This window comes from Oxyura jamaicensis, chromosome 1, assembly GCF_011077185.1.
Source record: "Oxyura jamaicensis isolate SHBP4307 breed ruddy duck chromosome 1, BPBGC_Ojam_1.0, whole genome shotgun sequence".
NCBI classification, from domain to species: Eukaryota; Metazoa; Chordata; class Aves; order Anseriformes; family Anatidae; genus Oxyura; species Oxyura jamaicensis.
In genome coordinates this window covers 128,319,160-128,524,883 of record NC_048893.1, presented here as the reverse complement: position 1 = coordinate 128,524,883, position 205,724 = coordinate 128,319,160, and the positions used below count along the sequence as shown (strand labels likewise).

Here is a 205,724-nt window from a genome sequence, read left to right as displayed (position 1 = left end):
CGCCGGCCCCCGCGGCTTGGAGCCGCCTCGGCCCCGGCGTGGCCGCGAGGGGCGCGGGGGCACCGCTCCGGCCTGGCCCGGCTCGGCTCGGCTCGGCCTGGGGAGCGGGGTCCGGGCCCCCCGGTTCGGTTTTTCACGGTCCGGGATGGCCCCGCCGTGCCTTAACCGGGCGGCTTTGGCCGCGTTGGTTTATTATCCGGCCCCGGCTAATGGGCAGCGGCTCGGGGCACGCCGGAGCGATTTGGTGGCTTGCCTCCTCGTACGGATAACGCGGTGCGAGCCGGTGCGTTCCTGCAGGCGCTCTGACAAACGCAGGCTCTGCTGCAAACCCTGCCTTGTCTCGGGACAGCCCGTCCTCCGCGCTCGGAGCCGGCCGTGCCGGTGCGGCTGGGCTGGACGCAGGTCTCGGTGGCCCTGGATGAATCCCGACGGGTTTTACACCCTTTTGTAGGGCTGCCTTCGGCCCATAAAAGAGCGTGTTAGAGCTTAAAACTTCTGGAAGTGGGGAAATATCTGCAGCGGGTGCCGCCTGGTGAATACACCCTCGCTTTAAAAGCGCTCGCCTAAAAATTTCCACACGGAGCTGCCGAACACAAGTGTCAGTATTCGAGGTGTCTGCAAAATAAGAAACATATGTCTCTGTGTATGCTTTTCTATATTAAACAATGTTTTTATAGTAAGTGAAAGTTGGACAAGGACAGTTTGAACCTCGGCCAGAACTACCTTGCCAGAGCTATGCCTGGAATGTTAAGCAGGCCACAGAAACATTTAAGCGCAGTCTGGGTTAAAGACTGGAGTAATTTGAGCAATTCCTGCCGCCTTGCACAATGATGCATAACTGTTTAAATAGCCTAAATATTTACCTACGAGATCAAGATCTTTTGTCTCGTTGTTTGGACATACTTACGCATGCACATATTTTTTGCTGATGTATGAAATACTTGTTATTATGCTTTAGCGCATTTTTTCTGCAGCAGTCTATGCGTTTTTTAACGTTCACTTACTTGTAATACTCTGTTTTAAAGGTAACCGATGACATAATAATGTGTCTGTGGCTTCTCTGCATGCCGTCCTTTCCATTCAATTTCAAGGGGTATGCAGTCTCCTAGAGTACTTTATGTAGAGACAGCAAAGAAAAAGACTTAGCAATTCACTGCAGTGTTTAAGCTCAGTGGCGATGTAGCGCCATTCAGTCCGAATAGCACTGCTCAAACTAGGACCTCATGTTTTGAAGAAATAATTGAAATGCCACACGGTGTTTGAAAATTTCTTTAAATACCTCACACCAATGTTTAAACTGAGATTTATTTTTCAGGTGAGGAGAACAGGCTGTAGAGCAGAGATTGAAACAGTTCTAGTGGGGCAGGTAGAAAAGACACGTTTTCACGAGTGAATGTCAACAGTTACTACAGAATTCAAGTAGCAGAAGCTAGTTTTATGATTGCAGAGTTAATCTCTGGCTGAGAACAGGCTGCCGTTGTTAATGCAGGGAGATGGCTGCGTTTTGCACAGCGGAAGGTGGCCAGCCTTTTTAGTTTTCATTGCAGCTATTCAGATTCCTGGGGGCAGCAGCAAAGTAGGAAGGGATCAGGTTAGTTGTGTTCTGCCAAAGTGTGGAAAGGAAAGGTCAGAGCAGCAGGGAGATGGTACTGAAGCTGTTTTTTTTATGCAAAAAGAACTTAAAAAAGTAAGGTAGAATAATGTGTTTGTTATCACATTTGCTGTCTGAGTGACAGATCAGCCCCGTTTCCATGCGTGTGCATTGGTTTCATTTCTATCCAGGAGGAATTGGACGAAATGACAGGTCCTCAGGCCATGTTGCACATGATCAGGACTCAGAATCAGCACCTCCAAGCTTTCCTACGGGCAGTAATCCTATAAGCATCCCCACGGGCTCCTCTTTCTCTGTAGCTGGGACTTGACTTAATAGTTTGTTTTTCTTTTCAGCGTTCCTTTTGAGATTTCTCAGCCTTCTGTAGTTAGGTTAGTGAATTTAATATGAAGCGGTTACTTGATTTAAGAAAAAAAAATCCTGTTGAAGCCAAGAAGAGAAGGAAATACTATTTTGAGAAGTTAAGGAAGGAGAAATGTGCTGTATGAAGGATTTGGGGGTTTGGGAAAGAAGGTGACAGGAGCAAGAGGTAAGTCAAGGTAACAGTGAAAGGGGATAAAGGACTTGGAAGTGGATGCCGTACGGTTATTTTTTTAGGGTAGGAAAATTTGAATAAAGAAAAAGGAGAACAGTAGGAGAGTGATAAAATGAGCAGATTTGAGAAGCTTCTTTGGTATTAAATCAGTGGTTAGGTTGACGGAGATTACTGTGTTGACCTGTGTAGATGCTAGACAGTTGTCTAGCAGATCCTGTGGATCTTAAGGTGGAACCATTCAGTGCATGTTTTCTTCTTGCTGTAGTAGTAATCTTTAATCTTAATAGATTAAGGCAGCAAATGGCCTTTTTATCTTGTGTTTGCACAGTACTTAGTATATGGAGATGCTGGTCAATACCTGGGGATTGTAAATGTTCTTATAAAAGACTGACTGTGCTTGTGGTTGATATTGATGATCTTTGTGGCACCAAGTCCTGTTACGGTTGCTGTTTGTTACAAGGCTGTGTTTTCAAGTGATTAGAGTTTAGCCAAAACTGTTGGCAAAAGCTTTCCAAGCTGGTGAGTTTCATCAGATTTTTTGCTTGTGGAAACTTCAGCTAAGATACAGTGCTGTTTTTGCAGAACCTCACCAGGGGACATGATTTGATTTGTTTCCTTCAGCTTCTTAATGTGACTTGTCATGTTTGTTTGTTTGAAGATTTAAATTCTCTTGGTTTGGAATGAGGATTTTAAACTTGCAAGGTGTAGCAGTGTTTTTGCATGGAGAAGTAATCCATCTTGGCCAGTTTGGGAGGCTTTGAAAAAATCATATGGGTTGGGTAAGGACTTGTATTTCTAGCAGCTGTGTTTGCAGAAGCTTCCTGCAAGCTGGAGTGCTGGCATCTTTATTGAAATCAGGTAGCTCTTCTGTCCTGTGTCCTCAGCAGCATCTTAATTGTTGAAGCTGCTGAACTTGAACCCAGGGAGAAAGAACCCTGGCCTTGTAGAGGAGGTGGGCTGGAACAAGAGGGGTTGGCCTTGGGATTTGACAGGAGGGGGGATGTTTTGGAGAGCTGTGAAGAGCAAAGCAAATCAGGAGCTGGGGGTAGGGAGAAGGCACCTGAAGCCTGGGAAGCAAAAAGTAGGGGAACTGGACTGAAAACCTGTAGGACAGGGAAAAACAGGTGAGAAGAAACCGGTCCGGTGAGGGTTCAGGGTGTGAGGGTGTCAGCTCTCTTCTGGCTGTGCAGGGAACCCCGAGGGAAAAGAAGGAGCACCGGCATGGGATGAGGAGTCTTCAGAGGCAGAAAATGTGCGTGCTGGGAAGCCTGCGGAGTCTAGGTGGAGAGGGAGAAATTTGGAAGGTGAAGGATAAGAATGAGGTGTGACACATCAGGCAGCATAAGATGTGCTGGACGAGGAGACTGATGAAAAACCTGAATTATGGAAGGTCGAAGTAAGCAGGAAAGGGTAGTGTGCTTGAAAGGAGTATGCTTGAGGAAGTCACTAGGCAGGTACGCAATACTAGGAATGCATTGCAGAAGAGCTTGAAGAAGTGGGTAATGGGCAGAAAAGTCCAGAAGTGCTGGCTGTTTCACCCAAGCTATTTCAGGGTTCCTCATTCTCATAATTTATTTGCTTTTTAGCAAGTGTCTTTATTACCCATCTTGTCTCTTCTTCCTGTGAAGCAGGACAAAGGAGGCTGTTACTGCTAACTGCTCTAATGATGTGGTCTGTTAACCGCCGTTCACAGCAAAGCAAAGTGTGATGCTGCGTCATGCGATTTCTCTTTCCCCAGTTCGGTTTTTGTAAAGGAATAGGAGATCATGAATGGGAAACTTAAACCATATTCATGTCAAATATTCAAAGCTAGAAAACTCCAGGTTTAAGTTGCTTAGCTATTGCTACTTTTGTATCGATAGCATTTTTAGTGACAAACATTTTCATATCTTGCCTCCATTGATACATGGAGAGGAGCAGCTCTGAGGACCGAGCCTGGGAAGTGAAGTAGATTAGAAGGGCTGCTCAAACCTTTGCTGAAATTGGAAGACGTGCCTCTAGTGAGGCAAAGGATCTTCTGGAGCACCCATGTCTGATACTTGGAAAGGCAGTGGCCTCTTTGTCAAAATCAGAGAGTATCTGCCAGCATAGTGCATTGTATCTGTCCAGCTGACAGTATTCAGCAGCCCATTAACAATCAGGAGAATCGTGTAAATCACAAATAGCATTTTTCTAGGCTGGGCTTAAACCCCTGCACTGAGCGTTACAGTTCGTGTCATTCAGCATTACAATTCAAATACTTCTCTTGCCGAGCATGGGAAAGATGAAGGCAACAACACAGTTAGTACCATGACGGTTTTTGAAAGTTTGCACTAAGTTCTTCTGTGTTCTCAGGCTTTTTTTGTCCGCTTCATTTTTGTTGTATTTTGTCACCAGAGTTAGCTCACATTTTTGTTTTGAACTAATGCTATTTGTGGAATGGGAAGAAAACAAACTAATTGTTGATCATTTTAATATTCACTCTGAAAACACGTTGATGACAGGACAGAGTTAAATCACGTGTTTTATTTGACTGTGCAGTGCAGACTGCTAATGTCAAAAAAAAAAATTAACCTGTAGGGTGCAAAAAAAAGTATTGTTGGAAGTGATGCTTTGAAAATCATTCAAGGGGAGCAGAAATACCAAAATGCTAATTTGGTTGTGATTTTTATAAATTGGCTCCTTAGGCTGTCAGAGCTAAGAGATGAAGATGGCTGTCCAAAAACAAACAAACAAAAAAGAACGAGTAAATGAGTATGGATCTGGAAAACATGCCCTCCCTTGAGAGCAAAGGAGCTGAACTTACTTGGTTGAAGAGGTATTTAAGAAGTGGTTTGAGTGCTGATTGTAAAAAGAGATTATGGGACCTGAGACTTCAGGTCTCTTTTGTTTAATAGATTTATAATGGTGTCTGATAGTCAGAAGATGAAACCAGAAATAGGATATATATATATTTTAATAATAAGAGATATTAAATGCTGGAATAGTTTTCCTACTCCTTTAGCTCTCTAGATGAAATTATCCAATTCATTTTTTTTTTTTTTTTTTTTGCCTAAGTCAGCTATCAGTTGAAGCCCCATTGTCTGTGAGCATCTATTTTTGCTGCCTCCATTGCATGATACTTCACTTGACCTATATATAATATATCTAGCTAAATATATCTCATATGGATTGGCAGAGCAGCCATGCTTTCATTAGAAAGTGGAGAGCTTTTCCGGGTTGTTTCTCTGAACACGGCAAGGAAGAAATCCAGTTTACCCCTGTCACTTGAGACATCTGGGTCACTGCAGTTGCATCATATGGTTACCTCAAGTTAGCAGTAAATACAGTGGACTTGATAGAATTTACATGAAAAACAATGCATATAAAGTACTACTCGAGATCCAGATGTTTTGAATTTTCTGTGCAAATGTCAAGCCTGGATGCAGTCACAGCGTGGATGGCAAAGCCGTGCAGCTGTGTGACTGCTCTCCCGGCATGTGGCTGGGAGTACAGGCTGCAGCATGTGCGGGAAGAGAGGGCTGCAGTGCCCTAAGCCCCTGACCCGTTGGGACATACTTGTGCTCCAATTCTTGTTCAAAATAGTCCAGTAATATTTTTAAAGGTACGCTGTAGCTGACATTTGTTTTGAAAGTGTCACGTATATATGTCATGATACATTTATTTATTTGCCATTCAGAAGAGAGATACATTCTATTCTATTCATATGTCTATTTTTTTCATTCTGTCTGGTAGGTCTTCAAACAGGCAGAAGTTTAACTTTTATATTGGCACTTGTATGAAGTTGTTTATGATTCAAAATAAGCATAGATGCGAGTGTCTCAGGATTAATGTTTGTGCATTTTCAAAGTGTGTTTTCAAACTTAAGTCCTTGCTTTCAATTGTTAGATTCTGATAACAAGTAAATGTTAATGAGCTGGTTCATGGTAAATTAATTTTAAATTATTATGTTTTTTTTTCTTGATCTCAGCTCTCTGAATTAGGATCTCAGCTCTCTGAATTAGAATCTGTATGAAGTAAGCAATACCTGTATGAAGTAAGTGTTCGCATTTTCTGATAAACTGCTCTTGTAATATGACATAGTCAAAACTGAGTGCTGTACCTCCAGTAGTTGAGGATAAACATTTTTGAATGTTTTTAGTAATGTTTCAGCCTCTCAGAAAGAAGAGGTGGGAGACATCCACTCTTTCTTCCTGAAAATGAAAGGTTGTCCTTTTAGTACAGTAGTAGTGAATTATGATTTATTTGATTGTTTTTTGCAGGTTAACATATATATACTTTGAAAACCTGGCTTATGTAGCATAAAACTGCAAGACCTAACTCACATTTCGTAAGGCATCCAAACAGCTACTGAGCCAAGTTTACCTCATTAACAAAGAGCATTGTTAAGCTTCTTAGTGCTTTGTTAAAGTTTTTTCCTGTGCATGTGTAGTTTTTAGTGAATTCTAAATGGAGGAGGTATTTAAGTATTTTCAGCAGTCAGGGAATGCAGACACCTGCCCTGCTGTATTTGTGTGCTTGCTAGAAAGAACTAAATTAGGGCTTGTGACTTCAGTGAGCTACAGCAATACAATGGCACGTGTTACAAGGGCTAATTCTTGGAGGGTTCTGCGCAGAGGTATTGGCTACATTGCCTGTAAGTTGTATCTGATCCTCTGAGAAACCTTGGCTTGTCAGATGTTGTTAATGCTCAAAACTATCTGAAAAGGTACTTTGCTGTTTTTCTGTGTGTAAACCAACGCATATGTGAGTCACTGTAGACATAGTGGTTGTATTTATTGTAGTTAAACAGCACCAAGCATCGTTAGAAGAAAATTAAGTATTTGCATGAATGTCTTTGAAAGGGTTGGAGGGGGGAGTGTCTGCTTTCCAAAATCTATAAACCACATGTGTGAGAATACAAGATTTGAAATGTCATGAGGCTAGGGTCTGAAGTTCTGTTATCTCAAGAAAAAAAAATCCTATTTAGACTTGGATTCTAGTGATAAGTTTAGCTTGAGAGATAACAACTTCGTGTTTTCAGTGAATGTAAATATAGTGACAGCAGTAGGCAAACATAAGAACAAATGAGTTGTAGGCAATAAAAAAATTAAGAACTTATCTATAGCAGACAAAGTCTGTTAACAAGCACCATAGAGGTGTCTGTTCAATGTAATGTTGGTTTATAATTTCACGTTGATTACTGGAAGGTAGAGCTTTGTAAAGTTGCACATGAGTTCGAACAGAAGTATTCAGGTGGTATTTTGGCAAAACAGTAAAACTAATACTTTTTCTGCCTAGAGTTAAAAATAGAACTTCCTGAATGTCTTATCTGCTACAGATGTGACCGCTCACGTTCACCAGCAAAGCCAGGGAGTATCACAGCTTTTCTGTAATCTTCAACTTGTTTCTGGCTGCAAGAAGCTAGCCAAAGAGGAGAACATCCCCGAGGGACTTGCCCTACCTCTCCGTGGCAGCCCAGGGTACACGCTCCGCAAGGTTTCACAATACAGCACCACTGAGCAAGTGGTTCCCTGCTGCCAGAAGCAGCAGTGTCCCCCCCTCCAGCCACATGGTCTCGTACCTCTCGCACTGGTACTGGTGGTTATCCAACCTCACTCAAAGTCCAGCTGGCAAAAATTAGCTGTTCAGCGTTTCATTTTTCTCTTTTGGGAAGGGTGGGTTTTGGCCCGTTCATCTCCCTCAGCTGACTTACCCTCAAGGCAGATGGATATTTAAATGCCTTATGGCAATTATGTTTAATTCAATAAGGAACTGGCTTAGGCAAAAGTGTTGAGTCAGTTTAACACCCTCTTGGTGAATCTTCTTCATGAACGAGAGTCCTGACTACTGACTTTTAAAATACCCCCATGGTAAAACACCACATCTCAAGTTACCTTTTTAAAAGTGAGGATTCACCCTTCAAATGTAAGACAGATGTATAACACCCAACAAAAGTGTCTTAAACTGGTTTCACAGTAACTTTTTCCATTGGGCAGTGGTGTGGAAGTGGCTGTTGACTCGTGAGGGGCAGGTATGACCTGCAGAACCGATCTGGGGAGGGAATCTGGGTTTTCAGCAACAGCTTGGGAGTGCTCAGGAAGGGTTGGTGGAGTTGATGGCAAGTGTTGCCATCACTGGCAGAGAGTGAAGGAGGTGCCTGAGAGAACTGGTTGTATGATCAGATGGGGAGCTGGGGAAGATGCTGGCAGCGCAGTGCCTCAGAGGAGTGTGAGGGAGTTGGGTATGAGATCGGGTCGATACCGGAGGATGTTGACAGTGGAGTACCTCCAGGGAGGATCTCAGCTCTGTGGGGAGGCACAGGGTGTACCTGAGGAAGGGTGGAGTGAGAAGAGGCACGTCGAGGAGATAGCAAAACCAATGAAGCAGCTGTCAGGGGCCTTGCAAGGTGGCTTTATCACCAGTATTTTGGGCTACAACTGATCAAAAGACTGTTCAACTGGGGTGTTACTAAGGAATTGGAAGGAATAAAGGTTGAAATTTCCAGCTTGAAGAGGAGGAGGTGGCTGTAATGCTGGAATTACGTGATATGCAAGGCTTTTGGCTTTCTTCTTGTAGAGAAGAGCAGAAACTCTGATGTCATGTTTTTGCCTTGCCTGTTTCATGGCCCAGTCCTGGGCCTGTTTCATGGAGATAAACCCCTTGGTTCTTAATTGTTCAGCGGCAAGGGAATGGGGATCTAGGTTTTGTTCTGCCATGCTACAAGGACCTTACTTGTTTCTTGATTCTGTTCCAAATAGGAAAATTAATTTGGACTTGGCACATTCAGAGTGTACTAAAAACATGAAGTCTCTGCTAAAAGTTGACGGCTCTGTCAGTTCTCCTGGCATGTTGAATCGTTTGAGTCAGCTCCTACCTAGTGAGACTAGTTCGAGATGTGTGTTGTATTTTTCAGATAAGGTGGAGTGTTTCTCAGTTCCTGTTTCTTGGCCTGTTTTTTCCTGTTCTGTGGTGCTTTGCTAGAGTAAGAAGATCTCTTGCATCCAGTGATGAGTCTGGTCTGTCCCCTACTAGTGTGTGGGATTGAGGGGAGATTCTGTGCTGGCTAACAGAGCTGATTGCCATCAGGGACTGAATTAGTGACTCTCAAAAACTGATGTTACTCTATTTTTTGTTGGTGGTGGTTTTGAAGACTTTTCTATTTCAGTGTATTTAATTGGCAATGGGACAAAAATAAAGTATAGTGATATCAACACCCTTGAACTGGCAGCAGAGGATCAAAAGCTATCTTTCGTAGCTTTCTGAAAGCATTATTTTCAAGATGAAATATGTATAGAAAATGTCGTTGAAACTATTTTGATTTATATTGTACTTAGGCTGAAGCTTTTTCACACATACAGTGATCAGTGTTCTTTATGGCAAAATGCAAAGTTTGGTATCAAAGCTGTGAACATGCAATATTTCAAAATTGATTTATTTAATATTGGATTGCCATTTAGACAGCTAAAACGAAGACTTTTCAACCTTAATACACAATGCATTCTTAGAAAGAGTGACATATCTGTGTTTGGGAAGATGGCTGAAATACTGCATAATTATCCAATTCTGTAGCATAAACAAATTGTGACACGCTTCTTACAGTCCAAAGTTACTTGACTGGAACAACCACCCTATGCATACTTAAAAGGGGAACTTTCAGAATAAAAACTAAACTGACATTTTTATTTTCTTTTTGGCAATGTAGGGATGATTTGTGGATGGAGAAAGTATTACATATATTTGGAAATGACTGTTTAAACATTTGTATCTTCTGTTTCCCTCAGATTTCATCTTCTGGATAAAACCAAGACTGGCAGTATTAAAGATCTGATATGGTACATAGGTCTCTGTAATCCAAACTTCAAAATAAGTTAACCCAAGAAAAAATTATCAAAGGAGTATCACAGCTGTTGGTTCATACATAGATCAGTTGTCGGAGAATCTAAATGGTCTCTAACAGTGACTGATGAGAAATACATATTAGGCCTGTTCATTATCTATTATGAGATAGAGAAAGCTATACCTTCTCTATCTTCTTTATAATAACATTGAAAATGCATTTAAAGTCTTTACCTGTAGGTAACCTATCAGATTTCAGTTTAAGAACCTGTATATTTGTACTGTATATTCAGATGCATATTTCCAACTGTATGCAATGTATTGAGTTATGACATTAAAAAAATGCTACTTTGCATTGTTTTGAGTTGTATTACCTTTGCTTTTCTGCCAGCTCATAGTTTATTCAAGGGAAAATCTAGTCCTGCTCTTGCGGTTGTGGGTGTACTGAGATCTGTGATAAATAGGCACCATGTACTCAAGACTCTGCATGGACATTTGAATTTCACTTCTGTGTTTAATGTAGCTGCTTAGTTGGGCCAATTCAATTACAGAATTATTTGTTTAGAAAAGTGTTTACTAGCACCAGCTTGCAGAACAGATGGTTAAAAATGCTCTCCTTTGAAACGATGGTCTAATTTCTCACGTGTCTCAAGATTCCTCTGAGTATTGAACACAGTCCTTCCCCAAATACACCGATGTCTGAGCTTCCAGTTTCTTCATTTAATAAGAATTTACCATCTGAAACATTATTTTAGAAGTTCTTTGATATTTCACCGCAGCCTACTTTTTCACTGCAGTTTTGTTGTAATGTTTCTATATTTTCTGTGTGGCAAAAATGTCATTGGAAGCCTCTGTGTTTCACAGCAGTTTTCAAAAATACCTTTACCCAAATGAAAGCAAAAAATGTTTTCATTTAAAAAATAATAACATTTCGACTGGTTAGCTAGATGCAAAATTTATGTTGCTTCTAGGGGAACTTGGGGAGTACATCTCAAGTCACCAAGAGGAAAATTTGATGTGAAAACTTCATTTAGTTCTGAGCCCTTGGAATTGCAGTTTAATGCACGAATGGGCTAGTATTTTAATGTACTTAGTTACAGCAAGGACTTTGGAAAGAAGTGATACTTCATTTATATTAATCAAAATTAGCTACAACATAGGAGTCTAAAAATACTGGATTTCCTAAGCTTTTTGCCTTAGTCAAGGGGAGTGTGCTCAGAGACGGGGCACAAGAGGTCCTAGCGCTTGTCCTGATGCTGCCTGTCTCATTGTTTGCATTTAATAGTTCTCCGTGCTTTGGCAGTCTTGCGTACTGATTCAGCTGAACTTTTCCTTGATTTCCCATAACGCCACGTAATGCACTGAGTTTAAGAAGCATTTTTTTTTTAATCATAATGACCGGCTAGTTTCAGTCAAGTCACTTTGAATTGATTTGCAGTGTGGAGTATGATCGCTGTTCTTGAAGCGTGCTGGTTAAGTGCCTTCTGTTCAGGAAGGTGGTGTGTGTGTGTAGGGGGGGAATTAGCTGCTGGATTATGAAATAAACCCTTACATTTTTGCTTTAAGCAAGTCCTTCCCTTTAGCCTGTTTCTGGTGTAAAATGTTGAGATATCTATGATCACTCTAACTCTTAGATTCTGATTGATTGATGGTCCTATAAAGATATTGTATTTCCAGTTCCAGGAATTATTTTCCTATTGTAAAGTAAGCTGCTTTGCCAATTCCTCCTTGACTTTTTTACAGGTTTTCTGGATGTGTTTATATGAAGCTTTGGAGAAGTCTTTAAATTGCTTGATTTAAATAGAATAGAAGGCTTTCACAGCAAAAAGTCTTCTAATACATGAGCATGTATCCAAACACAAAGATGTAGGAGTATGTGAATGTTTTGTGCACTGCTATTTAATCATCTGAAAAATTGATCACCTCCAGGATTTACTATCTGTTAATATCCATTATTCTCATTTTACAATTCTGAAAGTTGGAGCTGAGAAATGTTTGTGGGGAGCAATCTGTGGAAGGTTTGCTAAGCCATGATCGTTTGTTTTGTTTTGTTTTGTTTTTTAAAAAAAGGGGGTGGAGGGGACAGTAGCTGGCAGTGAATGGCCCTTAAGGATCCCCCAGTTAGTTGTACTGAATCTTTTCTTACAGATTCAAGGGCATCTTAGGGAATGATCCATCATCTTCATTTTTAATGCATTTTCACAAGTAGCTTGTGGAGATTTTGGCACAAATTTTGATGTCCCAAGTTTTTGTCTCCTAGGCATGTCATGTGCTTTAAAAAAAAAAAAAAGTTAAGATTTTCTTAACTTTTCCCAGAAGTGCATTTAAAAAAAAAAAGTGAACTTTTCATTGGGCCCTACATGTAAACCTGTTTTCATGCTAAGCCAAGTTATAGGATGTCTTTCTATGGCTTAATAAAAGACAAAACACCAGATGGTACATATGGGTGAGCTATTTATTTATTTATTTTAACAAACATTTGTAAAATTTGTGACAGTGTTCTAGAAACCTGACAGATTAAATAAAACTCCAGCAATTATGGAAAACAGTCTGTTTTTGTAAACCTTGTGCTGCAATGTGAAGTGCCTCCTTTGTAGGGCTCGGGATGGGTGCAGGTGAACTTTCTGGTACCACGGGAGGCTGTAGTAGCGTGTTGGGTAAGTTACTTCTGGGAGTGATCTCGCAGATCTGTCCGTGCCTGTTCGTGGCTTCTGTTTGGTAACAGTGATGATAGAGCGGGTTGTGTGCTCTGGACATCTGCCTGCTAGGAGCGAGCCGAGGCCTCCAGCCTGTTGCACAAGATCTGCCAAACAGCTTTAAGCTGATAATACATTTTCCTTGCTATCGTTACTATTGACCAGGTCTCAGTTCAGATCCTTGGCTTAAAGACTATTTCTTTCACCCTTTCCGACTTGTACGAAGCCTTTTGGCCATTATCTGATTATTTCAGAAGTAGCACCTGAATGACAGTGCTGATTATATATTTTTTCTACCCTTAACAGCTTACATTTAAGGGGCTTTGAATTTTCAGAAAGTTGGCTTGTTGCTTTGAAATACTATTCCATCATTCTGCCATTAAAAGTTACTTTAATAAATTTTTGGAATCCGCTTTCTGTAATTATGTACAGTATATGAGCATCTGTTTTTTTTGAAATTTTGCACGTATGACTGTTTGCCCACATTGTTCTTCAGATATTTGGCCTGTTCGTTCCGAAGTCAGTTGATAAAGAAAATCATGTTTATGCTTGACCTTAATCACAACCATAAGTTTCCTTTTCTTTACATTTAGAAGCCATGGAGCAGTTATAAAAGGCTTTTCTGTCCACTTTAAAAATAAATTACCCTGTGTCCAGAACTCTGATTCCATTAGAAATACCCCAAAACTGTGGATAGCGTCCTGGCTGTGGAAACATTTTCCCCACCCTCCAGCCCATGAATGGTGTTCTTTAGAATGCAACTCTGTAGGGATCATATGTTCGTTTTTCTGTCTCTGACCTTTTACATATGTACTGAGACTTGTTTTTCAAAGTGGTTGAAGATTTTGATACTAGTAGCCATATCCAGATATTTTTAGGGTATGTCTACTGTGAAGTTTGCCTGTGGCTCTTTGCATGTTCTTGTTTTGTTGTTGTCGTTAGCACTTCATGTTAAAAGTGAAATTGTTCCCTTTAACTGTGATTTCTGTCTCAAATTAGGAATGTATCCTTTTCTTCCGTTGGTCGGTGAAGTCAGATATCCAGATTTCTGAGAATAAAACCCAAATAGTTGTCAGAGTGCTTTGATTACAGAATTTCCAAACATTTTAACTCATTACCCTTGGTATAAATTAAAAAAGAGAAGAGTCATTTTTGTAAAGAGAGGGAAGTCTGTGCTATGAATAGAATGCTAATGCAGGAGATTTTCCTTGAACCCGCATTTTATCCATTTTATATACTGTCTGTATGCTAGTAGGCATGCCTTTAATTTTTTTTTTTTTCCACAGTAAAAATAGCTTGCTGCTTATTGAAAAACAAGGCAGACCTGTGCCTCAAAATCCAAATGAAACTGCTGCTTAGCTGAGGCTCTAAAGAGGGCATTTATATGTTGTGGAATGAATGGCATGCCTGCACTAACTCCCGCGGGCCGGATATTTCCAAGGTATCAGACAGAGCTGTATATACTGCGGTCTTCCCCCTTCAGTTACCAATGTTCCTCCCTCGGCAGAGGCTGAAGGACCCCTTGCCCCTGTGGAGGCAATGGGGTGGGCAAGGGGGGGGCGGAGGAGGAAGGGAAAATACTGAGCAAGGTAATTATAGGCCTTTTTCATTTTTTATTTTATTTTATTTTTTTTTTCCACCCAAACTGTCCTGTGATAGTCTGTAGGCTCCTTGTACTTTGTAAGTTTGTGTTGTTTTTTTAATCATTGTTCTTTGAACAGCGTAGTTAGGAATTTCCTGTTCACGTTTTACTACAATGGTTTGTTTAAAATGACAGACCGCAGTCTTTTTCCTGACCTAAAACCAGATTAGCCTTGAATGTTGGAGAAGTCGGACAAATAAAGAGGGTAGACGGTATTTGCTTATGTCATGGAGAGAGGCCTTTTAACCGGGCTCAGTTGTATCAAATACCACAAGTCATGTTTCTTAAATATTTATTAAGACAAATAAACATAGTTATTGTATGAACTGGCATGCCTCCAAATTCCTATCTCTTTGATTCTCATGGGTGGGTCACTTTTAATCAGGAGAAATATTTTTAATCAAGACTTAGATGCCTGCTGGATTGCTGAATCCAGGGTTTACTCAGTTCTCAGCTTTTGCCCTGTCGTATTTATAAAATGCAACAAAACAAACATCAGCAGAGTCCAAGTTACAAAATGTGGCAACAAAACACAGGAAATACTGAAACTGGGAATGAACCTGTCTTTTCTTAATACCTCTGGTGCCTGTCTTAAAGAAAGAGTAGCACAATCTTCCTATGCATCGCCATGTGTTTTCTTTCAACTTTGGGGGAAAAATACAGCTCCCAAACCCAGCACTGTTAGGTTCACCAGCAATTGCAACATCCTTATACGATTTATGTTTATATAGGACAAGTTCCTTGTATAACAGTGCTAATGTATGTAAATAGTGCATACCTGTATCGATGGTCCCGTACAGGCAATAAGGCTACTGACTTTTATCTGTAAACAGAGCAAATTTTGGCATTTAAAAACAATGCATGACCAACAATTCGTGTTTTTATTTTATAGAAAAAATACTGTAACAGGAATTGTGTTGTGGCACGGTAGAGAAGTTTTAAGCAGTTTTGGAGGGGTGGTGTATTGACCTGCCTAACTTAGCTACCGGGATGCTTACTGATGAGTGTTAAACTCCTGAACGTACACTTGATAGTATGATACACTTGCTAGCTCTTAGGTATTTCTAATGCAAGAATATCTGTGCAAATGTGCATGTAAAATTCTGATAAACATGCTAAATTAATTTTCAAGCTGGGAGATGTCAGATTTGTGACGATGTGGTGTCTATAGCTGATATGACACACACGGGCATGTCATTACAAGGGTGTTGCCAGTTAAAATACTCAGCTGTTACGGTATTTCCAGCTTAGCATCTAACTTTGTTCCACCCAGCAAACAGTCACATAAATAGGACTAGCTGTGGATTTTAAAGGAAATATTTAATGTATTTTTAAAGAAAATAACTTCTGGAAGGCAAAATATTTGGGTAGCTTGCACGTGAATGTCTAGGGCAGGGCAGGGAGATGCCTTGCAGGATACTGAACTTGATGTGCTGAAGAAGCTCGCGGCAGATGTGGAAAATGTCACTGTTTATATAAATCAGGTATTTCTACGAGTCCCGGAACTAAACAAGCCTGGTTTCCTGTGGGTTTGTATCTTACAGCTGATCAACTTCAGTGTCTGGGAAGGTGAAGGCTCTGCTGGATGCTTTTTGCCTTGGACTTTGGGGTATTTTTATCCACTTGCTCCTGAGTGGATTTTCTGATACCTGATGCAGTGTGAGCATGGGAATCTCACTTTCTGCTGGGTTCCCTGCTTGCTCTGAACTCTATGGAGTATTGGAGTATTTGAATTACCTTTCAGAAAAGTTAGAAACTGATCAATGGAATAAAAGCCAAATAGACACTAAACTAAGAGTGTTATTAATGAAAATTGCATATCAGTAGTCCTTGATTATTTTTTTTTTACATCTCTGCCTGCTAGCTTTATTAGCCACTTGACTGAAACAGAAGCCAACACCTAAAACCAAATGATGTTTTTACCATTTGATTGATAAGAACAGTTACAATCAATTTTGTGTTTTTAAACACATTTTGAGGTGATGATCTTATGGTACATTCTTGGCTTATAACCATACTGTGGGACGCGTGTATGTTCACGTGACTGCATTATTACAAAAAAATGGACCAAAGCATTGGACAAATGTGAGCTTCCTGTGTAACTGTTAGATTACGTGACCTGCAGTATGCTGCCTGGCTTTTAGCTTTGGTTTCCCTTATGTGTGAACAAGCAGTGTGATCTTAAGAAGAGATACAGAGTCTTGCAGAAGGTTTGTTGGTGAGACACCTGCTCTTAGTGAACCTCCTGGAGCTGCCAGCAGCCAGTTTTTGTCCCTAAGGGTCAAAGATGTATTATTGTCTGAAATGCCCTCAAGTGTAGAAGGTGCCAGTGGTTTTGCTGTCAGCAAAGATTGTTCATATCGTTTTTGACCTTCATTAGGCATGTATTTTTCTACCTAGAAAAGCTGGAGTTCAGAAAGCTTGGGTGTGAATAAACAGTGCCCTAGATCTTCCATGTAAATGCTCTTTGTGTAGCAATATGGGTGAGTAGTTTATTCCACTAGATGAAGTAAGTGAGGTGAATAAGGTGAGTAAGCAATTTCATTATGAGACGTTCTCAGTTGTGTCTAAATGCTATGTTGCAAATCCGGCTCATGCTTTGAGCTGGTCAGGAGCCAGGTAGCTGTGGTTAATTCATCACTGAACCTGAGCTAACAAGCCCTGCGTAGGGAGGTTGTGTTAGACGAAGCTCTGTGCCACTCTGAAGTAGCTGGCAGCTCGTACGTATCTGCGCAAGGGCTGAGCTGCTTTGGGTCTGCCCAAAACATCCTGTTTGGACAAACTCTAGAAATGTCTGCATGTAGCGGAGTAATTAATTTAGTGTGCGAATTTACAGTACCTCTACTTAATGTTAGTCTTACTAGAGATCAGTTACTTTAACCTTCTTTTGTGTGAGTTGGACACACTAGTCATGCCTTGTAGGGTTGTATTTATGAAGTACATGTTAAATGCAGGTTATCAGAGTGTATATCACCATGGATTCATAACTTTAACTCTTGATTGGCAGCAGTACAATATTTTGTATATAATAAACTGCTATTAAGGGAAGATCTTGGAAATAAAGCAATGTTTTCAGGAAAATTTCTAATATTGAGTCACAATAGCTACTTGGAAGGATAAGTTCAGTCTTTGAAGTGGACAGTTAAATTATTCTTTTCAGATACTTCACAGAAGCACAGAAAAGTGTGCTTCAGGTTTTCTTCCCAGTCTTCCAAAATGCTGTTTTAGACTTACTGCCCGATCCCCCAGCTCTCTTAGCACAGTGCCTTTTCTGACCTCCTCTTGTAGCTGCTGTGAAATACCAGTCCTGAAATGTTTGTCTCTTTCAATCACGCCTCTCCAGAGCCAGAGAGACTTTGGTTCAGTGGTACTGGTTTGGGATGTGGGAGATCAGTTCTCCAGACTTCTTGTGTAATGTTACTTTTAAACTCCCCAAGGAGTTTTCAGCATGGGTACTAATTATGGTGTTTCTTACCTCATGGTAGTGTTCTGCTTATAAATGAATAATGTCATTGTATGAATACAAAGAGGAATGTAAAGGTTCATCTCTTCTGTTTGGCTTTGTTTTCAAACCCTTGCGCTTTTCCCTTGTAAAGCACTCTCTAAAATCAGTGATACTTGGACACCCTCAGTTACAGCCTTGCAAAGGCCGAAGACCAGCTCCTGAATCTTTTATCACTTCACATAATTATTTGCAATAAAGCTTTGCTGATTATACCAGGAAGAAAGTTAGCAACGAGCAAGCTTGGTTTGAGGATAGAATTGTGTGTTCTTCTTTCTCCCTCCCTCCTTTCTAACTTGTTACCAACAGCAGTTGGCATAATATTTTTAAAGGGGCATTAGAAATTGACGGGGTTTATTGATCTTCCAAAATCCATGTTACAGTTGCCAAACATGATATGATAGATGTAGGTGCCTTACATTTTCTGGAGATGTACTTTCTCTCACGTATAAGCTGTATCTTTTAGTTGTGTAGCTTGAGCTGAAGTTTTCTTTTTGTTAGGCTGATACGGGTGAACATTAGCCATTCATCGCAGTGCAGAATAGATGGCAGTTCAGCAGCTTTGCCAGTAGGAATTTTGTTTGCGGAAAGCAGTAGCCGAAAGGGCATCAGACAACGTCTGGAGATGGGTAAGATGCGTGTGGCTATTGACAGTGCGCAATAGGAAAAGCTGTGTTTATAAATGATTAAGTACCGCTCCGGCGTCTCCTGTGAGATGCTCCATCGAGAAGCACGATCAGCATGTGCTGCTCCCGTGCCAGCTCCTCGGGTGGGAGCAAGCCAGAGGAACGCGTGGCGTGGGGTTGGCGTGGTGCTGGTGGAGGAGCTGCAGGGACTGGCTGTCCCCCAGTGGGACCGGCTGCTGCCAGCTCTGCCCGGCCGCAGTGGCTGCAGCTTCATGGCTGAGGGAAAGAGAGGAGGAGGTGGTGCTAATAACGAGTATTTTTTGTTGTTCACGTAGCTTTATGCTTTGTACCATCAAAATCGACACGTATAAAATGACACGAATGACAGCAGTGTGAAAGGAACACAGTAATTTTTGCCGCTAATGTGTGTGCGTGGGGGAAGCACATGTCTGATCTGGATCGTATGTTTGAGAGTATGTTTGTAGTTTTCTTGTTTTGGAAATCAGACATCAAAGCAGTGTACGTTAAAAACAATGGAAGAATGTGCTGGGCTTAATTGCCCAAAATATGTGAGGATGAACAGTTTACTGAGGACAAGATGAATGCATTTTCATGGCTACTTATAAAGAAGGAATAAAAGGAGAATTAATGTTGCAGCTCTGAAGACAACTATTTTTTTCTCTTCTCAGCATTAAAATTCTGATGGATGTTAGAAGTTGCCAGAAGAACTTGTCCATGCTTACTGTCATTACTATCTTAGGACCTGTTAAATTAAATCATATGTTAGACAAGCTGCTATTGAAAACAACATTTGTGTAATTTGTTTTCATTTTAAAAGCAATTAGTCTATATGCAAAAGCTCTTTAAATATTTTTATTTACTTTTGTACTGTTCTTGGATCATGTAAAATGTTACATTGTGAAATAATTTTGGCTGTGTTGTCAACAGATGGCATCTTATCCTTTTAAGAATTCTGGATTTATATTATGGCAACAACGATTCCATCCTGTCCTTTGCTTCTGTCAGCACTCATTTTCTAGGAAGAGGTAAATGTTGAATAGTGCCCTTTTGTGTGTTTTCTGGAATTTTGAGAAGTACAGATTATTCAATCAGTAGAAATGTGCTTGCATCCATGGATGTCTGCCCTTAGCGTCAGTTCAGTGCCACCTCGGAAAGCAGCGAGTTCTACAGATGGCTTTGGTAGCTGGTATGCTGCCTTGCATTTTGCTCTCTAGGTTGTATATATAGTCTTTGTTAGTCTCTTCCAGGGAGTTTGAGTTTTGGCTCTGGTGTTTTTTTTCCCCCAACAGGATGAGAATCAGTGTTCCAGTTCAGTCTTGACTATTTGTTTAAATGTAGTGTATTTATGACTGCTGCATTGTTGAAGGGAGTTAGTTTTATGCAGACAGTTATTTTCCCCTAACTTTTGCAGGAATTGGGAAGACTAATGCAGTGCATTAGTAACAAGATGCATTGCTCAATATATCGCCAGAGGGAAGGAGGGGGTCTAGACCAGTCATACCTATAAAACTTAAGCTTCCATTAAAATGCAGCAGAGCAACAAGGTTTAACTGGGTGTGAAGTGAGTATCCTTGCCTCGGAAAGCTGTTGTGAAAAGACAGAAAATGATAAGGTAGGCTGAAAAGCAGCACTGCTGAAAGGTGATTAAAATTCCTTGTTATTTTTTTACTTGTTGTCCTTTTGATAATGATGGCAGGAAGAAAAATCTAGATGGAACTAGTGATGGTAATTCCTCAAGGGGAAAGGGCCTGGAATATATTTAATTCAATATGAACCAATTTATGTAATTAATTGTATCTTCATTGTACTCTGGCCAACATGGTAATTTTGCCCTCAAATTCTAACTTATCTAGGATGTTAAAAAGACTTAAAAATAAGGCTTTCGACTGTGACTATGAGGAGGGAAGGGGTGGACTAAAGGAGTACCTTCACTCTTCTGACAGCTTCCATCTTTGGTAATTCCTTTTTGTCATGCTTGAGCAGAATGGAATTAGAAAATCTAAATTGTATGAATAAGAGTCATGTGGATTTAACTCTGGGAAGAGCTGAGAGTGGCAATGCATGTAAACATATGAGTTCACTTATGAGGGGGAGGTAACACCTGCAAAACGAAGCTAGACAAGGGTCATAGCAGAGAAGATAGGTTTTCCTGGCAGCAGTGGCAGACTAGGAAGTCGTTTCTCCAAATTAGTTGTTTGGCTGTAGTATAAGTACAAGGTGAGGGAGGGATTACTCCCTTATTTTTTATTTTATTTTTTTCCTCAGCTGCCTTCTTGCTTAATGGGTAGTAGTAAAAGATTTTTAGAAAATGATACAGCACAAGAATGTGTGGAGCAGAGTAAGTACATAAGAGTCATTACCACATTTTTCTTGGAATTTCCTGTCATGCTTGTATGCTCCCCTGCCTTCCCTGTGCTCTGCTGTTTCCCTTTCACTTCACTCAGGTTTCTTAATAGCCTTTGAGTGGTAAATTTTTGAAGTCATGGTCTCTGAAACAGACTTTAGTCACAAAATTTTCAGCACACATTAGGCATCTGCTGTCTGGAATAGCAATCGTGGTTTAGTCTGCTTCATGGCCTTCCTTTTACTGGATCTCCTGAAGTGTTGCTCAACTCAACTAAGCAAGCAGGCTTCGAGTGCCTCTGAAATCTGTGAATTTTCTCTTTCATACTACTTGGAGATTGAATCATTAGATCTTTGAGTAATGAGAAATAGCTGAAATTGTTGAGAAGAGTGTGCCACCTGCCTCAAATTTTGCTGATCAGTTCTGAAATTCAGAGGACAGTGCTATCTACCATCCTCACTTCAAAGACTTGGGGTCTCACTGCTGGTTAGATTTCTCCCAAAAGTAATTTTGAAGAAAGTAAGTAAATTGGACTTAAAGTTCAGATGCTTCCTCTGCTAGTAACCACAAAGAGCTGTGAAACACGGAATTCTTTCTGTAACAAAGCTTCTTATCAACTCTGCGAGGCAGGCAATTTTCTGTATGGCAGGTAATTTTCTGTATGAAACAAAGCATCGTGTCCCTTCTGGTAGCACTAGGTAGAGCTTAACTTAAGCAGTCCAAACTGCTTTATGCTCTGTACCAGAAAGGCTTTTTGGAAATGTTAATGCTTTTGTCCTCCTTCCTCTGCTTTTCCTGCAGTTCATTTAATCTGTATCTCTGATACTTCTGAGGCTTTTCTGGTGTTTCATGTGGAACATTAAAATCTACATTAGAGTTAGACTTGTCCTGATTTGAAAAGAGAGAAACCGGGTGGAGATTTTCATTGTAGTTACTATGAAAAAATAGTTTTTGTGAGCATATTATATATGATACATTTTAAAATCCAGTAGCTATCTCCTGTTGCATAGCTTTTGTTTAAAGGTTGTTTGGTCAATCAGTCATTACACATTTTAGTAGTTCATTTCCTTCATGAATTATTCTCTTAAGTAGCTCCCAGGGTATTGTTGCTTTTTAACCAGTCTTAACAAATAAATGGATTAATTTGGTGTTTCTGAAAGGTATTATCCATATCAAGTTCCCATGTTGTGTCTTAATGTTTCATGAGCAATGAAGGAAGTGCTCATATTGCAGATTACTGTTACTGGGAATTACAATACCATTGTTTGGCAATGGATATTTAGAAGTGCTTTTGAGGTCTTGGTTTTTCACTTGTTGTATGCTTGACTTTCTTAGAAAAGAACAAAATTTTTTCAATACGCTTTGTCCTTCCCCCAGATGTTAAATGGTTCTTTATGATATGGACCCCGGCACCTAAATGAACTCTTCCTCATTGAGATGCTTTTATGAGATGTGTATGTAAGTTCTTTTCATGTTTATTACAGTTGTATAGTTGCACACAGACACCTTGTAAAATGCCAGAATTAAGGTTTGCTATTAAATTGTTGTAAGACAGTCTTAATTTATGTGATTGCATTCTGTTGTGTTGGCTTTTTTTCCCCTAAAGAGCCTTGCCACAGTACATTAAAAAACTTGATTAATGGTTTGTTACCAATAGTAGGAGGTCTTGCTTGCCTCCCTTCTCCTCTGCATTGTCTTAAGCTAGTAGTGAATCATAGAATCACAAAATACCCTGAGTTGGAAGGGACCCACAAAGATCATCAAGTCCAACTCTTGGCTTCAGACGGGACCACCCAAAAATCAGACCATGTGTCTGTCAGCGTTGTCCAAATGCTTCTTGGACTCTGGCAGCCTCGGTTCTGTGACCGCTTCCCTGAGGAGCCTGTCCCAGTGCCCGACCACCCTCTGGGTGCAGACCCTTTCCCTAACCCCCAGCCTGACCCTCCCCTGTCCCAGCTCCATGCTGTTCCCTCGGGTCCTGTCGCTGTCCCCAGAGAGCAGAATTCAGCGCCTGCCCCTCCGCTCCCCTCGTGAGCGCCTGCTCTGCTCTGGGCTGAACAAACCAAGGGGCCTCAGCTGCTCCTCATGTGTCTTCTCCTCCAGACCTTCACCATCATAGTGCTGTGAAGTGATGGCATTGTGCAGAGGTGGTGGAAGTCTGTGAAGAGGGCAGGGATCTCTCCAGTGGTACCAAGCTTTTGTGCAAACTGCAGTTGGAGTTTACAGAGTAATTGGAAGTGGGTGACCAGAGTGGAGTGGACAGGGGAGAGAATCAAGCTGTGATCTGCCCTGGGTTTTCAGAGCAGAGGGCTGAGCCTGTCCTTCCCTGTCCTGTTGGTGAGGCCGTGCTTTCTTTTCCCCTGTGACGTTCAGGTCCAAAAGGGAGTGGAGGAAGAAACTGTCTTCCTAGTCTGCTCCTGGGCACAGAGTGAGGAGCAAGGGTGTGCTGGAAATGTTCTTTCTGTAGCATCTCTGTGCAGCTGGAGTAAGCTCAGTGATGTCCCAGCACATGGGGGCTGGGTGGGTTTGTAGCCAGCAGAGGTCTGAAGATGCCAGTGCATGTTCTGTGGAGTTTAAATGCTGTGGAGTTTAAACAGGGCTTTTGCATTTCACAAAGTTACACTGAGCATATGCAAGAATACATTCCCACCCTTCCACTCCTTTGTGCCTTGGCCAAACTTGAACATTTTTCCACAGGGATAGCAGGAGACCTGAAAAATGCAGATCCCAGTATTAGTAGTGGAGAGATTTTCTGTGAAGCTGCTGTGGGAATGCTAGCATGGGGGTGGGGAGGGACAGCATTTTTTCCTCTGTTTTATTCTTTCCAATGGCTAAGCTGCTTTAATTGAAACTTCTCACAAGAGATGAGAATGAGAGACACCCCCAGGAGAGAGAACTTCAGCCAGAACAATGTCACTCTAGCAAAATTAGAAGCAATCAAAAAATTTCCTAACCAGGCGATGTCTTACGAAGCATACCAGGCTTCCTAGTGAATGGATGGCACTGCTGTAAGGTAATGTGTAGATGATACAATTTTATATCAGACTGGTATCAGGATTCCTCCTATTTTTTTGTTGTTGGACTTCAATACTTTGAGATAAACTGTTCAGATACATTACTCTGCAATGTGCATCTTTTTTGATATAAACAAACAGTTCCCTTACCAATATGGAAAATATGCTGTAGGTCAACCACGAGATGTCGGGCTAGATGCATTACCAGCTGAAGTTTTGTGGCGAGTATTATGCAGAAGGTCAATTAGTTGATGACAGTGGTTCTTTTTGAGCTTAAAATATGGACCTGGTCAGCTGGGATCGTGCTGTGCTGTGACAGCAGAAGTCAGAGGCTTCCCGTGGCTTCTGACTTCCTTGAAGGCTAAGGGCCATGAAGGAAGGGACCTGAAGCTGGCTTTCTTTGGCTCTTACTCTCTCCTTTATAATTATGGAACTCTTCTTGAATGGGGAATTGGAAGCTTTGTCCTGAAAATGTCTGTGTTGTCTAACTGCAAACTAATGCTTAAATACAGAAGTATAAGCAAGTACAGAAGATTACCCGCAAAATATATGTAGCCCTGTCTGCAGTGCAAGGGGCCTCTGAGTGAGCAGTATCCAAAGGTATACATACTGTCTAACACCTACACCTTCTAGAGGGACTTGTCATTTACAAACAGTAACAATAATACAAACCACACAAGTCAGTTTCCTGAGTTGCTGTAAATGGAAGCATGTTTTTAACACTCCTTCTTTTCCAACACAAATGTAGGAAGCTGGCAAAGTAGCTAATTTCAGTGCTCTAGAAAAGTTTAAAGGGAAATAATTTACGGAAACGGAAGCCTCTATTTTTAACTTTCTCAGTCATGGGAGATGGGGAGGAAGAAGAGGAGGCCATCTACTGTTGAAGTCTCATTAGTATGTTATCATATAAGTTTAATCAAAATTTCCACCACTTTTTAAGAGAGGAGCTACTTGTTAAGAGTGTATAATCAGTTACGTGCAAATTTAGGATCAGTGTAGATCTGAGACCATGTGCTGTCTGCTATAATTGTGCTTTATCTCTTGTGGATTTTTTTATTTTCCCGCTTTTCATTGAGCTGAAAGTTTATATTCTAAAAGTACATGCTGTTTTTTTATTTGGTTTAGTTTATTGTACTGAAAAATATATTTTTTCTAGTAAGTTAAATAAAGGAAAAAAAAAATATTACCTTACTATTCTTCATAAACACTGCATTATTTGTCCGGAATTCTCTATTTTCACAAAATATTTTTATTCCTGTATTTTAGCAAACATGCAACAGTGAAGTTATGAGTAATTCCTCATATTACTTGGAAGTACTTTATTGGTCTAGCTTGCAACTTAAATACAATACATTGCATAACTGCTCGCAACCATAGAAGTAATAACATCAAACTTCATAACTTCAACCTCTTGAAAAGTTTCATATGAACTTAAATCTGTATAATTGTCTTTTTCGTGAGTATATATTACTAAGTCACTGAATTGACTGCGGAATATATTACATTAGTTTGCATAGCCAGCATTAAGGAACACTGTAGAGGCAAGTATATATGGGGAATCGTAATATGACTGGGATAACTAAATTCTGGGAAAACATGGGCTAAGTTTTCCTAAAAGCATGTAAAATGCTGGTTGCCAGGGTGGCCAGCCTGGAGTGTGGTAGCAGTTGTAAACAGGTCTTAAAGTGTTAAGAATTTAAGCGTGTAGAGATACTCCCTCAGCCCACTGTCTGTATGAATGTTATGTGTTTGTAGCTTATGCATTTGCATTTGTGACTGCAAGTTGAAAATGTTGAGAATAAAAAGCTTAGAAAGTATATAAACTGACATGCCGTAAAGTACAAATAATTTGACAGCTACATATATAATTTTAAAGTAAAGGCAAATAGTGAGCTGTGAGAAGAAAACGTAGCAAGGCTGCAAATCACTGCAGATCCATTGCTCTTTTCTAGGCTGTTACTGGGCTTTAAAGAAGTAGCTTTTTAATTCTTTTTAGCAAGGGTGTTACTGCTCCAATGGTATAAAAGAGCAAAGATGTTAGGGAGATGTAATCTTTTGTTGGATCTCCTGATACGTTTGGAAAATAGAAAAACCTGGTAAGTGCTTAAAATGTGGACTAATTTCTGACCACCTTCAGTGCCTTAAAGGTAACTACTATTTTTTTTTTTTTTAATAAAGGTTAAGATATGGTTTGCTGGATCTTTTAAGTAAGTAGGTGAATTGAGAATTGAGAATTCCTGTATCTGTGCTAACATACAGAGTATTCTCTAATGACTTATCCATAGCCACCTCTAGGCAGCTGAAGCACACACCCATATCTGCTTGACTAAGGGTCTCTAACTTCTGGAGGAGTGAAGAAACCTTCAATAATGAGGTGACTGCTGTAGATCACTGCTTACAAGAAATGGAGTCTGAAACCAAAGGCGTCAAAGATCCTGACAACGTATTTCCACTCCAGTTGCTTAGAGCTAAACTGAACTTGGTAACTGTTCAGAAAAGTTACTGAAATGGTGCGCTTGGATTGTCCCTGTGTCATGTTGGTTGCACTCGCTCCCACTTGCTTTATTAATGGAGTTGAGGCTGAAGAAACAGCCTGAAAAGCCTGCCTTGTGGATCTGCAGCATAATTTGGGCAGAATCTGCTGGAGTGCCGTGTGATGTCTTTGATGGCCCCTGGCCGCCCACCAAGGGGGGCATGGGCAGAGGGTGTCTGCCCTGGGGACCCTTCTACAGGCAGAGGTGGTGCATAACAGTGCAGTACCATGTTAGAAGACATTGTGCAGAAATGGTGTGAGAGTCTGTAAAACTTGAAGGAATGTGGTAATCAAACGAGTTTGAGAAATGCCATACATGGTACTTTTAGAAAATATATGACTGTCTTTTGTGAGCAGACTGGAGGAGGAGTAGAGGTATTCTCAAAGTTCAAATGAGAAACTCATGTCTTGAATTTCTAATATTAGCTGGCAGTGTAGAGTTTTCAGGGTGTGAGGCATTTGTTTACTGTCTTACCTCACAATTTGTTTTTAATAGGATGTATGTGAAGTCATGGTGTGCATAGCCTCTTGGCACTTATCTACACATCACTTTGTTCAGAGACTTGAAAAGAATGGTCTCTTGAATATATATTTTTCCAACCATTGTTTTATACTCAGCCAGTTGCATTTACTTTTTCCTCCCATTGTTAGTCGCTTTCTGCTTTATTCTCTAGAAACTGGTAACTTTAAAAATGTTTATTGTCTTTTATAAGTATCATTAAGTGATACTTATTGGTGGAAGTGGTTTTATGAAATTAATTTCAATACAATTTAATTGAATGTACTCAAAGTATAGTAAGTTTTAGCAAGATTGGGGCTTAAAACATTTTAAAAACATCAAATTACTTTTTTTTTTTTTTTTTCATAGGAGTGCTGAGCTTCTTTGTGCACATAGACATGACAGATGTCTGGTTTTAATACCATTAAACTTAAATTTACTGCTAGGGGAACACTAGTAGTTAAGCATAGTTTGGCTGCAGTATGTTCTTCTCTCAGACTACAGAAGTATAAAATGTCTTTAGCATCATGTTTGTTGGCCTGTTTTCTAGCATGATGGCCTTTCTCAGTGTATAAGAAAGGGTTTTCATTGGTTAATAAGTAGTTGTAGACCACATCAGGATATAATTGTACTTATACCTCAAGATTCTGCTGCTGACCACTGTGCATCTGCAAATATACGCGCCTGCTAGTCAGACCAAAGATTGCTGTTTAACCTAAGATACTCAGTTTTGCTGACTACGACTCGTCTAAAGTGATTGTAAGCAATAATCAATTCACAAAAGCATTTTATAGCACTGTCTGTCTTTATTGAAGAATGTTAAAGTTAAGCCTTGCCTCTGTCACTTGACACCTTAATGGTATGTGGACAAATCGGTAAATATGTATTGCATCTTGTATGTTTATTTTCAGTCTAGCTAGTTGCTAAACTTTTAACATTGAACTCCATGGGCTTGAATGTGGAGTTTTATCCCCCATTTTTGTTTCTCTTTGCCTGCTGGGGAACTTCCTTTTCCTGCCCTTTTCATTATCTTCCTCATTTGAATTCCTCCTATTATTCTTGTTCAAGTGCAAAGGGCTTGTTACTGAGAGCTTGCTGGTAACATCTGGCAGATGCACCTTTTCATCTTTGCTCAGGTGCCTTTCATTAGGAAGGTACAGGTGTTCCCTCTTCATCTGGTATTTGCACACACAAGTTGTGACCAACAGGCAGAAAGAAGGCAACAATTTTGTGAGTGCATGCATATGCTTTCACGCAAACACATACGGTCCTCTGTATGAGGGTGTAGCAATTCATCACCTCTTCCCGTGGTTCTTCGAGGATGATTCACTTAACCTGTGGACAGGATTGTGCCCAAGTAAGCTTGTCAGAAATTGGAGTTCTCAAACTGGAAGAGTCATGGCAAAGCTAAGCACACAACTACCAAGCGGTAAGCTAGACTGAACTGAAGCTGGGAGTAGGCTTTGATGTGTACTGAGGATGTAAAAATTCAGACAGCTGCATGACTTGCTCTTCTCCAACAGAAGGTTGCAGAATTGTGGCTGGCAGGATGGAAGAAAAAGAGAGATCTGCAGGGCTGGCCTATACTAATTAGGACCTGAATTACCATTAGCATGTAGTTGGAAAATACTGTTATTCACAGAAATTGGAGAAAAAGGAAAAACGTTTATGCAGTATCATTAAAACTAGAACATGGCTTTACCTGCCTGCTCAGAAACTGTGATGTGTCAAGTCAGCAGTGTTACGTTAGGCTTTCAAATTGGATACAAATGAAAAATTAGATATATACCATTTCAGAAGCTAATTGTGAAGAAGCTAAACTCGTATCACTGTTGGAACACTTTTACAAGAACCAGTTTCTGAAGAGCCACTAACAGAGCCATGACTACTGCTCTGCTGTATTTTTTTGCTTTTATCTACTTGCATATCTGAGTATAGCCTGGAGTTTAACCTATTGTGTGGATGAAGTTTTACTAATTTTATACAGGAATAATATTTATTAATTAATACTTTAACACTTTGTGTAAATGAGTCTTACATAAATACAACTCAAACACATTTTCATACAAGCACATCTCAAGATCCCCAGTGTCCTGGTTATTCTTACACAGCTGTAAGAATTCAGCTTTGTTCTCAGATTCCAAAGTTCCTGATTAAATTTCCCAATTTCCCTTATCTTTCAATCCTGACTTTTGATTTTTTTCTTTTTTAAAGGCTTCTCCCAACATATGTCCTTGAGAAGATCTTATAAATATTTAGAGATTTGGAGTAACCCAGGCAGCTTTATTAGGATTGGCAAAGGAAAAGCTGTAAATATCTTGCATGCAATTGTTTCTGGCTAAGAACATACTGAATGCAAAGGTCCATTTTGACATCAGTTGGTAGAACTATAGTCTCCTAATTTTCTCCCATAACTGTCTCAACTGCTGCATACTGTCTGGTGGTCTCTTACAGTGTATTATCAGGTTCTGTATGTGCTTCTGTTTTCTGGTCTGAGATGTCAAGACACCTGCTGCTAATCTTAGGTTCTGGCTGGCTGCTTTGTACAGTTGCCCATAACTTCAGGCTCTGTGCATACACAAACAAAATATGTTTTAAAGTGCTCGTGGACGGTCTTACTTAACCCACCTGTCCCTATTTTTTTACTGTTTACCCTCTGTGAAGACAGCAAATACTAGAAACAAAAGAAGTTTTCTTAAGAGCACTGACTTTTAACCCAGCTCTGAATTTAGGAGGAGGAATTTAACTTGTCTTGATGAAATGCTGGCGTATTTTCAGCAAGAATTTACGATAATATTTGTGTCCTGAATTTGGATGTGGATCATTGCTGCTGCTGCTAAGATATGGATAGCTGCTTGGAGAACTTGGCTGTGTGGCATATTTCAGTAGTTCCTGAACAGACAGATAAATTATACTGCAATTTCTGTATAGATGCAACTGGAGCTCACATACTCTATTACGTTTCAACATACTAACCCAGTATTTCTTTGTAGCTTTGTTTTTTGTAAGTATAATAAAGGTTTAAAATAAAAGTATATTATTTCTCTGTTGCTTGTTAGTAAATGTTTATTGTTTCTGTAAGAGTGAACAGAAAATAGAGTAGGAGTCCTGAGGTACACTTCTTGTAAATGTCTGAAGTAGGCAATGTAAGCTTCTATTATTTTTTGAAGCTAACAAATTGTATAGCATACCTCCTATTCATACAGGTAACTGCATTTACATCACAAAGTCTGCCTATTCAGGGTTTTTATGGCTACCTACTGTATTTTGAATTTTATGTAGCATAGAACATGTTACGTGTGATGGACAGTTTTCATCTAAAATTTGTATAATATCTTGCTTGACAGAAAAGTGTTAATGGGATTAAAAAAAATAAAGTTGGGGAGGTGCCTACCATGAAAAAAGTGAATTCTTTTTGGTTTTGAGTCAATTGGTTCAATGTAGTGCATAACACAGGACACAGTGATACGAATAAATGCTTTCAGAAACGAAGTATTCCTTTCAGGTTTAAGGCGCCAAAATAGAGTATGAGGGCAGTCTGGTCATTGCATTGCACTTTTATAGCATTATTTCATTTTCTTTTCCTCCTTTCCTTATTTTTTCTTCAGTGCAAGGTCAGAAAAGAGGTAGAAAGCTGGCTATCACTTTTTCTTCCTGTACTTTTAAAATATGTGATATGAAATCAACCAGTGATGATAAGAGTGTGAGGTCCTGGTCACAAAACCTGATCTTTGCAGCGAAACCTCTTGCTTTGTACTTAATTTCATTTGTGAGATCTGTGGCAGTAAAAGCCTTTTCCTGTAGATCTCCCTTGAGAGGTGCCTGGGCATGGTTGTGTGCCACTTCTTGATCCTGTGGTGCTGTTCCATATAAGCTCAGGTGGTTATAAAATGAGGGCATGGATAGAATGGGGAATAGGGTGGCCAGTGAAGTTACCGTCCATGCTGCCCTGCTTTAGACATGAGAGCTGCTTTATGACCAGCTTCTGCAGCGCTGTACCTTATAGGCTGGGATTAGAAGAACTTGCTGCCATTTTGTTTGCCATTGCTTGTAAGTGGTGGCAAACCATGGCTTGGGCTTGGGAGGCAATTGACAAGTAGCTCAAATGTTTGCAGGAGTGAAGTACTTTTCAGCAGTCTCAGCATAGGTCATCCAGGTTTGAAATAAAGTGAGTTAAGGGCAGTTAACTTTTTGTATGGAACAAGTGTTATCTAATAATAGAAACACATTTTTCTCCATGCATAAAGATGTTGATTCATTACTGTAGATGATTAATGCTATCCTGTGCCTTGTTTTGTATCTTGGTGTATACTTTTCTGGCTTATGTTACTGTAAAAATCATTGAATCGTGTACACTGACTTGACACTATTATCAGTCTTCATGTCCTTATTGTTTTTAAAAAGAACGTAAATTACTGCAAAATGCAGTGTGGTCCTCAGAGGAATAAATTTCAAGTGTCCTTTAGAAGAATTGGAGCTGCTATTTCCTTGCTCTAGGGTGTTTTATTTTGAGGGGAAGTACGTCCCAGCGATGACTTCGAATACAAGTTACTTTCTTCAGGTCTTTGTCCTGAGCACAGAATTGCATTTGTGCAAGTTTCCATTTGGCTCTCTGTACTCTGGATTTATCTTCATGGTGGGCCATGTAGATGTTCATAAAGCTACTTTATTCAGAACGTGAGATTGAATTAAGTGGTAAAATTAAGATACGGCATTTGTATTATGAAAAAAGTTGCAAGGGATTTTTATCTTGAAAATACGCATAACATATGTAACATATGTACAATGTAACGCTTGGTGAACTTCACTGTGCTTTTGACTAAGCAGTCAGTATGTACTTTGCTCAACCTTGTTTAGAAATCCAGCTTATTTTAAAGATTTGCAGAGGTCGCTTGAACTAAAATACTTCAGGAGAGCTGAGGCCATTAGGCAGGACGGGCAACGAGGAGAACATGGTGTCTTCTGGAGTGCCATAGGATGGGTCCCAGGGTTCACGATGGCACCTGCTACTGTGACTTGATAAATGGCTCTGGTTTCGAGGTGCTGAGAGCACCCCTTGCCTCGTCACCAGTGGGACATGCATGTTAGAGGTACATGCCCCTAACACTTGGGGGGCCTCTGCAGAGGGCCCTGTGGGCTGGGGCTGCAGGTGGCTGTGGGTGGCCTCAGGGCTTCCTTCTCCAGAGAAGTCCTCAGGCCTGGGGTGCCCCGCAGGCTGGGCTGGAGCTGCCAGGGCGAGGTGCCTTCAGGACTGGAATGTAATTGCTAAAACCTAAACAGCAGCCACCACCCCTGCCCTCCTTCCCATCAGCTGGTAACAGCTTTTCTTGTGAACGTCTGTGGAAAACCAACAACATAAACATCTTCTGTTCCTTTTCAGCTTCTTGCCTTTTTTTTTTTTTTTTTTTTTTTTTTTTTTTTTTTTTTTTCCTGTGGGACTGGGGGAGTTACAAGCTACAGTACAAGGCAAGAGGATTAGTAGAAATTTATAGCAAGGGCTGTAATTTAAATGACTATTTGAAAGGAGGTAAGAAAAAAATGTCTGGCAGAAAGCCCTTAAGCATGTGCATGTTTTCTCATTTTGCCTTCTCTCTTTCTTGTCTTGTTACTCTTCAGTAATATACTTAATGTAATACTTCATTATGGATAAAGTATCATTAGGTGTGTCAGAATGGTTAATTCTTTTCTAGTTATACTGTCATTTTAAAATTTCATGTCATTTATCAGATAAGTCATATGAATTAATAAAGTTTTCTAGCCTGTAATATGGGTTTGTCAGGCAAGAACACTTATCCCATCAGGCTGTTATTCAAACTGAGATTGGCCTTAAGAGACTGTTCCTCTTAGTTGTTTGTTGAGGAGTATCAAATTGTGTATTACAAATTTTATTTATTTATTTATTTTGATTTCCTGGTCAAGATTTTGCAAAAACAGGCTGTTTGTCTTACTTTGGTGTCTCCCAGGGGAATTTTTGCTCAATTAGACCTAGCGATTTCAACCAGCCAGGGCCTTCTGATGTGGCATAAGGGACATGGGCGGCCTGAGAATCTTGTCGAGTATGTTCTGAGGCTTTGTGTTTATAGAGATCTAGTTCCATTTTTGGAATCGCCATCAACAAAATTGCTGCCCCATGCTAGCAGTCAAACTGCCTTGTGGAGGGTATGCCTTTTCTTTGAGCCCAGGAGTGTGCTGTTATTATTTAAAGGTTGACTTTTTCTGTGGTTTTGGGGAGCTGAAATTAGATTCTGTTAATAAAGTATATTAAAGCTAAGAACAGTTTTGCAGTAATTTATCTAAAATTGTATTTAGTCATTGCCTACTGCCTTCCTTCCCACCTACCTCCCTGCCATGGACTGGGGTATTTCTCTAGCTGTTTTATATTCGGAAAATTGTAGTATTGCATTATGGAAGCTGCCTGGACATGTTTAATGGTTAAAGGTATGGGATAAATTGTCAAGGAATAGGAAAAATGCCTCTTAATCAGAAACTGTTTTACTCAACTGATCGGTTTTATTTTATAGTTTGATTTCTGAATTCTGCTTAGCTTGAAAATTGGTACAGAAAATTTTAATGTAAAATTTGGGTTTTCAGAAATGTCTTTTACTGCATTCAAGTTCCAGACTTCCACTACTTTTTAACGAAAGCATTTAATTTGGGTCGAGTTAGAGGTGACAGATCCACAGAGCAAGACAATACTCAAAGATTGTTCTGTCAGCTCAGTATATGGGATTTTGGTGATAGGAGCTTTCTTCTGTGCTTTAGTATCTGCTTTTGAAGGGTTTCTGAGATGCAAAATAATGGGTGCCTGATGACCGAATCTCCATTATTTTTGGAAAGGAGAAACATTTAAAGATAATGAAGAATTAACTAAACAATTTATCTGAATTTATGACTGGCTCTTTGACGTATGCAAAGTTGGACCCCATGGACCCCATGTAAAAAGATGGCTTTTACATGGACCCCATGTAAAAAGATGGCTTTTAGATGGTCACCTGGGCTGTACGTTCAGTGTCCACACCCAGTTAATGTGGAAAGCGGTGCCAGAGGAACTCTCTTTTGGTTGGAATTTCAGGACCAACTTATTCATGTCAACCAGACATCCTGTGGGACAGGAGATGATCACTTGTGACAGAAGAAATGCCTTATTTTATCTGCTACTGTGAGTGGGTGGCAGAATAGTTCAGGGCAGCCCTGCTCAGTTTCTTCTTTAATTTCTTTTCTGTTGTTGTCTGTCTTTATAGTACTTGTACCTTGTGCAGAAGCTGAGAAGATGACTTGTCCTATTTAAGCTAATTGACAAAGAGAAAAAAAGAGGGGAAAGCAGTATTTCCAAAGATACAAAGTTTCAGTAGTCTGCTGCTGCATTTTGTGGCTGGTCTCCTATACCCATATCTGCATCTATTACATTTTTTTTCTTTGCTATTTTGGAACCCCCTGATTTCTTTAGCTATAAAAAAATAACAATCTTGTCCTCAGAGTTGCGCTGGTCAAACAAGATAGGCGTTTTTTTTCAGCTGACTTAGTTAAACCAATGCAAAACACAGAGACAACCTTTCAATTCTTATTTTAAACTTTGCATGATTTAACTGATTGATTCACAATTTAGTCACATTCAGACATACGTAGCTTGAATATTCTTCAATCAATGTTACGTTACACTCTGTCTGAAGGAAATTCCAACTGGAACAGCTTTGACTATAGTTCAAAATAAGCAACATCAAGTTAATAGCATTTGTGTCTGAAAGATGGCTTTTTACATGTCCTCTTTCTTACGAGGTTTCCTTCAAAAGCATTAATTAAACTATTCACACAGGCTTTATAACGTTGGAATGAAAACTGGTTAGACCAGGTGGATTGACGTTCTTTGGTCGCTCTTCTCCAGCAAGCAAGCATCGTACTTTTCCTGGAAGTTGGGGCAGTGGTGGGACCATGGAGAGTAATGAATTAAACTTCTTGTAGTGTGAAGGGTTGGAGTATCCCATGCAGGTTTTATTTAGGAATAAAGGGTGAGGGTGCGTTCGTATAATAGGCAAGCGTGTCTCATAACTTGTTCCAAAGAAAATCTTGTCTATAGTGTGATAATTGAGGAACCGGTGTCTGGACTGCTTTGATAAATTGTAAACATGATGTCTTCTGAACAAAAGCATGAGAGTTTATGAAAAAATGCTGCACGTTTTATCTTTAATATTAGACTGAACTTCAGGGAGATCAGAAGTATTTTGACAACATTTGTCCTGCCTGCTAGATCAAATACCGAAAGAATGCATATGGCAACTCACAGTATTATCTTCTTTCTCGAATGCTTTGGATTTACATGATTGCATGATGTAAACTATGTATTTGTCAGGAATAGAAAGTCTTAAATAGTGGGTTTATGTGCATCTTCATTTTCTTCAGCTGTTTATACATGTTTGAGAATCTTTGTACGGAGCTGATCAAAACTTTACAGTTACAAGCTGATGAGGTTATATATACATATACACACACTTTTATCCTACTACCATTAGTTTTGAACACTTTAATCTGAAGAATACTAAAACAGTTTTAGGAGACAGGAAAGATAAACGTAGCTTTTGTTTGCGGTGTGATGTTCTATGTATTTTGTTAGTGACTGAGTGGTGCGCTTACAGGACCATTGGAACAGCTCAAATATAGCCATGGTATTATTTCCATCGTTTGAAGTCTTTACAACTGAATTAGGTTGGTTTTATTTCAGTGTGGGGAAGTGGAGTAGGACTTTTGCTTCAAAGAAGGACATGTTTGAGTTCAGACAAAGCTATTGTTTTATTCAGGCTTCATCAAATGAAGTGAAAATACCAATCCCAATGATCCAATGTATTTATAAATACAGTCCAAATTCTGGTGTCAGGAAACTTTAATTGGATATAATATATGAACAAAATTTCCATTTTACACCGAATACTATTATGGGCTACTCATGTTATGCTGAACTTAAGTAAATCCCTAAAAGAATGCATGTATTGAATCTCTGCAAAGCTGTCGCCATTCTAGGTATTAAAAATGCCTCAACAAACAAATATTGAAGTTGTTGGAACCATATCCCATATGTAATGGAAATTATTATATTAATAGCTTTTCTTTAAAGGAATTTTATTGTAGCTTTTAGAGGGAAACACTATATTTGCGTTTAAGTGATGATTAAAATGTTTCCCAAAGTATGCTTTGGGAAGTAGACATGATTCAACTGAATGTTGGGGATTTTTATTTGCATGACTTGTTTTTCCTATTTTAATTTTCCTTGATGTTCTAGAACAGCATTGCGAAATATTATTATCTTTAGAATTAATAACCATGTGTTTTCAGTATTCCTGTAAATACTAAAATTATTGTGGTTTTCAATTACCCACAGGTCTGTCAGGAGTTAGCTCAGGAAGGGGTGTGTATGACATTTTAAGCTTTTAGATAGTAGGTGCCATTACCTGTTAGTTACTGTTTCTGCTCTGGTGCAGTTCAGAACTGTTTTTAGAAATTTGTTTATATCCCCTTCTTTATGTTTTGGGGGAGAGGAAGGAATTTGGATGGGTCAGGACCAAAGGAATATCATTAAGAGCTGGGAACATATAATTGAAAATAAATCAATAGCACTATATAACATTTATTTTTTAAGGACAAACGATTGTACTGCTTTGACACCTTAAAGGGTTTAAAGCCTATAAAGCCTCTAATATGTTTTTAGTAGTGATGAACTCCAGCTTTCACATTTGTGTTCTTTGCAATATGGGAGAAAAACTGGCAGGACTGCATGCCATCATAATTAAATTGTTAAACATAGAAACTTGGAGGTAGAAGCTTGTCTTTCCTGTTTGGGGAGTATCTGTCAGCATATTTAAAAACTGTATGTTTGTAATTATTAGCCCATTCCTAAGCAGTATAACTATTTTGTGATCAGATCATGGTGGTATCTTCAAATCATATAATAACTGCACCTTTTGTATTTACATGTGTTTATTTTTGTTTTTACAGGATTACAAAGCCATTGACATTTGCTGACTGTGTTGGTGATGAGCTTCCTTTAGGATGGGAAACTGTTTACGATCAACAGATTGGAGTTTATTATATGGACCACATAAATCGTGAGTAGATGTGTGGTTATTTTTAGGAGCACTAGCAAGCTGATGTTAACTGATGGCACTAACTCTGTTTCCGATACCATTTATGCAACTCATGTTACAGTGAGGGAATGCATGCAAGTAATTTCTTGTACTATCTCTTTCGTCATCTTTCAAATGGGGAACAACCCTTCATCCCTTTTTAAAGAATTTTATAATCGATGACTGAGATATAGTGTATAAAGTTACTTTGTTTTGCTTTGTCAAACTGTGGACTGTTGGTAATTTTGTTGCTTTCTATATTTATCAAGATTTTCATGTTATACTCTTGCATTTCCTAGCTTTCCAGTGATACATAGTTTACTCTTTTGTCTTAAAAAAACAAACAACAAAATATGTTCAGAGAGACAAGTGCTGATTTTTTAATTAGAAGCACTATGAAATACAGTAATTTCATTTGCTCTTAAGCAGTGTAAATTTTATGCTTTAAAGTACTGTCAAGAAGGACAACAGATGACCCTTTGAGAAACTAAGGGAATTATTTCCATAATTTTCTCTTCTGGACTGCTGCTGAGCTTTGTATCACCACTGAACTGGCACATCTGCCAGTTCTACTTTTAAAGTAGTATGTCTTAACTTTACAGCTTTGTACTGCTGCTGCAGTTACTACTCTACTCTGTTGCTATCATTGAGCATCTTATCACCAATGAGCGAACGCTTTCAGTATCGTGGGAATTGATAGTTGATGAGGAGTGAAAAAGAAGAAAGTAGCTATATGAGCTATCACAGTAATGGTAAATAGTATAGTCTGCAAAAACAACCTCAATACTAGCTACTTGAAATCTAGTCTATTAAAAGTAGAAATGTAGAAGTAGATTTTGGCTTCCTGCCATCACTGGAATTTCTTGTGTATTGTGGTTTAACAGTTATTTAAAAAACAACAACAAAAAACAACACAACGCAAAAACACAAGAATAACAAATGTTCCCATTATACTGCTTGACCCTCATATGCACTTATTTGTTGGAAGTTAACAGCTATCACAAATTAAATAACACACTTCGAAGAGCTGTTAGTGCACTGATCATAAGGATAGATAACCTAGGCAATTGAAAGGCAACAAATACAAGTAGCTAGGTAATTCTTAAAGAAAGTTCAATTTAAAAGAAATAGTAGCTTAATAGTTGCTATTTAAATTGTCACGGTAACTTTAGTTAATGCTGAAGTTAAATTAAAAAATGAAGTTTATGTTGGCGCAAATGGACTCCAATGTAATGTGTGCATCAAGGCACATACTTAAAACCAAACAACAACAGTGAAAAACATAAGGATATTGGCAACTGCTTTTTTTTTTTTCATAATCTTTGTAAAAGGCATTAGAAGCCACTGTGAATAATGAGTATAACATGAACTCCTGTTGCAATGCTGTGACTAAAAGAGCTAATAAAGCATCCTACCAATGGCCACCTTTGATAGGAATAACAATCGCCATTGCATGCAAAGGAAATCACTCCCTTTTGTTTTTCAGACTTCGTTATTAGCTGTTTTACCACAGACATCAAGTTTGAACTTAGAGTAAGGATATTAATCATTGTAGGCATGTCAGATCTGGCTTGCATTTTTTTCTATTCAATTCAGAGCAAAAACTGTCGAAGAGAGTCTTTGCAGAGAGAAATTAAATTCCCAAATGATCAATGGGAAGGCACAGAAAAAGAAAATTAATATAAATGGGTCTGGGAACATAAAGCTAAGCATATTAGGAATTAAAATAAAAGTAGATTATGAACAGAGAGATAGAGACTTCACAGGGCCAGCGCTGAGCTGAGTGAAAGGAATCATTCTGCAATTAACAAGGTTGCAAAATTTGTCTCTTTCATGATAACTAATTACTTGCAGCCCACAGATATTATCCTAAGTGGTAATTCAGCCGTCACAGCAAAATGGGTTTGTCACCCTTAGGCTAATACAGTGCTTGCATATACAAGCAAGATTTATATTTGGAGGGAAGACAGAGTTGATATTCTAGCTGGATAATTATTATTCAAAAATTACTGGGATATTCGGTCCAATTTTGAACTGTGGGTACCAATCAGGATGGCATTAACTTCCTTTGTAGGAGTGAGAACTAATGACTGGACCATCACGTGTATCACGGGACAGCGTCAGGCAAGTGGCAGAGGTGGTAGAGGAATGGAAGAAATGTCTTTTCTGAAATGAGGCCCTTGCATTGTGTTCTGAATTATGTCTAAAATACTTGAAATAGCAACTTCCAAGTGAAAGCAAAGTTGATTCTTCAGACCTTCTCAGGCTGCCTTTAGTGACTGATCAGGTTTAAACGCTTTATACAGCACTGGAGCTGTGTTAATTGACAAAACAGTTACCGGTGCTTCGGTTTCAAGAAATCCCGTGAGAAAGTACAAGGAATGATTCAAAGAGAATCTTTTTAAAGTTATAATTATCAGGGAACTGTCATGCTTTGTGCATCCTCTCAGCTTTTTGCCCTTGCCCCTTTTAAAGAAAAACAGCGTCTAATTTTTCCAAGCCTCTTGCTGTATTTGTTTACCCAGAAAGTAATAAAAAGACTTCCAGGCAATAACTTTCCATTTATATTGAAAAACCCCAGGAACAGAGGAATCTTCTGTAAATCTCAATGGTACTTCCAATCGTGATCTCCATCTTGTTCTGTAAATTCAGTACTTTGTTGACACCCTTACTAAGCTACTCTTGGCTCTTGCCCAACCATTGCTTAAAAAACTGTGGCGGCTGCCAGCCGCAGAATTCCTTTCCCTCCTCCTCAGAGTCTTGGGAGCCTTTGAAGTCTCCTTTAACCAGTTGGGCATTCCCCAGTGGGGGAATAATATATTCTTTGCGTTTGTCTGGGGCTGTTCTTGAATTACTATGGTTGTTGATTGTTTTTTATTTTTAATTGTGTACAAAGAAACAAAGGAAGTGAATTTTATCATCCAACTTAGCTTTAGTTTCAGTTGTTACATGGCAAACTTATGTAGAAATCCAGGGCAAAGTGAAGCCTCTGTGCACATAAAACAGAAGAGAACGTCACTTCTGTACCAGAGAAGTTTTCTGTCCCAGAAGAACGCTGCTAGCTTTTGAGAAGGCTTCTGAAATAATTTGAAAAGTGATGCAGCATCCTGTAGTACAGAATCTCAGAAACATAGTGTTTCAGCCTTGGCTGTTTGTTGAAATTAGAACTATTAATTTTCTATTCCAAAAGAGCTGCTTACTATGATACAGCTTTTCTGTGTCACAAATGTTTATTAACTTCTGCATAGTTTCCATAGAGGTTTAGCAGTTTTAGGAGTATTACATTTGCACAAACTTGAGAAACAGTGGTGGATGCGATTGTGTTGCCAATTCTCGTGCCCTCTCTAAAGGATGGGCTGCAATGTGAACTCAGCAGTTTTCTTCTGCTTGCCCTGCATGCAGAGACTGGGCACGTAAACATTTATGGGGACTGTAACAAGTCACGGCACATCCTGCGCTGGGCTGCAGAGGTAGTTTAGGGACATCGGAGCTGAGATGCTTTGGAGACTGGAGGTGCTGCTGGGAACAGAGGGTCACTGGGATGTGGGGAATACATTGGAGAAATCACACAGCTGTAGGCATGATCTTCATACTGTTGCAATGTGAGGAGTTGTGGGGAGAAAAAAGTGACAGCTGTTGAGAGAAAAGGTTATTGGGAACATAATACAGAAATTTGTTGGAAGTACTCTTCATAAACTAGCTTCGTGTTTTTTTTTTTTTTTTTTTTTTTTTTTTTTTAATCTACTTTTCAAATAGCTCTCAAATGGTAGAGCTGGTAGCATGACCATGACACCATTAGAGATCTTAATTTGTTGAGGTCAGTCTTTTATAATTTCTTATTTCATCACAAACACCAACATTCTGAATTATGTATGCAAGATTAATATTAAACATAACTGGCTTTCATCTCTCATGAGAAACAAAGTTTGGAAAAAATGACTAGGTGCTTGTCTCCCGATTGTGCTGCATGTTCTGCCACTGCTTTGAATAGTGACAGTGCATCTGCAGCAACTTCTTGCCAGTAGAGCTTCAATCACTGGGAATTAACACTTAAACATGAGTCTTTACATGGACATCCTCACGTAAAACATGTATGCTAGCGTGAACATGCACCACAAAGACAAAAGCAAGAGAACTAATAACATTTTTAGAATTTTATCATATGTGTATTACAGATGTTTCTGGAAATCTGAACAGATTGCTGTCTGGTAGTAGCTTTGAGAATACACATATATGGGGACAAATTTTGTACTGGAATCCTATTTTTAATTTGTGTCTAAATACAAAGCGTTCTAAACTCTGGAAAGGGAAAGCGTGGAAGTGCTGTTTCTTAAGAGAGTAAAAATAATAAATAAATAAATAAAAAAACAAACCACCAATTGAAATGTTTCTCTGGATTTGGGATTAAAATACAAACTTTTCTGTTGAATAGCTTTGCTCTTGACTAGGCAGGTGTTGTCACTAACTTTTCAGGCTGTTGAACCCGTGAAGTTATTTGTAATAAAATAAAGTTGTCCCAACTGTCTTTAGAGTTACAGGTTAAGCACTGAGATAACTTCTGCTTCCAAATGTGGTTCTGAGTTTTGAGGTAGTCCTCAGAAGTTCAAGTTGGCTACAAGGGAAGGTTAGAGTAAAAATACTGTTTTCTTTGGGTATGCTCTCTCTTGTAAATAAAAGAATCAAATTTAAATGCCTTTTACATTTCAAGGGGTTTTCTTATTCTTCCACTCTGCATCCTTCCTTCCTCTTGTCCAGGCTGGAGTGATTTTGAGCTCTGTAGTGTTAGGCACATTGATTGTTTAGCAACACTAGGTCCAGATTTTTGGGCATGTCATTCATAAGCTGTGATGTAGATTTGTAGAACAGACCTTAACAAAGTAATTTGTACTTTGTGGGATAGTGTCTTGAAAGTTTTCTTTTTTTTTTTCTTTTCTCTTTAGAGCTCACTCAAATTGAGGACCCAAGGGAGCAATGGAGAAGGGAGCAAGAACGCATGCTAAAGGAATATTTAATAGTTGCCCAGGAGGCACTTAACGCCAAGAAAGAGATTTACCAAATAAAGCAGCAGCGTTTTGAACTAGCCCAAGAAGAATATCAACAATTGCACAAAATGTGTGAGGACGACAACCGTTCTTATGCTAGCTGTGAGTTTACTAGCCTTTTCTTGATTTATTTTGAATATGTAACGTGACATGCGGGGTAAGAAAGTGTGCAAAGTGTTTTCACCACCATGTTCTGTTCTGAATGAAAATCCTGAAAGCAGAAACGAGGCACAGTCCTTTGACTCTGCTATTCAGGGACTTTGGTTTCCTGTTAGGCCTGTTGGAATATGCCTTTTTAACGTCAAGCAGGGACATACCCCAGCCAGCATCTCTAGCCATCTTGGAGCCAGCCATACTGGAAGCTTCATGAAAGGCAAAAAAAGAATGAATGCCAGCCACCTACTGGCACTCCCAAATTCATAGTTATTCTTCTCTGGAGACTGGGGAGACAGTCACCTTCGGGGAAGTCTTCTGCAGATCTGCGGTCAGTTTATCAACTTTCTTATAAAGAATTAGGAACAAAGCTTTGTGGTCAAGAGTACCTCTGATGTGACAAGTTAGAACTGCTTGGTGCACTAGGAGAGTTGTCTGATACAAGTAGGCAATGGCATTTCTTTAGTGCACCCGGGTCTTGGATGCCAGGCTCTGACCCTAATGCTGGCAGTAGGTAGCAGAACCTTGATGTCTTGCTCTTCTTGTTCTTCAGATGTCTGAGGCAGGTTGTAGTAATACATGGAGCACTTTTTCTAAAATCTGAAGTTGCACTGCTGTCATTGCTGATGGCTAGTGCAACAGAAAAGGCATCTCAGAGTAGTCAAAACACTCTAGTTCAAAGGAGAAGTGTATCAGATAAATACACCCACCAGCCATGTGGAAGCCTATTGGAATTTCCCTGCATGGGTGGCTTTTCAGTGACTGTAGGTACAACCATTTTTCAACTGCAGCATTTGCTGGTAAATGCCAAATCCTTGATAAACGTGGGAACCTTCACTTACCCTTTCTGAAAAAGTTCAAGAAATCTGACCATGAGGGTTTAAAGCAGGCATCTGGATACAAGTGTTTAGATTCTGTTGCAGTGATATGTATTAATCCAAGGTAATTCATTTGTACACAGAAAAACTAAATAAAAGATGTTTTTTAGGCCTGAGGTGTCCCAGATGGTCTTGACCAGTCTTTACCAGGAGTTCTTTTACTGTTGAACTGAATTATCACATCAGTTTATTTAAATACACTTATTTCTATGATTTAGTTTCTGACATGACAGGTATGACTGGTTGTATTTCTCCCTTTTATATGGAAGTTTCTTAAGAATTATTAAGAAAATATTTTTTCGTTTTAAGACATTTTTTCATTAAAAAAGAAAATATTCAAATAACTTATTATTAAAAGACTTGGAGTGGGATAAAAAGATTGTGATATCAGTATTTCAGATTATTAAATGTAAATTTATTGCAATACTGTTCTAGAAGCTTGGTTTTTTGTTTTTTAAAATTTCACAGTAGTTCAGTGGGATCTTTAAATTGAATTATTTTGGGTGCGTATAGAGGAAGAAAATGCTGTTGAAGAAGGTAATATACTAGAAAAAAATGAACATTTTTTCATATTTTTATAGCTCTTAAGGGAAAACAATTTGAAAGATCAACAAGATTGTCTGAAAATAACTAAACTGGAATTTATCTGTAGCATGGGTGCAAATGTTGTGTTAATTGACTTTTACGCTTCTCAGTCTTCTGGTAGTTTTTTTATGTATATCTGTGGAATCAATAACAAGATACTGTAAGAACCATTTAAATAACACCTTTCACTTTTTTAAAGTGAAAAGATATTTTAACCTTCTACAGTTGCATTAATTTATTTTACATTGCTTTGAGGTCATACGCATCTGTTTGGGGAAAATGGGTGGACTGATGATTCAGCGCATCATGATTTTTTTTTTTTTTTGACCGCAGTCTTTTATTTATTTATTTTAATCCCTTTGGGGATTATTCATGCTGTCTACTTGAGATTCCCCAAGGCTTCTACATTTGTTTTTCTTAATTCAGCCACTCCCCTGCACTCTGGGATGCTTGCTTCTCCATTTATTGTGCAGAAATCTTTGACTCCTAATGAGATAGCCAAAAGGTGGGCACTCATATTGTGAACGTTCCTGCCTTCACCATCACTTGTTTCAGTCTGTTGCATTAAAAAAGTAAAAGTATACAAATTGTTTTCCTTCTCTTTGCTTGTGGATGCTGCTGTTGCCTCAATACAGTGTGCTCATGAGTGGGAGGCAGTGTGAGCTCAGCGGTTGTGGGTTGGCAGGGAGGTGCCCATGCAGCAGTTTTGTGACTCAGTTGCGATCAGCACTGTTAAAAATTTTTTAAAATAATCCATAGAAAATCCTGGATTTAAAGAATTAGTCCAGGCATGACTACTCATTTTGGCAAGTTTCTGCATGCTTGACATGACCTTGGCATTGCAGTATTCTTTTGAGAGTGGAAGGGCTCAGTGAAACGCAGACATGGATATGGGTTTCAAAGCAGCAGCCTTCAGCTCTACAAAAGGATGGTAGGTCTAACAGCACAACCCGATCCACTCGCATACCAGGCATTTTTCAGTGGGCCAGTGCAGCTATGAATGGCTCACTCAGTAAATCACGGTTAGTCTTGCCCAGCCTGTTCTCTAGGACTTTTACTTCATCTGTCTAAGGTTTAGCTGGTAATGTCATGGCTTGAAATGGTTGCCTGGCTCTATAGATATGTTGCTGTATGAAGAGCTCACCTGCCAGAGGTGGAGCTGCATGTCTGTTCCCCACACCATTGCTTTAGGAGGCAATGTCTCGCTGATGGCATTTTGTTCTGACAGTAATTTTGTGACTTTAGTCCCTATCGTAATGGTGTGACGATGTACCAGGAAAACAATTAACAATTGTTAATGTTACACAAATCATTTGCATCGGTAAATGCTACCATCTTTTAGTGGAAGTTACTGGCTTTTATGCAACATACAATGCTGCTATAAACTATTTATTTATTTTCTGTTCAGGACAAAAAAATCAGGCAGGCTAAAGATAATTCTTCTGTTGCACTTTAACAGAGAATTATTCTAAAAAGTCAGTCACTAGGACTTGCAACACAAGGAATTAATGCAGTGGTCTAGTAAACACTGCTACATCTTAACAAGTATGTTAAGAAAAAATATATAAAATGTTGTTTTCCATCTGTTTAGCATTCTCTGGATTTTCAACTAATACCAAGTATGACCCATATCAGATTAAAGCAGAAATAGCCAGCCGTCGTGACAGAGTGAGTAGCCTTTTTTAATTTCGTAAAAATATGAATTAGGCATGGGGAAGGGAGGGGGGGACTACCTGCTTTTGCTTTTGCTTAACATTTACATTGAGTGTTGCATGTGTTTTTGGAAAAAAAGTTTTAAAAAATGCTTTTCTACTCTGCCTTATTGTTCCATTAAAATGAGTCTGTATTTATTGCATTTTAGTGACTTGTAAAGTAATGCTTTTTCCATGTTACAAGCGTCAAGATTTTGTCATGGATGTCAGAGACAAACTCAGCCAGGCTTTCAGAAATTACTTTCTCTGTGCAATCCGCTGCAAGTAGTAAATGCTCTGCAGCCAAATTCTTCCTTGATTGAGTGCAGTTCAAACCCACTGTCTTCATATTTTCCCATTTACCCATTTGCCGTGGGGTTCCATGGATGTCATTGAAGATGATTTAGCTATTTGTTTGGAAGTCTGTTAACAATTCAGTAGACATGCTGGCCAAATAGAAATGTTTTAGCTAATTTTTGTCCAGAGCTCTTTGGGGATGGGGTGGGGAAGAAGTGCAAACCTTTTTGTAGTGATAGGTGGTTCTGTGATTAAAATGTTTTATTTTAAATTACAATAAATAAAAATGACTAGAACCATACTTTTGGTATTGTGTTGTCTGAAGAAAGAATAGTTGACTTCTCAAATTTCTCCCATGCTGCAAACAGTTGAACTCTGAGTGTCTGTTTAAAGCAAATTGATACAGTAGTCAACTGTTTTAAAATAAATAAATAAATAAAAAAAATAAGGCAGTTATAACATTAAGCTTTAGAACATGTTTTCAGAATTGCACATTTCTCTTTATTAATCAGTAAAATGGAATTTAGTGTGCCAGGCACGTGGCTTAAAAAAAATCAATTAAAAAAACCCAACAACTTATCTTTGCAGGATAGTGTTCCATTTTTGTTGTAGTGACTACTTTCCACATGAGCGCCTCTGAAAATAAATCCCGTTCACCACCCTTCAAAGGCATTTATTCTATCTGTATATGTTTACTACATGCTGACTAGTGTTTGCTTGTTTTACATAGTCTACATGTCAGCATATTCTAAACAAGAAAATAAGCCTTATTTGTTTAAATAATGTTTAAAGAAAACAAACAAGGTCTTCATTTACGACTGCTTCTCCCTGTTTCTGCATCTTAAAATAAAATGATATCCCAAGTGCGTAGGACAATCTGTTGCACTGAATGTATGCGTTTGTTTTCATGATTGCTTCAGGAAATAGAATAAGTAGAATAAAACGTGCAGTGTAAAGGGTTTGTGGATAGTTCTTGAGACAGTGCTTCTCTTTTACTTTTCATTTATGCATACTAGTTGGAGGGGGCAGAAGGCAGGACAATATGAAAATAACCATAGGAAATCAGGCTGCCATTTCTGGAAGAGAGACCAATTCTGCTGCCCGTGATTTTTTTCAAAAAAACACATTGAATGTGTTTTTTGTTTGTTTGTTTGTTTTTGACTAAAGAGCTAAGAGGTATTTGTTTGCTGCAAGGGAAGAAGAAAAATTGGGACTGGAACTTGTTAGCTGTCAGCATAATCTATTGGAGGTAGAAGATCAGAACAGATGAGGAAATTGATACTCTGAATGTTGTGACCACAGTTTGATGGGGTTGTATTATATTTCAGAAGGTCTGTTACTTTTGTGCAAATTTTAAAGAAAACAGCAATAACCCTTAGATTATCACTTCCATAAAAAAAAAAAAAAAAAAAAAAAAAAACACTTAAAATTTAAAATTTTTCATTGGATGCAGTTCCTTTTATAATGTAAGTTTCTGTTACATACTGTTACTTTAAATTATTTTGATATATTCAGCTTTCTAGGCTAAAACGAGAATTGGCACAGATGAAGCAGGAGCTGCAATATAAGGAAAAAGGAGTGGAAACTCTGCAAGAGTAAGTTAAGGGTTTGTGGGAGGATGGTATTTTTTCCTTTCCTTTATTCATCTTGGAATGACTTGCTTAGAAAACTATTGCCAAAAAAAAAATTTGAAACCTTCTAATTGCTGTGCTTCAGAGTTTCTGCTATGATAGTGTTGCAGGTTGAGAACAGTGTGAAATGATGGAAGAAGGATTGGACAAAACTAGTTCGAAAGCGGATTTCATAGATCCACATGCAAAACAATTTTGTAGGCACTGTCTTACAATTTTGCTGGAAAATTTTGTTCAGGTGAAATCAGATTTATAAAATGTTCTCTGGGTGTATCCAAAGATACCTCTGTCCAGAGCACAGTGAGAAACACCGTGCAGAGGAGTAGTCTTTCTGTGAGCAGTACCTAGGCTTTCTGGCTGGGCAGAGTATTTCTCCTGGGGGGAAAACTGAACACCTCTTCTTCCTTTTACCTTGATGGTCAGACCTTCCAGTTCTGCATGCTCGTATGTGCATATGCAGTAGATCTGATGCTCCCTGAGACCTGGGGTTTTGTTGCATGTGTGCAGAATGATGGCATCTAGATGTGACCCCTTTTCTCCTCCCTGGTGGGAGAGGTAGCTAAGGGCAATTTGCCACTGCTTGCGGGACCATTAGACAGCCTGCACTCCGTTTCCCTCACACTTACTGGTGGCAAAGGTTGAGAACTGTTGTGGTAACCCTCTCCCTGCCACTCTTCCTGCAGGCCATCAGATGGGAACCAAGTGACTTCCATCTGTGCGCTGCTTAGTCACCTGCACACGTAGCACATACATGGGAAGCCCAGTGTGATAGGGAGAGAGGTTTCCAGGCCATGGAAAAGATGGCAGGTAAACACACGTTGTTGTGACTTCCAGATCTGTTCAACAAGCTCAGAGTCTAGGCTGTATGTTGAACAACTCTTGGATTTGCTTTGGACGTGTATATTTAGAAATCTTGGCCATTTCTGCCATTTCAGCATGCATGTGAACGAACTGCCTAATGCAGGCGCTTCTTGGAAATGTTGGACCCGCTGCATGTCTAATGCATTTTGCAGCAGAAGTACACTATCTGTGAAATAGTTTGAAGCTGTGGATTTATCGTGTTGGTGCTACAAAGCATGGGCACACACTTTTGCTTCAGGAATCCTGGCAAAGCTCTGGAGATCCCGGAGCAATTAGGTTCCTGATTTTCCAGCTTAGACTGAATTAACCAAACATGGGATTTTGTTAATAAAACTATGTAAAGGGAGGTACTTAGATTTTAAATTTAAAGGAGAGGGAATAGCATATGCACTTCATGTTTTCTAATCTTACAAGGTTCTTTTGTTCTATAATGCAGTTTAAAAGCTTCAGAGAAAAAAACATTTGACCAAAATCTTTCATTGGCAGATATAAAATTATCATTCTCTGGCATAAATATAGTTTATTGACTACAGAAAGCATTTACACTTAGTTGGAGGGAAGTTGCTAGTATGTGATATTAATTGCAAATATGTAAAGCAAAGCCTTCCATATATCAAAACAGCAAATATTCTAAGTATGGTCAATGTTTCAGGTTAGTAGCATAATTAAGCAGTAACAGAACAAAAAAAAATTATCTTATGATTCTTAATCATATTTTCTGTATTTCAGTAAGAATTGGCTTGCCTGTTCTACTTTATTTTCCTCCACGTGGTTACTGGTTTTTTTTTAAGGGCGTAGGTTCAGTTTTTTATAAAAGGACAAACCACTTGATGAGGGAGATGGAAGTATTTGAAGGCCGATTGAAATTGAAGATTGTTTTAATTAATATAATTAATTTAAGATTGTCCAGCAAAGTAGTGCAACCTTTTGAAAAGTACAGTCTGCAAATTATTATGAATGCTAATGTTCCTTATATTTTAGCCCAAGCTAAGTTGCCTGTATTCCAGGACGGGGGTACAGGAGAGACTCTCCAGAGAGGAATTGTTTTAAAGCAAGCTCTGTGCATCTGATCGGTCAGTGGTAAATCTAATCAGCTGGTTTAAATGTTCAGGCATGACAACTCAGTGCTTCAGCGCTGCTTATTGCTGCAGTCACTCTGTGGGTGTACAGGGTGGCAATCATTGTTTGCTGCAGCAGGTGATAGCATTTGGCCAGATGTTAACCCGTATTGCAGTGAATTTCTCTTGGTGTTTGTGCCCTGCTGAATTCTGCTCTCTGCAGTGATTTCTGGACCTTTTTTTTTTTTAAAGTGATTTATCAGTTGCCTTTCTGGTAAGGTACGTGCTTTCTCTTGAATATTTTGCTTCTACTAGGAAGTGAGCCAATTCGGAGAGTACTCATGCTGTCTAACAACTGAAGAGAGAAGTTCTTCTGGCCTCATTGTGTAGGCAGCGGAGAGGCAGACTGTGTCGGTGGTCGGTCCATGCCAAAAATCTGACTGTGCTCTGGGTTGTCCCTGGGGCTTCACTCCCCCAGCTCTCTTACTTGTCTGGGGAAAAGAGTCATTCCAGTCAAGTACTGAATCTGAAGTATTTTGCTGCTTGCATATCCACAAAACAAGTGCATTGCCTGAAAAGAAAACTCGCTGTTCCTTCTCTAAATTAAAAGATTTATTATGATTTTTTTTTAAGATTCTTGCATTTCAGGCATTTCCCTCTTTTGTTACCTTTTCTAAATTTTTGGTCTGCCTAATTTTTGTTCCTTCTTGTGCTAGGTCAAATCTTCAAGTAACTGCCAAACTGAGACTGGCATGCATCCTGTTCAGCTGTTTTAAAAGCCGTGTTCTTTGTTTTATTTTAAGTACATGCCAAGAACAATATTGGGAGTTGTCACACTTCAGGCTTTACATCTGGCCGAACGCTTGCTTTGAACCTCTGGACAGAATAGAATGGGAGCAGGTACCAGAACCTGCACGGCCCTGTGTTCGGCCACTGCTGGGCCCAGCCCTTGGAGAAGAGACCTATTTTTCGGTGGGGGTGGTTAGGGTGCTCAGTGTTTCCACTGCTTTGCGGTGCTCTCAGATTCTGATGCCTTTGGTTAAATGCAAATCTTTTGCATTGAAATTTTCCATGTACATTATCTGCCCTGGACTAGGTTGTCATCTTTTCTTTTTAATTTTAGTAAAATGGCCTAGCCATCTCAGAGAAGTTTAAAAAACATAGTAGAGAAAAAAAGGAATTTCAAATTCTGTAGTGTGCAGCGTTTTGATAGGTCTGTTTTCATCAGTTTCATCCAAATTTGGCAGTGTTGTCATAAGCCTTTGAACGTTATGGTCTGCCTTTGCCCACTGCTTCTGGAGTTCTGCATTTCAAGCCTGATGAGATCCCACGCTGCATGACAGCCTTCCCTGCTCCTCGGTCCCCAGGGCTGTCTTTGCCCTGAGGCACAGCCAGTTCTGTCGAAGCCCAGGGTTAGGGGGTTAAAAATGAGCCTTACCTGGAACAAATCCCTTCACCTGACCTGGCGGGGACTGGGAATGAGGAACAGCTCCTTCTCTCCAGTGTTTTCAGTGATCCTGTTGCGTGTCGGTAGGAATTTTGGAGGAAGAAGGCGTTTAGCAGGAAAGGAAATGAAAACCTGGCCAGTTGGCCGTGAGAGCAGAGCGAATGCTGAGAGAAGTTTGGAGAGTTGGGGAATTAGGGCTGACTAAACGGTTTATAGCTGCAGACTAGTTTAGAGGATATGAGACCTGACAAAAGCTTTAAAATTAGGTTTTAACTCAACTACAGACCTATGCTTTGGGGGGGAGTCTTAAGTATTTGAAAGATGTGGTGGAAAATAGAGGAATGCAGAGACTGCCATGTAGGACCAAAGCTATTGCGAGTGTGTTAATAGCCTACATATCCTGGAAACATCTTCCTCAGAAAACGTGTATTCATGGGTTGAGTATTACTTGAATGTTCTTCCTGTTCGTATAAAGGGCTAATCTGTTTTTGCATCATGCTGTTTTCCATTAATAAATGGAAGATTCCTGTCAACTTGGTGGCTTTCAAAACTAGAGATTTATGAAAGGAATTAAAAACTAACAGACAATGAATAAGCAGTAGTTTTGTAAGATACTTAAGCCAGTTTGGATTGACAGCGATACTGATTTAAGCTCAGATATTTCTGGCAGTAGAATATTTTCTGATTCTTTACTTAAACAAATACCAGTTCATAACCTGGGCTCCAAAGTGACGTCCAGGAGCATGAATTTGTGGCTAACTGGACAAAAATCTGGCTGAAATTAAATAATTTCCTTTTCCTGTAATACCACCTTGTACCTGGCAAACAGTATAATGAACGGTTGTGTAGGAGGCATTTTCTGGTCTAATATTTGGGTGGAATCTATGTTCTTAAAATTAATCTAACCTTCAGATAAAGCCACGTTATCATTTTCATTACACTTTTAGTGAATTGGATTAGTTGTTTTATCTAATCTTTTTAGGATTTTAGCTGGAAATGAGTGAAGAGTCAAGTAACCATCTAAAACACAAAACTTTAATCCAAACTTTAAGTTCTTTCTGGTTTTTGAAATAAATCATAAAGGCTTACAGATTTTTGTACGCAACATGAGGAGAATTGTACTTAAGTGGAAAGCTGAGGTTCAGACTTAGTTTGCATCTTGACAAAGTCAGGAGTTGTCAGAAGAAAACAAACAAACCCAGACTGTAGAAACCCAATCTGTACTTCCTCCTGAAAGTTGTGAGCTGCACAATAAAACCACAGGAGTTTAATTCAAGCCTTTTGTTTTTTCTTATTACAACGTTAATATTTTAATTTTAACACAAGTAGCTGTGAGTAGAGTTTTAGTGATTTTTGTTTCCCTGACAGAAAATACTGAGCGAGGAGGGTAACAAAATTTTTGTATAGGTTAAGCTATGAATGCACTTGCACTCATGGTATCATTTTGGTGTTCTATGGAATCTGGAGGAAAAACTATGGGGAGTTCACATTGCATTTCATAGAATCATAGAATACCAAGTCCAACTCCTGGCACCGCACAGGTCTATGCAAAAGTTTAGACCATGTGACTAAGTGCACAGTCGAAATGCTTCTTAAATTCAGACAGACTTGGTGCAGTGACTACTTCTCTGGGGAGCCTGTTCCACTGTGCGACCACCCTCTTGGTTTGAAATCTTCTGGGATGGTCCCTGTGTACCCCAGTGCAGGAAGATGATGTCTAGGAAAGATACTCAAAGATGAAAGTGATGGCAGGAAAGTATTTACAACACAGTTTTCAGAATTTAAAATTTCTTTCAAAACCCACCAAAATACAGTAGCCAACAAACAGGATGTCTTCATTAGAAACTTCTAAAACAAGATCAGACAATGTCCTGGAAGAGATGTTGCAATGTGTAGTGATGCATCAGAAATGTGATGTCTAGGCTGCTAATACCGTATTACTTTACAGGTTAGTTTTAGGTTGATTTTACTTTTGTTACATAAAGTAACTCACAGACGTTGCTTTGTGAGTAAAGTCTGTAGTAGGGGACATTAAAGACGGGGAATTTGTTGGTCCAGCAGAACAGGGGTTCTGCATCGTTTTACCTTTTGAATGTACTGGATGCTGAATGGTGTTCTGATTCCCTGTAGAGTGTCATTTTATTCCTGGAAATAAAGTGGTACATGAATAAACAAGAAGTCTTAGAACGTTTATGGTCTTTCTTATTATGTGAAAATTCTTGAACCTGTCTTCATCTTTTCAACAGGATCGATCGTAAGATGTCAAGTGCTCATACAAATTATAGACTGGATGAAGCACAGGCTATAATGAGTGAGCTTCGAACCATAAAGAAAGCTATATGCACAGGTGAAAAAGAGAGGCAGGACCTTATGCAGGTAAAAAATATATATATATTCTACTGAACAAATAACTGCTAAAATGTACAACCTATCTTCATTTTCTTGTTTGTGATTGCATTGGGGTTACCAGGTTTAAATAAGCAAGGGGGGATAATCCAATTTTTCTGTTTGATAATTGCCTATAGCAGACATTTCATAAGAAGTAGTCGTCATCTATACTGCGAACATGAGACTTCGCGTGTCAATTTCATATTTTTGTCTTAGATAAACTACTATCCTTACATTTGGATCAATGTTTTTATTTAATACAGCTTCCCATTGCTGCTAACTATATCAAACGCCCATGAAATAGTTATCCTGTATTAAACAAAAACAAACACAACCAAACAAAATGTTTTTTTGTTTTGTTTAATGTCCCCTTGTGTTCTGCATAATGAATGAAGACTGAGAATTCATGTGATAAAAAGTTTATCAGCTCTTTTATCATCTTTTTCCTTTTATAAGCATCTTACAAAATTGGATCTGTGTTACTACTATACTACAGTTTTGGCAGTTCTCCCTTTTTTGCCCCAATCGCTCCTCCTATACAAGTAGAACATCAAGACGCAGATTAATTTCAAGTGTCCTCACAAAGTCCTCAAAGCATGCAATCAAATATAATGTATATATACACCATCCTGCAAGCTTTAACTAATTTTTTAAAATCCAAGCATAAGGATTAAGGGGAGATGCATGCCCAGGTAGTGATACAGCTTTTGAATGGATTCTGCATCCTGCTCTGAAATGTCACCTGCTGTATCTGCATTATCAATGTGACAGGAGCTTGACTTAAGAGCCATGATCCTTTGCTACTGCAGGAACTTCGGTGTATACTTGTTGAAACATGCTCTGGATACAGAAGGATAGCAAGAGCCATTCTCTTCACCTAGTCTTGAAACTGCTTTATGGAAAAAATACAACATTATCATTACCTAAGTCTTTGGGACTGCACTAAATAATTATTGCCATTCAAGTTTTCTTTTTTTTTTTTAATATTTCCCTGCAGTAGTGTTTTGCTGGTAATTTTTTGTTGTTAAGTTCTGTGGGTAGCTTGTAATCTGCATATAATGAATTTCCATAGTTATACAATTATTCAGTCTCCAAAGCATTACCCAAAGGTCAGCTGATGGACCACAAATCCTTGTTCAAGTAGACAGAATGCTTAAATCACTATTAAAAGTTTCTGCCTTGGCAGCTTTTAACATATTCGATATTTTGTGCTGGCCAGGTTTTAAAGTGATTCTCAAGTCTTCCACAAGCCTAGCTAGCAAGAAATGATTAGAAAGGCAGTTCTTCATGGATGCCCTGACACACATTTTAGGAAATTAACTGGTAATTTAAAGACTTCTGAGTGAGATCCTGGAGCAACTTCACTACTGGCCTTGTTTTGGGTCTCCCAATAGTGTTTTTTTTTTTTTTTTCTTTTTTGTTCCCCCACCCCCCACCCCCCCCATAGATTTTCAGTCCTCAGTGGCACTATATCCAGCAGTAAACATTGAGATGTCTTGAAAATCATAGCTTTTAGACAAACTCTTAAGTGCCGTCGCAGTGTCTTTAAATATAGTATTGAAAGATGTGGAGGTCCTAGGATCAAGCTTAGCATCATAGACTGGGCAATGCTGGCAATAACAAAATACAGAGGTCACACAAGACATAACCAAAAATGAAGAGTGTTGTGATCTTTCTTCGTGAGCCTACATGACATATAGGAACTAGTAGTGTAAGAAATACTGTTTTTTTTACCTCAGCAAATGCCAGTCTGTTGTGATTGCAGACCGTAATAGGCAAGTAGTCCAGGAGAGTCTATAAGATAATTTTTGCACACACCTAATAGTTCTGCATGTTCTATTGCAATTGTAACAAGACATCAAATGTCAGTCTACAAGATCAACAGTTGTCAAAGTTGTCTATGTCTACCAACTTATTGTACTCTGCCTAAAATCCCCAGCTTTCTACCTGATATTTTTTCTTAGTCTCGACAAAAGAAAAAAATGTTATTTCATTGACATTTTGTTGTTACCAAATTATTGCATGGTGCTTTGCCTTTTTATTTATTATTATTTGAAGATAATTGTTATGGATTTATTTAGCTTAGTTAAACAAGTGAAAGTCTATTTTAAATATCTTTGTAATGAGTTGAGAATTTGTTCTGTTCTTTGCCCTATAGTATTTAAATTGGTCTGTCCTTAAAAGTGGTAGCTTTAAAAGCTATTGTTGGTTAAGACAAGCTTTCTTACGGAAAACTTTCTGTTTTGAAAGCTGTTTATAGAGGATTTGGAAGTATTGTGTAAACAGATGGGAATTTATTTCAGAGAAAGGAAATAGAAAATTTCATACTACTTCTTAATTTAAATCTGGCCAGTGTAAGCAACAGAACTAAACATAGCAGAAGTGACTCAGTCTTGTGTAGGTGCTTGGAAAATTGTAGCTGTCGTAGAAATATGATAATTGGATTGAGTTGTGTGGGAGAGAAGGCTGACGGGAAGGAGAAGGTGGTCAGATTTAAACTGGGTGCTGTGGTTACAAATAACATTAAATACGCAGTCTCACAGCTCCAAAAAAGTGGAATTTTTATGTAAGATTGAGTAAGCAAGGTATGTGCTTAAGTTCCCAAATATGTCTGTAGGTATCTTGTCCCTCTCCCCAATCCCTTTTGTGCTTTAGTTTCTGTTCCAGTATGTGCATATCCTTTAAAAATATTCTCTCCTTGGAAACATTGGAGTTTGCTTTTTTTTTTTTTTTTTTTTTTTTTTTTTTTTCCCCTCTCCTTCTTTACCATTTAAATAGGCTAAACAATTTAGATAGGAAGTGCACTGAACTTTTGTGGCAGAGAGCTCCCAAATTAGGTAGCAACAGATCAGTGATGAAATGACAGTGCCCATTTCTCTCTTTTTGGATAGACTTTGGTGTGCCTGCAACTTCACATCCATACGCTAGGCTGGTCTGGCAGTTTCTCCAGGATTGTCATAAATAATGCATAAACCCTGGATGAAAGAGACATTCTCCCATATAGCTGGGGATGATCTAGCAGTTGATGTAAATTGTTTCTATCCTAAAAGACTGCTAATTCAGGTTGTCATTTTCTGTCATGATTGCTGGAGGGTGTGCTTTCACTCATCCAACTAAAAGGCTCAAAGGACTTCTATGCTTACCCTAAAGCACAGTCACCTATGCGTGTCGGTTAGAAGTAAGTTAGGGTGATTGCCACCCACCTCATTTTTAAGTAGTATCCGGCATTCAGCAACTGCCCAGATAGGAAATCTGGCCAGCATCCAGGCAGTCCTTTACTACCTGCCAGGGAGAGGCTGGCGAGGATCGGAGCACAGCAGTAGTGCATGAAGTAGCTGAAATGTGGGCAAAAATTTAGATGTAAGTTCTGGAATCAGGACCTTTGGTGCTGGTAACATGATAAATATGTCTGTAACAATGCAAGTTAACCAAAGGTGCCAGGGGGGGCACCTTTGGGAGAAATGGTTTGTTTGGGAGAAACTTCAGGCTTTCTGAATCCCCAGTGTTCATGAGGATGGCTTTGCTTTGCTGGGAAAAGGATATCTTAGACGTTTGATTTTTGTGTAGCTACAATTTATAGTGATGATTTCCATCTTCAGAATCCTTTAGGGATCCATCTTGATCCTGTTATACAGCAGGAGGTTGCCAGGAAAGGGTCATTGCCAGTGAGTTTTAAAGAGGAACATTGGATGGGACACCAATTTTCAGTTGTCTTAAAACGGCAGACACTGATTTTCTTCCTTCTGCATTGTAGAGCAGTTCATCTCCCAGCAAGTCTTCCGAGATAAAGGGACAGTGGCTAGGGATTTCTCAGCAGCAGAGCTCAAAACTGAATTTTGGTTTCTCGGGATGGAGAACAAACTGTTTTATTATGCTTCCTGGGCTCTGAAATCAGATGCCTTTGTCTTCAAGGTGGTCTTACAGCTCCTGTGAGCAGCAGCCAGTTGCTGTTACACAAGCTAATCTTCCTGACTCTGTCAGTTGAATTTTCTGTAGGAAAAGGAAGTGTTGCTGTGTTATCCAGGGTATCCTTTTTAAACTGCTCTTTGAAGACTGAGACCCATCCTGGTAATTGGATATGCACCATAACTGGGGCTTGTTGCAAATCATCAGTTGTCAGAGACACCAAGATTTCAGAGGGCCAGCGTGTTACATTGCAATGCTTCTGCTTAGTCTCTGATTCTGTAGTTTGGACAATAGAGTAAGCAATTTTGATTTTTTTTTTTCCTGGGTATTTTTACAATCAGGCAGCTTTATCATCTATGAACAGGTACAGTTTTTCAAAATTTTGAGGATTTTTTATATAATTTGTTTGTTTCCTTCCCCTATGGTGGGGGGAGGGGCAGAATAGATTTATTTTTATGTGTTTTTTATTGTTCTTTCAATGCAAAATGCATAGGTTCTTAGTCATAAATGACAGCCTGAGTAGTGATTTGAATTAACACAATTAACAAAAGTACATTATCGGTAACTTTTGAAAAATAGAGAATGCACAATCAGAAAATAAGTGGCATTAACAAGCTTATCCTTTTATTAAAGGAATTTTAAGAGCCTGTCAACAAAGCTCTGACAGCCAAACAAGCTCTTGTTATTAGTGTGATTGTCTTATTCCCCGTTTGCCTTAAAGACTGTTTGAGATCTCTGCTTTACCCTCATAGTTTGTGTCATTGTCTAGACATTTCAGAGACGTTGCTTGCTTAACCCAAAGTGTAAAATATCTCTAACTATGTGAACCTTGAGTAAGGGAGCACCGGGGTGAAATCAGCTGTCGTAAAAACACAATCAATACAAGGTATTCATCAAGTTGGATGTGATGGCAGTAGTGGCTAAGGAATGTAACCTGGGCAGAAGATGGCAAAAGGGCAGGTGAATCCCATTTGTTTTTCCTATCAACAAACCTGGAAGCTGACAGTTGTTAGATTCAAAGAACTGTAAGCCATGCAAAAGTTAAAACCTTCATGGACCTAAAATAAATTGTTAAAATCAGATTTTAAAAATTATCTCTGTGTATCTTTTAGAAGGAGGTATTTATTTCAAACCAAAGGTGCTTCAGATTAGCTGACAGTATGATAAATTTTGGTTCCTATAAATGGCTCTTTCTAGGCAATCTACCTATTTTTATTTTTTAATCAATAAAATAATTATCAAAATCAGTTACTTTTGTTTGTTTATTTGTTTCATCTCCTCTCTTGTAGAGCCTGGCCAAGCTAACTGATGGATTCAGGAATAGCTGTTGTATTACAGACTCCCTGCAGGATCTCCAGCACAATTCGAGCTCACTCAGTGATTCCTGTTTACCTCAACAGCACTGCGATGCTTGTTCTCAGACTGACATCACTGGAGAGGTATGTATTCCTACGTGAGACATTTGCTTTAGAAAATAAGCTGCTTTTGTACTGTAGTGATACTTTGTTACTTCATGCTTTAATCCAAGACCTGCTAGCCCTGGCTGAACAAAAAATCCAAGGAAATACTGGTGGCGAAGGATTTGCATTTGCTCATTGTTTTCAGAGCAGGTGAATGGTGGGCTGTGTCATTCTGCTGATTGAGCTTTGGGACAGGGCGTAGGCTGGCGACAGGTACAGTCAGGTCCTGGACACAGCTAGCCTGGCAAAGCTCTTTGGTGATTGCAGGCTCATCTCTCAGTAACAGCTCTTGCAGAAGCAACCACAGACCTCTTCTGACCATGTCACTAGCTCTTGGCCTTACCAACATTTGTAATGACACAGCAAGGAAGAAAATGCTTTAGCCAGCTTGAAGTTGCAGTAGAGACCTGATTGCACAATAGAGTGAGGTATTAGTTTTCTGGTAGTAGAGATGAAAGTATCTTCTTTTTTTAATCTTGCTTTTATTACGATTGTCATTGTTCATAGGTATCAAAGACGTAGGGTAGGCGTCCGTTTCTTTTGTTTTTCCGAGACAAGGGAAGAATTTCTTTGAGCCCCAAAGTATTTTTCTTAAACTAAAAAAATCTTATCTACTTCATCATACTTAGTATTCTTTTATATATAATATATATATTTGTATAATCTCTATGTTATATATACGTACTCATGAATTATGTGAGGCTATATATTGCCTTTATATAGGATATTTGAGAGAATCTTATTAGCAGTCTTCAGAAATAGTTCTGTGTGAATGAAAAAGTATATTCCAAATAGTAAAATTTTGGCCTGCCCGATCACCATGGCATCCTAGCTGTTCTCAAGCAATAAAACGTTTGCTTCTGTGGATGAGATTGACAACAGAGCAAGGAGACAACCTGTTTGTAGTTTAGTAGTACCATTGTTTGGATGTTACTACACATTCAGTTAGAATTTTTTATTCAACTCTGTAACTTTTAATTACAGGCTTTTATCACCCTGTTTTTGTTTTATTATGTTCTTTTACTGATGACTTGTTGCCAAATTGGATGTCTCTAGAGAACCTCTACACAAGAGGAAATCTGTGTTTTTAAGAAATTACTTAAAACATCTAAAAACGTATTTAATACTAGGCTTGCTTTAAGTGTGCTAGGTAGATGATGCCTTTGGCATGTCATTTTTCAGATGTGGTGGATGTGATTAATTCCAAAATCAATTACCTAAAGGAAAATAGCAGTATTTTCCCATTCACAATACACATAGAGTGTCATCAAAGATGAGCCAAGTGTAGTCTGAATATTGTGTTTGTCAGGTATGGTGTTTTTTTGTAAGGCAAATAAAATTACATAATGATGTTAATTATTTTCCTGAATTATTAGTAGTGGAATGTGAGTAAAGACGAGCTGGATTTTTACATGTATGATGATAAGAAGAGCAAAAGCAGTGGATATCTAGCACGAAATCTAGATGTGCAGCAAAGCACTTCAGTAGGGACTCAGGTTTTAACTATTAGACTGTGCACAGACTTCTGGAGAGGGCAGCTACTGATGCCCAGAGATGAAGAGAAGTTGCTGTAGAAACTAGACTGTACACAGTAGGAGTTGTAATGTAAACATGTTTTCTACGACTGACTGATTCAAGGATCAGGTAATGTTTTTGTAATAGTGTTTATATCCCACTAATGATCTAAGTGCTGGGTAACACGTCGCAGTACAGGGAATGTAGTCTGATTTATTATTAAACTATCCATAAAGTAGCTACGTTAAGAAATAAAATATTTCACTTAATACATACTCTTTATAAAATTTTAGGATTGAAAAGTTGAAAAGCTTAGTGATACTGTTTGCTAACCTTTCATTTCCTGTATCATAATCTATTAAAAGGGCTCATTTATCTTTAATGTTTTTAGCAGTAAACCAGTTTTATATTAAAAAGCATAAAATTGACAAAAAATTGTCAATTTTTAGTTGCCAATAGGACAGTAATTTATCCCTTTATTTTGAGAGTGTTTTAAAAATCTCATGTCTCTTTCTCTTTCCTCCCCAATCCTTCCTCTTCAACTCTGCAACAGTTTGGGTTTGATGATAAAACAAGACTTGTAGACAAAGTAAGACTGAACTGGCAATATGAAGAGGCCAAGAAAAGGTAATTAAAGACAAATTTTAATGTTTTTACTCGTCAGAGTTTTCAAAATAGAACTGGAACCAGCCTCCTAGCTGAAATGTCTTTAGGAGGATTAATATGCTTACTGTTGAGTAGTTCAGAGATAATAAAAGTTTAGGTAAATATGAGACTTTGTCATAAGTTTATTATATTTGTTTGCACAGATAAAAACTAAACGTCAGCCCTATACTACACTTGTATAAACAGAAAATTGCCGTAGTTTAATTGAGCTGTTTTACTTCCTTTTTTTCCCCCTTCTTCTCAAACCTCAATATAAACAGTCTTTGAATTTACACTGGGTTTTTATTTGCCAGGCTCTGTCAATATGTTCAGAGCTTTGCATACCTGTGTTCCAAGTTCAATATGCTGAAGTGTAAAGAAAAAATGACAAAATTCCTGTGAGATAAAGATGAACAAAAGAGCACATAAAAATAAATTTGGAGATTGAAAAGTATCTATGACAAAAATGTTTTAAAATTAACTTGAAGTTGATTAATTCTTCATTAAGTTCTTCAGTCTAGTTGCTTATTGTAATTATTTAGTTCTTTTGTAAAGTTAGTCTTGCAGTTTTTTTTTCATGTCTTTGTGAAAATAATCTGCTCTGATTGAGCATTATTTTAAAATCATTACCTACCAGTGTAGTTTAGTGCGCCCTCCTTCAATCTCACTGCTTTCAAATTATTTTCCACATATTCAGGACAGTAGTTTAGGTATAGCTGACAGCTTGAATGTGGTAATTTTGTAATTACCATTTATAACTATTTTAATTTGTGTTGGTAGAACTTCATTTGCTTAAAATTGTTTGGCATGTAGAGGATCCTGTTACAGTTGACTTTGAAAACCTTGGTTTTTTATTTATTATTTTTTTCAAGTTAGTTTTTTTTTTTCTTTTCAATTTAATCTGCTTTTCCCAGCTTTCAGCATCTTTGTGAACAAGGGTTAAAAATAAAATCCAGTGCTCTTGCCTGTTTTTTCATACGATGATGACTTTTTCTTTGAGGGAAACCGTAATGCTGTCATATGTCTTGGCACGGATTGGAAGCTTTATAGGCAACTCGCCATTTTGTATTTCTTGGAAAGTTTGCCCACATTTGGACACAATACAGGCTTAGAAAAAAAATTGGTGCAAGCACGTTAGAAATACACAGCTAAATTTCTTCAGCATTTGTAACTGGAATGGAAGTCTGTATTGTAAAATGCTGCCTGTGGATAATACTAGTGACTATTACCTAATAAAATTTAAATAACCGGGGGCAAAAAAAAAGGCAAAACAAAAAGGCATCAGCGTACTGTTTGGTCACAGGTTAACTCTTAGTACTTCATATTTGAGTGGTAATTTAGGGTACATGACAGTTGATGAAGGAAAAAGGATAGGATTTAATTTTACAGTGTTCAGTTTAGCAGAGCTATCGGTGCTGTTAAGATTATATGAAATGCTTATAATTAGATTTTCTGACATACATTTTCGGTGTCTTTTTCAAAACTATTGTGTGTTGGTGCAGGGAAGAGATAAAGTGGAGGGGTTTTTGCGTGTGTTCTGTTATTTTTGGTTTGGTTTTGATTTTGTGTCTGTTTTTAGTAGCAGAAACACTTCTCAGCTGGAAATGCTGAATATTTGTTTACGCATGGAATGCGGTATTTCTGAACATCAGAAGTGATCTGGGTTTTGATGTTAATTAAGTGTAGAAAATCTGGGTAACTAACCTTCCAAATAGAGAATAGTAATTGCTGTAAGGGTAGTTTTGCTGTCCTGGGATAGCAGCTCCAACAATGGTCTGTTATTTAGCAAAAGCATGTTAGTTCCTTTAAAATAGTAGCCTTATTTTGCCCAGTATGTTGTACGGAAGTAATCAGCTTTTGAGTGGAACTGCACAAAGCTCATTGCCCCTACCAGTTATCTCTGTGGTTGCATTCTTCATTTATCATGCATTCCTTCCCCTTAGCTTGCTGGCATTTCTGTAGGGCTTTTGTCTCTACTAAATATCTTTGTGCTCGTTCTGCCTTGGCTGGTGAAATATCTACTGTTACTGCACAGTGTGGGTGACGGAATGTGCTGCCACGGATTAAAATCTACGAAGTAGAAAATTAAAATGCTACAGTATATCACAACTGTAAAGCACTATATTATGACTATTTGCTTGTCAAACAGAGTGGAAACATATAGCAAATAAATACAACAAGCAAATTGCCTTATTCCAACGCTTTAAGGGAAGACTTGTAAAGGACTCTAAAGGAAATAAATATCTCTCTTCCCTTAAAGGAAATCAGGGGGAGAAAAAAACCCACCAACTCAAGGGTGGTGGGTTGTATTTTTGTCATAAAAGATAATACAGCTTTAGATACCAGCAGAATAGTTGCCATAAAGGGACAAGAAAACATTTTTTAAATAAAAGTACATTGTATGGTATTGTAGCGAGAAAGTACAGTGTTGGGACTTCTGAATTGACCCATCTTGAGGAATCTGGGAGATGAGCCCAGTGATAGTGGAAAAGTTGGCTTATACTCCCCAAATATCTTTCATCCCTTGTGAAAGATAATCTGATTTTTTTTTTTTTTATTCCTTCTTCAAAAATCTCTCTAACAGTACTGAGTGGTTTGGTCTTTGCATAAATTAAGACATTCACAGAGGTTTTTTTTTTCCTTCAGTTTCCCACTGGAAGGAAGTCGGATAATTTGCAATTTAATTTGTCCCATGAGTATCTTCAGATGTTGTGAGCTGTGGGTTCCGACATCTTCAAAACACTGGGGAAGTCGTCCTTTATCCTGGGTCTGATCCAGTCTCTGGGAAGAGGCATGTAAACTCTACTTTTTAACTCACCAGTCATGCTGAACAGAGAAGCTCTTGCTCTTTACTATTCTCTTCCCCCCCTGTTATTTTTAAATAAACTTTACCTTATTTCCGTGAAATTTTTTCTCTCAGATCTGTCAGTGTGGCCCTCCAGAGAAGCAGGCGGGAGGGAGGATGGTCTTTTTGAACAGACAGCCCCGAGCTGCCTGGATAAATACCGTTTTTAGTTTCAGTTGCTATTTCAGTGAGACTACCTTTCATGAAAAGCATTTGCACACTGGAAAGTGTCCCCCTCGAGCACTTTTCTGAATAGACCGTTTCATAGAAAAAGAAATCAAAAGAAAATTGTTTTTCTTTGATAACTCAAAGTTGTACAGTTCAGTGTAATGACTGCGTAAAGTATATTGGCAAATGATTGTGAGCTGTCGCTGCAGTGCCTCATGCCTTGGAAAGTGAATTAATCAATAGATGAAGAATGATCCCTCCAATAACAAGCGCCAGCATTTACTGTGATTTTTTTTTTTTTTTAATCCAGTCTGATGGCAACTGACTTCAGTGAACTAAAACATCCAAGCATCTTCTGTCATTTTATCTAATTTGGGTGCAAAAGAATAAATTTCTATACACCTACCGTAATTTTGAATTTAAGCATACTATTTTCCAATTCAGTCATTTAAGACATACGGAGACTTGAAAAAGCGTCCTGTTCAGCCATGCTTTGTATTTCCATATTACCTTTCAGAATGTTGCTTCTTTCTTTCAGTATAGTTACTGAATAGGTGTTTTGGTGCAAACCTGCTAATTACCAAAATTAGTTTTCAGTTGTGCCTTTAAAAACACTACTAGCACATGAAATGTGGAAATGCAGTTTGTGCTTGTTTTGATAAAACACATAGTGGTTGGATTTTGATAGCAACATTCCAGTTTGGATACAACAAAAGAGTCAAGTATTTTCCTGTTATAATTCATCTTGTGAAGGCAAGTTTCAAAATCTAATTGCCTAATTTCTGGTGAAATTCAGTGGACTTGTGTGCTTTATTCTGCTACACTAATCTGAAAATCGGATTTAGGGATGAAGTAATTTCTTAGATATCCCATAAATATCTGGCTCAGGCACGTCAGCTAATCCCAAATCTCCCATTGTCAATTTTTAAACAGAAAGCTGTCTTTCTCTTTGGGTTAGTTCAGGAGCTTGGCTCTGCTCCCTTTATATCTTTAAAGTTTTCATTATACCAATTGACTGGCGAATTGAGGAAATTCTAATTCCTCTCCTCCATTGGTTTTAACAGGCTTTGCATGAAATGTGAATACCTAATTTTATCTGCAAAATGCCGGTGGACTCCAAAAGGTTTCATGAGTGTCTTAAGCCAATTTAAGACCTCCTTGTTACTGAAGCGGGCTGCCAGAAAGACTGGATATTCTACAGAGTGTACTCGTGTTGTCCGCCAAAGCCACAGTGGCACATACTTGCAGGAACAGCCAAAGTAGACACAGTGGAGAAATTTTGTGAGCTTTTGGCTGAGTTCCCTAGCTTCTTGTTCTTTCCATTTCTTTCTTCCTCTTTCGCTAGCCTTCCCCTCTTTGAGTACAAGTTATAATCCACTCTCTTGAGGGCCTGTAAATACCAGAAATTACCCAGTTCTTACACCCTTTGTGTGTCTTCAGTCCTGTAACCACCTTCTCTTGGTGTTGCATGTGGTAGAAATTGCCTGTTAGCTGAAGTGGCAGAGAACTGGGTTAGGATCCCCGACTTTAAGTCTTCTGGTGTTCCAGGACCTAGTTCTGTGTAAGCGAAAGGGTAAGCTGGGCTGATTTACGGTTGCGTATTTGTGCAATCTTAGCCACCGTTTTCCTCCAAACCATAACTGTGGGTTTTGTTTTTGTTTATTTTCAATGTTCCTATTCCACAGGTAACAAAGGCTTCAACTGTAGAGGTGTCTGATACGTCACCCAGAATTCTAGGCAACTAATATAGAGTAGTGTTGTTTTTTTTTGTTGTTCTTGTTTTTTTTTTTTTTTCAGCTTGGAAAATTCAAGCAAAGTTCAGAGAACTTGTTTACGCTAGGAAGACCGACACTTATAGGTTACGAAATATCAGGTGGTAGGGTACCCTTAGTTCGTCCCTTTTATGGGTATGACTTAGGACTCTGATATTTTGGAGTGTTTCTCTCCCCAGATCACCTGCCTTGCTCATAATCTGAATAATAGTCTAAGCATCGTCTTAAATGTAATGCCTACAGCTGAGGTGGTTTCATCTCGCAAAAAGTGATTTTTACTTGAAGCTCGCTTCTCATGTTATATTTTAATAAATAAAATCTTCTAAAATGAAATGTTCTTGAGCTCAGCAGTATAGTTTCATTTGTGCAGGGTTCAACTAGTCTGGAAAAAGAGGTTCGAGATGCTAACAAAATCATTTAGTTTTTCTCAGTTATTTCCAATGACAAAAGTGTTGACAAAAAAGTTTTGTAGTAGACAAAGTTTTTTCTAGAGTAGTCTTTGTAGAAGTACAATGACTCAGATACGCTCAAAGTTCTGAAAATGTGTGCTTCTCCCACCCCATGAAGCAGTTAGGATGTTGTGTGGTAAATTATTGGTTGTCCTGTTTTCCAGCCTCATGCTATGTTTGCGTTATCACAGACTATGCATCGTTGTAGCTATTTCAGTATGCCCATTTCAGGGCAAGTTGGCCATTTCACATCAATGTTTACTTAAGATCACCAGGTTAAACCTTTGTCATCTCATCTGTGCCCTCCTGCTTCTCTGCTTAACAGGAGCTGTTATATTAATTTCCATCAGAAATGTATAAATCCTGAAATAAGCAGCAACTCAGGCTGCCTACCTAGGAAACCAGTCATTTGATACCACCTACTCGAGTGTGGAATGCAAGCTCCTCAGTGCTTGTTATGCAAGGATGGGAATGGGCAAAATGCCTGGAATGTTGATGGTTCAAAATTAACTGTTTTTTTCCAGGAATACGCTACATTGGTACATCGGTAGGGACCTTGGTATATCTGGCATTAAGCCAAGATAAAAGGACTCTTCTACAGTGACTTGACTTAAGAGGTAGTATCTTAAAAATATACAGTAGGAAGGAAAATTTTTTTTGAAAAACAGGCTTTGAACAGGACCCTCTTTTTTTTCTTTTTTTTTTTTCCCCTTACCCTGTCAATTAATTGATTTGTTTAAGTGGGTGTTTAAAGTAGATGAATGTATGCACTGAGTCTAAAACAAGGCAAAAGAGCCACTTTTTATAAAAGACGAGCAGTGAGAATGGCTGGTGTGGGATAGGCATTAAATCTGTCATGGACAAGCACAGTGAAAGTGCTTATTGTTTTTATGCTTATGTGCATTTGGGAAGAAAAGCTTGTGTTGCAAGAAGCATATTGCAATTACGAACATGCTTGGAAGGATTTTTCTTATTAAGCTTTTAGCAGAATTCAACAAGCCTCCTCTCCTCAGATATTTTTCTAAGGTTTAGGTGAGGGAGACTGTAAAAGCTTTGGTGATGATTTCTAGCCACAGAGACAAATTTTTAAAAAGTTTTTCACTGGTGGTTCCGAGAACTTCAGTTTGCTTGCAGGAAATACAGGTTGCAGAAAACTGGCTTACTGGTGCAGAAGTTCCCCTCCCAGCAGATTCCCGCATTCTGTAGTGTTATTCAAGTGCATTCTCTTTATTTAAAGGGGAAAAATAGAGACAAGAGGAGCTAGCAGAAATGCTGAGAGCGTCAAAGGAACCAAAGCAAATACCTAACCAGATTTTGGAACTCTTCATTGACACAAGCTTAGTCCACAGCAGTACTTTTTCCTTTAATAACAGTATAATTAAGTTACTGAACCACGACTTTCTACTTGCAAGACGTCATCATAACAGAAATCGGGGGGGAAAAAAGGCCAACTTTGAACTGGAATGTCATGCACAAGGGGAGTAATACACTCTTAGAAAGCACAAGAGCCTAAATTAAAACGTCCTGTACTGAGGATGGTGCTCTGCTCAGCCAGGCTTATTCAGTGGTTAAATGGCACTGCAAGGGCAGGTCACCTCCTTCCTTTTGCTACCTTGCAATCTTCCCTGATGGTGTTTCTGTTTTTCCTCGATGCCTGCATTAGCATTTATTTGCTTCACTGGCTAGTGCCTTATCTAGCTCAGACTGCATTAGGAAAATAAATGCCTAGCGAGACAACGGGGGGAGGGTCATTCCTTCAGCTCTCTCACCAAACTGAACCCAGAGACTTCACCAGACACATCTGATCTTCTTCCATCCATGAGCCGTGTAAGAGCTTGTGAACACAGTCACTAAATTACATTGCCAAGGTTCAGCCGATTCACGCTAACTAAGCTATGATAACCCAAACGTGCCTGAATTTTATAATTCTGTTGAACAGACCTTGGGTTTCTGTTTGTTTTGTTTGGCACCAAACACTTTAAAATTAAGCTGTATACACGTTCAGAAGTGTTTACTGAATCTTTTGCAGCCTGGGTGGAGGAGAAGAGGGAGGGAGGATAGCCCTGACGTCCCATGGAGGGGATGAGGTGTTCTTCAGGAAACTGCATCTGGAATTCATGCACAATAGCTGAGGCATGAAATATGTAAACTATACGTATTGATTCACAATGCTGCTTTCACTAGCTATTCGCAGGAAGTTGGTTATTAATGCAAGGAGGAGGAAATGGTATTGAAGGGCTTGATAAAGTATTACACTTTAGACTATAACGTAACACAATACCCAAATTCAATACCCAAATTCTTTACTTGCTGTAAATGAAAACTAAAGGGAAAGAAAGCTATTTGACAAAATGCACAGTAAAATCCCTGTTTGTATATGAACATGAAAACTGTAATTAATGCAGTCATTGCAAAATGAATTATATTGATACTTTATTTCACTTCCTGCGATAATAAGATGACCAAATATTTTCCAGATGTCAGTACGAAAACATTGCTGGAGGTTTGGAGTTTAGATGGGAAAAACCTACCTTTGTCATGTCCGTTCCTTTTCTTTTACTCTTGGGAAGATGTTACCATACTGTGGATCTTCTGTTTGTTTGTTACGTGCTTTTCACCTTGCTTTATTATTATTATTATTTTTTATCAGATATTTTGAAAAAAAACTTTTAAAGAACGGGAGCATATCCTACTTGTATGGTTGGTTTTAAACACTTATTTTTTTTAAGGGCAGTAATCTTTTATTGTGCACTGAACTTTGAACACTGCCATTGCAAAGTGAAGATTTAACTAAGGTGTACAGTTGCATAACTTTGGTACAGTTTAGTTTCTTACAAATGTTCAGAAATCAGAAAGCTAGATTTTCTGTTATTTACTTTTCATTTTAACTGTAAGCTTCTAAAGTGCCTAAATTGATCATTGTAAGACAAGCATAAAAACCAAACAGTAACAGAGTGTTCTCCCTGTTATGCTAATGCAACTTTTGATTTTGCCAAAAGAAACATTTGTGAAATTTCTAGCTTTAGGGGTTTGTGCAGTGTTTATTTAAAGGTCAGAATTTCTTTTTAGCAGAACAGTTTCTCACAATGTCAACTGTGGAATCACGAAACACCAATAGCTGTAAGAATGTAATGGTTCAGTATATTGAGATATAGAAGCTCCTTTTGGCTATATATCCTATTACTACTACTACAAAAGAAATGAAGTTAGCATATTTAACTACTTGATTTGATGATGGATTCATATGCAGCCATATGTATTTTGCAACCAGTAGATCTTTTTTTTCCAGACCTGTTTTTGTTTTACTTGCCAGCTTATATATTCTTAAACCTTTGTTGTCAGCTGGGACATGCTCCTCTGTTGCGGTGAGACACAATAATACAGAATTTTTCAAAGACAAATAGTTCCCCTTCATTTTCTTCAACCTCTCACTGCATTTCTCAAATCCCTGATTAAGATCTGATAGTGGAAGAATGAGGAATGAAAGAATGTTCAGCTTCATCATCTTGTCCAGGCAGCAAACTCAGGAGCTCTAAAATATCAATTGTTTTTCTATAAAATGAGCAAGCTGTGAAGATAAATACTGTCCACGTGATAAATGTAGTGTAATTCTCACACAGCTACACATTTATGAATATTTGCCATTCTTTGTGTTTAAAATAAACCAAAAAACACATCAAACCCAGAGACAAATAAAGCCTCCCAAAGACCTCTATTTTTTTTGTTTCAAAGTTTAAATGAAAGTCACTGATGTTCACTGATGGTACCTTATGATGTTTTTCCTCTTACTTGTATTCACCTTTGTCTCTTCTGCATTTTGAAATATATTTATTCTCTTTGAAAGAGTTTCAAATATCCAGCAGCAACTGGCCTTGCTAGATAATGAATCATGGCCAGGGATGGCTGAGGCGGACAGGGACCGGCTTCAGCTCATCAAAGAGAAGGAGGCTCTTCTTCAGGAGCTGCAGCTCATCAGTCAGCAGAGACGATCCCCAGAAGACATAGCACGTTTGGAGGAAGAAAAAAGACGTTTGGAGGATGAAATTCAACGGGCTCGAGCAACCTCTGCTCATGGAGCCACTGAAAGGTTTGGGAACTTAAATCATTTTCTTAGCTTCTATACTGTACTGCTATAGGTGTAGCTTCAAAAGGAAGAGCAGGTAGTTTCACTGTGTTTCATAAACAAAGTTACTAATTGGCTTTCAATAAAGGAGTTGTTTTCTCCTGGCATCTCTTTCATTCATCTAAAATGTTTGAAAGAAAAGAGATCGGAATAGTCACCTCAGATACGTGATGTGTCTGAGTGAAGTTGTCTGATAAGAGTTGAATAACGTCACCTGGGTAGTAAAGGATTTTTCTGTTGTTTTGCAGTGGAGGGATAGTCATTTCCAAAAGCAGCAGAACAAAGATACTTCCCTAAACTTGCTTTCTGCCTTAGAACAGGAAAGTTAAAGGATTAACTTTTACACCACCTTTTGCATTTAATTTTTCCTTTTACTTTACAGGCTCTGCAGTGTGAGCACACCCCAATTCTGGCAATCCAGTAAACTAAGTCATTCTTGAAAATATATTCAAATGTCAAATTATGTGTAAGAACAAACAAATGAATAGAAACACTGTAGCAGAAACAGTGTTTATTTCAAAATTAGATTTTCTTCTAGACAGGGAAATGGACAAAAACTCTTAATATGGTCTTTTTACAGTAGACTCCTAGTGAAAACATGAAAATTCTAGGTCTTTTTTCCCAAACTTCTCTTACATAAGTGATACAAAGATGATAATCTAGAAATGTCAGCTTTAAAATTCAGAGAAAAGTGATTTATGACCTCTTAATCTTTTATTTATTTATTTTAAGGCAGGACAGTGCTTTTGTCCACTGAACTACTTGATGCATGAAAAAATATCTTTTTTTTTCTTGCTATTCTTTGTCATACTGAAACAGACTAAGGCATGAATTAATGGTAAAAAGACAGGTTTGACACATGAGAGAAAACTACGTGAACCAGCATTAATGTGATCCATATAAAGGTTAATATTTACACAATTAAGAAACTTTTTAAAAGATTTGGAAGTGCCTTCCATGTACAAACTTTGGGAACTTTGGTTCCTTTGAAAGGGCTTACTTTAGATGGTAAATTCAGGTAATAAAAACAGAGAATTCACAGCCAACGTACAGTTCAATGTTGTGTATTTTGCAATTTTTGCAATATTGTTACATGGGCTTTCCAGCTTAAACTGACAGAGAAGGGAGTTCACTTTACACTGCAGTGTAGTAAGTTTTATTTGTTGTTTTTGGGCTCTCATGTTAGGTAGTGCATACTATGTTGGCAAGGAGGCCAAGCTATTTTTCCATGTAGTTCATGCTGTGGAAACCAGCATTCCAGTGTGATACTTGATATTTAAATGCTAGCAAAAAGTGGAGTAGAAGTTAGAATAATGTTTAAGGGCACTCTATTTTTGTATAACAAATTGGAGAAAAGCTTAACTATTAGTAAACCTAATTTATTTGTTTAGTTTAGGCTGAGGCATAACCCAAACCATTTCCAGATCCGTTTTTCTATTTCTGCTTTCTCCTATTCACAAAATACAAAGAGGTTTCCTGTTTAAACGATGACCAGTTTTGTTCTGTTACTGAGTTTTAAATGCACTGTGTTACAGGGGCTGATAAAAAATAACTCAAAACCTGAATGACAAAGGTCTTTGTTGGTTTGCTTTAAGGCAGCCTTAGCTCCCTCACCTTCAGCACAGGTGCTCACCTCACAGCATTGCTGCCTGTGGAGAGAGAGGTTCCTGCATTTGTTTTTTGAAGTAGATGGTGTGAGTACCCCATCTTTCCCCTGCAAGCATTTGAATCAGTGGAGTTACTTGCATCCCTTTGTCTTTTTCTGTTAGTTCCTGCTTCAAAGGTCCCTGCATGCAGTGCCTTTATCACTCGAGTTTACAAAGCTGCAGTTTTCATTGCACCACTCTGTTAACCCGGGCTATGCACGAAAAAAGGAGAAAATATTTGATGTCATGCACACTTCGGTGTGCAGCTTCTGCTGTGTGGTTGCAATGAGGGGAACCTCCCCAGAGGGCAGTGGGGGTTGCTGGAACACAGCGCTGCAGTCCTTTGCCAACATCTGAATTAATGGAGTTGGAGGCCAAGGAAATTGAGAGATTTATGTTTTCACTTTTAACAAAGATGTATTTTTTCATATCTTAACCATCCACAGTTTATTGAAACTAATGTTGCCAGTTTGTTTTATCTGAAAGGGCTCCTTTTTTATTTATATTTTTCTATCCTGACCATTAACATGTTGAATTCTAGCAGCTGCCTGCAGTAGGGGAAGGTCTGATGCACAGATCTTAAATTTTGACCTGCTTTCTCCAGACTGTCTTTCAGAATCCCTATTTCTAACCATCTTGTGAACACAGAGCTAGAGAAATAACTTCCCTGCTCCAAATGTTCAAATATATAACACGAAACAGATTACTACCCTGATTTTATGTTGAAATTTAGTGATTGGGCTTGGAAGAAAAAAGCACCAGGAATGCCTGTAATTCTAGATTCAGGAAAAGCGTGTTATCAGAAGAATGTATTCTTCAAAGTTTTAATAATCTTAAAGTAGAGCATTTAAGATATCTTACAGGCATTTGAGACTGACAGCATTATATGTTCCCTTTTGTGTTGGGGCGGTGGTGCTGAGTAATTCAGCTGCTTGTTATTAGAATGTGCAAAAAGTAAGTCTCAGTGAGAGATTTCTGCCATAGCTTAGTATTCAAAATGCTATATTGTCTCCTAAATATAATGATATATAAACATATGCGAATCAAATAGAATTAGACCTTAAAGCTTACTTTTATGGTAACTGCTTAACAAATATTCTCCAATTTTTTTCTTTTTATCTTTGAAATTTGACATTAGTTTGGATAATAGGGCTATTCGGATTTTTTTTCCTCCCAAGGCAACTAGTCATAGTAGCTTTCTGTATTTCAATGGCACAATCACATTGGTGCAAGGAAAGAAAAATCTTGTCAAGTTTAATGCTTATACCTAGGACTTTTTATGATTTTGACAATAGCTGTTGTGTGTTTTCGACATCGTGACTCTTACACTGTGCCTCAATTACTTTTCTTGTCTGGGAATTCTGCTAGTCTCAGTTCCTGTGTTCTTGCTGGAATTTCCATTGCTGTATCTGAGCTGTGTAAATTAAAACTTTTCATTAAACAGTGAAACTTCTTTTTGTGTTCTAAACTGCAATGCAATGGCATTTTTCTGTACTTGGAAAGCTCCTAGCACTTCTTGAGTACTGCTGTAATGAAGAAAAATACTAACATGTATCTGTTTAATTATAGGATACTGTTACAGGAAAAGAGAAATTGTTTGCTTATGCAACTAGAAGAAGCTACACGTTTAACCTCATATTTACACTCCCAGTTAAAAAGGTAAGTTGTATAAAAGGAACAGGTTTTGAAGTTCTAACTGCAGCAGAGAAGAATATTAGTACTATAAATTTCCCTTTTAATACTTCTTGTGTATGTGTGCCAAGTAAATTGAATTTTACTAAGTATATTTTTTGATCTGTGGAATATGATGATTAAGATGGAATTTTGTAAATAGTACTAGTAATGGCTATTTGGGCTAGATTATTCCATATATTTGGGTATTTTATTTTATACGTTCACTTATTTTACAAAAAGGAGATACCTAGTTGAAGAACATTGTAAAATTGTTATAGTGTTACTTTATATGTAGATAACATTCTTTAAGTTCTGTGAGGTTTAGTATTCTGATACCTTTTCTAAAGGAAGCGTTTTTGATCCCTGGTGAGATGACAGAATTTTGCCATTTAAATATGAGAACATGCTAAGACCCACATAGAAGCCCAGAATGTTTTGCATATTCACACTCGCAGCTGCCTTTTTTGGTGCAGCTCGCAGGGATTCCTCAGCTCAACACCATGCCGACATCAAAAGCTCAGTTCCTGCTGTGCCTCGATTCATCTCTGGCCATCACTTATGCTGTCTTCTCCCTAGCCACCTGAGAATGGTAGAAGGAACTGAAATGGGGTTCATACTAAAGTTGCTTTTATTTTGTGCTCGAAAAAACTGTAAGGATGAGACTTGTACAGCACTTTTTTTTTTTTTTTTTTGTTAGTGCTGTTTTTCCAAATCCCTTCTTGCTGCTTCTCCCTGATACCTCTATGATCCATCATTACCACCAATTCAGGCTGGATCATGGTAATCTACTATTCCTGGCTTTATATTGGGTCCACTGATCCAAACCCTCCTCTGTCCTCTTTTCTGCCAAATTATGGCTGGTTGCAAGTCGGAGGAAGGTAGTAGACCTGTCCTGGTGCTCTCTTTGTCTTCAGGCACGTGGCCCTGATTTGGTTGTCACTTGTACCGTTCCAGTCATGTCTGTGCTTGAGGCTAGGGCAAAAAACATGAGTTAGACCCTAAACTGCCAAATCATTTTCCAGTGTCATGTGCTGAGTACATGTAAAACTGCTTATGTTAACTGGGTTGATGTTTTATGTCCACACTTGTGTTTCTGACTGTATTTGAAATGACATTTTTTTGCTTCCTTTTCCTTTTGCCTGCCATAGTCTGTCAGCCAGCACCCTCACAATGTCCTCGGGCAGTAGCAGGGGTTCCCTGGCCTCCAGCCGAGGTTCCCTGGCCTCCAGCAGAGGCTCCCTCAGCTCAGTCAGCTTCACGGACATCTACGGCCTCCCGCAGTATGACAAGTCAGACAGCGTTACAGACTACGGGCAGCATTTGCGCTTTGACATCATTCCCTTTGAGTCTCTGACGAAGGACGTGCCGTACGCTGATCCCATTGGACATTCGAATTTCAATAAGCAGCGGAGGTCTCTGGATACCCCACAGTCCCTGGCATCCCTGTCCTCACGGTCCTCCTTGTCATCGTTGTCCCCTCCAAGCTCGCCTCTGGACACCCCATTTCTCTCCGCTTCTCGAGATTCTCCACTGGCTCAGATGTCAGAAGGCTTTGAGGAGATGGCAGGTATAGGAGCCCTAGAAATGCTCAGGGCTCAGTCCACAGCACTGGGTGACGACGATACGCAAGGAACAAGTTCATCTCAGATGTCCGCGTACGCTGTGGACAGTGAAGGGGTGCGAGAAATAGGCCCACAGCTGACCGCTGTGCAGCCTAGCGGAGGTGAGTTTCTGGACATGATTCTTTTGTCACGTTGTCATAGAAAATAGCACACAAATCTAATAGTACTGGCCCAGCAGAGATTGTTTCTCAGTTTGGTTTTACTTCCATCCGTTAAAAATTGCATGGTGGATGTTAGATGTTTAAAAAGAAAAAGTGAACCTCCTTCCTTGCCCCCTCAAATGAAACAAAAACAACAACAACAAAGTTTTGATTTAGGGCAGAGGTGAAAGAGTAGAGAAATCTTTGCAAATAGATTTTAAAACAGTGGTGAATTGGGCAGAAGAAAGGGAACGAAAAATGGACTTCCTTTTGGTCTTGGTCAGGAATTAGTAAAACCACACATGGTTTAATCACTTGTGAGACCCTATTTCTGCTCATGTTGCCATTATTCTGTTAATTTCAAGCAACACAAAACCAGTTGATTGGTTTTATTAAAAAAATAAATAAAAATGTGGTGGAGTGGGCAGAAGGTGATGCAGCTGTGATAGTGCTTGAAGGCTGGTTGTCTCTGTGCGGAATTCGCACCCACCCCGATACCAGGTTTCCATGTCAGTGAGCTGTGCGATGGAGCAGAAACCACAGTGGCACGGCAGTGTTGAGTTCATGATGGGCTTCACTCATGAGCTTGGTGCTTCAGTAAATGGAAACCATTTTTTGCTGGGGGTGTGTGAGGAGCTGAGCATCCACTTAAGTGATTTTTTGGTGGTTATCATCTCTGAACGTGTGCTCAGTGATCACAGAGGAGCTGCCTCAGTTAACCACAGCACATACTGTTAGGTTTCTTTTTGTGATTCAGTGTGGAGTTGATGGACTTGCTTCATCTTGCAGTGGCAGAAGCTTCTGAGACTCTGTAGATGAGTATGTTAGACTCTTGAATACGAGAGATCAAAAGATGAAACAGAATCCTTAAAAAAAAAAAAAGAATAAATTTGTTTTCCTATTTTAATCAATCAGCTGAAGAACTGATGTAAAATGAAAAGGAATATGCTTTCCTTATATTTTTTTTTATGTTGGCATACTTGCATTTCCAATAAAACCATTACAGTAGAGAAGGGCTTTTATAGAGTATTTTAATATTGAAGATTATAATTCACATCCTATGTCTGTATCCATAATTTTGTGTTAGCAAATGCACATAATACTGCAATCAGGGCTTGGAGCATCAGGGTTAATATGAAATATAAGCAGAGAATATATTGTCCTACTACATCTTGTTTGTCAAGAGATAATGAAAAGGAACATTGACAGTACATAAGGAAAAAGTTTCAGCTATTTTTAAAAAGAAAAATGTCCCTGCTGTGCTAACAGGCTTGTATTGTTCAAGCAGCATTTGAGCGTAGACTTACCTATTTTCCTTAACGCAACTAACACTGCCAGAAGATACTGCTGCAGAACTCACATTTACTAGACATAAACACGTCTCGGTCCCATATTGCAGTATTCTGACCAAAATAAACAGAATTCCAGAGACCAGCATGTAAGTTTGTGCTTAAATTAGTGCCATGGAGAGGCTTCCTGAGGCTTTCTTTAAACCTCAGATCAGACCACAGCATGTCTTCACCCATTGTGGTAAGTGAAAACTATGCTAGTAGTTCATTTATAGCTCATATGTGTTTCCTAGAAGTGAAGGCCTGGTCTGTGGGCCTTGGGAGCAATAGGATAAGGGTCAAGGTCCTCTTACTGTTTTCCTTTTCTCTTTGTAATGTTTCTATGGTTTTTCTGAACATGCATGTGATACCTCTTGTCTCTACTGTGGTGTCCAGGTTCAGCTCCTAGTTCAGGGTTTACAGCTTTTCTCTGTGTACGACATAGAGTGCTTTCTGTTGCTTTTTGAGTGTGTGATTAAAACGTAGCCAGTCTGTCTTTTTGGAGGTATTCTTTTTAAAATATTTGTTTGTTAAAACAATTGCTTAGGAAAAATCCATTCAACCATTCTGGGTTTTGGCAGGAATTATGACTTCTTTGAGCTTGGCATCCCCTAGTTGGTGGGCTTGCAGTTATAATTGTTTACAAGTAACTTTGAAAGTTTCAAAGTTACTTTGGTTTTCTACTGTTGAAAAATTTGATGAAGCATCAAACTCATACGACACTTTGGGAACCCCCAGGTATTTTGGGGGGTTTTGATTTTCATTAAATTACTATGCTGTATGCTTTGTTGCTGCCACCCTATGGTCTGGTAGCATAATGCAACACTGGAAAACCAGTGAGTGTCGTCAGCTCAGACAAATTTTTCAGCAGTTCCCCTATCAAATAAAATATAAGGGAATTTTGCAGTTTCTGAGGGTCCTGAGGGCTAACACTCAGTACGTTGCATATACCCTGCACTGAAGTAGTACTCGAGTATGTTCAAGAGTTCTCCAGGAACTGTATTTTTGATGTTCACTTGCTGATCTGATGTTTTCGTGTTTTGCATTTCTTTTGGGGACATGTTATAAATTATCTTAGGATGTGTGAATGGAGGGAAGATGCCTGGGATGTTACATCCATTGTATTTGTAAAGCTGGAAGTGGGAGGAAACATGTTAATATAACATTGGACTCTACGATCTCTGTGTATCTTCTTCTCTGTGCTAAAATAATCTTTCAAATGCTAAGTTTCCTTTAATGCCTAAATAATCTCGTTTGCAAAATATCGTCATAGATCTAAAAGATGATTTATCACTGTGTGCTTTTCATTTTGTCTTGTTTCTCATGCGGCACAACAGAAAAATGCACTGTAAGTGAACCTGAAATTACTTATTGTGCTGGTTTTGCTTGTAATTCCCAGTGTGTTTTTGTGTGTGAAGTGTTTTTCTCTGAGTTGCATGTGAAGGAAAAAGGAGAAGTTGCTACATTTGGTTTTGTTTGATACAATGCTGTATCTGTTTAATCATTATGGCATAATCAATTTTTTGCTATGTTAACTAAACAATATATTCATGGCTGCAGTTAAATATGTGGAAAAAGTTTTCTGCAAGCTTCAGCTTTATTACATCATTGTAATGCCTGACCGCATCATGGTAGGTAAGGTCTGTTTGTGTCTCTGATTTAGTTTTTATAAGAGTGTTTGACTCTTGTATTAGTGCATTTTGAGCTGACATGCAGTATTTGTAGTCTCCTACGCCTGTGAAACATGCTTGAGATTTATTCATGTGTTTTTTAGCTAATGAAATACTGGACACCAAAATTTACTTTGAAGTTCACTTTTTGAACTCACGACAGCTGAGAAAATTCTTTTTATCAGGCCTGTTTTATGTTTGTCAAGCTTTGGCACCCAGTAGTTCTGGAAATTCAAATCCATATGTTTTGTTCACTGATTTGAAAGGTAGTTGTCTATTTTAAAAACCTTATTTTTAAGCAATTATTCAGCTTCCTGCATTAGAAGGTCCCTAATTGTGGTAAACCTTGTTCTGTTTAAACTAAAGTCTGATGCTGGTTCTCCTTCTTGACAAATTCTTCTTGCTGATTTCCCTTTTCCTAGTGAAGTACATGTTCTGACATTTGCATCTCTCCTGAGCTCTGTGGGATTGTCCAGATGTTATCAGATGCTTCCCTGGCCTGCAGGCAGTGGGCAAGCCACTGTCATGTTCCAACGGTGTTGTAACATGTCAGTTTTTCATGACATTGTGTTGGTGCCTCAGAACAGTTTTTCCTTCCAGACAAATTGGGAACATCAGCCTCCAAAGCAGAGAGCCCGTGAGGTCCACTCATTACAACCTACTCTTTCATCTCTTACATCTGTGCAAAGTGTTCATATAGCAGGGTGAGCCAAAGGCTTATTTATGAACAGAAGTCATCCTAGTGTAATTTGGTGCAATTAGGACAAAAAATGCAGATGGACTTGCGTATAAAAATTACACATTTTTGTCAGCCTTTCTCAGTGTTGCAAAGCAATTGGGGAAACTCTTCCATACTCATAACTGTCCTTACAGAGCACTAGTTTTCATTCTGCTTAACTGTCAGTAACAGCAGTCATGGAGGTTGGCTCACCAAATGAAAAGTTTTTTCAAAAAAAAATGAAACCCACCACTTCGCACAAATGATGTGGAGGAGAGTATGGTTCAAATGCAGTCTTCTGGTTTGCTGTGAATTAATTGCTACTTGGCTCTCGTTTGTGGGGAGGATGACATTAATTATATGGCACCGTGGCACATGCTAGACGATAAAGATGGGATTATGGGAGGGAGGGGGGAAGGATAGCTCTTTCTCCAGATACAGAAACAAATGCAGGTTGGGATGTTCTAGTCAGCAGATAGCTGTCCTGCATAGCTGAAGATGGCTGAATCCATTGCTGAATTTGGAGGGGAGGGCCAGAGGGCTGCATATTGATCCAAAAGCACAGAGAATGGCCCTGCAGACATGCAGGAGTCTCAGCTGTGAACAGGGCCCTGTGATTGTGTAGAACATCTTCTGGGGCTTTGTGCTGCTGGTGGCCCGTTAAAAGGATCCTATCTCAGGCTGGTGCAGGACTGCCGGACTCAGAGCATCCTGCCTGGCAGTCCCTCTGTAGGTTACAGCCAGACACTTCTATTGACGGCAGCAGCACAGATGTGTTGATGCGAGGGATTTTTATCAAGCTTCAAGGCCTGACATGCTGTCTGTGTGGGGGTTATCTGGGAGGTGAAGCACATCCCATGCGGAGCGAGGGCTCGCTGTCCATCCCTCAGCTGGGCTCTGCAGGTGGGGCTCAGGCTGCTTCCTGGCACTGTGCTGAAGGAAACTTGCTGGTCAGGTCACAGAGTTTTGATGCTTAAAATGCCTTAAGATAATATGTAACAGAGGTACTTAAATTGTTACTGAGAGCAAGACACATTTTGTCCCTAGCGGTGGTAAGCTGGAAACATCCGCGTATGCTTCTAGTGAGATGTACGCTGCGCTGCTGTCACTCCAAGTTCAGTCTGCTAAAACTTCAAGTGCTTCCAGGTTGTCTGTTTGAGATCATGAGCATGGGTAGAAGTAAATATGATGCTTTCCCCACTTCTGAAGTGTCCCCTCTTTGTCTTTTCTGCTTGGAGGACAAACATTAAGCCTAAGCAAAAGGTGGTGAAAAGGTGGTAAAAGACACTGCACTTCCCTGAGTCCATTTTATGTTTCCCTCTAGGATGTGAAAGAATTAAACTCAGCCTTTCATCAAGGTGTTGAAATCTTACCTGTGCAGTTCTTGAACGTTATCACTTGTGCACATACCTTGAAGGATTTGTACCTTCTATACCTACTCGCATTTGTAAAACCTGATGTGTAATGCCACTTAGCACATGGATGTGATTGAAGCCCTGTTAATGGTGTTGCTGGTGATTCAGGGAAAAGGTGTAAAAGGGGGTTGACTATTCCTTCCTCCTGCCCCCTGCCAAAGTTATTCAAAGATACTAAAGAATTTGAAAAAACAGTGGTCAGTGAGATGGAAAGTGCTGGTTCTTTCTGAAAGTGCTTCTCAGGCTGTAAATAAAAGCTGCCATTATGAGATGGTATAAACAGTATGCTTTGAAACTTCATATTAGGAAACAAATGACAACAAAACCTCACTTTGTTATCTGATAACTTCTTAAAAGAATTAATCTCTGTTTATTTTCAAACTATCGTATGTTCAGTAGGTAAATCTTAGAAGTTTAGGATGCCATGTGTACATATGTTGAATTAACATAAATGTTCTTCCCGGGAGTGATTATTCCACTAGAAGAGCACTTTAATAAGATTGGCTTACGTTATAGAGAAATTAGCCACAAACTTCTTTAATTCTTCCACAGAAAATCTCTGGTCCATTGTATTTGTTTTTTTTTTAATTTAAAGTCAGATGACAAAGCAACACATTTGTGCCAACTGTTTTGGCACTTGTTTTGATATGATAAATGTTTCTTATTTAATTGTTAAGAGATTACTTTGAGCTGATATTGTCTCTTCTTTTTTTCCATGATAGCTGTAACTCTGCGAGGAGACAGTGGTCGAAGATCGGAGAGGAGAGCCAGGCGAGTTTCAGCATGTCTCTCAGATCATTCACTGGCTAGTGACAGTGGCGTGTTTGAAGCTTTAAGCAAAAGGTCAGGTGTATAAATGCTTAGTAAGCTGGAAATATTCCTGTTCTGCCACACGGTCTGAAAGAATTGATTGTAGATTTCTGAATATGCTTTCAAAATAGATGATTCTAAGTATCATAAGAATATTAGATTGCACGTATTACACAAAAGAAGCTTTTTACATGCAGTTCCACTGTCATCCTCACAGTTGCTAAGTTCCTTTCACTTCGTTTTCTCTAACATTTTAGCACCCAATACTTCTCCCTTGAAAGAGAGTTTTCTCATTTGTTAGCTGTAAATCAGTATTTTTATTTCAACCATCTGTAACAAAATAAAAATATACTGAGGAGGACATAGAGTTCTGGGAAGCATATGATTAAAAGTATAAGTCTTCCTATGATGAAAGGAAAAAATACATGAATTGCTGAAAATTTAAACGTGTAAGTTGGACAAGTGATTGAAGGAGGGTAAAGAGATTATTTTATACAATCGTTCTAACACATTAAGCAGTAACCGGGAAGAAGATAAGGTGTTGATGATTCTAAAGAGAAACTAACCTATGCATTTTGAAATAGTTACTCTAAAAGCTTAATTTTTTTAATTAGGAATTGCTGTTTCTGTTCCGTGTGTTTTTAAATAGGTATCTCAATCCCTCCTGTACCAAACAGTTGCTTATATCCACTGATCACAAAATAAACATTGAATTAATTATGTTCTAACAGCATAGGTCATCATGTAGTTTACAGTACTTTCTGTTTGTGCAGGAATGAAGATGTGGAAGAGCCTGTTTATGGTGATATTGCCAGTAATGAAGAACCACAAATACATGTTGGATTTCTGTAAGTAGTGCTACTCTACTTTATCCATGTCAATTCAACAGACATTGCTCACTAGTTTTATTCGTTCTGCTTTTAAACTTCTTAATAAACTGGACCACTGTGAATAGCTTTAAAAAGCTTTTGAACTGAAAGCCAAAGTTTAGTGGATGTACAGGATAGTCAAAATGCCAGTTCCTGCTGGTGATGTGTCTCAGCCACTGTTCATTTGGTGTCCTTTCAATGCTGGCTGGTGAAAGGACTTCTGTTACTTCTTCCACTAGCATTTCCATTGTGCGTATGGATGTAGGGATATGTCTCAGTGTGTGAGATCTGACATTTTATGCCAGATAAGGGAGGATCAGAAAGAAGACAAGGTGAAGAGAGAAAAAAATAAAGCTCCCAAATACAGCTTTGAAATCCTGTGCTTAGGACAAGCTATTGTTAGTAGTGGGAGTACTGCATGGAAGAGCAGATTATAGCAGTGCAAGACAGGTTTTCCTGTCTTAGACAGCCCTCCAGAATCCTCTCTGCTCCTGGGAAAAAATAATTCCCAAGGCTGCTGGCAGTTTTCAAATTTCAACCAGGTGTGATAGTTCTATTTCAAAATCCATACCGGTATGAAAGATAAGAATTTTTATTATTATTATTATTTTCATTAATCCATGAAAGTAATGCAGACTGACTGGCTTAGTGTAACTGATATGTCACTCTCACATGTATGGTTCTGGTATAAGCATTTAAAACATGGAATCCATTTTATAAAACTTCACTATGAAGAGTCACAGTAGGGAATTTTTGAATTGAATAATGTTTAATTCCTGTAGTTCTGATAAATTTGTTACTGTAGCTAATCTTTTGTGGTTCTGAGTGTGGTATCTTTAAATGCTTTTGATTCAAATTGATTTCTGTTAGAGCTTCATTAACTGAAAAAGGTGATTTTGCTTTCTTAAAATCTTTCAAATCTTTTACCTGTATTTCTTGGGGAAAGTATTGATGCTTGGTGACTAACACCAGAAATTTATTTTCCAGGCATGACAGTGGAAGCGAATGTCTCTTAGTCCATGTATTACAGCTGAAGAACTTCACTAGCCTAGTTGTTAAAGAAAACTGCAAAATGTAAGCATACTTTACACCAAAGGTCGATCTTTGCTTATCTTGTGCAGTAATCTTAAGTGTTATAAATTTATTTAATTCATGCAAAATTAAGCCATTACTCAGATGTAAGATAGCATGTTCTAGTTTACGTGGGGAAAGGGTTCATTTTGTGGACAGAAAGTGTCCTTTCTATGGAACCTCTGTCCGAGTTAGTGGTCAGGTAGCAAATGTAGTCTCTAATGACGCATTTTCTTGTGTTGATTATGTACAGGAAAGATTGTTCAAAAACATAAAAATCATTCTTCTGTCACTGCATGCCTTCTAGCCAAAGCAAATAAACAATGTTTTGCTTTATTCCAGGAATATTATTTCCTGTAAAACTTCTCTACAGGTTATCTCAGAAGTATCCCAGAATAAGCTTAGTGTAACTTTCTTAAATAGCTAACGTAACATATATAGTAATCAGTAAGAAAAAAAAAAAAAGGTTTTTGACAAAAAAAAAAAAACACTTGTTTTTATCTTCTTTTTATACTTATTTATAATAATAAATATCAAAATAGGACATCTGCAAGTTCTTGTGGCTGTGCCAGTTCTCCTTGAATATCTATGAAACACCTTCCAAAATAATTTTAACATAACAATTAGCTGAGAATCATTACAAATAACTGTATTTTTATTTTATTTATTTTTTTAACTTGTGGCTGCCTGTGGTAATGCTTCAAATTCCATATCACATTATGTAGAATATTGTTTTGTTTGTTTAGTGTTTCTTAAACAGTGGCAATGTTGCCATAAAACACAGTCCTATCTAGCGATGTGTGTCTTAATAGATTTTAAAGAAATATGAAAATTGCTGATCTTTATCTCTAAGAGAAGTTGTTTGAAAACTGGAAAATGGGTTTGTGGCAATATTGTTGTGTTGTAAAATAGCCCACTAAGTGGAGCTGTTAAATTGACATGTATTTTGCTGCATAAGTTGATCTTTGTTCAGAAAATTGACCTTGCAAACCCTGCAAATCTCTAGTGGAAGCTCTTCATGTAGGTCAGTGCATTAGTGGCAGTCTTTTGCTTTGTTTTCAATATTGGTACAGGGGCATGTTAGGAAAAATGAGAGTAGTACTCAACCATGTTTCCTTGTGATTAGAAAAAAAAAAAGTCATCTAAAGAAAAGCAAATGCAGTCACCAAGGAAAAGAATGACTTCAGAGGGTTCTTTGGATATTTGTCATCAAGGCAAACAGGCCTCTAAGTGACACTAAAAAAAGTCACTTCTGTTCCTCACCCTTCTCAGTTAGCTGCTTAGGCTGGAATCTAGAAATTGTGTAGCTGCAGGGTAAATCAATAGTTTTGACTGAAAAAACAACAACAACAACAACAAATTAATCTTGGCAAGACCAGAAGAAGATCTTAGCTAGTTCAATGAGTTCCTTCATGCTTCTGTATGTTCACTGAATCTGAATTACCGGGGGGCAGCACTGGGGAGGCTACCTGCAGCAGGTGGTGAGCAGAGCAGCTGGATCACTCCCTTTTTACAGCATGGGCCAGTTTAGCTAACTGGTGCTCCACGCTCCAGTGCTGTGGTTCCATCATTCCGTGAGCTCTTCCAATTGTCCTCTAACCATGTACTCGTCTGCCACTATCATCTCCTCTGTTGTGGTGGCATAGGAGTTCATGCAGCGATGTAGTCAATTAGAGTGAGCTTCTGAGCTGGATTTTTTTTTTTTTTTGGTAAACCATGAGCTGTTCTTTTCTAGATAAGCTTTTTAACCCAGGTAAGTTTTCTAACGTGGTTCACAACGCAGTTGTGTGAACCGTTTTACTGGTACAAGGGAAGGTATAGCAAGAGATGTGGTATTGCAGGGGCTGGACAGACAGTCAAAACAGGCAGAACGTAGAAACACTTCTTCAAGTAGGTACGTTCCCTTCTGTCAGGTTACAATGGTTGTGGATTTTGATTTTGGCTTGGAGTCTAAAATGAGATGGTATCAGATGTATTTTTTTTTAAGATGGCAAATGGATGCAATGTAGGTTTTCTTTGCTGTTCTTCTGTGTTGAATTTCTCAAGGGAGGGGGCAAGGAGGTTAAAGGTATGCTTAGTGGATGGAGGGAAGAAATGGAAGGGCAATTCGGTTGCTTAAACATAGGCATATGTTTCCACTTGAAATGTCATAGCATAGCACCTGGCCTCCAGCTGCTGCTGCTCAAGAAGGCTGTAGTTCTCCTGTAGATCCTATGTCATATTTGCTAGCCCCATGTAGATGCCTTAGATACCTCAGGGCATCTCAAGTGGCACTTGGTGCCTGTGCTTAAGCACCAACACAGAAAAAAGATGGTTTTAGTTAAACAAAGATGGGGTTTCCAAATCAGTTTTGCTCTTCTGTGTTAAGAATACAAAGCAAATTCAAAGAGATCCCAAAGTAGATTCTTAATACAGAAGTTACACTGATGTTTTTGCTTAGCTTCATTTTCAGAAGTGAGAAATACCTGAATATAGCTTTCTTTGTCTGAACTGTGCTGTTTGTCTATTTTGCTGTTCCAGTCACGTGAGAGTTTATTTGCCACCGCTTGAGTCAGGCACACCGACCACTTACTGCTCTAGAGCTTTGGAATTCCAAACACCGTTAATATTTAATGAAGTTTTCAGAATCCCTGTGCATTCAAGTGTTTTGAAGTTAAAATCACTGCAGCTGTATATCTGCTCAGTTGACCATCAGCAACAAGAAGAACTATTGGTAAGTGGTCCTTTGGTCCTTTATTTTTTATTTTTTTTAAAAAAAAAGAAGCCTTGCAATGTGGGAAACAAAGATTTGGAAGTAATTAGCAAAATTACCAGAGGTTGATAATTGGAGCATTTTAAAAGCAGCATTGGAAGTACTGTTATCTGTGTTATTAATATACCTGTTACATTGCAGAGCCATATTTAAAATTGATACAATATATTAATTGCTGTGGGATTTAGCAGATAAGGATTTTTTTAATGCAATTTTTTAAAAAACATTTTTAATGCATTTTTGTTTTAAATCTTAGTTTTGTTGCAGGGTAATAATGATCCAGGTGAACTTCTGTAATTTTACTTTAAACTGTTTGAGGCATCTAATGTAGATGCATTCGAATAGGTATAACATTTAAATAGGTTACACATTAACTATGTTAACTTCAGATGTGTTAAATGTCAACTTGAATTATTTTCAAATGTAAATATGCTTAAATTAATCTGCATTGGGTCTGATACATTGAAGTCATTGGGCTGGAGTCATTTAGAGGGGGGTTTGAATGAGCTAGTTAATTTTTTTTAAAGCCTATAGACATAGTTAAGAGGTACAGGCAGTTCAGTGACATCCTAGACAATGGATAAGAGGTGTTTATTTGAACAAAACTGGTCAAGAATGTATGTTTGTTAGTCTACCTTTCAACCTAGATAGTATGTTAGAGAAACAGTGGCCTTAATGTTGACAGAAGTAGACCCAAGGGCTTGTCTGCAGCTGGATGTTTGGTCACTTTTACTGCTGCAACCTAATTAAGGAGAAAGCATCTCAAGAATAGGCTGGATATATTGGTATAAAATGCTTTATATTGGTATAGCCTGTTCCTCTGAGAGGCTAAATAGTCATTTCAGTGTAAAGCATCTTTATATTGACACAAGTGCATCTAAGTTTAGGATGATTTTATTTTAATTGCTATTACTGGATTAGTAAAAAAAATGATAGGCTTTCAGATTGTTTGTAGGATTTTTTTAATCCTTTATAATCTGAGTGTACTTTTGTCGGAAATATCTGTCAACCGTAGAAGGTACAATATACTTAAGGAAAAAGTAACAGTACCACTCAAAAAGAGAGAAACAGTGCCATGCACCTTCAGGTATGTGCATTGAAGTCTATATTTAAATATGCTGATTGTTGCCCTCTTGCTGTAAATTGAAAAATAAACATATTCTTCAATTAAGAAATGATTTCGGAACTGCTGTGAGGCCTCTGTAATTGTCTTTCAAAATCTCTTTCCACATTTTTTTCCTGTCTGTTTGATTGAATATTTTTGAAGTTCTTGATGACCAATTTCTTTTAATTAGATTATGTCAATATATGGCTATATTGATACGTCAATATCAATATGTCAATATCAGTTATGTCAATATATGGCTATATATTTCCTTCACATAATGAAGGAAAGGTAATTCTGTTTAGAGCAACCAGTATGCTGACATATAATGACATTCTTAATAATACGCTGTTCCCCAATATAGCATTCTGTCATCAGTCTCAAAAACTCCGTTCCACCGTTGTTCTTTACACACCTGTTTAAACAGAGCCACAGGGAACATTCATTTAGGTCAACATGGCTCAGAAATGTCTTACGTGAACACCGCTTGATATAGTATGCTTACTTTAAAGTTGGGAATTCTTTTTAGTGGGAAGCCTCAGTTAATTGTAAGGATAGCTTGGAAAGTGGAAAAAGGAGATTATGGTCTGCTTGGTAACTTACCATATAAACAGGGAAAAAAATTGTTTAATATGACATGTTTTCCCCCTTTGGAGGATTCCTTTGTCTAGGGATCTGAAAGATAAGGAAAATAGATTAACTAAAGTAATACTGTTTTAATAATACTAATTTAAGCAACTGTAGAAATCAGATCGGTAATTGAGAGTTTTTAAAATAAAATATTAAGAAATGATGGTGTTAGCAGTCATACCTACATCAGTCATAGTAATTTTGCTTTTCAGTTTCAAGAAATGTAAAATCCACTCTGATCATTTCAGGCAGTAAGCAAGAGACAAGAAATTCAGTATCTTAGACAACATATATATTTTTTTCACATAAATGCATTTATACAAGCCTCTTTCTCCCATTATAAATGAGATACTCCTTAAATGACAAGATGTCTATCCTGCTGTGTGTGTTTATCTTACCGTGATGAATGCGTTTTGTTGTTTACAGGGTATTGCTCAGATAAACCTGAGTGATTTGGAGAGTTCTGGTGAGATGCAGCTTCACTGGTATTCTGTTCAGATCTTCACTGGTTCAGACCCCCAGAGAGCAAAGAACAAACACCAGTGTGAAGAAAATACTCCCCGGTCTTCTGGAAATGTAACTACAGTTAAAACGGTATGGATCTGGAAAAGTGATATGTTTACTTCATTTGACCTCTTGGGTGGTTGCTTTTGATTTTATTTTGGATACGGTTTGTTTGTGAGGTGCAGAGAAGGTGATACCTTAATTGAACTCTTGTAGCAAGAACTGGATTTTAAAAGAATAAATAAAAAACATGTCTGGACAGGTGCGTGAAATACTACTCTGTTTGTATGCCCACCTCCAGTTCAACTTACTAAAACTCATCTAAAAAAACCACCACTACATTGGAGGAGATTGCCAAGAAAGGTTGTGAAGTTTCCATCCTTGGAGGTTTTTCAGCATGCCTCTGAGCCCTGGGCAACCTGGTATGACTCTGAAGCTGTCCCCATTTTGAGCAGGATGGCTCACCACTAGGTGGCTTTCAGAGGTCTCTTCTCACCTAATTGACTGGATGATGCTCCACCTCGAGTTAAAGTCACCCAATCCACAAATGGCTTTGACTCAACTTTTTGGATTCTGAACTGCTGTGTGATGTAGCTGTAAAGTGTTCACTTTCTGTTTCTGTGTTCACTTTCTAACATTTTCTTTTAGAAGTTGCATTCATGGGATACCAAGTACTTCTTGATTACTGAGATTCAGGATAGACTTTATTATTTCAGGAACATACAAGGACTGTGGTTTTATTTTGTTTTCTCTCAATACTATACATTGAATACAAAGGCTTGTTCAAATGGATTTGCCTGAAGTCTAGTTTACCTTCTAGGATGCAGTGACAGCCCTGTTAGCCAGGACCACTGCCCAGCTGGAAGCAGTTGAGAGAGAGTTGGCAGAAGAGAGAGTGAAACTGGAGTACACCGAGGAGGAAATCCTGGAGATGGAAAGAAAGGAAGATCAGGCAGAAGCTATATCAGAACGGTAAAAATAGTAGCTCAAATACCTCATCAAATAGCCAAGTAATATTTACACTCTAATTATGGTCTGAAATACAGCAGAAGAAAGAGCAGATCCTTATGTTGAGATCTGTTCCCTGTTAGTGTTACGGGTGTAAAATTGTTTTATCGTGTGATGATGTGCAAACAGGAAAAAACTTCATTTGAATAGCTAGCCAAGTTTATAGGACTTGGAATTTGGGGAGTGGGAAAACATTTATTTTGGATCAAACACAAGCTTCGTTAGGGAGACAACTGTAATTTGCTTGTCTGTGCATCTGCAGAAATGCAAGTGGGATGTGTTCTCCCTTTGTAAATTTTGTATTTCTGTTGCAGAAATAATACTCTAAAATGGTAAACTGACCTGGATAATGAAATATACAAATAGAATTCATAACTTTTTTTTTTTTTTAATACCTACGAAATCCTTGTAATGTTCTAACTTCAGGAGTTGGCAAGCAGAATCTGTTGACAGTGGATGCAGTAATTGCACCCAGACTAGTCCTCCTTATCCGGAGCCATTTTGCGGGGATTCGTTAGCTGGACACATGTTTGCAACTCAAGCAGGCCAGTACAGTTCTGGAAAAATCCAGCCTCCACCACTAAAGGTAATGAGAAAAGACACTGCAGTATGGAAACTGCCACAATGCCTGGCACACACAGTGTGGGTTACTGCTGCTTGTTGAGTTTGAGTCCAAATTGATCGGGAGAGAAAAGAATCAGAAATGACATTAGCAACCCTATATGAGCACTGTCGTGATGACAGTGGTATGCCTTTTGAGTTGTTAACAGTTTCCTCTTTAGGGATGTTTTTTGTTGTTGTTGTTGTTCACTTGCTAGTAATTCTGAACAGAACTTTTTTTTTTACATCAAAAGGCAAGCTATTTTTACTGCTGCTTTTATCGAATAGTAAATATGCACTTGTCAAGTCAATACAGACATTTATACATCGTAACAAAAAAGATCATGATCAAATTCCAGTGCTCTTAGAAATTAGAATTGTCGAAGGAATTGTGAAGAAAACCTTAATGTTTTAAGACTTCATTGCTCTATCAGTGTTAAAAATAAATACAGCTGAAATTTTCATAACATGCTGGAACTGAGGTATTTAAAATCTTTCAAATTCAAGATATGAGACATTGGAAATAATCCTGACAAGCTGAAATCAAGATGCTTTCATTGAAGTAAAGGAACACTTTTTTTGTGTTGCCTTTAGGGAAGAGTCTGCTTCCTATTTAGGAAGAAGTTATGTTAAATGTTTTGATGCTATGATAGAGTAGCATATTTTTTTCTATATTTCCAAATACATTAATGTTCATGTGCCACTGTTTCAACAGTCTTTCAGTTCCCTTTCATTGAGTTTCTTCTCTTCATTTGAATTCCTGCAGTTTTAAGGTTGCTCCTTGTTTCAGAGTCACCTTGCTTTTGGAAATGTGGCTTAGCTTTCTCTTTCTGTTGAGGCTGGGAGATCAGGTGGTAGCTTAATTAATGCCCAGTTGCTAATGGTGAATGCAGTCTTTGTGCTCTGCAGCTATGATTCATGTTATAACTGCATCTTATAATTGTTACTGTTCCAGGGAAGGCTTCTGAAAAGTAATCTTATAATTTTGAATGACCTAGTTTTAAAACAGCTAAAAATGAAGTGATTCATCTTCTGTTCTCAAGGCTCGTTAAAACTTTAGCCTAGCTAACAAGGCAAATTGTGTACTTCTGATATGATTGAAATGTTTGGCTGGTTTTGATGAGAGAGAAAATAAGGAATAATTTAAATAAAGTAAAATAAAATTCCTTCATTGTAATTTTAGGTGGATAAGGAAACTAACACTGAGGATCTGTTTCCTGAAGAAGTTGCTATTCTTCCAAAAGAGAGAACTAGCCGCAGGCCACGGGGTTCTGCTTTTGTTCGCAGTAGCACTATTGTTCGTTCCCAGACCTTCTCGCCTGGAGCACGAAGTCAATATGTTTGCAGAGTGAGTAACGCTTTAAAAGAAGTTGTGGGGAGAGGCCTCCAAACAAGTATTTTCTGTATTTTTGATAACTTCTTAAAACCTGAATTATAAGAACTATGTACTACTTTTTGATACTAACGAATAATCTTTCATTGAATGTAAATGTTGCACTGGGGAAGAAGTCCCCTGGTTCCTTATCTTTCTAAGAGTTTAAACCTGATTTCTTGAAAATTAAAATTTAAGAACCTACAATATCTTGAATCTTAAACTTCTTTGCCTAGCAATCTTAGATGTTGGCTAGAGTGATTAATTATATGGAGGTCCAATGCTCCCTAATGAGGTGTATGAACAGTGAGCTTAGAAGCCTTGTTTAACTTCCGGGTACATAAAAATTGGATAAAGGGGGACTGAATGCATAATCCTGCCGTTATTGCATAAATATTCTTAGGACTTTTTTGCTGCTGTTGTGAATGTCAGTCATAGGATGCTCATTTACAGTGGTATGTGGGGTTCCTGGGTGCACTGTTACAAGTAATTGAGAATCAGCACAATAATTCCAAACTCACGTTGAGTAGTTGCTATGTTCAACTGCAAAAGGCTTATAAGCAGTTGTCTCCCAGCATCACAGATCAATGTATTGGTACTGATTTTTCTATATTAGTGGAATGCACACAGCTTTAGTTGTACTCTTTCATAAGGTGTTGAGAGCTTGAGTTTGAATATGCCACAATGATTTTAAGCCAAGAGTCTCCTCGGTTTTGCTCTGCTGTTTACATTGCATGTGGTGCATCTGTGGACCACGTCTGATTTTCAATAAGAGTACTATTATATATAAATTTTAATAAATAGCTAAAGGCAAATTTGTGATTTCACTTGCTTAAAACAACAATTTCATTTTTTTAAATACTAAATCTCAAAATTAAAAAAAAAAAATATCGGAATGTAAATATAAACAACCTTTATTTTCCATATCTTTTCTACTCAGCTGTATCGCAGTGACAGTGACAGCTCAACTCTGCCAAGGAAGTCACCTTTTGTCCGGAATACCTTGGAGAGGCGTACTCTACGGTATAAGCAGGTATAGCTAGGGAACTTTTTTTACTTACGTTGCTAGAACAGTGGCACTTACAGACATCTAAAGCTTAGGTATAAACGTACACTGTGATGTTTTTAGGAAATGTATGAATCTTCTGTTATGTAATTAGTGGGAGGGGTTGTTTTGTTTCTTTTTATTTTTTAAGTTGAAAGAAACAGAGAAGTGAAATACTGTTATGAACAACTGCTGAGGAAAAAACAAGGTGTGGCAGACGACAACTAGCCACTGGATTTGTATTGATTTAGATGTAAACTTTGTTAAATCTTTAAGATCTAGTTTATGATGCAGGGTGCAGGCCTGCAGAAGTGTGTATGAATGATGTGAAAACATCTTGCTTCCCTCCCATGTAATCAGTAGTATTTGAGGCCTAAGTTTTTGAGGAATAAATAGGTTAAGTTCTCCTTTCTCTTCCCACCCTGCAGAACATGTGGGTAGAGAAGGGCAGGTAAGAAATTAATAACATGTAGATAAACGTCATATGGTTTAGCCTGGTAAGCAGAAGTTAATCTCTTGCTGATATATGTAAGTAGACCAGCATGCCTCCCGTTTTGATTTGGAACGTATCTAAAAGCCAATATTGAATAAATTTCTTTAAGGGGAATCTGTTGCTCCGTACACTGTTTTCTAGCATCGTGATTCAGTTTTGAGTTCTTCGTGTTATATCCCTTTTATTATCATCATTACATAAGAGTTCAGTCCATAAACTTAAATTAGTTAATTATTTGTAAGCCAAGAGTAGACTGTAAAGGAATGTAGTAAAAAGCATTAATTGAAAAAAGCTGTGTTTGGTACAGGAAACCCTTACAGCTAGTTAACCTTTCACTATGGGGTATAAATAACCTCTCTAAAACTTTGTGTCAGAAAAAAACCCAACAGTTTCTGTGTAGTGTACATAAGTAAAATGTATGCCCTTTGTAGCTAAAAATAGGCCAGTATACTATGCACCATGTTGAGAATAACATTCTGTGCGTTTTATTTGAATCCAAATAATTCAGCAGTCCTGTAGATCGTCTTTGGCTGAGCTTATGGCAAGAACGTCCTTAGACCTGGAGCTGGATCTCCAGGCATCCAGAACTAGACAGAGACAGCTGAACGAGGAGATATGTGTCTTAAGAGAGTTGAGACAGCGCCTGGAAGATGCTCAACTCAGAGGGCAGACAGACCTACCCCACTGGGTTCTTCGGGATGAGCGATTCCGAAACTTGTTGAAGGAAGCAGAGAGGCAGGTAAGCTAACATTAGATGAGCACTCAACATGTTCAGCAACTTCTCGCTTCAAAACTTTTTGATTGTAGAAAGATCTCTGAAGAGCTGTATTTACAAAAATCCAAATAATGCATATGGAAGTAACTCTAGTTAAGAAATTAAACAATGTCAGTAATTTGTAATTCTTAGATGATAGTTATTTCAGATAATATACTGGTGTGGTTTTACTGTGATGAGTGGTAACAATCCACCATTTTAACCTGGGTATTCTTATGTTTTATTTATTCACATGATAACTTTTGGCATTATACTTTTTACTAATTTTCAGACAAGACAGACCAAATTTGAACATCACCAAGAACAAGCAGCTGAGAAGATGCTAAAGAAAGCATCAAAAGAAATCTACCAGTTGCGTGGGCAAAACCAGAAGGAGCCTATTCAGGTGCAGACTTTTAGGTAAGTGTTAATGTGTACTGAACTAGCATAGCAGCTGTTCATTACAGAGATTAAAGCTCTCTGAAACATTTATCTAAAATACCGTGTCTTGTATATAACCAGTAATTTTTAACCACATACTGATTTGGGCGCATGAGTTTCCTTTGAATTACTTGTAGTGCAAAGAGGCAGAGATATGGTAAAGATGTAGTGTTACAACTGTAAAACACATGAGGAAAAAATTCTTCAAGTGCATACAACATACCTTAGGTGATTCTTTCAACTTAGCCTAGTTACTGTTAAGTTCAGATGATTTGTCAGGTCTTCAGTGTTAGCCTGTAGGCCTAAATAGTTCATTTGGTGTAAAGCATATACATTACTAGGAACACTCTTCCTGAAAATTACTCGGTAATATTCCAGCTTTCTTTTAAGCCTCTTCTTTGTGTTTTATTTCCTGTTTCATCTGTGTTTGCATAGTATGTGTCCTCTCTTAGCTTTAGATTGTATACAGGTGCCATTGATAATGGGCATTTACTTTAGCTTTTTTTTTTTCCTTTTTTTTTTTTTAGTAGAATAACATTAGGAGTAAGGATTGAAGAAATACTAGTGCAGGGTAGCTGTGGAAGAAAGCTCAGCTATTTTATATTCTACTGTCAGTGTTTCGATTTTTAGAACTTGTTTGCAGGGCATACTTAAATAAAATGCAAAAGTTGTCCATCCTTTAATGAATTATATTGGAAAGGGAAAGGTCTTCCTCAGAAATATGGAGAGGAAATAAGAGGAATAAAAATTTTAGCATTGCTTTTGCATCTTGTATTTCTGTTAATAAAACAGTATTCATTTGCTTTGGCTACTGAGATACAAAATTATGTGGGGAATGGATGAGATGAGAGAGATGCAGTAAAATGAAGCAAATGATAACTTGCTTGTTTAAATTCTTGCCCCTTGTACACACACATCCATTTCTTATGACAGGTAAAGAATATTGTTTTTCGATAAAGAAGCAAAAAGATGAAACTGCCATCAGTTTTGTTGTGGTAGGCACTATTGAAAAATGTAGAAGGTGAACTTCGCATTGCAGAGAGGACTTACTCAGAGCTAGTCCTGTGAAACTTTTTTTACAGTGAACTATAATTGATGTCCAATAAGTTGTATAAAGCTGCCACCTAAATTTTCAAAACCAGTAGTTGTGTTCAAGGGAGTGCCTCCAAAAGCATGCAGTGATGAGTTGTTGTAAGTTTGTAGTATTCAAGTACAAGTGCAGTGTGTAACAAATACTAAGCACTAACCAGAGTTAAAAACAACAACAACAAAAGATGTTCCTGCAGGGGTGTGGGATATATTTGATTATATTTTATTTGAGGCATATATTTGATTGACTTTCTTTTCATCTTTTTTTTGGTCACAGAGAGAAGATAGCATTTTTTACAAGACCAAGGATTAACATACCTCCTCTGCCAGCTGATGATGTATGACATGTTGCATTGTAAACATGAAGTATTTATCGCTTTTATTTTAATGAAGTTATTAGATTAGCCAAGTTTCTTTAAAAAAAAAAAGTGCAAAAGCTAATATACACGTTTTGTAAAAAATAAAAAAAGTAAAAAAAGTAAAAGTAAACAAACCATATATATAAATATATATACATATATATATTTTATAATAGTGACTGCAACAAGGCTTGGTTTTTCCTTGTTGTGAAATTGACATCTCTGAAGACAACTTATTTTATAAAAGATCGACTATCCTGTTAAGAGCGTGTACAGTTTTTATGCTGTTTTATTTGACTTAAAGGCTGGAAGACAGAAACAAAGTGAGTTCAGGCAAATTCACTGTAGTGTAATTTATTTATAGTGCCTTTTTTCCTTGAAGGAAAATACCTACTTTAAGATGTATTTTAAGACTGAAATTTTGTTCTTCAGTATTTGTCATACAGTAGAATGGAACCATTGAGCTGGTTTTGTTTCTGATACCTGAAATGAAAATACTGTGTTCTAAAATTGTCACTTTTTCAGCTTTATTATCTGTAGCTTATTATGTACATTGTATCCTTTAGCACTGTCTGTGTTATAGCAAAATATTATCACCTGCAATGTGTTTAACACTGATTAGAAGTGATGTTAAACATTGCAGAATTCATTTGCATGTTCTTACTGTGCACTAATAGATTGTTTTCATTTCAGTTTTGTCTAAAATATCTTTATATTCTTAACTAGATTCTCAGTTTAAACGGAGGAAGGAAAAGGGTGACAGGTCTTTGTTTTGCTGTTTAAGGGAAAGGTAGTTAAAAGAGCACTGTGAGCTAGCTGTGTGGAAAAACTGCTGAAGGAATAGAGCAACTTCTGCAGTTTTAAAGATTCTGGTCTGATTCAGGAAAACACGTGCTAATTTCAGAAAGCAGCTGCAATAAATAAGGGTGCTTAAGCACATGTTCATCCTAATGGATTTGCTTTGAGGTTACTACATGTGAGTTCTGTTGTACAGTGACACTTTCCAGAAAGGAGGTGTATAATTCTGGAAGATATAGCTCACTTGATTGCTAGTTGGACCAGGAGAAATCTGGTCAGAAATAATTTTCTTGTAACCATTCACTGTAATGAAAGACTGTCACCCTAAATTCCCGAGAATGCCAGTTTTGTGTCCTTGCATCCTGCAAGTATGTAAAAATACTTCTTTACTAAGCTACTATAATAGTTTCTCATATTTTTCTAATTATTACCTACACAGAGAGGTGCCCAACACAAGACTAACTTTGCAAATTGCTGGAATTGCTCAGAAAGATGATCATGCTGTCTTTTCATTATGCCCAGGTCAAATTGGCTCCAATTTTTTGTATGTCAGGAAACCAAAGCAACAGTCAAAAACTAAACAGACTTATCAAAACCTCCGACCAATGGGAATATTCAAATATTTTGTAAGTCGTCTATGTGAGTTTCAAGAGCTTATACTCTGTTAGTTTGTCAAAGATAAGGAAAACCTGAAAGTGAAACTGAATTGCTTTTATTTGTCCAGGCTGAGACCAAAAATAATGGAGGGGGTGGGGTGGGGGCTGGTAAATCTGAATGATTAATCAACAAGGATGATTAGCAAAGACATTTAATTTTAAGCTACTATAGGCCTGGTATAGCCTATAATCATTACAGACATCAAGTGACCTGGTGATGTAGCAATACATACGAAATCAAAGTATGTTCAGTGTTTATCATGCTAACCATCCTGAAGTCTCTCTTTTTGCCAGTTAAGCTTTGGTGGGTGTACATTGGGTTCCTTGGGCTGAACTAGAGCTATTCAGAAACTATGCAGATAACAACCAAGTAAATGATGTAAGAAATTGCTAGTGCTTGGGTAAAAGTCTAGGGACAGCAAGCCTTCAAGTGCTTGTTACTTGAAAAGATCAGTTGGTCAGAATTTCACGTCTCATGTTTGGTGGAGACCCTTACATAGTAGTATTTATCCAAAGTTACCATGTGGTGATACCAGAAATACTTGCTGTGTACTAAGAATAGACAGCACTGTGTTTTCATGAGGGTATTACAATCCCAGAAGAGCTTGCCAGAGAGGTTTTGAGATCTCTGCCCATGGAGGTGTTGAGGATTTGACTGGGCATGGCCCAGAGCAGCTTGGTTGTATTAGAGCCGCTTTGAGCAGGGGCTGCGATAGGGACCTCACTTCCACCCTAAATTGTTCTGTGACTGTGTAACGAAGGGGCAATGTCTGGTGGCTTACCTCTAAGGGGGTTCAGCTGGTGTTTTTAATTAGTGACTGCTTGGAGACGTCGTCGGTTTATCTTGTGAGTCCGTGATTCTGACTGCTGTAATGAGTTCTGTCTTGATGTGGTAATGAGTTATCATAGTCAGTATTCATCTCTCTCATTTTTGTCACAGTTCTGTATGATTGTGTCATTTTTGTATTATTTGAAAGTATTTCTTCTACAAAATAAAATAATTTGCCATAAACAGAAAGAGAGTTTTGTTTATTGTCACAGAAGAGATTGTTTCAGTGGTTTATATTTGCCTCATTGATGATGCTTTCATGAAGAAATTTTATATTTTGTATAACGGTGAATGTAATGGATTTTCAAATGAAGAAAAAAGAGGAAATCTGTGAAGTCAGGGATTCTAGAGAGGTTGCACTGAAGACCTGAAATGGATACAGAGTGTAAGGAATGGCAGGTATGTTCTCCCACGTGCTTACTGCTCATGATAAGCTGACAGCTGTATCTGAGGCTCCTAGCTGAATATTCCAGGAATTCACGGGTAGCTCCTTATGACACATTGAACCGCATTTTTTTTTTTCTAGCAGAAGTTTGTACTTTGTAGATTAGTATTTGAAATAAGTTGACAGTGTTATTTCTGTAGTATCTTATTTATGACCATTCCCAAGCTGGAAACCATTGGAAAAAATACAAGTTAATGTTAGTAGGCTGAACTTTACTGCTGCTTTCACAAAGGAAATGTTAGACCTTAATATTTATAGAAAGGCCATTTTTTGGTTTCTCTAGGCAACCCTAAGCTGCAGGAGCACAGGCAAAATTGTAGTACTGACACTTGACACCTTTCTCTGTCCAGTATTCGCAAGGGGTGAAGGGTATGACACAGTTCAGGTTATTTTTAAAATGGTCTGCTTGAAATAGTCACTTGGAATACCAACTGTCTCGCTACCATCAGGATCAACAACAAAAGCTATAATGGGTATGTTGGTATGAATTTTCTGATATTAAAACAAAATCTTACATGTGTTTCTTGCTGTGATTCTTGTAAGCACTTTTCAAGACTTCAAGGTAGGTGTTGTATAAAAAGAGCAAATATTTTTTTAGGAATCAGATGAACTCTGTATTTTGCATCCATTCTCAGCAGAATGCAAATCTAAAATTTGAATTATGTTTTTAGTGTGGAGGAGGGTATTTTACTGCTTGTATTGAATCCAATCTCCTTTTTAACTATAGAGTCATAGGTCTATGAGAGGAGGGAAAATATATATATACAGAGGGACTTAAGAAACTACAGGCTAGCAAAAGCAAGAACAATGTTCTTTAAAACATGATGTGAACAGTATTTTCTTTCCTCTGAGACTGCTTGATTGACCAAGTATAAGTGAAAGAAAATACCAAAGAGTCAAATCAAATTGATTTCAGAATCTATGTATATAAATCATTTGCTTGTACTGTGGAAAATGTCAATATTCTTGGGAATTAAAAGCTTCTTAGAAGCTGTTTCTGGTTTCTTATAACTTTTTAAAATGTCTCAAAGTTGAACGTATCTAGCTTATAGAGTCACATTTTCTACAGTGAATCAGGTATTCTGTCCCTTTAGTGTGTTTGCAGCTGGATCATCCAACTGAAAAAACAGACGTTCAGGAAGAGACTCAGTGAGTTCACCTGTGGCAAGAAACAAGAAAATTAGGAAGTGGATTTAAGAAATTCCTTCTGTCCAGGAAGAAATGGGAGATTGAGAGCCTTGTGCTCGTTTTGTTAGAGCACAGAATTGCTATTCTGTATTTCGGATGTGGTATTTGCATTCTGTAACGTGTCTTATGGTACAAAAGTTCCCAGGTACAGATGGTTTTGTCTGACTGATTCAATTCAAACTGCTTGCTATTTTCCTTACTTCTGTTTCATAAAGCAATCAAGGAAAATTGCAGATACTTTATCAAGAAAGTAAATTAAATACTGTGTTGGTTTAACTTCCTCCACAGAATTCAATTGGCATATTAATATTGATTTTAATGGGCTCAAAGAACAGATGCTGGCAAGAAGTTAGGCCTTTCCTCCTATCACTTTTCCCCACTTTACTGATGTGTTTATGGTAGCCTTGCAGCTATTAGTGATTCAGGAAAGATAGGGAAATGTGATCTGCACTACGGTATACAAAGGGCATAATCAAATCTCTTTTCTAAAGGCATGCTTCTGGCTCCAAAAAGGTGTAGGAATTGCAGGTAAAGCAAGTTAAGTGCTCAGATTTCATAATAAAATGGAAAATGTGCAACTTCTGCTTGGGGAATCCATATCAGAAATAAGGGGTACTGGAGCTTCCTTTGGTTTTCAGACAAGATCTGGAGGAAATGTGTAGCCATTCTGAAAAGGTTTTGTACACTGTACCAACTAGCTTGCTTTGTTGGGCTGAGCTGGCTGCTTAGAGCATCCAAAAAAAATGTCCAAACACCTTGGGACAAAAAGGTCTTCCAAACCATGCTCTGTGGCCTTTGAAGTTGGTGGAAGCCACACGTGCTTTCAATGACTGCTGGCTATTTTCACGTGTACCTGTACAAGATCTCCCTCTACCTAGCTGTTGTGCTTGCTTAGTAATACAAAGCACAACTTGTATACCCTGAAGGGTAAAAACCAGTCTGCACCATGTTCAAATAAGAGACGATAAGCAGTGTAAGGTGAATGTCTTGAAATAAAGGATAGCATTGCATGCACACAAACTTGCTTATTTGTATACTGTCTTAACAAAGAACAGTTAGAGCATGATCCTAGTGGGGCATATGAAATCTGTATAACAACTTCTGAAACTACTATTTTGTTGTAGAACTTGAATACATTGTACCGTATAACAAAAATATGTGTGCATATACAGATGGTTCTGAGCTGCAATACACAGTTAACCAAAATGTGAAAGTTGAGATAATTGCTTTATTATAATATTTGAGGGAAAAAAAAAAAAAAAAAAAAAAAAAAAAAAGTAGAAGCTTTGAAAAAGGAAGGATAGGCTGGCAAATAGGAAATCTTCCAAGCAGTAGCAGTTGCATTGAAGAAAAGGCAGAAGGCTGTAAATGAGATTTATTTAATGGATGAATGGGGTGGAGAATGAGGAAGTGAAGGTATCAGAGGAACGGAACCTTTGAGGTAGTCTTGCAAAGCTCAAATATGACCCAGACGTTGGAGGGAAGTCAATCTGGATAAGCTTGAAGTGGAATACTAGGAGAAGGAAAAATGCAAGGGATGGTGAAATTGTGGTTTGTCTCACTTCCAAGCTGCTGTGATTACCTATTTCATAAAGATTAAAGAAGATAATTACGACACCTGGGTGCTGCTGCAGAGTAGGCAGGAATAAATCTTAATTCGTACACTTAGAGTGCTGGCTCTTCTTCCTCTTGAAAAAAATGTGATTGTTATTGCTGTTGCAACAAAATCCATGAACTCCCTTCAAAAAAATTAAATAAAAGGCTCAGGTGAAGGGGGAAAAAGGCACTAGATGATCTAATGGCCACAGAAATATGTGAGGAAGGATAAAGAAGCTTGCAGTTTAATCCTGCAGGATTACAGACCAGTCTCTTTCCAGCCCTGTCTCCTATCAGAAATCCTATAGACGGAGGATGCAGTCACATGATTGTTACTGCTTCCTCCCCATGACATCATTGCTTTGCAGCCATACCACCAAAGAAAGGATGCTATTAAAATCTTTGGGTCTGGGCTAAATGATGTTGCATTGCAGGTAAGCAACATTAATTCTTCAAAAAAATTAGTTTGCCAGCTGCTCGTGTGCTGCTGCCCTGGAGCTGCAGCTCTGTTAGGCAGAGTTTTTGCTAGAAAAGAAAGCAGAACGGTTTCTCTGCAAGCAGAGGGTTTGCAGGTGCAGAGGCTGCTTGCTGGCTCTGTGCTGGTCTTCCGGCTGACATCCCCAGCAGAAAGGCTGCCAGCTGGAGCTGTAACGCTGAAGAAGGCCCTTTGTCCCTGCATTTTGCTATGGCTCCTTCGTGTGTCTGCTGAACTCTGTATTTGCGTGAGCAGCCATCATCATCCAGCCCTGTGGAGAGAGAGAGAGCAGCAATACTGTTCTGGTTGCATTCCCTGTTTTGTGGGATTTTTGGTTTTGCTTCGCTTAGTTTGTAACCCTGCATGCCTAAAGAAAGTTATTACAGAGAGAGATGTGTCTAAACTTTAAAAGGAATGAGGAATGACTTGTTTAGGGGGTTAACAGATGTATTTGGGGAAAGAGGCTTTTCCTTTTTTAATTTTTGCTGACGTGGTTTGAAAGTACCTAGTCCAGCAGGTTTCCTGCATAATTTGCTGTAGCGTAGGATAGGTTTTGTTTGTCATCCAAAATAAACATGAAAAAATATTCTCCCAAAAAGACAGAGGAGATGACAAGCAGATTTTTACTTCTTACACGAACTGCCAATCCTTGAAAGGCTGAAAAATCCTCACTAAATGGATTTTTTCGGACGTGGGTATTTATGTAGCAAAGTCCAAAGTCTGTTTTCTTTTCCTGGTGTGGGAGTTTAATTATGCACTCCATAAAACTAAAGGAAGACATGTATTTTCAGATTAAAAATGTTGACTTGACTCTTCCGTGGCTTTTTTAATTCTGGCTTGATTTTTTAAAATATATTTTAGGTTATTTGCAGTGCATTATTATTTTTCTTAGTTTAATAGAAATGCTAGAATGTAAGAAGCTAATTTTTGACCTTATACTAGTCAGAAAAGTACATCCCCCCCCCCCCCCCCCATTTTTTAAGTGTTCTGATGAATATTTTGTGCCTTTGCCAGAGAATGGAGGATGACTCAGCTGCAGCTTCATCAGGCAGATAGTCAGGTGACTTTTCATTCCTCGTATGCAGGAAGTTTTCTTATTTGTCAAAATCCCGTTCTTTGTTCAAATATTTTTTTCCCACTATTGAAAATTCTGAGCAATTGGCATGTCTAGGGTCTCTGTATGCACACCCAAACACTTGTGGAGGAGATTTTGGATCTCCTGTGGTGAAGTCAACTAGGCTGTATGCCTTAGTAAAAGGTCGTCTGAAGTGACAATATATGTGGTCATATCAGGATCAGAAAACATGGAAGACAAAAAAATATAGAAGCAAAACAACAACAACAAAACACAATCAAAGCCAGCCAGTAGTATTGAAGACAATGAAGTAAGAAAGGACAACAGTTTTTCAAAACGGAAAGCTCTAAATTTTTTTTTTTCAGCCAAACCTCTGTTTATACATGCTCTTGGTTCAAAAGCAATACAGATACAAACCTGTCATTTTATGAGATCACAGTGCAGACTGTGTCTTGATGGCACTAGTGCTGAGTTTCCTCTTTTAAGTTCCTCTGAAGCATCTGAAGAAGTCTTGTGTCAATTCTTCCTACCTAGCACTTAGAGTACACCAAGCTCATCTCTTGCTCACCGTGCGTGCAGGGACTTAGCTCTTTGCCCATGTGAAGTACACACCAGGGCTGCCCCACAGAGATTCTACAGGCACAATATATTTTTTTTCCCCAGCCTGGATCATATTTGAGTCCTGATCTCCTGATTTGAGTCAGGTGTTTTTCATGCAACAAAAAATGTGATACCAGCCTAAATGTATGCTGGAACAACTCAGAAATGAAGGATTTGAGTCCTTTAACAGCTATTTAGTGTAAAATTGTGACCCTGGAAATATCCCCGGTTGGAGGGCTTTGCTCACCTGGGCAGGGTGCATTTCACTCAGAGCACCTGCCCCATCTGGTTTCTGGTAGTTCCCATCTCCATGCCGAGGGACGTAGTGGCCTGGGCCTTTTAAACCAGGACTGGAGGAGGTCTCAGTCGGATTGTGTTGGATCATCTGCCTGCAGAAAACAGGCACGGAAACAGGGGCAGGTTGTAGACTAGGAGTCTAATGTGTTTCTCAGCATATATGCCTACATACACTAAAGGTAATGGATTTACTCAGATTTCTTCCTCTAGCCCAGAAGAAGCAAAAATCACACATGACCCACAGCTGATGCTAAAAGAGAAATGCTGGCAGAGGGACTGTTCCTAAAGCGCTTCTAACATGCTGCACTAGAAAATTATTACAAGGGAAGGCCTTTCCTTTATTGCAGGTGGGGGAACTTGGGGGTATGAAGTCACCTTTCTGTAAATGCACAGCTGACCAGCATCAATTGCAGCAATGCCAACCAGTGCCCTCAGAAAAATATGACCCTCCATCTGTGTGAGTGACTCGCTCAAATCATGAGAAGTGACATGGTAGAACAGATTAATGGCTTTTCTACTGCAGGTTTATAAGCTTTATTTCAAGCTGAGGGCTCAAAAAGGTTCTTAGTCAGAGGTGCATTTAATAAACTCACCATTTAAGGGGAGAGCCTTTTAGCGCAACTCCCTTCTCTCTGAATGTATTTTTTTTTTCCCTGAAATCCATGTTTTTCCTCTTAATACTAACATTTTCTGACTGAGGAGACAAAAGGCAGCACTGCAGACCAAAACCTGGTGCTGCAAAGCTTGCTGGTATGCGCCACAAACAGGAAAGCTGTACAGCACCCCTGACCCTTCAGCTCTGTTTTTGAGAGCTGTTTTTGAGTTTTTCTGTGACAGCAAATCAGCTGCTCCAAGAGGAAAACTCACTCTGTTTTGTGAGTAAGGGGACTAGAGGAAAAGCAAGAAAAGACGCTATGCGTGCTGCTACACTGGTTGCCTGATTGCCAGTTCTCCTCCCTCCTGAGTTTTAGTTTCTTACCAAAGATGCTGAAGGATTTCTGAATTTTATCTAATCAAACCTTGCTTTCTTCAAGAAGTAAAGGTATGCTGGGTTCTTGAAGGCCCATGGGGATCATCAGCTGGTGGAGTGTCAGCAGAGGGACATCCTTTAATAAAGCTGTCTCAACTTGGTTTGGGAAAGGCAGACCATGCACGCTCCATAGCCAACAGTGTTTCACTTGTGCTGGTTCCACAGCCTCAAGATCAACGTTAGCAATTACATTTTTTGGAGAGACTGTTCAGGCTTGCTCAAAATAACACAGAGAAGTGCATTTAGCAATATTTTTCTTAATATGGAGCCCATTTTGAGCTATGTGACTGTGAAAATTTCACTTGGCAGTTGTGGGGAAAGAGCTGGTCTCCCCCCTCCACTCCCCCTTCAGACATAACTCAGCAGATGAACTAATTTGGGTCAAACTTTCCGAGAAACCTTGAGTGGAGACCAGACACATGATATTTCATACTGAAAGGAATTTGCTTCCAAAGGAAAACCTGCTCTGGGAGGGTGAGAAGGTGCAGGCTAGGTGCACGGGCCTCTTGATACTGAGGAAAAGCACTGTCATCTAGAGGCCTCCTGAGAGAAGAAAGGGAGTAAGCCCTTGCACCCCGTGGCTGCTATGCCCCCCTCCAAAGGGGCTGGGTGCCCTGACAATTTGTCCTTAGCTCCAACCCTGCCGTGGGGCACATGGGGTGCCCAGGCCTCCAAGCAGGCCATGCTGCCCTATGCACCAGGCCCCCATGCTGGCCTCACCTCGCCTCACCTGCCCTGTGTTCCCAGCCAGTACCAGTATTGCTGCTGTGCTCACGCCCTTTGCACGTGTGGTGGTTGAGGGTGAATGTTTGGAGACTGTGGTTCTGTCTGGAGGAGCCTTTTGTGCCTTCAGTTTTCCACCACTTATCCCAAATGTTTCCCCCGTGCCTTCCAGGCCCTCTCCCCTGTGATCTACTGCCCTGTGTTTTTTGAGCTCTGCTGCGGCTTCATAATTTTTTCCGTAGAGGTTACTCAGGGTAAAGCTACACTTCAAAGATTGACTCTATTTAGCTTGCCCACACTATCATAGCAGGAAACTCCTTAATGTGTGGTGATGGGGCCATACAGTAACATGCTGCAGTATTTTAAAGTCATGTTCCAGATACTGCAGCCAGTCTGCTCTTGTGCTGTAGGAGATGGCAGGCTTGTGCAGTATTATTTACACGTATACAGGGGCTGAGCCATTAATCCTTGCATTATAAGAGAAGGATTTGCCAATTTCATTATCCCTCTGTACTTTCCCAATTTAACTTTTCTCTGCTTTTTTTTTGGTGCCATATTATGTTTCCAAAAAGGCCTATGTTCAGCATTTTTTTATTTTTGAGGAGGCAGTACCTCGCTCTGGTCCAAGGCCATCTCAACGTTTTTTAAACACCGTTGTTAAGGTAGAAGGTCAATAGATCATCTTATTCAGTCTGAGGCTTTTAAGATGAATAGTTTTATGGATATTTGTAAGCCTGAACTATTGTAAGCCATGAACTATTTGTAATAGTTCATGGATATTTGTAAGCCTGCAGAAAACTGCCCATTTAACTCGCTTGTGATTAAGTCCACTTTTGCTGTACACATCTTCCTTGTAAAATCATCACACAGCAGCATCTTACTTTCTGTTTAGTGGAATGTTTCGTAATTATTTACCTCCCTCTACATATTATAGGGTGACATGTCACGTTGCTGTTTCTAGATTGTCTTCTAGGCAGCAGGGAGTGAAGTGGAATCACATCCATCCTGCTTGGCCTTTTTGGCTGCAGGTTAAGTAAAATGTGTTCTCTCACTGCTCCTCAAAAGACATATGTCCCTGATCATCTTGCTGTATTTCTCATTCATCTCTTTCAAGGTGACCTCATAATAATTTTGCTTGCTGTCTTTCTGTGCTATCAGGCCTATTTTCTCCTGCCAGGCAGTCCTGATGGCCAGCAGTGTGACTGTGCTCTGCTCTGGGTTCCATTTCCTGCAGCGCGGGCCCTCAGCCTTGTCCTCTTAGAGCTCTTCCTGAACACTGACTTCTTCAGCTTGCTCTGCAAGCATCAGTGATCTCCTGATTACCTGGATTCAAGGCCTGGGTGGGGAGTGCTCAGTTTCTGTCTGTTACTAGATCTAAATCCCTTGGGATGGGGGCTACATGGCTGTTGGCAGAGCACCCAGCTCTTGAGATGAGATGCCCGTGCTTGACAGGTTACATTGAGCAGTCTGTGACAAGAAGTGTTAATGTCCATGAAAATGGGGCACCATGCTTGGCTTCTTTGGGCTTTCAGTACTAGGAATGGTCAACAAAGATAGCAAGACCACGGAGAGTGGCAAATCATCTGTCAATGCAAAGGAATTCTGTGATGACTGCCATTTGGTAAACCAGTAAGACTGCATTGTTCATAATCAAAGTCCAAGAGATTTTCACAGTCCCCACCCTTTGTGCAGTGCATGCTGTAATATCACGTAACATCAGCACAGCTAACTACACCAAACATTCAAATCAGTAGTGTGTTCAGTTCTGATGGAGTCTGGGTTTAACAGGCCTCGAATCATGTCAAAAGCATCATGTCTGCAGTAGGGCCCTCGCTGCTTTCTACGTATATACGTATATTGGTACCAGAGCATAGAAAAGCCATGAGATGTACCGTATTCTGCTTTCATGTGTTGGCTAACTCACACCACATTTAGAAGAGATGGAATAGATGATGCTCTGGATGCTCAGAAGTCACTCCAAACAAATACAAAATGAGGAACTTGCAATAGGCCTTTAGGCTTCTGCTTTCTTCCACCAGCCTCTTGGCAGATCCACTTCTTATGCTACAGCAGAGGAACTGAGAGAAGTATGCTTTGTTGTTTGCATAGTTACGTTCCACTTAGCCAGCCCCACACTACTGTCTTCACAGAAAACAGTATAAAGATGAAAGCATGTAGGTGAATGTTCATCTGCTAGAAATATTTGAAGTGTCGAAGTAATTCAGTAAGTGTGATCTCTTGAAAGTAACTTGAAACTTGTTGGAATTGCATTAAAACACACTGCCTGCCCCAGTGCAATGTGTCCAATTAAAACAGAAAACAGGATGAGGAGAACGTAGCATGGGACTAGCATGTCTAGTAGCTATAGGCAAGGGCCAAGACTTTTCCTTTGATGACTGTTCAGCTAGTTGTTTCCCATAGGTATACTTTTCAACTTCTTTGAACCATGGGATGTTTTGGTCTATGCTTGCCATGTCAAATATATTGCAGATCAAATCAGTCAGTCAACATAAGATCTACAATATCAGTTCACTGTTACAACTCTTCTAGCTGTGACTTTTACATTTGCACATGCTGTAATAGTGCTGTAAAGGTCAAAGGTTGTCAGCATTTCCATTATAAATGTAATTTATCATTCTTCCACAAAACTTAGCACTAGGCTGCAGTGTAATAATACAGCTGGTCTGAATCACAAGAAGAGGAGTTTACTCACTGTGAGACCTGCAGAAATGACCTTAAATATGATAATACTACTTTTTGTTTAAAAAAAAAAAAAAAGAAAAAAAAAAAGGCAAGCAAACAGCAGAAGAGACCTACAGTCCATATAGTATCTACTGTGCTTGTTGACATGTGCCAGCCCACCATGCAGCTTACTCACTGCATTTGCACCCTGGCTTCTGTAGGCTGTCTGCACTAACCTCTTCATTGCTTTCTTTGCATAGGAGGTTTCAGTGATTACTTAAAAATTATGTGGCTTCTTATATCATCAAGCTTCATGGTCTAATCTTTGAACTTGTGCTTGTGATCCTTGCTTCCAACTCCTCTCATGCAACACCTCACAAGTTTGTAGGGCAGTGTCCCTTTCTTTCTGGCTATGTAGTATTATACACCAAATGCAGGTAACTGGGAGATTTGGGATTGAGTATCAGGTTGACCTGGCCCAATGTTTCTGGAAGATACCTAAGCTTATGTGGCAGCTAGGAGAGCCTCTGTCAAGAGGCACAATTGCCGCTCCAGCACTGTGGCCTCCCTTGATTTGTGAATCAATCCCTGCCAGGACCTTGCCCCATCTACAGGACCGCAGTAGTCTGACATGGGTCTAAATCTAGGGAAATCTGCTAATTGGGCTCCAAGGAGGAAGCCTCTGAGAACAGAAGACACTGGGTTCAGTCAGACTTCTTTGTTTTCCTCATTTGGCTTTTAGCAAGAATCAGTTTTACAGTTGGTAAAGTGGAGTTTTGACAAAAATATCCAGTTGTAGATATACTAAGCTATTCAGTAAAAATGATAGCTGAAAAATAAGAGCTCTTTCCATACTGAAGCAAGGGGGATGAAATGGCAGATGAAATTTGAAGTTAATAAAGGCAAAATAATGGGGGAAATGACCTGAAGAGACCACAGAATGATTGGCTCCTTACTCTCATGGAACATATCCTGGAGTTATAGCAGATTGCTCAATGAAAATGTTGGATGTATGCCCTAAGGAAAACAAATGGAATGCCAGGAATTATTAGAAAAGAATAGGGGACTAAGCAGGAAATGTTTGCCATTACACAGATTGTTTCATCAGCATCTGGAAAAGCAGTGGAAAGGACAGGAAGGACATCTAAGTCAGAACAACAAAGGGACAAAATACATGTCACAGAGTCAGCAGCATAACAAGATCGGACACTTTTCAGTGTATATAAGCTTTGTTGGAGTATCCAAATTTTTTAGATATTCAGGTGTTAGCAGTGGCTAAGAGTTGCATTTTTTACTGATCCTGTATGCAATGGTGTTGCATTACTTTTGTTTGAATTGGTAGCGTTGGACTCATTTGGTGAGACATGGATGTCTACTTCTGACATCTCTGTAGGCAGTGAACAGACATTGTCACTTCTAGGGGACAGAATGCCTCATTATAATGTAGGTGTCTCAAATATACCAGATGAACCACCTCTGAATAGAGTTTCTCTCTTCTCAACAGCTATGAAAAGAGTCTAGATTCTAGCGTCCAGAGTCTAGAACAGATTTCTAATGCTAGATGAGACAACTTGCGCCATGAATGCTCATACTTTTGCCATCATCAGAGTGGGTTGCTGCAGTACATCTGGCTACAGTCCATGTTTGGATGACATTCATTTGCCCTTAACATGTGTGTATTAAATTAAAATATCTGCAACTAAATCGTTAGTGTGATGCTCTAGTTCTGCTGGCAGAACCGGCAGCATCTTTGTAAGCACCTCTAGAGGGCAATTTAGCTATCCTGAAAGAAACTTTGGAGATCATTTCAGATGGCTAAGTAAGGTGAGATAAATAAGTGCAAAATAAAGGAAGTGATACTTCTGGTGCTTAGTGCTAGCACAAAAGATGACAACTCTATACTACTCAGTTCAAAAGTCCTGTAGCCAGATTTTATTTACTAGAATTGAGTTTTGTGTAATCTGATATCACATCTCCACTTACAGAAGTGTGTTACCTAGAGTCATGTTTCCGGCTGATAATCATCAGGCTAGCTACAATTTCTAGGTATTGGAACACTATCTAGAATTCAAAGTTTATTTGTTTCCTAAGTCTTCCATGGCCCTGTGGTCTACAGAACTTCTGTCTCCCTGGACATGCTGTGCAGCACGTATTTTGGGGGTAGGTTCAGGCTGAGATTGTAATTATCCTACATACTTGTGGTCTGGCCTGGTATTATCCATCATAAAACTGTCATGTGCTGGGCATTGACAACATACTTAAAAAGCTATTTCTTATGTGATATAACTAGCATGTTGGGTAATTTTCTTGTAGCATTAGGGAGAACTTGCCAACTCTTCCAGCACAATAGTTCCCAGAAGTTTGTTTATACAGCAGGGGACTGCCTGGGTTCAGGCATGCAGTCTGAACTGCATGCATATACTTTGCAGGTACTTCTTCACTGTATGGGAAGAATAGGTTGGAGTAAATGACCTGCAAAATATCAGTGTGTTACAAAATAATACCACGGTCTAATTCTTTCACCTCATTTCAGCTTCCCACTTCAGTCCTCAGTCATGGCTTACAAGACACTGAACTCAAGATCCATTTGCAACTTCAGCTCCCAGGTGTCAGCCGCAGCATCCTGCCTTCGGACTCTAATTTCCCTTAGCAAATGCAGGAGTGTGCTCTCATCTGTTTTGCTAAGTACTGCTATTTTCTATTGTCACTCCTCTTAGCTGCTGCTTTTTAAATTGCCTCCATCTTGTGGCAGTCTATTTGTGCTCTGCAGCTCTGTGTGGGACACCTGCTCTGCATTTGGTTTCCTTCCCCAGGCTGTGACTCCCTTGCTTGATTCTCTTGCAGAAAAACATGCCATGGTGCTTGGAGATTACTTGATTTCCGCACTTAAAAGGTCTTCTATAGAATTATAATGATGACCTGCTGTTTTCCCCTAAGATAATGTTTTTCTCAGCTGCTTGTGCTGAGCACGTTGGCTGTGCAGTCCAAAAAGTCCTACCCAGTGGAGTGTAAAGGAGTAGACACTGACAGAGCTGAGTATTCAGGCTTGTTATATCCCTGAAGCCTACGCCAGGGGAAAAATTAAATGGATAAGATTCAAGTAAAGCAGTTGAAAATGGAGAGAGAAGGGGAAAAAGGGAAGTAAATAAAGGGAGCTAAACACAGCAGCAGAATGGGTGGGCATTTTATTTAAAGCTCATTTGTCATGTTTTTCCCTTTTCCCCAGTTAGAGAATTGCGAAATTTCCTCACTGATTCATAGATCCAAATTCTGTACATGTCAAATCATGATGTCCATATCTGAAGGAGGAGTATGGGTTGTAGTAGTGAGTACCGTATTAGCCTTGTCAGCAACCTGCAAGTTATTGTTGAGTCTGTCAAGGGGTTGCAGGCTCTGCAGAGTCAATGAGTCAATTCTGTACAACCTCTAAAGTCTGTATCTGTCACTATTTCATTTTCTTTTTTTTTCTTTTCAAGTGACACAAACCTAATCCACTATGATTCTTTTTTTTTTTTTTTTCTTTTTTCTTTTCTTTTTCTTTTTCTTTTTAAATGTTTGCCCTTTCAGATTCCAAATCCTGGCTACATTCCAGACGACCCTGTTTCCCAGACACCTATTTTAGGATGGATGGGATTATGTCACTCTTTAGAGCAAGATGTCTTTGTCTCTAGGGGCAACCTAGATGGTTCTTATAGTCTAGACAACATACGTTCGGATGGCTGAAGTTAAGTTGGATGAATCCAACCCTGTGTGCCTAAAATACTTTATTTAATAGATTCTCCTGCTACTAAGGGCTCCTCTCCTTGGGAATGATGTCAGCTTTTTCTGGAACCTGTCATATTAGTGACTGCTTTGGGACCTGACCCTGCAAAGGAGACGGTAATTTTTGCACCTAGCCAAATGTTGCTAAGGTCTCTGTGGGCAAGAGAGGTACAGTGGTTATGAGTTAACTTTTTCAGGTGTTGCTGATGTGGATTGCATGAAGTAGATGTATTTCCAGGGCTTCTGTAAACCCAGAAGAATTATGAATGGTATTGAATCATAATTAGCGTCCTGAGCTGGCAATTCTGCCTACTCAGCGACCTCCCTGCAGACAGGGCACATCTTCCAGCATGTGATCAGGATTTGCAGAAGAAGCCCAGAACTACCCTGGGTTTTGGGGCAATGTTTTCAGAAAAAATAGCATTTCTCCATTTAGAAACTGTGCTTTTTGTGCATGCTTTTTAGGGTTTGGTAAGCTGTCTAAATAGTCTTCAGAAATATACTCTTCCTACTGGCAATGCATAGATTTCAGTAAGTGCCCACCAGGACTGCTGACCCACGGCCTCTTAACTTCGTGGTTTGTGGAAGGATTTTGGAAAACTTGATTCTGCCGTGTCTGGCAAAGCTGCACAGATTTATTGAAATTCTCGTTGTTCCCCTACTTGCAGACACTAATATGGTCAATGCAGGAGAAATGAATGGTTCTGGCAACCTGATGGATTTTCTGGATGAGCCTTTCCCCGATGTTGGGACTTACGAAGACTTCCACACCATCGACTGGCTGCGAGAGAAATCACGCGATACTGACCGCCATAGAAAGGTAAAGGCAACCAGTTTTGATGCATCTCCACCCCTGGGTTACAGCCATCCTGGCTGTGAGAGAAACAAGCAGGTTTCCAAAGATTTTGCTTCCTACTTTGTCGTATCACTTGAGGAGGACTTATGAATATATGGACGCAAGATGTCTTGAGTTTGTAAATATGAAACTGCTTCTGGCAACTTAATTGGCAAAGCATCACTAAAAAGTGATTAGGACTGAAGAGAGTAGAGAGTAGAGGAATTGTATACACTTTTGAGTAGGTTAAATCCTTTTTTTTTTTTTTTTTTTTTTTTTTCTTTTAGCTTAAACACAATGCACTAAAACTCTGTCAGCCTGAATCAGCAACATATCTCTCTAAATGTATTTTTCCAGATTACAAGCAAGAGTAAGGAATCCATATGGGAGTTCATCAAGAGTTTGCTGGATGCCTGGTCAGGATGGGTTGTAATGCTTCTCATAGGACTACTGGCAGGTACATGTGTGTTAACATTCGTTATGCCTGGAACCATTTCACTGAGGTTTGCTGCAGTGCCATCTGTTTCTCTTTTTACTTCTTTGTCTGTTGGTTCATTGTCTGATGGTTCAAACTAAAAAGGCAGTTATGTATCCTTGCAGTTATAATACTTAATAAAAAATACCCTCTTGCAAAATTTCCTGCTGAGTGCTGACCTAGAAAAAAGTTATTCTCCAGTAGGGGTTGGGTTCTGTTGCTTTTGAAAATATGCATCTGAGTACTTTACATTTAATGGACTACTTTGGCTTTCTGAATCTTTGATTGACACTAGTCAATTTTATTGGTAGAGTTTTTTTCCTTATCTTCACTTGAATGAACTCTGCAGGTAGATATTATAATGAGGGTGAAGAAAATGGTGGTTGTATACAATCAAAGGGGAGCTTTGTAAATCATCATGTTCACTGGGTTATCTTCTTTACACATGCATGAGGGGAAAATACAGCTTCAGACTTAGTTCTGGATTTGCTCCCAAACCAGACAGACATTACATATTTAACAGCCTGTTCAAAATCAGATGGCAAATTCATTAATTGCCTGAATTGCTAAACTGTCTTCTACTCAGTTTAGCACATCTTCCAACTTGGAAAGCTGCACTTCTATTACCAAGTTGAAACAGCTGCCATTTTTTATGCTTTTTCAGTGATGTCAGGGTGCTCTTGTATCACGCTGCTTGGTAGAAGCTTGATGCAAAGCTTCACAGTTTCCAAGCAGTGTGAATTTCCTGCTTGCCAACTGTCAAGTTAATATGTTTATCATAGTTGTTCAGGAGTGTCAGAAGTACTGGGGAAGTTTTTGAGAAAACATTGCTGAAGTGACATTTTGGCAAATTATGCTGTTTTATAGAGATACATTTGTTTCCACAAAAGTTTTGATGGGAGAGTGAGATGGGAAGAAAGTGTGACAGTCTGTGTACTACCAGAACTGCCAAACTGTCTTTAAAGCCCGGATTTGCACTTGTCTAGGATGGGGAATTCTGCTTGCAAGTAAAGTTAGAGTGAGCCTTCAGCAATGGCCTCCCCCAGGCCAGTTGGTAACCCCCTTGGAGAATGTAGTATACACTCACATGCTCCCTTTCTCGTAAACATGTGCCAGAAGGTTTGTTTCAGTTCCACCTCACAATGAAAGCTCATTCCAACATCCTCAAGGTTGTCGCAACCCAGAACTGATGAGGTCTGCTAAAGCTCTAATGCTGGTACATCCAGTTCTAGGAGTAGAAGGTTGAGGTAAGCTGGAGCTGAGATGCATTACCTGTTGCAACCTTTTCAATGACACAGGTGCAGAACAACACATTTTGCCTCAGTCAAGACTAGTCTGTTTTTAAATTGGGGTAAGATCTTGTGAATCAATGAGAGAACAATTTTTTTTTTTTTTTTTTTGCTTGCTCATGGTTTGGGCTGTAGACTTTGCCTGCCATTGAAATGATGCATGTGCTCTCTGCATCCAGCATTTCTGGGACAGGACAAAGGTGGAGAGTCACCACCTCAGCCTCGGCAAGAGGTTAAATACCCCTTTGATCTGGGGATTATTGTTGAATGGATGAGGTTTCTAAATCAGGTTTGGAGAGGGAGGAGATGAGGCTGGAGATGCAGTCGAGTCATTTCCCCTCTCTGCTTGAAACATTACCTGCTCAGAAATACTGCCTGCCTCTTGCTCTGCAGCAGCCTTGCTCCTCCATGGCCCCTCTTACCCTGATGAATGGGCAGAAGCTGCCTCTGCTCTGAGGGGAGCAGCGCTGCACTGGGGAGCAGCCTGGTTTGGCTGTGGGGCTGTGGGATTGTGTCTTGGGCAGCTGAGCACAGACATTGCCGGGCAAGGTCAGTGGATGGCGAGGAGGGGGAAAGCAATAGCAGTGCTGTCCAGGGCATGAGGGGATGGGGAGCACCCTGCTCCAGCTGCACCCCTGCTGGGGACAGAGGCCAGCAAGGTGGGACTCTGGAGGGGAGGGATGGCAGGAGCCTCCATGTGTTTCCAAAGACACTTGGAAAAGTTACTCAGGACCAGGAGTTTAAAGTTAGCTTAAATAATATAGCAGCCTAAGTCCCAATAATTTGGTCAATTGAATCTTTCAGGTTTTGCCACACTTTAAAGGCTGCACCTCTGCAGTCAACACAAGCTGATGTGGCTGAAGGGAATGCTCCTTGTCCTCTGGTGCCCTGCCATCGGGCCCTGTTGCCCTGTGTGTGTGCAGCTGCACAGGGGGTTGGACTTGGGAAGTGTCCTGGTGGGAAAAATGGATTTTGGCCAGATTTGTTTTCAGTTGGATCTGTCAGCTCAACAGGGTTGATCACCACAGGGCCATACACACAAGCAAAATATTGCTTACGGGAAGGTACTGATGGAGGGAGGAAGGACAGGACCATCCTGTTTGGGAGTAGCCCTCAGTCATGCTATTTTTGGCATTCCTTGTCAGTCCCATAAAAGCGTAGGTAGGAAGGGGAACTCCAGAGGCAGTCTGCTCCAGCCTCCTACTCGCAGCAGGGCCAGCTTCAGAGTTAGAGCTGTATGTTTTGAGTAACACCAAAGTATTTTAAGAACTTAACAGCAACCATTTGGGATCAGACTGAAGTTCCATGAATGAATGTGTGAGTGTACACACATAAATTAGTCTGAGTGGAGCCCCTCGCTACCACTGCAGCCTGACATAGGTAGCTCCACGGCTCTTTCAGAGCTGTGTACTCACAGTGTGCATCTCAAACCTTAGGTGCTAAATGGAGGGAGAAGACAGTGTATTACACTGTTACATGGAAATGCACTCAATAGATTCTGGAAATCAGGCCTTGGGAGCTTGCTCTTTTTAGAAAGGGGAAAGGAGCAGTAACACCCACAAATGCTGTTCACTGTGGAGATCAGATGAAAAGCTCACAGCATGCTCTAGAAAAAGATGCTGAGTACTAACTGGGCTTGTCTCAGTCAGGAAGGCTGTGAACTTTTTGGAGAAATACAAAGCAATGTAAGGGCAAAAGAGCCTAAAAATTTGGGGTATGAGTGCCAGATGTTTAGGGACTCATTTTTTAAGGAATGCTGAGTTTTTACTTTGCCCTTCCTGCCCACATATCCATGATCATCCCCCAACCTAACCATTACTAGCCAGCTGAAGGTGCGTGCTATTTATGCTATTTACAGAAGGTGATCAAAAGAGACTTGATTTTCTAAAACTATGCATTAGAAAATACAATCATACTAATGCTAAAATGCTCCAGTACTGGAACTGGATGTGCAATAATCCCTTATGTATTTCAGTCCCATGCCATTTGGGTTGCAGTTTTCTTGCTCAAGTTTATGTGGAAAAACATGTTCTCAAAGCAAAATTTTAGCATTCTCATTAGAGCATAAAAAAAAGATGTGTGGCCATCATCAACCAAAAAAAAAAAAAGAAAAAAAAGGAAGGAGAGAAGTAGAAGACTATTATCTGAAATGAAGTTCAACATTTTCTGGCTTTGGAGGCTCATTATTTTTCATTCTGGGCAGGAGGATACATAGACCGGGGAGCAAGTTCAGCTCCTTCAATGAAGTATGGAGATAAATTTAGGCTATATTACAGCAATGCAGTGACATGTCTAGACAGCCATGATAAACACAAGAAATTAAAGGACCGAGTTACTGAACAGTCTGCTACTTCCATTAATTCCACTTAAAGTCGCAAAGATTCAGAACTTGTAAAAATTCTAGCTCTGGTCATGTGGCTTAAGATCAATAACTATTGCACCGTTATCCTGCGAGTGCTGGCCTTCTCCTCTCATGATTTTCTTCTCTCTAAATTTTGTGTAATAAATCATACATCACATTTTCCTCTTTATGTGGATCCAAAGCATTTGGCAAGATGGATTAGATCAGCTGCATAACTGAGTACATTTTCTTAGAGGAACTGTGGTATACGTGATCTTGTTGTATCAGAGAACTTTATGTTCTTTCCACACTCTGTTATTGACTATATCGGGGGAAAAACATTTAAAAGCCTGCCTTCCTTTGCCCCTTCTGCTATGCAGCATTAATATTCAACTGCCTGATTACACATGATGTGAGTTTTGAAGACTGGGGTGACTAGAGAGAATCATAAAGGTCCATCAACAGATGCAAGAGGCACAGCATTTGGTGCTTATGTCCAAGGGCTGAGGATTCTTTGTGCTATTTCCTGAAACTTGGGAATTGGAGGAGAATTTAGAGTTTACTATAAAACTCGCTAAGTTACACATGCTGACGTTGCTAGCAACACAATGATTTCCCATCATCTAAAAACCACCATTCATTGTTTCCATAGAAATTTGGGAAAATGGAAAGGTGAAGCAAGAGAAAGCCAAGCTCTGCATGAAAGAAAATCACTGATACAGGCATCAATACTCCCTGCTGTAGCCTTTTTTTTCTGTGGTCTTATCTAACATCTGAGTATATTTCTTCAGACAATTCCCATACAACAAAATTCTGCATTACTGTTACAGTCATATTGCTTGCCAGTGTGGTGACAATTATCCTTCTTAAGGAAGTGAGAAGACATATATAAGGCTCTGTGAACACTTGATCTTTTTTTTTTTTTTGTTTTTGTTTTTTTTTTTTTTGGTTTTTTGTTCTGTGAAAAAGAAACATGTTGTATATGCCTCGATTTTTTGAAATGGTTGTATTTTTTTTTTCTTTTTTTCCTTCTTCTTCCTTCACAGAAATGAAAAGCAGAAATCTTTATTCCCAGGTCCAATGAACTTGCTGTTGAAGCCACCCGTGTGCCCTAGCTACTAGGGGAAAGAGGTGCAAGCCTCCCCCTTCTTCTTACCCACTTCATTTGATTGAATTCCCAGCAGGAGTCAAAAGACTAAAAGTTTTGGAAACATAAAGCAAACCATTTCATTTTCCAAAATATTTTCCCATGATTTTAACCCTACTAAATTGAACCGACGATTTCTGTTCAAATTCTTTTCTGGTTTCCTTGAAACTGTATTAATGATGACTAACAAAAGTGTTGTTGAACTCTACCTGTGAAACAAACTCACTCTTTCCATTGTACCTGAGAGCAGTATTACATGAATTTGCTATCGGTTGGTGGTTTAATGCTTTCCAAAACCAGGCATATCGGGTTCACATGTAAGCCTGCCGTTTCTGTGTTCTGGCGTCTTCTGGCCTCTGCTTTCCTGCTGGTACTGCGTTAGTGTCTGTGGGGACACACCTGCTTGGACAGTGCCAGTGCTGTGTCAGGTCATCATCATCCGTGACAAAATGCTCTGGAAAACCAAGATTTCCACTGGGGTCTCGCCACATGAAGTTTACACTTCTGCACCCTCTAGCCACTGGATGTCGCCGTAGCTCTGTGTAGTTACCAAGACAAAGCTAAAATAAGGGTTACTTCTGTAAAGGGAGGATCTAAGTGTGATTTTATTCTGTGCGTTTGGATCGGTGATGAATGTACGCATCGAGAGTCGGATTCCATTATGTTCACAAGGCAGAATTTGGCATCCGTATTGTTTTTGTACTGAAATCATCCCTTTAAAAGGTTGCTGTCTTGGGACATAGGAAAACAATCGTATCCTCTTCCTCCCCGCCCCTGAAATACATCCAGGGTGGTTTGAGCCCTGCTGCCTGGTACTTACATACAATCCTGCTGGTCTCTGTCAAAACTATACACCCGCAGGATTGGGCCCAATGTTCGTTATGCCATCGCTATGGGCACCTGGCCAGTCTGAAAATGGCAGTATTTAAAATAAATGCTTTATGAGAGAACACTGAAGGTCAGACAACATGTTGGTGGTGTGGCTGATTCTTTGCAAGCTCACTGTTTCTCCCAGTTCTCTGGTGTATTCATGCTTATGTTGCAGCTGCTGCCCCACATCATGTATTTTTGCTTTTATTATAAGTAGATATATTTTTTTCTCATGACATGGTATTTTTTATGCCACAGCTTATTTTTCTGCATTTCTTTTTTTCCAGGCACGTTAGCTGGAGTGATAGATTTAGCTGTGGATTGGATGACAGACCTGAAGGAGGGTGTCTGCCTCTCTGCGTTCTGGTACAGCCACGAGCAGTGCTGCTGGACATCTAATGAAACTACATTTGATGACAGGGACAAATGTCCCCAGTGGCAGAAGTGGTCTGAACTTCTTGTAAACCAGTCTGAGGTATGGGAGACATGATTAGGCTGGGGTCAAAGCAGGCCAGGGAATGCCCTTTTTCATACTTGCTGAGGTTCCCTCCAGAGAGTTTCTCTCAGAGTCATGAACTGAGAGTGTTGGTGGGTTTTAATATATTTTTTTATTCCCTTTTTTTTTTTTTTAAAAAAAAAATATTATTATTTTTTATTACTGCAAACAGTATTTGCATAACTTGGGAGAGGTCCCATTGTTACAGTGTCATGTGTGCTAGAAATTGGAAAACTGCAAGATCTCCTTTTTTTTTTTTTTAAATCAGTATTAAAACAAAAGTGTTTCATAACACTCATAACATAATCACTGGGGGACTTTAGCCGCTATCCAAACTTTTCTTTTAGACACAGTTTTATGTGAGAAAAAAAGATCATCCCTGACAAATACATTTAAAAGGAAATGTTCATGGTCGCAGATGGATTTTATGTATTCAGATGTTGTGAACTGTACTGCAAGCTGCATAAAAACTGCTTGTTGTGACCTTGCAATCAATTTCTTTATTGGATAGCAAAATATTTAGATAGTGCTGAACACTGGGGAAATAATGGGCTTACTGGGAAGTGGCCAAATTTAAAAATTTGTAGAGGGAGAGTACAGGAGGGGAAAAAGCTGATCCAGATTGATACGAAACTTATATTGAAAAAACTTTTTACTATCCTTTCTTTTTTATTGTAGTAATTTTAAATACAAATAATGCTGTTTCGGAGCAGCAAAAAAAAGGGGGGGGGGGATGTTTTGCTTTTTAGATTTCAAAAGTAGCCTTTCTGTACACTTTGTGGCAGATGATACTTTTATGACATTTTATTTCCACCTAAACTACCCAGTGTATTGAACAATACTGATTCCTTCACAATTCTTTCCTCTTTTTTTTTCTTTTTTTTTTTTGACCACAATTATTAGGTTGAAAAGAATCCCTGATTTCTACAGGTGTCTAGGGGGCAATATTGAATGTGACACAGGGGTAGGATGGATGTGGCATTGAGGATAATTGGCTTATGGAATACTGAAGTCTGTAATGGAAGTCTCTTTTTTGTAATACTTGACATTTCAGTTTAGTCACTAATAGGGAAGAAAATATATACTTCAGTGGCATAAATCTTCTCCAGCCAGGCAATTAAAAAATGGGTGACTTGGACAGATTGTCTCAGATCTTCCTGCAGTTTGGATGTCTTCTGGTCCTGCAGAAAATGTTTCAGGAAACCTTCATTGCTGTACAAGTTTGTCATTCACATTCACTTCAGTGCTGTTTTAGGTTTATAGTTAAAGTAATACTAGATGAGAGTGTCTGTGAATACGTATAGCTCAATTTTCCTTACTTTTAATTAACCATAGTGAAAGTAGTAGGGTGCTCACTGTTCCTGAACATTCCCACCACTTAATCACAGGCAGAAATCTCTCTGTACAGCTGCCAGTCTGCAATGTCAAACTTCCCTTTGCCAGAGGTTTCCTAGGTCTGCACTTTTCTTCATAAACAGATGGTTCCAATGGTTGTATCTTTGCACCAGTGAAGAAATATTACCCTGGTATAAAGTTGCAGGACTGGGGAAAAGGTTGTAATTTAAGCGAAGAAAAAATGTGGGAAGGCTAAAAAGGGGGAGAAAGTTACAATTGTTATGGGATTTGGAAATCCTGTGCATGTGTTTGACATGCTGTTACTCTGAAAGGCTGGAATATTTAAACAGAGCATATCCTTGAGAAAATTTATTGCTTTCACCTGCTACAGAAACTCAGCAGTCATGACTATTGCATGCTGTGACCTAGAAGAAAAGTATCATCTAGGTAGACAGTGTAAAGCTGCTCACTTTATATCCAAATCGGTCTTCTGACCTCCTAGTATACTGTCACTGTGGGAAAAAAAATAAATAAAAAATCTTTTTGGCTTAGTTTTAGGCTCTTTCTCAAAATGAAGGTGGCTCTAAGATCTATAGTTCTCTAACTGCCATGGATGTTGTAATATGAATAAGATGGCTGTCTATCATTGTTACACAGAAATCCCAGGCGAAGATCAATAATACCTCCATATAAATGTGAATTTGGCAAGCAAAAATTCTGCTCTGTAGCAAAAGGCTTATGATATGGGCAAGTTTTACATGAATCATGTAGCTGTAAAGGACTCTACGAGGGATCAAAATACACTGAAAATTATTGAGTTTCAGGATATATATATATATATCCTAAATATATAATATTGCTTGACTTTGCACTCTGTGTTTGGGTAGCTGCCCTGTAAAACAGCAGTACACAGAAAGACTAATATGGAGCACATTTTAGACAAAAAGTTCTCAGAGCAATTTCCCTAAAGGTACTCTGTTCAGGCATGTCTTCTTTTTCATGCATGACTGTGACTCTTTCTCATCATAGCCAACTAAATTTGACATTTCGAGGACTAAGATTTTGACCAGTTCTTCCTTGTGGTTTTGCTGATTTATGTCTGTGATAAACCCTGTACATATGTTCTCGCTGAAAGTTGTGACATTTCCTATGTCATCTCTTGAAAAAATGTTTTCATTCTAGAAAAGCTCATTTGAGCTTTGGGCTCAAATGAGCCCAAAGCAGAGTCTTGATATAAATTGTTATGGAAAACATAATAGCATATCAGAAACACACCAGGCTGTATTTTCTTCCCTAATCACTGTTTTGTGGGCCAACAGTACCCTTCATCCCTCTGGTCATGAATTGCTTCCAAAGAGCATGTGAAGAGTGCTGTGATACAAGAGAGTTTCAAAACCTTCAAATTCACTGGAGCTGTGTGTGTGTAAATCGCAACAGATGCCACCTACTTCAGCTAGCTTGCTGGCACTATCTAGAGCCCCAGAGCTTCTGCAGATCCAGTTTGGTCCTAACCTCAACTACATGGGAGCTGAGGACTGTTTCTAATGCCTTGTGTCTGTCCAAGTTAGAGGGATGGACCATATGTTTTCCATGGCTCATGACACTGGATCTGGACATGGCTCATAACACAGCCCTACATCTTTACAGCATCACAGACTTATTTTGTTTGGAAGGGATCTCTGGGGGTAATCTGGTCCTACTCCCTTGTTGAAGCAGGGCCACCTACAGCAGGTAGCCCAGGACCATGCCTAGGCTGCTGGATCTCCTGTCATGAAGGTGAGACTTGCAAGACAAGGAAACCTCTCTGTATCTTGGACCCACTTCCCAACTTTGCAGCCTTCAATCTGTCAGTCTTGTGGGCCCTCAGGACATACATTGCTGTAAAGTCCACAGGAGGGAATCTGTAAGCTGTGACATCTCCAGCTGAGTCAGAGTTGAGATCTTTGCTTCTGTAGAAAACAAGTATTGGCCAGCAATGGGTTGCACCCTGAGGGACGTGTTTTATTTCAGAATTTTGAGTTTATGAGAGTTGTACTCAATTGTGTTCCATTTGTACCTAAATTGGACTGAAACCAGATCTGAAATATTGCTAGGTACTTGCAAACTAAAATATAAAGTTTTCAGTTCTATGGCTTGCTTCATCTCTGTTGCTGCTAGAGTGAGTCCTTTGAGCCATTGGTGGGAAAGGTCTTAACAGGATCAACTCTACTGATGAGCTTTTTTGGTCTCTGATTCCAGTGTCGAGTTTTACTGATTCAGGGCCTTACTGACAACATATAATGGATGAGAAATCATCAATTTGCTATACTGAGTTACTACTAAATAGCCTCCCAAAGGTTTTATTGTTAATCATTAGAAACTGCTGCATCTGGACCTGTAGAATGCAAGATATCTGGAGAATGTAACAGTGAGAGTTGTCCCAAAGGATAAGACTGAACTGGCCATATGGACTCCTGTGAGGTCTTGCCACAGCGGGCTGGGTGTATACGTGATTGCAGTAATGAGCTGATGTAGTTTTCATTTGAATTCTGGGTTGTGAAAGAAGAGGAAGCAAAAGGAAACAAAATTAATTTGACTGAAGTGAATTTAGAAGCAGAACTGCAGCTTTACCTCAACATTGTGGGGCAAATTTTTGTAATGGCATTGGTCTTCTTTGGAGCTAATCCAGATCCACAGATGAGTATTTTGCCCTGGGGCAACATATGCAGAGTTTTCTTTAGAGGAAAAGTAAATATTGCCATAGCTGTTTGTAATTGAAAACACTAGGAGAAGACATTCATGAAGAAACGCGACTATCTTCAGCTGTAGCAACAAAGATCCATGATTGCTATAGACAGATGTCAATCATTGTAAGGGTGGGATCTGTGACTACCTAGTCACCAGGGGACTGGGGGATGACATTGCACTGCTCTTCTGCTTTTATTAGCAAGGCCAGCTGCTAACATCAGCAAGCACAGGAGGAGCTTAACAAATTGCCCTTCTTTCAAATATATCCACAAGGGCTTTTCAATTGGATAGAGACCAGGAAAATGAGGCTTAGCCAGCCTTCATGTTGTTAAAGGTTGATTTCTTACAGGCTTCCAAACAAAAAGAACTCTCAGTACTAGTGTTTTATTATTATTATTATTTATATATAATTTTTAATCAATTTTTATTTTTTATGACTAGGAACTGGGTCTGGCCAGCTCTATTAACAGAAGGCATGGTACAACTGATTAATGCCCATTTTTCTATTCGATTTACCATAATGTTGATATCCAGGCTGCCGTCCTGCAGAGCAAAGGCAAGAGCCTTGATGTTCTTCAGCAGCTGGGCTTGCATCCGGTAGGAAGAGTTCACTTAGAGGTGAAGGTTTCATACCAGTTCATGCACTGAGGTTCATCTTATTTTTTATTCTGTAGTGTCATGTTGCTGGAGGAGATTATTTGAAGGCTTAAGCTCCTTGCATTAGTCCAATGCTTCTGACTAGGTTCTCTTTTGTTTGTGTTTTGTTTTGTTTGAGGCAGGTAGAAAACTTGAAGATCACTACTGGCTATGCTTTTGCTGTAGTACTACTGCACAGTCAACTATAGCTAATGATCATTAGCATTTCCATTCTGTCAGTAAAGATGTTCAGCTTGCAGATTGGTGTTTATTAATGACTGGAATACTTTTAAAATATTGGGGGAAAATGATTGTGATGTGTGTGAGTGGGGTCTGTTAAGATACTGTGTTTTCAAATTATTCTCAACTGTATCATAGATGGTGTGTTACAGAAAGAATGGATTTATTTATGCTTTCACCCTGGCTAACTTAGCTGGCTGCTAATATGCACAGGGATACAGTTTGAAAAGATCAGCATCTGACCTTTGAATACAGGCCCTCAGAAAGAGATGTATCAGGGTCTCATGTCTTGTCACCTGCCATGGGGTGAACACAGCAGATTACTTCAGTAGGTGCTTTTTTATTACCAGTTACTTTTGCCCTTATGACAGATTTGTTTAAGTCTTTAAACTTTTGTTGTTGGCTTTATTTTTCAATGCTTGAAAAATGCTCTGTTTAAAGTGTTTGTGTCCCTGGCAAACCAACTGAATGGATTATTTTAGTTATATCTTAATATGCTGCTTTTCCACATAGGTAGCAAACATTTTTATGAGTTTATGATTTCTCCTTCTTGAGCCAAAGCAGTAGCTGGCATGTAAATGAAAAGACCAGGATTCATGCCATCATGATCCCTAGAAGAAGCATGAGATTTACCAACCTGTATTTATCTAACAATGTTTGTTACTGTTATTTTTCTAGGGTGCAAGTGCTTACATTCTAAACTATTTTCTATACATTATGTGGGCTCTATGTTTTGCTTTCCTGGCAGTCTCCCTGGTCAGAGTGTTTGCTCCCTATGCCTGTGGCTCTGGAATCCCAGAGGTGAGTTTCTCTTTATGGATGGACATCCAAAAACCAAACCAAAAAAAAAAAAAAGATCATTAAAAAGATCATTTGCTGCTTTTTCCTATCCCAGAACTGAACTATCAGGTAGCATTAGAAACAAGAACATTGTCTTTCCACTTCATGTGCCATCATTCCTTTGTCTAACCTGCCTATCAAAAATTTTCATAGCTTAAAATGTTCAAATGCCACTGTGGCTTGTTAAGCTCTGGCAATGAAGAAGTATGTATATTGAATTAAAAACTGACAGCTCCCAGTCATCGTTTTATGGACTCCCTTTTTATGTCTAAGGCACTTATGAGGAGATTATACAGTGTTTTCTTTGAATGAAATTACTTGGACTAGTTACAAGACAGAAATTTTTAGGTGAAGCTTTAAAACAAAAACAGAGTAAAATAACAGGGGAGGACAACAAATCTAAAATTTCCTAAGGAACTGAAGATGCAAGATCCCCATCATTTGGGATGTCTGAAAAGTGCCTGGGTGTCCATTTCCTGCAAATTGTGGCTTTGTACACAATGTCATGCTGGTATGACAGCATTATGGCTGCCAAAATCTCTACTCAGTTTTCCATGTATATTGAGCCTAAATCCATATTGAGTCACTGAATGATGGACCCCCATAATTAAAGCAGCTTAACTACTCATTTTTATTTTTTTTTAATCATAGCAATCTTCTGTTAGAAGTGCTACAGAACCACTGAGGTTATTATTTAGGAATCTGGCAAACAGAACCAACAGCCCAAATTTGAGAAATCTTTGCATGCTTTTTTCTTTATGTCTAGGAGAAGCATACAAAACTTCCAGAGCCAAATAGGGGAAGAAATAAAACAAAACAAACAAACAAAAAAACACACCTGCAAATAATTTGAAAGATTTATATAATTTCCATGTTTCAAAGTAGTCACATTTGTTACATATTTGATACATCTCTAAGTATGTTTAAACATTTTTCATGGTTAACTGTAAATCTAGTTTATAGAAAACAATTTTCAGAACCACTTATGCCACTCAAAATCAATTTTACTTGATACCTATATTTGTTTGCAAGAAATACTTTTAATAGTACTTGCTGTTAAGATAAATCCAGCAAAACTACTATTATTTAACCACTCTCAGTCAATTCCATTTCTTAATTATTTTTTTTTAAACCATAGTTAATAAAGTAGAGGTTTGGCTTTCAATGGCAAGACAACTCCTTATTCTAGTTCCCACTTTTGCTGCTAAAAGTGGGCATGACCCTCCATGTCCCCCATCATTGCTATCAAGTGGTAAATCACATGTGAGGGTAACACTCAACTCTAGTTCCTTTCCAGAGCTTGTTTCCAAATCCCAGTCCCCCTGCAGCATGTGTTTAATGCATGTGCATTGCACTCTGTCCAAGCCACTTATATGCAAAATTAAGAGGAAATGTGTAAAAATAAGATTTATTGGACTTTTTCATTTCATAATACTTGCATGCTTTTATCTCATGGCCTTTCCAAATATTTAGAAATTCCCCCCTCCCCCCTTGTTTTAACCAGGAAAAGCCTGTGCTTGTTTATTTGATTTTTTTTTTTTTTTTTCTGCTTTGTTAAAGTTCAGGCTAGTTTAACTCTGATCCTGTAAGCCAAGAAGACATGTAAGAGTTTCACATTTCTATTGATCTCTGTGAGGCTCCTTACCAATGCAGGGGACCACCCATAATAACAGTAAAAGTGTGGTCTGCTTAACCCCTGCTCAGAGATCACTGTGGGAAAGTTGCCCTACCTAGGGTTTCTTTCTCTCCATCACTGTCTCTTTTCAAGCAGTCTGTAATTTTTAACTCCGCTGAGGTTTTAACTCCATTTGCAAGTTCAGAGTAGTTCAGGTTTCTTCAGCTCTTCAACATGTTCTTCCTGCTTTCCAGATAAAAACCATCTTGAGTGGGTTCATTATTAGGGGCTACCTGGGAAAATGGACACTTTTAATCAAAACAGTCACCTTGGTTCTGGTGGTATCTTCAGGCCTCAGCCTTGGGAAAGAAGGGCCCTTAGTCCACGTGGCCTGTTGCTGTGGAAACTTCTTCAGCAGCCTCTTCTCAAAGTACAGCAAGAATGAAGGAAAGAGGAGAGAGGTGAGTTTGGCTCAAACCATCCTTTATTTCCCTTTCCAGATACTCAGTGTTTCAAAGGACTCATGCCTTGTACATAAATATTTGCTTTGTAGGTGCTTTCAGCCGCGGCAGCCGCAGGAGTTTCTGTTGCCTTTGGGGCTCCAATTGGAGGTGTACTTTTTAGTCTGGAAGAGGTGAGACCTGGCAGTTCATTTGTTTCAGTAAATATATTTTCTTTTGATGTCTTTTTCTAAGAGTCCTCTTCATTTTTCGAATATTTGTATGCTTATTTTTCTTCTGAAGCAAAAATAATCTTTGATTTCTAGTAATAAGAAATAGCCAGGTGTTTTAGCATAATTTGAGTGAAAGATGATCACTGGCTTCCTGAAAACAAATAAAATGATTCAATCTGGAAATGTATCACTGTGCTGAGTTTTCTGTGGCTTTCTGATAGCTGCTGCATGGGATGAGCCGCTGAGCACCTGTCTTACCCTCTCTAGCCAGCAACTTTGAATTTAGGTTCATTGATTTTTCACTGGTTGATGCTCCATAACCAAAACCTCAAAATGCCTTTTCTAATCCCTTTGTGAACATGTTCTGGCTCTGGTAACAACTGGTGTTCTCAGCACAGCCAGCAGCCTACTGTATACAGTGCTCAAGCAAATAATTAAAGCCAATGTCCTCCATCACACTGAGTAAAGTGTTTACTGTCTCTGCTTGGTTTTAGGTCAGTTATTACTTTCCTCTGAAAACCCTCTGGAGGTCATTTTTTGCTGCTCTCGTGGCTGCCTTCACGCTGAGGTCCATCAATCCTTTTGGAAACAGCCGACTGGTCCTTTTCTACGTGGAGTACCATACCCCCTGGTACATGGCCGAGCTCTTCCCTTTCATTCTGCTCGGCGTCTTTGGTGGCCTGTGGGGGACCCTCTTTATCCGATGCAACATTGCCTGGTGCAGGAGACGAAAAACCACCAGGCTTGGGAAATACCCAGTCCTGGAGGTTATTGCGATAACGGCTATCACTGCCATCATTGCCTACCCCAACCCATACACCCGGAGGAGCACCAGTGAGCTGATCTCGGAGCTCTTCAATGACTGCGGTGCCCTGGAGTCCTCTCAGCTCTGTGACTACATCAATGACCCAAACATGACTCGGCCAGTGGATGACATTCCCGACAGACCTGCTGGCCCTGGAGTCTACACTGCCATGTGGCAGCTTGCCTTGGCTTTGGTGTTCAAAATTGTCATCACAATATTCACCTTTGGCATGAAGGTAAACAGGGGAGTGGTGCAGAGCCTGCCGTGTCACCACGGCTTTGCGTTTAGCACTGAAGCTGTCTCTGTCCCAAGGCACAGATGGGTTGTGGCCAGCAGCTGTGGTCTATCTGACGTGGCATGGGTGCCTCTGACCTCATACATGCGTGGGTCGTTGTGATGTCTGCTGGTCCTCTGGCCTGCCAGCACCTCACTCTGCAGGCCCAGATGGCAGCAGAGGGACAAGCCCTGCTATTTTTCACCTTCTAATTTTCTTTGGTTTTATTAAGTGAAAAAGGTATCTGGAAGGGCATTTAAATCCACTGCTGCCAATGAGCAAATTCAATGTGATTCCCACTGCAGCTGTCGTTCAGCTCTCTCAGAGATATGGACTGTTTACATTGTTGTTTGTCTTGTTGGATTAATGTCTTAATGTGCCTCAAGGTAGCTATGCTCAGGGAAGTAATGGCTTTCAGTTTACTGATTTACACATTTAAAATCTCTCAAGGATATAAAAGTAGCTGAATGCTTCTATTTTTGAATCTTTTTAAGCACTTCAGCCTGGAAGAACGAGGGAGTGGGAGGACTGATAGATGTATGATTTGATTATTCTAGATTTGCAGCTTTTTCCTTCCGCTCCTCCTCTTTCCCATAAACGGGTGATGAAAGATCCAAGAACAATTTATCCAAGCTTTCAATATATGCAAAGCTGTTTGTGGCAAGTTTTATGTATCTGATTGGTGGAGCCCATATAAAACACATATCTGTCTGTCTACAGCTCCCATGATCTGAGAATTTAGTTCTGGATCTGACTGCAGCAGATGATGTGAAGTTATTCTGAGTTATACACTATATAGTATGCCATACTCAAAGCTAAAGCATCTCATTTTTTTTTATTTTATTTTTTTATTTTTTTTAAACTGAGCTTGAACTGATGATCTATCCTTTAGAATGCCAATTACCAGAAAAATAAGAGGAAATTGCCGGAAGTTTGCTTTTCTGTCATGTTTTCTCCATTTGGGACATCCCTGATGACAACTACTGAACTGTGTTCAGATCAGTCAGGATGAGTGACTGAGTTCTGCTGATTTCTTGAGCAGGGAGAATGAGTGGGAGTTTAAGAGCACTTGGATGTTACAGGTGTAATATTCCTGGAGGAGAGTTTGAAACAAGATGCCGTTCACTGCAGATTGTGATTTGTGCTGCAGTTGGCAGCCAGTTGTTACTGTGCTCGTTCATTAGCTAAAACTTCTGAGTTTGGGTCTTCATTTGACATATGGTTCTTCATTTGATATATTTAAAATTCCTTAGAAGCAATTGACAGTTTCAACTCTTCTGAAAAAGAACAGACAAAATAGATTTACCCACCAAATTTAGAAGGCCTGATCTGATTGTATCAGCAAAATTAACAATATATTGTGGAGGAGCTTCTGCTGTTATCAGCACTAATACTTTTGGGCCATGCCAAGGTTGTAAGTTTAGTTGTCTAGGGAGCTCAAGATGTATTTTTAGAATCCAGAAGATATAAATAGCTTTTCTCTCTAAAAATAACAAAAAGTCTATGCTTGCAAGTCCTTGCAGTGGTTGTCTTCTTTGCTATGAAATTTGTCTCCAGCTTGACATCTAAGAAAAAATTCACTTGGCTGAGGCAAAATGGCCTGCCTTCCGTTCCCCTTTTCCATTTTCCCTTTTCCCTTTTTCCCTTTCCCCTTTCTCCTTTTCTTTTTCCCCTTTTCCCCTTTTCCCCACTCTCCCTCTTCCCTTTTTCCTTTACCTTTTTCTCTTTCCCCTTCCCCTTCCCCTTTTCCCTTTCCTTTTTCATTTTTCCTTTCTCTACCTCTTTCTATTCCTCCTCCTCTTCTGCTTTTTTCTTTTCTTTTTCTGTTCTTTTATTTTTTTTAATGATTTGTGACTTGTCTATGTAGCATACAATAAGGTAATGATTCATAGAGCGTGCAGGATAATACATAGCAAACTGAGATGAAGAAATATCTGCCTCTGAGCACTCAGCCACTTTTCTCTAAAATTTTATTCTGTGCTTGACATTCAATTTAAAATCTGGTTTGATTTAGCCTGAAGGAGTAGCAGCAAAGTTGTAAAGTACTTCATGTGAGAGGCATTGAATTCAAGATGTTATTTTCAGTCAAGCTTATTCTCAAGCCCATGACAGAGCCATCAGCAGCTCCTGATGAGGAAGCAATAAAGTCAAAAACAGGAATATCCTGGCTTTAAAAACAGACCATGATTCAGAAATATCATTTATCAAATTCAGTGTGATGCAGCAGGAAGGATTCAAAATGGCTATAAAAATGCACTAAAATTACATAAAGCTGTTAATATACATGTAGTTGCACAAACTCAGTCACTGCAGAAGCCTATGGTGAACATGACTGTAGGCTGCCAAAAAGCTACAGCCTTCTGATCTAGCTTTTAATAAGGAAAGTGTTCTCTTGTTTCCAAAAATAAATAATTGTTTGATCAATAATTTCATTAGTGGTCATTTTTGTTGATGCACTCATGTGTCTATATTTTATTCAAGATCCCTTCGGGCCTCTTCATTCCCAGTATGGCTGTTGGAGCCATGGCTGGCAGGATGGTTGGGATTGGAGTAGAGCAGCTGGCATATCACCATCATGACTGGATCATCTTCAGGAACTGGTGCAGACCTGGGGCAGACTGTGTCACACCAGGACTTTATGCTATGGTGGGAGCGGCAGCTTGCTTGGGTACAGTACCTGCTGATCAATGTGCATGTGTAACATGGGTATTTGGGCACCTACAGATTGGCTTAAGACAGCTTTATGTTTGTATTAAGTTCTCTGCTGGCTTTCTGGATGTAATGGATGTGATGGACTAGAGCATGGGCAGCTTGTAGTCACCAATGCCTGCTCCTTGTAATCTGCCAAAAAACAAACAAACAAACAAAAAAAAACAAACACAAAGAATGAAAGAATTAAAGGTAGACTACCGATTTCAAATGAAGAGTAGTGTTTTTTTGTTTTGTTTGTTTTCCTTAGGTATAATGATATGCACAGTAGCTGGAGCTAAGCTACTTCTTTTTTAGATGGTGCACTCTCTCTAGTGCAGGAAACAAATTCCGAGGTATGGCCAAATCTTAACCAACACAGACATAAAATTTGGTGTCTTATTATGGCTGCGTGACACACATGGGTCAATTGGGCTGTCTTTTTGTTTCATTTTGACTATAGGCCAATATTTGATTACATTTAATCACTAAGATTCATTGGATTTAAAAAGAATGACCTGCTAACTATTAATGCTAGATCATTGAATCATACCTCATGTATCAAATTTCTGGTCATAAATCTAACAAGAATGTTGCAAGAATGCCATCTGAACACATTTTTGCCTTATCATGTCTTTCCCCTTCTGTATGTGCATGTTTTACCTCCTTTTGCTGTCATCATTGATACAATCATTAGATGATAAAATAACAGTGGGGAAGTAAAACATGTTTAATGTAATTGGGTAAAAAGATCCACTCAGAGAAGAGCTGGAAAAGTGTCAGTTTCAGAATTCCTTGTTAGCAAAGTATGGATCATTTTTGTGATCAGTTATAGAGGAGCTAAGGGTAGGATTTGCCTGTCTAAATTTACTGTTTGTAATGTTGACAGTAACACCTGAGCTGTGTTGGTACCCTTCACAGTGAATACAGAATAATGAGATACTCTGAAGTTCAGTCTCATCTGGCAATAGACATCTAAAGCCAGGCAAATGAACAGATGAATTTGTCCTTGAGGGATTTGGTTTGTCTCCAAAGACTTTAAAGGCAATCTGGATGACTGCTGTGAATATGAACACACACAGCAATGTAGTGATGTAACAATAACTAGGTTTAATCTTACTGTCAGGAAGTGGAGAGTGCTTTTTCTTATCCATAAATGATCTTAACGTTCATAAAAGAAACAACACACAAAATGTTTGCTGTGATATTCCCATTGATTTGTTAGTCAACAGTCACATCCTCTTTCAAAAGGTCCAAATCAAGGTGCAGAGGTTTTTTATAGTACATGGTACATTTTTATAGTACATTGTTTTATATAGTACATATAGTTACCATACAACAGCATGGTAACCACTCATTCTTAAGCCCAGTGTTGTCTTGCTTAGGGAACGCCTGTAACAAGTAGAGGAAGTATTAAACGATCCTTACTGTGATATCTGCTCCCAGCTTTTCAGACTCAGTCATTAAGGCATTCCTAAGATGAAAGCTATATCCGGATCATCGTGTTAAATGATCAACAATTTAATTTTCCAGTATGTTGCTAGATTAAAAACATCTTTTAATGACCTGCTTGCTGATTTCTCCCATCCAAAATGGTGCCATATTTTGAGACCTAAAAATAACAGATTTATTACTTTTACCTTTTGAACAGAGGCAAAGAAACGTTACCTAATAATTCAGTGATACATACACACTTGTCTGCAGTTATATGATTATTTTTATCCTTTAATGTAAACTGAAGGAGTAAGTATGCTTGTAAAATGAAAAAAAAGGACTGAAAAATATAACTACAACCCTGTCTATAGCTGCATACCTAGATGTAGCTTTAGACCAAGTTGTCTGGCTTCAAACTGGGTGTTATACTAATATCAAAATCTCAGGTTTAAAGTGTAATGCAGCTTGCAGTCTGTGGCCCTAAACTGTTCTTGTGTAGAATTTTGTAGCCATGGCATACCTGGAGATAATGCTCAGTTTTCTCCTCAATATGAATGCTGCAGGTAACCCAATGCAAAGGCCAGCTGTCAGTGCTCCCTGCACTTTACTCCTGCCTGTCCCAGCCATGGTACTTAGCTGATCCTTGGAGTTATTTTCAGGTTTAGTTTCCCAAGTATCCAATGCAGCTGAGGTATTTTGCATGCTTTCTGGTTTGACAGCACACTCTTTTAGCATTCAATATTTGCTTTTCAATGTTAGCATCTTTGGCTTGAACAAGTTCACTCAACCTTTTTAATGAAAATTGCAGCACATGAAAACTCTTTTTCTTCAGTTAAATATCCCCCAAGTACTTCACAAAGTATAAGGGCAAAGTAGTCATCATGAATAATCTCATGGCTTTTAGAGTGTAAGACACAAAAATAGGAATGAGTTGCTTAGCACGTACACTTAAGGAACACTGAGGGAAATCTGACTGCTTTCCTTGTTGGCAGGTGGTGTTACCCGAATGACTGTCTCTCTGGTGGTGATTATGTTCGAGCTAACCGGAGGCCTGGAGTATATCGTACCTCTTATGGCTGCAGCTGTCACAAGCAAGTGGGTGGCAGATGCCTTTGGGAAAGAGGGCATCTATGAAGCTCACATTCATCTGAATGGTTACCCGTTTCTGGATGTGAAGGATGAATTTACACACCGAACCCTGGCAACAGATGTCATGAGACCAAGGCGTGGCGAAGCTCCTCTCTCTGTTCTGACACAGGACAGCATGACTGTGGAGGATGTTGAGACATTAATCAAGGAAACTGACTACAATGGCTTTCCAGTTGTGGTTTCAAAAGACTCGGAGAGACTTATTGGATTTGCACAGAGACGAGAGCTGATTCTTGCAATAAGTGAGTAGAGAGTATCAGTGTACGCGTGAGTGTGACTTTGTTAGGGATTTTGATAGCATAGGATGTTAACAGTGTCATTCACCTTGAAAAATGGATAAATTGAACCAAATTTTCCACAAATCTGGCTTTTACTCATTGCTAGGACACATGAGCTGGAAGCCCTTCTATTGTAACTGGTAGATTTCTGTAGCCTTGATGTTTGTGAGATAATTTTGTTGTCACTCACAACAGTACAATACGATCTGCTTGAGACAATAAAGATAAGCCCAACTCGTATGACCAGAAGTTTGCCAGAAGTAGATCAAATGTCACTGTGGTGCTGAGCTTCCTGTAGTTTCATGGGCTGCCAGTGGCAGCTGGGGCAGTTGTTAACCTTTGTCACCCTGTGACAAAGTGCATGTCCCTGTACTTCTTTCTGTTTTGCTATCTCATTTTTTTCTCATGTGTAGGCCTTTTGCACTAGAGATGGAAGACTTTTCATTGGAGGATGTTGATGTGATTAGATCTCAATGCTTGGTAAAGGATGGTTGAGTTTTGTCAAGCATCCAGTGTAGAGCTGGATGGTTAACTCACAGCGTGATCTAGATCTGTAAGGATTTTGACCCAACAGATCCTTTCCTGTATGGTCTGATGGCTAGGTGGGGATTGCAAAGTTGTACTATATGAAAGCAAGTGTTCCCACATTCCTTATACCCAGAGACCCAGGTCTGCAGAGGTCTGCAAGCCAGAGAAATCAACTCAATGGTCTGCTCTCAATTCTGGCAGTCCTATGGTGCTGAAGGCCACCCAGGTGGCCTGACAGGCTGCTGGCAGAGCATGGTTGCCTTATGCTTTGCAGAGGGGTGGACTAGGAGTATCCTAATCTCCCTGAAATGGAATTATTCCTCTCTGTGTGAGCTTGTTTCATCCCTCTACTTCAGGTACCTTTAAAAAAACTGCTGTCTCAAATGGAGCTGAGGAAACTTCTATACTCTTCAGAAAAGAAAATCCATAAATAGAAACTCGGGTTTAGAAGCCTACTTTCCTGCTCACAAGGACTTCTCACAAAGCTAAAATGAGATTTGAAAGAATGGTGCTCTTTAAAAACACATTTTTGGATACATGTGTATTTTTGTCTGTCAGATGTAAAGAGATCCATTCCAAGTGATCAGCCCTAAAATTTATATTCATTTATTCAGGGATGCTCAGCTGTTACTTGGTTTTTCTCTTATCATCCAATAGCAGAAACTCATCAGTGCTGGGATGCTATATACAGAAGAGAAAAAGAAATGACAGAGCCCAGTTTTCTCCCCATAATATGCAACGCAGAATTCTCTTCAGTAAGAAATGTGTTTCTGATTTCTGCCCTTCTGTGGTGTAAGTTGCCGTTTCAATGACACAGAAAAGAGTCTATAAACTCAATTAATTTTGCATTTATTTATATAAGTAATTTATCAAAACACAGGAAAGCAGAACAGACATTGCTGCCAGTTTTACAGCTCCTCTAATTACACAATTGCAACCTAACTTCCAAGGTGTATGGGAATCTAAAGTTTGTTTTTTTGTTGTTGTTGTTGTTAAAAACACACTATCACTGGTTGCTCCTTCTTCCAAAAAGAAGGGAAAGAAAGTGTCTATGAAGTCACAATTCTCTGTGTACCAGTCTCAGTGTAAGAGAATTTTAAATACACCAAAGTAAGGTCCAAGTCTGCTGCAATGCCCTCTTTAAACAACCAGTTTTGTCCGAGGGCTAATCTTCCTTTGGTAGTAACAAAAGGTGTACATCCAATCTAGGATAGTAAGTATGTGCCTGTAGTTTCACCAAAAGCGTAAATGCCAAAAGTTTATGCCATTTATAAAATAGTTTGCATTTTATCCTACTTTTGCTAATGATTTTGAAATGTCTTCTGTATTCCCCTGTGATAAGTAAAAAACCTTAATTAAATGTTTTTGGCCGGCTCCGTGTCTGGCTTTTACAGTGTGCATGCCATGTCAGGGCTGTAACACTTGCTGCCATTCTAACTTCATAGCCTTCTGCATCTCCCTTGCAGAGAGGTATGCCAGTGGGAAAACTTCATGGAGTGAAGGTGCAAAGCCTTCACTTTAAAAGCAGAAAGATCTGATGCTGTCTGAAGTGAGTCATAAGTTTGAGCAGCTGAATCTTTTGATTCAGGTCATAAATGGCAACATAAATTCAACATGGCTGAATAGACTTGCTAGGAGATATGTGAAAATGACCAGCTATGCACAATAACACAGAAATTAATTAAGAATAAACTCAGTGAACATTTTAGATCAAAATGCTTTCCTGTTTGAAAACTGTTTCTCTGACATCCACATTTTCCAGAAGAAAAGGTACTGTGTCCTGACCTGATCTAATTAAGAGTATCTTTAATAGGATCAGAGACAGAACTGAGATTTTAAACCAAAAATTTATCTTCATAGATAAGTTTTCCTAAGAGGCTTAGCTGTAAGGGACCTTTGGTAACCGTCTTTCTCTTGTGCTGGGCTTGACAGCTCCCTGGTCTCATTCTGGGCCAACTCTGTGATACGACAGTTAATCTTTCCAGTACATCATAATTTTAGGTATGGTTTGTGTCTTTGTGACTTAGAATCTAGATTTGGTGTCACATTTCCAAGAGACATGGTATATGGTTTCAGTGTAGGGCAGAGCAAAACACTCGTTTTGTACCAAGCTAGCAATTTTTTGATAGTTAATCTTTCAGTGAAGGGTAAAGTTGCTTTGCATTTATTGCAGAAGTTGTCTGTGCTCTTGGGTAATAAATAATGACAGAGTAGCTGATGTGTTGTGAACTTCCACCTCAGCTTGCTTCACAGTTGTGTTCGTGGAGCCGTACCCTAGGTCTCCCTAAACCATAAAATTACTTGCCAAGAGACAGACATCACATGCAGTAAAGCATCTTTTATTCTCCTGTACAGGTTCTTATCTCCTGTTCAGCCTGACAGCATCCAGAGATACTGGAGTAAGGTCTGCAACCAGTATAGCCCCATCTGCACAGAACAGTAGCCAGGGAATGAGGTCTTTGGAAAAGCAGAGTCAGGCTCACAGCTGTATCTCTGCTTTCACTGCACTGTGCTCTGCAGAATATATCCTCAGTTTGAATTAGCTTTGGTACCTCTATGCGATGACACATTGTGCCATTATATAAAATCATAGAATATTTCTGAGTATATGCTTTCAGCTAAGAAGCCTCAGCTTTCTCCTGCTTGATTAATTGTGCATCCGCAGTGTGCAGGCCCAGGGGATTCACTGTAGAAGTACTCCAGTTCCCTCACACGACTGACTTCTTGAATGAAGGCAATAACTACTCAGTCCTGCATAAAATGCCTGCTCTCACACAGCTCTCTGTCTTGTGATTTACCTATGCGTCACTTATTTTTTTACTATGTGGAGCACTAAGCATGCTCTAGAAATGTATGCAGTCCCTTCAAAGTGGATGGCAGTGCCACTTCTGATTGCTCCGAAGCACCTTCAGGAGGATTGCGTCCTTCTGTTGCTCCTTGTTGAGCAGGCAGGCGAGCAGGTTAGGTGAACCTGGGTGGTCAGAGTCACCCTCTGGGAATACGTGTCCACATTTAAGATGACTCCTACTTTATAGTCTTACAGTAGGGGAGTATTGGACTCTGTAAAGCTCTTTTTACATTTGGCCAGCTTCAGAGGCATTGTACAGACGGCAGGGTCCTGGACACAAACCAGGTAGCCTGCATAATGTGCTTTCCCCAGTGTGGAACTGAAAGAGCAACATAGTTAACATAGGCTGTGAACTCCTTAATATGAGAGGCCATTTCACATTTGGGAGAATTAATTTACTCTGTAGCTAAGACAAAAGTCTTCTGTAGAGCCAGACATTGTCATCCACTCCTTCTGTTAAGTTATATCTATTTTCCTTATCCGCTGACTGCAAAAATCATCTGTTCTTCTGTTTTACCTTCTCTCTTAACTCCTCCATGCAGTGAGATTGCATACAAAGTCCACCATTTTTATGATGCCACTGAATTTGCTCAAAATTACTACATCATTCAAGTTTCTCTAGAGAGATGCTTGGCTTTGAAGAGTGAAGTCATGTCTTTGGCTAATCACTGTTTTCCAGGGTCATTGCTGCTTTGGGAACAGCAAAGTAGTAACTAAAGTGCTTGGGCCTGTTGCTTTGGGTGCAGCTTCAGGAAGGAAATACCTAGCTGTCAAGGACTTTTATCAAAGGGTGGGACTTACCTTCAGTTTGATTAATGATACCTCTTACTGCAGATCATATATCAAAGAGCTATGCAGGCATGTTCACACTTGAAATTGCATGTATGGATCAAAACAAGATGAGACAAAGTTAGCATCATTCCTATAAACTGCAAAAGGGCTTGTAATATGTGGAGTGAGAAAGTCGAGAATCATAATATAGTGATATTAGGTTTGAGCCAGCACTGCTCTGGTTCCAGAAATATTACAAGACAATGATCATTAAAAGGAAAAAAGTGCAGCTGGAACATGTTGGAAACCATTACTGTCTACACATTACAAGTCGCAGAAGCAAGTTTCTGCACTTTGATTGATGGAAATGAGCTCCAAAAATATGTGCATATGCTTTGAGTATGTCTGATTTGCTGTGCCTCTCAAGAACAGAAGCAGCCTATATTAATCAAAGATAACAATTCCTACCATTTCCAAGAATTTATACCAAAAAAATAATAATAAAATAAAAAATAGAAAAGAAGACAGAATGAAACCCTCGGAGCCAAACAAAAGGTATGCTTATTCTGGGGAAAGACAAGTGGCCTTTCATTTGGAAATCCACCTCAAATGTTGTTCACACCCTGTAGTGATGAATAGAAATGAGGTAAACACTACAGAGAAAATAAACCACTTCTATGCTAAGAATTCTTGAGGGGTCATACTTTAAAGTAAAAGGCTTACACTGATCATGTAAACTCCAGATGTAGTGTGCAGTTCACTTTATCATTTGATCAAAGTATGAATGAAAGCTTTTGACCTTTTGGAAAGGTTCAAATACATACTATTGAGGAAAATACATCAAACTCATTTACTGCTATATATCGTTCCTCCTTTTGCTGTCTTCCATTTAGTAGGAGGCTTATTTTTTCTGCCCTTTTAGAATCTCTCTATATAAACTCTATTTAAGAACTTAAGTGCAAAACTGCATAATTTTCCCTGCAACCTGGAGAGGTGTGCCAGTCTAGAATAACACCCACACTGCTCCCAGACTCTTGGGAAGTGATTTAGTCTTTTGCTACTTTTATGTTTGTAAATAAATTTGCCATGCTCAGGTTTCCTCAGCCCCACTGAGAAATCTGGGAACAAATAGACTGCTCCAAGGTGACTGGGACCATATAGAAGCTGTTGACTCCTCTCCTTCAAGTGTGCAATGGAAGTTTTTGTTGTGACTCTCACAATGGAGGAAACGGCTTATAATCCTTTGAATTTGACAGTGGTTTGGATTAGTGATGTTGGTGAATGCAATGAGCCACACTTTTATTCAGGAAAACATTACGCCAACCAAGTAAAAGTATGTATTTGTAAAAATATCGTAAAAATGTCGAGGAAAATATATCAGAAGGAAATTCATGTTTTCTCCAAGACCTCAACTCTTAGGACCTCAGTAACTGACAAAAGGCTACTACTGCTTTTGCTTTCCAAAGGAGGACAGTTTTTTCATTGTTATTATCAAACCTGATTAACAGGCCTGACTCACACTCTGACTTGATCTTTCTTTATACAGAGAATGCAAGACAGCGTCAGGATGGGGTGGTGAGCAATTCCATCGTGTATTTCACTGAAGACCCCCCAGAACTGCCACCCAATAGTCCCCATCCACTGAAGTTGCGGCGTATTCTCAACCTGAGCCCTTTCACCGTCACTGACCACACACCAATGGAGACCGTGGTAGATATCTTCCGGAAACTTGGACTCCGACAGTGTCTTGTCACTCGCAGTGGGTGAGTAGATGCTGAGTCAAGCACGCTTTAAGAATCTTAGAAGGTTTTCTTTAGCATTAACAAAAACAGTTTGTGCATCTAAAGCCAAGTAGAGATAGTAACTAATTAATCAGCACCTCTGAGACACTCAGGTGAATATTTATATACTATTTTGTGGATGGAAAACGGAAGGGAAGTGTGCCCAGTCTCTCTTCAGGGCAGCAAAAGAAATCCGACTCACAACCTAAATGCTCCTACTGGGTGTCATGGTTCATGCTGTTCTCCCAAATCCTTAGTGTATTTTCATGTAGATAAGGTAAAGATAAATACAAAATATACTGTTGTGACTCCTACTATTTTCATTTTCAACAGAAGCAAATCTGGCAAGTAGTATTGTTTGCAAATGATGTGCCTGTTCCTAGACATCCAGCTAGATTAGATGCTTAAGAAGACTGTGATAAAGATGTCAGCTGAGGAAAATTAATTCATTCTGCTTTCTTTAATGGAAAGTGGAAAGGCATATAAACTGAAAGTCCACAAAAAAGTGTGGGCAAACTTGACATTAGAAGAGTAAAAAGCTGCATTGTATGCAGTAAAATAAATCTAATAGTTCCAATGAGGTTTCCATTATTTTGGGAGTATTGCTCATCACAGGAGCTTGTGGTAAGAAGGAACTTTACAACAGGACAGCAAAACCAGAGCCATCATTTTCAAATGTGGAAGACTGAAATTTAGTCTTCTGCAAAACCCCTTTTTGTTATTCAAATATAATTGGTATCGACAGAGTGCTCTCAGCATTAGAAAAAATAAGTACAATTTCTTGGGACAGAAATTTAGGTTCTGTTTTGAGGTGCTTTGATTTGGAATTTTTCATATTGAGTTCTGGTACTTTCACTAAATGAAAGGTGGAATAACTCTTAACAATGGCACAGTTTCAAAGTTCAGCGCAACACTGCTTTCAATGAATATAAATAAAAGCCCTGGAACATTGAGTGTTAAAGAGTTTTTTACTCTTGGGGCTAGATGCCCTGTAGGTCTCACATTTCTTGACAGATACAATTCATTTAGCATCATATAGGTGTGAAATTATCACTCAAAGTTGAAGGAATTGTTATGTCAGAAAGCAAGAGTTTCAGGAAGCCCATGCTTTTGCTTAGTTTGTGTACTATTAAACCCCAGGCATGCCCTACATCAGGTCACTGGTGCCTTGGTTTTATGCTGTGGATCCTCTGCAGCCTGAGCCTAAGGAAATTCATTAGTTTGTCATATGAAGTGTTGGTAATTGTAGCTCCTCGCTCATTCACGTTCACAACAAAAGGAGATAACCCAAAATACTTCACTTAATGATCATGGCTGAGGTAGTAAACATACATGAGGTGAGAATGCTTGTTATAAAACAGAATTTCTAGGAAATAGGATGGCCGGTGGTAATGGAAGCACAAAATAAGTCCCTGTAGCTGAATAGGAAAAAAAAAAAAAAAGATGATATATGAGATGATTGTTGACCTTTTCTTTCCTTTTCTCCTCTAGGAGGCTGCTGGGTATCATAACTAAAAAGGATGTATTAAGACATATGGCTCAAATGGCAAACCAGGACCCTGAATCTATCATGTTTAACTAGTCTGGTAAAGGATGAAGAAAGTAACCCCAAAGGAATCCCTTCTAGATTAACACAAAGACTATGTTCAGTGTTTCATTTTGTTTAAAGAGAAAATGTAATGTGTATGAGGAATGGCCTAATATGTCTCTGACAGAGGGAGTGGATGCAGGATGGCACTCATTATTTAATGAGGAAGGCAGTTTAGAAGCTCTGAGCAGCTGCAGACATCAAGCTGTGTTTCCTTAATGAGTTACCGAACAGCTCAATTGGTGCATTGGTGGGCGTAAGTGATGTGGTGCTGAGAGACAAAGAGCCAGGAGCACCAGTGGGATGCATAAAAATTCACAGGAACTCAGGAGGCAGGTGTGAAGACTAGCAGACACCGTTTACGCATAAATTGTTAACAAAGATTTGTGTTCCAAACTAGAGAGCGTGTATGAGTAATGCCAGTTGTATTTGTTACTGAAATCATGGCTATTTGTTTGCTAGTAAATTATACCATTTTCATGACGGAAAAAATGTCATATTTTAGAATGAAAATTTCTGTCACCTTCATTTATTTTTTTAAAAGTTAAGTGATTCAGGACTGAAATTAAAGGAGCAAGAGCACACTTAAAGTCATTTTAAAATGTAGTGTCCCCTGCTCCCTGTTTTAGTCCTTTGAATTTTACAATTTGTATATATACAATTTATAAATATACAGTTCAGCATTTCTGTCAATCAGCTTTTCTTTATTAATATTGAAATGTGACTTATTTCTAAGGATTTATTATTTCTCTATGCAATTTTGCATACAGGTACTGTAATATTTAGTATTACGTAGTTTGCTATGACAACAGGAAAAAGCATGAAAACCCACGGAGGAATTTTCAAAGGCACAAAAGGGAGACTGGTATCCAGCTCTCATCAAAGCTAGTGACAAGAAATTGAATCCTTTGCCTGCCTCCCCTTATGTAAAGAAAAATATTTTTTCACAGACTTATGAAGTTCTGCATTGATTTCTGATTCTCCATCTAGTTCATTTTCTTCATTGCCTTTTCTTGGCACTTGTCTGCACCTGCCAAGAGATCAGTTAAGTTAATTTAACAACCACAGACGTTTATTCTGTAGCAGATCTACTCTTTACGCTTCTTCCGCCAGTCACAGGACTGCAGAATCGCTCCCCACAACGCTGTGGCAAGGATAAGGGATCAAAGAGACTGAGAATGCAAATGACAATAGCAAGGCTTTAATTATTGATCTATTTGCAGCAAGAGCACGATTTAACACCCCTCAGTAGGAACCTCTAAGCCACTCAGGTAAAAATGCTATGTTTTCTTAAACCCTGGTTCTCATCCTGCATAAGATAAACACAGTCAATGTTGTCTGTGTCAAAATACTAGCACTTTAGTCAAGACTGCTGTCACTAAGAGGTGACCAAATTCTACTGTCAGTAACACATAATTCACACTGCCCGGTGTTTGGTTTACAACTATCAGTTTAAAGATAATGACTGGAGAAAGGCTGGATTCTAACTTAGGTTCCTCAAATCCCCAGCAGGAGGGCCTTCTGACCACCTGAAAGTCGGGACTATTCATTCAGGCATCGAAATCCTCTACTATTTTTGCTCAAATACATATAGATACCAGTAGCTCAAATCTATTGCATCCAAATGTTTTTCAGAGACAGAGATTAGGGAAGAAGAATATGCCAGATGAACCTTTCATTACTCCAGACAAGAGCCATACATGTTAAACCAATTTGTAGGCAGTGCACATGATCATTGTGTCCCTGACCTGAGACAACTAGCCAGGTGCACCATAAGTTAGATGCCCAAAGTTACAAATTCCTCCTCTTATCTCCAGTGACCCTGCTTCCGTCTGGCAGGTGTCCCACTGCATTCAAAAAAAACTATGGCCCAAATTGTTTAAGTAAAAGAAACGGAAGTGAAAGGATAATTTTAATCTGCTAAGTACAGCATTTAACAATAGTGTTTGCAACAGACTGACATAAATATATGTAGCTCTGGCCAAAGCCCATAGATATTTCAGTGTATATTTTTGTTAAACATCTGCAGTACAATGTATTATTAAAGGGATATTGTTAAAACTATGAAAACCATAGGACTGAGCAACCCTTTCATTCTGAAAATAGGAAATGCAACATAACATTTTTGTTCCTTTTGTTTTGTCTTTGAAGCAGTCATCAGCCAAACTCATAAAAAAGCAACTGACTCAACCACCAAGCTCGTGAAAATTGGATTCCCTTATCTGAAGAGAGAGGCCATCTTAAAAAATCAGTGAATTTCCAAAACTAAGCCCAAATGGGGCTTAGTACAAATGTCAGGTTCTAACCAAAATTATGAGATTCTAAATTTGCTAACTTTTGAGGGCACTCTTGTTCTGAAATTGAAACTGAAGGACTGTGTTTAACTTTTCATTCTTATAGCTCTTAATATTGGTATATGTTTGATGAACACTTTTTCCATCTCCCCTTATGTTTATATTGGAAGCAAGTGTGCAGGCTCTCTCACTTGAACACTTCTAAATACCTCTTTTGCTCAGAAGTCAATAGAAATAAGTCAGGAAGTCCATTTAATTGAAATCAACCCCTGTGCTTCATATATATCAGGGAAAAGGAAAGGTCTTAATGCCTTCTCTGTTGGCCAAGGAAATTTCAGTCCATGCCACACTAGAATTTAGTCCATGGCCGAGCTAACTTTGAAGAGCATTCAGAGCATGTGTTTGCTAACAGAAACCAGGATAATATTCATGCTGAAAAAAAATGTCATTTCCTGAGGAAGACGATATTGAGTCAGCTAACTGAGATTAAACTCGTTGCAAATACAAATTCATCTGGGTATTGACTAGGGTTATGGCTCAGTCCATGGTTATGCATAGGCATAAACTTGTGTGGCAAATTCCCCTTCGTACCCAGAGGCCTGATCCACTAAAACCAACAGCCAGCCCTGTGATATCTTGTTGGCTGCATATGAGAAGGACTGAAGGACATTCAAGGACTTAAGAACAGGGTCCGTAAGACCAGCATGGTCATGGTTTGTAGGGAGCAACAGAAGAAATTGAGACTTTAACTTTGGAACTACCACCCAAGCAGAAGGTGGGTAAATGAGGGTCCCGTCCTTTTTTACCAAACATGTTCCTCTTTAGATGGCATGTAAATATTTAAGGGTCAGAGAAAAAGGTTTGAATGTGTAACTGTGTACATGGGTGGTTAGACTACTGCTCCTAGTTCCAAAGTCTGTTCAAAATACATTAAATCTCCTTAGAGCAGGGACTGACATCTAGCTCTGCAGAAATGGCATAGGAATAGCTGACTTCAGCTGCCTGGTGTTATCATGGCTGAGTTAATGCTAGAATGACAAGGAAAGCTTAGAAACAGGACAGACTTTGCTAATTAGAAAACTTCCAGAGATGGTAGTTGGCTGTAAGTCCTTCTGTTGAACTTCCTTCATGCTACAATTTTCATTGCTCTTAGAGTTTGAGTGGCTGCATGGGGAACACTTTGTATAAATTAATATCATGCTTTTTGCAAAAAATGCAGTTATAATGTAATAATTCCCCATAACAAGCCCATTATTAATTATCATTTTCCATCTGTATTCCCAAATGTGTCTCAGAAGTCAGTGAATAGACTCTAAAAGGCATAGTCTCAGCCTTAAGTATCTGAATCTGTGTAACACAAAATAGAGTCACATAGCCTGATGAATCTGAGTTACATATGTACTTTGATATACAGTGCTCAGTTTATGCAACCTCACATTCATGTAGTTGGATTTAAATCCTCACGTTCAAGCAGTTGGACTTTGATGTCACATTAAACAAGAGAACATAAACCTTTGAATGATGCAAGTTCAGTATTGTAACTTCGTTTTGCATGAACTGTGTTCCATTACATTCAGCTTCTGATGTATACTTGAAGCAAATTGTACCCGAAAGTTTATTATTAAAACAGAGAACATGGATGGGATTAGCCAGATCCTTTGGCTGTCACAGTAACACTAATTATTAATTCTTATGCTTTGAAGAAGCAGAAAAAGAATGTTTAAGAATTATGGAAGACCCATTGATTCCGTGTTGGAATGACACTATTGTTAAGAATATTGTTTTGCTTTTTTGTTTGTTTGTTTGTTTTAATTGTAGAAAACAGCATATATGTTGCACCTTATCAAAAACAATGTTTGGACTCTATTTTTTAAATAAAACTGACTTACTGTACTGGAAACATTGCTCGAACATATTATTAATTGGAGTATTGTATCATAATTTCTTTGTATGATTTTGATGTTTCCTTTTCCTACCTATAGGAATAATTCAGGCTGGATGAATGGTTTAGGATACCTAATTCAGCATTGGGTTACCTCATATGAAATTAGAAGTTAGTACAGTCCATGCAGTAGACTTCAAAGAATCAACCTTGACAGCTGGCTGTTTCATTGTTGGAAGGAAATGATTTTCACTTCAGCATCACAAATCCTTTCTTTAGAAATCTAAAGAGAGAAGAAAAAAAAGATTTATCCTATCAGGCTCTTCTGTTTATAATCATCATAAAATTTGTTTAAAGTTAGATGTCACAAAGCCCTTATGATTTCAGATTTTGTATATATATATATATATATATATATTTCATTTGTACCTTAGTTTAGAGCTAGGCCCAAAGACTGAAAATGGCAGGTTCAATTGTGCACATTTACTTGGATGAAACATCCCTTAAATGACAGAACTTTTGTGTAGTAGCAAAAAATAAGATTCATCCCAATTAATATACTAACAAGCAAATAGAAAGGCACTATGGCATTATGCAAATAAGACATTAATCAATGGTTTATCAAAAAGAAGCATTACAGATTTAAAGGCATGCTCCAGGGAACAAATTTAATAAGACTGGTATGTCAGCATTATCCTAATTTAAGTTAAATTACTCACTTCAGAAGCTGGTGCTGGAGTCCCAGGGCCTCCAGCTTGCTCCGTGGATTGCTGTAGCTCTAGCATGGCCCAATGCACACATGAAGAAGCCAGGAGGCATCAGGCTTGCAGCAGCTTAAATAAGCAGTAATTGTTCCTGTAGTTTGTAGCTGCTCACGAGGGACTGAGGCTTAGACCTACCTGTCATCACTTGTGATGGCAGAGTCAGGAAATGGAAGAGAAAACGTTGAGAGGAATCCAGCACTGCCCTGTCACAGCTGTGCACCACACATCCTGGCCTAGGTGCTCGTTTCTGCTAAACCAAATGGCCTGTTGCTATCCACGTGCCTTTCTGCTCCTTCAGGAGCCCCCTCCTTATGTATTTGCTACAAGCAATATTATCCCCTGCATTGTCCTGCTCCTCTGCTCCAGCTCCAAATGCAATCTTGCTTCCACTGTGGTAGCTTAGCCCACCGAGCACCATCTTACAGGCTGCATCCCACACAGGAAAGGTGCACCTGTGGTGTGTGGGCTTTTCTCATGGCATGCAGGATTTTGTATCGCTCCCTGCTGGAGGACATGGAAAACCTGGTATGACTTGCAGTGGTATTCTGCACTGAGTTTTCTGATTGTTGGCTTGCTATCTTAACACATTACCAAAAAGATGGACTTTTCAGAAAAAATAGTTGCTGTATTTGCACAGATAAATGGATGTATGTTCACCATCTCAACCAGTAAGTAGCGAATCCACCACAAAGGCAAGCAGGAGCTGGGAAATGACTGTGGCAACTATACCCTGAAGCACCTGTGGCAACTATATCCTGAGCTCTTAGAATTTGTCAGGAACTGCTGACCCGGGGCTGCAGCATTTCGTCAACTCTGCATCTTTTCTTTCATCTTTCTTGCATTCTGAGCATAGTTAATATGCTCACTTTGAGCGCATTATAAGCACAGCTTGAGCACAGTTAATGATTTCAACCCGTGCTATCTTCAAAATTATCTTGTAGAGTCAGGGTCAAAACAATCTGAGTATTTCTATGGATACAGTGGTTTCCCCAGCTTCTTCAGCTGTGTTTCATTTGAAAAAGGATTCTGCAGCCTGAACAATCAGTGCACAGCTCCCTGTGGGGATTTGCAAAGCCCCTGCAGTCCGTCTTCGGCTTGCACAGCTTTAGGAGCAATGTCTGAGCGGGCCAGCCTTCATTATGGAGCACATACTTTACAGATTAAGCAGCCTTTCTTAATCCACAAAGACTCAGTAAAGGGCACAGAAGACAACAACAACAGCAACAACAAAAACACAACAAACATGCAAATTGCTTAGGAAGCTAGACAGTCAACTATTTTAGCCACAGAAAGTTGTTTTGTTGTCTCAAAGTTATGTCCACTGTGGTGTCTAGCTCTCAAGAGGACCATCCCCAGTGCAGTGTTTGCTCACTAGTTTCATCACCAGGAAGGAGTAACGTTTAAAGCTAAAATCACATGCATTTCTATGGAGTACACCCAATGATATATTTATATATGGTTTCCTAAAAGATAACTTTTTCCGCCTTTGTAATAAGCTCTTTATTCTAACAGTTGTTAGTGAGGACTAGTGATTGTGCTGCACACAGTTTGACGTGGAATGCTTCTGGGCTGGCACATCAAATACTGAGCATTTCTCCTTTGATAAATGTAGTAGATAGGAGTGCCTGGAATAATTGTGCCATGGGAAAGGACCATTTTAAGTAATTAAAGTGACATGACTAGAGAGAAACATAACTCTAATTTTAAAGTTTGCCACAAGGTAACATGGAAAGGTATTTCTGTATTATGAAGTCCTAAGGTTTATACTTAAAATATATTTAAAATTTACATCATTAACAGATTTGCATTTTGACTCAGACAAATTTTACTCATCTAACTCTTAGATCACCATGACACACCAAAATATCTGAACAAATTAGAGGGGACAACCAGACTCTTAAGTCCTCAAACCTGGGAAGCTTAGCTGCAGTTTGGAGGTGGAGGACACAGACTCTACCAAAAGTCACAGCATGGCCCTGGTCAGCAGTGAGTTCCAAAAAACCAAAGCACGAGAGTTGCCATCTCTAGCCCTTACCTTTTGCACAATAACCTCATGTTTAGAGATTCTTGGGATCTGGTAGGTCTGGGATCCATTTATCATGTTAGGTAAATGTCCCAGTTCCCATGATACCAGCTCTTCTGGGTGCTGAGTGGCACCCGGCCTTCTTATTTAGACCAGTGCAGCTCCCCTTTTTGTAACTGCTGCTCTGGTTGGGTTTCTGGCAAGCCAGGAGGAGCACTGTTCTACAAGCATTTGTAGGCTTCTACTTAGAGAGGTCTCAGCTGGCTCTTCCGAGTGACTTTGAGATGCACATCCTGTACCTGGATTTTTCATAGGGAGCTTGGGTGCCTGCTTAGACTCTCATAATTACCAGACTGGGGTCAGTCATATTTTCAGGTATTGCTACAGCCTGAACACTGTCCTTGGCTTCCTGTAGGTATAGATACAAGTATAGACTAGATGAAGTCTAGCTTACCTCTTCAAAATTCCTTCTGAATATGCTGGTTTCCAGACTGCTAAACAGTTGCTTCACAGTTTTAGATTTCTTACGGTATTTCTCTGGTACTGAATATATAAATGGTCCAATGATTGGAAAAAAAAAAAATCAGCAAAACAAGCCATAGAATAAAACACCTTTTTTATTTATATTTTTATTTTATTGAACAGAATATTTAAACTTCATCTATATGATCACTGCTTGGGATCAATCACCATTTGGGTTATTGTAGTAATTTATGATTTTTAATCTCTATCCTCTATTTAAGCACCTGTTTTGCAATTATATTATATATATATATTATTCAAGTGGTCCTACAATTAGAGATACAACAAAAGCATAAACTCAGTCTGACTGAAGGTTCCCATGTCACAGATATTCACCATTTCATCTGAATTATGTTTTGGCTATACCTCAACTTTTAAGGAACACTCTCTCAAAGCACTAGTCACAAAAGCACAAGGAATAAGTCATAATCTTTGCTGTACCTCTCCCTTCCTAGCCTGGGGGCTTGAAGTCATGAAATCATCCACTTTCTCTCTGCTGAGCTGGTTTTGGGCAATAGAAACCCCTGTCCTTTCAACAGCTACAGCGGCTCCAGTTTAGTAAATCTCACCATGCCAGATTGCCTCCTTCCAGACACAAAGGCACTGTTCCAGGTGTAACAGTTCCCCCTCCAAGTAAGGATAAACAGGTGTGGCAGGCAACACCCTTATCTCCCTCCTGCTTTTCTCACTTTCCTGCTTTGCCTTTCTTCTCATTCAGCCCCAAGTTCCAGCCCACTCTGCCACCCTGCTGCAACTTTTCTGTAATAACCAAAGGAAAAGCCCAAACCCCAAACAAATCAACACATCTGCTCTTTCTGTTGCAGTGGGGCTACTGTGCGGAATACAAATTGGCAAGGAGAAAAGTCATTAACTGAGCAATCGTCTGGTTCCCAGCATTATTTCCACAGAATAAACATTCAGTGCTGGTGAAATGTAAGAGACGAATCATAGAGAGACTGGGACCCAGTTTGCTCACGCGATGTCCTGATGTATACGGACTATTGTAACAGATTCTTTCTCATCTGCTCTTCTTCTGGCTCCAAATTCTATTTCTGTCTTCCTGGTCTTCAAGCTTGAATGTCATGGAGGGAGAGGAGGAATTACTGCCATGCCAAGAACCCTTTTTCTCAAGAGAATGCTCCATTCATTATGATATGGAATATCTTTCTTGAGCTGGACAGCCTCGGCCTCTCTTACTGAAGCTGTTTCATTCTCCATGAAAATATCTATTAAGCCAAAAAGAAAATGGCCTTAAATGTGGTTACATTTGCTCACTGGATGGAGAGGCAAGAACTGAACCCCAGGCTCCTGCCTGCCAAGGGAATGCCAATACCACTGAGATGTTTGTGTTAGAGGGGTAAGTCTGTGGGTGCGGGGAAATTAAGGAACTGTGGGAAGTGGATGTTGTAAATGCCAGACCCAAATGTGAGATCCAGCTGGAAATTCGGCCCAGAATGAGACCCGTGGAGAGACAAGGTTTTTTGCATATCCATCCTCCCCATTTCTAATGGGCAACCTCACACTAAGAAAATAAACTTCTGCAGTTTCTGTGTGGGTGCACAGTTACACTGGGCATCGTATAGAAGTGTGAGCCCTTCACGGTGGCCTGTTAACACTGACCATCTTCTCCAGTGTAAAAACCTGCAACAACTATGATAGACACAGAGGGAGTGAGGGGCAGGAGTGAAGATGCATTGCTAGGGCAAGGGGGAATGCTGGAGCACATGCAGCTGCCTGGTGGCCATCCTCTCACACAGAGAGGAAGGACCTGCTCTCCTGGTGATCACACAATGCAGCTCTGACCCCTTCCACCCCATCCCTAGTGCCTTCATCCTGTATGCTCCCTCAGCAGCGCAGGTATGTAACCATTTGCTTGGTTCCTGGCACAAAACACTCCCAGCAAAGCCTGATCTGCGCCACTCCCTTCCCTCGCACCACGAGCACACCAAGGCCCATGTGCAGAAACCCCAGGCACTCTTCTCTACCTAGAGCCACATTCAACAGAAGCCAGAGCAGCTGTGCTGCCGCCGCCTTCCCCGCATAGCCAGAGGCCACTGCCCAGCCACCTCCTCCCAGCCCCATTGTCCCGGTGCTTTAGGGCTCTGGGAACAGAAACAAGCAGAGGAAAAGGTGGGGAACTGTGATAGCTGGCTGAGGATCCTCCCCGTTGGGACTGGCCTCTCTGCTGGGCCTCAGCAGGTCTGACCGGACATTTCCTTCCCACCGTTCCTTCCTGTAGGCCTTACAGATATTCAGTAACTGCATTGTCCTGCACAGGCACACCAGGAATCACGGTGGTCTTGTTTTCTTACAGAGATGCACACAGTCTGCCTGTCCCAGGACAACAGAAAACCAAACCCGCCAGTGAGACTACTACAGCCTCATCTGCTCCGAGCACGACAGAGGGGCAATTTGTCAAAGCAGCCAGCCACTGTCCTACACCACCAAAAGGGCCCCACAACTGCCTTCGTATTTAGACACTCCATGAGCTTCAAAGAGAAGATCTTATCTGTTATAAGGGTATTCAAGTACCCCAGGATGCTTGGGAGAGGCCAATATCCTCCTCTGCGTGAGGATGTGGTGGAAGTGCCCTCCTGGCAGGCTGTGACCCAGTGGTCGGCATTTCAGGTGCCCCAGCGAACACTCCCCTGACCCGCTGCTGCTGAACTGCTTGCCCGGTACGGTGTTTGGTGACCCACTGCTTATTTATTAATCGCTGTCAGGGCAATGAGCCTGGGTTTAGTTTAATTGCTCCCGAGGTTCCAGCTCGCAGATGCCCACGAGGTGGCGTTCAAATACTCGGTATGGCCGCGCCGCACGCTCGGTGCCCCAAGCCGTGCGCACGCCGACAAAGGCAGCGGACAAGATTCGTGTCGGACAAGATGTCTCACTGTTTGCTCTAAATCTATAAATAATCGTTCTCATCAATTTTCGTAGGTATGCCAATTAAAAGCTAAGGCATGCATACATATATATGATTTTTAGTCTGATGTGCTGAGCTCTCTAGAGGGAAAGGGAAGGGGAAAGGAAAGAAAGAAATCTTTTCTTTGTTTAGACTATTTGGCAGGGCTCAGGCATGCCTGTCTCCTTTGGCTTCTTAAACCACATATCACATCTGTAAAAACATAGTGGCAAAAGGAGGAAAAAATAATCTGCAATGCTTTCCTGGTGGTTTCTGTGAGGCTTTCATGTAACCAATACGTTTTCATCAATTATGCATTTAGGTCACAGGAAGAGCTGGAAGAAGGAATTCCTTTGCCATTTCAAAGTTGCTGTCAGGAAGTAAATATAGCCAAACTGATGGAGTTAGAAGAAATACAGTTTTGTTCTTCTGTCCTGATATTTTTCCTCTCCACTTTCTTTACCGTCGTTTCTGTTTGGCAAGCATTTCCCCCAGCATAGCAAAATCAGTGGAGGGAACACACAGAGGCCCTTTCAGCGTGGAAATCTCTTATTGTGTAATGGCAGCTCTAAAACGTGCGTAAGCACTATTAGGCAATTGGCTAAAAGGCCTTCCCTGTAAAGCATTTGGTCAGATCTGGAAAACAGCACAGGCTCCTTGGTGGGTAGCATTGCCATATGTAACCTTTAGGCTTCTGTGCAATTTACAACCTGAAGATAGGTGCTTAAATACCCTTTTAAAAGTATAATGAGAATTAAAGGCTAAGGAATGAATTTCACTGTAGCCAGCACATGGAGCAGGCAAAAGTCCGTAACAACTATTGAGAAATACCAGAGAGGACATTAAAATCTTGCCTTTTCCCTATATTAGAGCTCACAGAAACCTCCTGTCTCTCCAGACCATACGTCACACACATACGTACAGATTACTTGTGCACTCTTTTCTTGTGAAAAGAGTCTGAGAACTTGTGGAAATGTTTCTGGTGCTGCTGCCTGCATCTTACAAGCACTCAGAGCATTGAGCAGGAAGCAGCAGATGGGGACTCAGTACTTATTCCTCCCCCCTCCCCCCCCAGCAAAATTAATGTGGGAGAAGCAGGAGGAAGAAGAGAGATACTACTGCAGTTAGCAGGAGAAGGAATGCCAGCTTTCCCACCCTTTCTCCCAACTTTTTAAACAGATTTTACTTACTTTTCTTAAATGTAAAATCTATTATCAGGCTTGGGAAAAAAGGACAGAACTGAAGTCTTCCACCTCTGAAGTAAATGCCAAAGCAATTAGGCTAGAGAGTCATGTTTCCCTTTGTGTGCTGCTGAAATCACACATTCCTGTGGGCCAGCTTCAGCAGGAAAGGCAAAGAGAGCTTTTCTCTCTGCTCATTCCTAGCCTCAAGGTCAGGGTGGTCCCTTGAGAGTCTGTAGCTGCAGCTGATAACTCCAGGCTGAAGAGGGTCTTACAGACAGGTACTGCTCTTCTGGTGCATTCATCTGGTGCTTCTTCCTTGGGTCATGTACCTGAAGGTAGGTAGTTTGTGAAATTCAGCAATGCCTGCTCAGGCTGTGAAGAGATCAGACTTGTGAGCCCTAAAAGATGAGAGGACTTGTCAGTCCTAATTGGTGGGACAAGGTCCTTAGCCCTTCCTCTGGCCTCCTGGTGCCCAAGGTCTCCCATGTACTAGAGGGTGTCTTCAAAAGCTTTGGAGTTCATGGTGACACACAACACACTTATTTAGAGATCTTTAGCTGGCTCTGAATAATACAGATCCAGAACAGGAGGTAACTCAGGTCTTTGGTTGTGCTAGCCAGCCTGCATGCTTATAGATTGTGGGCTCCCTCCTAGGAGGGGTAGAGAGAAAACCAGTGCTTTACCTGCAGAGCTACAATACCCTGGGACCAGGGTTAGTGTCTTGGCATAGCATGTATTACCCTGTACCAGGACGTTTGGATAGATGTGTCTGGTAGCAAGACTGATACTGATTCCTACTAACTCTGAGCAATCTGAGAGATGCAATGCAGATTTTGTGAAAACTCATCTGAAATTGTTAGGGACTGAAATTTCATATTACAAAACAAGTGCCTTTACCGATGTGGACTGAGATATCTCTCTTCCATGATAGAAATAAGGAGTATGCCTCTTTAATCCAGAGCAATTTTCATTCTGTTGATTTTGGTTTGGGGGTAGAAGAGCTAAGAACTCTTTTAAAGGTTAAATTTAGCATATCTGTACTTTATATTAACTATCACTTAAGATATTTAAATTGTTTCTTAAAATAGTCTTCCTAGTAAGCAGAAAAATCTCCTAACTGGATAAAAAGAAAAAAAAAAAAAGTTAAATTCTGCTTTAATTAAGGTTACACATGCAAAAGTTAGCAGTTTGCTTATGTTCATGAAATAAATCTGTCCTGTGAGACAGGGCATTTGGAGGCAGAGCTGTTTCACGACTTCCTCTTGGAGGTGTCCTACTTTTTATGGAATACTTGAATATTCATTTCACAGAGTGAGAGTGACTTTATGGAACAACCTCTAGGACTTTTTCCGAGGGCCCCTAGTTCTGTTGTTCCCTAGCTTTCTCTAGTAAATCATTAATTGTTTAGTCAATGTTGAACAGTAAGAGTAGAAGAAATTAAAGCTCCCTCTGATATCATCTGCTAGTCCTCGTATTCTCCTGAGGATGTCTCCTAAATCACCAGGCTGCTGACTAGCATTAAAAAGTAAAAAAAAAAAAAAGGCATTTCCGAGAGTAAAAGTCTTCATTTCCTTTACTTTTCTTGCAAATACAATGAAGTGGATCATGCGGAATGAAATAAAATCTTTCTGTGACATTTTTGTGAGGAAAAAGCACTCAGAAATATTGCGGTCTCCCTCCACCCGAGAATTTAGTTTTATTGCTCAGGCAAAAGCATCAGTCATTTCTATAGCCCCTCTTAACTCCTTGTGGGCACTGAGATCCAGACCTTACCATTTCTTCCAGAGGTCTACCTTACTAAATTGGTGGAACAAAACCTAGTCCTTTGTAAAAGCACTAAAGCATCCATTTGTTACATTGGGCCCAAGATTTACAGCCTGTGTATGAAAGATAAGAAAAATCAGGCTTTGAAATTCCCTCTGACAAATTTTGCAGCAGTAAAAGTATTAACTCTGCTCTTGTAGTCGGTACTTAGTTTGAATTGTTCTGTTTTACTTTGCTCTAAACTCAGTTGACTTTCTGTTTTCCAGCATTGCTATCAGCTAGAAATTACCTTTCACCCTAGAACTGTATTTTTTCCATTTCTGTACAATAGTATATATTGAAGTGTCTTAAGTGCTTTTAAGCCATAGACTGGCAGGTGCTATATAAATGTTTATCTTTGTTATGATTGCTTAAAACAGTCAGCTCAGAGGTATAGAAGAGACAAGAAAATTAAGTAGCCCCACCTTCTGCCATTGGTTCTCAGATCTATTTCATAATCAATTCAGCAAGAGAAATCCCTCACAGAAAGAAAAGATTCAAACTGCCATGCAGCACAAAACAAGGATAATTTTAATCCACGTTAAATTCCCAGATTTACAGTCACAGTTGATTCAATTTTAAAATGGCCAGCTAAGCAGTTTATTCAGGACAAATGTAACTGAAGAATTTCATGACAAAAAAAAAACTTTTATATTCTCTTCTTTGCACTCGTTCTGGATTTTTTCCTGCTTCATTGAAGTGGTGTTTGTTCAGAACGTTCAGTCTGGTGGGATAGTGGAAATAAGGAGGATGTCTTTCTTTGGGGAAAAAGACTACGTGGCACTCTGAATTATGTGGGTTTGCTGGACCATTCTCCTGCTATTGTTCCAGGACCACTACGGTTTACTTAAAAAACGTTTCAGAGAGGCCAGGTGCCTTATATTATATGCGTGAGTGTTCCTTCCTGACCAAGTTGCTTTTCCCATTAGAATTTTGTCCCATTCTCTATTTGAGTTTTGTTTCCTGTTCCTTTTTGTTTCACCTTAGCTTTTCACAGAATGACATCCAAATAGAAAGAGACAGTCATTGCCATGGCTTTCACTCTGAAACTGAACTTCCTGGCTTTTATGTCTCATAATCAATCCCATAATGTCCTGTGATTTCCACGTATGAGTGCAAGAAGTAAAAGGGAGTTTATTTTGCCTGTATGCAGACAGCCCAACTTTCACACATTAGGAGCAGCAACTAATCACCCACAACATTTCCTAACATTTATGGTGCTGGCAGACAGCTGTTTTTGTTCTGATATGATGGTTTCTTTGCAGACTCCTGCTGCCAGCAATGTCTCAACCACTTTACTAGTGCTCCATGCGCAGCACATCCTCAGCTACTGCCTTTATTGCTACTTTCTACTTTACACACAAAAAGGCAAACTAGTCAGCCAACAAATACTAAGGAGTCAGACATATTGTTACAGCCATCTGCTGTACCAAAGGGAAATTTTAGTTACCAACACCTAGAACTTAAAGAAGAAAATAGAAACATATAGGCATGCAGCCCAGGTCCCCCAGTATAAGTTTTTGACCCTACATTTTGGTTTCTGATTTATTTTTTTCTTTTAAACCTTTAATATTTTACCATTTGAAGGAGTAAAAATGTGTAAGATCTACTGTTTATGATACACGATTTTTTAAAAAGTTATCTATATTCTCTGAAAGTTAACCTATGTTACTGCAAATACATGTATCCCACATATGCTATAAATGTATAGAAGTTTGGGTTTTGCCTAAATAATCATTAATATCAGTGTTTAACAGCTGTTTAATACTTGACTTGGTTAGTGCGGAGTTTGGGATACTGGGATAAGCATATCCATTCATTTCCTCTCTGCAATGCTATCTCTACACCACTTTGTCTATAATTTCCTATCCTGCAATCTTGTTCCAATGTTTTGTGTCTTCAAGGACTTCAAAAGTGTATTCTTGGAGCCAAAAATATGCCCCATTGCTAACCAACAGGCCACGCATCCACTTTAAACAGAACTAGTGTTGGAAGACTACCATCTTACGCTATGGATAGCATGAGACTGAGTTCACAAAGGCTGCTGTGAGGCACCTATGTTCCCTTTCACCAGTTCAGCCCAATGATTTGCAGCCTCAAGATATATCTCCTAGGCATGAAAAAATGGGAAAGACTCAACAAATTCTGCAGATGTCTGATCCACCATCAGTTGTTAAATACGGGAGAAGAAATAAGTGGATTGGGGGAAGGGGAAGAGTTCCATTTAATCTATTCCTTAAACTAATGTTTATGATCTTTGAGTAATGAGGTATTAAAATCTGAATATTTGAAGTATATTCGGTTTCCTTCACTCCCACTGATACAGACACATTTTTAATTATGCATATTTGTTCAGTACAGTCATGCTGTTTCTAACTTCCATCTAATTATTATTTATGTGATTACAGCTCCTAGAAGACCAGTCACAGACCAGGAGACTATTGTGCTAAATGTAGAAGACAGCCAAAAAAAAAAAAAAAAAGAAAAGGCTCAAACCCAAAGATTATAGGAAATCTGTCCATTTATTTAGATGCTGTTTTTCCAGTTGGTGTTATTATGCCTCTAATTATTCTGCTACATGCAAAGACAGTAGCAAACATCATTTTCTAAAAACCAACACAAAGAACAGATCTTAAATATGGCATGATTTGCCAAAGCATCTAAATCTCTACACAGTTCTGGCAGTATAATGCTAGTTACAGTTTAAAATTCATTGGAAAGCTTTAAATAGTTTGTTAAACACTTTCCTAGCACAGGTTCTGTAAGTAACAGGGCAAGGCTTTTTTTTTTTTTTTTTTTTTTTTTTAAATTAAAAAGAATAATAATTGCTCACATTAAAAACAAAACAAAACAAACAAACAAACAAAAAACCACCAAGCAAGTCCCTAATGCAGGAATTAGAGTGAAATTCTGTGGGGTATCCATTATACAGGAGCTCAAACTTGTCAGCAGTAACTGCCGTATCCTGAGTTTCATCTAAGGTATGTAGATTTAAAGAAGCTGAAATAAATGAATAAATAATGCTTCTTTTTGTAAGTACCTAATGCACAAAAGAAAACATTGTCCCCAAAGACACAAAAGAACACTTTTCTCAGCACATCAGAGCTGTTTGGCAGACCTGATGGAAATAATTTGCAGTCTACTTAACTAGGTATCAAGAGATATCACCTCTTCATGTGCTGTCTCCAAACACTCAAAGGCACTACTGTAGCTCCTACCATGGCCCTTTCTGCAACAGCAATGCAATTATCATAACCAGACAACATCCACCGACTCAGCTGGAGAACACACTTTGGTCTCAGCTACATCCAGTGCAATATAATGTTATTGTGGGACTGGCTCTGATCATCCTAGAATCACAGAATGGTTTGGTTTTGAAGAGGCCTTGAAGTTCATCTAGTTCCAACCCACCTGCCATGGGCTGGGACACCTTCCACTAGACCAGGTTGCTCAAAGCCCCATCTAACCTGGCCTTAGAGTGACGGGGCTTCTGAAAGCCGCCTCATGTTAGATAAGTGCCAGTTTCAGCAGGCTCCAAAGGGACACGCTGCTGCCCAGAGCTGAGCCAATAAGCCATGCTGTTTGTGCCTCTGGGAGATCAGATTTAAGAAAGGAAATAAAAACCTGTGGCCCAACAGCAGCTGGAGAGTGAGGAGGGAGAAAGTTTGAGAGAAGCAGCCCTGCAGCCCCCAGGTCAGTGCAGCAGGAGGGCAGGAGGTGCTCCAGGCAGGCAGCAGCAGTTCCCCTGCGGGCTGTGGAGAGGCCCCTGGTGGAGCAGGCTGTCCCCCTGCAGCCCATGGGTCCCACATGGAGCAGATCTCCACGCTGCAGCCCGTGGAGGAGCCCCTGCTGGAGCAGGTGGATGTGGCCTGGAGGAGGCTGCGGCCCATGGCGAGCCCCCGCAGGAGCAGGCCCCGGGCCGGAGCTGCAGCCCGTGGAGAGGAGCCCACGCAGGAGCAGGAGGTCTGGGGGGAGCTGCCGCCCGTGGGGGACCCGTGCTGGAGCAGTTTGCTCCTGGGGGATGGACCCCGTGGTACGGAGCCGTGTGGGAGCAGTGCTTGAAGAGCTGCTGCCTGTGGGCAGCCCCCGCAGGCTCAGCTGGGGAAGGTCGGCATCCGTGGGAGGGACCCCACGGGGAGCAGGGGCAGGGAGTGACCGTGAGGGAGCGGGGGGGATGAAGTGTTAGGGACTGACCACAGCCCCCATTCCCTGTTCCCCTGCACCACCTGGGGAGGTGGGGAGGGGAGGAGGTAGAAAAGGGTAGATGGGGGGGGGGGGGGAGGAGGGGGGGGAGGGGGGGTGGTAAGGTATTTTTGGTGTGTTGTTAGTTTCTTGCTGTGCTAGTGATAGGAATAAATTATATAAATCTCCCTATGCTGAGTCTTGCCCAGGACAATAATTGGTGACTGATCTTCTTGTCCTTATCTCAACCCTTGAGCACTTTTCCATTGTATTTTCTCCCCCTTTTCCTTTGGAGGGGGAGTGAGAGAGCAGCTATGGTGGAGTTGGAGTTCAGCTGCCCAGAAGGGTAAAAACACCACACATCCAAAAATTTGCTCAATCCATGTTGCTGACAGATGTTATATAGAACTGGTCCCAATACAGAATCCTAAGGAACACCACTTGTTACCAGTCAGACAGAAGATAAAATCACATGGAAGGAAGGACAAGATATATTATAGCCATGTTTTAGCTGTAAATTGCAAGGTAGCCATACTTGTGCGTAGAAGCCTGGTATGTCCAGACATGAACTGGGAAACCATTTGAGATCAACCAGATCCCTGCTAAATATGATAAAATCTATCAATATTATCAATGGCGCCCAGTGGCTTCTCTCAGGACTCAGGCCACATTAGACAGAACATCTAGTCCCCAGCACGACACAGCCCTACAGCAAGCACAGTAGTCACAGCCCCAGCAGCACTCTGCTGAGTATGATCAGTCTTTGCTCCTCTCCTGTACCATGCTGTCAACCAGGGGACAGATTTCCCCCTCCCCTGAGCAAGACAAACATTTAGCAGTGCTCCGTCCAAAAATTCAAGGGTCTCTTGCTGTTAGCTGTTTGCCTGAGGAAGTTCAGTGTGACCAGTGCACCAGCAGTAGAGATGTGGGCTCAGAATTAAAGGCAAGAAGCAGTCACAGATGAGGCACTTCTACAGAGGCCACATGGCAGCTGATGTCCCATGATCAGCACAAAGCTGGATGAGTAACACTCAAGGGACAAGTGTTTGCACCATTCATGTCAGACACATAACTTGGGTACAGAGGCTCCTGCATAAGCTTCTCTGAATAACATGCTGGATGCATGTGCCATCTCTGCACTGGCTATCTAGGGAGCTGGCATGCTTTGGCTGGGCACATGAATGTCTGAAATGCTTTAAGTAGATGGCGTGAGCAACTGCCTCTTCTGCTCCACCTCGTCAGCGAGCTGGGAATTGATGGTAGTGCATGCAGGTGAGCAGAGAACAAAGGAAATCACCTTTGTTTCTGGAAGAAGAAAAAGAATGTTCTCTTCTTCTTTTAAAGTACACAGGATTACTGATTCATTTATTCATAGTACTTGGTTTTTAATCTGTCAGGGAATAATGACCCATTATGTTATACTTATGGGAAATGACACTTTCTAGTACCTGGTATTTGCAGCTGTCAAATTATATATGTCAGCATCTGTCACTCTGCAGCGGTGCTTAACGAACAAGTTTTGCATATCCCAATGAGCTTCAATGAGAACTGAGAAAAATATTAACACCTTTGCTGGCAACTGTAGGGGCTGACTGCTGTTCTGCCATGTTCACTTCTTCTCCATATATACAGCATGGGCTGCACAGTCTCAGTTTTTTCTACAGGCCTGATTAAATACACCAAAATACGGATCTCTGCCCATAAACTGTAGAATGGAACATCCTCATTACTTAATTCAACTGACTTTTAAAGAAAAAGAAAAATAGTACTATAATGAAAGTATGGAATATCTAACAGCATGAGCTCTGCAATGAAAGTTTAATACCTTCAGGGCTTTGTCCAGCTACTTCTAAATGAAGACAGTTCTTAGTGGTCCTTTTGTTTTTTACCACAGGACCTTTTGCTTTTTACCACATTTTTTTGTACATTTTGAACTGATAACCACTTTGTAGCAAATTATCTGCTGCAAAACACAGAAGTTTATGCAAGCACTATTTAACAACACCACATGGGTAAGGACATCTTTAGCACACAACTCTGCTCATAAGGATCATTGCATCACTGTGATTTATGGAAAGTGAAACAGACAGAAGCCAGACAAATTAGACAAAGGATTACGCAGTTGTGCTCTGGGAAGGATGTATATTGTTCCCCCATTTACAGGCATATTATTTTTTGTTGTTGTTTTCTCCCTTCACCTTTTTTTTTTTTTTTTTTTTTAAATAAAATGTTTTAAAAAAAGTTTCACTGGCAACTCATGTTCTTCACTAATGAGCTTCCCAAGATTGCCAGGGCTTCTGGTCTCTTTGTGCAATCTGTGGGCAGGACACTAGACATGTCTTAGAGAGATAAACCTGTACTCAGGGTAGAATCTTTGAAAGGGAAAACATAAGGGGTGCAGGCCCTTCACTGCAGGATAGGCCATGATTTGATTTCTTGATTTTGGTGAGGATGACTATGTTATATTAAAGCAGCCATATCTTTCAGTATTGGGTTCTGTGCGTTCTAATATAGCCTATTATCTTTTCCCTCTTGAAACTCAATGGAAGAAAAGTGTTATTTCCTCAAATGAATCATACAAAGGAAACTTCATGCTGAACTTACGTCACTAGACACAGCTGCTCCTCATATCAACTATTAAAAAGTAATAATTTTAGAATCAGAGTCTTTATTTTTAAATAAGATTCTGCTTTCTGAGGTTTCCTGACATGGTGATAGTATTCACCAAATCCTTCTACATTATATGTATTTAACAGCTCTGTGAGCCTACGTGTTTTCCATGGCTGAATGGGGAGGTGGCAACAAGTAAGAAGGCTCATCAAGGAGAATATTTCCACCTTATTTCCTGCTTAGTCCTACTTTTCTACAGTTGAAATGAGGCATCATAAAAGAATGCAAGTTACCGAATCTTTGGTTAGCCTGAGCAGAATCATACCAGCACAGCTGAGTCCTAGAGATTAAACAAAACTTTTCTGCTGATTAAATTGGTAGATGCCACCCACAGGCAGACAAATCCATACAGTCTGTAGATCTACAGACACTACGACAGGCAGCTGGGAGCTGAAAGATGATGGCAGTGAGATTCATCATGCTGCATAAAGCCCTAGAAACTAAAGCTGACTCCTACATCCGACTTACTCATACCCACAAATACGAGGGAATTATCTGTATTGTTACACAATACATTTAATCACAGAAATCATTTAAGTTTTTCATTCAGTCATACTGTTATAATAACTAAGCAGAAAATCAGCCCCAATATCTGTTTTCCCCCACAGTATTACATATGAAACAATATATGTCCATGAGCTAACAGCCTGAGTGAAAAGCCAAGCTGAAGATATAGCAATGCTCCAAAAAGAAAATAAATCAGTGATGTCATGAGTTCAACAAGTGTTGCTGTTTAAAAAGAAAAACAGTGTTCTGAAACTCTCCTTCCACTATTGCTTTGGCCAAAATTTGTTGTCAGATTCAAATTATTGCTAATTTAATAGGCTTGAATTTAATTTATTCTCTGAAATATAAGTTTTCAGCAATATTGCCATTCTTAAAAAACACTTCTTGGTCTACTTAATGTTCCTAGAATTAAGTGTGGTATACCCTAATGGCAGTGATTCCGGTTATTTGTTTTGGAAGATGATTTACCAGAAGTTGTATCCCAAGCTCTTAATTTATGTTTGTATTACCAATAAAAGTAATAGTATCCACTATGACTGGAACATATCTTAGTAATATTTCAGATTAATCTGACTAATCATAGATTTTTGCACTGTAGATGTCTTCTACATCTACACAAATCACCTTGGAGTTCCTCTACATAGTGCAGAATAAAGATATCACGGAACAATCCATCTGATCCTTAAGTCATCATCTAAGATTTATATATATATATATATATGTATATATTCTTTCAGTGAATTTCCACATGTATCTGATTCTTTTTGTTAATGAAGGAAGATGAAGGAAGAAAACATGGAGTAACCAGATGATCTGGAAGCATCTAAAGCAAAAAAAAAAAAAAAAAAAAAAAATCTGAAGTAAAGAGTAATGTGAGAGGAATTCCATCATCTGAAAAAATATTAAGATTAATGTCAATAATGTTGCATTGAGATATACGATGATTAAATCAATACAAATGAAAAACAAGTATTTGGGTTTCCATGTAAGCACTGAATACTGTATGCAATAGGGACCATCTGAGTGACACGTTCAATGGGGAATATGGAAGTTGGCTAGACCAATAAAAATAAGCAATAATAAAGCTAACATAACAATGAGCAGATAGGAAGTTGAGCTTAGTTGGCAAAGGCTCAAATTAAAGCTGTTCATTGAAATCGCTCATAGTAACCCATGAAATTAGAATCACTGACCTGAAGCACTGGCTAGGTCTGGTATAGCAACATTTTTACCCTTTTAAACTGCTTAAAGAAGGTCTTTCTCATTTTAACTATTTGGACATTAATTCACCTTATTTTAGTGCACTCACAAAGCTTTATTCAATTGGGCAAATCACTGAAAATATAAAACAGCGGTGAACTAATGTAGTTTGTGTGGCATTAAAGAACATGCATGATAAATTTTAGGTTTTAAATACAATAAATCAGTCATTTAAATTTAATATAAGCTCCATAATTTCATTCTGCTTCATTAGCCTATATAAACACAATAAAATCTGTCAAATGCAAACAAAGGGCCTCCTAGAGGTGATATTTTAATTGTAATAAAACTGTCATCTAGATTAAGAAGCCAGCTGAACAATTCATTTCTTCATAGAACTTAATGGTATTCTAGGAAATGAGCATTAGGTTTAATTTCTCCTGATGCCTTGGTGTTGAGGAAACTGGAACTTTGTTTCTGTTCTTTACTGCAATGAATTTGCTCCATGGTCTTACCATCACACTAAGAGAATAATGAAAAAAAAATAAATAAACAAAGGGGGTAGGTTAGGTTGCAATACTAAGCTCCACCTCTGCTGTCTCTTTTAGACAATTCACATTAACATCAGTTAAAAGGGAAGGCATCCTCCAGTAGCCAAAACAAAGTGTTTTAATCAGGTGGAAAGAGTTTTCTGCCCCCTCCATCCCCTCACAGTTTCCCCACATGGCCCAGCACACCATGGATGAGTTCCCACTAGCTCCAGACATGCTTCTTTCTGGCTGATCCTGGCAAGGGGCAGCAGTCTCTGAGCCATGGCCAGGCTGAGGCTGGACACAAGATGTTTCCTTCACTGCCTATGGAGCTTGTGCCTTACCCAGCGGAGGGTGAAGCCCTGCAGATGTGTAAGGGGTTGTGGAAGCCTTCCTCTGTCTTTGGATGGGAAGGGCTCTGCACCAAGAGAAGGGAAATCATCCCAGCAGAAAAATACTCTGCAATTACCATGCTTGCTAACAAAATTTCAACTCAATTTCCTTCCTTTCTGTTGTCAGTAGGAACAAGCATATTGTTTTTCTTGTGGTTTCTTCCCCCCAAAATATTAGTATAACTCATGGCTCCTTTTAGCTGACAGGGAAGCAAAACACTCAGCTCTTCTGCTGATTGGCTGTAATTGCTTTACTAAATGCCTTTCAGCTGGTAACTACGAAAAATTCACAAGTGGCATAATCCAATTCCAGCTGGGACAGGCGACTATCAGAAGTTAGTCTTGCTAGCTTTCCCTCTCCTCTCGCCTCCACAGGCACCCCTGCTCTTCTTCCACATTCTACTACTTCACGAGACCCTCTGCAGCCTATACAGGGAGAAAACTTGTCAGGGCCTCTATCATCAGCCTGGAGTGACAGCATGAACCTGCACTGGGGGGGGAAATAACCTTTTGTAATAGAGTTCTCTACAACTGTTTATCTTATCCTCTAAGTTTTAGTCCATAGCAGTGATTCTGGAAACTGTGTCAGTCCCTCAGATTTTTTCATCCCTGGTCTGGGTATCTCTCTGTGGTGGACACAGTAGCGAGAGGCCACTCTTTCCTGTGGTTAGTTGGGCATCTGCTCCTGCCAAAGCCATTCACTGAAGCCTTTGCAGCCAAGGAGGAATGGTTAGAGGTTACTTTCTGAAGCTATCAATTTCCAACGCTGAAATATTCCCAGTATTTCTGAAGCATCGTCCCTCATGACGCCTGCTCTGCTGGGGTCTTCCAGGGACAGCCAGCAGGGACAAGGAGTCTCAGGTTGCCTCTGAGAAGCATACAAATGGAGACTGGTTTTGCCGTCAGGACAGATGTGCCAAATTGCCCAAGGAGCAGGTTAGGCAGATCCTGCCTAGCGCTGTTCTCCCCCACGGTTTTACCCCCATGTGCAGCACACAGCCTGCCATGTCACACACTGGGAGCACGAGCAGGCCGCGAGGCAGGGATCACCCACCTTCACGCTGCTGAGCCGGGTGTTTTGAACACCAGAAGCGTCCCGGGTAAAAAGCAGGATACAACTTGCTGCATTGGCACAACTGGACACACTAGCAGATGGGTCTTTCACACATGTAAGGTATTTAATGAATCCAAATCAAACATTTCCAAGCCCCTTTGAATTTCATTGTTAAGGCTTTCTCATCCCCCAGAGGATTGACTCTCTAATCTTCAGAAGTGAAAGGCCAGTGTATTAAAATAAATATCTTGAGGGCTTATCAGATCGCTGGATATCACCCTTGTTTTGTAGATGAGGGGAGGGTAAACACAGTTTGTTTGTGAAAAAAAGGAGAAAAAAAACTGTAAGAGATTAGGAGAATTTTAATGAGTTCAAGACGATGCTTATCTGTTTCTGTAAAGTGCTGCTGGGCAGCTGGAGCACACAATGGCATGGGGAGAGGAGGAGGAGGAGGGCTCCCTGCACAGCATGCCCTTATGCTTCCCACAGAGATACCTCCCCAGGGTCAGCTTGCAGCACCTCACTTGTGGTCATCTGCTCACTTGGGAAGCTCAGCGCCAGCTGAGCTGCGAAGATGAAATGCTGCTACCTGGCTGTCCTGGTGCTGGCTCTGTCATGCACAAATCCAGAGAAGAAGAGCTTCCCCGACAGGCTGTGTGGGGAATGAAACCTCCTTTGAAACATGAAGGACACAGCCCGCCCCCAGAATGCAGAGGAGCCACCACTGCTAATCAGACGAAACCCATCTTCATTCTGCTTTTAACTGAAACCAGTTTTTCTTAAGTTTTGGTTTACCCTTCCCTTTCCGCCGGTGCTGTTCCAGCACCTGCATTGTACTCCTGCACGGTACAGCCTCGCCGTGGAGGCCTGCTTGCTACCTCTTCCCCAGGCTGAGCGCAACGGTAACTCAACCACCACCACTGCCATGGCAATGACTATTCCCAAATGTCTAAGTGTTTACAGAATGCAGGCTACACCTGTAAGCCATTGCAGATAATTTCAGCCTCCCATAAAAACAAAAAGGCTGTCTCTATACCAGCCACATCCCAGCTCCACCCTGGAGTACTCTCCAGCCTGGTCTCTGCCCTCCTCTGGTCTGGCTGTCTGCCTGTAGATACAAAACCCACATGTGCAGCTGAGATGCCTCCAAACAGCTGTCAATGCAATCCTAAAGCACAAATGCAATCCTGTGCTTTGCATACTCCACCCTCCAGTACCAGCTTGGGTCCAAACAGCCAGCAAAGTGCTTTGCCTCCCATAGTTACCCTGCATCCTTCTGTGCTGATATGATCATATAGTTTTCAGAAGGGAGCTTGTTTTTAGCTAGCCACTTCAGGCAGGAACCTGTATAAACAGAACCCTGTGTAAATATATATAGCCTGTGCAAATATTTGGATATTATGCATGCAAACAACTGTATCATTTAGTTCTCCTCAAAGTCAGAGATCCCCAGAGCAAACATTGATAACTGCCACTGTGAGAGCATGATGTCGTTTTTCCCGTTGAATTTAATGGAAATAATGAGCAATGGTAAAACTTAGCTTTCAAAGATTTGGTTTCAAAACATATCATCGTGGAGGCTATCAAACTATGGTCATTTTATGCAGAGCTGGTAGCGATATATTACAATAGAATAGAGATCAATACAATCAGCTAATGCCTTTGGACTTTACACCATCAGCCAAAATCACTTGTTGTAAGCCATTTGTACACAAACTATGATTGGAAAATATTTTTCCCTTTCTTTGTGCTGCCTTTTGTTTTTCTTGAGCTTAAAACTGCTCTGTTAGTATGGGCCTTTCATCCAGCAAGAGAGAAAAAATAATTTCTGTACCTTTTATAGCAGGAGGTAGTACTGAAAATAAATTCTGTTATAAATCCATCACAAGGGCTTTAAGTTTGTCACAGCAAGTTCTTCCTAAAATAGCTGTGAGTCATTCCCTCTCCCTTTGGCATATTTCAAATTTTCCTGTTGGGAATCTTCAAACACTTGCTCACGTAGCTTTTGATTTAGTGGTACAGTCCAAGTAAAACTTCAGGGCTGGAACCAGCCATTTCCAACTGCTTGAAATCCACCAGGTTTTTACTCAGATCACTTCATACAACTGCAGGTCACTCTAGGCACCTGTATAATCAATAGTATGCCTGGCACTGTTAGGTAGAGTACCAGCAATGATTCCTTTAAACACTGACACTGGTGTTAGCATCCTCTTTGGCTTTAGAGAATTAGCAAGTTGTATTAAGAATACCATAAAATTAATTCAGCTGCATTCAAGCTCATGTAGCTCTACAGTTTAGCAATACCAAGGACATGTGTTTTCATTTATTTATTTATTTATTTATTTATTTATTTATTTTTCTACAGTTCAGAATACCCCTGGCCCTAGCATGCTGGGTGTTACATATCTAACAGAGAAGAGATTTTTCCTGCTGCAGGACCTCTAGATGAAAGTTAAAATAATGATATAGTCTAGAACAGTATTAATGATTAATCTTTCTTTTCTTTGGGCAGCAGAGAATGATATTTTCAGAATATCAGCATAAGACATTGTGAAGAGCAGCTCCCACTAAAGTCAGTTGAAATTTTTGTACATACATTGTTGGATCAGGATTTTACCAGTATGTCAAATATAACTGTTAGCAACAGAATTGGGAAGGAAAGTCTTTCCTAACCTCCTAACCATTTTGGAGGTTTTGTTTTGTTTTTCATCCAAAAATGAGTTGGGGAAACCAATTTTCTAGAATTTCTGTAGCTCAGTATCTTGAAGTGTTTTTCTTTGGGCAGCGAAGGAAGGAAAAAAGGGGAAAAGGAAGATGAATAAAATGGAAATAAAATGGTTCCAGGATGCTATCAAATTAAAAAAGGCAAGGGGTGTTTTTCTGACAAAATGTCTTATTATCAGTTATCTAAGTGTGCACATATATAGGATGACTGTTGGGATGATGGAAGGGAGTGCCAGTGTCAAGGCCAACAGTTCAACCCCGAGCTTTTTCTAAACTTTCTCAGCATCATATATGCGATAAAGGTTGTATGAGGTTCCCTCAGCAGAATTGCTTCTGTCTGTAGATGCTTGAAAGACATATTTTAATTTTGCATATATTCACTGAGATGTTCCAGTTCCAGATCACTTCAGTATGCTTCTCTGTCTGCATGCAAAGACTGAATTTAATGCTGAAACTTTTGTATTTACGGTGGGAGTAAAAGAAGGCAATGTAGGTCAAAACCAACAAAACCTAGATGAATTTCTCCTGTTTTGTTTCACCCCCACCTTTTCATGGCACAGGAAAACTCTTGGATTCAAACCAATCCTCATCCATCATCTAGAAAAAGGAGAAGCAGAAGTGTTGTGGGAACATTTAAAGGTCTGTTTTTTTCAGTTATACTTGAATTTAACAGCAGCTGGGATTTTCTTGATAGATAAACCAGTGGAAAAAAAAAAAAAAAAAAAGATATACAGAGGAAATTTGGGACAGATATATTGGGAAAAATAACTGAAGATCACAAATCTTTTGAATATTGAGTATGCTCATAGTAAAGTGTAATACAGTTTTAGACCTTGGAATTTCATTTTTCCATGGAATCCACTTATACCAAGTGAAGTTACTTTTTAATTAATTCATCCATTTTTCCATAGAAGGGTTAGAAAATCCTTAAAAAACATTTGAAAGGGTATATTCAGGGGTTTCCAGTTGTTCTATATATTTTCTCCTTAAACCAACACTGGACACTGCACACACTTTATTAAAAAAAAAAAAAAAAAAAAAAAAAAAGAATTGAAGGCAGCTTGTGTGTTTTAAATACAGTAGTCAAATATCTGTCCAAAAGAAAAAAAATGCACTTTAAGAAAAAATAACTTTTTACCAAAGAAAATTAAGGTTCATATGTCATTGGAGGTTATTAAAGCTGGGCTCAACGCCATCTTTTGCCTTTATCCTCGGGATTCCAGTAAAAGATTGATTGTTTTCTTACCAACAATTAAACTCCCCTGCTTTAATACAATCATGCAGAATGATACAAGTTAGACTAGCAATAAACTGCTTACATTTTTCTGAGCATGAGATCTGTTGATTTTGTAGTACTAAGCATTTTCTCTCTTTTCTCTGTCATATATTTTTGGCTATGGTAAACCATATGGAGCATGTGTGTTTGCTGTATGAAAAATTTGCTATTAAGGAAAACCACTGGTTAATTTGGAGGTAGAAAATGTGGACAGGGGCCACCATTCTGTGGCTTTACCTTCAACTTTTTTCTGGTTCGTTTTCTCAAAGACCAGACCATTGTTCTCAAAATAAAAATTTGCAGACAAAGCTTTTTTTCTGAAAAACTGAAGTATTTTGCTTTTGAATGGAGGTAGAACAAAGCTCCCAGCAGAAAAACAAAGAGCAGCACTGTGCAAGAAGCAATTCCATATGACTAAATGAATAGATGCCCAGTTTAGTTTTTCACCTGTGAAGAACTACATGCCATAACCATTGTAATCTTTAGCTTTAGGTTCAATATTCTTGTCATGATATTTTTTCTAAGTAGTTTGTTGGAGTTCTTGCACCCAGAAAGTGCCTCTTCCAGGCTCCTGGAAGCTTCCTGTCAATGAAGAGGGAGAGAGAATGCTGCAGCTTAAGTAAACATTTCAGCAGAGCCTAATACAGGTGTCCAAAACAGGCAGCTGAATTACCTACCCTCTGAAGACTTTTAGCATTTTTTTAAAGCAGGGCTTAAATGGCTAAGCCAGCTCACCTTTTAGTCAAGGGAAGATGCTTTCCACTTGGAGTAAGCAGTATAACACATCCTGAACTGGTGGAACCTGCACCAGTAATTTATCTGGGCTTCAGAGAGGCTGAGTTACAAAGATCTGGTTATCATAGCACGTGAAGCTGAGATGAATTTTAATGCAGCTACTTTTCCACATATAATTTACCACAAATGCAGTAAAAGTATGATGGCCTGCAAATTAATTCCTAGACAGTATGAGAGGAGCTGCTAACAAAATTATTTTTCCTTCCTTTACCACCTTAGTTATAAGTAAAGCATGGATAACAGCTCAAATTGAACATCTAGCTTTTAAACTGATAGAGTTATGTTCATTTTTCATCTATATTTCTAGCTGCAGCAAAGCCTACAAGCTGTTTTGGTGAGTCCCATGTGCACACTGACATACATCAGATCTGACCAGCAGTACTTTTCTCTCTTAGACAAAGCCCATAAAGGTCCAATAATACTGTGGCAACAGTCAAAAACCAACTGTATGGAAAATTCGGTCTTTTTTTCCAATATTTGCTGCAAGGTGTAGTTCAGTGTTTTTAGCTTCTCTCCCACTGCAAGGAAGTTAAGGAACGTCACACCTCACAGACATCAGTAATTGCTGGAGTAGCTGCCCTCCTATCCTGCTCTTTTATGTGGCGCCTTACACAATCTGAGTAGGTGGCAATGCATTGGGAGAGCACTGCTGTTCATACAGCTTGTTCCATTGCCGCTTTCCTCCTGTTTCATGTAGCTGTAAATGTTTTCATTATCTATATGCATACACAGAAACTCCAGAGAAGAGATTCCTTCACAGAACAAGTAGTCAGAGACCATGGCTGGATGGGTAAGCTGCTGTGTCTCACATTTTTCAGAGATGGGGGTACTTGAGCTGTGGGAGCTTGAGCAGGATAAAGCTTCCTGGAGATAAACTTCTGATCTTGTGCAGGTTGGGATTGCTGGCTGAGAGACAGCAGACACCTCTGGCTGGAAATTGCCCTCCCAAAGACTCAAAAGACTGTTTCAACACCTCATGTCACTGTAAACCGTCCACTCATGTCTACAAAATACCTGCCTACAAAATACCTGCCTACAAGATACCCATATGAAACATTTAAGACTTGTGTAGTAAAGCTGACATGTACAGACCTGGTACTGAAATTTGCATCCACACTCAGCTTTGTCTTGCGTATTCTTTAATAACTCATTTACAAAAAAAAAAAAAAAGGAAAAGAAAAACAAAACAAAAAACCACACACACACACAAATATAGGGATATCAGATTAATTCCTGTTGTTCCTCTTTATTGCACCGTTCAGGAAGCTCCAAGGCAACTAGAGGAGAATAGAAAGAAAATACCAAAAATTAACATTGCTGCAAATATTAATACAGTCTTCTGTGAGTTGAACCATAAGCCTCTTCTAGTCTCATGCATATTCATTTTTTAACATGGCTGTGTGAAAACTTATATGTATTTTTTCACCCCTTACCCAAGATACTCATACTGTTGCTGCTTGCATTAACATTTCTCTTCCTTCAACCATTTTTTTTTGACACAGTCCCAATGAAATAAAGAAATTAAGGGGAAAAAAAGAGGGAAAGAATTTTGGTAACAGCTCCTCTCCTGTCATCTGGGGATTATTAGTTTACAAACCCTCAACCTTTGACCTGGTATTTTTGCTGAAGTCTGAGTGAAGAACAAGCTCCCTTTGAAGCTCTCCACATCATGTACCAAGGAATGCAGGATCGCGAGCGCTGTGACTGTTTAAAGCCCGGATGAGTTATTGAAGCAGGTTTCACTGGCTCAGAATGGGGACAGGGTTGTTTCCCCTCATGATCAATCAGGAGGGATCTATCTCATCTTTTTTTTTTTTTTTTTTTTTTTTTTTTCCTCTGTAAAAGCTGTCTATCCATTTTCAGTATTCATCTGGGCACCCTGAGTGGAGACACGTAGGCACCCACAGAGGGCATTTCAGCTGACATGATAGGATATGCCTGGAGGTGATTATTTCTCTCCACTGAAGACCAGGCAAATAAAGTCTGATCAGATGCAATCCATTCGGCAGAAGTCCAGTTTTAAACGCCAGCATAAAGAAGGCCAAAGCTTTATTTTTTTCAGTGTCTGAAAAAACTGTTACCTAGCACTGCAGTGCCCTACCATCTTGCAAATGTTTTGCAAAGAAAGAAGAAAGACTTCTGCTCCCGAAGAAACATCTTCATCTAAACATGTTTAGACTAATTCAGTATAAAGCATTAAAAATAAATTCTTGCTTTTTGCTTCTTTTCCAAATAAACAGAGGGCTAAAGTGTTCTTATCATTTGCAAAAAATGAGTCAAATCTTTGTGCTCTAAACAACATTGCCGTCTTTCACAATTTCTGATTTATCTCACAATAATTCATATTACCTGTAAATGTATCATCAATTTATTTATTTTAAAAAAAGAGAAAGTAATATTTTATCCATCATAATTGTAGAGAAAAGCTAGAATATCTGTATGTCTGAAGTGTACCTCAGAGTAATAATGCTAGAAAATACAATTTTAATTATTATCCAAATCTGTGTTCATTCTGTTCTATTTTGTTCTGTTTGGCTTTATTCTTTTCTGTATATTTAAATTAAGACTCAGCCAGGTGCTAATGTCTAAACGTTTTCTGAACAAGGAATAAATTAATTAAAACAAAATCAAGTGCACAAGCCGTGCGTATAAAAGCAGGCATGCATAAAGAGATAAATGAATTCCAAAGGAGATATGGCTGCGCTTGAAAACTTGTAAAAGTAACAGCAGTTTCCATGTTGCTTCACTGTCTATTCTAAAGATACTACTCCAAGGACCTATATTTTCCCACAGATACCTGTATCAGTAAACATATTTTTCAGAGATATGAGCTTCATTCCTCTGAGTTAGTGCAGAGGAAAAAAAAGTATTGGGTGAAAAGAATCAGAGCTGTTGCTTGGAATGGAATTATATTTATAGGCACTTCATTGTACTGGGAAATTAAGAATTTATACTTGGAATATTTCATTCCTACTTTGAAAAAGGGCAGAATGCAGCAAAATGGTTACCCTCTAACAAGGACCTGGCAAATGAATCATAACTTTAAAAATCCTGGACAGACTGAGCTTGAAAGGAGTTACTTTCTGAAAAGAAAGCTCAGCCCAGAGCTCAGAAAGCTGCCCCCATTTCCCTGCTTTGTTCAAAATGGAATCCTATTGTAACGTTTTACAGCAAATTAAGGTACAAGGCACAGGGCACTGAGCACAGAAGCCCTGTGTGATGGGTCTGCCATCACCCTGGAGAGGCAGGGAGGCACAGGGGCACCACTGGCCCCCCAGTCTCTTCCAGCCAGCCCGGGACACCAGGCAACCCTTCCCTCCTCACAGCTGCCCTCTTCATCAGCTGCCACGTGCAATAAGGTTTCCAATTTGCAGTACAGCCTGAATGACAGACCATGGTATGTTTTATCCAGGAAATATCCCAAGACTGGAAAGAAATTCACTTATTGTAGAAGACAACTTGGCTAATGCACTGAAGCTGAAATGGAGACAGTGCTGTCAAAAGTGGTAAAAGAGAAAAAAAAAGCTTAAAAGGCAGCACATTTGGGAATACTAACAGGAAGGAGGCAGACATGCCAATGAGTGCAGCTGAACACCTTTTAACTGAGAGGAAGCTAGAATTAGCAGCAATGGCCCATAGGTAAAAATAAAATAAAATAAAATAAAATAAAATAAAATAAAATAAAATAAAATAACCTATTAGGATTTATTTGATACTAACATACCTTCAATATAAAAGAGAAACAAACAAACAAACAGAACAAAATGGTAGCCTATTTTGGGGGGACTTTTTGGTCAAATGTGCAGTTTCATGAGGATAATGTCACTACTTTGTAGCTTGAAAAATAGAAGGTTTTTTGAAGGTAGGTAACTATAATGTACTGATTTTTTGTGTCCTTGGCCCTGTGACTCAGTAGGTACAGAAACTCCCGAGAAGGTGAAGAAGACTTTTCTATTTGAAAGTAATGCTTCTTTTATCCTCCATTTCCCAAACTGTCTGTTTTTCTTGAATGAGATCTGTTGTCTGGGATGCACTCCATGTCATGGAATAGCTGGCATTGCTTTGTAATGATTAAAGGTAAGGATGAAAGACTTTTGCCTTTCTTTTAGTGGCAAATGAAGAGTGATGGTGTCTCTATGGTATAAAATGAGTAATGTAGGTGCATTGTCTGAAACTGACTCTGAAACTGGGATTCATCCCACTTGATGTTTGATGTCTACCATAGAAATATTTGTACCTGGATTGCTCACCCACATCTCTTTTCATAGTCAGAGAAAGAGGTACTCAGAGAATTTACCTCTCATAATATGCATAGAGACATACCTTGGAAAGAGAAGTGCCTGTTTCCAGATGAATTTCACCTGTTGAGCCCTTGCTAGAAAATACAGCCAGACAACCAACCCGGATGTAAACATCCACATCTGGTCAGATAAATCACATCTGAGTGTCCCATTGTCTGAAGTCCTGGTCTAGTGAGGAAAAAATGTATTGATATCTGAAAAAAGATGAAAGGGTCTAGAAAGTACTTTGAATTTTCAAATATGCCAACCTCATTTAGGAGTACAAAATCAAGTTACTAAAAACAAGCAAAAACAAGCCCATAGAAAGAAATCTGCTGTGCTTGAACTGAAAATGGATCATGGCAAGAAGAAATAAATCAGTGGCTGCTGTGCTTCTGAATTATTATTCAATCTTTCTTTTCATAAGCCTGCCTATTCTTCTACAAGTTTTTTTTTTTTTTTTTTTTTTTTTTGTTCCTGACTTGTTGCTTAAATTGGGATTTGCATCTAATTTTAAAATCTGTAATCAGAATGCAGTAGGCAAATGGCTGAAGTGACCGATAGGTCAGTATTGCATACATTGGATGCGGTCTCTGAGTGTGGAATATTTATCCTGACATTTAGAATGCAGTTTAGCTGCCTGAAACTATTGGAAGTGAATCCCGATATTCTTGTTCTGTTTTATTATGCTTGCTACTGAACCGCTTCTGTCCTACGCTGGAGTCTTCTTGCTACACCAATGCACTACTTTAGAATGTTACTCTCATTAATGAAAAGTACCTGTACCTTACACATTTCTAAAGCAAGTCCTAAGATATGTAGGCCACTTTTTCTTCTCATCTCAAAACAGTTTTGCTCATGTCTTCCCATTATTTTTATTTTTATTTTTAACTATTTCTTGCTTTATAAGGGTGTATTAAGAAGCAGAGAAAAATCAATATGGACCAGTTGAGCATAAAATTTTAAAATAGTAATATTAAAGAGTTAAAAGCAATGTGCAGAGAGGAAAGCATTTAAATGAAACAGACCAGGTGAAGAAGAAATAGAGTGCATCATGCACAGAGAATGTGTTTATTGGACTAGTCCCAGTTCCAGATCAAAGATACTGCAATAGTGGCTGGAATCCATAAAGCATTTTCAGTGCCAGTAAATGTTTCACAAAACCTCACAGGGAAGTCTAGGATGTTCTTTTTCAGTGTCATATTAAAAGAAAAAGAAGAAAAAAAATCAAGTCCAAAAGTTGTTAAATCTGTGATCAGGATTTCCTCTATCCTAAAATATACTAGAAGGCAGTTCTTTCAAATACAAATTCTCATGTGAAAGAAACAGGGAAAAAAGAAGTTGGAATAAATGCTGTTTGCAGAATGGCAGCCAAAAAGTGTAGCAGGAGACTCTGTATCAGAACTGTGAGCCACCTCATGTGGGTGCAAAGCAGATCAAGGGAACGAGTTTGAGGCAAGACCTCTTGTGTCTAGTGTGACCTGGAGTTGTCATTAGCAGGGAGGAGAAGAGTCCAAACCAAGAACCTGGGCATGCTGGAAAGGTGTCTAGAACAGGGTATGGATGTAACCATATCAGCTATGTTGACTTTGGCTCTGTGCAGATGTGATAACCAGAAATCATAAACCTGCCAAAAGAATGAATGCATAAGATAGCAAAGGAGGAACTCTGGTGCTAGGGTTTCCTCTAAGCTGCCCAGACCAGTTTGGGCTACTGGAATCAGGTGTTAGGGAATGGGGAACATGTTTCTTTGGCAAGGTGCAAAAATGTGTACATGCAGCTCAGATCTTTAGAAATGAATTTGCTGTCATGGCAAAGCATGAAAACCTGCAAACACAGGAGATTCTCTCTCATCAGGTACTCAACTGTACCTCATCTTGCTCCCTGGTACTTCCAGCTTAGAGCAGTGCTATTGCAGCTGCCTTGCAAATCATTGTGTTAAATATCACTTTCTTCAGATGACCTTCAGATGCTGTCAACCTGAAGTTGCCAGAAAAAAAAGAAAAGCTATGTTTTTTGTAAAGGTAACTTTCCCAGTTTCCCTTCTCTCTTGTCTTTGATTACTTAATCTTGTTCTTCTTATCAGTCAAAATATCTTTGCCTTGGATTTTTTGGTAATTTATAGTCCAAAAATTGCTTCTTTTCACACACCTCTTTATAGCACTTGGTGTCTAATGAAAGACAGAGAGAACAAGGTATCTGAAAAGTCTGAGGGTGAAGTCAAGTCTAAATAAATAAGATCACAGTGCCAGATTTAATTAGATTGAATGTACCATTCTGAGACTGCAAATGGTTACTATATGGCATGTTAGATTTTAATTCATCTCACCTAATGTGAGAGAGACACTTCACATGGTGATTCATCATTTCCAAAAATAGATATATTTTGTTAGCTGTCCTACCTGTATTATAAAATCTGTTTAGGTAGGACAGCTTTGGGACAGGTAGATAGTCATGGTTAGCTCTTTCAGTGGAGTGGAGTGAGATAGGGAACAAGGTCAAACACTGGCATTTTGTTCAACAGACTTAGAGTGAAATATGACTTCCCTACATACTCAACTATGTCCCTCATGGAGATTTTTCAACAGTTGCTTCCAGCTGTTCTCTGGAGTTGAGAAAAAATCTGTACGCTGAACTATTTGGAAACATTCCAATTACAAAAAGGAAAAAAAAAAAAGAAAATGCAGGAGGCTGAGGCCAAAATCCTTCATCTGAAAATCCTTGGATGAGTATGTAAGTACAATTAATACAAATACAAGGTATGGTTTCAGAAGCAGATTGGTCTGGACTTCTAACTGGTTTGCCAGTTACAAGTTGCGTTATTCATACCAGGCACCCTCTTTGCATATACGGTCTTGCTAATGAGTGTGGGATTGTTTATTTTGGTGGACTTCTAGGAGAAAGCAAAACTTATGTGAAAAAACACTTCAGTCTGCCCAGCACTAACAGTGTGAGCTATATCACTGGTTATCATAAAGCTTTCCTGCTCAGTAGTCTCCTGGTTCATTTCAACATTTGACCTTATCTGCATTTTCTGCAAAGGTAGGCCAGTAGTCATATTTGGTATCATCTGTCTTATATCTCCTTGCTTACACCTTTACTTCAGTTATAAGGAGCATGCACGTCTAAATTATTTTAAGCTGTCACTAGCCACGTTTGTATTTATGTTCACAAATCTGTTTGTTCACACATAACGCTACCTGTACCAGCCTGAGCAGGTGGGAGCTGACACAGCCACTAAGCAAAGACCTCAGCAGGGACATTAGGAATTTGGTGACCTGTTCACTCACCTGAAAAAAACAAGCCCCTCTTTCAGAGATGAAGTAATCACATTCAGTAAGAGACCTCAAAATGTCCCTTTTATTAAAGCTCAGTCAACTAACTCAGCTCTGCCAATTTCAACAATTTGTATCAGAAGCAGTTTGTCCCTTGAAAATATTTAACCAGACTGTCCAACCAAAGAAGAAAAAAATCATAATCATGAAAAACATCCAAACAAAACTATACCTTGTGCCTCTTAGAAGGTCATCTGTCACTTCTGAATTTCCTAGGCTTAACATAATTAGGATAAAAATAATAATAATAAAGTGATACAGAATTTACTTTTCAGTTCTGTTTTGTGATTTTGCTAATAACTAACAATTTCTCATTAAAAGAAAATCTTATTTACATCTTTGCTAGAAGATATGTCACTCAATGTAGATGTCAACTTGCTAAGATTCATCCTGAAGACACAATGCTCTGAGGAGAAAGACAAACAAAAAGGAAAATTTTTGGTAGTAATATCAATGAAAGATATTTTTGTCCTCTATTTTATCTACACCTTTTTTTTTGCTTTTGGAGAGTCAGGGAAGCTGACTGAAACATATGCTGTATGCTTGTCACTGAAGATCTCCTTGGATTCAACCAACTCTTTTCTATGGAGGTTGTACAAAAAGTTGGTATTCAGAAGCACTGTTTTTTCTCCAGCAGCTCAGTCTATTTCATAACTCTGTGTCTGAGGACCCACATTACATTAGGATCTGAATTTAGATATTTCCTCATGTGATGTTTACACAGACCATCAAGTCTAGCTAGAAATTAATGCCTTTAATGCAATAACACATGCCTTGAGTCTGTTCTTTTCCAGCAGTAGAAGCAAAATGTCTTCACAAATATAGTACCTTTGAGTGAGATTCATCTCTTCTGACTCTGGATAGTAACAGTGCAGATATCCGTGTCTGAAACTATTGAAGTGTCTTAGGCTTCCTTTGCAGTCAATGGAGAAAATCTCTAGGGTGCAATTTATCTGGCCTATTTGAGATTTTACTAAATGATGAATTGCACTTAGAAGAACATCTTTTCCTCCTTTGACTGTAAAGTAAGCCTAGGGTATATACCTAGGCTTACAGCTTGTATTTCCTATATATACCTAGGTACAGCTTGTATTTCAAAAGGGGAGAAAGACAGAAAGAGGTGTCTTGTTGGAACAATGCCTTGCAATATAAAGGCCAATACTGGTACTTCAGGTCTCATCACTAACACTTGTGACTATGACCTTTATATAGGACTAGGTATTTCTGCCTACTGCCTCTTTTCTTCTTATTTATTGGGTCACTTATAACAATTTATTGGTTGCACTTCCCCTCTTCCTCGCAACTGTTGGTCCAGTTGTCCAAACTCATACGACCCTATTCAAGACCTTTCTTGACCTCTCATTAAGATTACAGCTGGGCTCCAGTTTATCAGCAACAGTCTGAAAAAAAATTAACCAGTGCTGATCCCCAAAGCCAGGCAAGCAACCCTATTAAAATTAAAGAGATGGCAACCCTGTAAATCAGGCAGGACTGACTGATGGGGAAGCTACCTGATGGCACCATAGTCTCTTGACAAATCAAATGCACTCAGGTGTCTTGTCAGCTTTTCACTCTCTTTATTTTCCTGTGTAAACCACCATATATAGATACTTCTGCTTCATTCTGCCTGGTGCTCACTTGCTCAGGGTGAACAACTGCCCAGAGCAATCCAGTCCTATTACCCTCAAAAGATCACATAGGAATTATGCAGCTATGCTGTGGCTTTGTAATTCTGACAGTTTGAAGGAAGAATATGCATGAGAGTGAGATGAAAAGAAAACACTACAATAGGAGGTGTAAGTTTCCTCAAAAAACTATTATTCTACAAGAAGTAATGATGAACAACATTTTTAATCTTTATGTTCTTAACAGCAGAATGTTGACTGTCTGTTTCTTTTGAAAGTTCATATTTAAAATAGTGTATGTGGTACTGAAGAATGTTTATAAAGAATCTGAGGTATCGGTGACATCTCCTGTGAAATGCATTTGAGCACTTCATATTCCTCTACTTCACTATTAGTCTGGGTTACCTTTCTTTAAAACACATCACAGCAAGGGAGTCCTTTTCTACTAAGTATGAATGTGAAGGATCATGGAAATGAAGTCTGATAAGGGAGAACAATTAGAGTGAAAAATGTTCAGACTCTTGTAGGTGTTGTTCTGAATTATTATTTTTTTATAAAAACTATTTATTTGAAAGGTTAATTTTCCATGGAAAGGGAAGCACTGTCTTCATATACCTCTGTTTGGTAACCCTTTTGAAATATTGTGGAATGACCTACAGATCATTGCACATACATGCACATACAGCCCTAGTTTACCATCCTCTCTCATGTCTTCATAACTATCCCAACTCATGAGGTATCACACCAGACAAAACAGATCATTTTCAAACAAGGAAGCTGAAGACTTGAGTCCCTTCACTCCTAGAATAAGTTCAGGTTCACTCTACTGAAAAATGTAGAAAATGGTTCACATACTGTAGGGGTCTAGTCGTGAGCCCTCCATATATAAGACACCAGCAGATATTGTACATTGGAAGTTCATATTTCCTGGCTGCTGATAAGTGCTGCTGATTGGAGCATTCCTCTGGTTAGCATCAGGGACAAAGTTGGTGGTCTCTGGTTTTCTTCAGCTTTAATCCTCTAGCTGGTCAGGGAGCTACTTCAGAGAGCAATAGGGAAGAACACACGAACATTGGACAGACACCTCCGTCTTTTGCAGCTTTCAAAACTGCAAGAAAACAAACAAATAAAATATAGGGGACACCAGAAAGGATTCAATTTACAGTAAAACTCTCAAAGCTTTAATGTTGGGGAGGGGTATGAGAGGGGGTACATTTCCATAGTAAACTGCCAGAGAGTTGGAGGGGTAGCTCAGAGCAAAAGCATCTTAAGTTTCTTATCAGACACTCCAAGGATATCACAAACAGCTTCACACACTTCTGCTGTGGGGCTCCATTAAGTGAGATTCCTTCCTCAACAACCCACACTGCCCACGCACTTCTCTCAACAGCTTTTTGTCCGACCTTCTGGGTAATTGCACATGACCTATAATTACAGAGTTCTTTTTCTTCTCTATTTTAATTCAGTGAAAAAAGTGTTGACCATAGTTTTTTGAAACTCACTATATTATTTTCAGGGGCTGACATTAATTCTTAAATCCTCTGCAGATTGGATTACCTTTATGTTTTTTACGTAGGCATCCTAAAAAAAGGGAGGAAAAAAAAAAAACTGCAAAAAGACAGGAACTGTGGGATTGTGTTCAATTTTCAAATAGGCTAGAGCATAGCAAAGACACCTGATTTTTTTTTTGCAATTGTCTTAAAAAGTAATTTCCTTAGATATTGTATCAGGTTTTATATTACTTTTACAAACTGTAAAGAAAAATACCAAAGAGCTCTGATGGATCCAGTGACCATGCTATTTCCCATACAACTATAATACATGCAGTAGCAGCACCACCAAAGAAATAATATCCTTCGGTATTTCAGACTGAATATTTATGAAGGCTCAACAGGGTGTCACATCAGAAATTCTGCAGCTCCATTTGTTAATGATCCACGGAAAGAGCTGGATCAGCCACGCTCAACCTTGATTAGAGAAAGGACGGGATGGTAAAAGTTATTCCTGAGCAAAACAGCCTGGGAAATTCTTTACAAGCAGCCAGGAAAGAAGCAGAGTTGTGTTTCTGCAATCAGAAAGATAACAGGACAACTAAAGATAAAGATAGAGAACCCAGGCAGTGCTCTCCAATGTCTAATAATAGTTTGTTCTCTGTACCTGGAGACATCAGGACTGCAATGTGAGGGGATGAAACAGGGAAGGGGAAGAAGGCAAAAGGTGACAAAAGCCACCTTGATAGTTGTATAAAATCTCCTTCCTTCTCTTTCTTCCAAAACTGAGATACTAAACTATGCATCCTTCAGACAATGAGAGCCAATTTCCCCATACCATGCACATCTCCCACTCAAAAGTAACCAAGGGAACAAGAGTTAAAAATACCCTGAGCACTGAGGATGGGAAAGAGGAGTGCGGCCCTCTTCTCTTTAAAGGCTCTTGGCTTTGCACAGGACCTATTAATCAGCCATCCCAAGACAGAGGTACTGAAATGGCCTGAAGGTGCTAGCTCTCTGCTGTCAGAGGCTAATCCAAGTTGCTTAGGAAGGAAAGTCTGCAAACAGCACGGGTGATTGCAGTCATTAAAATGAGTGTGGAGGTGGAGAGCATTCTTGCACTGTGGATGGGATAAAGGATAGTTAGCAGCTACCGAGTCACATGGCAGCAGCACATCCCTCCTGTGTCCCTTTTCCTGCTTGTTTCATTAAATCATCCCTCAGATGAAAATAAGAGACACTGCCATAAAGACTCAGAAAAGAAAGCCGGATGGTAAGAGGACTGAGTATATAAAATATACTTGTCTATTTTAAACTAGTGGTGAGAGAGAAAAATCAGGGAGACAATGCATGCCTAGAGATTTTTTTGTTTGTTTTTGTTTTTCAGCAAAACCCTGCAACAACATGTCCTTTAACCAACAGGACTCATGGCACAGCTGACACTGTGAGAAGATGTACGTAGATTTGACAGGATGCACTCAAAGAACTGTGGGAGCCGTGGGGTGCTTGTGACAAATTCCTTTTTGACAGCACCAAAATTTCAGCTCTGCAGCTCCTAGACATTTGCTCTGACAAACAGGGAGTAGCTGAGATCCCTCGGTCACCCCATTAGTGCCTTTCAGGTCCAGGGCAAGACAGCTGAAATGCTGTCAGCATCGGCTACACTGACACTGCAGGAGGCTGCAGCGGCTTTTCTCTGATAATAAGAATTAAATTTAATAGGCATTAATCTGAAATGAAATGAATTTCATTTCTGTCAGGGTTGAATCTGAGACTAGGGTCACACAGGATACAGGAAAAAGTGAAAGAAAGAGCAAAGGAGTTTAAACTTTTAACATCAGTTTGGCTACTTGTTTCTGAACTAATATGTGGGTGGATGGAGAAATGAGGGAAGGAGAGGGTGGTAATCATCAGTCTGCTGCTAGAAATTATTGAAAAAAAGCAGAAAACAGGACCATTGGCATTGATTTTTATGATCATCATTTGCTCTCTTCTTGGAATCACTAATATCCTGGGCATTTAACATTCCTGAAGCCTGGGGTAATTCATTCTGATATTTTAGATTAAGATTAGGAGTTAAGGGAATGCATGAAATCAGTCTGTGTTGATTTGTAATGTCATATGTTTTTACTGCCTTTTGGTGTCCTTGTTAGGAAAAAGATCAGTGCTAAATAATAAAATTAGTTTGCATGGGCTTGGGAGAGTGCTGGTTCTTTTGCTTGCTTTCCTTCCTTCCTCTGTTTTTTGTTTTCATTTCTAAGAGAGTCAAGTTTAATTGCACCATGTATCTTACTGAATTCTAGATCTGCTTTTCATTGCTGATAATTCTGAAGGCATTATTAGTTTGCAGTCTCAGCTGTGAACAGAATTTAAACTTTTTTAGATCAGAATTTGAACTAAGCACTTTTACATCAGAAAACACTTGTATTTTGTATGTGTATTTTTTGTGTATTTTTATGCCCGAACTATGGGAGAAATTGCTCTTATATTGTTTCATGATGCTAAGTAGACATGTTGGAAAATTAATTTCAATATTTTTCCGGAGTTCTTCCCCTTACCTCTTTCTATCCCTCTCACACACACATACACTCTGCAGACTTTCCAGGCAAAGTTAAGACACCAAAGGTAGCTACTCATTCAGCTAAGGCAGTCAGTGCTCTTAGTAATAATTTCTTAAAATAGAATTAATAGTTAAATGCCTGATGAATTAATAAATTCTGCCTTAAGTGCTTAAATACAAGGAGCAAATATTTTCCTTTTCTTTATTTAGAAAAACAAACAAACAAACAAACAAACAGGACAGTGTTACTAATCTCTTTACAGTGAAAACCAGAGCTTTTATTCAAATACTGTAAGTCTGGCTCCCTATTCAGCCCATTATAATCTGTAGCTCTGTCCAGCTTCAGGCAATATATAGATGATCAGTGTCCTGGAAAATAAACTAAGAAGCAAAAACCAATTAATTCATTTGTATGCTTAACCAATAAACTGACTGACTTTAGATAGTGTTGGTCATTGCATGCATTATTCTCCATTGCCTGCTGTTTTTCTTTCTCACCCATGTGTTCACTCGAGGTTCGTTCCTCTTCACTACCACTATTTCTCCCCTTTTTACTGTATGTACCTTTATCTGATTACTATGGGATTAACTACTTGGCATGTTTCCTTACAAACATATGCATTTATATAGCTATCCAGATTTAATTATTTTCTCCACCTTCTGTCAAAGGGACATTATATAACTGCAGACTTCACATTTCAAGCAGCTTCCAACAATTTGTAAGGGTTCAGGAAGAGCTTTCCAAAGCATCTTTTCTTATGATGTGCTCTATTGCCTCTTCATGGGACAATCTAAAAAATGGCATGCAGACAGCCCACCCCAATGTGCTGTCGGCATGCTGCTCAAGGCAAGCCCATTGTGTTTACTCAGACAGATAGGTTCTTACACATCACAGAAGGTATTTCCTAACAATTCTGTTTCCACATTTGCTCTTTTGTTACCTGCCTTCAGCAGCCGAGAGACACACTCTGTGTTACCTTCTCTCTGTCCTATTAATTTGTGACCTAGTTGTAGAAGGGTAATCAGATACCCACTCTGACCTGCAGTCTTAAATTTCTTTGTTTGAGATTGGCAACTATTCCCTTGTCCCAAGATGTCCTCTTTTGTTGCAGCCCTGGAATAAAATCAGACTTCAAAAGCTTCTTTTTCACTACATTAAACAATTCCTTTCTTTTTGCTTCTTTATAATTTAACTTCTTTAAGGCTTTCTCTTACTTTACCACTCATTATCACATTATCATTAAGCAGAATATATATTGTATAGAATTCAAGGCTGACTTGTCCTGAAAGCTGGAAAGATCCAAATCTGGGTAGAACTTTCTGGGAGGACTTGTTTGTTTGTTTGTATGTGGCAGGTCCAAAAGTTTGTTTTGGCTTGGTTTCTTTGGGTGGAGAGAGACATTGGAGATTTCCACACAGCAGGCCATGAGCGAGTTCCTTCTCTGTGATGGCCATGCATTGCTGTATGTGATCATAATAGAGATCATCCCAGCCAGACTGTGTGGTGGGACAACTTCCTGAGAGACTGTGGGAGAGATTAATGCCTACACTAGCATTGTGTTCAAAACTTAATCAGAACAGAATTTCCATTGATTGAAAACAAGTGTTATGAATCACAGGCATTTGCAAATAACTTAAACTTGGTAGTTTGAGGCCTGGAGCTAGAAAGAACTGGGAAAAAAAAATGAACAAAAGGTCTTATGGACTCATGTATTCTTTTATAATTAAGCTGTCTGATTAAAAAAAAAAAAAGATTTTTTTTTTTTTTTAAGGAAAAAGGATTTTAGCATATGATGACAGTGCTCACTCTAAGTATACACAGCCTTTCATGAAAGATTTAGGCACACTTCTTTGCAAACTGAAGAAAACATAAAGATTAACTCATGTTAATACCAATTTGAATATGAGTAAAACTGAAGTTTTTACAGTCTCTCTCTCCTTCTCTTTTCTGTGTCAGGTCAAAAATTAAATTCCATTGTTCACTTTATAAAATGAAGTTCCTCTTTGTTTATGATTTAGTGTTATTTAATAATAATTCTACACTACATGCAGTTAAGTTCAGAGATAGAAGAATTCCTTTCTGATGTCAGTGAACTCACATGTTGAAAAAATACAATCTGAAAAGTGATATGCTTTGAAACAATGTGTATTTACTACTAATGTCTGGCAATCACATTTAAAAAATATATTTGGAGAGCTATACAAAATATTACAGAAGTGATCTTATCCTACAGGAGTGGCAGGGATTTTTGTCCCATTTTATAGAGGAGGGAACTCTAACAAAGCGATGTTAAGTGTCTCATTAAATGTGATGTTCTGTACAAGCATACAGTTCTCCAATAGATTCTCTAATGCTCTAAGCATGAAGTACCAGTTATGTTAAACATATCTAAATACAAAATTCACCTAAAAAGAGCTAAGAAGCATGGCTCACTATCTGTTTAAAATCTAAAAATCTTAAAACTAGCATTTGTACATAAATTATTAAATTAACCTGCAAAAAAAATTTAAAAAGGATGGTGTGGAAACCAGAAAAATAAGAATGGAAGAGAGAAAGATTCATGTGGTGTAAAATACTCATTTATGTATATTCCACGTATCACTTTCATAAAGAATTATTGTGAGAAGCATAGGAGAGAATCAATCCAGAAAACACCCTCTGTCAGTAGGCATCTTAGGTCTGAAAATATTTTTTGAGTAAGGGATTGCAGCTTTCCTGATTCTTGTAGTCAGCCACAAAAAACTGCCTGCCAAACACCCACAATGTTTATAGCTATCTATTTTGAGAGTTATTTCATAGCCATAATTGAAACCGTAGGTGAAATAAACTCCTGGAAAGAATCTTCTTTAAAATGATGTTGTACATATGGATATTTAAAATGATAAAATAGAATCTTTCTTAATCTACCAACACATAGAATAAATTCACATCAAAATGCAACAAAAATAGTTCACATTAGGGATATAGGCAATATTACAATCACAGGAAGAAGTACAAACTCCCTGTCCCTGATGCACTAAGGTTTTCCAGATGTTGACATTGTGCCTCAGATGACTAGACAAATGCTAATTCCAACACAAATGGCCAACCAATGAAAGAATACAGAAGCCATCCTATTACACCCAGCCAAACCATAGATGCAGTGCTGACAAGAACATATTTGCTCAGGGAGAATAAAAGAGCCACAGAGGAAGAGTCAGAAGTTATGCCTCCCTTGTGGTAGGCACTGTATACCCTTGTAATAAGAAGACTGTCTGCAACTCAGCGGGCTTACATTTCATGCAGTTTGGCTGTAGACAGTCAAAAGTAAGTTACTTATTTTACAATATTACAAATAAGTTACTTATTTACAATATTACAAAGCACCAATATTGTACAGTTTTTAGAGATTCTAGAAAAATCAGCATGCATTTAACTGCTCATTTTAAGAGTTTCAAAGGAACAATAGAAAAATTGTCATTGAATTTTTAAATCTTGAAGACAATTCATGTGGTTACCCTCTCATATGAGATACTTATATCTAAGGATACAAAAGCATTGTGATGTATAAACGCAATGTTACATGGGGGGGGGCTGTAGTCTAGTTTTAACGCATCTTAAATTTGCCAAGATGAAAATCTTAAGAGCAAAGTGTTACGTACTTCACATAATACTTAATAAAAAAGGTGAAATTTATTGCCACAGAATATTGCAGAAACCAGAATTAAAGGGGAACAAAAAGAAACTGAATAAATGAATGAAAGAAAAGATCATTGGTGACACACAAATCCAGGATAGGTCAAAATGGAAAGAAGATATCTGTGACAGGAATATAATAGTTATAGCCACTTGCGACAAGGTGGTTTTAGATGTCTAGCTTGCATGTGATTCAGAGTACTTTACACTGAAGCATAAGTTCCTACTTAACCACTGGAGAGAGTTGTGTGACTTCTGAAGGTTGTTCAAGTGCCTGAAGGTAAACTTCACAAAACCACTGGGATAAGTTTCATTACTATAGAAGATCAGTGTTTTTACTGCTCTATGCCCATGTGGCTAAACAGAGAAGAAACAATCCAAAAGCCTCGATAAGAAAACTCCTTTAAACTCTTTACTTCGTCTGCCATGCACCTCACTCTCTAATAAGAAAGTGATGTGAAAATAGCCCTAACAAAGTTAATGTGCTAGTGTTTTCATTATGCAGGCTTGTAAGTAGCCTCTCTCCTTGTGCAAAATCAACTTCTCCAAACATTCACAGTATATGCACACAAAGTTTTTTTTTTTTTTTTTTTTTTTTTTTTTTTTTTTTTTCCCATACGAAGACAATTTCAAAAGTCTTACACCCCTTACACCCCCTGTGGATTACACCCCCTTGATAAGAGATGAATTTTCCAATGTATGAAAATGCAGTTGTAACAATCTGCTTCCCGTAATAATTACTCCTTTAGGCAAAAAAGTGATATTGCCATGTGTTTCAGTTTAAAATCTTGCTTTACTTTTTTTCTTTTATTTTGTTTTTGTAAAACATTTAGACCCATTTATTCTTGCTGTGAGTGGTCAGAGTTTGCAATTATGTTTGCAGACTAGTCTGTCTTTTTGATAAACACCTGCTTTTTCATTTCAAGAATGGAAACTGTAGTCTAAGTTAATCAGCATATAGATTTGAACTTCCAGATGTAGGAGACGTTAGATCAATGTGGCTTTTAAATATACAGGAAATCCCTTTGCAAATGTTTAGTGCATGTGGTACTTTTGAAGTTGTTCATGTTCATTTTCTCCCTCCTCCTTCCCTCCCACACAAACTTTCTCCTCGGCTTTTTGTTTTTACTTGTTATGTTCCTTGGATGGTAATGCCATGGATCTTTGAAGGCCTGAAATGAGGTCTGGTGTTCCACATCTAGGCCAATGTGCTTTTGTTTCTGACGATAAGGATACAAATTAGTTGTCTAAATATAGGCACCTAGTTCTGCGTCATATGACATATTTTATCCAATGTATGTACACGGACACAGAAGATGTGGCCTTTTGGAAAACCTGCATTTCACTGGAATAGCAGGAGATAGGTGAGTGACTGTTGTAAGGCTGCACAGCTATGTTCCATTTCCTGAATCATGCTCTACATGTTAGCGAAGTACATCTGTCTCTGAGCTGGCTGTCTAAACTTGTGCTGTACTCTGTGGTCAGAAACAGGCAGGATTCTCTAAAATCTGAAGCTAGCATTTCATAGAATCATAAAATCATAGAATATCCTGAGTTAGAAGGGACCCATAAGGATCATCGAATCTAACTACTGGCACCGCACAGGTCTACCCAAAATTTTAAACCTTGTGGCTAAGTGCACAATCCAAACATTTCTTCTATTCAGACAGGCTTGGTGCAGTGACTACCTCACTGGGGTGCCTGTCCCAGTGTGCAACCACCCTCCTGGGAACCTCTTCCTGATGTCTAGCCTGAACCTCCCCTGCCTCAGCTTAACACCGTTCCCGTGGGCCCTATCACCGGTGATTACGGAGAATAGGTCAGCGCCTGCCCCTCCAGCCTCCTCTTCTCCAGGCTGAACAGGCCAAGTGACCTCAGCCGCTCCTCATATGTCTTCCCTCTAGGCCCTTCACCATCTTTGTTGCCCTCCTCCGGACACTCTACAAGTTTTATATCCTTTTGGACTGTGGTGCCCAGAACTGCACACAGGACTCGAGGAGAAGCCGCACCAGTGCAAAGTAGAGCAGGACAATCACTTCCCTCGACCGACTAACAATGCTGTGCTTGATGCACCCCAGGATACGGTTGGCCCTCCTGGCTGCCAGGGCACACTGCTGGCTCATATTCAACTTGCTGTAAACCACAACCCCCAGATCCCTCTCTGCGGGGCTGCTCTCCAGCATCTCCTCACCCAGTCTGTACGTATAGCCAGGATTGCCCCGTCCCAGGTGCAGGACCCGGCACTTGCTTTTGTTAAACTTTGTGCGGCTGGTGATTGCCCAGCTCTCCAATCTCTTCAGATCTCTCTGCAAGGCCTTTCCACCCTCAGCCGAGTCTGCAACTCCTCCAAGTTTGGTGTCGTCAGCAAATTTGCTCAGAACACCTTCTAGTCCTACATCCAAATTGTTTATAAAAGCATCGAAGAGCACTGGCCCTAAAACGGAGCCTTGAGGGACCCCACTAGCGACCATCCGCCAGCCTGATGAGGTCCCATTTACTACAACCCTTTGAGCCCTGCCCGTCAGCCAATTGCTCACCCATCGTCTGATGTTTTTGTTTAGCTGTATGCTGGACATTTTGTCCAGTAGGATCCCATGGGAAACCGTGTCTAAAGCTTTGCTGAAGTCCAAAAAGATCACATCAGCTGGTTTCCCTTGATCGACTAGATGGGTGATTAGTTAGGCAGGACCTACCCCTGACGAACCCATGTTGGCTGCATTGTCCCCCACGTGCACTTCAATAACTTCAAGGATCATCTTCTCCATAATTTTACCAGGCACTGACGTGAGACTGACAGGCCTGTAATTGCTAGGGTCTTCTTTCTTGCCCTTCTTGAAAACTGGCACAACATTTGCCAGCTTCCAGTCTGCTGGGGCCTCTCCAGATTCCCAAGATTGTTGAAAACTAATTGCGAGATGTCCCGTGATGCCGTCAGCCAGCTCCTTAAGCACCCTGGGGTGAATCCCATCCACACCCATGGACTTGTATGGATTCAGGTGGAGCCGCAAATCCCGCACACGTTGAGGGTCAGTTGGGAGTTTATCATTGCCACCATCATGGTCCTCCAGCTCAGGGCACCCTGGGTGTATTTACTTTGGTTGCATATAAACTATCACGTCTAATTGCCAGGATCCGGATCCTCCCTCACTATTCAGGTCAAGGACTGGGCTGAAAGTTTTGGCTTTAATTTGGTTACATGCCTACATTGCTGTTTTCTGGCAGGTCATGGGAAGAAGATGGGCTGGCTTGGGGCAGCTTATGTACACATGGCTTTTAGGCTGCAGCCAAAGTGTTCCCCTAGATCTGGAAGTTTGAAGGTGGTTGGAAAAGCCATCTGAGGGGTTAGAAATCTGCGTGGCAGAGAAGGACCTGGGAGTATTGGTGGCTAGTCGGCTGAAGATGAGCCAGCAGCGTGCTCAGGTGGCCAAGAAGGCCGACAGCATCCTGGCTTGTATAAGAAACAGCATGACCAGCAGGGCTAGGGAAGTGATTGTCCCCCTGTACTTGGCTCTGGTGAGGCCGCACCTCGAGTACTGTGCTCAGTTTTGGGCCGCTCACTACAAGAAGGATATCGAGGGGCTCCAGCGAGTCCAGAGAAGGGCAATGAAGCCGGTGAGGGATCTGGAGAACAAGTCTTATGAGGAGCGGCTGAGGGAGCTGGGATTGTTCAGTCTGGAGAAGAGGAGGCTCAGGGGTGACCTTAGCACACTTTACAGGTACCTTAAAGGAGGCTGCAGGGAGGTGGGGGTTGGTCTATTCTCCCAGGTGCCCGGTGCCCGGATGAGGGGGAACGGGCTAAAGTTGCGCCCAGGGAGGTTTAGGTTGGACATGAGGAAGAACGTCTTCACCAAAAGGGGTGGTAGGCATTGGAATGGGCTGCCCAGGGAAGCGGTCGAGTCACCATCCCTGGAGGTCTTTAAAAGACGTTTAGATGTAGAGCTTAGGGATATGGCTTAGTGGAGGACTTGGTAGTGTTAGGTCAGAGGTTGGACTAGGTGATCTTGGAGGTCTCTTCCAACCTAGGTGATTCTGTCTTGCAGTCTCCAAGCTCAGATACAACCACCTATTAGTCTGGCGCCACTGATTTTTGTGTTCCTTGCACTAGCTGTTCCTTCACCTCCTCTTCAGAGGCAAGGACATGTGTCTCTTTCACGCTCCTTTGTTAGTAACCAAAGCAGGGTAGATTAAAGCCCCTTGCTTCAAGTCAGTAAGATGCCTGCCTTTGGTTTCTGTGAAAATTCAGGCCCTAACAACTGAAGTTTCTTCTGGTTGGTGTTTTTTCTGTCTAGGATAGTTTCATTTCCCTTTTGAAGACTTACAAGGATGTAGTAACAAAAGCAAAGGCACAAAACAGCACCTGAGGCATAGGCTGCTTTGGAGCCTGCAGCAGACCATAGGTATGATATTATCATTTCAGACAAATATGGTCTATGTAACATGAAGTGGTCCAGCATGCTCCCAATCTGCCAAAGGCCAGAAAACGTGACCTTCCTTTTAAGACCGTACAGAAAAGAAAACCAACAATGACAAAAAGTAAGAGAAGGAACTTTTCCTTCACCTAAATTTTATTATTTTGCAACTCCCTCAGGTGTCCACAAAAAATCATTCCCCCACCCCCCCACCCCTGCTCCCCCACCACACCCAGAAAAAAATGACATTTTGCCATAGTGGTATAATTTCAGTTCACACCAGAAGACATTCTTCTCACTGAAGTACAGTTAAGCCCCACAAAGTGCCAAAAAACCTGCCACAAAGTATGTATTTACAAGTTAGTTTTACATCTTGGCATTATTTACTTGCCCGGTCTTGCATTCCGGGCTTGATCTGTCTGGGGGGGGGGGTGACGGGACGTGTAATGCCATGCAAGGTTGCTTGGTTGTATGACTGACTAAACGGCTTTAAAATTTTGAACTGTTTGTATAGAAGCAAGTACACTATCCCCAAGGGAAACGTAGAAACTACCTGTTGCTTCTCGGGTTTAAAGTTTTCCCTCCAAAGGTGTAAGCATCTGTTAAGGCGTGAGAAAAGGTGTAAGCAGCTGTTTGAGCGCAACTCTGACGTATACATGACCGTTTTCCTCTGCAGTTTCCAACTGGGAGTGCAAGAGTTTTCATCGTGCTCTTAGATCAGGATTCTGATTCTAACACCAGTGCCTAGCGCACATTTCCAGAGAAGAGAGAAGCAAACCAGCCCTGGCTGCTTTGCGTCAGATGGAGATAGCAAACAAGTGTAAACGAAGAAAACAAACCCGTAGGAAGGTTTGCAGATAATTGTCATTGTCCAAAAGCTTTAAGCTGGTTGAATCCTTGGAAGTTAATTAATGGAAGCTCAGGTTGCATCGCTGAATTTGAAGTAGTTAAGATAGACTTGCATCGTTGCAGAGCCTCAGTCACCGTTTCAGTTGGCACTGCCTCTGCCTTCACAAGAATCAAAGACAAAAGCAGATCTTTCTACCTTGTCCGCTACTGGCAGACTTGGAAAAAAAAGCTCTTAATATTAACAAGTAATGTTTTCTTAGGACATTTCACCAAATATGTAATATTTAGGAGTAACCAGACTACAAATGAAAGGGCAGATGAAACAGTAGAAGGTACTTGCGTGGCCTTAGTTTACATGGCAATTGACAACAACCACAATCTGCAATGCTTTAGAAGTGCCTTACACCATTCCCCCCGAGACAGAAAAAGGGGATTCCCATCTTATTTCAGGGGAGTGCAATCCCTCTCAACATAGGACAGCCCGAGGCACACTACTGGGTACTGGAAACTTGATGACTAGGCAGCACCAAACTCCACTGAAAAGGGAGGGTGAGTCTCTTTGGATCTTCACGTAACAGAAAGTCAGATTTTAGCCCTAAGCAACTGTTTTTAGAGGCAGCCTGGGAAGTGATTCTTTTTAAACCCAGGGTCCATTTCAGCATCTTCAAAGCTAAAGAAATGGTTGGCTGCCCTGTTGAATTGTGTTCCAGGCAGAACATCTCACGTTCCTAGTACCATAAAGAGCTTAATGTCTTGCTTCGGTCCTCCAGATGAGTTTTGGATTCAAACGTATCCCCTCCAAGATGAACAGCTACTTTTACTTTGCGGGGCTCATGTTCTGCATAAAAGATTGGTAGCTTCAAGCTTCATGTCTCCTCTCAATGAAGGGAGGAGGATGTATAGAAAGGCAGGACGACTTCCCAAACTACATTGCATTGCCACAAAACTACTTCAACATGTTCCTGTCAGTGCAAATACTCCTTAGCAAACCACCAGCACAGATAAGACATCAGGGCGGAAGTGTGTGGAGCGCACGGTTTAATACTTTTCGGCATACGTCCAACGTTAGGAGCCAGTCAAGAAGAGATGAGAACTTGAGATCCCAAGTGTGGCTCAGGATATGCTGAGCACCATAGAACTTGGTCACCATGAGACACCTGGCATAGAAGTGACGTTGTCAGTGGCAAGCTGAATTTGAAGCGACCTGACCCGGAAAGCTCTAGCAAAGTATTCCCCATCTTCTGTATGAAGTCCCACAGGCTTGATTGAGAGCTTTTCATGGGGACCAGGACTTTTGGGGACCAGGACTCACTGCCTGTTGGAACAGCCCATTTTTCAGAGAACCTCTTTTCCCATTTCTTTTTTTTTTTTTTTTTCCTTGCAACTCACTGTCCCGTGCCTGTAGCGACCTGGTTGCTTTTCTGTCACTCTCTCTCATGTCCTCTCCACAGTCGTGTAGTTTAAACCACAGGTGGCACGGCACATGTACTCACTCTGTCACCTTCCCTGCACAGAAGACTCTTACCCCTGGCAGATGAGACTCTGGTTTGTTCAGGTGTGGAGGAACATCTACGCTCTTTATGTTGGTGATCTCTTCAGAGCACGTCTCCACAGCCCAGACGCAGGCCTGTAGGGAAGAGGACACACTTTCTTTGTCCTGCTTTGGACTTGCGTTTTGTGAAAAGAGGATTTCTTTTATGAATAGCATATTCTCACCATTTCCACTTAGTGGAAGTGACCATCATGCCACCAGTATCTATCCAAATCTCTTTCTCCTTACCTCACGGCGAAATTTGAATTCAAGTTAGGGCACCTTTTCCACACAGCCTGTTGTTCAATCTTAACACATACTTAAGGACATTCAGAGTCAGGCTTACCTGTATGCACTAGAGCTTCTGAGGTTGTTGGTCATTTTTTTTTAGGGCTGGGAAGGGAGCTTAGCATCCATGTAAGTAACTTGACTGAAAACAGACGAGGTGAAGGAAGTACTCAAACTCCTCAACGTTAAACAACCGTAGAAGCCAGGAACACTTACATGCTGGCTTCTGAACTTGAGTCACTTCCAAACTGCTTCGCAGGGAAGTAGTACCACCAGGGTTCTGCCATACTGAGAAGGCACCACCAACGTAACTAGCTCATAGAGTCTCTAAAACTATTTCACAGAGATGGTAGAAGATGTTAGAAAACATGAAGAAAAAGCAGCCTCCTGGGGAGCACCAAGCCCTATTTCACCACAAGAGAAAAGCACCCTAGACAACCCAAGCCTCAAACTCCCCCAGGGGGGCAATTCCTCCCCTCGCCCCCCCCCCCCCCCCCCCATGCTTCCTATATAGCAAAGGTAAAATGATCCACACCTGGCAGATTTCACTTAACAAGGGTGGAGCCAAGAGACCTTGTGGAATAGGCTCATCTACCTGGCTTCAATGTTTTAAGGTTGATTGCTCCTTATCACTAGCAGAAATAACCTGACAAGGGGCTTAGTGGTTAGAGTTGACCTAATGAATTAACTGCAAAAGGTGCACAAGGGTCATATTTCTGTCAGTCATTCATTGAGGAAATTAGTAGAGAGCCTGTTAAAAATTAATAACAATCATAAAAGAAATAAATAAAAGAAAAAAGAAAATGACCTTAAAGACAAAATTGCCATCATAGATTTTCATCTCTCTAGTCATGACAGATAAAGAATGGAGCAATCAGAATTCCTTTTCTTGACATGAATGTTATTTACATTTGCTTTTCTGAGAGCTCTTCTTTATGCAGGACTTTCCAACATCTAGCCCCATGACCTCTGACTACAGCCTTTATAGAATCATAGAATCATAGAATATCCTGAGTTGGAAGGGACCCATAAGGATCATCAGGTCCACCTCCTGGCACCGCACAGGTCTACCCAAAATTGTAGACCATGTGACTAAGTGCACAGTCCAATCGCTTCTTAAATTCAGACTGGCTTGGTGCAGTGACTACTTCCCTGGGGAACCTGCTCCAGTGTGCGACCACCCTCTCGGTGAAGAACCTCTTCCTGATATCCAGCCTAAACCTCCCCTGCCTCAGCTTAACACCGTTCCCGTGGGCCCTATCACCGGTGATTACGGAGAATAGGTCAGCGCCTGCCTCTCCACTCCCCCTTGCGAGGAACTTGAAGACTGCGATGGGGTCTCCCCTCAGCCTCCTCTTCTCCAGGCTGAACAGGCCCAGCGACCTCAGCAGCTCCTCATATGTCTTCCCCTCTAGGCCCTTCACCATCTTTGTTGCCCTCCTCCGGACACTCTCCAACAGTTTCAAGTCCTTTTTGGACTGTGGTGCCCAGAACTGCACACAGGACTCGAGGAGAAGCCGCACCAGTGCAGAGTAGAGCAGGACAATCACTTCCCTCGACTGACTAGCAATGCCGTGCTTGATGCACCCCAGGATACGGTTGGCCCTCCTGGCTGCCAGGGCACACTGCTGGCTCATATTCAACTTGCTGTAAACCACAACCCCCAGATCCCTCTCTGCGGGGCTGCTCTCCAGCATCTCCTCGCCCAGTCTGTACGTATAGCCAGGATTGCCCCGTCCCAGGTGCAGGACCCGGCACTTGCTTTTGTTAAACTTTGTGCGGCTGGTGATTGCCCAGCTCTCCAATCTCTTCAGATCTCTCTGCAAGGCCTTTCCACCCTCAGCCGAGTCTGCAACTCCTCCAAGTTTGGTGTCGTCAGCAAATTTGCTCAGAACACCTTCTAGTCCTACATCCAAATTGTTTATAAAAGCATCGAAGAGCACTGGCCCTAAAACGGAGCCTTGAGGGACCCCACTAGCGACCATCCGCCAGCCTGATGAGGCCCCATTTACTACAACCCTTTGAGCCCTGCCCGTCAGCCAATTGCTCACCCATCGTCTGATGTTTTTGTTTAGCTGTATGCTGGACATTTTGTCCAGTAGGATCCCATGGGAAACTGTGTCTAAAGCTTTGCTGAAGTCCAAAAAGATCACATCAGCTAGTTTCCCATTATTTAAAATGCTGAAAAAAATGATGTCCTGATGTTTCTCACTGTTGATATGAAAGGTTGTTAAATCAGCTGTCATGGAAAGCCTGGTGAGACAAATTGCACATTTATGTACACATAAGCACAGGTACTGAGTTACTTAACAACTTCTTTGCCTCTGTCTTCACTGGTGATCAGGCTTCCCACATCCCTCAAGTCCCTGAACCTCTAGGCAGGAGCTGGGGGAGCAGAGTCCCACCTACTGTAAGTGAAGAGCAAGTTAGGGACCTCCTTACGCAACAAGTCTGTAGAGGGTGGTGGCATGCATCCCAGGGTCCTGAGGGAACTGGCTGATGTAGTCACCAAGCCACTTTCCATTGTATTTGAAAAAGTCATGGCAGTCAGGTGAAGCTCCTGATGACTGGAAAAAGGGAAACATCATTCCCATTTTAAAAAAAGGGTAGAAAGGAGGACCTGGGGAACTACATACTGGTGAGCTTCACTTCTGTACATGGCAAGATCATGGAACAGATCCTCCTGGAAGCAATGTAAAGGCACATGCAGGACAAGGAGGTGATTTGGGACAGCCAGCATGGCTTCACCAAGGGCAAATACTGCCTGGCCAATCTTGTGGCCTTCTATGGTAGAATGACTTTATCAATCAACAAAGGGAGTCTGGCCAATACGACCTACTTGGACTTCTGTAAGGTTTTTGACATAGTCCTACAGGACATGCTAATCTCTAAATTGGAAAGATATGGATTTGAAGGGTGGACCATCCAGTGGTTAAGGGAATGGTTCAATGGCCACACCCAGAGAGCAGTGTTTTATGTCCAGGTGGAGACCAGTGACAAGAAGTATCCTTCAGGGTTCTGTCTTGGGACTGGTGCTTTTCAATATCTTCATCTATGGCATAGATGATATAGGATCAAGTGCACTCTCAGCAAGTTTGTAGATGACACTAAACTGGGTGGTGCGGTTAATACAACAGAAGGAAGAAATGCTGTACAAAGGGACCTGAACAGGCTGGAGAAGTGGGCCCATGTGAATTGCATGAGGTTCAATAATTCAAAGTGCAAGGTGCTGCACCTGGGTCAGGGCAATCCCAGACAGGATTCAGACTGGGAGAACTCCCTGGGAGCAGCCCTGTGGAGAAGGACTTGGGGGTTCTGGTAGACGAAAGACTCTACATCAGCCAGGAGTACATGCTTGCAGCCCAGAAGGCCAACTGCATCCTGGGCTGCATCAAAAGAGCCGTCACCAGCAGGTCAAGGGTGGGGATTGTTCCCTTCTACTCTGCCCTTGTAAGGCCCTACTTGGAATATTGAATCCAGGTTTGGGGCCCCCAGCACAAGAAAGATGTGGACCTGTTAGAACAAGTTCAGAGGAGGGCCATAAAGATGATCAAGGGGCTGGAGCACCTCTCCTTTGAAGAAAGGCTGAGAGAGCTGGCGATGTTCAACCTGGAGAAGAGAAATCTCTGGGGAAACCTCATTGTGGCCGTTCAGTACTGCAAGGGGTCTTTTAAAAAGGATGGAGAGGGACACTTTTCTCAGGTAGGTAATGAAAGGACAAGGGGGAATGATCTTAAACTAAAAGAGGATAGATTTAGATTAGACATCAGGAGGAAATCCTTCACTCAGATGGTGGTGAGGCACTGGAACATGTTGCCCAGAGAAGCCGTGGAGGTGTTCAAGGCAAAGTTGGATGGGGCCTTGGCCAACACATTCTAGTGGGTATTATTCCTGCCTATGACCGGAGGGTTGTAACTAGATTGTCTTTAAGATCCCTTCCAACCCAAGACATTCTATGATAAACTGATGATTCTATGATAAACTATGATTCTATGATAAACTGTGAAACTCCTGGACAAGTCTGGAGTTGCTCTTTATGAACACAGATAAATGGACTTAATTGTTATTTATACATATATTTTAATTGCTGCAATGAAAATCCTTTACTTTCCCTTTACTAAAGGATAGTAAAGGTTTTCCCCTTTTCCCCTCACATTTTCATTTGGATAAATGGATTTTTCAGGAGTGAGCAAGTAACCTTTTCTGATTTGTGAATTGTGTCAATATTCAGGATTGCTTAACTGTTCAGGCTTTCCAAACAGCATTAAATTAATTCTAGGTTGCCACTACTAGATTTTTCTGTTTATTAATAAGTTTGTGTGTCATGTAGGTTGCTACATGCTCTTTGACGGGGAGTATATACTACAGCTCATATGGGAAAAGTACATTTACAAGTACTATAGTCATTGCAAATGTTTCACAGATTGAATTTATATGAGATCATAGAGCAACTCATTATATAAAAGAAACTTTTATATACTGCAGTCTTCAGTGTTACTATATGAAATATGAAACACACTTTATGTCATGTATATGAAACATATGTCTGTCCTGTATAAGAATTAAGGCTGCCACACTTTCACAATAAACACCTGTTGCTGGTCTGTCTAAAATATGATAATCGTTATCACAGGATCTGAAATGCTTTAACCTTGTTATGTGACATGTGGCTATTCCCATTTTTTGTGAATACAGGGACAGTGCAACACAGGCTGAGAGAATGAGACCTCAGGATCACAGGAAATTTAAGATAATATGGACACTGAAAATTTTACCACCCATTTAGCCTGCATCATTCATGCTCTTCAATTTCCAGAAATATGCGTTGTTAACCTGTGTGTCTTACTTTAGTGGGTTATGGAGTGATTTCTTCATCAAGAGTTTTGTTAAATATTCTTCTTAAATCTTATTATAATATTGTAATAATCCTAATTTTTGGTGCTTATACAATATGCAAGATAATGCCTAATACTTTATTTTGATGATCATCAAAATGTATTCATAAAGGACAAATTTAAATCTACTTGTTTTTAAAAGAAGCTTTATGTTACTAACTCATGGGGTGAATATAAGAGAAGATACTGAAGTTGATCGATAATGTTGACAAAATAATTTATTGGTTTGCACTAATCTGGACAAGTTTAGACAGGAATTTGGCAGTGCTTCAGTGGCCTCCTTTTAGGAATGAAGGGAGAAAAACTCAGCTAGTTTGAGGGTGGTTGTTCAGTTTACCATACAGATTGTCTGAATTAGATGTTTGGACTCAGTGACCCAGGAAGTCTTTTCCAAGACCTTACTCCTCATTCGAACTTTCATATTTCCTGTCATTTGATTGCTTTCTTTCTTAAACTGCTTAGAGGAGCCTTCAACATTTTCAAGTCTAGATTTTATTTTTGTTTAGAGGAAAGTGGAAAAATATTATATTTAAATGTTGAAGGTGGGCTTCACTGAACTGACCTTTCTTAATTAATTCCTTGGCTTATTCTCTTTTGAGTTCTTTTCTTTGTGTTGGTATTTGTCTATTTCTCATTAATTCAGTCAGTTCCACTGAGTAGCTTTTCCTTTAAAACCACTGCATACCTCATTCTTTCAAAGCATTATGTATTATGTATCTGGAGGAGATGAAATATAATGCAGCTTCAGTGAAGCACTATAGTTTTTCTTCCTGTCTTCTACTCATGATGTATATGCATGCACCAGCAGGAGATTTGAAGAGAGGATTGCAAAACCAGGAGAAACACATTCAGAAAGAAAATCTGAGAGAAGACAAGTAACATTTATTACAAAGAAGCCCATGAGACTTTTTTTAGTACAGGGGAGAGGTAAAAATCAGGAGTCAAAGTCTGTGATTAATTAGTCTTCGTAAGGTCAAAAGTAAATTAAACACCCTCAGAGACAATCTGAAGTATTAGGACCTTATCCATTGGTGTAGATACTTAGCCCTGAGTGCTATGAAGTAGTGAAGAGGCTCCAGGACAGAAGCTCCTATGACACGCTTCAACACTCCCATTCCAGCTGAAGGGATAGAGATAGAGGAGCAGGGATCTGGACAATATGAATGAAGCTGTCCAGATTCTGCTTTCTGAATGGAAAACAAAACTTTCAAATTTGGTAGCTATTATCTGGATAGTTTTTAGGAGAAAAAAAAAAATATATATATATATATATATAGAACAAAAGTAGTTTTAATAGAGGACATCCTAAACTGAAAATAATATTTAAAATAGGTAGTGCATGAAAAATAATCTATGATACAGGGATGGAAAAAGATGCACAGAAAGCCAACCCAACTGGCCTTGTTCAGGCAAAAGCCCATCTACAAACAGAGTAGACTGTGCCTGAATAATGCCTGCAGGATTACCGGATTACCTCCTCTTGTATATGATAAGGAGGGATTCATTTTAAGATTAGGACATGTAAACTGAGATAGTGTTAGTAATGGGGTTGCAGTTGCCTGGAGCTAGATGTTTAAACATCATTTAAGATGCTGTGGGGTATTCTTGGATTTCACTTAGCCTTGCCTCTCTAGAAGGTCTACCATCATTTTTGTATGATGTCTGCTGTCCCTATATGGATATATATGATATACTTGCACATCTCAGTTGACACAAGGTGCCTACTACTTTTAGGCTGAGCTTAGCAACTGATTTTCTCCTCTAGCTCATGCATAGACATCTCAATTTGCATGTCTTAATGCCAGGCTGAATCCTGCCTCCATATTGTTTAGTAGATCCAAAACCAGCCATGGTGACATTGCATGTGCAGTTATAACAAAGCAATAAATGAGGCAAAAAGAGGAGAGGCATTATTTGGTGACTGCAGAAAAAAAATTACAATAATTAATCTCTGTCTAATGAATAAGGAACTTTTTTCTTCCTGTTATACCAGTATAAATCTAGAGAAATTGTACTGACCTACAAGAAAAGAAGTGAGAAGACAGAAGACAGAAGAGATACAAAGCAGAAACAGCATTTTGTTGACATTTTTCTCTAAACCACAGGATTTTACAAGGAAGATCTTCTCTGAAAGTACAAAATGCACAAAAGTAAATCCCAGTAGGCTTTCTGTCCTATATCTTGTGTTTGGTATACCATATCTGCCTTTCAGGTATGTGGACAACACTAAAGACCAGGTGTCACCAGTTTGATAAAGCCAGTTTGATAGGACAGAGTCCTTGCTTATTCATAAAAGAAAAGGTCATAGAAGCAAAGGTAGGCTGGTAGAAGGAAAGTAATAGAGATGTTCACATAAGAATGTGCAGGACAGATGCATGAATATTATTAGAAAAATTAATGCTGAATCCCCATGGTGAAATGAGCAGCAGGTGGTGGGCTGCTGCAGGGGAAATTAAGCAGACAGTTTGAAAGGGCAGATAGATACACAGCCCTGGGACACATTCATTAAAGTAGAGGATATGTGAAATCTCCCGTAGCACATGCAATTACACTCTGCTGATTTGAAAACAGCTGATTTTATATTGTGAAAAATAAAGTCATGAGTGGTCAAAAAGCCAAAAGAGCTCTTGACATTTTCTGAAGGCAACACCTTCTCTATAAAATGGAAGCACCAGGCAAGGCTGGAGCTTTTAAAGGAAGGCTTCACATAAGGGATTATTCTCAGATTTCAGGACAGGAGCAGTAGAAAGAGCTGCTCGAATAGAATTCCTGAAACGCAGATAAAGTTTTTGTTTGTTTGTTTGTTTGTTTTTTGTTTGTTTGTTTTGTTTTGTTTTGTTTTGTTTTGTTTTGTTTTGTTTTCATAGGAGACAGACACTGAAAAGGAGTAAGATGATTTTAATAACACTGGTACGTCTACAGAAAGAATACTTTGGTTCAGACTTTTGTTGAATGTCTCTAATACATTTATCTTATAAAGTGGCAAATGACATCCTGTTCTAGTGAAGGCCAAATACTGTTCCCCCAGAGATACATTGAGAACAAATTTACTGACCTCAGTGGAGCTAGTGTGGATTATACCATTGTGTCACAAAATGAAAGTAGAGTTTGGCTCTTGCTTTGCTAAGCAAGGGAACTGTCAACCTTGTAAATGAAACCAGCCGCATAGCAACAGCCTGGTTTCCTTCATCCAACACACACTCTGCTTTTAATTTCCATTTGTATTGAGGAGCTTTATTTGGGTCATTAAACATTTCTCTATTAGCATATCAGCTTTTGAATGTAGAAACCAGTGATATGGCTTCCAAAAGTAGCAAGCATGTCAGCAGTGAAGGAAGAAAGGAGAAGATCCAGGAGGACAACTTAAAAACATTGTAAAATGTGTTAGTTATAACTAATTATTTTATTCCATATATTAACTGGCTGAAAATACAAGATGAGTTGCAAGATTTTATAAATACATCAAAGACTTCTGGTTACATCAAAAGACATTCACATTCTTTATCTATTATGCTTAGGGCTTAAGGTTTCCTATTCAAACCAGTTGTAATTTTTTCCTTTGAAGAGCAGATGTTCTGAAAGAGCAATGATACTTCAAAAGAATGTACCTTGTACATGGGGTAGCACTTAGTAAAAATTTCATCTTGTGCCCCTCTCTCCCCATCTTGCAGAAGAGAAACACAAAACCAGTTAATACGTATTGCAGAAAATCCTGTCATCGTTATGTTAAGAAAATTCCTCATATTTTCTCTCCTTCAGCCTGCTTTATATATGTTTGAGAAATAGGAAAGGCCTGGATTCACACCTACTTGAACAGAGAGGGGAAATCATAACCCTTGTATTAGTTCATGTTGCTAAGCCTCATACTGTGAGTGTTGTGCACTCTATTGAGAAGGTGAAGATGAATTTGAATCAGGGTTTTTGAGATCTTTCCCATAAGATTTCAGTGAACTTTAATCAATCCCTCAAATGCCTCGTAATCCAAGCAGAAATGAGAATTATGTCATAGAAGCATCACAAGATAAGGGGAAATATAATGCTTCTACCTATCAGAGAATGCTAAAATGCCTACAGAATTCAGAATATTGGGCTGTAAAGAAACAGAACTTGTAAGTAGGAGGCAAAAAAAGGTAAAGTTATAAAAAAAAAGAAATGAAGAACAAGACAAGCCAAAACTTGCCACAGGGTTAATTCTGCTAAAGGTTTACTACAAAAATGGTGGATTCAAACCCTCCGCAATACAAAGTAAAACAAGTGGCAGTGCCCAAAGACTAGGAGTTCAGTTCAGACTTTAGGAAACTTGGGAAGGCAGGAAGTATGAAATATACAGGAGGGCAAAGCAGTGCTGGAACAGACATCAAGAGACATTGTGGGATCTCCCTCTCTGAAGGATTTAAAGTCTTGGCAAGACAATTGGCTGATGATTGACATTAACTCTGCTTATTTTGGGCCAGGTGCTTCCAGAGTCTTCCTCCAAACAACACCTGTACATTTTGGTGACTGAAGGGCAGTATGTGCTAGTATCACCATGTATTTTCTTGGAATGCATCTTACTCACAATATAGAAATACCTTGCTCACGATGAACATGAAGAGGCAAGTCTGGTGTATGAGAGTGCATTTGTGCTCAATATAAACCTGTCACATTATTGGCATTTTGTCTGAAATTTGTGTAGTAGGAAAGCCTTCAGTCAGCTTCCTTGAGCATCCTCTCACAAGGATTTCAAATTCCAGGAGTTGCTCCTCAAGCACAAACGAGAGCTGGTTTTATGAGTCTCGTTGATTCCTGTCTTCTAGCCATCCATAACAGCGAGTATCTTACCCATTGTATTCATTACTCTAGACAAATTTGTAATCTTAACAGGATAGAGTCATTAACAGGAAACATATCTTATATTTGCATATAAGCTTTTTGCATATATATTTTTTTTGCATATAAGCTTTTATTTCATTTAGTTTTTATTCGCTGTATTTTACATCAAAGGTTCATTATGCAAATATTGTCTAAACAGTGCCATTTAGGCTAGTTTTCATATAATCTATAAAAGCACACATTAATAATATGATATTGTCTCTTATGTGCCTGAACCTATACAAACACTTCGAAACACTGAATAGGAAAACCAGTTCAGATTTCTCTTCCATCTATTATTATGAGTAAATGAAGTCAAACAAACTGGAATGAGAAATTAATGAGAGAAAGCATAGCACAAGTAAGAAAGCTTATTCCCATGAGTTTATAATAATGGTAACACTGGCTGGCACATTTTTAATTTTTATCAAAGGCAACATTTAGGCATCCAGTGTGATTCAGTCAATTGCAGATCAGATTTTTTTCTGAACTATTTAACTCTTCTATAAATTTAGAAAGAAAGACTCCCAGACATTCTCCTCCTCTGTGTGATGAGCAGAGGTTTAACCCTCTGACTCCCATATAGTTTAATGCAGATTTTGTCCTCAGATTCCAATTTTTCCCTCCACCACTCCCACCATTGAAGGGTAGCACATATAAATAATATGAAAGCAAGCAACTTGGTTTGTTTAGGTTCTCCTTAATGTCTGGAAGGGTCTTTATTTACAAAGGAAATCCCATAGTGGAGAAAGTGTTATTTAGGTTAAGGAAATAATACAACCTAGTCATAAATAAGCTTATGCTGATAATTAGAAGACTTCTAGAAATTATTGCAGTGAAGATCTGGAATAGATTTCTACTTGGAGGCATTACGGGGAAAAAAATCTAATTAGCTGTAAAATAGAGTTTGATCAATTCTAAACTTGTGGGATTACATGATGTGACTGCCAGAAATGACAGGGGACTGAACTCAGTGAAGTCCCTCTACTGCCTCAATACTTACTGGAATATTTCAGCCCCCTCACTCTTTTGTTTATAATCCACATTCCTTAATCCCTCTCTTCAGATATCTAATATCAGAGCTATTATACATCTGAAGGTGTCCTGCCTGGCCAGAATTTCTCATGCAAGACACTAGCTATATTCATGACATGAAATATAAGAAACGGGACTGATAATTTCATGAGATGTTTCAGTTCATTACATCAAGTTCCTCTCTGTCCCCAGACCTCCAGAGCAGGAGCTTGGACATCCTTTTCCACAACGTGTGCAGTTCTATAATGCCGGTGTGTCTCTTTATAAGTGTGTGTCTCTATGGATGTATTCACTAGGTAGGTGTAAATATGTAAGCACATTTCTACTCTGCCTGACCTCTTCTGGAAATGATGTTACCAGCTCAAGACTTACACCAATTTCTTTCAGAATGATGATTTTCCACACAGTTTCCTAAGGAAAATGGAAATTAATCTGACTTATTATACTGCTACAGATACACATACCTCATTTTCGCATGCTCAGAGTATATTTTTGCAGTATCCTTCAGAGACAGGGGAAGGGGTGGAGGAACCAACTGCCCTTCTGTGCCCTTAATAGCTTACTTGTCCTGTTGGAGTGGAGAGCACCTCTGAACCTCAAGGATCCCAAGAGAATTTGCCACAAAGTGCTTTCATTATATTGTCCTCCACAGGATTTATCAAGCCTGTTAATATTAGTGACAGACAGCTCTCCAGCTGCATCTATGTGCTAATTTGAGCTGCAGTCAAAGTAGGCACGTACTTCATGGGATACCGTTGTGTAGGTAGTTCAAGATGTCTCAGAGAAGTTGAAGCTTCCCCAGCCTGACAAAGCTTTTAGTAAAGGACAGAGACACAAAATCACGTCTCTTCTGAGTTCACACATGTAAAAATAACAACTTGATGAATGTTTCATAATTTATATTTATTCTTTCCCTCTCACCTCATAATATGGAGTATATATATCAACTAATCTTTGTGAAAATAGGTCTGGGCTATAAAGAATAGCTAGGATGCTATTGAATTGTTGAAATGTTTTCTCCTTCATATATCTCCTAATTTGAAGACCCTTTGCATCTTGAGAATTTTGAAATAGGACAGAACAGGAATTTGTCTTGTTATGTCTTAACATATTTTAGATTTGAATGGACACAAAGTTCATCCTGAAAAGTGCTCTGAGCCTGGTATCCTTCAAAACTGCTTTAAACAGGATCAGATAACTGGGCAGAAAAAATAGCTTGTGTTCTGTAAAGCCTCCTCTGTAGGCACTTATCATATTCTACCCTTGAAATAATAAGGCAGATCCTCACAAGGGTAGATCAGATGTATAAAATATAATAGCCATTTTTCTTTAGTTATTCTCTGCACTGCTTGCTTTCTAATTTGTTACTTCTTTCTTTCTTTCTTTCTTTCTTTCTTTCTTTCTTTCTTTCTTTC

At 39.5% G+C, this 205,724-nt stretch overlaps 2 protein-coding genes and 1 long non-coding RNA gene across 6 annotated transcripts; all 3 read left to right on the top strand.

The window, feature by feature from the left end:
• The first annotated feature begins 36,773 nt into the window (after nucleotides 1-36,773).
• On the top strand, nucleotides 36,774-97,434 carry WWC3 (WWC family member 3). Of its 3 annotated transcripts, none has more exons than XM_035342105.1 (22): nucleotides 36,774-36,915; nucleotides 41,874-42,077; nucleotides 45,183-45,259; nucleotides 47,095-47,174; nucleotides 52,823-52,952; nucleotides 58,160-58,309; nucleotides 60,399-60,472; nucleotides 69,569-69,811; nucleotides 73,063-73,152; nucleotides 74,316-74,890; nucleotides 80,783-80,831; nucleotides 81,644-81,718; nucleotides 82,727-82,813; nucleotides 85,331-85,523; nucleotides 87,724-87,891; nucleotides 88,622-88,773; nucleotides 89,236-89,395; nucleotides 90,593-90,757; nucleotides 91,722-91,814; nucleotides 92,828-93,058; nucleotides 93,366-93,493; nucleotides 94,881-97,434. In XM_035342105.1, exons 1-22 carry the CDS (start codon nucleotides 36,900-36,902, stop codon nucleotides 94,945-94,947), a joined length of 3,207 nt encoding a protein of 1,068 aa, XP_035197996.1. In that variant the 5' UTR covers nucleotides 36,774-36,899; the 3' UTR covers nucleotides 94,948-97,434. The 3 variants fall into 3 exon arrangements, with proteins under 3 accessions (XP_035197996.1, XP_035197921.1, XP_035197841.1); XM_035342030.1 differs by having other exon boundaries at nucleotides 80,783-80,903; nucleotides 92,831-93,058; XM_035341950.1 differs by having other exon boundaries at nucleotides 80,783-80,903.
• A 684-nt stretch (nucleotides 97,435-98,118) lies between these two features.
• On the top strand, nucleotides 98,119-144,975 carry CLCN4 (chloride voltage-gated channel 4). 2 transcript variants are annotated; one of them, XM_035342231.1, is made up of 12 exons: nucleotides 98,119-98,163; nucleotides 111,787-111,938; nucleotides 112,311-112,410; nucleotides 118,363-118,550; nucleotides 124,188-124,310; nucleotides 126,219-126,425; nucleotides 126,518-126,598; nucleotides 127,132-127,677; nucleotides 130,198-130,384; nucleotides 132,831-133,229; nucleotides 138,959-139,175; nucleotides 140,685-144,975. In XM_035342231.1, exons 1-12 carry the CDS (start codon nucleotides 98,160-98,162, stop codon nucleotides 140,773-140,775), a joined length of 2,295 nt encoding a protein of 764 aa, XP_035198122.1. In that variant the 5' UTR covers nucleotides 98,119-98,159; the 3' UTR covers nucleotides 140,776-144,975. The 2 variants fall into 2 exon arrangements, with proteins under 2 accessions (XP_035198122.1, XP_035198191.1); XM_035342300.1 differs by lacking the exon at nucleotides 98,119-98,163 and adding an exon at nucleotides 100,765-100,908.
• Nucleotides 144,976-190,867: 45,892 nt separating this feature from the next.
• On the top strand, nucleotides 190,868-191,190 carry LOC118177131. Its single transcript, XR_004755683.1, has 2 exons — nucleotides 190,868-191,041; nucleotides 191,134-191,190. It is a non-coding gene; the product is annotated as an uncharacterized LOC118177131 (long non-coding RNA).
• Nucleotides 191,191-205,724: the final 14,534 nt, after the last annotated feature.

Bases quoted from the DNA above. Each gene is read 5' to 3' on its own strand.
- WWC3 (XM_035341950.1), top strand. The intron at 69,812-73,062 runs GTTTGGGAACTT...GTTTAATTATAG, and splicing joins GCTCATGGAGCCACTGAAAG to GATACTGTTACAGGAAAAGA. The intron at 81,719-82,726 runs GTAAGTAGTGCT...TTTATTTTCCAG, and splicing joins CAAATACATGTTGGATTTCT to GCATGACAGTGGAAGCGAAT.
- CLCN4 (XM_035342231.1), top strand. The intron at 118,551-124,187 runs GTATGGGAGACA...TTATTTTTCTAG, and splicing joins TTCTTGTAAACCAGTCTGAG to GGTGCAAGTGCTTACATTCT. The intron at 126,599-127,131 runs GTGAGACCTGGC...GCTTGGTTTTAG, and splicing joins TACTTTTTAGTCTGGAAGAG to GTCAGTTATTACTTTCCTCT.